Raw genomic sequence first — 288,358 nt, forward strand, 5'->3', positions numbered from 1 at the left:
GCCTGCCTACATTCTCCTCTGGTTTTCTGCTTCTTACTGCCAAAGTAACAGCTTGTCCCAGGGACACTGTGCACCCTATTAAAAATGAGAAATTAAACTCTCTACACCTTTTGGCTTTGGCAAAAAAATATTTTGGTTGACACAGGGTGACAAACCATCTAGCAAAACAAATGTATCATCAAAGGAGTTTCTGTTGTCTTTTGCACCTATCTCTTAGCTGTCATGAGCCTATTCTACACCTGATTTCCAGATGCAGTGGGTATAAGTTATATTTGTTTCCTCCAGTTGCCTGGCACTGTCCAGAGGCAGCTTGTGAGCTTCAAGTAGTGTAAAAGTAGTGTAAAATTCTCTTCCAGCTTAATCTCTGTTTTCTCACAACCAATTTTGATGACCTAGTATGTCTCTGAGCATAACAGAGGAGTTCTTTTCACAACATGACCTAGTTTGCCAGAAAAGACCAGAGATGTGTATCCTGTCTCTAATTACAGTACTGCTGGAGTGATTTGTTGCAGTATCTTGTGTGTACTCTCTGGCAGCCTGCCTCTCTCCCTCTTTTATTCCTACTTCAGAATTACTTTTTATGTTTTATTATGTATGGACAAAGCAAAAGAAAAACATATTTATTGGTGGGAAGATAAGTAGTTCCAAGATTTGAGTAATTTCAGTAGGTTATCATAAAACAAATACTTACTTGTCTGGTGTATTTACCTTTACTAATAGGGTAACCTGCTACTCCATTATAATTGGCTACTCTATTATAATATACTCCATTCTAATAATACTCCATTATAATAGCTACTCCATCATAATTGTGTTTCAGATTCCTAAACAAGGGGAAGGGTAATTTGCGTCACTGCTCTTCCACTGAGAGCAGTATTTTGAATTACCTTTCATTTATTAGAGAAAAGGAGCATGCACATAGATACTGGCATCAGAAGCTTTGGCATGGCAACTGCTCTGTGGCAGTGGTGATAGTCCAGAAAGTGTTAATGGAAGGAAAAGTATCTTCCCAGCTATTTCTAAGGGAACAGAAATGGAAACTATATAATATTCTATACTGAAAAAATGGCAAAGCTGACACAAAGATGCTCGGAATAGACTCTAAAATAAATAAGAACTGCTTAATATGTGATTTCTGGGCTTGAATCATAAATGAGAGTAGCAAGGGACTCCTGTCACTGAAGGCCTGATAGCTTTGAAGGAAACAGGACAGAACATGTATCTTCAGCCTGGGAAGATCTCCAGGTCTGGATGCACCTCCTTCTGTGCTTCAAGACTTGGCTTGCACATTCTGAGCAAGGAACATCAACAGAGTTTGGGGAGAAAAATGACTGTTGCTAACCACATGGTGTTTCTGTGGGCACTGGCTTTACTCGGAAAAGTTATGTTCTAAGTAAAATGATGTTTGCAATGTACTTTCTAGCATGTTTAAGGAATTCTCTAGTTACAAGTTTGCCATCACTGTTCAGTTGTTTCCCTCTGTCAGGGCTCTGCCCTGGCCAACCTAACCACCTCAGCACCATGTACCCTCTCTGACAGCTCTGGGGCTCTGGGTCAGCTCAGGCCTGAGCTATTCAAACACTGAACTCATTCCCAGCCTGATTCCTACAGCCCTGTCTTGCTGACTGGTTTTCCTGCATTTACTGAGGACCTATGTGGAAGGTAGCATTGTCTCGTCTTCTCTCCAGTCCTGTCTCCTTGGCAGATCTTGGACCTACAATGTAGTCTTGTCTCCAGGTGTCTCTTGCTTCTCATATCTGGACCCTGGATCTATTTTCATTCCTTGCCTTGCTGTGGCTGTCAATATCACCAACCCAGTCCTGCTGAGTCCGTGCTGTAGGACTGCGTCCTGTTGGCAAGGCCACTCTCTGTGCTGTGGCCACGTTTGGCTCACAGCCTGCAGTCCTCACCTAGAGCAGCCTGTCAGAGCTGAGAGCATTGATGGACCTGACTGTCCCTGTCTGGCCTCTACTAGGACCTTCCTCCAGCCTCCACAGAACCCAGGACCATGGCAAGGGCTATCAGTCCCTGCCCCAGCACCACCACCACCACACTGGGGCAGGTCTCCAGCTGTCCTGCCTGGCCATGGGCCCTGCTATGCTAGCCCTGACACCCAGGCCACCATCCTGGCCCAGTCTTAGCCTGTCCCAAGTCCCCAAGGAGGTGACAGTGCCTGGGGTTGTAGCTGCCCCAAAAAGCCATCAGCTGTGCAGCCCCTAGCGGAGCTGGTGGGATGGAATGGGCTGCCAGGCCCTGTCTGCCGCTCGAGGAGGATCCTCTGTGGCTCCTGGTGCCTGGCCCCGAGGGAGCTGCAAGCCTCGCATTGCATGCTCTGGCTTCTTCTAGTCAGTTCCCAATCCTTCTGTTCAACTTTATCAAGAACAGGCCCAGTGATGGGCGAACTAAGAGTATACTTGTAAGTCTACAGATAACCCCAGGCTAGGGAGGTCTCTGAACTCCAGTCAGAATGTAAATTCCGAATAGAAAAACACAGGTAGGTACATGCAATATGTCACACCCTGCATGGCAGAAATATGGGAATATGTGGCAATTATTCCATTTCATTTTGCATTTATAGAGTTGTCTGGAATACTTTATCATCAAGAAGGATTGACAAATAGGATTATTGACAGGATAGTAAGGAAAATGGGAAGTTTAGAAACATGACCTGTATTGAAGGAATGATGGAACACAGTTGCTTAGCTTAGTCAAGACTGCAAGTGTTTTAAGCTGTAAAACAGAACAATAATCAATAGTTCTGATCACATCAGTATTGAAAAGTGACTAGCAGCTTAGAGTGACTGGCAACTTTTCAACCCTGTAGAATATGAATAAATGTTCCTCTTTTATATACTAAAACCAGTTAATGTATTAAAATTATCACCAATGAGTGTACATCCACAATTATAAATACAATCCTAAGAGCAGACATGCAAAATCCTGTATGCCCCAAGGCTAGAGAATGAAGTAATTTTTATCAATTAAATTGTCTTGTGCTCTGATTCAAATAAACAAATAGGAAAGAAAATCACTTTTAAATCACTGTATATTGCATATTTTTTTCCTTGTTCTTTTTCACAGACCCCTGCATGTTTCTATTAATTTAAAGACAGCAAGAGTTGACAAGAATCTTTTTCCACTGTTCCAGGCACTCCCTCTAGTGACAGCCAGTGTTTCTCATTTAGTACATATCCTCTCAAGCACTGCAAGGCTCTGAATTCCATAATTTTTGTGTTGATTTCTGAAAAAATAACATTATTATGATCTGACAGATTTGATGTGGTTTCTCACTTATCCTTTCACTGCTTATATGGTTTATACACAAATCAGATAAACCACAACAGGTTCTAACAAAGAAACACTTAGGTCTAATTGGTGTTCCACATAGATCACCAGGTATCAACAACTACATCTAGGAATATTTGCATAAGGAAATGTTTAAACTGGGAAAACAAATCAGTAAAGAGTAAATTAATAGACTTGGTGGGAGTTTTTTTCTGACTAATCCACATGTTTTGCCATACTACATGCTTGGAAGATATGCTAATTCCTACCTGTTTCTATTTCAGTATCTCAAATAATTTCTTGCATGTCAGAAAAAAGTACATTAGACACACTGCTTTGACACAGCATCATTCATCAAGTGTTTGAACAGCTACATGAAATAAGTTTATTCTAGGTTCTTGAAGATTCATGTCCATATTAAAAAAAAAAAAATCTTCTATTTCAAGGTAGTTTTGGAGTTTTATGGTTACAGGATATTGAGGAACTCTTGTGCTTTTCCTTACTGTAAGAGAAATCCATGAAAAACTGCGAAAATTGAGATACCCAGTAGGCTGCAGGATAGAGGAGGTACTGCTGTGTACAGCCTTATAAAGGCTGAGGCTGTTGATTCTTAAGAGTGCTCAGAGAGAAGAGCTAGATGAAAGTAACTCTTGACCTTAAGCAATACATTTAGGTAAGAAAGATGACAGCTGTTTCCAGGCAGGTAAATTTGTCTACAGAAAGAGTTATTGAATCACTGAGTCACAGAATCATTGAGATTGGAAGGGACCCTGGAAGCCATTTGCCCAAGCCCCTAATCAAGCAGGGTCACCTACAGCTTGTCGCCCAGAACTGTGTTCAGTTCAAACAGCTTTTGGTTATTCCAAGGATGTAGATCCACAGCTTCTTCATGCACTGTGTGCCAGTGTTTGGTCACCCTCAAAACTGAAAAGAGTTTCCTGATGATGATAGAAAGTCCTGTTCCATTTGTGCCCATTGCCTCTTGCCTTGTCACTGGACATGCTCCCTTCAAGTATTTATATACAAGGATGAGATCCTTCAAGCCTTCTCTTCTCCAGGCTAGACAGCCCAGCTTTCTCAGTTTTTCCTCAATTGAGAGATTAATTATCTTGGTGTCCCTCATCATGTCAGTAGCTACCTCAGCAGCCATGGCTTCATCCCAGGGCCTATGGACTTATGTCTTTCTTTGTATATTTTTCCCCTCAGGCTTAAATTCCCTGTGCCTCTTCATCTAAAGTCAGGTTTCTAGCCATCTTTGACTTCATTCTGCTCTGTCTGCATCTCTTGCATGGGCATCCAGGCTTAGAAATAACCTCTAGCATAAATGAATTTGCCCTAATATTTCAGCCTTCAGACAGATCTTGCACTTTTCTTTGACTTGGATCATGGCACATACTTCCTTTAATAAGGAGACCAGCATGTTTAATAGCAGAGTTTGATTGTTTATTACAGTAATCATAAATAAAAAATGGCTTTTAAGCTCACTGACTTAGGTGACAATTCATCTACCACATAGTGCTTCTCCTCTTTTATGCATTTATGATAGCTGCTCATAAAATAACTCATTTTCTGAGTACCACGGAAGATGAAGCTGTGGGACAGTTATTTATTTTGTGTTGTCTTTTTGGTTTTTTTTAATAGCCTTGTGAAAGAAATAGCAAAACAATCTCCTGAAATCTCTATGAATAATGACTTGTCATGGAGGACAAGTAGTATAGCATGAAAGGGTACCTACCATTGGTGACAAATACAAAAATTTTAAAAATTAAATTTAAGCTTATAAAAAAGAAATTATTTTTTAAAAAAACTTATAGTCCTCATTGATTTTCTACCATTAAGGTCTGTGTCCTCAGACTCAATACATGTTTATTTATATATATGCAGTAATGTAATGGCTCAGAATAATATTTCCTTTTTTTTTTTCAAAGGTTTTATCCAAGATCTCTATTTGTATTAGCCAAGGGGCACAACAGCATTAATTAAGCAGCACTAACCTGAAGTAGAAAGACCATGCTGGCCTCTCTAAAGGCAAGCACCATCACGTTACTGTCTCAACATAAGACCTCAGATAACAGAATGCTGGGATATATTTTCAAATTCATCTAATGAAATAAAAAGGTTCTGTTCTTCTAAAGTTAAACACCTTCTTTATAATTATGTCTAGTATAGTGGTTTGTGCACAGTTAAATCATTTCTCATCATCCTCATTCCAAACTGAAGATGTACTATAGCAATCTTATGCACATATTTAACATCCTTATGACAAAAGGAAACAATTAACAAAAAAAAATCACAATACTGTTTATCTTCAAAAAGAGAATTTCAAAAATATGACTCTGACAACTGTAGTGTGTATATCAGTATAAACTACTAGGAAGAATAAAATTAATGTGTGCATGCTCTTTGAAGGAAGAATCAGAACAGCTTTTTTGAAGGACAGATGTTCCTTATATGTTTTGAAAGTCTTCTGAAGCTGTCAACAGAACTCTAGATACAGTTTATTTAGATTTTCAATCTGCCTTTAGCTCAGTTTTCAGCAACAGCCCTTAAATTATGCAAAACCATAAAGTAGGAATAAAGCACTTTTTCACACACTCAGAAATAAGCTTCCAGAAATCATTGCTAGGAGGTTGAGAAGGCACACAGGATTATACAAACTTAGGGTCTACAGGCCTGTAAACAGACACCAAAGGAAACAGCCTTCTTACAAATGAGCTCTGACGTGACAAATGTAGATGCCAGAAGAAACTACAGAGGCTTTGATCATAGCACGTAGCCTCTCTCTCAATATAACCTCCTGCTGTCACTGATGAACACAATATGCTGGGCCAAATGGACCATCAGGGCAGTGGACACAGCAACAAATACACACACACACAAATTTTAGGCCTCTCTTTGCTCTAAAGAAAGGTGTAGTAAAAAACCTCTATTACATCCATCTACTCTGTAAGTCAAAATGCACAGGTACAAGGAACAGACTTTACTGAGCTGACAGTTCATTGCACTTGTAAATTAGCAACCCTCATGAACAACCCTATTACACTTATCTGCTCTTTCTTTCATTCCTTGAATTTTGAAGAGAACAGAAGACACCAGAAGTTGGCACCAAATATGTTGTACAAAACCCACAGGGCATTTCAAGCAGTTTGTTACTTTATACTGATGTTCACCGAATCAGCTGAGTGAGAAAACATCAGTGAAATGCTGCATTCTTCTCTGTTGAGAGTGGTGGGACCTGGATGGTTTGAATCTTTCTCAGCAAAGATACACAAAATCCAGCATGTCCTGGTTCCAGTCAGGACAGGGTTTATTGTAGCTGTAGGCAGAAGGGGGCATGGTCAGGACCCAAAGGTTATTTTATACCACCTAAGCCGTTTGTTGGGTGCAGGGGAAAGGGAATCTCTTCTGGGAAGGAGGAGCTCCTTCCAGCTGAGGAAATGTGGTGGAGGGAACCATCTGTTATTGTCTATTATTGCAGGGTTATTTTCCATGGATCATTTCCTTTTTTATGTAATATGTAATTAGTGTTTTTGCTGTTTTCAGTAAATTGTTATTGTGAACCTGTGATCTTTATCTTTTATGTCCCCAGTTCTCCTCTGCAGCGCGCTGGGAAGGGGCAGGGGGAAGTGGAGGGGGGTGGTGGAAAGTAAGGGAGCAGGTTTGGGTTTTTTCAGTGGGAATACTAAATTGAGGAATACCATTCCTAAACTATGACAGAAATCTTGGCATATATGCCTGCTTACATGTTTTCTGTAACAGTTTTTAGTATCTCAATTTTTATACCAAGCAAGCCTTAACCTGATAGAGATGAAAAAGCTATATCTTAATCATTGGCATAAGCTTTATTTCATATGCATATGTGAAAGAGTATTTGTGCAATGCTGCAGCTGACAATGTAGCTGTGTACATACAGCCTTTTGAAGCATCTGCTTCTTTTGCTACAAGCTAACAAGTGCTCTTGCTGACTAGCTACTTTGTCAGGCGGCACACGCTCGGTTAGCCTGGTCTTTAGAACCTGTGGCTGTGCCTGGTGTGTCGGTCTCAGGCACTGGCATCAGCTTCCACTGGAACATTGTGTTAGCAGCAAGTCAGATGTGCTCACACTCAGCACAGATGTAAATACACTTCTCATGTATGTACCAGTCACATCCAGGACACGTTAGTTACCGCTTCATCCTCTCTGTGATGGCCTGAGAAACAATACTAGGGCAGGAAAAGAAATTTGCTCATAGATGAATTCTGTTGAGTCTATGGAGTAGTAAGACCACCGACAAGTGCAAAACTGAGAGAAAAATCCTCAGAGAACTCAGGAAAATTTAGGTCCTGTCTCCCAGAGACCTCCATAAGCAGAAAACTGAGCCGAAGGCCTGACTCTCACCCTGCATTTAGACGTGACTATGCTGCATTTTGCAAAGGAAGGGGCAGGACAATGCCCATGTATTGAAGCTAGGGAAGACTTATTTCTTTACTACTTACTCACTAATGCTTTGGCTCGCAGTGATATAAATTATATCTTGTGAAAAATGCATATTTTATGATTGGCTTTTCGCAAATATTAAATTGAATACTATATGTATTATGTTATATTGATTAGAAGTGCTGTATTAACATTTTAATAGTATGGTATATGTAGTTTTGTAGTTAAAATAGAGCCTATGTATGTGGGGTTTTTTTTACTAGCTCAAGCAAGAGATGAGATAATGAAGAAACTCTTCACACAGAGATGACAATGATGGGGGCCCATAAAGAATTACGGCCTCCTTATCGGAAAAGACAAACATTCTTCCACCTTCTCTCCATCTTCATGGAACCACCAGGATTAAGGGGAAGAAGTTGACAAAAACCAGAAAAGTTCTTAATTTGCAAGGAATTTATGCATCATGTATGAGATGTATGAATATGCAACAGGCTACTGCTTTTAAAGATTATTCCTTTGTTCACAAGGCATGCTTATTGGGCTTAAGTGCCCGAGAGCATCCGGACGTCCGTAATTCTTTGCTTTTTATTGTCTTGTAATTGTCCTAACTCTAAATTTTCATTACTCTAATTGTATTACTATTTTTTATAACTATTTTATTATTATTAAACTTTTAAAATTTTAAAAACCAAGTGATTGGCGTTTATAACATATCCTTACATTCCTGTACTGTGTCTCACCTACCTTCAGCTCAGATGAGGTTAATGCCTCTTAAGCATGACCACAAAGGGGCCAGCAGCCACTGCCTGGACCGCTGGTGAAAGCTGCCAGTGTGGGAGACCTGGCTTACACATGAAGCGTGTCGTAATCATACGGCATCCAAGCATGCCTGCTGTATTGTGAGCTCGTGAAACACTCCTGCAGGACAGGAATGAAGGAAGACACTACAGACTGCCAGCCACTCCTTATTACTGCGCTCAAAGGCCAATGGTCACTGCCTGGAGTGGATTCCAGAGGCAATAGACATAATTTGTATGAAAAACCCCAGCTCACTACATTTACCTTTGGCTGGAGTGCTCACCTACAGGTGGTCAAATATTCCAGTGACTTGCCTACGGCAAGCTCTGCCCAAGTTTCAGAGGCCCAGGAGACATTTTCTGTCATCGGTCACAACACTCTTTATCCCTTTTCTCTCTTCAAGGCCAGTCAGAGTAGCAGTGTGTAATATTTGGTCGTTTTTACTGCACACAAGGGTAATGGATACAACATTTGGGAGCAGGGAAATGCGCGGCTTAAGGAAACAAGAACAAGTCAAGAAACAGGAAGGGAGATGCCTCCTGTAAGAAACAGCTGCTCTCAGTAGCGCACACGCCTGTCCCCAGCCTGTCAGCCGTCTGCTCGGAAGCGGAACACGCTCGCCGGCTTTACCGGCGCAATAGCTTTTGTTTCTGCTCTTCGCAGTCATTAAGCTGACATGTTTGTAAACATCAATGTGTATTTTGTAAAAAATTAGCGTTTCACAAAACAAAGTTCATAAACACCAGGTCACTTGCGGAACCTCCCACGCTGCCACCAGCGCTCTCCGCAGGCCTGGCAAGGAGGGACCTGCCCGTCCCTCGCCGCGCCGCCGCCGCAAAGCCTCTCGGGAGTTGAAGTCCCGCACTCTGCCTTTTCCATGGCGGACCCGCGGCTTCTGGACTCCGAGTCCCATGGAGCGCTGCGGGGCGCCCGGCGCCCGGCCCGCGGCCCCGGCAGCTGGCGGCAGGGCGGCTAGTTCAAGTTGCCATAGCGGCGAGGTGAGGCGGGCGGAAGGTGCCCGGGGACGGGGCGGCCTCGCCTCGGAGTGCTGTGCGGTGAGGGCTGGGGGTGCGGGCAGGGCCGCGGCCAGGGCGGTGTGCGGGAGGCGGCTGTCCGGCTTGGGGCGCCGCGGGAGGGCGGGCGCGGATGGGGGCGGCGGCGGGAGGCGCGGGGTGCCCCGGCACACTCCGGAGGCCGGCGTGCCCGGCGCCGTTCTGGGCTCCACGGGCCTGTCTGGGCCGAAGAACCAGGAGACTCCGAGTTGGAGTCGGGTGTTAGTGAAGTTCCCTGCGTGCCCGGCAGGAGGACGATTTCCAGAGGGCATTACTTGCTTATGAACAGTGCGAAGGAAGCGTTTTCTGTGTCGTGCTGCTGAAGAGTGCTGGGAGCACGGTGTGACAAATTGGCGATAAAATGTGGTACTGATCCCTTAAGGCACGATGGTGAAATATCACCATATGGGATCACCTTCCTGTCTTTTGCCGGGCTCAAATACAAACACTAAAGGAAGGGGCCTTTCAGGTGTCATGCTGTTCCTTTCTGAAATGATTATATTTTTTTTTGTAGCGCTCAGTCTTAGCTATAAGGCTTCAACCATTCCTTTAACACTAAGTTAGTTACCTAGTGATAGATTAGTCTGTGTGGAGCTGAACAAATAAAACACTTGAGGAATAATCAGGTTGTGTACACTGACTTTGTCTTTTGTTTACTTGAGCTGGAGAGCTTGACATTGAGATTGTCAGCTCTACTTCTTACCTGGCATATCTTAAAATGTCCTCAGTGAAGCTGAAATGCTCTGCTTCCTACAGGAAAGGAAAATAGTGAGTATTGATGCTTTTCATCAGTTCAACGAAGGTTATGATCTGCTTGGGTAGAACTAAAAACCAGTAAGAGCCAAATGATTCTTCCTGTCAAGTAGGTCGTATGATCTTGTGCTGAAATTAGTGTAGCTTTATGGAAAAAGTGATAAACTTTTTTTTGTTTGTTTCAATTGATAGGCAAATGTGCATATGGAACATTTCTACTAATTTCTACTTCTTTGTGATTTTTATTTTTTTAATTTAGAGTGAAACTTTCACAGTTCCTTTAAAAATGAGGATATTGCCTCATGTGAAACAGCTTCTTCACCTTAAAAGTACTTGTCTCTTTTAGGTTGCTCATGACAACAAAGAGGAATGCTTAACCATAAATAGTAAGTTTTCTTTAGACAAAATGTTCTCCTTATCCTGTGATTTCTTTTATTTTTACCTTGATTACTGACCTTTCTTCTGTGCTTTGGCTAGTATATATCTTAATGAACCTATTTTGGACAGCTGAAAATAAACCATTAATCTTTCCTGCTGTAAATCTTTATTTCCCTTTTTTTCCTTCAATCTTTCCTTTTCAGTAGTTGAGGCTCTTATGGTTGGGTCTACTTCTTTGTTGGGTTTTGTTGATTTTTTTTTTACCAAATTACAGTAAAGCCAATATTGTTCCATGTTATTATTTATACCAGTGGTTTTTTTAATTTTTCTTTTTCTTTGAAAATATCCCATAATTTCTGTTTCCCAGTGTTCAGTGTTTATTCTTTTTCAGTCTTATTAAGACTTCATTGCAGCCGACTAGAGTAAGGCACTGGAATAATGAATTCTGATAATGTTAGTAAGAATGTGCTTTAGTGTGGTGAGATAAGAAGAGGAAAGATGAGGTAAATTCACCAGTTCAGAAAAAGAAGGAAGACTGATGTACTTGAACACAGACTGAGCATGTTTATTTGCTGTTCTTTCATGTTTGAAAGGTTTTTATCCAAGTCTAGGGGACACAAATTTGCAATCTTTTGAAAATTAAATATAAAGATTTGGAAAAACATCAAGTTGCCTCCAGATAAAATATAGTATAATATTTGAATCCATCTATGGTTTCTTTCGGAAATTTCAGCTCTCATGGCTAGAAGAACATCATCTTTACTGTGACTTTTTTTTTTTGTTGACTACAGGGGTTGAAGAATTTGCCAGTCTATTTCTTCTTTCACCAAGTCATTCCATGACCTTAAGGCAAACTGCTGCACTGTGTAATAGCTTAAGAAAAAAATTCAGTCTAACCTACCTTTTGAGTGTTGTTATTTTAATCAGTTACTATGTGACTTTACTATACTAGGCACAGCTGTCTGTAGTTTTTAATAATTTCACCCATCTGATGATTGTTGACCTTTTTTCTCCTCTATCTTGCCATCCTTGAGATTTAGCAATCCCCATTCTGAAGACAGCTTAGTGAGTACTGTGAGGTAAAGGAGAGAGGTTCTGCAGACCAGTAAGATTGTTAAATGTTTGGGGAGGAGCTGTGATTTGATCATGGGTACTGAACATTTAGAAACAGTGAGATTGCATATTTTGATTTAATTTGCTCCTAGAAGGCTCTGCCTCCTGCATCTTGACTCTGCTTTGTAGTGTGAACAAAGGTAATAACTGAGGAGCAGTTGGAAGATCTGCTTCAAAAGTACATCCTGCTGACCCAAGCCAGAAAGGCAAATGTAATCTGAGTTTATGAAGTTGCTTTGGGAATATTGTGCAAGACTTCAGTTACAGACAGGAATTAACACATGTTACTTTTTCTGGTCTTCCTGCCTAGGCTTCAAGGTACTGATGGCAGATTCATCCAGTGATTCAGACAACTTACTTACAGGTCGGATTGGAAGGCGGCCTTTGAGGGCATCCCACATCAGAGCTCAGAACTATGGTGCTGAAGAAGTTACAGAGAAGATCCATACTTTAGCAAGCACTTTGCAGGTTGTTTACAAAATACAGTTTTAAAATATTTATAGAGCCTGAATTTCTGTAACACAGGGTCAAATTTTCATTTATAAAGTTGTGGAGTGTACTGCACAGATGGGAAACATTGCTTTCTGTGCAAACCAAAAACGGTTTTGGGAAATTTATCATACTGCTTTTGAGCTGAAAGGGCATGGCTTGTTGCACTTTTGTACAGTTGCTATTTCAGACAGTAATAGAATGCTGTTAGAAACAATGATGTGTTGGGGAATACTATTTATAAAGTTAGCAAACTGAATAAGGGCAAATCAGCTTTGTTAGATTCTCACAAAAGGTATGAAATTTTCTAGCAGAAGGTTTCAGCCTTGTCTTGGTTTCTTGGTTCTCTTTGTACTGTGTAAAATTTCCAAATTTCTGATAAATATGTAAGCAGTCAATTCCTTCAGGATAGAGCTTACATTTAAAATATTTTCTAGATGTGAAAAAACACTGGGAGAAGCATTATTTCTAAACTTGTAAGAGAGTAAGAAAAAGCGGAGAGTGCAGAGCGAGTATCTGTTTTGCAAGTGGGAGGAGACATTTAGCTATCCTGACACCATTAGTGCTTGAGAATTTATTCCCATTCTTCTGTAGTTGACAGTTCTGGATACCTAGAGTGGATGGGTGTATGTTTTATTACTTATTGTTTGGCTAGCAATTTTTTTTTTCTTTTAATATATAATAAGAAAAAATTAATATAGAATGGTAAATTTAAACTTCAAAACTACTTATCTGGAAAATAAACATCAGCCTAGAAAAAAGATAATAATAAGACTATAGTCTGACTACATTTTAAAAGGGATTCTTTGGTATTCTGATTCTGTCAAACCTTTCTAGCTGCTCTTCTGAAATTCTGATTTTAAGCTAATTGCTTTTTATGGACTGCTTTTCAACAGATCTTCCATCTGATCCAGGTGTTTATCTGGTCAGAGAATACTCATGCAGTGACCTTACCTTGTGTGTTCACCTTCAAAAACTTGTTATTTCTCACATATCTATTCTGTTCTACAAGCAGGTTATGTTAAAATCGTTGGATTAAAAAAGTTTTTCTACACAATGGCTGAAACTTGAAAAAACTTTTTATTTGATGCTGAGGCCTTACTGTTGTAATGAAATTATAGCCTTTGGTTTTGTTTTTTTCTTCTTCTTCATTTTCCTCCCTTTAGCCATGCTGTACCCCTTCAGATTCTGGTTTCTTGAATAGGATTTTGAATGCTTAAACGCTTTAGAAGGCATTTGTGTTTTCAATTTAATCTTAGAAATCAATAAGAATGAAGACAACAGTAATGTTTGATTGGAGGAAGTTTCTGTTTTGACTTTTTTCCTAAAACTTTTTTATTTAAGGATACCAACAGAAATCTAAGACACGTTGACCATTTGCTAGGACAATACAGAGAATACAACAAGGAACAAACCAAAGCAATAACAACTGTGAGCAACTTTCAGTTTATCTTAACTTTTTAGGTCTTTTCCATTTGTAGAATTCATAGCTGAAAACTTGGTATTAATGGACAGAATATATAAGCAGTTAAGTAGCTGTAAACATAAAATTTTAATATTTATTTGAGCAAACTAAATCATCATATAATTATATGTTATATCATGAAACTCTGACAGATTTTGTAGGGTCATTACTTCTCTGGTTTATAAACACCCAGAAGATTATGTTATGGTAGTATGCAAAATACAAGATGTGTAGCTGAAATAGAGTATTAGGGAACATGTTTCTTTTGCAGGAAGAAGTGATGAGACAAAAGCTGAGTTACAGCAGGGAATGAGATTGTGATGATACTGGTGTAGTCTTCTTTCCTGTCATTCTACAACAGTTTCTGGATCTGTTGACCAGCTTGCTCTAAATTGCAGAAAGGATGAAAATTCTAAAATGAGTCTTCTCATTTTAGAAACTCAAAACCCAAACTTCTACAAACTTGAAAACAGGTGTTTTAGAGAAAACAAAACAAATTAGTGCTGCTAGGCCAAGAGAGGTTTACAATTCAGTTACAAACAAGCTGTAGCAGGTGCTGCCTTGAAACAGATACATATGAAATGTAGAATGTTTTACATGTGAAGGTAGAAAAGAAAGCTTGTTTTCTTCAGAGAAAGAGATCCTGTATAATTTTGCAGGAGTAAAACATCAATTTATCCATTGTTTACAAACTTCTCTTAGAAAAAGGAGAACCTTTAGAAACTGATATTTTGTGGATAGTCAAATAAAGGTGTAACAAAGCAAGTGGCTAAGAGCCAAAGTTAACAAATGTAATTATAAAAAACGCGATGTAAGTTTGAAAAATGAAGAACTAATTTTTGAGTATAGTTAGTTCTGTATTCTTAAATTGGGAATGGCTTCCTTTTCCTGGAAGTGAAACTTCTAAAAATAAAAGTTTCTGTAAAGCTGCTTAGGGAAATTTGATAGCCATGTAAAGTTGAATCCAGGTAGGGCTGGTGGAAGAATTCCAGTAAAAAATAATTTCTTTGATGTTATTTTTTTAAATTTTGCAGAACTGTTAATGAGCATTGCTGGCAAATAGGTCTTATTTTGGTTGTAGGAGACAAACTTTTGAATTTTCATGGTGGTGCACCATGTGGTGCACCACTGTTTTAAGAAACTTGATATTTGAAGCTGCCAGTGTTGGAAGCATGTTTTGCTATAATTACAGGAATGCGATAGATGAGATATTGAAGAAAAGCTGTTATTGATTCATAGCTGTGCTTGGCTTAAAAATAGCTTTTATTCTCTTAAGGACTTTTAGGTAAATAATATTTCCCATGCTTTTTGAAAAACAAGTTTGTGTTCATATTTCAATAAATTACAACTTTTCTACAGTTGAAAGAAACACTGGAGCAATCTATAGGTCAATTAAGGAGCCAGCGACTAACACGAAACTCTGGAATGAGAAGTGCATCTCTCTCAAGCTTATATCCCAGTGACCTGGATGGAGAAGGAGTATCAGGTAAAATACTTAAAGGGCTTGAGTGTGCTTGAGTTATGTCATATGGCTGTGTTATGCAAAGAGGAAATTAAGAAAAATATGTAGAGATAGTCTTATGGAAAGTCATCATTGATTACTTCAAAAGTTATGCAGTTGTTTATGTGGTAAATTTTTTCAGTTTTCTGTTAGTATTTTCTGCTGATATCCCAGGAGATCTGTATGAAACGTTGATTCTTTCAGGTGAGGAAATTAATTTTCCACTGCATGAGTTGTAGGTACATACAAATTAAAGCTAAATCCAAAAGATATTGCAGCTTCTGAAGCTTGCTTCACAGCAAAAAGGGAATTTAAATTTTAAATGCATGCGATTATGGATGTTTGGAAACAGTGGAAAAGAAAAAAACAGAAATTATTTATGACACACAAAAGAGTAGAGTTTTTTTTTCCTTATATGTCTCAGAAAATTCTTTATATTTTTGGGAAAAGGTATGTTTGGGAGGAGTATTCCTTTGAGAGGCAATATTTAATATATTTTAGTAGAAAGCTCTAAAAATTTCATTTCTATGTAAAAGGTGTGAAATATAATAATTTGAAGCTCTGATAGATTCACATGGAAGAAAAAGTGGTTGGTTGGGCAAATAAAATTTGAGGAAAAACTACTCCTTGGAGAAACAATTCCTCTTTCTGGAATACTTGTATGTCATGGGTAAGAAATGTTTAAACTGAAGAAGAATCCTGAGGAGAGCTAAGAGTCATATGCATGATAAGTAATTCAGTAGTTGTTTTGTCTGCAGTGTGACCTAGAAGGACATTGTCAAGATGAAATAAGCATTTCTCGTGAAGCAAAATGAAAAATTTCCTATACAAAATTTTGTCTTCCTGCTTTTTTTTTTTTTTTTTGTATCATATCTCCTGCAGGCAACTGTCGCTTCCTGCCCACTTCTCCTCTCAGGGATTATGGAGACTCCCAGGGCAATAAACACCGAAGGTCCAGGTCTGCAAGTGTCCGGTTTGTCAGTGAGGCAGATAACGTGGAGCAGGTACAGAGCACTAATGGGAGTTGCTGTTCCAAAAGGCAATATGTGGTCACCAGACTCTGCTTTTACATTAAATGAGGTGATTCTGAAGATGCAGCTAAGAATGTTTCAGTTAGGATTTGTGCTTTCAGTGTTAACCTGCTTTTTTCATTAGGCAGCCACCTCTTGTATCTGTCATGAAGTTTCATGCAAATCATTATAGAGAAAAAGATGCAGATGGTAGTGATATCAAAAGAAAAATAAGTAAATAATCTCCCTACTTTTTAGGCCATCTAATGACAAAGAAAAATAATCTCTGAATAGCCTGTTTAGTCTGGAGAAGACTGAGAGGGGATCTCAGTAATGCATATTAGTATCTCTAACATGAGTGTCAGGAGGATGGTGCCAGTCTGTTCAGTGGTGCCCAGTGACAGGGCAGGGAGCAATGGCCATAAACTAAACTACAGTAAGTTCCACCTCAGTGTGAGGAAGAGCTTTGCAATGAGTGTGGCAGAGCAATGGCCCGGGCTGACCAGGGAGATTATGGAGTCTTCCTGTCTGAAGGCATTCAGAACCCACCTGGACAAGTTCTTGTTTTACCTTTTCTAGGTGACCCTTCCTTGGCAGGGGGCTTGGATGGGATGACTTCCAGAGGTCCCTTCCAGCCAACCATCATTCACCTTCGTGCTGAAGTTCAGTGAGGCTGTGAAGGGGATTATTCTGCTTTAGTTAATGATGTAGGGTCTTAGTGCTTTTGCTTTTACTTCACTGTAGCTTGGATTGATTTTGAACCAGGTAGTTCTTCATCTTGGTTCTTGGTCTGACCAGTGAGTGGGATAATTTGAGCCTGTATTTCAGGCAGATGATGGGAGGAGGAGAAGATATTTGTGCCACAGGTAATTTTCATATCCCTTAACTTGTATCTGCTTGCAGACTTCCGAAAAAAATAAATTAATTACCTTAATGAATAAGATTATAATGTTTCTGTTACCTACAGGTAGAGAGGAGATTTCACTACCTGTTTTTGCTTTTTTCAGACAGGATGGCTAGACTTGCTTGAGTGAATCTGTGTAGACTAATATTAAAGAAGCTGATTGTAAAGTATTCATATTGACTTTAGTAAATCAGTCTCAGCTGCCATATAATTTTAAACTTAACTATAACAAGTTTTCTCAGTTAACTTCTTGGGAAACTATAGAAATTCTAGACTTTTATTTAACTCTGTTTCATTGTCTTTTCAATCTAGTTTTCCCCCCATTCCTTCCTCTCCCAAGGTAAGTGTAGAAAATAATCCTTGGAAAGAAATAATATTATATGGAAATCTTTCCTCCCAACCATCCAAATTCCTTAGGACTATTTTAGATTATTTCTAGATATTCTATAAATATCTTGGAAATTTTATTCAAGGGAGTTCCTGCAATGCATACAGAGTTCTTCATATTAAGTAACTATGTAGACAAATAGCTTTTTTTTTTTTCTGGTTTTGGTGATAACTGCTGGTTAATTCCTTATTCTTGCTTTTCAGTGAGTGAATATGGCTTTTTTCTTTTGATTAACTATTTTGTAAGAAGAGTATAGTGCTTTGAGGAAGGATGAACTAGAAATAGCCATTGATCATGATTATAAGTAGAAATTTTACCAGAGATAAAGCTGTACTTCTTAAGTAAAGTTGTGGCTTTTTTCTTTTTTCTGCAACCACTGTCTCTCACTCTCGTCCCATTCTGTTTTGTACTGGCTGAAGTAATTTTTCAGCCAAATGGTCTTTTAACACATTCAAGTCCCTCTCCTCCTTAGCAAATACATTTTGAAAATACAATGTGTTATTTCAAAGTCTCTCAGGTCAGGTTGGAATTTCTGGTTAATCACACAGGAGAGTCAGTAGTGCCTGTGTCTGAATGTTGAGAGCAGTCAGCTTGGTTGTAGAACACCTAGGTTTAAATCTAGGACACAAAACAAAGGAATACTATAAATCAGGGTTTTTCATAATGACAATTCTGGCCATGGAATTGTTGACAGCAGTAGGTTGCATTAGGATGGATTAACTATCAATTTCTATCCCATGAAGAATGAATGACCTATTCATTTTTTTTATTTGCTCCCTAAAACTTAGATGATAAATTTGGAGCCTGCTGAATGGGGAAAATGGGAAGTTTTACAGAGGATAGTAGATATGTGGTTTTGTTTTTTGTTCTTTTTTCCCCAAGATCTAAAAAAAAGCGTATGTAAAGTCTTGGGCAAGGTAAAATACCTATTCTTGGTAGTTCCTGAATACATTATACTGTTCTGCTTGTTTCATTTCAAGTTCCTATATGATCTATTTATAGTAACATAAATAGCTGGGCAGAACTTTGTTTTACCAGTAGCAATGCCTATTAACATGAAATATGTCTCTTGTGAACATTACTTGTTCAGATATTTCAATTTGCTTTGCATTAGGTTAAAGAGGTGGTATAGTGTCTGAGCTCTGAATCACAGAAAAAAAACATATTTAGGAAACATGGTTTAGCAAAGTACTGAAAGTTGAACTACAATGAGCAAGTATTGTGAAGGGTGGATTGAAATAGAAGTGCACAAGCCTCATCCAATCATCCAGGCTCGACTACAGTTCATGGAGTTTTATTTTTTTTGAGGTTATTTTTATCTGCTGTATTTTAAGGTGTGTATATGTGTAGATATGTAGTTTTGGAATATCACAGAAAAAAGGGTTCCTAAGCCATGGCATAATTTGTGTACTTTCATTTGCAGCTGCATTCTTTCCACCAGTCTCTTCGAGATCTCAGCAGTGAACAAGTTCGCCTGGGAGATGACATCAGTCGTGAGCTTTCAAGAAGAAATCGGTATACACAGAATATAACTCCATGTGAAGAACAGTGTGGCAAAAAAATTCTTAAACTCTTTTTATTTCAAAAAATAATTTTGGGGAGAATGAGGAATTGTGCAACATGTAGATGAAAGCAGGATTATGAACATAAAACTGCTTGTTTTATGTCATCTTCTACAGTATTTATAAATGTAAATAACTCCTACCGATTTCAATTTGTATAATATATGGGGCTTTCATCAGCTCTTTTACATATATGCACAAAATGACAGGGACTAGGGGATTTCTTTTATTACAGCTTTGCTTCTAGTTTGTTCTTGTTACTGGAGTCCCTTCAGGGCAAGCTCTCCTGCAGACCATAATGTATATACTTTCTCAACATGTGGTGCTTTGTTCAATAGCAATAACAGGAGTTAGACTGTTAATTCCTAGTAGGAAAGGACTGTTCAAAAGGACTGTGTAGACCTTGTACTTGTTGACATGATACCTGGCTGATATGTAGATACTCTGCTTCTTCACTTGAGGAATGGGAATGCTTTTTATCATGGATTTTCCACTTGAGGCTTGTTTCTAATTATGCTATAAATTATTATCAGTAGGCTGTAGAACAAATTGAAGTAGCAAAAAATTCTAGGGGATTGTTGCTGCTTTAAATTATCATAGGTGTTACTTAGCTTCTGCACTGTACAATATTGTTTTATGTTTTTCTATGAAGGACTGATGCTGAATTAAGAAAGACTCTAGAAGAATTGTCTGAAAAGCTCACCGAGTCCCAAAGACAAGAAACGGTGAGTGTGACTAACATGAAAAGGTTTGTTTAAATCTAGTATTCTAAACCAGATGTGGGCTTCTAGTTTAATGTATGTATTGGAAATTGGTAGGATATACTGATATGAACATGATCTTATTTGGGCTGCTATAGGTTGTTCAAATGTTACCCTTCGATAATGAAATCAGCAAGGCAAGGTTTATATTTCAGGTGCTTGTTTTAAGTACAAATGTTTTACAGGTGTATGTATTGTGAATTTTTCTGTTTCAAAATTCACAGCCTTGGAGAAAGCTGCTTTTTAACTTCGAACATTGGTTTGAATGCTGTTATAATTGTTGAAGGTACCTTTGGAAAGATACAAGCTTTCCCATGTTCTGATGATAAATATTATTGTTTCATCTTCCTCCATCCCTCCCTCCCTGTTCTTTTCAATCTTTGTCATCTGTGTAGCAAAATGGAAGGAGTCTCTTTGGGCTGAACTCTTCTCTGAAGGCTTCCTGACAAAATGTAGCAAAGGAGGCAGGACAGCCATGACAGTCTTTTCTTTTTTGTCTCCTGTACCTGCTGGAAGCAGACTAAGTGCAGTCTATGTTACTTAGATATGAAAGAGATCTGCTATTGAGATTGAAGTCAAACAACATATTGCTGTAGGAACAAGAGAAGTTGAGAATCACCCCAGTAATTAGTAGGTGAGAATCCTGTAGGTAGTTCTTGACACATAAGACTTGAGTGTATGCTTTATGTAAGCATTTGCTGTGATACTAATAGCAAAGCTGACTTTTCAGCAACATTGTGCCCTGCTGCTTTACCAGTACTCTCTGATCCTAGGTGTGGATCCCTTGCCCCTGTTCAAAGCCTAGTGACCTCCTATTACCTGATGAGGCTGGCAGAATCAGTGAGATGAGGTAAATGCAAAAAAGAGGAATTTAGTATGGATATTAAGAACAAAAATAACTCATGGTATGCATAGCAAAGCATGAGATTAGAGTCATGTAACCATTAGGGTCTGTTATTGTAGATATTTGACATCCTTTAGTATGGCTATGCATTTAGGAATGCTTCTAATGAGATTGCTTAATTCAGAATTGATTGTCATTGGTGAAAGTGAGTTGGGTAAGAGAAAACACTTCTTTTTCTCAAAACTTCCTTATGCGAAGTTGTGCAAGAACTTTTGTCCTTAGTGCCTTTAGGCTTGGGAGTATTTATCACCTTGAGCATTGCCATCCTTGTATTTATATTCTGCTGTATGATTATTGGCAATAAATTGTGAACTTGAGATCTTGATAATTTCACAGGATGAGCTCACGGTAGAAACATTATTTTCAGTTCAATGTCCTTAAGTCTTTATTTTTTAGAGACATATATCTAAATTCTTACAGTTTGGTATATTCGGAGCTGTTTGAAAATTGCCTGTATGTAGATGTGTGATGATAAAGGTCTAAGTTACTACAATTCTTCTGAGTCGTTGGTTCAGAATTTATTTTTTATTAGAGTTTATGATTCTGATAGCCTTTTTGATGCTGGATTTGAATACTTTAGGATTCACACAACACAATCAAAGCACAATATTTTACCTGTAAAGAGAGCTTTTCCATGCCAGTATAAAAACCAAATGACACTGAAGGTGGTGACTCACACATAATTGAATGCCTGTTTCAAGTCAAGCACTCTCCATGGCCTTGTACTTGAGAATCTGTGTGCAGTTTTGGTAAAAAGCCTTTATGGTTGTACAACTCTCTATATCAAAATCTCTTTCTTAGCTAGACATTTTGTGAGATTCCTTAGTTCTTGAAAAGGGTTTGGATTTTGGCTAGATAGGCATATAAGCAATCATAAAAAATATTTACTTACTTTATGGTTATATAAGATAGCCCTCTTGGATATTTTGTTGCAATTGCTTGGATAGAAGTGCATCTCAAATAACACAAAATGCTGATCTTTATACTTAAAAAACAACTTAATCAGAGCACAATTTAGTTAAAATTAAGTAGATGCTTAATTGAGATGATGCTGTTATAAAATGATGGTAGACTGTCTCGGGAAGAAGACAGCAATGTCAAGTGAAATGGGTCTTACATGGAGTTACTGTGGTTATGATACCTCAGAGGGCCAGGATTATTGTCAGATAATGAACTGTCCCTTAGAAGATCTGGTATAAGGATTTTTGGTGCTACACAGCTACTTGTAAAAGGTATAACACATTATAATTTGCCATGAGGAAAAAGTTTAAAAATATTTAAAGTTATATCTCTGAAAAAAGTTTGCTCTTGTTGTGATTTTAATACTCTTGTTTCAAGTATGCATTGATGATAAAATGAGTCGTAACAAAAACAGAAGCAAAATCAGTTGAAATAAATTCTAGCAGGACTTTTGCACTAGAAATAACAGTGGAAAGATGAAAAACATGGCAGAAATTCAATAAGTAGGATGGTGCTTTTTGTACAGTAAGCATCCAGCATCTTCCACAAGATTATATTTAGCTGCATGACTTAAATGTCACCCTAGTTTTAAAAAGGACATTATTTTCTTTGTGTTTAATTGTGAGGGAGGGGAGGAATTTTTGGTAGCTTAATCTGTTTTCATAGATTTTGCTGCTACCTGAAAGTTGTATGTGGAGACACAGCTCTAGTGTTGTCATTATTATTCAGCTAGTCTGTGCTGCTAAAAATGCATGCTTGAAATCACATTCTAATATGTTGTGAATGCAGTAATTTAGTGCTAGTATTTCATGTCATTGTGTAGAGCCTCTATATTCTTTGTACTATCCTTTGGTGAAGCACTTGTCTACACTAAGATTTTTGATAACATTCACAGGTCAAGATACATACTTTCACGGTAGAAGTGTTGTTCTGAGTCAGGGTCATTTGGGACAAAGGAAGACGAGTATGTTTTTTTTACTCTGCATGTACTACTTAATAAATTGTTTCTAATTATTTTTTTAATCCTTACTGTTGTATCCCACAGGCTTTGTGACAATCTTAGGAAGGTCAGAGAGGCTACAAAAACAGGGAAGATAATTCTTGTGGGAGATTAAAGCCTTGCTGAAGTGCAAAGGTGTTACCAATACCATACCAATGTACAAAGTATGGGAAACAAATAGGAGTTATAAGTAGCATCAAAATGTTTGGTGGTTTGTGTTGGTTGTGGCTTTTTTCTTTTTTTCTTTTTTTTTTTGTTAAAAGAGGATTATGTCTGTAGCTGAAATTTCCATGAAAACGTAGTGATACATAATCCACCTTTTTTAGTACCTTGTTAGAAATAATACAATTGTATTCTGGAGTGAGTTGAAGGAAGTCAGAGGCAAGGCAAATTGCCTCATAAAGTTACTTTCTTACTTTTTCTGAGTTAGTGATAATTTGTGATGAAATCTGAACTTGGCAGGAATCTAAAGCCTGTCTAGTGCTGCCTCGTGTCATGTTATCTGCTGTGCATGCTAGACCCATGACAGTGAAGAAGTTACTGAACTCTCCTCTGGAATGTCATCTTTGGGTGTGATGTTACTTTTGAATCTTCTGTCAAGTCAAAATTGTATTTTTCTTTCTTAATAGTGCATTATAATTAGTGCACTAAATTAATGTTTAATAGCACTAAAGCTATTAAGAAAGTGCTTAATTGAAAAAGGTGCCATGAGAGAGCTGAGAAAGCTTCTGTCTTCAGAAGCACTTAGTCAAAACTTAAAAAAAAAGTTAAAACATTACTGTTTCATTTAGGTATGTATGGGGAAAAAAGATGACAGCTGATTTCCTTGGTTTCAGCAAAGATATAACAAGTTTAATGACAGTGTTATTTTCTGTTCCTACTACACAGTATCATTGTTTCTGTTAGCTGGAGTATTTTATGAATTCTGAGAAGTAACACTAAGCAGTACTTGTCAAAACAAACATCACGATGTGGTCTTTATCTTTTTTTATACATTAGTTTTTAGTAAGTAATTTTTCTGGATTATGGCTGCAGAGCTTTCATAACTTTGTGAAAGTGTGTGGTTTGATGCAGTACCAGGCATCTCCTGATGGTTTCAGGAAAAAATACAATATTCCAGACTGTATGCTGACTGTTCATCTGGCTGCACAAGCAAGAAGTGTTTTCTGAGAGATGTATTCTGTTGTAAAGAAAAAGTGTTTTGTTCACTAAATCTTGTGAAGCCCAGATCATAAGTGTAGCCTTAACTGTGTTTCTGTTACTACATGAGTTGTGTAGCTCATGGTAAAATTTCCTATCTGTGCATATGCCTAGAGCTAATAGAAGTGTGATTAACAGAGAAAGATGAGAACTTATTCACTTCCACGTACATCAAAAACTAATAGTTGAATGGTGTTTTATTTTTTTATCTCTTTTTCTCTCCATCTTTTTTTAATCCAACTGTAATTTTATAATGGATATATTGCTTTCTAGTGATTTAAAATAATTAGTTTTAAGGTAGGGAGGAAATGATACATAAATATTTTTCTTACTAATCTTTAACAAAATACATTTAATTTGCTGCCTCAAGAGGGTGCTGTCTGCTAGCAGCTTGAATTGCAAAAGTGAAGTAATTCTGGTATTCTAGTCTGAGCTTTTATATTCATAATCCAAGTTGCTTTCATAAACACCTGTTGTTGTTTCTATTAGTTTCTACATGGATTCACAAAATACTGGGAAACAAGCTTAAAGTGATGTAATTATTTTGTGTTGTTACAGTCATTCTCATGTATTTAGTTCTTGTTTACTACTTTTTACTCATAGGTTTTGGATCATGAAAGAGGCAAACATTGGTCTGTTTTGTAGGCTGGAGATGTGAAAGAAATGTCCTTCCAGAGGTTAATCAGGCTTGTAGAGAAGCTAAGACTTTTGTATTGCAACTTCACATTACGCTGCTCTAACATTGATAATAAGATATTTAACCCTTGAGTAGAACCACCACTGTAGAGAAAAATAAGCATACACCTAAAGGAGAGTACTTCCAGCAAGATAACAGTTTGGTTCCCTGCTTGAGTACTTCTGGAGTATTGACTGCTATAACTAGTTATTTTGTCTACCATTCTAGATCTGCTTTAATAAAATACAAATTCTGTTCTCTTTTCATTTTGTGCCATAATCTGTTTACATTTTTGCCATTAATATTTTCACATATATTAAAAGGCACACTAATTTCCTACAGCATGGGTTTCTTTCCTTTTGAAGGTATCAGAACGGGTAGAGAGAAGACTTCAGGAGATAGAAGAAGAAATGCGTGCTGAAAGGCAGCTCGTAGAAAGGCGCCAGGACCAGCTGGGACATGTGTCTCTTCAGTTACAGGAGGTACGCAAACAAAAGCTTCCCTTGTATTCAGGATATGGTTAGGAATGTGGTGCATTTGTAAGCCTGTACCTGTCAAACTGGGAAAAGTGCTCATATCTTGGGCACATGTTTTAACTCTCAGTCCAGCTCACATTGTTTTGATGACCAGATAATACCAAGCACAGTCTCAGTCCTTCATTATATTGTCTTGACTATATTTGGACCTTTTTGGTAACTGCCACAAATCTTTAAGAACCTGTCCCTATGCCCTTCCTGAAAACTCAAGCAAACAAAAATAAGTCATTAGCTGGGTTTTTTCAATTAAAAAGTTTTATTTTCTAAAAGGTAAACTTTGTTTGCTCATGCAAATGAACACTTTAATTTATTTCAACAAGCAGTCTAAAGCACTGCAGTGGCCAGACAACTTTTCATTACTTTTCAGTTTTATTCAACAATACCTGATGACATATAAAATACTGCTTAGAAGACAAATAGAAATGTTTAGAATATAAGTTAAAATTTGAGACAGGTATTAGCTTTTTTCTTCTTGTTTTAGAAAACATATGAAAAATTCTTATTTCTTTTTGATTTTACTTCTGTTTAGAAAATCTGTGTCTTAACATAGTGTGACTTTTTATTTCACTCCACTTAAGATATGGTTTGCAATGTTATCTCTATCTGTGCAATAGGATACTATGAGAAGAAATATGCAATTCCTTGGTTTTCACTCTTAATGTTTACAGCATAGCTTTTTGGAAGGCTTTATACTGTGCAGTGTTACTGAGGAACCTTGCTCATGATGCTATGTATTTAGTATTTTAACCTTTTAAAGGGATGATATCTTGTATTCTCTAAAGATACATTGACACTGCCATAGTTTCCTTAGAAAGAAAACTTGAATTCAAGTGAATGAGTTCAATTGTTGTTCAAAGAATTTTCATATGATCTTTCATAGATCATATGAATGATCATAGTCTATGTGATCATGAGCCTCCAGGCTGGGTGCCTTTATTCCTGGTAGCTCATCTTTTGAATTCCATGCAAAAAGAATATGAAATACTAAGTACATCCTAGACCTTCTATTCCCTAAGATGTCCAGCTGTGAATTAAGATGGTTTAATAGTTTCTTCTGTAAATTCTACTTTGTTTTTGTAAGTTATTTTTCCTGAGGAGCCCCTTTTAAAAATACAGTTTAAGTTGCTGTATTTTAGAAAGAAAGTACTTGAACTGCCTTGTATACTTTTGGGTAGCCTAGTGAGAATAAAATAAATAAGTATTTTGCTACAATTGTTATTTGGATGAAACATGTTTCTATATATATTTGAGCTTGTTATTTTGTTATTCTGTTTCTTGTCCTTTGTAATTTGGATTGTGAATTAGATGGACTCCAAACTCTGACAGTGGCCTCAGTCTTGTGGTAATCACTGCACAGCATAATGTTCTGTTGAATTCTACTTCTGTTTTCATTTATTTCTCCAAGATGCTTCCCAAGTAACTTTACTGGAAAGGAGGGTAGTGTTTGGACTGAGTTTTGAGATCCTGTCATTAATATGGTCTGAATGATTTACAGAGAAATACTATTTAAAGCATTTATGGCTGTTTAATTATATAATTTTTCATTAGTTTGCCTGTTACACATTTCAAACTAAATCAAATTTTACTTTTGCATGTGATCAGTAGTCGCTCTAATTAAGAAATTGTGTGAACTTTGTGAGGATTAAGTGCTATTTTTTTCAGTGAAGTGCAATGCCTGTAACTGACCACTACTTGTCAGTATTTTACTGTCTTAAGAGAATCACCTTCCTAAATTGCAATTGTTAAATTATATATTTTCAGGATGTAAAACAACATGATGCTACATTTATTTTGGCCTTTCTCTTGTCTTCTCTTTCTCTCAGTATTTTGTATAATGTGCAAACTTCTTATTTGTATTGTAGTATTACATATTACTGTAATCAGACTGATTATGAACCAGGAATATTGTATACTCACCATTAAGAAAGCTTGATATATAAAATTTTGTATCATTAAGTTTTAAATTTGCATTTTTGTTTTGAATCTTTAGCCTGTCTGTGCTGTGTGTAGTTACATAAAATATACAGAAAATAGTTTTTCTGCATCTTCTACCTTAGTGTGTATTGGTACATTTAATCAGCAATTACTGCAAATTAGAAAATAGCAATAAGCAAACAAATTCATGCAAATCATATATCTTATTTTTTTCTATATTCCTGATATAAGCATGTTTCTGATTAGAAAGAAGAAAAAATATTCTTTTCTTGCCAGGGGTATTGACATGTATACATGAATTGCTTTAACAACTATATTTGTTGTGTAAATGAGAACTATTTTGAGATTGCTCAGTGCTTCTTTTTCTTTGAATATAAAGACACTGTCACCTCATACTTTTTGTTTGCATTTTTACATCTATTTTCTAAAACAAGATTAAGTATCATTCTTTAAAATGTTTTCTTTGCATTCTTTTCTGTGCATTGGGTGTCCTGGATGGTTTTACAAAATTCTGTGCTTGGCTTCTTGGATTTTGGTGGAATGTGTCCATGTGTTCATGCTTGGCATGCTTTAGGTAAATAGAATCATCTTCATTGAACCTTTTGAATCCACTGACTGTGGTAAGGCAGTGACTGCAGTTGTGTCTTAAGCTAGCAACTTGGGTAGGTCAGGAAGCATTTTTTAACTTTCTCCTAGTGCAACTGTATACTTAGATTCTGTTTGCCTCCCACTACAAATACCATGAACTGCAAGAAGCTGGTGGACAGAGAGTGGGGTAAAGTGATGGTCAAAAGTGTTATTGAACATTGTTTTTTGCATATCTTTATCACTGATCTTTTTAGACAAACATAAACTTGATCTGTGCTCTGAGCCACCTGGATATTTTAGTGCATTGTTGATACTTGCTCTTTGGCTCTGTGCTATGCCACCTCTGGCCAATGGTTTCTGTTTTGATTGCAGTTTGAATCTGACTCTTGCTTGGAACGTGAGCAAGTCTCATGCATATCTGTTACTGAAATAGCTAGGTAGTATCTTTTTAACTGCTTGGCTGGTATGTTTAGGTAGCATGCTTGGAGCCGTGCTAATCACTAATGTAGCAAGTTAGGGAAAGTATTTTCATTCGGATTAGGATGTGGTACATTTTTGCCTTACTTTAAATTATATCTTGAGGCTGTTCTTCTTGTATGTTTGTGATAGAGACTCACTGATGAGTCTCACATTGAAAGAGCAAATTTCAGTTTATGGTCTGTACACAGCTTTCAAAAAGTCTGGTTTTATTTAAAAACACAACACAGCAAAACCAAACTGAGACCAAAACGCAAACCCTAAGAGAAGTTAGTAGACTTAAGTTGCTGTTAAAGTTATGATTTGCTCTTGAAAGGTTATCATATGTTAGAACTTGTGTTGTTTCACAATCATCCACATAGTTTTCCTTAAGTATAAGAAAAATTGATCTATGAAGCAGTAAGTTACGATTTTCAAGTTTTGGGCTTCAATAGATCCTCTGTGTATGTAGATGAGGTATGCTCAGTTGGGGTACACCAGTTACATTTGTATTCTAACGCTGTCTTATGCTAGTGAACTTTTACAAAGACCTGTAAGAATTGCTCTCCTTGGTCAAATCAAGAGTTCATCTAGCCTGATCACCTAGCAGGCAGTGGAACATGTAGCTGGTCCTTCCCAAAGCCATGCTGTGAAGACCTCTGTACATGGAAGTTCTCTGTCTCCTTGTGGCCTCCTATATACCTGCCTCCTCCAAGGCCTTGAACCTTGTCAGTCTCTTTCAGTCTGACCTAGACACTAATACTTTCAGAGGAAGATCTTGGTAGGAGAATCCTGTTGACTGTAGGCCTGTTCCCATTCCTTGGTGCTTCAGCTCTGGGCACTGTCTGCCTGCTGTTTGGGAGCCATCAGGGAGGAGTGTGTGCTTGAACTGTTGTCCTTAGCATCCTTTTCCTAGTTCCCATTTTTGACATTTGACTTCCTCAACCCCTTCTTTGGAGACAACAAATAAAATCAAAGAATCAGTTGGATCTTTACATGTTTTGTTTGTTGGTTTTTTTTTTTCCTTTTACCCCTCCCAAGAGAAAGCTTATATAGTGATCTTTAGTGGAGAAAAAATGACTGTGGCCCAAAACAACGAGAGAGAATTATTTACAAAGGAGTACAGAAAGGAGGCAAAACACAGAATTAACTTTTACCTGTACAATTTCTGAATTGTCAGTAACAGTTGACATTTGTCTGGCTGTGGATGACCAGATGTTTTCATTTCCTTATGACATTTTGATTAACTGCTTAACTGGCATCTACTGGTACAAGGCATGTTTCACAGTCCAAGCAGTGCACAGGTAGTATGTTTCATTTACTGTAACATTACTTCTTTTTTGCAGTATTTTAATTCCGGGGTATCTATCGATATCTCTATAAATATATTAGCTGTTATTTTCCTTAAAATGAAATGGCTATGGGCTGTTTTTACAATATGCAGAAAATAGAACGGAAGGTTATATTTATAGTATCAGTTACAGTAAAGGATGCATTTCTGTTTGAAATTATTCCTATTTAATTGCCTAAATATCATTCAGTGAAGTTGAAATGGCATATTTATTTCCATTATTTCTTCTGGGAATTAGGATGTGCTACTGATGCAGAGATATTTTTTGCTTTCAGCAGGAATAATCTTTGAAAATTTTACTAGTATTCCTGAATCCAGCCCAGCTGTAATATTTTCTTTATGATTCTGACTTCTCTAGCCAAATCTGTACATGAAAACATGCATGTTTGGTACTATGTTAATTTAGTGCCAAAAATAAAGTTGGCCTAAAGTTGACTGTCTATAACAAGGCTTCTAGTTTTGCTAGTAAAACTGATGGTCAATTGCAGTTAATAAACATCATATAATGTTGCAGAGAGATGCCATAATATATTCCAAGTAGACTGTTCTGAACTGACTTCTGGTCATTAAAAATAAACCAAGAAAAAAACACAAACCAAAACAAAACCCCAATGAACTTGGGTAATGCACAAACAGTATAAGCTAAAGAGATGATCTTAGACTTTTGTTCATGTTGCTTTTTGGGACTTCTTCGAAGAGCCTTTTTGAGTAAAATGTGTGCAGTGTTGAGTTTTATAGTTGACTGGAATGATAGATTTAAATACTGAATACTTAGGAAAGTACCTTAAATATGTTACAGTCTTCTATTACCTGATTAGGTATCAGTATGACTAAAATTATAACTCTTTATGTGGAATAATATTTTCAGTGGCATAGTTATGATTAATGTCTTCCATGGTCTCAGATTTTAATGTAAGCTGTTCAGGCAGAAGAGTAATACAAACTATACTGAAATCCTTATGTTTTCTGAGGTGAGGTTACAAGAGGGTGGTAAGTATATGAAGCCATTTATTTTCTCCAGAAAGCTACTTTTAAACCCAAAACTTCTTAAGCTGAATGCCTGGCTTCACTGAAGTTGATTAATATCTTGTATTCTGTTTTCATACACTGAAATTGCTCTTCAGTGTACAGTGAAGAGAAAATGTTCAAAAACTGAATGAAATGGCACAATTTATAGGTACACATTTCAAGGAAGATAGGAGGAGATTTTCCTATAAATGTAAAATGAAATTGCTGCTTGGGAATGACAGACTGGGAAAAAGAAATTTCTTTGTGGAAAGGCTATGTGTTTTTATTGTTGTTCTGTTGTTTTAGCAAGTAATTATGGAAGGAATAGATGTACTTGTGGTTCAAGATATGAGATGAAAATAAAAGATTTGTGCTCAGGTACCTAATTAATTGATTTGTGACTAGTGTGAAAAATGCTTGGTAATGTTGCACAGATAAAAACTGCCATTTATAAACAGTTTTAGAAATTAATGGCAAATTATTATCAGTAAATGGCTACTGATCTCTTTCAGCTGATGTTTCTAAATGATACTTTAAATGACTCAATGATTTTACTATGGCTTGAGATATCTAAACTTGGGTTGTTTATGTTGCAAATGTTACATGTCACTAATATCTGTCATGTCTAATACTTCCTTTGCCAGTGATTTGCTGTGTTTTGCAAGTAATCTTGGTTTGCAGAGGGACAAGAAATTTACATTGATATTTAATGCACTTTTATTTTTGTAAGATGGTTTAGAAAGTGTACATGTGATTTTTAGATACCTCAGTCTGAGAGGGAATGGGAAAAGTCCCCATGGATTTGTTTTATTTTTTGTTATTGTTGTCAAGGAAGGGCACATCAATGTTGGTAATTTTTGATCAGGAACGTTTCAGTTGATTCAATTGTAGTTCTGCGGCTTTAAGCGTCTGTCCAGATTCAGAAGAAATAATCTTTTCCTTTTTTTTTTTTTTCTTTTGAATTCTAACACAACCTTATGGTAGTGTTTTCTTGACTACAGTGCATTGAATTTCATAACATGCACGCTTTATATTAGAGAATATATTCTTTTTCTCTGATATGTGCACAGCTAATCTGTAGGGGATCTCTTGAGCCTTTTAGACCTCAATCTAAAGGTGCTTGGGGTCAACTTAAGAGTCTGGAGCTCTATACATCGGAAGGATGTTAGTGCTGCTTTAGACTTCGTGTTTGTCCCTGTTCTCTGCATGGGTGTGTTTATGTATGCATGAACTTATATTTGTCTTTTCCTAACAATATACATTGGCTCTACATGGAAATATTAGATGCAGACAGATAGCATTTGTCTAGATCTTCTTTCTTAAATGTATCAGCAGATTCTTTAATTTTAACAACCTTGGAATGATGGCTTCTGTAAATTTTGTGATGAAGTTTACAATATATTTTTCTCCTCTAAAGGTTTTAAGAAAGCAAGATGTTAAAGCAGATGAAACAGAAGAACTCATGAGAAATAAACTTGTGCAATATGAAAGTGAAAAGCACCAGGTAAGACTTAATTTTTTCCTTTTTGTTTGGTTTTAAATGAGTGTGTAGTGTCATCTGTTACAGTGTATGCTTCCTTTTTCTGAGAAACCAGCGGAACAAAACTTTCTTTAAGAATTCAAGGAGTGTGATTTTTTTCTGCATCAGAGGCACTGTGAATATAGCTATGCTCAGCTTATGTCTCTCTTTCAAAGCTCTTCAGTTATAGTGTGTTACTTCTAATGACTCTTCCATCCTGCCAGTCAGACAGATTTATAACTTGGGCATTATCCTTTATATCTTTCTCTGTTTTGTCTCTGAATTTGTATGTAGTCTGCTGTTGCTTATTTGCAGCATATCAAAGCAGCTTTTCTTCATCCCTGCAACTAACTTATGCTGGTTATTTTGCACCATAGTTATTATTAATTACTCTTACTGAACTGTTGTCATATTTCACTTTCTTTTCATAGAAAACAAAATTTCCTGTATTTTTTATTCTAGCAAGATGTTAGGGCTGAATTACACTTTCCCTAGTTTTCTTTCCACTTGCATCAAGTTTAGCATCTTTCAAAGGTGCTCCCCTTTATGCTAAGCCTTTATGTAGTGTAGTGTTTTATGTTATGTTGTTTCTTCATTCCCTTAATGTTGGTCCTGTTTACTTTGCCCATTTGCCAGGCTTTCAACATCCTCCTTGAGATTGCTATCTCAACAATAACAATTTCTGCTGTCAAAACCTCTATTTATTTCCCAGTGGATCTTTGAACTATTTGTGGAAGAAGTCAAAAAATATTTTGAAGCTTTTGCTTTCATTTCTTTTTTTTTTTTTAATGGTCATTGGTTTGATGACTATTTTTGATTACACATTTTGAATATTATGTTTTTAGGAAAACTTTCAGTTGTATGAAATTCAGGGCACTTCAATTTTTTAGTCATCTTTCTTCCAGAATAATTCAAATACATCATCTTGCACAACACAGAAACCCCACAGATTTTATCAAATACAGTTCTCCCAATGCGTGTCATCTTTAACACTTCTAGGAATAAACTATTTACCAAAGGTGACTTAAAATATTAAGTCATTATTAATTTTGAGTTTGAAAGTATGTTTCAAATCCAGGGGATAATGTTTTTGAAACTTTGTTAAAACTTACCTTCCTTTTTTTTTTTTTTTTTTACTTTTAACCCAGTAAAAATTTGCTTTTGTGATTTTGTTTTGGATAATATAAATGATTTTGTATCTTTATATGATATAGAATATTGTACAAAATTATAGACTGTAAATAAAATTATCTTTGTTTAATTTTAATAAATATTGCAGAGTTTTAGTACATATGAAGTTTTGCTTAAAATTTTTGACAAATAAAAATACTGTGTATATTATACCGCATTTTAGATAGATAATTATATGGATGATTTTGTGTCAAAATTAAATGCTAAAACACACTTTCATATTATGATGCCTACATTGCTTTTCTTTCTTCATCATCCTTTGAAATGAAAGCTTGAGCAGGAATTGGAGCAGTCCCGGAAAAAGTTGAGTGAATCTGAAGGCAGTAGAGAAGCTCTTCTGCATCAGGTAAAAATCCTAAGGTTTTCATATTAGGTTGTCTGATTCTTTTTGTTTAATATTCTTATCTCATCCTCTGATAACATTGTTTTATGAAGGAAGAAATGAGGTGTAGGAAGACAGGTTTAAGTGTGTATAATATGTGGACTGGGCTTGTTATACTTTTTCTGATTTCCAAACTTTTATGTGTATTTGTTCATATATATTAATTTTAGTAGTGATAGTAATGGTATGTTTTCAGTACATAAACACGTTATGTGAAATTTCCTTTCATTATATGCTTTAGAGCTACTCCTATATTAGTAATCATTGTTCTGCAAAGCATGTGCTATAATTGGTGTAATCAGATAAATAAATGACCTAGAAATATTTGCTACATTGTAACATGCAATAAAAGTAAATAAAGAAATACCTGAAAAAGTATCTAAAGTGTGCTTTAGATGCACATATGATTGAACTTAAAATTTGTAGGAATCTGGATTATAGCTTTAGAAAAAAGTCCTTTCTCCTAAATATCTTTCTTTTAGAAGGGCTAGTTAAAAAGACTGAAGTAACTAGGGAGGGGGCAATTGGCTTTGTCATCTTTTAGCATTAGTTATTTGACTTGAGTATCTAGCAGAAGTTTGAGTTAGCTATGCTACTGTTTTGAATTTAAATCATTGCAAATGGAATATAGGGTAACATGAATTAGAGGCATTTTTCTTCAATTCAGCTTGAGCATGTTGGATTTTCTCTATTTTCCTACATGTTGTCATATTTCTAAGTGCTATACTATATATGATAGAAGGAAAGGAAAAATGTGAAGAGCTCCTGTGTTTCTTATGAATAAATACATTGTATTTTTAAGGAGCACAATTTAAATAAAACATACTGTTTATTAAATTTGTATAGACATTTTCACTAGCTATGTGAAAAGACAATTGCAACATATAATATGTTTCGTCTAGAGAACATTACAACATATAATATGTTTCGTCTAGAGAAATTATTGCTCATCTATGGTCAACATAAATTAAAAGGTTTCCTTTAATTTTGAATAATCACTTTGTGGCCTGTAATTAGGAAGTAGTTTGTCTTTTTGTTTACCATCTGCAGTACTCTCAAGATGTATTTATAAATATTGCTTGTGTGTACCATTTTTTTGTGTTTAGTAGAAGCATGGTATTTATGGTTTTTGTTCTGTTTTTCAACTTTTGATGCTTGTGCATATATTTTAGATTGAGGATCTTCGTTCTCAGCTTTTGAGAGCAGAAGAAGACCGTGTAGAATTGCAACATCAAATTTCATATGCTGCTATGCATCGCCAGAGCTATCAGGATGTACAAGATGATGACAGGAGAATTAGAGCAGGTACAACTAATATTTTTAACTGGAGACCTGCAAGCTAGTTAGTAGGAGTGGACACTAATTTTATCTTAGAGCTGCAGTCTAATTCTTCTATTGTTTTGACAAGATCAGCCAATTAATTCTTCAGATTTAAGTTAATACGTATTGACACCTGAATATTAACAGACAAATAGCAATGACAGTTAATTTATGATAAAATATTTTGATTTGCATGGTTAAAACAAATGAGACAATTTTAGCAAACTGAATAGTGTTTTTACAGAAGAAAAACATGTATTATTTTTAAGTAATAATTTTCCAGAAAACTTGCATTTCAGTCCATTTGCAGTTTGAATTCTGCCATCTTGAAAATCATAACAAGAGTCATTGATTAGATAGTTAATAAGGCTGATGACTTTCTGGTAGAATTTCTAAGCAACATGTTCTTGAGTGCTTAAGAAAATTTTTCTGTATGATGCAGTCAGGGCTTCTGGTTGCACTATGTTAGAGTTTTAGAGTTGGAATAGTTTTATTTAGAAGACAAATACTTTAAACAATTTCAAGATATAATTGCATATTAAATTACCACTTTAGCAAGGTCTTCAATTAATTGCTAATTATCTATCTGTATTTGAACATTTTCAAACATAATCAAATAGGCATTAAAGAAAGTATTTCTCCTCATTACCATAGAAATGTGTTGCTCAAGGTAATAGAGAAATAGTTACTCTATTCTAGAGTCCAGTGTCTATGGGAATGTTTAATTGGTTTGGCTAATGACATATTTCGTATTTTTGTACTTCAGCTTCTGCATTATCTTGGTTTTTAAAATAGGACTCTGACTCTGTGATATACAAACCTCATAGAGAGCACTGGAAATGGGCTTAGCTTCAGAGAAGTGTAATGCAAAATGATAATGTCAATAGTTCTTCTCCAATCTTGTTAATGTATCTGCTTAAAAGTTAGTTTATTTGAAACAATATGCCTTTCATATTAATAAAAGCATATTTTAACTTTCCTATTGATCTTGTAAATCAAAATAGTTGTAAAAATATCAAGAAAATTAAAATGTACTGTAACTGTTAAAATATGTGCATACATTTATATAATTTTTGCTGTTGTGTTTCACCTTGCTGTGTTATTTCTGTTTCTTCAAATATATATGGGAAAAAGACAAGTAGAGATTTTTTTTCTTTTGCCTCTAGAAGTTATTTATGAGTAAAGACCTCTAAATTTCTGGTTGAGAGAATTTATACCTAACTCTTATCAAAACCTTTGGTTGTAGTTTCAGGATTCAGGCATAAAATTTGCAGATAATGTGACTTTCAAATTGGGAGGTATTACTCTGGTGAGATAAAGCCTTGGCCTTGAAGCTGAAGGCCAAATTTCATTTACACCTTTACACCAGAACTTTCCCACTGCTTCTTCCATCCTGTTTTATTTTATTCAGTTTTGCTGCAGCTTTGGTTGGTTTTTTCTTTTTTTTTTTTTTTTTTTTTTTTTTTTTTTTTTTTTTTTTTTTTTTTTTTTTTTTTTGAGGGAGCAGCTGTGTGCAGGGGGGAGAGAGGAAACCCCTATAAAATGATGGAAAAGTACTGTTTTATTCTGTAAAATGTTATTATCTTATGATACAGGTATACCATTTTTCACAGATATTTTGGTGAAAATCAGTAGTTGTAGAATAGTCTCGAGTGGAGAAGCAAATAGCCAAAAATTAAATTAGATAAAATTAATTTACCATGAGTTGGTATTTCTACTGAATGTGTTGCTCTGTTCTTACCATTTTACAGTAGTTGAAAGATATGAGAGAGAGAAGCAAGATCTAGAGAAACATATTTTGGAACTTAAAGCAAAGCTGAGTCACAATGCTGTAATGTCAGAGGTAGAAGAACTGAAGAGATGTATAGAGCGTAAGGACAAGGAGAAAGCACAGTTGGTAATGCACATACAGGTAAGTTGGGTTTTGTTGCTTTTTGCTTGGTGGCTTTTTGTTTTTTAAATAATTTCTCATCTGTTTAACCTTAGGTGATAGATTAGGGATTAACCTTTGAAACTGAAGAGTAACTGTCATGCTCACTATTTATTGTGTGAATCACTTTGAAAAGTGATTTCAGTTTGCCAACTTTTTTCTCTCCCATGTAGTACCAAAAAAGGTATTTGCTGTTGCCCATGATTTCATGGTTTGGATTACTTCTCTTTTCCATGCGCAAAGAAAAGTTGATCTGCTTTTATCAGCACTTACTGTTAATAATGGTTTTTGGAACTACTTTTATAAGGTAGTACTTACTTTCTTATTCCCCATTCCATCATTCCTCAGAACTGAAGTTCAGCTTTAAATGTTGAGATACCTTGTTCTCTGAGGGAGTGTAGTAGAGTAACAAAAGTAGGTCACAACTTTCCTTTTTTTAGTCATTAAATGCAATATAGTAATATTATCATAAGTAATAGTAGTCTTTATGGTAAGCATATAATAATGTTTAATGTGATTCTCTATGAGAAGGATAAGAGCAGCCTTTTGTACTGGAATTTTAGTTAGAAGACGTTGACCATAAAATGAGATCTAAGTAGGCAGTAGCATTCTTATTTAAGTTGGGAAATTGCTGAATTTCTTGTTCTTGTCTAGATTTGTCATTGATAGTAGAATGCCTGAACACTAACAGTTTTCTTCTGTCTTCTGTGACTGTCAGGAGAAAAGAGTTTATTTGCAAAACCATGTGTATTATTTCAGTAGTCAAGGATTTTGCTTTTTGTTCTGCTGTATTTTGGCATTCTGTAAACAAGAGATTTTGTATTTATTTTCTTAATGAAGGTACTTATCTATGAAATGGTATTGCATCACTTTGGAAATTCAAATGTATTATTTTATTTTTTGTCTTCATAGATTTAAAGAACTATACTCTTCAGTTTACTTTGGTTGCTCCTTTACCTTGTCAGCTTCTCTGCTGATTTAAATCAAACTAATACATCAAATTACATTTGGAAAAAAATAGCCTTCACAAAATAAGTTGCTAAATGCTTTATGAAATTCAGTCATTGAATAGGTTTAAAAAGACCTAAAATGTTTCTGTAGAGGGTAAGATGAGCAAAACTCATTTCCTGGTGTCCATCAGCATTTGTATTCTAGCTGGTCAATAAAACCCATGACTAACTGAAAACATTCTGGGTTTTTGTTTTGTTGTGCCTGAGAAACTAATTACTTTGGTGACAGGAATTAATGGGGTAAGAACCCACATAAAACCAATTATTTTAAACTTCTGCTTGTAGAACATGCTTTCTTAAGGGTCAGAATGATTTTATAATACTAATTTCCTGCCCTGAAAATACTCATGCAATAGTGCTCAGTTGGGGTCATTGTCATTTCTCTGACTTAGAAATCTTTGACTTCCCTCATTTTCTCAACAGAAAATACTTTGTACTTCTTATCTGCTTCCCACTGCCTTTCTCCTACAGGGGCAGTAACAGGAAAATAGCTAGTGTGTTTTTCTTTTAGCGAGACATCAAGGAATGCAAGGATGTGAATTTCTAAACTTGTGTACTAACAAAGCATTTTGTCAAGCCTGTTCTAACAGCTGCTCCTATCAGATAGTCTGATTCCCAGTTGGAAGTGACCAGTCATGTTTGACTTGGGTGTGATTTATCTTTGTTTAGTGGGGAGAATCTAACTTGCCTCTGATGTACATATGATACTAGAAATTTCTTTTGATTTATTCAAATGTCATTGTTTGCAACAATCTGAGTTGTGTGTGTTGTACATTTAGCCTCCAACAGTTGCCATAAAATCACAGTGTGATGTAAAATGGAGGGGATGAAAAAGGTTAAAACATATTCTTAAGCTCATACTTAGAAGTGTGTTCAATCTTAAATTAATTTTTAAATTTAATATTTATTTCAGCTGCTTTAGTTTCCATAAGGGTGCAGTTGAGATCTTCCAAATGTTTACAGCTATCTTAAATACATTTTTCTGCATGAAGCCAAATAGATAAGGGGCTGATATGACTAACTATTAAGATTTAAGTATTATGACTAAGAAATAAACAAAGTCCACAAATTATAAAGATGCAATACCCTACTTTCTCCATAAGTGGTTTTAGACTCTTGTGCCTAGGAACGTGTTTGATTTACTAATTACTCTTCATCTGAATTTGATGTTAGTATTCTTATGGTATTGTCCGGTACAGCAGTCAGTTTGTTAAAATATTTCAGTTTTTCTGAGGTAAAATTATTGTTTTGTTATTAATATTAGAATGCTTCAGTAATATAAGTATTTCAGTCTTATAAATATTGATTCATATTCTCACTAAAATTTACTTTTACTTTTTCTTCTACAAATGAAGCTATTAGCCAATTAAATGCCAGCAGCGCAAGCCTTTATAGATCAGAAAGAATTTTGAACTGCACCCATAGTAACACAGAAATACACATTTATTGTATGTAACTAGGAATTCAGAAGTACAGATCAGTACATTTGGGACTCCTGTTTTGATGTAGAAACTGAGTGTGGAGATACTTTTTCTATCCTCTTGCTTTACAGGGTTGTCTTCATGAAATGTTGACTTGTTATGATGCTGTTTTCCACCTGATTTCAACTGTTGGGTCTGTGCTGGCTTAACTCTTAAGCAAAGTGCAAACTCTTTGCTAAGGTTTATCTTAATTACACATATTGTAAAAACAAAATATTAAAAATCACTTTATAATGGTACATGTATGTCAAAATCCAATTTTCCTCCTCATGCAAATAATTTGTGTTCATAAATTAGTTGTGCTTCAAGGAAAATGTCTAAAACAAATGTTCCTCTTTTTTATTATACTGTAAATCAATAAATTGGAGGTTGATTTACTTCTACACAATAAGAGATGTGTTTACAGTTAATTGAACATTATTTTCTGTGTTTAAGATTAGACTCATAATTCATTAAAAAGTTTTTGAGAGCGGTAGTTTTGTTAATGAAGTGTGTACTCTGGGGAAATTATATATAAATAACTATTTTTTAATGGTGCAGCTTTGAGTACTACATCAATTTAGTCTGACATCCTCTATGGTGTCTCCAGAAAGACATGAAATAGGAAGTGGTAATAGCATATGTAATCACGTGACTGAAAAAATGATGATCCATTTTAGAAAATCTGTGAACAGTAAATGTAATATCTGATTGTATTTTATGAGGCCATTTTTAACTTCTGCTCTACTCAATTTAAATCTTGTTCTTTAAATAAGTATTGTAATATGTTTTCATTGGAAATTAAGCTTGTTTTGATTAAAATTTTGCTAGTTGTAGCTTATGAACTTATTTTGGTTATCTTTTTTAGCACAGCAAATACTATCCTGAGAGATTGGTGCAATTTACTGCCTCCCAGGAGGTGTTGGCCTGGTTTGGAAGGAACAAAAAAACCCCAAACTAACAATCTGACAAGGAGAGAGCCCTTACCAACAAATCCAAGTCTCGCTCCTTCCCCCTACCTTGTGGAAGCACCTTTGTCTAAATAGTCATTCTATATCCATCTGTAAAGTTGCCTGTTCTTTCATAGATAAAATACTTTTCCCTTGTCCATTCTGAATTGCAGTCCATTTATTTCAGGCTACATCCACAGGTTTTTTTCAGTCATTCTGAAATCTAATAATCTTTAAAGTATTTTAGTTCCCTGAGGCTTGGTAATATGTTTGACTGGCTATAGATCAGGTCTATCAAATTTATCTTTCATTAATGAAAAGGCTGAATGGTATGAAAGCAGTCTAAATAGGCCCAAAATGCAGAATACTACTGTGAATTTCTGCATGATGATCTCAGTAAAATACAATTCTGTTAGTGTACCTTCAAAAACTGATTTCTGAGCATGTCCTTCCAGAAGGTGTATGGACACTATTATTCCCGAGTTTCTTATGAGACTGTTCGGAGAAATTATTTGAGAAATGCAGCATCTTTTATTTTTAAAAGGTGTGTTTTCAATTTAATTCATTTTTGAAAGGATTATATATGCCTCCTACATTTTCAAACATCTTTGCACCTCGTTCTAGAAGCATTTACCAAGCTGCTGTATTCTCTTTGTATTCAGTGCTACCAAATATTACTTTATTTAGCACATTGTTTTCATAAAGGCAACGAGCATAAAACTGGGTAACATCTAGCTCATAAACTATAAATTCCAGTTGTTGTGGTGAATGCTGTTTTGTCCTTTCCACTTCTCCTTTTCCTCTCACCTGTTTACATTAATCTCCTTATATCTTATTATTTGGTTTATTTCTTATTTGTGTAGTGTGTAATATATGGCCAATGATTGATCTCAAACCTACAATACAGAAAAATAACAAGAACAACCAGAAGAGGAGCAAATGCAGAAAGAATTGAGTAGACTGTATTTTATGTCTTGTGTTGGAACTCTTTACCATTGCAGAGGGAGAGAGTCTCTGGGCTAGCAGGACTTTCCTTGATAGTCAAGAAGATCTTTTATGCTGTTCTTATTTAATAAAAATGTGATTTAATGTTGCTGTATATTCTTTGATAAAGTTTCATACTGCATATCCTTAGAGAATATTTGTATTTTGCTACAATGATTCCAGGTGTTAACATCTGACCTGGAAAACAAGGAGAAACAGCAGGAAAAAATGCTGGACCAGCTAAAGGAGATACAGAATTGCTACAAGGCTTGTGAGAGTGGACGTAGACAAACTGAACTCCAGTCTGCTGAGTTAGCTCAACAAGTTGAAGAGAGTACAAAGGAAGCAGAACGGTATCTCACTGAATTCAAGCACTCAGAGGCACTCAGGCTGGAGATTGAGAAAAAAAGAGAAGATTTGAAGGTGAGAGCCCAGGAAGCCATCCGCCAATGGAAATTGAAATGTAAGAAACTGGATCGTGAAGTTGAAAAGCAAAATCAAACAATCAGTGAACTGATGGACAAGAATAGTCAGGTAAGATTGGTGGATTTTTTTTTTACCCTTTCCCTTTCTATTAAAAATTAAGAGAAGGAGTTTATTTATGCAAACTGTGACTTAAACTGTTTTCTGCTTTAAGTTCTGGACCTCTGCTGTATAATTTTCAGAACTTTTTCTTTAAAAAATCAATTTGAAAATTGATTGTGTAACATTTCTGGGCTTTTTTGTTTGTCTTTCTTCAGTATGGCAGACCACTTATTCCTCTCTTTTTCCTCCTCTAGAGTTTCTCAGGAAAAAATATAGGTTTTTTGGTTTTTGACTTAGAAGAATTCCTTTATTTGTTCAGCTGCTGACACTGTTTTAAAGACAGGCACTCACATCAATGCTAATGTTTATCATCCTGTATCGGAATAATGGTAGAAACCACCATTTTTTGGCAATGAGTCTGTGGGTCTGTATTTTCCAGTGGCTGGGTCAAAAGTTGCTTGTTTCCATAGTGGCTGATATAGTGCTTAATTCTGTGCTGTGAGCTTTTATCTTAACTTACATGCTCTGCTGGTGAAGTCTATCATATTGTATGGCTTTTGTTTTACAGTGCTATACCCTCTTTTCACGTATTTTCTCATGGCATCCATCCAGTTTAAATTACTGAATGTGATGGGCTTGAGATGGCTCCATCCTCTGCTTTGTCTTGCTCAAAGATTGAGTTTTTCAAGGGCTAAATGGGATGCAGTATGGGATGTCTATTAATCCTGTGTCGCTTCTGATCCAATGATCTCTTCTGAGATTGGTACATGTATACAAGCATGGTCAAAGCAAAGGAGAAGTCACAATGGGGCTGTTACCGAGTTGAAATTAATAAACTCTAGCAAATCTAAACTATGATTCCTGGTGTTGCTATTTCTCTCCTATTGCCTATCATATTCCTTGCTTTTTATTATTATTTCCTCTATTCATGCTCCAACAATTCATTCTATAGTAATCTTGTATTTGTTAGCCCTAGCGCTTGTCTGGGAAAGTAAGATTCTCAAACATTTAAGAAGTTGGTCACTCTTGCCTAAGAAAATGGAGGTTGTAAGGAAAGGAAGAAAACCTAAATAATTTCAAAATCATGGATGTCTATAAAATGGACAAATAAGAAGCAAAAATAGAGACAAATTGTGAATAAGAAGCAGTAGATCCTATAAAGGTTCTGGAAACACTGTTCATGTAAACACGTAGGCTGGTCTTTGTAGAGGCACTTGATAACACTGTCCACATTGAAATTTTCTTTGTTATGTAAGATTCCTTGATATGGATTTTACCTCTTTTTATGTGGCAAGTATATTCACATGCTAAATGCAGTGGTTAAACTTAGGCTTAAGCTCCATTTAAGAAATGCTGTCATTTGTTCTTACTTTTAAAGTTGTGACCATCCTGCCAACAAGTTTGAGGTAATTGTCACTGCTGAAGAAAGTTTCTTTATTTTAAGATATGGAAGATCAAATAAACTGTGTGTCATTGTGAAAGAGAAAAAAGAAACAATGTTTAATGTTCTTGATATAAAGTTGGAAACAGTTTACTTATGGGGATATAATCAATCCAGATGCAGCATTTAGTATAAACTTAAGGTAACTAGATGAACATAATGTAACTAGCTTTGAAATGCAGACAATTAACATCCGAGACAAAAATCTGTAAAAACAATAAAGGAAGAAATGGCACTTTGTTGTCTTTGATTTCCGTTAGAAGACTTCAAAGGGTTGATGGAAAATTTTCAAAATTGGGTTGCAATCATAGCTTGCAATTTTGAGATTTTTGAAATATTGGCAGACAACGGATGCGCTGTAGAAAGATTGTTTAGGTTTCGTTCTTTTGGAGTTATTGGGATAATTTGGTTGAAGTTTTGCCCATGCGGTTGTCCTTAATGTTGTTTGACAGTGGAGTTTCTGACATCTTTTGAAACATATGTTCTTTAAAGTACGTAATGTAGAAAACATGCTTAAAGCAAGTAACTTATGGGTTGTAGTTTGAAATTATACTGAGTTTTGTTTTTGTTTGGTTTTTGGGTTTTTTAAGCCAAATTCTTCCAGTAGAATTACAAGATAGGTTTAGGAGGGTCATTTTGTTTGGTAGTTTTTTTTCCTGGAAAAACCCATGATGATCATCAGTCCGTGTCCTCAATTTATTATATTTGTATTTTGCTTTGTGTTTCTTATTCTTGATGTAATTGCAAATTGTTTTATTTTTAACTGCACACTTTTAACCCTAATTGCCTTTTTGTTGTGGATTGTTTCAAGTAATTTTGCTGTATCCATAAGAAGTATGTGTTGCTTGTGGAATTGGTGAAAATGCTCAGTAAAATTTAGTATAAAATTTATTAAGTCAGTTTAAAGATTGGAACAGATTGCTCAGATGGGTTGCATAGTTTCCTTCAGTGAAGATATTCAAGAACCATCTGGATGCAATCCTGTGCCTGTGTTCTAGGATAAGTCTGCTTGAGCAGGGAGGTTGGACCTGATGACCCACTGTGGTCCTTTCAAGCTTACACACTCTGTGATTCTGTGCTAATTTTAACATTAAATATATCAGTGTTGGAAAAAACACCCAATCCCTGAAGATTCTGGCAAAACAGTGTAATTTTTATTACATTTGATTGATTTTTATTTGGGAGATGATATTGTTGTTTCTTGGCTTTGATGCATAAATGAACCAAGCTTTTAACTGCTACTAATTCATCTACAGGGCATAATTTCAAAAATAAGTTAAAGTTGGTATACTTTCTGTGTAATATTTTGGAAAATAAACAAAATAAGTCAGCATATGGAATGGACTGTAGATAGGCTATATATGTCCAGTAGTCATCCCTGTATGCTGCTGCATTACTCTATTACCTCATTTTTGTTCATCTTGTTTTCTGGAGGAACCAATAAAGAAACACTTCTCAGTCTGCAAAGAGAGAGTATGAGAAGCAAAGAAAAAAATTAACCAGAACTATCCCTATTTGGAAAGCTATGTAATTTAAGGACAAGTCTGAGTTTAAGATTGCACATGATCTAAAGTGTGTAAATTTAAAGAACCACTGAGTACATTTGAACTGTATTTGTAGCAAGCAAAAATTTTATATTTTCACATACATATGTTAATTGTTCCATAGGCATTCCTGATGTCTAAGGACATCCTTCCAACAATTGTCTTTAATTACTTTAGATTAGAATGGATTCTTTTTTTCTTTCCTAGGCCCTTAAAGAAAAAGATGATCTCAAAAGTCAGCTTCTCTCAGCCATAAACCAAATAGAAAACCTACGGAAAGAGCTGAATGATGTGCTTACAAAGAGAGCCCAGCAGGAAGAACTCCTCCACTGTAAAGAGGTAAAACTGAATGAAATGGAGTCACACCAGGTATCTCTTGAAGAAGAGATCAAAGAAGTTCAAGGTACTGTAAAAAAATTGGAGAATGAGTTGAAAAAGCAAGTCTTTCTACAAAATCAGATGGAAGCTGAGAAGGAACACTTGAAGACAGAACTTGCAACTATTAACTTGTTTCATAAAAAAGACCAAGAAAGACTCCTAGAAATGCAAGCAGATGTAAAAAATTTAAGTGCCGTACGTGTGGAACTAACAAACAGAATTGCAGAAGAGGAGAAAGCCAAAAAGGAATTACTTAAGAGCCTCTCAGACCTCCAGAAGCAGCAGGAATCTAGTAATGAAGAGATGATTTCAGCTAACAGGCAGCTGAAGATGGAAAGAGAAACTCACCAACAGGAGTTGGCAGATCTTAGATCAGAGTTACAAAATGTGAAAATCAAACATGAACAAAATATTCAAGAACTCACAAAACTCCTTAAACAAGAAAAAGATAATGCAGAGGCTCAGATTAGAATGTTAAAGGTACTTACTGGGAAGAATTCCAATGTCAGATTTCCCCCCTCCTCCCACACACCCCACACACAGCCCCTGCCATTGAAGGATGAAGATAATAAAGCATGGGCTTTAAAGCACTTAACACACATGTTATTGCAGGCCATTGTAAAATTTTAAAGTTCAGGGTAAAAGTGTTATAGTATCAGTTTTAGATCAAAATCTTAGTTTAAAAATAGTAAAATAGATATGATCAAAATAAAAGGAAATGTATGATGCTGTAATGTTTTAATATGGCAGGTAGGTGAAGTCCCAGGTGACTGGAAAGGGGGAAGCATTGTACCATACAGTCACCCCAGGACACCATCTTTTAAAAGGGTAGAAAGGAGGTCTGTGGGAGCTACTGACCTGTCAGCCTTCTCTCTTCCTGGAAAGATCATGGAACAGAACCTTTTAGAAGCTACACTAAGCCACAGGGAGGACAGGGAGGTGATTTGGGATGGCCAGCACAGCTTCACCAAGGGCAAGTCCTGTCTGAGCAATGCAGTGGCCTTCTCTGCTGGAGTGACTACATCAGGGGACAAGGGAAGGGCTACAGATGTCATTTATCTGTAACGTGTTTGACACAGTGCCCCACAACATCTTTCTCTCTAAATTGGAGAGAGACGGATTTGATAGGTGGACTGTTAGATAATAGATTGGCTGAATGGTCACATTCAGAAGGTTGTGGTCAGTGGCTCAGAGTCCAGATGAAGTCCTGATGTACAGCAATATGAATGGTGTCTCTCAGGGATCTGCATTGGGACTAGTATTTAATTATGTAATGTATCATTTGTGACTTGATAATAATTCTTAAGCAGTTGGTAACATAGAAACTTTTAAGTGAAGATAGCAATAAAAAACCCCTAGGTGCTTGTTAGTAGAAGGATCATTAAAATCAAATATTTTGACAGCAGTACTTAACATTGGAGACTTAATTTTTAGTGTGTATATCATTATTTAAGTGGTCTGTCCAAAAGTGGTTTTTTTTTGGTAATGAATTTGAAATTAAGAGTGTACATTTGATATCAAGTAGAGAGAAGGAAAGTGTATTCTGGATGCTAATAAGAAAAAATAAGTTGATCGTGACTGTGTTTTTCTATGAAACAGCAAATCCTACAGTTAGGACCTTTTTATTTTTACTGATTGTTGAACCTAAACAGAGTATTAAAAAATTCACTTTCATATTTCATTTACAATTCCATGACTTCCCCAGAATCCTAAATCAAAATATATTTTTTAAGAGCAGAAGGTTTGAGGGAGATGGATTTTCTAAGATATTAGGGTAGACAAATTTTTTGGAAGTATACAAAATGATAATGCACAAGAGTCTCTTGATTGAGAAAATGTAAGTGAAACAAAATAGAAAATCATAAGCATATCTAGGAAGATCTGATGAGAACATGTCATCCTGCAGGTGTTTTGGTTACTTTTTGTCTGAACTCATCATTACATTGCATTTGGATTTCAATTTTATGGACATACTTTTCTTCCAAAGTAAGGTAAACTTAACATACATATTATCTTTTTTTTTTCTTTTTTTCTTTTTTTAAGTATTTTTGGTGTTAGAGTAGTGTTTAGGGAAATCACAGAAAAAAGTTGGGGTTTTTTAACCTTTTTTTTTTTCAAGCAGCTAAGATTTTGTGTCTAGCAACCAGCTGTCTTTTACAGTAATAATTGACCTTATTTATGCCTCAGCTGTGTCCAACCTTTGTAACTATTTTTGGAAAGGAGTATACATATCCTGTCCAATGATAGTTAAAGCTTTAAAAATAAAGGTCGGTTGAGAGAGACTTGAGGACTGAAGGGAAATTTAATATATTTGTAGAATCCAAAGCCTTAAACTTAAAAGAGGGTGCATTTATGAGTTACTTTCAGGAAATCAAGGGTAGAGAGTCCTTTGTTTAGAGAACTAACTTCTGCATAGATTGTAAAAAGAAGTGACTTTCGATTTTAGTTGTTCTCTCCTCTCTTGCCTCCTCTGTATGGTACTTTCTGCCCCACTTTTGCTTAATTTTCTGGAGTGTAGCACTGGATTGAAAAATTATTAAGTAGTTAAGGAGTTTTTGTGGTAGTAGGAAGGGTACCAAAGGAATATTGTATGATGCAAGAGAACTGAAGAAGAACATAGAGTTTTTTAAGATACCAGTGTTAAGGAGGATCTTAATGTTTCATTACTGAGATTCTGATGCTTAAACTTTTAATTTGGTTTCTGCTAGAACATCCTAAATGAATCCAAATCAATGCCTCTATCATGTCTTATTTGGTTTTTAAAAGGATTGATACACTAGGCATAGGAATTCAAGTGGTTTGCTTAGTGATCCCCATTTGGCTTTGTGCTCAGAAACTCTGGATCTGTTGCCTAATTTTAATACATACCCTCATTTTCTTTAAAAACATGCTTGTTTTCTTAGAATGATGACATACAAAATTTCCTGCTGCCTGACAGTATGGATGTCTTTGAAGTATTAATCTTTAATCTAAGCTTATACAGAGCTACGTATATATACATATTAAATTGTCTATATTTCTTTTTAAATTGTTTTCTAAACATTTTCCAATTGCGCCATCCATTTTTTCCTGAAGATTATTAAGTGTTGAAATTGGGTTCAATAAAGATGAATTAAATTATAGTCATATCTACCTTGTCCATACTGGAAATTAATAAGTAATAACTTTCTCTTCTGTATCTCAAGGGTAATATAGGTGAGGGATTTTTTTCTTGGATTGTCTCCATCTGCATAGGTATTAGAATGCAATTACCTTTAGTAGGAACTGAAAAGTTGATTTCTATAAGCATACTCACAGAAAATGTTTTGGGCATTGCAGGCTTGTTTTTCTGATCTTTAGTCTTTGTAGACTGTAGATGCCAAAGATTTTTCTGAAATTATTCTTTGGAAGAATTTTTGTAATCTGTTTAGTCTCTAAATTACTGTCTAGATCTAGTGTCTAAATTAATTCATAAAACTTCTCTCCTTACCCTTCTTCCTCATGGAAGTTATATTTATAGTGTAATTGGGAAATAGAATTTTTGCTTTTCCTCAGAAAGAAATTTACTTCATAAGTTTATTTTTGTGTTTAAATGCATCCCACACTTCATCTAATAAGAAACTGGTTTTGAGCAATGTGTGTGTTAATTTGCTTCTTTGTTGCATTTTTTTAAGTTTTCTAAATATTGTAGAGCATTTCTCAAATCTTTCATTTTCAGTCAGTTTTTTTTTCACTGGAAACAAATATACATTATTTACTCATTGTTTTGGGGCTTTCTAGATCCTTACATTTTTTCATTTTTCTCTGCAAAGTTTCATCAGTAGCATTAATCGTACAAAGTAATAGCACTAAACCCACACAAATCTAGAACTTAAAAATACTAAATCTTTGCTGTTGTTTCATTGCAGATATAAATTTAGCATTGGTTCCTGAAATTAAATGAGTTTTTAGACTTTCTGATTCCATACTAAATTATTTTAGTAATGGAAAAGCTGCATAAATACTAGGTTTCTCAGGATGATGTAAGCTGATGAGTGTAGCAGAGCTGAAATGGAGAACCTGAGACTTCTATTTTTCTGCTTTAAACCACTGTGTGGTTCTGTGATGCATGTTTTCCATGTTCAGATAAGTAATTGCACTTAGTAGAATTTTAAATTAATTTTTTATGTTTATCATTTGGCAATAGTGTTCCACTGATTTAAAACTTTAGAGTTTAGGTGTGTTTTAAAATAACCCATACAGTGACTTTGTAATCTTTTTTCCCTTTACCATTAGATGGAACTTTTAGAAGAGAAAAACATAACCAAGGCTCAGTGTCGACAACTGGAAAAAATAAAAGTTGAGAGTGATAAATTGACAGAAGAATTAATCCAAAATGAGGAAGAAAATATAAAACTAAAACGGAAATGTGAGTTTGTGAAACAAGAACTGGAGAAAAAGGTAAAATTAACTGATTTTAACCATGATTTGTTTCTCTGCTGATAAATACCTAAAATAAATAATGGATTATAGAAATAGATGGTGACCCTAAAAAAGCCCAGCATGTGTGTATTAAAGAATACACCCAGTCATGCAATAGTACATGGTTTCTTTTTGAATGAAAGAAGACAAAAATGCTTTGGCTGGATTATGAACTATATCTCTCCAAAGATTTGCTAATATTACTTAGGGCTATAAATACAAATCCTGTTGCTTGTCTGATCTCTAATATAGGTAACTAACAAATGTTTAATCAAGCACTTCTAGTTTTCTTCATATTTTTCTTCAAGATGCAGTGGAGCTATGAATAATTTAGAGATAATTTGAAGTAGATATGTAATGTAAGCATAGTAAAAGAAATTCTAACTAATGTTGAGGTGGAGGATTTTTGGTTTTTTGGAGTTTTCTTTTATAATATAGAGTTAGAAAAATGTTAAATCTGGCATTTCTTTAGCTTGCTAAACTATCAGGAAGTGGTTTAAAAGCTCAACTTGTCAGACTAGTAAAAAATACTTGAAATGAAAATTCAAAAATATGTTTTTTCAATGTTGGCATTTTAGTTGTGTAATATCTATTATTAAGAAAATGTCTTTATAGGAATGTACGTGGGCTTCTGTAATCTGTTGTGTATTAGCTCCAACCTTACCTAATATTGGGAAGACATTCTTTTTACATCAAAATCATCTTTTATATCTAAATTGAAAAAGATCAGAGAAGGTTTTAAGCATGCAATTCTATGATCTCAACTTTTGAAGGTAAAGGTAGATGGAGATTCTATTAGCTTGCATTAATGGTTAACTTAAGAGAATATTTGCTGTTTTGGTTTTGTGGATTGTCAAAACGGATGTTAGGATGGGGGAAATAGTACTACCTCTTGATAAATCTCCTACTAGCATACAGTTGTGGAAACACAGCAAAAGCTTATTGTGTTACAGAGTACTTTCTTTTTTTTTTTTCCCATGCTTTTTACACTTTTAATATTCTGTTCTTAATGCAAATACTAATTCAAAGGGGCATAGGTATTACAGCTAGCTTAGTTTTTTTTTTTTTTCATGAAAGGTGAAGGAGCAGAGCATAATGGTAAAATGGTTGGTTTCTTTCCTTTTCCTTCTGTGCACTTCCGAGTCATTAGTGACTTCTTTTCTCCTGTAGGCTCTGGATGTAGAATGATAAGGAATGTTGGCATATTCAGAAAATCAAGCAAATAAGAAATAAAAATAATAAAGTTATGTGTTCTGTTTTAGTCATGGTCTGTGGGAATGAACTTTGACATGTGATAGACTGCATTCAGTGAACAGTGATATAACAATACAGATACTGTAAATATATACAGTGCAATCTTATTGCTTTCAGAATACTAGTCAAAACTGTTATTTCAACTCCCATATTTCAATTCCCATCTTTATAGTACAGAAATACTCGAAGCTGTGCATCTTAAAAACATCTTATGATTTCTTCAGTTTAAAATAACTACTGTCCCAAGTATTTTTGTATTAATTGAGTGAAAAAATCAGACTGCTTATCAAATATTGGTGTTTCACATTTGTAGGCCACCTACATTAAAAACACCTGTTTTGCTAGTAGAAATAAACACCTATACGTATATATGTATACAACCTCCAGAAAGGAGGTAGCAAGGTGGGTGTTGATCTTGTCTCCCAATTAGCAAGTGATAGGACAAGATCAAATAGCCTTAAGCTGTGTCTGGGGAGATTTAGATTGGATATTAGGAAAAAATTATTCATGCATTGGAACAGGCTGCTTAGGGAAGTGGTTGAGTCACCACCCCTGGAGGTGTTCAAAAGACATGTACATGTGGTGTTCAGGGATATGGTTTAGTGATGGACTTGGCAGTATGGGGTTTTTAGTTGGACTCTGATAACTGAGTTCTTTTCCAACATAAATGATTCTATGATTCCATATATATCCTATTCATGGAACTTGGTTGTTAGATGTCACTTAACTCTGCACTGGTGTCTCATAAGAGCAGTGTATGAAGATTTCCAGCAAATAGACTTCAAACAGTTGTACCTTGTCATTGTGGAGGTCCACAATTAATAAATTTTTGAAATCCTTGCTGTTCTTTCCGTTCTTGGTGCAAGTCGCACACACTGGAATTTGCCTGTTAAAGTGTTTGCCCTTTGCTGCATTACATCCTTCTGATCTCAGCACCAGACAGGTGTGTTTTAGTTTCATTTAGTCTCACAGGATAGGTTTTTCTATATTATTTATGATGCATAATTCAGTACTTTGTGTAACCTAGCAGCAGTTTTGTTTGGTTTTATGGCGGCTGTATCATAGATACAAAATAAGAGAATCTGAATTTTAAAAACATATGTAACATATTAAATCAACTTTCTCACATTAGCTGATAACATGAAATACTTCAGTGCCACTCGCTCTCCTGTGAGATATTCTTTGTGTAGTTTTCCTTTGAGGGCACACTGACTGCCAATAAAACTTTCCTTCTGGGATCTCTTTTCTGACGATAGAGATTAGATGCCTAGAACAGATTCAGGGCAAAAGATAATAATGGGAGTATTTACACTGGGCTCTTTTTCTACTCATGAGAAGATTTGTAATAGAGCACCTATTTTTGACTTTGAAAATAGGCTTTATGATTGTTGAATTTGGATTTGGTAGCAGTTTCTTCTTAACTGATTTACTGGATAATAAGGAGAACCAAGGGAGGAACTTACAAGTGCTATTAGAAGGTATTATTTTTCCATGGCAAGAAGTTGAACTTAGCATGACTGAGTATGGTCTGGTTATAAGATTGAATGATACATGGCTGATGACATATATTATTAATGCAATTATTTATCTTTGTTTTGTTTTTCCTTTTTCACTCCAGGAAAAACAGATCAGCAATGAAGATCATTTGAGAAAGATGAGTGAGGCCAGACTGCAGTTTAAAGATCAGCTGCGTCAATTAGAAATGGAACAGCAATCCATCCTCTCCATGATAGGAAGTGAAATTGATGCTGCTTGTGAAATCTTTTCTCGAGACTCCATGGAGAAATTCAAAGTAATTCTAAGTTTTAAGTATGCTGCAGGTTTTGTTCTTTCCTTGATGCAAGTTTGTAGTGGAACTTGTATGCATTGTTTTCACTATTGCATAGATAATCATTCTAATAGAACTATGGCTATTTAGCTGGTACAGAGGGACAGTGCTGTGTATTAGAATGGGGTACTATGAAGGAGTGTCCGTGGATTAAGTGGTTCTGCTTTCTTTTTTTTCTTTTTTGAGGAACAGTTCTCCTTTTGCTTGTGTGAAAGGACCTTTTATTAGCCAAAATTTTGAGATATGTTTTCGTAGGCCATGTTCCTAGAATTGGGAAATCTTTAAGAAGGACCTAAAATGCTTTTAAAACTGGGAGAAAATGGAAGAAATTTTTTGTTAAAAAAATCACTTGGGTGCTTTTGTTTTTTATGTAGAGAACTGAATACTGAAAATGAAAAGAGTTTATAACCTCCTCTTTTGAGGAGCAGGTCCTTGCACCCAGAAAACTCATACTCAAATTTTCAGGAAACTGGTAGCTTGCTGTAACTTTTTTTTTTGCTGTTTTACTACTTTTCTTGCAACCCCTGTCTCGCTGTAGCTTTTCTTCTGAGCATTCTCATTTGCTTGCCAGGTACAGAAACCACTCTTCCCCCTCCATATGATTCTACGTGACTGATCCTGTTAAATCAACATTGTACATTTCTGAGAATAGAGAGAACGGACTGTCTGACTCAGCTTGTCACCACACTTACAAGTGCTTGACCTAGTGGCTTTTTAGCCTTAGCTACAACCCAGAGTACACTCAGATTACATCTTTTTTTTTTTTTTTTTTTTTTTTTTTTTTTTTTTTTTTTTTTTTTTTTTTGTCTTGCTGTCTAAACAGAGAATACTTTCCTGAGATGCAACGCTCCTGGTCATTTGACTGGGCTGGGCTGCTTTTGAAATAGATTTTTTTTCATGATTGACAGGATTTCTCCACTTACACATGGAATTGAGGTGTTGCAGAACAAAACTAGATGACAATTCTAAGAAAATATATTTGGCAAACAAGCTTTCTTCTCTGTATCCTTCCAGATAGGTCTTTTTTTTAATTAACTTTTATTATCTGCTGTAGTTGCCAGATTTCTGATCATCGAGCCATGCCTTCTTTGACTTGTTCCTCACCTTATGAAGATTTTTTGGTTTCTGGATAAGGTTTTGCAAATCCCTGTTTATACAATTCTCCTTGGTTTTTTTATCACTGGCCAACTTAAACCAGTTCTGAATTTGAATTTTTGACTAGACAGTTAATGTGAAAAAAAAAGTTAGTTTTGTGGTCCTGGTATGATTTTTTTTTTAATGTAAGAATCTTCCTTTATAATATTGTTCCTCTGCCCAGTACTTCAGGTATTCTTAAGGTTTCTAAAAAGTTTCACTCTTTACTTCAAGAAGTTGCCACTGCAACTTGGGTAAGCAGGAGGAATTTGATGGGTAAATATTTGTCTTGAAAGAAATCAAGCCACTAGGCTTAATCTTCCTTGATAAGAAATTTATTTCTTTGATGAATTTCCAGTAAGCAGAAAAGACTTTCTTCCTTCTATGCCTAATTCCCATTTTATGTCTGTTTCTTTGTCACCTGCTTTTTCATAGGTGATATCCTTTACACCAACAGTACTGAATGATCCTCATCGCTGGTTAGCAGAAACAAAGGTAATAGTCAAACCTCCTGAAGTTTCACTGAGTGAGCTAATACTCAGCATTTGATGGTGTAGTGGGAGGTGTCCCTACACATGTCAGGGGGTTGGAACTAGATGATCCTTAAGGTCCTTTTCAGCCCTAACAGCTGAGTGAGAAGGTGAGTCTGTGAATAGATGGATCTGATTTAGTTGAACATCCATTTAAAATGGCACTTCAAGGATAAAAGGAAAAATACAAAAGCATTCCTTTGGCAATTATTCTGATATTTCCAGACTGTTATTTCAACTGATAGAGTAATTTTCAAAATGCTTCTATTAGCAAGAAATAAACATCACTATAGCAAAATAAATATCAATATGATTTTCACCAAAAAAAAGGCATTGAAGTAAGAACAGTGATAGCCTTTAGATCTGTTTCAAGTTTTTTCAGACAGTGAAGCATAACAAAGTTGTCAGCAGGTTAAGTTTCTCTTACAGCATTATCACAAATCTAGATATTATTTTAAATGAGGCTGATATTTATTCAATCTAAAATATATTAGATTGGATTATTGGAAAATGAATTCTTTTTTTCTTTCCCCGTTGAAGCTTTCAAATCCTATAATGTGGGGACACACTTGACTGAGAACATCTTCAAGGTGATGACTGTAACTCATAAATCTTGCCTTTTGTTTTACAGCTTTCCTCCAGTTCCCTCAGCTCACACATAGAGCACACTTCTTACCCAGTATCTTTTAAAAGAAAAAAAATTCTCATTATCAAAATAGATCGCAAACTGGGGAAGACAACTGGTGGTTTTGCTTCATGTAGAAGGGTCAAAGCCACAGGAGAATTGACTTAAGGAAAAAAGAAGCAAATGTTTGCATATAAGAGAAGGTTATTCATAGTGTGTGGTCTGTGTAAGACTTGTAGACCAAGAAAGACTTAGACTATAACAGAGATAAGATTGGAATCAAAGGAGAAATGCTATGGAGGAAGTGTTTTCTTCATTTGAAAAAGTGACACTGGCATATTATTAAAAAGAACTTTCAAAAAGCACCGAATAATACTTTGCAAACCTAAGTTTGTTTAGTTGCTAGAGGGAAGTTTAGAATGAATGACTGCTTAAAATACCACTTTTATTTTCTTTTGTTTTTAAATAGACTGTGTGAAAGTTTCCATATCATAATCCATTTCATCACTTCTAGATTTACTGAATTGATCACAACCTTATCGATGAGATCTTTTTCTCCTCTGAGTGAACCTTAAATATTGACTCTTGCTGACTAGAAGGACTGATGTCTCTTTTTTAGAAAGGGGAAATATTCTGAAATTCTGCCAACATAAAATAGAGAGAAAAAGGTACTCTGAAAGGAAGGCCTATCTCTTGGTGTCTATGTGTGCACTAATTCAATGTGAATTTCTATATCTACCCTAGCAAATTCATGCTTCTGATTTAAAATAAATAAAATAATATTAAAGAAAATCACTTTTCACATATAATTATCAACCAAAATATGTCTTTTTGGTCTCTTGAAAATCAACTTATGTTCTCTTAATATATCTGAATACCCTCTATTATTATTTTTCAGATAGCTACAAATGAGTAATCTGTGACTCCAAATATAATTTGGTCAGTGAACATTTATGTCCTGTTATTTTTATTAGAATTCTTTACTTTTTATTGTACCTTTTGTTTTAAATGTAGACTAAGCTTCAGTGGCTGTGTGAGGAGGTAAAGGAAAGAGAAAGTAAGGAAAAAAAGCTGCGATGCTACTTGCTGCAGAGCCGAGAACAGCTCAAGCACTTGACACAGATAAAGGAGACTGAACATCAGTCTCTCTTTAAACAGATAAAAAATCAAGAAAAACTTTTGGAAGAATTTCACAGAGAAAAAAGAGGTATGTTACTGATTCCTTTTTTTTTTTTTTTTAATAAAAGGGATTAAGAATTTAAAATTCTATTAATTATAATTTCTATGGCACATTCATTTTATCAACTAGTTATTTCAAACTGCAATGGGCTAGTGCTAACCAAGAATAATGTTTAGTTTGTGGTTTTTTTGTTTTCCCTTGCTGACAAAGAAGGCAAATGCAATCAGCCGCATTTCAAGCCTACACAGTGGCTGAAGAACACATGAGTTTACATCATGCACAGTGGATATAGAAATTATTTCCCAGCTGTACCATCTGGGACATTGCACGACCTGGGCAAAAAGGGATTATACGAGAGTCCGAGGCAGTCTGAGTTAGACTGCTATTGCACAGCTCACAGAGTCATGGTCCGATCTTTCATTGTATTCTGTTCCCTCTGTTTTGGAAGAAAGGTGTCACCTTTTAGAGTTTCTTCAGAAATCTTGTTCCAGCCTTTTTTCAGGACTCCATACTGATTTAACTGGGCAGAATATGTATTCTCTTTCATTATTTTGTTCGTTGTTGCTTTGTGCTGATTGATGTTGATTCAGATAAGAGTAAACTTTTAGTAAGTGTATTTACAGCTTCTAGTAGTTGACTTATTGAAAATGGTTTGTGAATTGCAGCAAAAACCAAAGCTGCTTGGTTTTGGCAAGAACAAAGTTAATTCTCTTTGTAGTAGCTGAAACATACTGTGTTTTAGATTTAATATGGATAGTAATGTTGAAAACACACTCATGATTTTCTTGTTACATCCTAAGTCAAGGACTTTCCAGTTTTCCATGCTCTGATAGTGAGATGGTACACAAATAGCTGTAAGGGAGCAGGGCCAGGCCAGGGGAACTGGCAAAGGGATATTCCATGTATTAGAATATTATTCCCAGTGCACAAACACAGGAGAGTTGTTTGGGAGGAGCCAATCACAGCTGGAGAAGGGGCTGGACATTGCTTGGTGGTGAGCAGTGATACTGTATGTCACTTGGGATTTTTTTTTACTTTATTTCTATCTTTTTTGACGTGCATGTAATGACAGTGCGTGTGACAATGTATGCAAGAATAATGGATTTACAATCTCCATGTGAATTGGTTTGTTTTATACTCATGTCAACTTAGATTTTTCATTTTAATTTGAAAATTATGACCTTCATTATACCACATCAGTTATTTTTTAGAAGTTGTAGAAGGTAGAGAAATAATAACATGTATATCTGTTAATCTGAGTTTTGAGTACTGTCATTCACCAAGGATACATTTAAATGTTTAAAAAGGGGTTTTTATTAAAAAAAAGGGTGCAAGACAAAGTCTGACTGTTTTTGTATCTTGAACAAATACTCTTACATACTAAATGAAAAACCCAGTCTTCATTATGATGTGAGTAATACAAGAATGTAAACATGTAAATAGTTTAATGGATGAATGACTTGAATATGAAAATTAGAAAAGCTACTTTCCCAGAGGGAAAAAAGAAAACACAGCTAAAAGCATAAAAAAGGTGTTAAGCCACAAGGAGAAAGCAATCCATCAAAATGATAAAAAATTTAAATTAAGGGTACAGAATGCTGGTTGGCTTTTCTTACTTAAACATAAAAAATGGAAAGTATTTATGCAATACTAAAGCACCCAGTAATGAAATTATGGGCAAATACCAGGTGCAGGAATAAAGCAAATGAAGGCAGAATGTATTTAATTGATAAAAAAGCCCTTCACTTTTTTTTTAATGCTAAAGTATCCTTTAAGGTATTGCTAAATAAAATAGGTATTTAGTCAAATTTGATCAAATGGATGAAAGTATTTTCTGCTGGAATGATGCAGATTTTAGATGGAGCATTTTATCAGATTCTGTGAATAACCATGAATATCCATGGATGTGGTTGACTGTCCCCACTGACACAAACCACTTGTCTGAGTACCTGATATAGTCTGAAAATACTCTATTAATTTAAGTTCACATAAATCAAGACTTATGAAAACGAGACAGAAATTGTATTCTCAAGAAATTAATTTGTTAATTTACTTTCTTTGGATCTGATAATGAAGTTTACTCATGGGGTTTTTTGAGGAGAAAGAATAAAAATAGAAATTTATGGTGGACATATCAAAAGTAGGTGGCATAAACATTTAAATTGCTTTGTTGATGAACATGTTTAAGGAAGTTTTATTAGCTTAAATAGGTTCTACTAAAACTTTTAACTATGTATTTTTTTGTCTTTTCCCTTTACCAAAGCATTTGTACGTACCTAGGATTTTGTAGGCATTTGAAACCTCCTTATGAATCTCTGTAGAAGCGTTAACATTATCACGGTGGTACCTGTGGTGCTATGAACTGGCTGTCTCTGTGGTATAATCCTGACAAATAGAAGTAAGCTAACATAGAGATTCATCCATGAGAGAATAGAGAATGAAGTAAAATGCAATTGTGAAGCACAGAGTTTCAGGATTGTGTTTACAGAGTAGCAGAAGTTTCATAGTTATCTGGTGACGCTTCTAGATCAGCTATGCTTGTCTTCCATTCTTCATAAGAGTATCATGATGGAGGGTTCAGAAATTCAGAAGTCTAGCAATATTCATAAATACAGAAGAACTGAAGAGGATGTGACTTCTGATTTCAAGTTTGCAGATTGGTACTTTGGATGCAGTTCACTACTTAGCAAGGTATTTATCTAGCATGCTACACAATGGGATATTTCAGTAATGACTTGGATTCCATGTTTCATCTTGGACTGATTTTGGTCTTACAATCAAATTTATTGCACGAGGTATTCAATATGTTAACAAAATAGACAAAGGTCTGAGGAAATAAAATGCTTAAGTTCCAGTTTCTTAACTAAGAATTTAATTTGCATTCTGGAATCACTGGGCATGCCATGGTGTTCTTAAGAACAATTTAAAAATTAGTTTGGGTAACAAGAATTTTTTTTTTATTATTTTTTGAATGCCATTGTCGGCAATTGTACCCAAGACCTGGCACAAATTTCTTTCATTTATTGTATTTCTATATGATCTAGCCAGACTGTGTAGTCTGAAAAGATCATCATTCAAATCAGTGAAAGTCTGTAATTGTTCCTTAGTGGACCCAATGGTTTTATAAACTCAGATTTACTTTAATTGCCTTTCCAAGAAAATCTTGGAATATACTGACATGTATATAAGCTAGACATAATATGTTATATAGTGGTGGGCATGAAGTCTGCACATTTCTTTTGTTTCAGGATAATATACTGCTACTTCAGAGAAGACACGGATAGTCAACAAATATATGTTTAGCAAAATAAGACCTGACATATTTGGCAAGACCATATCTGTTTTTTTTTTTTAATGAAACAATGTTAGTATGGCTGTAGTGATATAAGAAGAGGAGGTGCATTGCTTGCATTTACAAGACTGATTTAATTTATCTCCAAATATTCTGCAAATACTGTTTTACACAAAGTCCCAGGTGATGCAGGACGTACTCTGTACCAATTCTCAGTGTCTACTGAAATAATGCTTTACAATCACATTTAAATTATTGCATATTTAGAATCTCTTATATAGGTATAACATATATACCTACACTGCTAAGTAAAGCTTAGGAAGGTAACAGTTGTAGTCCTGAGCTGTGATAGACTAATTTTAGATGCTTTTGTCACAAGCACAAAACTGTACTGGGCAAGTGATTGGTATTTTTCTTTATGCCTTAAGTTTATCACTCCTGCATTTATCATTGTGCATTGTCTTAGATTTGAGGATACAAAAATCAAAGTTTGGAAGACTTACATTTTAGGTAGTTTTAGTGGTGGTGTCAACTCTATGAATCGTACAGTTACCTCTAGTTTTGCCACTTTAAACAAGTAAAATTGACAAAGATTTTGGGAAGTGATTCCTGAAGCAAGACATCAGTTTATTTTAACTTCTTTTTTTTCTCTTAGGTTCAGTCAGGATGATCTGTTATTTAACTGCTGTGGATAATGTAAACTCAAAAGAGCCTGGTATATTAAAGTAGATTAAAAATATAGGTAAAACTTTGCTCTCACAAAACCTAATCTTTGAAATTAAATTTTTGTTTTTTTTCTATTTTAAAGTCAGGAAGTCCAATTTCTGTTTGAGTCAGGAACACTAAAGCAGAAAGAGTAAAAATTTAAAATAAGAAACAGTGTAGTACATTGAGTGTAAATACACTGACACTGAGCAATCTCTGCTATTAAACTGAGGAAAAATATGAGATTGGGAACTAGTGAAAATCAAAATAGTTTAAAATCTTTCTATTATGACCTATTATGTTTCATTTAATAGTAAAGTACATACACTGTTTTGAAGACAACTTTAAGCCTGATTCTGCCCTTTCAGCTTTGATTCTTTTTTTATTAAATTTCTTTTTCTCATATATTGCATGATATTGCCCTTGTATGAAGAAGAGTCCTTTCTGTGGCAACAAGAAACATCACAAGGTATTTTCAGGTCATCTTTTATTGAACAGTGAATGGGAGCATCAACTAGAGAGAACACTTTTTTAATCATACATACAGGAAGGAACCTGAAGAATTTTTGAGAAACTCTTAATAGTACTTGGTTTTCATAGTGAGCTTCAGAATGCTTAAAGTTGAAATATCATTACTATTAAAATAATTTATTTCTTCTTAATAGTGTTCTTGCCCTTTAAATAATGCTTGGTTTTTTTAGTGTGATGGGGGAAGGAGGAGGGAGGACTTCTAAGTTATTTTAAACTTTGCCAAAATGAACCTGCGTTCAGAGTCTTAGAAGAATGGAAATAAACGCAAATCATTTAAGAAATCCTGCCCTGTGGAATTTTTTTAATTGAAAAACTGGAAATATCTGACTGGACATGCATTGCTGTAATTATTTAGTATTTTTCTGGAACCATTTTCATTTGACATTATCTTTTTATGCACTCATAAAAATATGGCTGCCATTGTAAAAAAGAGAAGGTAAGAGATGGGATCAAACTGTAGCTAAGATGTTTTTAAGACTTCCTTTGATTTCTTTTTTCTTTCTGAATCACATACTTTAGATGATTATCTGAAACTTATGTACAGTTTTTTGGTGTTGAAAGCATGATGAGTCATTTAAATTAGTGAGTTTGTATTGCTCATTAAAAGTAAGAGATTATATTTATTATGGTTTACCTGCACATATCAGAAACTCAATCAGAATTAACAAAAGAAACCTGGGGGATGGGGATTCAGTGTATATTAAATAATTAAAATGTATTATTTCTTTTTTTCTTTCTTTTGTGAATTATGACTTCTTTCTTTAAACCAAGCTAAAATAGCTGGTGTTCTATGAACTAGTGGGTTTTTTGGTTTTTTTTACAGCTGTTGAAATGAAATTGGACTCTTTATAAGCACAATTACAGCTTAACACTCATTTAACACTGTATAATAAAGAGAATCTTGTAATCAACTGTACAAATTTATCAGGACTCCTTTAATTAATATGAAAGGTGATGTCATGCTTTCAGGTTGTGTACTGTGTTTCTATACCAAACTGATATCATCATTTTACAGCTATTAAATTTAAAAAACCCAACCAAAAAAACCCTACCCCAAGCAACACAGGCACTTCCACACTTGTCTTGAATTCAATATTTTTCTGAGAAGTATGTAACAGAAACATGCTGTCATTTATTCTTCTTTAGGTAACAATGACATCCTGAAGAAACTCTTCAATATCTGAAAAATGTCAGTTTATTTAATAATATGCTGTCTTATAGGAAATAAAACTGATCCAAGGGCTCTATGTTCTTCTCCTGTTGTGCCTATTCCCTTGGTCAAAGGCATCTTAGTCTAAAATACAGATAAATCATGTTGGAAATTTGAACAGAAATGAAAAAATGCTATCTAAGATTTAGTATAGTGAAATTTTTTTCAATTAAAGAAGTATTTAAAATCTTTCATCTTGCTATGTCATAGATTCAGTATCTTTCAAAATTAGTGCTTGTTGTAATGGTTTTGCCTAGATTTTTTTGGGCTGTAATAGAATATGATTTTCAGTGTAGTTCATTGCTTTGTTAAGAGCTTTTAAATCCTTTCAGCTGACATGATACATCAGATCCTTTTTTTCTTTAAATGAGTCCTAATGATATGGTGTATTTGGAGAATTTAAGTGCTATGTCAGTACCAAAAATTCCTCACTTTGAGAAGAGCTTCAGTCATCAGTAAAAGTAATTCTTAATGTTGACTGTATGCAACAAAATAATTTAAATTACAGAATACACATTTTAAGTGAATTCTTGAAAAAAAAAAGGAAGTCTAGCTGGTTTTGGATTTTTCTGTAAAAAGATTAAGTTAAATAAGTGATATTTAATCTGTTTGTCCATTTTTTCCTTCTAGTGGGTTAAATATGACAAATTCCTAGGTTGAATATTTACTCTGATCATCATGTTCAAGGTAATAACTGTCTATAACTAACATGTGGGTTTTTTTCAATAAAATGGGAACCATGATTGGTACTTTTAAATACTTTACATATTTTGTAGTTAAAGGGGAAAATCCTTAAAAATGTCTTAGAGCCAAGCAAGACAAGCAAATTAACAGTTCATACAGTATGAGTGATTAGAACAATAAGCTACTAATTGTTTTTACTAAATTATGGGTTCCTGTATGTAGTTTTTTAAAAACTACAGACACATAATAATGAGTACATATATCTGAATCTTCTTTAGAGTGGGCAGAGAGTCTCACAGTATTTTTCTTGTCCACATCTATTATATTTCTAGGATAAGGTCATAAAATAGTCAAAGGTATGATTTGGATACTTCTGCCTAGTTTAAAGGATTTACATTGCAGATTATGAAGCACTGTTACTAAATATTGTTGCTGTAAAGTTATATTTGTTTGCTTAAACAGATGCAATATCTGTGTCAGAGAGAATGTGCTTGCTCCTGGTTATGTATTAAAAAAAAGAGCAAACTGAGGGTAAAGCTTAGTCTCCTATGCCTCAGCTGAATTACTTAATTCTACACCACCTTTCTGCTCTAAGAATTGTTTTTTACAATACACGTTCATCTTGCTGTAATTATTTTCAAGTATTTGAGCAGTACCTTTGTGCAACATTATATATTTCTAGTATGTAAATTTGTGTTTAGTGGAAAACATTTAAATGTAAAATTTACCTTAATTTTTGTTTCACAATTCTAACGCTTATGATTTCTTTGTGGATATTTTTTTGTTTGTTTTTTTGTTTTAGTATACCTGGTGAATTGAGGTGCCTAGCACTAGAGAAATAAACCAAGTGCAAACCCAATAAAACAGATTCTTTGAAATATATATGTATGTTCTTCATGCATATGTACATACTGCATCAATATTGTATGTACTTCAGCTACCAGGACAAAAACTTTGTCTTCCTGATTTTAATTATATTTGATGACTTGGCTGTAGAACATTACTTTCTTCATTGGATTGAAATTCTAGGAGCAGCATTTTCTAAAAATAAGGCTTGAATGTTTTCTGTAACTGCTTCTACTTGCAAAATCAAACGATCAGACAGTATACCATTTCTTGCAAGACACTATATAAAATGAAAAAATCCTAGTGAAATAATTTTGTTCTAATGTAACATGCTTAAAATCCATGGAGTGCATTTTTATTAAGGAAAAGCTCAAAGGACAGAATTAAGTTAGGACACTATTGAATATAATACGTGATCTTATAGTTGTTTGGCAATTTACAGTTTTCCCTATCAAGTTCTTAATGCCTATTACAAACCATCTTATTTTTTAGCAGAAGCATATTTAAATTGGCAGAGAACTTAGTTTTTCAGATGCCTTGCTTCTGTTAAGACATGAACCATGAGTCATGGAACTTGGGAGGCAGTTTGTTTTGCATAGCTTCATGTCATCCTTCTTCCCTGAGGAAGAAGGGACTTTCTTCTCCAAGCTCTTGGGAATGTTGAGCTGATGTTTCTCAAGTGTATTAAAGGGATTATAAGTATGCTGGGCTATGTTTTATTAAAGTGGCTTCTTATGTAAGAGTGGAATGTGAATATTCTACTACATACATGCTTATTCTCCTAAAAGCTGGAGAAATATTAATACTTCATTCTTGGTCAATGAGGCTTATCTACACAGACGGGTTTCATAAGTTTGTTCCATGGACTATTCATGTATTACAGTGAAACAGAGAAAATAAGCAACAGTAGGATAAGATCTGAACTTTAAGGTTGTAATGTTTCTAACTTGTTGCAAAAACATCTCAAATTTGAAAATACAAAAATAGTCCAAATAAATTCCAATATATGTATGTTATATACAATATGTATATAGTATAACTTCTTCAGGCTGGCTTCTGGTATTGTGGGAAGATTGCATTATGAGGGGAATAAAAACTAAAAGCCTTCTAAGATTTCTTTTTTGACCATTTAAAAAATGATTGTGTTTTAAAATCTAATCTGTTTACAGTACACTGCAACTCTTATTTTGATCTGATCTTAAAACACTTCAGTGTGTGACTTCTAAAATAATTTGATTAAAGTAAGTATTTTGTAGTCTTGCTGTAAGCAACAGATTTTGTGTGTTATCTGGAAGGAATTTTGATTTCCAAAGAATTATTTACAATAAAGACAGTGTTATTACTACTAAATTATGAAAATTTCCATCCTTACTGTAATTGAGAATCAATGGTATGATTATGTGGGCCATTCAGTTGCATGATTATGTATTTTTCATTTGTTAATCTGTTCTTTCTATAAGAATGGCAACATAAAATGCTTTTGGTTCACAAAATTAGCATTTCATATTTCCTGAAGTGGTAATGTACAAATATAGTGTGATTGAATTTGAGCATTCTATTTGTTGCTACTCATAGGGTTTTTCTAACTCATTCATTTTTGTTCATTGGGAATTTTGTTGAAGATGATTCACTAACTTGTAATAATCTAACTTACTTGAGTAGTAGTAGTATAACAGTATTGGACAGATCCAGGAACCACACTGCATCTGGTTAGGAGGAAATGTCAGTACTCATAGTGTCACAAGGATCAGCTCTAATCAGGACATTTTTACAGAGCTATATAAGCTCTGTAAATGTGCGTGGTCATCAGAAGCTGGGTAATTTGTCTACCTGAATCACCAATATGAATAATATTTTATAACACTAGGTCAAGAAAAAGTAGTATCAGGTGTCTTTACCTTAAAACTTGTTGCATATGTACTGTTCTCATCTGATCTGCACCCTGAAGTATAGTGTGCAAGTTGCATGTGTACTCTGGTTCCAAGTTGCACATCTGACAGTATTCTTTTTCCTGAACAGTGCTTTCAATCTGTGTCCTGTAAGAGATGACTCTATTTTTTTAAGTTGCTCTAAAGACTTTGCACTGCCTTATTTTAAATTGCTCTATAGACTTTGTTTGCACTGCCTTAGCAAAGCAAGCAAGATCCAAGAGAAAGAGTTTATTCCAAAAGAAGCTGTAATATTGTTGTATTTCAGCTCAAGTAAACTGGTTTGCTAGTGTATAAAATACACTTCAAGACAGCAGAAGGACACACCTTTACAGTAAACCAATTTTTTATTAAAGGGGAAAATATCTGTTACTGATCATGCTAGTGCTTTGGGACAAATGAACTTTGAGGATCAGTTGTGTAGAGGAGAAGTGCAGTTGTGTGTTGCACTGCAACATTATACTGTGTGTAAAGTGTAGATCTGGAAAAGATACTGTCAGAAAGCTTGACAGAATAGAGAAACCCAGCATGATTAATTTTAAATATTACTTTGATTAATTTTAAATATTACTTTGATACTGGAGATGTTCTATGATTTGTATTTTATTGTCATTATTAAAACTGTAGGTTGTCATACAGAAAAAAAAAATCCAATCCTTAGGTCAATTAAAAGGCGTTTTCAAAAAAATATGCTGGCAGCAATAGTTGTAGCAAGGGAAAATTATACTAGAAAAAGGAGTAAAATTATAGAAGCCACAGAAAAGCATACAAACTTCTGGGTAAGAGGTAGAAAAAAGTTTCTGAAAAGCAGACTCAGATTTTCATTTTGGTTATTTACTTATTTTCTGAAGAAAGTTTAGAACCATATTTTCACAGTACAAAATATATTTTAGAGCTAAGGCTTAAATCTTTACTTTTGGTCTCAGGAGCTTTAATTTTTTTAAGTTATATTTTGTTATACGTAACTTAAAGACACAAGGGAAGAGAAATTTAGCCATCTAATAAGATTGCTAGAGGGTATAAAAACCTTACATAAACAGTATGAATTTTCAACATTGGGTGTACATTAAGAGAGTAGTTTTCTGTTGTTTTCTCTGTTCAAGAGGCATGAGCAGATCAAAGCACGTTATAACCAATATCTCTTAGCACTTAAACCCTGCTGGGGCATTTCCAGCAAAGCACATTTACTGTTTGCTTGGTACCTCTCCATTCCTAACGTAGGAAATGATGCCCCAGCAAGTTTCTGTTTGCCAACATAGCTTATAACGTGTGCTGCAAGAGGTATCATATAAGAACATATCAGGCATTTTAGAACTTTAGCAAACTTCAGTTTGTTCCCTGCATTTGCATTGCTGAGGTTAAACGGATGTGCAACTACAATGTAAATAGGTAAAGGATTAGGTATATAGAATACTCAATGTATTCCCCCATTTCAATGGCATTTTGTGGGATTTTGACAGTCATTTTGCCATTTCTTTGATTACTATTTCAGTGTCTCTATCTGTAGAAATTATGTAGTGTTGGGAGAATGGAATAAGCAATTCTATAATAAGCACAATTTATTTGCCGCTCTTATCAACCTTGTAATAAGATTTGCAGTGTCTTTTTATAATAAATAAAATTTTTATAGTACATTTATTATACTGCTCATACTTTATATACATTTCTCCATGTAATCTTCATTGTAAGATTAATGCCTTCTTACCTTTTTAATCTGTTAAAACAGCAGTGTAAATTTGGTTTTTTTGTGATCAGTCTCCAGGAATTCTGTTGATCAGAAATAGAAAGTCAAGTGTCAGTTGAAAATGACACATACTCCACTGTACGAGGGAAAGAAAAGGAAAAATCTCTAATGTTGCTATTCAGTTAAAATGTAATATATATAATTTTCCTCCTAATATTCTCTTCTCTTTTGGAGTATAGGAGAGATTTCTTCCTCAAATCTATGTATAAAAAGTTCTTGAAAAAATTTACTGGAGTTGTTGTACTGTAGATTTTTGCAATAAACCATGCAGAAGGAATAAGAAGTTATTGCATTTAGATAGTGTAATTTTCAAAATAGATTTTTAGATGTTAAATGTGCCATTCACTGAGAGTTAAAATGTTTGCCAGCTGAGCTGGTAAGTCTCAGTTGTATATCATCAGTTCCCATGGGACAGTACAAAACCAGGATTGTCCCATCAAGGAATAAACTTAAAGCCTAACTGCAGCTGAAAAAATTAGAAGTAAACATTACTATTATGGCTCTCTTCATAACTGCCAGCTCAGTTTATTGCATCTTCCTCTGTAGCATGTGTAATGGACAGTTATATAATTTCTAGTTGCATTATGTTGGGTGTCAGTGAGACATACTGACCTCTGTGCATGTATGTTTCTTTGGCTGAAGTGTTTTCTTAGAAGCTGTTTGGATCCTAGTGATACATAGGGCCATCTAGGAGAATTAAAAGCTTTCTTACAGCATTTATCAAGGAGTGAATCCCATGGAGATGGGACTTTTTTGTGTGCTTCACTCTTCTAAAAAAACATCCAAGCTGCTAAAAGATCCCTTTTTTCCTGAGATTGGTAGGGAAGCTTAATTTCCGGATCAGTATTTTTGAGCTTCCCATATTATCTGTTCTCCTATGCTGTGAACGTCGCAAATGGATTGTTTAGGTTTGATCTTCAAGCAGCCCAATTAAGAAATGTACTTCTAGGCTTGGGAGAATTACTCATCTCAAGTAACAAGTGACTTTGGCTAGAGAAACTTTCTGTTTTGCAGCTGTTAGCCTCCTTTGGTTGGCCTAGTTACTTCAATTCAAATGAGCTGCTTCAAAAACCTGGATACCCTTAATCATTGACCATTCCTTAGCTGATAGGTCCAAGATCAGTTCTGTGTGTATTTGCATTAAGATCTGCAGCTGCTCTTCAGATGTAGCCAAAAGGAAATTTGCTGATATGCATAAATATGGTTGGGATGATAAACATCAAAACAAGAAAATCCTAGAATATTAAGAGAGAGCTCACTGAAACAAGTGGCATTCAATTTCCTGTTTTGTCATTTACATATGCCATACCATAATTTTTATATAGCTACCATGCCCATAAACATATCAACATAATTTTCTAAAACAAGAAATGACAAATTATCTTTCTAGCTTGCAGTTGGTAAATGAAAACAAATTAAGTTTCAATTTCTTTCTGTGTGCTCCTGGAAAATCTTATTCATTATCGGAAAGGAAATGTTTCTCCATTCAGGAGAGAATTGTAACAATTATGTATTATATGCAGTGATAAAACAGTGTTGAACTGCATTTTCTGTTCAAAGTGTCAACTATTATGAGGACCTTGCTTTGAGACATTTCTTATTATATTTTCTTTTATATAATGCTGGGGTTTTTTTTCTTTCCAGGTTATTTAATATGTTTTCTAATCAAAACTATTGGAGAAAAAACCATTGTCAGTTTCCTTGCATAGATCTGTGCTACAGACAGGTGGGATGATAGCTCACACACACAAATCCAAGATAATCATGAGTTAATGGGTCAAATTGCAGTTTTCCATTCATGGAGACATTTAATATCACTGCAGACAAAAGGCAGAATTCTTATTTCTGTTTCACTCACTCCCATCAGTGCTACTTTCTCCATCCCTTGTTCTTTGTCTCCTCCTCATTGGACCCCTCTATAATCATATATTACTCAATATTAGCCACATAGAACTGTCTGGTTTTTGCCTGTATGCTGTTCTTGTAATGAGCTAAGAGCTTTTGGAAGTCCAGGTTTGTCATTTTGCCAAAGCAGGACAAAGTAAGCAAGAGCACAACCAGAGGCAGGGAGCAGAGAGACCTCCCTGCATTTTGGCAAATGCAGCTGCAAATGCCATCTATGATGTCATCTGAGCACATCTGGCAGAACTGGAGCACTTGGTGCTAAAACCATGTAAGCTGGGTTGGACTGGCTTCTGTGGACACAAAGAAGGAGTAATTACATAGCTATTAGTAGCCAAACTAGGTTATTTGAAGCTATTAGTGAAGAATTTCATTGTAGTATAAATGTGCTATTAGATTGTTAGGTTTGAAAATTGATGGCTTCTCAGCCAAATTTGTGAAGTAGAATCTGAAGTAATTATTCACGACCATTGTACGTTATATTTTTTTTTCTAAAGTCTGTTCTTGAGACTTATTTCTAGTAGGAACATTATTGTCTGCATTCCAGAACTGGCTGGCTATATTACTGCTGCATGAGTAATCAATACCTATATATATTATAACAGTTTCAGTTTCTAGAAGTAGAATCAAGTAATTGGCATTTAAGGCCTTAGAAACATTAATAATCATCACACAATGCTTAGTGGCAGAAATTCAGAAAGTCACTATGACTTGTGTTTTGTTAGAGTTTCTAGTGTCAGAATAATTTCTCAATTCAGTAAATCTCAATTATTTCCTCAATTATCTTTATTTTAGGGTTTTATATCTTATTTTTTCCCCATAAGAAATTCTGTGTAGTTATAACTGAGGAGACTTCTGCTATTGTAGTCAAGTTATGCCACTATAATGATAGTCTGAAAGAAGAGCTGGAGTCTTCTGATATGTTTCAGTAAATAGTAGCCAAAAAAAAAAAGGCATAGCAGCATACTCCAAATCTAGTGTTTAGCTGTTCAAATACCATGTGTATGTGTGTTAACAAATTTTATTTGGCGTGTCTTTGATAATAAGCAAAATGAAATTTGAAAATACTGTCTCGGTTACCAAAATTAAATTAATATTTTATTACTACCTTTAATGGTACAAAACATTTTGCCATGAGGAAAGTTTGTTTTGCAGTTAAAAAAAAATTTGCTCTTTTTGCCTGCAAATAAAAGGTATAATCCAGAATCTATAACGACTAGAGGGATTTTGCTGTTGTTACTGTTTGAGGTTTGGATTTTGTGTTTAAAGTGCAGTTACAGACAGTGTTCCTTAGCTCATGTAAGAAGAGGGCATAGACAGTAACAATGCTGGCTTTGCCTGCTATATTCTTATCCCTTTTTTATCCTTAAGCATGTTAAATGGAAAAAAAACATTATATTGACACAAAGGATGTTAAAGGATGAAGGTAACTTGCAATTATTAGGGTTGTTTTAATATTGTTTAAATTATTAATTTGAGCATAGATTCAACCAACACCTGTATGACTTGTTTTTAATTTTCACAGCATCCTTCTGGTTGCAGCAGATTTGTGGATGTAGCTTTTATAACTAGATGATTTGTAATCAGAAACTGTCAACATCCTGAAACTCCCAAACTATTTCCAAGCCATTAATTGAAAATAATGGGAAAAAATTGTCAATTGCATTTTTGTTATTCGGTGTGTCCCATTTTAATTTTCATGGCAGAAGCCATGCCTTTCAGATAAACTTTTTGCTTTACTGGATCAATTTTCCATTATTTTGTTCATGTTTTTTGGGTTTTTTGGGGTTTTTTTTGGTTGTATCATTCTTGATAGCTGTAGTTCTTGTTTTCAGACAAGAAAGTTCTTATTTCTGTCTAAATTATTAATTTAGTGTGAAATATTTAAATGAATATTTAAATTAATTTTAAAAGAAATTGTTAAATAGAGGCATAAAGAAAATTCTAGCCTGCAATGTTTTTTTTCTGTCAGTAGAACCATGGCTTAGAAGGCTTCAATAAGAAAAGCTATGGTGGTGCCATCCTACAGCAATGAAGCAGATTAAAGTCCATAGTGCAAGGACATTGATATGGAAGCTTTAGTATTCCTGGCAATGAAAAGTGGCTGCTTAAGGCTCAGACAAGTTGATTGATTAATGAGTCTGCCTAAAACTGAAATTCCAGTGGTCTGACTTTATAAGCTTTTTATATGCTTTTACATCTCTGTAGAGAACAGTTGAGCAAATAATGCAAACAGAAGGTTTTCTATAGCTCTGCAGGTGTGACTCACTGTGAGTTAACAGCTTTATTGCTATCCCAGCTGTGTTAATTCTGATGTAACATCTCTCTAGATTCTAGAAGGGACCCTTGATTCTAATCTGGCTGCAGTTCAGCTTGCTTATTTGAACACTGCTTCAGAGAACAAGCAGTACCTGGGTTACCACCTCTGAATTTGTCATAGTGGCAGCTGTTTAGAGATGACACTCATAATTCTAGATTAAAAAAATCTTAGTAAAGATTTGTATTAACATACAGACTGTTACTCATCTATGTACAAAGATGTGTTTGGCACTTCAGTATTAGTTTATACCAATCACACGTGGCTCAAAAGCTACAGTAAGGTCTCCAGATATGATCTGCTGCTTGTAAGCCACACATTCTTGTTCTGTCTCTTTACTGTAAATAGTTCTAGTCCCTTCCCTTCCTCATTCTTCCCACACAGTTTCTCTTCCCATAGACACCCTTCTCATTAGACCTTGTTCTTCCTTGAACTTTGCTTTTTATCCTCTCAATTCCATGTGTTACAATGTGTGCTGCTTGGCGTATAAAGGAGAAAGAATTTTGGATGAAGAGGCTAGAAAACATTTCAGCTTTGTAAAATCTAAATGCCTTTACTGAAAAAAGTCAAATTCTGAATGCTGACTACCAGCCATAGTCTGCTTACTCCAGAAATGAGATTGTTCAAAGGTTCTAAATACTGAGTACTAGTCTCCAAACTGATTTGACTGCATGCCCTATCAGTAAAAAAATTGTGAGCATGCCACCCTAATATATGTATATTTATTTATAGACAATAAGTAGATATAAATATACAACTTGATGATAAATAAATATACACACACACACCTTTGAAAGTTCAATCCCACAGAACTAGAACACCTGCCTTGATCATATTTTCATAATGAAACTCTCTTTGAACCAGAACGAGACATTTTTATTTTATCACCTCAAGGTTAGCCTTCTTATTTGTCTGTGTCACTAATTGTTTCCTAATGAAACTTACTGGAACTTACTAAAGCATCTAGGAAGTGATGCCTATTTTGGGAAGTTGTTCTTTAGTGGTTTTTTTTTTTTTAACTAGAAGCCCCAAGGTCCCTCAGGAGCTTTTGGAATCCTCTACAGCATATCTGCTGGTACATAAGTGTCATTCAAAGGAAAACAACAGAATGCATATAGCCGTGCTTCAAGATGTGTTAACTGCATCTATATTCACAACCCTCCCTCATATTCCTCCTACAGTAGTTTCAGTTGAGAATCAATATGGTCCTAAACAAATACAATCACCATGCTCTCTCTCCTAGCTCATACCTTAGGCAGTTGGTAAGACATAGTGAAGTTTCGGGCTGTCGTCACCTTTTGTATTCATAAGGAAGTTCATAGGAATCTTTTACATGGACTTCAGTGCACTTTGTTTGAGCTTCGCGTCAGAAGATAGAGAAATATTTTCTTTAGCCATGTTTAAATGAAGCACAGAAAATTTCCCAGGAATAGAGGGGAGCCAGGAATAGAACTAAAAGATCTCATGTAAGCTTTGGGAGAAAAAAAAAAAAACAACCTTCTCATTCTTTTGATACAGGCCTCTTAAAAAGCAGCACATTGGGACCTATAAAGTTTTGATTGGTAAATTTATATTTTAGATTTTTGTATATATTTAATCTCATATTCAGACAAACTATTGCAATGCAATCATACTTGGACTGTAGAAGAGATTACAGCAACTCAGCCAAGTATCTTGTGTACTTAAGCTGTGTACTTGAATATATATATATATATATATGTATCCACTCTTGCACTCCTGAATTCACTGTAAGGCGGAAACTGTAGTAGTTTAGTTAATGACAGGTACAGAGAGGTTATAAAATTGATGAGGACAATTTTGGACTGATTCTTGGGACAAGTAAAAAGTTGGAAGAGGTTTTCTAAATGAAGCTTGGGAGATATTCATAAGTGAATGATCTACATCAAATACCAATCAAAGTGAAGGGGAAATGAAGAGAAATATCAGGATGAAACACAAGGAAGACTTATTGAAGGGAGTAAATTAGAAGCAAGAATTATGCATATAAAATGTCATTGACAGTCCAGACATAATATTAGAAACAAAAGGAAACTTTTTGTTTTATGCAGTACGTGCTTCAATTATAGAAACTCATTGTCCCAAAATGTTCTGGCATCCAAAACAATAAATAGGTTCAATGAATCATGCTCAGAATATGCTGAGTTCATAGGGACCCACAAGGATAACTAAATCTGACTCCCGTTCCTGCACAGAAAAGCCTCAAGAATCACACCACGTGCCTGAGAATGTTGTCTAAACACTCCTTGAAATCTGTCAGGGTGTTGTTGTGACCACTTCCCTGGGGGCCTGTCCCAGTGTCCAGCCACCCTTTGGGTGAAGAATCTTTTCCTAATATTCAACCTCAGCCTCCTCTGACACAACTTCAGGCCATTCCTTCAGGTCCTGTCACTGGTCACCGCAGAGAATGGATCAATACCTGTGCCTCCTCTTCCCCTCATGAGGAAGCTGTAACTGCAGTGAGGTCTCCCCTCAGTCTCCTCTCCTCCAGTCTAAACAGACCAAGTGACCTCAGCCACTCTTCATGTGGCTTCCCCTCAAGAACCTTCACCATATTTGTAGCCCTCCTGTCTTTTCTATATTGTGTTGCTCAAAATCGCACACAGTGTTCAGGGTGAGGCTGCCCCAGCTCAGAGCAGAGCAGGTCAATCCCTTCCCTTGCCTGGCTGTGTCTGATGCACCCCAGGACAGGTTTGACCCTCCTGACTGTCAGGGCACTGCTGGCTTATGTTCAGCTTTCCATCATCCAGGACCCTGGTCCCTTTCCATGGGTGCTGTGGTCATCCTTTTGCTCTTGAAAATTGGGATAATGTTTGCCAACTTCTGTCAACTGAGACCTCTCCAGATTTCCAAGGCTGCTCAAAAACTGTTGAGAGAGGCCTCAAAGACATGAGCCAGCTCTTTAAATATTCTTGAAAAATCCCATCAGGCCCTGTAGACTTCAAGAGACCCAGGAGCAGAAAATCCCACAAAAATTCAGGATTGGCTGGGAGTTTTATTGGTCTCACAGCCATGGTTCTCCTGCTTAGAGCACTGGGACCCCAGCTTATCAATGGTGTTGAAGAGAGAGAAAGCATTGAACACTTTTCTGCTTTGTCTCTCTCCCTGTTTGTGAGGGACACATCTTGTAATAGACTGATTTTATTTGTGCACTGCTTTTTGCCATGAACATATTTTTTAAAACTTTTTTTGAGAAATTGTCAAGTTTTTGAAGGCCAGCTAGGTCATGGATGGTCCAGACGAAGTCCTGTTTTGCTCAGATGCTTACGTGTTCTCTCAGATGCTTATTTCTGGAGCTGCCATTAGAGTTACTAATTTTACCATTTTTTATCCTCCTGTCTGCTCATGCTTTTTGTCTGACGTGAGATACGGACTGCACGATTTTAGGCCTAACCCAGTAATATATCATCCATTCCTAGAAGTCTTCTAAAAGTCATGAGTATAACTTGAGTAGAAATTCTCTGAGAATATTAAATCATACTTCTCTGTTGTCCCTCACAGCCCCTAAGTGATTACATTTCCCTTCTATAAGCTCTCCTTTTTTTTTTCCCCCAATAAAATTAGTAATTAGTTTCTGTGCAAATAAAGAAATATAGACCAGGTCAGATTGGAGATGTGAATGTTTAAAAGTTTTGCTACAAAATATCAGACTTGCCTAAGCCTCAGGGAATAGAAAGAAAACACTATGTTCTGTTTCTTGTGTAGTAGTAAGTCTCTTAGGGAATCTGAACAGTGAATTGTTTCCTTCTCTATTAATTTCTGACACCTTTCTTCTGTTCCTTCTGTTATGATTAGAGGTGCTGCTTCAGGTTAAGGTAAGCCAATGCATCACTGTAGGTTGAAGAATCTGCTTTGATTTTACACAGTAAAAATACAAGTGTATACTTAAAAGTGATCAAAAGAATTAATTAATTTTTGAAAAGTTCAAATTTTCTGTAAAGTATATTCTTTTGAAATCTTGACTATGTTACTTGCTAACAACTGCAGTAGCTAATAAATTGCTACGAGCTAAAAAGGCAAAGAATATTGCAAAAGGGACTCCCTTTATTGAAATGATACTTTAAGTCTGGAGTTCTTTTTAAATGTGAATGAGAAAAGTTTTGATTTAGATACAGATGAACAGCTGTTTTTGTCTTGGTGATCATGAGTATTGCATTGCTTGCAGTGGTGGGAACTGAACTAAAATCTTTAAAGACAGTGGAATGTGCTCAATATTAATATAACAGTTTGCTAATGAACAAGGAAAGCTCTAATCAGTATTAAAAATCACTTGAGACTTTTTTTCCTTTTCTTTCTTTTTTTAAATTTTGCTTGGGATTACATAAACACATTCTGAAATACAAATAATTTATGGACCTTGTTCCACACTAGCAAAAATTAATGTTCTAAGAAATACCTATTTCTCTAAAATTCTTTCAAGATGATAATAATATGGTTATGTAGAAATTCTCTTAATGGCTTCCATGTGTGGCAAGTACTGTTTTAATTAAAATAGTGTGAAGCAGGTGCCAGTACTATTTTACATCTCAGTTCCTTTAGTGCCAGGGTGATTTGTGGTGTTGGGCCTTACAGTAGGAAGCTTCAGGTTCATTGAAACATCCTTTAGTATTGAGTGTTTCTGGATTGTGACAGTTATCACAGTACTGTGAAGCCATTCTTCACAACATCTCTACTGGCCATGAATGAAAATATATATATTTTTTTTTTTTTTTTTTTTGTGAAACACTTCGGTTATGCTGGTTCAGCTAGAAATATCTTGATTCACCCCCAAAATAGGGCCTTCATGTCAGATTTGTTGTGTGAAGGGAAGAACTTGTAAGTGGTATGTGATTAAACTTGGCTGTGTAGATGTGAGCAAGAGAAGTAATTTCTAGCTGAGAGAAACAGATTTATTCAGCTGCTTGAAAATTCCTTCATACTTGATGGAAACCTACTTGTCTGCCTTGTGCATCTACAGGAATGCTGCAGTATGTGTTTAGTTTTGTGGGAAGTATATCCAAACAATGACTTAAAACTGTAGAATGCATATTTGAAGTGAGAATGATGGGAAATACTTGACATTAAAAAGCCTTACAATTTTTGATCAAAGCAAATTTAAAGGTATTATGATCAGGGTGTCTAATTAAGTGATTTCTCAAGAGTTTGGTATCCACTTGTATAAATTAAAACCTTAATGTCTAGGGTTACAAACTTTGGGAAATCCAAAATAGTTTTACTAATATATAACTGAAAGCCCTGACTTCTATTTTGGAGAAGAACTTTTCTTAGCTTGATGATGCAAAAATTATGCTGACAATGTTTTCCAAACTGCCATTCTTTTCTGGTAATAACCTGGATTTCTTGCTTTAATGCCACATAGTAGCTGTATTTTTGTACTATGTGAGTTGTTTATTTTTCTGCATGATCTGCAACTGCTAGGGAGAGGTGAGAGCATTCAGTCAGATCTACCAGTAGCCTGAAGATATTTAGGATAGTTTACAGAATATTACCTATGAATGCAAAACTGAATTGTTGTGTGAATGTCAACTTCAGAGTACTCTGAATCACATTTTAGGATTTTTCACTGTATGAGTAGATATCTATGGCTATAAGAATTGATTCTGTGTGCACTTCTGTATTTGTGCATTCTCCTTGGCTAGAGCAAGGTAAACATAAAAATGTGGTATTGGTCCAATTTGTAGATTTTTCTCTGGCATGCCAGTCTTCTCTGAGAATGTGAGGAGGAATGTTGTCTATCTTTATCTTCAGTTTCTAAAATGGGAGGTCATGCAGTGTTTGAAATCAAGAAATTGATGCTCCAGTTAATATGAAGTCAATGTCCTGTTTCTCACCTTTGTTACACCCAGTACAAAGATAAAGGAGTTGAACATTTTAGTTCATAAAGGAGTTTTAACATTCTAGTTAGTTATTGGCATATTAATGGATCAGCTAGGATAAATAAGATAGTACTGTTGCATTTTACTAATTTGAATCAATAAATATCTGTTCCTAAATCTATTTTCTGATACTTTTCACCAGCAGTAAAAATTAGAACTGTGGGGTTTGCATGTGAAAAATCTTTTGAAATAACCCTTTTTTCCTCGCTTGTCTGTGTGGCATGATGGAATATATAATCTTCATCTCCAGCTTAGTATTTGCAGTATTTTGAAACATACTTTGGTGGTTCAGTGTCAGGAAAACTGCAAGAAATAAGGATTCTGACAGAATATTTTAAATCATAACCTATATTTTTCATGTAAGTTTGATTAGTCACGTATAAGTCACTGTAGTGTAACTTCAAGGACGCTCGGTGCTTACTGATGCATCTTACTGATGCATAGCCCAGTGAGATATAATCTTTACATGATTTGGAATTTAGACACTGTAAATAAATTGTTTTTGTATGGCTACACAAAAGTATGATCCCTAATTTTGCAGACAATATCCTGAGCTTGCTGTTGATTTTGAGCAGTTTTAAACATCTGAAATATATCTGATTTTCTAATGGTTTTAGCTTATAGTTCCTTATTGGATTGCAAGCTTCATATTTAGCTAGAAATAAAAAGGGAGTATATTGATGAATACCTTTATTTCTACAACTCATTTCTCTTGTTGTCTTTTTTGCCATGTATTATTCATCTTTTGAGAAGAGCCATCAATGCCTAAAGGTGCCTTTTTCAATAATGCTATTTCTTCTAGTAAATTTATAAATTGATGTGTTCTGTGCCCCATGAGAATAATGATGTATTGAAAAGTCCCCAAGTACCCTGTGGTTACATTAGACCTTGAAAGAAGATGGTAGCATGCCACCGTGCAACTTCTTTTGTGAACAGAATTTTAAATGGAAAATCTCAGAGGCTGTTCATAGGATGGATGAAAGGAGCTTCCACTAGGACCAGTGACCATCTTTGCTCTGTTGCAGACACAATGCATTCTGTCTTAATTTTATTGCAACATTATTTTCTGGCACATGACATAAAGCATAAAACGTATATTTAAGTTTGCACAAGAACTTAAATACCGGCAGTATTGTATATATGATAAAATAAATAAACAGAGCTTTTCAGATCAAGTAAGCAAAGTCATTCTGTCAGGGAAAACAATGTCTAGAGGAATGATATAATATGCTATATATGATTTATGTATAGCTGTTTAATATATATTGCTTTAATTTTAATTTTTTTTTACTTCAGCTTTGGAGAAAACATGCCATTATTTTACATGGAATGCCAAATGGAATCATCAGTTGAAATACAGAACTTGATTTTTGAATATATGTTCGTAAAGGATGGCTCTGGACAGATGTATATTTTGTCAGTTAACACGACTTGAACACCTGCCTGCCCTTCCAGGGACAGAGTTTTGCGAAGCATCCTGTGGGACATCCAATTTAGGCTGGGGTAGAATAAACTAAATGGATTCTAGATAACCCTAATTTGAGATGCAGAGCTTTCAAATCTAGAGACTGTTAGCAGAAATCAGTTCACCTTGTTTTATATTTGTAGAAGATGTTTGAAAGGAACCTTGTAATAGCAACCTTTTCGCTTAGAACAATTATGTCTGTATGGTAGAATCTTAATTACTACATTAGAATGAAAATAAAGCAAAGTCAAGTATAATAATTGAGAGGTTTTGGTCAGATGGGATATGGGGATGAATTTTTCATTTCCCACCCTTTTCTCATAGACTTATTCCTTGCTCCTAAATTTTTTTAAAGCTTTTATTACAATACAAATTTTTATCAACTTACATATAATACTGGAATATACCCAAAGAAAACATACAGGGTAGCTACTTTTCAACCCAAAATTCTTGTACTAATGTTGATGGCAGTGCATTTGGCTACAGTAATTTTTGTGGCAGTTGGATCACTGGACTGAAAAAGCATACCAAAGAATAATTCAGAAAAACATAGATGCACCAAAACAAAGTGAAGAAACAGTAATTTTACTGATTTTAAGAAAGGATTTGGAAAAAATGGCATAGAAGCTAAGCAGAAAGAATAGCAAGTTGATCTCTCAGCTTGTGAAAGAATGAACTAAAATTTTTTACATGGTATCTACATCTCTTAAAGGACTGGTGCTTGGAAATAAGTTTCAATCCACATGCAATCAGAAATTAATAATAAACTATAAAAAAAGAGGGTTGGGGTGCTCACAGGAAGATTTCATAACAGGGGAAGGAGAAAAGATCAGAGATATAAAGGAGCAATGACAGATTAATGTCAATAGAATATTTTCTGTAGTTACTATTTTAAATCACTGAAGCTTATCTTTATGACTGTGTAAGTATCAGTAAAGTTTATTTCTTAAGGAAGCAAACACAGGTACTTTCAGTTAGCTGTTCTGTACTAGGATGCTGAGGGAATTGATAGTCAGAATTCACTCCTCTGATGTTGTCAAGGCAGTTTCATAATCTCATGACCCTCTTAATTGCTAGCAAACTGGAGCATATCTGAATTCAGAGTCAGTCTCTGGCTTAGATATAGCAATGCTCTTCTCATGCAAAACTCATGAGTGAACTTCTGATAGTTGAAATAGCCAGAAGCCTGCAGCATGTTTTTTTGTTTTTCCTGCTCTTTATGAGGTTATTACTTTAGGTCCCAGAATTCTAAATATGTTACAATTTATCAAAAACATGATTTTAATCATAAAACTATGTGAATTAAATGAAAGGGAAAAGCAACTCATGACATAAGCCACAGAATTCCAACAAAATTAATTTCTAATGTGAATGCTACGTATGTGCATATATGTGCCAATGTCTATAATTGTCACACATGACAATACAAGATATTAGGATTTTATCTTGTAAAGACTGTAAGAAACTTTTCTAATATTTTGTCACAGTGAATTATTTTCCTTAGCAAAATTGTTTCATTTTAGTGAGAGGAGGTAATAGTTGTCAGTTAAAATAGGGTGCAGTATTCTACAGTAACCTTTCATATATAATTGCATTGCTTTGACAGTCAAAGTTTTACTTAATTTTTAGACAGAATCTCTTTGATATTTTTCAGTCAATTCTAAAAATGCACCAGAAGATTTATTTCAGTATAGAAAAGTTTATCTGTGAGTCTTAAAGCTCTTTTCCCCCCAGTCAAACTGTCATTCAGTGTTCTTGAGGCTGTTTTTTAGTCACCTCAACTGCCATGCTTGGAAACCATCATATCACTGACACATTTCATCTATTATTTAATCAGCTGAAAAGGGGTGTTGTGAAATCTGTAAAATAAAAACTCGATGACTGTTTTACACAGTACTTTTTCTATCAGACCATGAGACAGGAAGTTGAATTTACAAGTTCCATTTTTCATTTTGCAGAGCTACTAGAGAAGACACACAGAAGAGAGGAAGAAATGGAAGCTCTCCAGGTATATTTTCTGCTCAATTAACTAGCTACATATTTTGTTAAATTTCTTAAAACTACCATATTGTATTACAGCATTATGATTTTCTGAACTGCCTTATAGCTTAAATTCAGATTTGGAACAAATAAAGACCAAATAGCTAGTAATACTCACTGCTGGGTTTTTTCACTGGTTGGGTTAAATTCTCTGGGCTGTGTTACTTTCTTTTGTAAAACTGAATAAAACTGAAAGTAAAGTATTCCAAGTAAGTACTTAAAGCCTCTGAAGCACTAAATGTTCATAGTAACCTTTCTGAGGAAGAATGGACCAGTCAGTATTTGCTAGGACCTGATACAATATTATAAATCCTTATTGTATGTCATCTAGCAGTAAAGTTGTTTGTGCTAAGCACTTTAAATTCGTACTTAAAAAGTCAGATTTACCCTAAGCTCAGCTTTGGAATAGTATTTAAGCATTGCAGTCAAAGAAAACATTTTCCTTTCAATTTGAAATGGCTAAGAAAGCAAAAACAGGCTGGAATGTCTGAATTGGGAGGCTAAGAGGGAGGGTAATGTGTGTATTCTTCAGAATACAGAAAGAGGAAAATAAATTTTTAACAACAAATTGCTACAAACAATACCCAATATGAATATAAAAAAACTTTACATGCAATATGAAGAGTATCAATGGGTCAGCATTCTGTAAGTTTACTGAAAGCAGGACATTTGTGAGGGAATTGATGAAGATAAGGCTCATGAGGAAAATGACATTATGTATTGACCTGAGTTTTGACTCAGGAGTTTGTTTGAAGATAAGCCTTCTCTTCTCATATAATAAATAGAAGGCATTTTGAAGGCTAGAGGTATCAAAGAAGTTAGTGTACAAACAGTTTGATCCAGTAGGAAGAGACAAGTTGCAAGACCCAAAAGTTGCACAACACACCAATCCAGCTGTTTCCTGTTCAAACAAAAATCTTGGCTTGGCTTTCTGGCAGCTCAAGTTCAACAAGGCTGAGAACTTGTCTGCGTAAGCAGTTTACACAGGTGCATATCTAGTTACATCAATGTAAAAAGATCTCCTTTCATGTGAAGCAATTCTGCATCTGCTTTCATGTGAAGCTTCATGGTTGACAAATTGTTCTAATGATGTTACCTCTGATTGAATGAGGAGTAATTTTAGACTGCAGGAAGTTGCATCATCGTAGTGTCTTGCATGGCTGTATGTGCCTGCCTGACTGTCATGTTCCTGATTAAATTGCTGTATTCCTTTCTCTACCTGGCACTTCTGGTTAAGTGTGTGAATTGTAGTGCTCTGGCTGCTGTTCTTTCATATTCAAATGCTTGATAGCAGTTTTTTCTCCCTTCAGATATCCATGCTTTCACAGTCAAGTAGTGTATAAATTATCCATGGTAAATTTCCTAATACATAAGATGCTAGTCCAGAAAATTATCTCCTGAGATTGTAAGAGTTTATTATATTTTTAGAATTTGGCAACTGTATCATGCACTTTATTTAATGCATGAGTCATTTTGAAAACTCACTTTATTCTACCATTGGAACCATCCTCACTCACTCTAAGACCTTTTTTGCAAAGTAGTCCTCTTTAAATGAAAAAAATTATTTGAATTGCAGTTCATTATCACCAAAAATTTATGAGCTCTGTAAATACCATCTTTTTTATGGTAATGAGTATGTGCTTTTTTGCAGAGTCTTTAAATAAATATGAGTGTTTGCCATTGCAATTTTGTGGAGGAACAAACATCACAGATTAAAAATTTCTGAGTTTTCAGTTTAATATTGATTGTCATAAATTTGTTCTGATGTATGGAAATAATCTGTATCTCAGACCTGCTTTTAAGGAAGAATAAAGACTTTAGCAGGTGACACACTACCTTGCCTGAGAAAAAATTGAGTAAATTTCAATAAAGTAAGATTTCCTGCAATGTCTTAATGGTCACATATTCTAAATGTGGACTCACCTAAACACTTAAATATATGTTTTGTCAAATTACTTAAAACACCATACCTAGTTAGGTTATAGTACCAGAGTACACTATCTTGATTTTACTAACTTCATATTTTTCTTAAGAATACTTCACAAAGGGAAAAGAACGTTGAAATATATACAGTACATTAACTAATGCTGGGTTCTCTGTATTTTGTGCTGGATTAAAACTGACACAAGTTTGTTTTATTTGTTTGACTGATATCATCCTGTTATTAATAAAACATTATTCAGAGCTATTTCTGGATGAAAGAATAATGATATAGAATTTACTTTTTAGTTTTCTAAGGAAATGCGCAAAAGAGCCTGAGGCTAAGATGACAATGAATTCCAAATCATTCTAGATTTACAGTCAGAGATGATCAAAAGAAGAAATCATTCTTCTGGATATGTAAGAGTAAAATCAGCAATAATGAAAACCTAATGCACTAATTGAAAAAATATATTGTGGAGTAATTTTTGTCAAATCCTTTCTCACATTATTTCTGGATGTTTTCTTATTTTTGGAGCTAATTTCTAATGGGATAGTATGATAAAGATCCAATGAAGTAAAAAAGTTCCTACTCAATGAGTTTTTTACAAAAGACTATATGTATGAGACCACCAAAACCCCCAAATGAATCCTATTCATAATTCTTTGACTTACACTGTGTTTATCTTCTTCGCTTTCTAATGGCATCTTGTTTTTTGCTTTTAGGAACGTATTATGGCCTTAGAAATGGTAAGTTTCTTTAATTAATTTCCAAACCAATCCCAAGTTATGAAAACATTATTTATATATATTTTTAAAAAGGTTGCAGTTCTGGGTTTTTAACTGTCATTTTACTTTTAAGAGAAGATGTGATAATTTTGCACTGCAGCTCTCCATGTAGATTTTTGCTACAGTACTTGTGTATTCATTATATGAAATAAAGTGTATTTCAGTGCTGTCATTTTTCTATGCAGTTCAGTCCTCATCTCCTGGGAAGAGAAATGTTGTAGATGTTATCCATACAAAAGATGTTATTTTTCTAACACTTCTAATGGTTGAGGCCCATGTGATCTAATTATTTCAGTGACTACTCTGTGTGCTTACTTGTTTGGTCAGGGACAGAATCAGTTCATCTACCCATATGCACACTGCAACTAAAAGAGTAAAGGAATATAATTTTAACCACTAATTAATATAATTTAATATAACATTAAGTTGGAGGAACAGAACTTTATGGCTGTACATGCTGTGAATGCATTTTCCTGATATCCCAAGGTAGTAAGTCCGTCAGGTGGAATAGCTGGAATGAACTTCAGTTTGCCCTATGAATTTGGAACCATTCTTCTTTCCCTTCATGTAGAAATGTCTAATAAGATATCACAAATTGTATGTATCAGGCCCATAGTTCCTTTTCATGAGAAATCCAGAAAATTTCATCTAAAGAAACCACTACTGAGACAATATCAATGCTGCAAGTATAAACTTCTAAAATTTATTTGAGCAAATTTTTATTCTTTCTGATAGTCCCTGCATCTCTTAAAACAGTTTCTGATTTCAAAAATATTTTTTAAATTTATTCAATCTGTTAAAAAAATCTTTCATTCAGTTATGAAAGGCCCTTTGCTGTGCTGCAACACCTGCCTTGTGGAAGCAGGAAGCTGATGCTGACATTCAGTGTCCTGGCATTTCACATGGTGCTGTGTCAGGTGTTGACAGGACATTAATTCTTCTCAGGACCTTCTCTTATTCATGGTTTCCTTACATGACAACCAGTCAGGCATGTATCCATTGACATCCATTTCTCACAAACCATGAGTTAAACTGCCTGTAAATTCCTTGTCCTTTTTGCTCCCAGAGCTATTTTGACACAGGCAGAGGGCAGTTGCTTGCAAATCCCCCAATGTCATGCAAATTCAGTCTGTATTTTGTGACAAATGTTTCTATTTTTTCTGGAGCTTTTCTCCTTTTTATACTTCCAATGTGTCTGACTTTAGAAAGGAAGATTTGTAAGTTATTGTTCATATAGAAGAAAAGGATGACCTATTTATCATGCTATTCCACTGATCTCCCTTTCTCTACAATCCACTCATTTCAAACTATTGCACTTGCCAGTTAAAGTTTTGTAGTGGCCATGAGATGAACTTGCCAACTTAGATGATAAAAAAAAGTTGGAAAAGAAATGTAACATGAACCTTTCAGATTCCATTTAGAGCTCTGGGTGAATTAACCTTCCAGGCGTTGCTTAATCTAACTCAGTGATTTTGTGAGTTGTTGCAAACCAGGAGGTCCCTGGCCTCTCTCTGAGCCCTGTCATCTCCTTCTCCTCTCTGCAGTCTGTTTGAGCTGGAAGCTCCATCTCCTGTCTATGGTACCAGGCAGTTTCCTGGGTCTTCTATTTCCTTAGCCAGCTCCTGTTTCAGAAGAAAGTGCTGTTATTATTAATCTCCTTGAAGATATTACACATGATCTGATCACTCCCTTAAGGAGCCTGAGAGCAAATAGTACCCATTTAGAAGAAGCTTTTGGATATTTTTGTTCTTTTTTTCAATCAGATCAATTCTGCTGTATGATTTGATAGATAGGTACACCACTTCTTGCTCCAGCAAGTTGTGCAGGTCAGGAGCAGAAGCTGGAAGGTAAGGAAGAACAAGGTTTGTTAGACAGACTCACTAGTGGATATAAAAAGAGCTGAAGAACCTAGATGTTTTCTGGAATAATCCTTCAAATCTTGGGAAGTGCCAGAGGAGTAACAAGTATAGGCAAAACTGAGGCTTTGAGTATCTAAAGATTGTGTTTTGTTTGGCTTTTTTATTTGGTTTAATGCTGTTAATTAAAGTGAATTTAATTATTTCATAGCTATTAACAAGTAAATATCCTAATTACTTTAGTAATCAATTATTTAATCTGACATTTTGAGAAAATGAATATGATTCATCTTTCAGTTAAATGGGTTATTTTATTCTTGAGTATACTTTAGTTGTTGCATACAAGATTTGGCTCTGTATCATTTATAGAGAAATGTGTATGATTTTTTTTGGAAAAAATCTGCATTGTATTCTCAGATGAGGCTACAATGGAAAGTGTATTTATTTCTCATAAAGATGTCAGGATGCATTTGGTAGGTGCACACTATTACTATGCTGTGCTTGGGATTTTAGTGGGTTTCTATTAAGTATATACTGTTCTTTGTGAGCATAAGCTGCAAGTCATGTTCCTCTGCCTTACTAGTACTACTCTGACATAGAAGACTGCAAAATTTAATTTGAAATCAACCACATCCTGAAGTTATTCCAGTGAACATATGCATTCTATATCCTTTGATCAATAAAATAGCTTGTTGCTTTCAGTATAGAACCCAGAATGAGGTTACCGCTTTCTTAGAATATTTGGATCAGATTTTTCTGGACGCAATTCAGCTTTTTGTTACAATGTCCATAAATCTAGGTTAATGCCAGTAATGCTGTAAGTATTCAGCAAAATTGTTATTTAATATGAATTTTTGGTTCAGTATGAACATTTATGTATTTTGTTGTAATGCATTTTTATGTTCAAGAAAGTAAGGTTTTGAATACCAGTAAAACAAATTTCTGTCTGCATCCACTCAGCAATGTAAAAGCTATTACATTATTCTCCTGCAGCAGCAGGCTCAAATTTGCATCAGTTTTATGGTTTATCATCTAATTTAAAAGAATTGGAAGGATAACAATACCAAATGCATTTTGTAGAGAGATTATATGACTGCCTGACACCATCCATTCTTATGAGCTTGTTCTCCCTCTCTGTCTCTCTCTCCGTGTGCCTTCCATCAATAAATAAGTCTTGCTGTTAGCTCTTGAGGTTATTTCATGATTTTCATACTTTGCTTGTATGAATGTTGAGGAAATACTGAATCAAAGGGTTAATACTTTCTTTTCCTCTTGCTTTGATTCTGTAGTGTCTTGCCAAAACTACCATTACATCAAAGGCTTTCTGGTCATCCCAGAATGCAGCCATTCTTTGATCTTATAAAAATGACCAGGAGCAGTTTGAGATCCTCTGTCCTGCCTGCCTCGCCCTTTCCTTTCCTTTCATCGGTGAGCCAGTGGGTCACTTCCCTTTGCTGGGCTTCCCAGAGCCTTTCCTCTGCTCATTACCACCAAGTAACTTCTGCCTCCTGACGCTGCTGGCAGCCTGCCGTTTCTTTTCTCATAATGCTCAGCTTTCTCTTCCCTTCTTCCTTGATGTTATCTTCTCACCCTATGTATTTATTGCTCTTGTTTAATACCCAGCTACTTGTCCATTCTCTGCCCCCTACTATTTGGTGTTTCACTTGTTCTTTCAGGTTTTTTCCTAATGCAATCATCTCTGGTTTTCTAGCCCTCAGAGTGAAAAGCATTTCCTGTGCTCAGATGGAACCTCCTGTATTTCAGTTTCTGCCCACTGCTTATCACTGGGCAGCACTGAAAAGAGCCTGGCTCCCTCTTCTTTACACCTTTCCTTCAGATCCTTGTGCACATTGATGAGACCTCCCAGAGCCTTTTTTTCTCCACACTAAACAATCCCAGCTTCCTCTGCTTTTCCTCACAGGAGAGATGCTCCAGTCCCTTAAAAATTTGTTGTCCTTTGCTGGACTGGCTCTTGTATGTCCCTTTTGTACAGGAGAACTCTGAACTGGACCCACTCCAAATGTGGGCTGACTAGAGGAGAGGATCACCTCACTTGACTTGCTGGCAATGCTCCTAGTGGAACCCCTACATGCTCTATCTAATCTCCTTTCAAAATTATGAAAATGTTTTCCACATGTTGCAAATATTGAACATTTTTGCCAAAGTTTAGTAAACCAAATTCCTTCAGTTTTTAATTAGAGAAAGTAAAAATCTGAGGAAAAAAATCCTTATTGCAAAAGACTTAAGTTATATGAAGTTATTTATTTCAGTTGAACTAAGAGTAGTAGTATACAGAGTTCTGATTTTTTTTAACATAGTAGGTATATGCATGTAAATGTAATTTTAAAGAGAGATCCTATGAGTTCCTTCCACAGGATCCTCATGAAAAATCAGAGACTCATAGAATTACTGAGGTTGGAAAAGACCTCCAAAACCATCATGTCCAGCCTTTGACTGAACTAAACTAAACTATAGCACCAAGTGCCATGTCCAGTCGTTTCTTGAACACTTCTAGGGATGGTGGCTCCACCCCCTCCCTGGGCAGCCTGTTCTAATGCTCTTTCAGTGAAGAAATCCTTCCTAATGTCCAGCTTGAACAGCAGCTTGAGCAGCTTGAGACCATTTCTTCTTGTCCTGTCACTTGCCTGGGGAAAGAGACCAACCCCCACCTGGCTACAGCCTCCTTTCAGTCAGTTGTAGAGAGTGATAAGGTCCCCGCTGAGTCTCCTTTTCTCCATGATAAATAACCCTAACTCCCTCAGCTGCTTCTTACATGACTTATGTTGGCCTTTCATCTGTAGAATATGTATCTGAGTTCTTCCACAGAATTTAACTTGATAAGACATAGATTTGTGCTTTTCTTGTTTTGGTTTGTATATCACAAAATAAGTTAAATATTTGTTTGACAGCAGACTATTGACTAGATATTTCTAATGTGCTACTAGGCCCTTCATTTTAGAATGAAATGTTTTATATTTGATCTAGTTATAGCTGTAGCAGCACAGGCATCAGTTACACCTGTTGATGGCACCACAGGTTTTTTTTTTCTTTCATTATTGTGAAGCTTTTTATTAAAATAGGGAAATCCATAAGGAACACTCCTAATTCTTTTCCTACTCTGACACTGATTTGCTGTGAATCCTTGTTTAAATCACTTCTTTTTGTATTTTAATTTTTCTCATCTGAAAACACTTTCTTCTTTCCCATGAAGACTGTGTTAATTGAATTTTTGCAATGCTTTCTGGAAGGCTTGATGATGAAATACTGTTAGCATACAAAACTTTAACATAAATTACATATAAAGATTTTTAGCCTGCAATGCTTCATGTTAAAGATGAGCATCAAGGAAGTCATTACACCTTTTGAGAATGTGTTCCCACTAACACTGCATTACTTTACACAATCTGCTTCTTGTCTTATACTTCTTTTAGTTTCTAGGAATTATATCTGGATGTCTCTGGTCAAAATCTTAGTAAATGATAAAGGATAGATTCTCAAAAACTACTCCTATGGACCCCCGGAGTGCTTGGAGCCCTGACGGATGATTCACAGAAAGCTAGCTTGCCAAAAGAAAAGAGTTTCCTCCATGTTTGCAGCTGCTAGTATGCATCAAACAACTGCAAATTCATAAAATACTTTCCTAATATTTTCCTATGTAAACATTTCCCTAGTTAGCACAGGGATGTCATGTGCTCCTGAATGACAGAAAAGACAGTCTATGTCATTGCAAACAGGAAAGGAAGCATCCATGAAGTTCCTTTAGTTAAAATGTGGTCCACCCCATGCAAAAACATCTGGAATCTAAATTAAATGTTGAAGTAGTTTGACATTGGCAATGCTTTGTTAGCAAAGGTCATTTGTTTTTCATTAGTGTAGTTTTTGCTTAAAAAAAATCTTATTTGTCAAAACTCATGAAACAATGTAATACAGAAAAAAAAGCCAACTGAACACTGAAATTGTAATTTTATAAAGTTACATGTGTTGCCTACCTTAGTGTAGGTAATTTGACTTCTTGATGTGCTGAAATCATCAAAATAGTGGTATAATTGGAGTCATGATATACGTGGAATATAAAAATATAAAATACATTTTTTTTGTTTTCTCTGAAAGTTCCCTCTCTGCATATGATGTACTATTCACAGAATGTCCCAGCTATCGTGGAGTTTGCCTGGCATGTAAAAGGCAGCAGAGCACCTCAGGCTTCTCAAGCAGAACCACCTCCTTAAAAGAAAAGTATATGATTTATCAGTGGAGAGCTGGAGATTGAAGCTGATAGTGCATAGTTTTACAGATCTTAACAGGGAAAGCAAAGAATACTTTTAAACATGCTGGGTGCATCCTATTCTTGCTATTTATGTATTCAATACACTAGGGTCATTTAAAAAATAAGTCATTTTAGGTCACTTCTAACTGTATTTTTATTTGAATTGTAACTGCCTGCTGACATGCATTGAAGCCAGTTAAAATGACATTGCATTTAATCTTTTTTATGGTTATTCTTTGGGGATTAGCTAACTGGTACTTAAATCAACTCTCATTTCCAAAAAAAAAACCCCAAAACTGTGCAATACAGATAGCCATTTGTTTTTACCTACCTCAGAAAAGAAAGGAGTACTGTACTTGAAAGTCAATGAAGTTTGGTTTCTGGTTTATGTTTATGTGTTTTCAATATATTGACTATAAAGGCGAACCTCAGGAGTACTATATACAAACCTGCTTTGATTTATTTGCATTTAGCATTGCAGCTTTGAGACTAAAAATAAAATGTGGCTGATTTTGATTTAGATCTCTCCCTTGAGACAGTGTGAAACCGTCTATTACCGAGAACACATCAGTATAGGAGGATTAACTGTTCACATGCAGTTTAAACATCAAAGTGTTTGTATGAAGTCATGGAAAATAAGTAATTTGTTTTGTCATTCTCTATGAAAACATAGAACGCCCCTTTTAAAAGTAAATAGTCTTTATTTTAAAACCAGGAAGATTAGTAGCACTCAGTCTATCGAAGATCACTGCTGTTAAGTAAAATGCCATTAATACTGCCTCAGACAGTACAATGGGTGTTTTTTCCTCTTATCAGTACCATCAGTGCACTGGGTCAGTACCTGCTGTCGCTTGTTACACATAAGCAGACAGATGTGATTGTTGTGTTTAGGATTATTTTTATGCATTATGGCATATAGCTTTCTGATTTCTGGGAAAAAACTTAACAGTACTTAATTGGCCTCTATATCAGGTGCTTCTAAAATCCTTTTCCACATTTTATCTGTGTGGCTAAATCTATCTTTTTAATAGAATAGCATGTAGTCATTAATGATACAAGTATGGCATTTGAACCATCTTGAGGAGGTTGCTGTAATTTTCATTAATTACCAGACCGGTTCTATGTACCAGTTAAAAGCTCTTTCATTATCTTTCCGTCACATTCTTCAATGTATTTCTTCATTGCCACCTTCCTTATTGAACCTCCCCTAACAGCAAACTTTGGTTTTTTTTTGTTTTTATTTGCACGTCCATTCTTTTCATTTATTTTATGGAAAAGACACACATTTCTGTCCCTGAAAATGTTAGTGTGTGAATAATCCTATTCAAGTCCCTCCGACTGCTCAGAAGACTGTGAGAATTTTACAATATAAAAAGAACCATTCTAGTCAAGACCAAAGGTCACCCTAGCCCAGCTGTTGACATTGCAACAATGGCCAAAGTAAAATGCTTAGGGAAGACTGTATGAACAGGACTGACATGTATTTTGTTTTTCATTCATTCATTCTGATTCCAGCTGCTCAAATGCTTCCAGACTTAGATGTAGTTTCTGTGAATTTGGAACCATTCTATGGTCTTTCTCATTCATGAACTTGCCCAGTTTTCTGCTTAAAGTCATATAAAATTTTCTATCTTTATGTGACTTCTGATTTTATACCAATTGGTAATTAATCCTCTCAGGCATCTTTATTCCTGGCCGAAGAGTCCTGTTCTTTAGAGTATTGTGTTTGGAAACAGCACTCCATGGCTTTGAAAATTCTTGTTCAACTTCTCTGACCTTTCCCTATTTCCCTTTTGAAATAAAGATCCACATCTGCACTCAGCAGTCAAGATGCAGTTAGATTAATAATCTGGGACAGTTATGTTCTCTGGCTCTTTTATCCTTTCCTTATTATATTGAGTGTTCATTTTACTTTTCTGATTGATACTGAGCACTGCATTAGCAGATTCCTGATAATATGCATCACTACCCCATGATCTGCTTCCTGAGCAGCAACAGTTACCTTAGAGCCCATCATTTTTGAATGTGAAGTTAGGTTTAAACTTTAGGAGTCTAAAACACCTTTCAGAAATCCAAGTAGCCTGTACCATTCTTTATCCACACAATTCTAAACAAAACCAAAAAAGCAAGGACTGAATATGCATCTAACCCAAAGGCTGGTCTTCTGCTTTCAGGATTATATTTAATAGTATGACTAATAAGGACTAGCAGAGAAACAGGTATTTTTTTTTCCACTACAAAAAGTGCATGAAATAGAGCGGATATATTTAGGAGGCACTTTGGAAGAACAGATGATTAACATCTTCCTTAAATCCATTTACAGACAGTGTTGACATGAGGTCTTGAAACTGAAATTAGAGAAGGAATTGAAAAATGAATGGCTTAAGGCATAGGCTTACACCTAGGGACTGAGTTCAATTTTATGAGAACAGATCACAGATCATCTGTATTAAAACAGAGTGGGTAAATAGATAGAGAAATATATCTATATACATAATATCTTTGCATACATATAATTGCAGAAGAATGAGTCTCATATCCTCTATCTAATTTAGTTTATTGGTACTGAATATTGACTACAAGTTCAGTCCAAGTTAGCTGCAAATGAATCCCATTGTTTATGAAATTTGACCTTTGTTTGTTATGAATATTTCTTAAAACCTTAAAAATAGAATGTTGGGAAGTAGCAACAAGGCAGACATCACTGCTTTTAAACAGATGGTGTGTCTTCATTTAGGTTACCTTGTTAGTTTCTGATTCTCCACTCCTCACTCTTTTTGAAGTTGATGCCACTGTGCAGAGAAGCTCCCATTGATTTTTCTTCTCCTGTTGTGACTGAAACTTTTAGTCTTTTCAGGTCATATTTCTGGTATCTAAATGGATTGTTTTTCTTGGTGGTCAGATTGAGATTTTCCAGAACTAGTAAGAGAGGTTTTGTAGTTAAGGGCAAGTTAACTTGGTTTGCACAGGCTTTACAGCATAATATTTGATTTCAGGATTGATGGATTTTATTTATTTTAAAATTTTGCTTTAAAGTACCAAGGTAGTAACATGGTTAATGAAGCCCATTACTGGTAGATTGAATACCAGACCAGCAGAACCTTATCCAAAGAAGTGTGATTTTGAGAATTGTGGAGGAAATACTACCTGTTATTCAGAAAGTACGAACAATTCTGGTTTTACTTGCTCTTTGGCAATAATAGAAGGGCAGCCTTTGAGAAGCTGCAGAGGCATCTGACCTGTGGGACATGACTGTTCTTTGTGCATGATCAACCAACTTCATCTGCACACAAAACCAAAACCATGATATTTGTTTTCTTTACTTCTTTCCACTTTGCAGTAGACTACATTTTTTGTGTGAGGGATGTGAATGTGAAATCTTATTGTTGAGTCCAACCCTAACTCTTCCTGGAGTGGCAATTCATATTTCAGTACTACATACCATATGCCTAATCTGAAAATAGGAGATTTGATTGTTCTATATTTAGCTAAGTACATATACTTTTATTTAAAAAAAAATAATCATCCAACTCACAGAATTATACTGAGTTGGAAGGGACCTGCAAGGATCATTGAGTCTTACTCCTCTCCTGTCCCTCCACAGCACCATCCCCACGAGTCACCCTATGTGCCCAAGAACATTGTCCGAACTCTTCTTGAATTCTGGCAGGCTTGGTGCTGTGACCACTTTCCCTGGGGAGCCTGTTCCAGTGCCTAACCACCCTCTGGGTGAAGAACCTTCTTCTAATATCCAACTTAAACCTTTCCTGACACAACTTCAGGCCATTTCCTTGGGTCCTGTCACTGTCTCCACCAGAGAGAAGAGATCAGTGCCTGCCCCTACTCTTCCTCTCATGAGGAAGTTGTAACTGCAATGAGGTCTCCCCTCAGTCTCCTCCAGGCTGAGCAGACCAAGTGACCTCAGTCACTCTTCACATGCTTCCCCTCAAGGCCCTTCACCATCTTCATTGCCCTCCTCAGGATGCTCTCTTAACAGTTTAATACATTTCTTATAATGTAGTGACCAAAACTGCACGCAGGACTCAAGGGGGTCATAAAAGTAAATCAGGTTTGATAAGAAGACTCTCCTGTCATGAAATAAAGACGACTGTGAGCAGTGACGATGTTGTCTTTCAGGTGATTTTCAATACCTCCTTGCATAATCTTTTCCATAACTTTACCAGACACTAAAGTAAAGCTGACAGTCCTGTAGTTCCTGGGGTCCTCTTTCTTGCCCTTCTTTAAAATTGTGACAAGGTTCGCCAGCTTCCAGTAAGCTGGAATCGCTCTGGATTCTCAAGACCACTCAAAAAATATCAAGAGGTTTTGTGATGACATAAACTGGCTCTTTGAGAAGTCTTGAATGAGTCCCTTCATGCCCCATAGATTTGTAGGGATCCATCTGAAGCAGCAAATCCCATGTAAGTTCAGGGTCGACTGGGAGTTGATCATTCTCACAGTCATGGTCCTTCTGTTCAGTGCACTGTGATCCAAGTGATTGACTTGGTCAATCATCCATGTTGAAGACAGAGACAAAGAATGCATTAAATGCCGTTGCCTTGTTTCTGTCCCTGTTTGTGAAGTGACCATCCTCATCTTGTAAAGGAATTAGGGTTTTTTTACACTGCCTATTGCCATGAATATATTTTTAAAAAAACTCTTTTTATTGTCCACCACATTTCTGGCCAGCTTCAACTCCAGTAGAGCTTTGGCTCCATGCATTTTCTCCCTACAGTGACAAGCTGTACAGTGACTCTGTATTCTTCCCATATCAGTAACGTCTCTTATTCTAGTCCTTGGAGACAGCAGACTTCCCTGTGAGCTGGGTCCAGTCTGCATAAGGAGGCCCTCCACTCACTTTAGAAGGGTGTTTCCTATTACAGCTACCCTTCATTTTCCTGTTAACAGAGGTCTTGGTGCAGAGTACAGGTGGTGTTGTTTTAGGAGGCTGCACTATCCCAGAAAGACCTTCACCCATCTCATCAGTAGTCTGGCCTTCTGGTTCCAGAGCCTCACATGTAATGTAGAGGGTGCCAGTCCTACCTATCAAATTCTGAGAAGGTGGAGGAACCTTGCTCCTAGTACATGCTGTGACCTGCTTCCAGCCTTCATCTTTTAACAGACCCTTAGCTAACAGTCCTTTGACTAATTACCCTGCAGGGTTCTGAGTCCATCTGCTTCTCCACTATAATGGAGATTCATGACTCCCGAGAGTCTTGAGGCTGTGAGACTCTGAAAATAATCAGTGTTTCTTTTGCTTGTTCGCTCAAACACTATGTAGCCTGTTCACTTCCTCCTGTAGCTCCTTCACCTGGTGACCAACTCCTCAAGCACAGCTCAGCTTCTGCGAAAGGACGGTCAGCCCCAGCCTCACGAAGAGGCACCAGGCACTCGTGGCAGCCTCTGACCTGGAGGGCTCCATCTCCCATCAGCAGGTCTGGCTGGCTGGCTGGAGCCTCTGGCATGGCTGCTTCAGTGAGTCCCACAGCTAGTTGTGATGGAGCTTTAGGGCAAGTCAACACCCTAACTGAGGAAGCTTGAACTAGTATGCTAATAAGACTGGGGTTTTTAATGTGTGAGATGGCTGAAAGAATGGCTTCGTTTTTAATGTTTCAACTTGTGTTCTGTTCTTTAGAGTACCCGAGTAGCTTTAAACCACCTGGAGTCTGTGCCTGAGAAACTGAGCCTGTTAGAAGATTGCAGAGATACTGGAGTGAGAAAGATTTCATTTGACTCTCTCAGTACTTCTAAACTATTTTGGTTACTTAATAATCTATATGAATGTCCAGATAAGCTGTTTAATAAGTTATTTGTAGTTGCATATGTATGTATTATATAGACAGAAATACTGATATTTATTTTCATGTTTATTTGGATCTTTTTGAAATTATAAATTTAGTTCTAATTATTAACTCTAGTTCATAATGTAGGCAAACATTGATAACTGGGCATAACAGGTCATGTGTTAATTATTGTTTCAGAATATTTTTATGGAGTGGTAAATTCTGATACTACATGTTAAAAAATGAAAATTTTATATTGAAATGAATTATGCCATTTGTTTCAATATTTAACTTAATGAGTGAAGGTAGATGATCTTTACAACTTTTTGTTTTGTTTTGACATAATGACAATACTTGTTACTTATTTTTGCAGCACCACTATCCAATCAAGATGTGTTTGGACACAGTAGGACATATTGACAGTACTGGTGATGTACTGTCAAGAGTGAAAGGCTCAGATTAGATTTTCAGTGGCTAAGTGGCTAAACCCCTGTACCATAGTTACTTTCCATTTATGAAATGGAAATAGAAAACAATTTGTAATTTCCTTGCACAATATAAATTTTAAATCAGTATTAAACCACAGATCAACAAATACATAATGATTTGCATTTTATTTGATAAATGATTACATTTCTTAATCTGTGGTTGTCATAAATATTTCAAAACATACTTGTTTGGAGCATTGTTTATTTTGTGTTCCTGAGGTCATCAGTTAATAATTCTACACCATTTTATTGTTGTCGTCATCGACAGATTTGGTAATGCAGGTACTGGTTAAAATGTTTGGGTTTGTTATGAACAATATTGTTGAGGTGTATAGTTTTAATTTCACATTCCAGGTATCCCCAGAAGAGTTTACTTGCTCTGACAGAGGTTTATGTTTACCTTCTGTTTCCACTAAAGGAAAAATTTTGTTCTCAGCAGGCATGTGCAATCTTCTTCACACTTGCCCTCTCTCAATTAACACTGCTGAGAAATGACACTGTAATTTTCTGGTTTGCTCTAGTTATAACTTAGACAATATTTGTGAGATTGGAATGCAAAATCTTTGGTTTCAGTCAGGCTTTGTCCTTGTCCATCATGCTTAATTTTTTAAAGATGGTTTTATGAAGATGAGCCCCTATCAACACAGTGTTTTGTTTAAGAAATAATTTATTATTCAAGAGAGCTAAGCTTTATGCCTTATCTTTGAGAAGGATGTCATCCTTTGAGAAAGATGTCAGAAGTTTGGAGCTTCTTTACTGTTTCTATTTGCAAATAACATATTGGGTTTTTTTCTATAGTAGCTAGCAAGTTCTTCCTTCAATGTTTTCATAGGAAGGGAGAAGGCAAGAAGAAGTAAGTTTTGATAAACCTCTCATGTTGTGTAGGAGGTTTGTTAATTCAAGTGAATCATTAGCTAGTTCAGTGAAGAGCAGTATGTTTTCTTGTTGAAAATACTGTTTTGTCCATATCCTTAGAACTTTTTTTTCTTCAGGTGCTTGTTTCCATAGTGTTGAAATTAATTTTCTGCCATTACAGAATTTTTCTTAGAAGGTATGATATTGCTGAAGTTTGGAAAGGGTTACAAGAAATCATTCACCAGTTAAGGATAAGGCCATTTTCATTTTGATCTACATGTATTTTGACATTATTTTTCTGTACAGAATATTATGTTTTTGTATGGTGCCTGTAGCTCAGCCTCTGAAAGTTACTACTTAATTTGTTCTTGCTGTGGTGAAAATCCTTGATGATACCTGTGTTTACAATAGTCAAAATTTCTAGCTCCTTTTCACATTATTAAATTATCTAAATCTTTAAATGCATTTCTAGGAGTCCCATTGCCGAAGGGAGATGATTGAGGAGAGGTATATGAGGTATAAAGAAATAGTGACTTCTTTGCAGCAGCAGCTGGAAGATTCAAAGCAAAGAGCTGGGCAAGTCAAGGTATGTGTGTGTACTCCACTTCTGTGTCCCAATTACTTTCAATGAGCAGCATAACCTTACCTTATTAACTCCTAGTACAAACACAGACTGAAATCACGCATTAATGTTTCTGTTTCATACAGCTGCCATGGCAATTGAACTCAGGCTCTACTACTCTGAAGTGTTTACCTGCTTTGTCAAATTGCTGTCTACAGCAATTTTTTAATTGTTCCATTTTCTCTTGTCCTTTCAAGTAAAAGATACAGTAACCCATTTCCCCTATAAAGAGGTTGACTAATTTATAAATTACGTGTAGTAATTCTTCAGTAGTTGATATTGCCATTCTTTGCAAACAATTCTCTATGATGTCTCTTTAATACATAAATGAAATCCAGGCAAACAGAAGGGAAGTGATTTGCTAAAGTCCACTCACTGGACTTATAGCAGTGCTAAGCATGAATAACTAACTCCCTACAATACAAATCCAGTGCTCTTCTTTACAAACTTTGCCTGTAATGAGTTCAACTTTCCAATTATTAGCATGCTTTCTTTCCCTTACTAGCTTGTTCATTGTCATGTCACTGTCATTGTGATAACAGCTTACTTCAGCAGAACTACAATTTCTTATGGAAGTGATTGAAAAAAGTGATCAGACCTGAAGAATCGTACTAGTATTTCTGCTACGTGTCTCAATCATATCAGTTTCTTTGGCAATGCATCATACCAGTGTTTCTAAGCAATTGAGTTCAAATCAAGGATCATACACTTTATCAAAAAGATGTTTGTGTTCCTCAACTTATATGTAACAGTCTTTCTTCTGTAAGACGAGGACATACTTACAGTATATGTTTTAAAAAGTGGAAAAGGTAAAATAAATACAAACTATTTTAGCCTAGTAAATTGCTGTTGTAAGAAGGTACTTGAAAAAGCTGTCTTGCTCTTCTGTAAGAAAGAATTGAAATGAGGAAACAGGCACAATCAGTCTGTTGCTGGTGATAATCTTCAGTGTCTTGAATTTCTCTTTCCTCCACACTAGCATTACTAAATCAGTAGCTACTGAAATTTGGAAAACATTGAAAAGCTTAGTGGAATGCAATCAGCTGATGGTAGAACATAACATTGCACTAAGCTGACTGAACTTACTGAGCTTGTGTGATTTGAACTCAATAATCAGAATCCAGTACAAAGCTGATTCCAAAACAATTCTCTTTCTTTAGACAACTGGGAGCATTTAATGGTTTCCATTTAGTCGGGCATAATTGGGTTTTTGCATGACATACAGTACTCTTTACTGTCACAGCTCTTGCAAATAGAACAGAATGTTCAAAACCAAGTAACAGACGGGTGCTAATCTGATTTCAGTGATCAGGCTAGCTTAGACTAAAAAAAGCCTTTTCAATGCTTGCCTTTCTTACCTTCCTTTGAAACAAACTCAAATGCCATTTATTTATTTATTTATTTTACTGTTTTCAGTTGGCAGTTTCTAAAATTGATTGCTGGAAAGTGTAGGACACCAAAGTTGATTCTTTCTGATATTTTTGGTTCACGCTGTGTACATAGTGCCCCTAGATATTTGATAGGTGATGAGAAAGTCCATGTTTCTTACAAAATGTTTACATTGATCATTTTAGATGAAATTACTTCTGAAATTAATCTTTTTCCTCTGTTATGTTTTTTTTCTAGCTTTTCTTATAATACACTTGTTTCAGCTTGCTTGCCAATATTGATCTCAGACAGGCATTATCTAATCTTGTGTCCCAGTCTTTTTTCATTTTAAGGAGGAAAAATTAAACCAAATTTGAATGTTCCTCTAAAAGCAGGTCTTTTTCATTCTTTCTTATGATTTCTTTTGTCCCCACTCAATCTTCCTACTCTTCTGTAATCTTATCAGATGGCTTTAAAATACCTGTTGCTTAGGTGCTCAGAAAAATAATAATTTCTATTTGTATGTTTTAAAATGGAAGATTTCCAGTAATAAAAGTAGGCTGTAGGCTTGCAGAATACCACCAGGTACAACGATCTTGATTTTTCAACTAAGAAAGGGCCAAATAATAACAGATAAAGATGAAACTGGGGGAAAAACCCATAAATATAACATATTAAAAGAAAATAGCAACAGAAGCAAAATCAAAGCAGAAAGCCAGAGGAAAACTAGAGATAAATATTTTGATGTAGAGATACAAATATTTTGATGTAGAGATACAAATGTTTTAGGAGAGTTTTCCTGCCACAGACAATTGACCATCTACTCAAACACAACATAACAGATGTAATTGTCAATGAAGCACATGACAAAAGCCACATTCTATACATTAATATTTCTGTAAAGAGAAAGCCAATTTGTATTGCAGATACTGTTAGAAGCATCTTTCTTGTTTAAAAGCTCTTCTTTTAAAGCATTTCTGGAAGCAGAATGGAAAGACAAAAACTTTTTTTTTTCTTTAAAAATTGTTATTGTGCTATGAACACTTTAGGTATTAAGTCTCTCATCAGCACAAAATGGGATTAATATGTATAATTCCCATTAGTCTTAACAGGAGTAAATCCTTCAGTGATGGAACAAAAGCTTGTTGTATCTCTAAATTAATGTAGAAATTTTTTTCTGTTTATTTTTCAAATCTTATGTATCAACATAAAATTAAGTATCAACATGAATGATAAATTGCAAGAAGTTTTAACAAAATTCCCTGAAGCTGTTTATGATAAGAATTCGTCAGTAAAAGTGTGTGTTTTATGAATTGATGCATTTATTCATTATTACCTCGTCTCATTTCAAGAAACTGAGTAATTTGGATACCAAGCCAAGCTTTTAATCTTATTTTGGGTGATATTTTAACTGGGGACTACTTGCTTCGGAGCTAATAGAGATTTTTCAAGGATTTTTGCTTAAATGACCTTTTTAAATTTATCATCTCTTTTTAGCTTATAGACTGAATGACTTTCCTCACCAAGAAGCTATGCTGTATGGGCTTAGCCATAAACAGTAACATTGTACTTAAGGCTTTATTTAATGGTTTAACAAAAAAATTCAAAAGCACCTTGAGGTATTTCAATATGAGAAATCAATGAACTTTCAGTTTCCTCAGTGGCAGAGAAAATGGATTTATATTTATTACTACTTGTGGAATTTCAGTGAATTAATATGAACCATTCATTGATGAGGAAGTCACCGTTCACTGATGTCTGCCCTGCTGATATGGTATGTCCTGAACTGTGGATGTGATATGAACAGGAACGAGCATTTTTACAACATGCTGTAGTGGCAAAGACTTGCAATGCTGCCACTGCTTTTCTCAAGGTGAAGCAGTTTTTTGCAGACATTTTATAGTGGTGAAGTGGGGATAAAACTCGTAAGCAAATTAATTTGAATCTAAGTGCAATACTGAGAATTCAGAGAATTCAAATCAGTCCTTTCCAGTGTTTCTGAAATCACAGCATGTGCCTGTATGTGTGCTACTAATTTTTGTTAAAGTTCACAGCTGCTTGATAGTAACAGATAAAATTATTTTTATTTGGTTCCCATAGGATGTGAAAATGGATGCTGAAATTTCTGATGTAGAAGTGGCTGCTCACTCTTCTAGCTGGCGAACTCAAAACAGCTTTTTGTGTAGCTCACTGCTTTCAAGTTCAGGTTGTAAGTATTATATCACAGAAAAAAATCTACAGGTAACATATTTTTTCCTTCTAAATTTTTTTTTCTTGAAAGAGTGAGACTCTTCTTTTCAAAAAACAAGCACTGGAACCATCTTAAGTATCCTTCTGTGTTTTAGTTTTAGATGCTGGATAGATGTCTTTGCCTAGGAAGTACTTCATCACATCCCACTGACAGTTGCTTGGGTTTTTTTGACTGGGGCATACAATATATTTTGTTTATCTAGGCCAAAGGGCTGCCCTTGAATTCAGAATCTCTGCTTAACGAGTCATACATGTGTAAACTGTGTAGACCCTCTGAGGGACTAGAGAGATGTCCTCAAACATGGATTCTTTCCAAGATCTTTCATGTGCGCCAGTTAGTCTCATGCTTGTTTAGCATTTTTTCAGTGAAAGTTGAATTCAGTAATTCTACTTCAATAGTGTTTTTAACTGTTTTTTCTCTACCTCCCTGTACGTGTACAGCTGGGAAATGTTCAATACAACATAGGGCGTATTACGTCTTGATTTGGTACATAGGCACAGCTTTGCATGAGTGTCAAAAGTAATTTAAAGACCAGGTTTTTAAGGGGTTTTTTGAGCATATCAGTGCATGGATATCAAAATACTTCTCTTCCAGGGTATCATCTTCTATTTATTTTCAATATAGCCAGTTTGTGTACTGGGAACCTATTTAGAAAGTTGCATTCTATGTAGTGGTAAGTCCTATTTCAGGCTTCATTACACTTTGAAAGCGTTGCATCTTAGAATGAGTGCTGTGGTACATTACTGTTCACCAATAAGTTTTGAGCTGATCTGATGAGGTTAAAGGTAATTGGTTTCTCTTCCTTTCAGAATCTATGGGTTGGTGTTAGTATCTTTTTGCAGAGCATACTGAATAACAATAGTGGGACTAAAGCACAGACACAAATACCTCTGTATTATCTGTACTTCAGCAACACTTTACCTTGACTCAGAGTTGATTTTTCTCTTTTCCCAAACCTCATCCCTGTCAAAGTCATGCAAATCAAAGTACAGCTAAACCTGTTTTGGGTATAGAAAAGAAGTAATTGATGCCTCACAGAATGTTCAGATAAATGACCTCCAGCAGTCTCTTCCAGTTTCAAGAATTCCAAAAGTGGTCACTGCAAAAATTTACTGATGTTTAAAAATGCAGTATAAATGTTCCTAAAATATTACTGTGTCTTTATACTGCTTAACCTGAGTTAAACAAGCTAGGACTTTGTTGCTTTGAAACTTTTAAATAAATTTTAGGCAGTTTTAAGAGAAATAGGATCCATGTGATCTGAATACCAATGTGATGAAACAGTTATGCATATTTATTCTCTGATTCAACTGTTTTTTACCAGCACTAAGTACAAAATTTTCTGGAAATACAGAAAAAAAAAAGATTAATAAAAGACAGTGGTGATTCAATTCACCACTTAGAGCTTATGGCACTGAAATATGTGGATTAGTCCACAGACTTTGGTTTTTGACTGATTGTCACTTTATGCTGAAACTGATTTCTACCAGTCAAATGTGTATTTTGAAGTTGTTGGTATAGTTCTTGAGGACAATAAAAATTCTGCTGGGGTATTAGCATTAAGGAGATTTTTCAGTGAGTGGCAAATGAAAAGTCAGATACTTCAGTCATGATAATCACAAAAATATAATGAACTTTTAATTTCAGTAATGATATTAATTAATTATCATTTGAGACTTTGACAGTGAAGTATAATTTGACGTCTTTGCTCCCAAACCTACTGTAGCTTTTAATAAATCATCCTGTACATGTCATCATCTATTTTCTGTGATTAATTGTATCCTTCTTCAGAAAAAGAAGTATGGATTTTTTTTTCTTTCATTTACCTTTTGGAGAAGTTTGCAAGCCTTTGTGATTTATATTTCCCCATTCCATCTCTCCTCAAGTCATAAAGTCTTACAGACTATAAATTCAATAACTAGTACTAGAAGCTTCCTTCCCAGTGTGGGTCTCCTATGACATTAGAGAGCACCTGGAAGGAGAGCAGACTCATTTGATATAATTTAACTTATCTGTGAGGGAGATCATGGGATTTAAGTTTAAAATTGGTTGACAAAAGAAGGGTACATAGTATGGGAAAATAAATTAGGGAACAATCTGTTTCCATATATATAAATATTGACTAAAAATTTGCCAATGCAGCAAGCAGTTAAAAGGAAAGTAATTAACATCAACATTGTGTTTTGTTTCTGGTATAGTTTCTGCAATTATAACAGCTTTCCCATTACAAACATATTTTAAAATATGTTGAGGGAATGTGCTTTTATTTATGTACCCATTTTCTTAGAAATTAAGAAGTTGAAATAAGAAAATAATTTATTCGGGGAAACATTCAGTAGATGGGGTTTGCAGTCTATATTATTATCAGACCAAAATGGTTGGTCGAGGCAGTCACTGCTAGTTGTTATCTAAAGAATAATCCTCAGAAACTGTTTTTATAGCCACTGTATTTTCCTGAAATTTTGAGTACAAAAATCCCCAGAGTTACACATGCTTTGCATTAGCTATGTGAATTGAGTCTTGCCTTTCTCTTTGGACATTTCATCACTTTGAGGTTTTAACCTGGATGGTTTCCCAGAAACCATATGTCTTAGAGGCTTTCTATTGTTGTTGGGAATTTATGTTCCAGGGCTTCACAAGTTCTGATGGACAACACTCTAGTGTCAACATGGTATGTAGTAGGATTGATACCACAGCTGAATAAAATCGAGTTGTCCTGGAATGTAGGCTTTATTGTCAGAAAAATTAACTCTTGCGCTCTATTGCTGGTGCCTGTCTTTATCCCTCTATGTACACTTTTTCATCATTTCTTAAGACTATTATTATTGGCATTTATAAATAATGTAATGTACTTACAAGTAAAAAGAAATTGCAACATCACTATGCTGTGGGCACCCCTCTAGAGCAAAACCTAGGGCTGCTTAAGCATAAGAACTTGGAATGACTGGAAACTTGACATCATCACTTAGAAAAATGTGATTTGAATTAGTTAAGCAATGAACTTTCTTTTTGATTTTTCACCTTACTTTGAATACTGTTCACAGGAGGTACAACTGACATGGTGTACAACAGCAGGGCTTTGAACCAATTCTGAAAACTTTATGCTGAAAACTTAGAACTCACTGTTATACCAATGTCCCAAACACAGTGATTTCATTCTTCTGAAAATGAAAACATCTCCCCCCTCCTAGCCAAACTGTAAAGTCTTGCTCCTTGTTAAATAACTTTTGTTTATGTACTGCTACAATTTTACTGGATTCTTAAAATTTACACTCTGGATATTCAGTAGGACCACTTTTCTTATGTGCTTGTGCTATAAAGAAGGCCATTAGAAGAAGGGTCTGTTGTATAAGCTGCTAGCCACTTTCCTTCCCTTAATTTCTACCTTTTGCTAAATGTTTGTATATTTGACTTTTATTCTTTTATTATAAGATGTTTTGGCAATTCATATTGTTTGGATTTTGATGCAATATAATATATTTAGAAATAAGCAATATATGTGTACCCTGCTGTGAAGGTATATGCACAGTATGACATTGTATGAGCCCCTGTTTAGTGTCACTTAGTGACTTAAGTCCATTCTTTTGGTAAAGATATTCCTTCACAAATTTTTTGACAGGTTTGTCTTATCTAAACAAAAATTCTGGAAAATAAATGGAAAATATATCTTAATGAAATAATAAATTTTTTTAAAACCGGGTCTACACTTCCTGTGTATAAGAAAGCTCATGGCTATGCCTGTATTATAGACTATTAAAATCTATTTCTCTAGAAAACAGAGAAAATATTCTCTTCTCAATTCATAGCCTTATGAATATTGAATATTATTAACACCATATTACTTGCTGAATAAATTATAATATCATATAATGAAATACATGTTTTAAACAAAAACCAATGGCCAGTCAACCAAATCTAAGAATCATAGGTTTGAAAAGGCCTCTAAGATCATTGAGTCTAACTGAACTTAATGTATCTGAAGATGCTTAATCACCTTTTTTGTGTGACTTATTTCTAGCACTTATGAAAGGGATGGTTCCTTTGGATACAAGTGGCACCAAGGAAGATTCTACTAATGCTGCTGTTAGTGAAATGAAGCTGCAAGCAGACGGAGGAAAGCAGTAGAATATTTTACGAAACCACACCAGTTTTCTTTGTGGTAAATTCCATTCCACTTTTTTTTTTTGGTTTTGAACAGTAGTAATTCCATCTGCTCTAGGAGTGATGCACCCTTAATGATTCAAAAATTGCCAAACACTCAAATGAAAGAGCACCAAGAGTGATTCTAATGAACTCTTGTGATAATTTAGGTGGCTTGCACACCAAAGGCTTTCTGGGACTTTGCTATTCTCTTGTATCTGTTTCTGCAGTCCTCTTAGACTAAATGTATTGTATTCCTGAAATACTGTGAAGTAAAATACCTGTGACATTAATCTCTGCTATGAGCTTATTTACCCCTGTATAGGAATTGTTCTGAAACTTGTTTTTTTATTATGTTTAATAACTTAATTAATAATGAAAAGATATTCAGAAATTGCCTATTACTATGAGAGAGAGTAATCACACAGTGTTGGACAGACACATTTGTGATTTTAGGTCCCTCAGTTTTAAAAAATAATTTAAGAAAGAAGTGATAAAGCAAAATTTTCTCAAAGTGAGTAAAAATTCACATCTTGTTTTCAGGTTCAGCATATATGTATTATAAGTTGTCCAGAATTATTCTTTTGGCCAGAACAGTTTTATTAGATGGCCTTAGTTAGGCACTTTAAAGAATCTGAATCTCACCCATCTGTATCAAGAGTATTGAAAGGCACTTCTATGTGGCTGTGAAAATTTTAAAAGCAATGTTTAATGTTCATTTATTTATTCTGTTTTGTTCTCTATTAGAGAAGATGTGTTATATTGATTGTGAAGTTCTATGGAAATACAATATTGCACATTTGTATTTGTTCAGATATCACTATTCTAAACAAATTGAACACAATTTTGCATTACAGTGGTCTCAAAGAGCAAATCAAAGAAGAATTTTCTGTCTAAGAATTCTGCTGTCTAAAGAAATGCATGTGTTTCTGATGGTTCTTGTGCTACTTCTGGCTGGATCACTGCTAGTGTGCCTTAAAAGATTTGCCAAAGCTATCAGAGTACTGTAGCAACATTAACACCATTCAAACTATTTTGTTTTGCAGACTTCTGTCATATTTAGAAAGCCTATTTCTTCTCTGAAACACTGTCATTTTTAGGACTGTGGGTGTATCAGGTATAATTCACAGGCCATGATGTGCCATCTCAAAAGAGGATTTTTTTTTTTTTTTTCAATACTCTCATGAAGTGTTCTGTAGTCCCAGTGGGTGCTCTGGACAGTGCACTTCCTTGACAATCACCTTGTGTTCAGCTTGTTTCAAACAGAACAACATGCTGAGAACATCGAGATCAGACACAGAAATGAGAGAAAGGTTGAGTTTATTCTCTGTTCATTTTCTATGAACTTAAATTGTTTAAAACTAAAAAAAAAGAATCTGACATGGTTAAAAAGTTTTCTTTACCTTTTGTTGTGTATTATGCTGTGCATGGTAGCACTGGCATTGGCTTTTTGCAGACTTCTGGCACATCTCCTCATTCAGAGGGTCAAGAAAACAAAACAGGCACATCCATCTGTTCTGATCGCAATGGCCATGACAGGAACAAGAAAAAAAATCAACAAATAAACTTCTGCCCTCTACAAACAGTGTCGATGTCATGAAACAGTGTTTAGCTCAAGCCACATCAACTATAAACTAAACTCACTTTAAGTGGATCCAACATTTGTAATTTATTTTTTTATGAGATCAGAGCAGAGGTGGAAATATGGCATTTAAAATATTTTAACTGGTTTGGTCTGCTGAAACTTAAAAATTGCAAAATGAAATGTCACCAGCTTGCAGACTTTTATGGTACCTACAAATTATGGCCAAAACATAGAAAGGTCACTTTAAAATATATTATTAAGCAGTAAATCATGTTCTCAAAACACCTTATGTGGTAGCAAGGTCTGGTGCATGGATTGCTGATGGATAATTGTTTTACCACAGTTTAAATGTTTTTTTGACATGAAAGTAGGTAAATAAATGGACCTTTGAGAGTCTTAGCTGGGAAGCAATACCAGAAATACGTACGGTCTTTTTCCTAAGGAATTTTTTAAAAATATTATGTATTTATACATTTTTTCCTGACTTGTAACTTAGAAATCTGAAGTATGTATTCTTAAAACAGGATCACTAGTGCTTTATATTGTTAGAAAACTAAGTATAAGCAGTCTGATCTCCTTCACATCAAATATTGAATCGACTTCTGTACTATTTGGGACAGAAATTACTACTGGGTGAACAATTTTGGCTTTATAACTTTAAGTATGTTCAGTGCTTAGTATATTTGCCTTTGCCCATGTGACTGGGTTTTCATCGGTTTTATATCCTTTTATAAAATTTTCTGAAAGGAATGGAAGAACAGAAGAGACATCAAACCACACACACACACACAGAAAAAAAATTCTTACTGAGTAAACTTATGGACTCCAAAGCCAGGAAATTCTTTCTGAAATTTAACCTCTTGGCATGGCAGTCTAGATAGCATGTAATATTTGTCTCTCGTCCACCTTTGATAGAGGTTCATATTACAAAGTGAAATTTGTTTCCTCTTTACTGAAGGCTAAAGTTCCGTTCATGACATTATGTGAAACTGTCCCTTTGTGGTTAAAGAAATAATATTATTTCCATATTGGTCTGAAATAATACTCTTCTGTACAGTTTCAGTTTTTAAAGTAGAAAAGCAGATAATTTTTAAATAAAACCTTTTGTATATTTCACATCTTAAAAATTGCTGTCCCTTCTGGTAGCCAGATTTTTTTATACTTTAACCCTTTAATGACCTGTTACTCAGTTCTTACCCAAAGCAGTGGTTTTCAATAATCAAAAACATGGTATTGCATACACAAAAATGATAGTTTAAATCTTTGTTCTGTTTAGCTTTTGGTAAATCAGGCAATTTTTAATGTATGTACTAAATACATACAGATTTTATAGGCTAGTATCAGGCATTCTTTTTTTTAATGTTGTACTGAAATACAGTGCTTCAATATTGTGCTTTCAAAAATGCATTGGTCCTCTATTTTAGCATCAAATAGCTGTCACATGAATAAGCTATAAATTTTATGCCCTTCAGTTCATATTGTTTTACAGCAGACTTGAGAGTACTTAATTACTTTGAGATTATATTTACTAAATAGACAAAATAATTTATTTTTATTGTGTAATTATGTCATCCTAAGAAGAAATGTCAAAATAAAAATAAAAAATAAAATTTTACAGTACAAAACAAAGCAATTTTCTTACATTTACTTCTCAAATTTTTGATGGAAACCAGTCTTCAGTGATGGTGAAAGTACTCCTTGTATATTCAAAGCTCAGCCACATTTTTACTAATTATTACAGCAAAGTAAATAAAATATATGAAAAATCCATACAACAAAGAAACTACTATTCTAAAATCCACCTCTGAGCTAAGGAATCTACATATCAGTTCATCTCTGGCTTGCAAGGCATAGTCTCTGCACTGGGTAGCACTAAATGGTTTTTCATGAATGAAAATGCCAGTATTACTCTGAAAGGAAATCAGTAGGTATTTTTGTTACACTGACTATAATATTTATGGTGAAAAATGAGAAGGCTGCAATCTGGATGTGTTCTCATATCTATAACATGCAGAAAAAATGTTCATAAATTTTCGTGGCACTGCTTTTTACAATCGAATTTTACAGTACCTATGTTAAACTCCTTGTATCTGCAGTGTGTTAGTAACAAATTTATCTCTCTCTAAGCCCTTGTCACACCACAGAAGTAATTGATACTGAAGTTAATGTGAGCTGCAGGTCAATATCTGATGACACAGCCTTGTCAAAAATGGATGTGCAGGAGGACATCACGCAAAGTCCTGTGATTTTGATGTAACTGTAGAATTTAGAAGCAGTTATAGAGGAAAACGAACAGTAGAAGGGATGGAAAGCAATTAATTATTAAATTAAAATTTCAGAACATTTTTATTCTTGTTGCCTTAGTATAATATTAGCCTTATAGCTCATATTTACATCTGAATGAAAGTGATCCCTAATTCAAATTCCATCTTGGATAATTTTTTTTCATGCTTAAGTACTTTCTACTCTAGGACAACTCAGCTCTTTACTGTAAGCATATCTGGGCTGCTGTGAAGATGAATTTATTTGTTTTTCTATGTAAATAACTGAATTAGATTTTAAATCTTAGGAATATTTTAGTGCTCTGTACAAGGGTACAACATTGCAGAATCCACTAACCAAGTTATTAAAAAATCTGCAATGCTTCTGGGAATGTTGACAGCAAACATGAGGGACATTGCTCTGGTTAAAATCCAGCAACATCCAACTTTTTTCATTTGTGCAAACAACAATAGCTCTCCTGTTTATAAAGCTGAAGTTGCACTTCTATCATTTTTCTGGCTGAAATAATGAGATTTTTTTTTCTATTCCCCTAATAATGACAAAATCTATAGTGTGAGAATATGCAGTGATGATATTTTTAAATTTCTAGTCTTTTTATTTGGGAATCTACTGGGTGCTATTTGGAACTAAATATTTTTGGAACATGGTTGTTAACATGTTTTTGTTAAATTATTGCATTTAAAAACAAGAACTGCATAGAGATGTCTCTTTTAGGATGATTTTGCTGTCTGTTTTTAGGGACACGGTTCCTTGATAGGTGTTTTGTGTGAGTAAGTACAACAGTTATTCTTGAGTAGTCTGTTATTTTCATCTCATTTCCAGAGTTGTTTTGATGTTAGACTGCTTTTCTCATCTGCCATCTACTGTGCACTAGTGTGTCAGAAGACATACCATCATTTCTTCACCTACCCACTGTCAATAATTTTGGTACTTTATGTTCCTATAGAATTACATTAGTGTTGATGGCAATTGTTTCTTAGAAGCTCTTTTCAAATGAACTCTGACACTCTTATTTTTTTACTAACATAAAAGCTACAGAGGAAATGGACTAACATCAGGTCACATGCTGTCTCATTTTAAAGATTATTCCACAGGCCAAAGTAAATGTCTCTTACTACATTCGTCTAGATTTTCTGATTGCCAGCATTGATTCTGCTATCAATTTGTAGAAGGAAATGGTAAAGGATAGACTTTGCTGCAATAACCCTGAAATATTATTGATTCGAGGCAAAAAAATGAGACTACAACAAATTTAGGACATCCAAGTGCTTAGTCCAGAGCCTAAAATACTCATATTAAAAAGTGTATTTCTTCAGTGTGTTAATATCAAATCATCCTTATGAACAGTTGCTGACGCCTAAAATATTTTTGAAAAGTGATACTGAAATTTGCTAAATGTGATCAAAAGGATTTCTGTGTCACTCACACTGTTAAACAAGCATGGAACTGGGAAACAGCCCAATTTATGTTTCTGGCATGAGGCTCTTCACAGAAACCACCAGTGATACAGTTTTCTACTTAGTGTGGAAAATGATGGAGATGAGCTGTGTTTTGCTGGTGGCCAAGAGGACAGTTTGCATCTGTGGCTGTTTGGTGTGGAGAGCTCAATGCAGGCACCATTTTTATTGAGGTTTTCACTGCCGAGTGCAGCACTGACAGCACCATTTCACTCAAACAGCTGCAACCATGAAGACATCATGGAGCTGGCAGAACTTTTGTTACATGTTTTGACTAACAGAATGTCAACAAGTCCATCAGAAGCCTTGGAGTTAGGTTTGTTTTGTCTTTACTGGAGCAGTCTCCAGTGCAGTCATAAAGCTGGAATATACAGAAAACTTTATTCAGTGTGAGCTACATCAGCAGGTAGGCTCGCTAGCCATGGGATATGAATCCATTAGTATGTTGTCCATTGATCAATTAGAGGTCTATAAATTAACAAAAAATTAATTTAAAAACTTCTTAAAAGTGAGACAAATTATTCTTACATGATAGTCAAAAAATCTCTGCAAATACAAAAAAATGAAATATCAAAGTCAAGAAACACTTCATTTTTTCAGAATGTGAGTAATTGCTTAAATTTCAGTAGAGTGACAGACTAAAATGAAGCTCCTGAATATGTTAATCAACAGACATCAACCCACTTTGTATCATCTCTTAATGTGTGAGACTTGCTCTCTTTGATTTAGACTTAACTGTGTTCCATACTTAGGGTAAGTCTGTTATGTATGTTGTGCACTGGGTAGCAAAGTTGAAATAATTCCACTGGAGGCAGCTGATGTGCTGCAGAAGGAATACAGGCTCTTGCAGTGTATTTTAACAAATAGCTCAAATGTTCAAATATCTGCAGTGGCGTTACATTACCAGAAGAAAGCAACAAATAGAAAAATACTTGAATTGTAGGTAAGGGTGTCAATATAATAACAGTGTTTTACTGAAGTTTTGAAGGTGTATCACTTTTAAGGCTGACATTTCTATATGTGCTTATTAGCAAATGCTGATATTCTATTTTTTTTTCCCTTGGGGTGTATGAGAAGAAAATATGTTATTTGCTTTTGATTTCTGGAATGTGTTTCGCCATTTCATGCTGCCAGTTTCTATTTAATTTGGGGTTTGCTAAAAAAAACAAATAACCATCTAATTCTGACACTTCATTACAAGCACTCCTAATTAAGTGAATTAATACATGAGTCACTTTCCTCTAGATATTTTGTTTTCATTTCATTTGAATGAAATACAGTGGTTTTTTGCAGTTAGTGTCCGAAAACAGGAGCAAAATTATTCTTGTGAACTAGCATTTTGGTTGGGACATTCCAAAACTAAGATTGCCCAGGCAATTCATACACGTGACACTGAATATATTACATCATATTTCCCAGTCAACTATTGTCACTGCAGTATAGTATAAGGAATCTGCAGAATTTCAACAAATAATATGGACATGAAATGTTTCTGTACTGGTATGAAGTCAGAAAGGTCTGTTTAATACTTCTAAACCTTATTGTGTTGGTTAATGTGATAGAAATAGGTATAGTGGAATGAAATTCCTCAACATTGAATTATTTCTTGAGATAAAGTCCATGAATGTTTAGCAAGGAGTCCAGCTCTTTGTACATGTTGAGGTTCATCTTACTGTAGTAACCAGAACTATTGCAGTTTCCTTCAGACTTATTTCCGAAACATAAAGCTGTGGTCAGTCTTCTAATAGCTGTGTAGGCATCAGGTATATCCTGTCCACATCATTATGTCTCTTTCTTATAGACATTGACATGTATAAACATGTTCATACAGTGTAAAATTTTACTGCTCAAAAAGAAAGATTGCCATTTATGCTTGGAAATCCTGACTGCAGTAAAGCTAGAAGAGGCCTTTTCTGTAGTATCAGTGGAGTTACAATTTTGTGCTGAGTTGTAGAAAAGGGGAGAGAAATATTTTCTTTGCCTATTTTTTCATTGCATTCTGAAGGTCTGCAAGTCTGCAATATGTGTTGGTCTAATGAAAATAAATGTTTGCTGAAAAATACATGATCTTATAAAAATCATATGGTAGTGCGCTCCAAAACACTTGGAATAATTTGACACTATGTCACTTTTATATTTAATTTTTTTTCAGAATCTAAGAAATGAGATTTTTGAGTTCACTAAGGTTCCTGTATTTTTTTCAAGAAGACTAAATCAAAGTTAGTTATATAATGAAAACCATGGTACTTCTGAATAACATCAATCCAAGCTTATGAAATTTGAAAAATTCTGAAATGTTACAGCTCTTTGTTCCTCTTTTATGTGGTTTACTACAGCTTTTTGAAAGTAATGAAACCCTCTCCAAGGAGAGATGGTTCATCTGTTAATATGTATCAATTGCATTTCACACTCGTGACTAAATGTTTTGTTTCATATAAGTTTTTCAACTGATCTAGTAATTCAATGAGTACCCAAAATGGGGATTTTTATGTGTGTAGGGAGAAGCTAATTATATCTTACATCTAAATTCCAGTACGATTGGTATTCTTTTTTAACAAAAGATTCACAAAATAAAACCAGTTTTAACTTTTTTGTCCTATGATATTTTAGTTCCAGGATAGCTTCACAAGGTGTTTGCAGTCCACTTTTTCCATTATCTGCCATCTTCAGGGAGGAAAAAAGTTCAACTTGACTGTCTTGAGAAGTATGTAATGAATTAAAAAAAAAAAATCTAGAATCATTTAGGTTGGAAAAGACCCTTTAGATCAAGTTCAGCCAAACTACTGCTTGACTATTACTTCCTGTAAATGGCATGGATGCACATAAAAGTAAGTCTACAGGTTGGATTTTCAGAGCACTTCACGCAAGTTTAGGAACAATGCATTGTAGAAGTATAAAAGGAAGAACTATTACTATGTTGGTTTGATGCACAAGTCCTTACCAACCTGTGAAATTTGAGGTACTTGGTTAGTCAGCTCATGTCACACCAGAACACCAATTTTATTGTTGAGTTGCTGCTCTGATTTCAGAATGCCTGTGCCTGATTTATATCAATATGAAGCCAGAATGAAATCTCATGCATAAAGCCTAAGTACCAATCAAAATACTAAGTGCTGAGATCTTGTCAAGTGATTGCAGTATGAAGTATATGAAAGCTGTCTTTTGTGCTCTGAGTATGTTGCTGCAAACTGAAAGCTTGGCACAGTCTGCAGGTATGTTTAAGTTTGGTTAAGGGTCTACTAGGAAAGTTCATATGTTAATTTAACGTCAACATTTGTACCTACTTTCTGCAATTAGACTATAAAATGTTAGCCAATGAGGCAGTAACAAAAATATCAAAATACATTGCACTTTTGCTGACTTGGGACTTACTCCAAGCAATTCCTGAAGGCAGCGTTGCAAGTCTTTATTGCATCTCAGGAGATAGTTGATACCTTTGCAGGATCAAAGTTGCTAGTTGTACTTGTAATTTAAAGTATAACATAAAAACTTGTCATTTTTGTAAGCTAACATAATAAATTATTTTTCCAAGCAATGCATAGCATCTGTATTCATTTACCTAACATTGCCAAACTTATGTAAAGGCCTGTTTTATATAATTGATCTTTTTAGTTTTGTGAAATAAGATGTGTGATATGGAATTACATTGCACAATTTTCTTCTTGTCTCTAGGAGCAATTGGATTTTTTTGGTGGTTGATGATCCCTTCTAAGACATGATGGCTGTTTCTCACACCTGCATAGTTGAGCCAGTTGTGCCTTATCAGAAGGGATGAACACCTTCAGACTTCTGTGTAGATGCCCCAGTGCCTCCCCGGAGGTAGGGGGAGGGAAATTTTACATCTGAGTCCCATGGGGAGGGAAGATTTACACCTGAGCCTCGTGGGGAAGGAGGGCATTGGCATTATAAAAAGCATTTTCCCACCTCTAAGGATCTGCTGCTTATCAACCTTTTCACTTACCTGGCTCAAATCTCAGCTTGTTGCTAAAAAAAGGTTTGTTTGTTGTGATCATCCCCTGGTGGTGGGAGTGCACACTCTCTGCACCTGGGCTGTTCTTATGCAAATCTGAGGTTTTGCCACAACACATAAAAACTCTCCTCCCATTTGGTTGGGGGGTGCAAACCTGGCCTTAGCAAAGCACCTGCTGCTTTTGCAAACGTCCAATTGTTTAAGTCTTTTAACCTTTAACATTTCTCTCACAATTACAGAAGCCTTCTGCTCAGTAGGACTATTTACATGCACCTGTCCTCTTATTTTTTGTTCCTGTTCATTCCCTGGCAGCTATTCTAGTCTGTCCCCTACTTCTCTTTCCTGTTTCCTGTTTTTATTTCTAGCCTCTGTCCTTGGAGGAAACAGCTACTCTGGTCTTCTACCAGAAGGCTGTTAATTAGTCACAAGATGACTAGAGATTTTTCGTCTTCTTGATGTCATGTCCTTACTTAACATGCACATAATTGTCCAGTAAGGAAGCTTCTTCCTAGTCCTTCCTAGGGCAAATATATCTTCCGTCTCCTTTGGGATCTTTCCAGTTAGACTCTCGAAGGAAACCTTTCTTGCTCATTTCCAGCCATTCCACATATTCCATTACTGCCAAGTTGAAGTATCTTGAGGCTATGGCTGCAGATATTACTGACTGGCAGTAACCTCTGATTTAGCCAACTTTCCCCATACTTTATTGGCAAGAACAGAGGTTGGGGAAACTGCCTAACATGCAAATGCTCTGTTAAAAAGGAAAAGTACCTGATGCAAATTAAGGCAATATTTTTTGGGGTATGTAAACCCAGGAACAGTGGCACCATTTCAAACAAAATTTCATCTAATCTAGAATTCTGTCTCCAGATATCAAGAAAATATTGAGAATTTTGATAATATATGATGTGGGTTTTAAAGGGTATGTTTCCAACATGTAACAATTTTCATTTCATGGAATTCCTGAACCTGTGGTGATAGTCTCCTAGTTAATGATAGCCTTGAGGTTTCTTTTTGCTGCCATGAATTTGTGCTAATACTTTTAGAACTTGTATGAGTTTTATCATCTGTAAGATTCTTTAGCAGAGTTCTGTGACATAATCATCCAGTGTGGATGTGGTCAGCTTTCTGAATATGCCTCCTGCAAGTTTCCAATTCAAGTGACCTAATTCTTAGTGCAATAAGAGAATTCTGTCTTCTGAAGACACTTCTTTTATCATGAACAGTGCTCTTCTAAAAATAATGTGGAAGATCAGAGATTTAAGTTGTTTCTTTCCTTGTCAGTTTCTGCTGTGGCTGCCTGGTATGTTGCAAGTGCTTTAGCAGCAAGGATCCTATCTGGATGGGAATTTTTTAACAAGCACGAAAAATCTGTTGGAGTTGTTAACTACTCAACAGAAGTTGGAATTTTCTGGTTTTATTCTACAGCATTTTGAAGACAACATGTAAAACAGACTCTGTGACCTCTGATGAGGGTATGTCCCTTAGGCACAACCTAGTTTCAAGAGAGCACCTTTTTTTTCTGAGAAACCAAGGCAGTTCTGCTGAACAGATAAGACTGGCTAATAAAATAAATGAGACTAGCTCATTTTGATGGTCAAAGGGAATGGATGGACAGAAGATACCTGGGGCATAGCAAAAGTGCTTTCTTCAAAGTGGAGTTTCTGAATGAAGTTGGGAAGAATTGATGTTCCCTGTTCCCTCACATAGCCTAGACTAATGAGGTATAGAGTAATAACTGTAACTGTTTCTTTTTATCTCACAGTAGAAGAATATTGTTTCATATTGGATTGGTTTTTTGTACTGAAATTCAAAGCTCATGTAATCTTTTCTTGGATCTCAGCAGACTGCTCTAACACAGGATCATTAAGAATCATAGAATTATTGAAGTTGGAAAAGAGCTTCAAGATCATCGAGTCCAATCCTGTTCAATCCTATTTTTAAATGTACCATGTTACAAGGTGTTTCTGCAGTCTCCTAGACAGTAAATATAATATTTACTGTGATTTAAGATAGAAAGTTTCATTCACAGCATTTCAGATCTAATTTGCTGATTTCAAAGCTGGGAGCAAGTGTGTGTTACCCCGTATTGCTCTATAGCAAAGTGCCATCTAGCTCAGTGAACTGTCTCCAACGTGGGTGAGGAATAAATTGCTAGGCAAGAGTTTAGGCAAGTATCTGGCACTGCCTTCTCAAACTATTCTCCCAGCTTCTGGCAAGCTGTATCTCAGAAACCTCCTAAATCAAAACTTGCAATTTTGTTCTGTTTTTCTGGTTAGACGTGTGGGGAGGCTGCTGCTTTTCTGCAGCTAGGAAGGAAACTTCCCTGTTAGATGCATGAAAGGAATTACCCTTTGTGAGATAGTACAGAGTGCACGCAAACCTAAATTTTTTTTTTCACACAAAATTTGATCTGCAGAATAGCAGCCACTGCTGCACAAAACCGGGCTCTTAAATCAGTCCTCATCTCTGCCTATCTGGAAGTGTTTTCTGGAAGGATCCATGTTTTTTTCAAACTTAATGGTTCTGGAGAAGTCCATTGTTTTGTGGAATATAGGATGGTTTCTCCTTAACAATTCGTATGACCACTGGAGTCTTGACCTACTTCTAGCCATGCGTGTGCTACAGGCAGTAGAGAGGTTATTGAAGGGAGGAGCTGTTCTTGAGTGAAGTCTGTGCTGACAGCGGTATCTGCCACGGTGCCAGAAGGACTGATGTGGGTGACTCACCAGGGGTTGTTCTTCCATTTGTTTCAGTACTGAAACAATGTCACAGCAGGATGCTGGAAGCTACTCGGGGGATGAGACGTAAAAGCCTACTTTTCAATGCTCCGTTACTCTATTTAGTGTTTGCTTGCCTTCTCTATTGTGCATTTGATGAAGTTTTAATTATTATTTATTATATTGTTAATGCTGCATGCCAAACACTGGATGCAATGGAGATGGTTGGTAAATAAAATAATTAGTATTATGCTTCAGAATAATGGCCCCTTGCACAGTGAATGGCATGAATGAGCTGGTACTTCTGCAAAATGTTCTACTATTCATAGTTATTCTGTACCTTTTCTTCCTACATGCTGAGTCTGTAATTAAATCTTCCTTCTTGTTTCTCACAGTAGATAAGGAGTTATATCTACTTTGAATTTTCATTTTAATTTCCAGGTATGAAGAGTATCTTGGCCAAAGCTGCAAACTTGTGGCTAAACCAGAAAGAGTCCTGATCCCCAGTCTCCTTGCATTATCTGAATGACTCTGGAGCAATCTATTTAGGTATTTAAGGGTAAAGGTCTTTATCTGCACTAAAAATGACATTAATCTAACAAGTTGTCTTTGTTAGTAGGCTAAACAGAAAAAGAGTACAGTGGCACTTTTTTCATGACAAAATGTAAGATATTGTTCTACTCTCCAGTTTTGAATTTTTTAAAACTGGCAGGAGCCTTGAATTGTGTCTGTAGATGTTGCTTTGCTCAGTTTGTGTAAGTGAGCAATTGAGAATAACAGCCATGTCAAGCACAGAGCAGAATTAGATATCAGTTGAGGGAATAAATCAACACAGGAAGACCTTGAAAGCAAATGCATGAGTTATGGAAGGAAAAGAAAAAACACTTCAAAAGGCAGGAGCCTGTGATTGTTTACAGCTGTCAGGAAACATTGATACTGCTCCCTACCTTCTTTGCTATTTAAGGAAAGAAAAGAAATAGGAAGAATTTAATTTTAATTATGTAAAATAACATGCCAGGGAAGTAGGCCATGCCAGGGCCTACTCTGTATCTAATATTTCACATAATTTGCTTGCTGTCCTGGCTGAGAGCTGCTATACATGCCTGTCATGTGAACTGCAGTTCCCCAAGGCTTTGGGATTATTCAGGTTTGTGCCGTAGCACTCTGCTGCTATTGCTTTAAACCTGATTAATGAATTGGAAGTTGAGTTGATTTAGTACTTCAGGTACCGGCATAAAATTAATGGTTGCAGAAACTTGTTCAGGGGTTGGTTTTTTTTTTTTTCAGTAAATATTGCCTTATTCTCCCTGTTGTCTTTGAAGAAATGCAGAGAAGAACTGTAGGTTAAAATTCAATACAACTGTTTCATTAAGCTCTGGATACTCAGATGCTAATGAGTGTAAGTTACCCCCCTCCCCCCAAAAAAAAAAATTTCCAGGCAGTGTTGGAACAGGTACTTCAGCTGCAAAGACATGCAAAATTGCTTCTCTTTTGTTCACCTTCCAGCTAGGAAAATGTTCTCTCCCCACTTAACAACAGCAGCAGCAAAAAAATGCAAACAAACAAAAAAAATCAAGGGAATGATCAAGGTCTACCCAAGTAAGAGCAAATACATTTCCTATCCTCCTTGGGGCTGCCTGGCATGAGAGTGTCCTGCTACCCTGGTAGGGCCTGAGAACAGGAAGGGTGCCTGGGGAGGCAGTGCACCCCTGCTGCTATGCCAAAGTGCTACAGAGCACTACTGTGTTTGCTGTGCCCCCAGCTCAGTGAGGAAATGTTGTTTCATCTGTTCTGGCAACTTCACAGTTTCCTTTGTAAGCTTCTGAAACTGAGCTGTGGTTGTTGTCACATGAGATGCAAAGGGCAGGAGGAACTGGGTTGGGATCAACAGTACAAAAATCTGAAAACACAAGTAAATCTAAAGCACTACCAAGCATTTAAATCATAGGATCATGAAGATTGAAAAAAATCCTGCCTTTTGCATAGGTGCAGCAGATGAAAGTCAGCAGTCAGAAAAGAAAAGCTGCTCCAAGAACACCAAAAGTGTGCCATTGGGATAAACTACCAAGAAACCCATTGGCCTCCTCCTGGGAAAGCTTTCCATGCCTAAACCTACCCTGCTATGATGCAGGCAAGGACAAGAAACTACAAAGTTACCTCTGGAAAACAAAATCCTTTTTTCACCCTTTCCACCCTTGTCTCTGTCCCTGTTGATGAAAGGAAAAGGCAACAGAGTGTGCGTAATATTCTTTGTGGTGCAGATTAATAAAAAGTCTACATTGCTGGGTCAGACTTTATGTTGGTTTTCAAGGATAGTGGTATGGATTTTAGAGCTTCCGGTTACTGATAGCACAGTATTAGTATGTTCTAAATCTTACGTTTGTCATACAGATTTAGCACATCTAGTGAACGGAACTAAACAAACCCAAACAATCCCATGGGTTTATGTGGGACAATGTTTCAGCTTCAGATGTTTCAAACTCTGGATGTTCATTTCCTTTAATATGGTCTCCAAAAGTCTGCAGTTCAAAGGAAAAAAAAAAAAGCTGAGCATTTGCAGTTAAATAACACTTTGTACTGTTTATTCTCTTAGTGATGGTGATCCAGGTTCTTGTATCATTCTTTCTATCAGATTTTGACAATTGTATGTCTGTTGTTGGACTGGATGATAGTTACAAAAGGCTGTTGCTTCAGTCATTGCTTGAAACACTGGAATGAAGCCTGGCCCTCTTGGACTTTTTAAGTAGCTGGTTTATTTGTCTTTCCAAAGCAATTTATCTAAGTAGGCCAACACAATCAAATTACATGGGATTCTAAATACATTCCACTGCTCAGTCTGACATCTTAATTAGAACTTTTAAAAAATAATGATTACCTTTTGGCTCCCAAAATTTCACTAACCTCTCTTAAAAATTGGCCAGTGAATATCACTAGCAGCCACACAAAACTATTTATTTTTTAAAGTTGATCAGACTTTCCATTGGTACATATCCTGGCCAAAAAAAAAAAAAAAAAAAAAAAGCTGTAAGAAGAAATACAATTTCTTCTAGTTCAAAAACACAAAACCATGGAATAATGTAATCCTGATCTTGCATAAAAACTTTTTTATCCACCTTTGTCTGCTTTATAAAACCATTTATTTTCCAATATAGTGTAACATATTTGTGTTGCACAATATTGTGAATAATTTAAAATACCACAATGATTGCATTGGCTTTCCCATGCTTCTTCCAATTTTTTTTGCTGCAGGGACTGTGTAAGTGGAGCTATTGCTGTTAAGTGTCATTTTGAGTTTTTCTGTATTCATTTATAAATTACCTCATGTGTCTCAAAGTGGACTATCATCTGTGAATAAAGGAGGATAAATATCTACTCAGAGAGAGACACTGGAGTGCATGAAAGAAAAACAGCATCAGAGCTCAGAGATGAGGATTTAACAAGATGCTGGCTAGCATTACTACTTTCTTTAATTTTCTGTGGGTTATTAAAGTGAAGTGAGTTTTAGACACTTCACAAACTTCTTGAATGCAGAGTCAACTAATTTAACCAATCTTTCAAATAAAACAAACACCACCACTCCACCCCTTCCTAATTTCAGTTGTCAGAATTGCAAATGGTTCTCAGTATTTTCCAGGTGCTTGTCTAGATACTGAACTGGAGAAATTGATGGTTTCTTTTAAGATAATTGTACCTGACCACAACTTACATCAAAACTCCACTAGTCAAAGTAAAGTGAGTATAGTTTTATAGAGATTAAAATAAATTTGTTAAATATTAGTTCAGTTATCAGTTTTGGTGCATAAGAACAAGGCTCCCCATTCAATGAAAATTAAATTAGAAGTTTCATTCCACATGCCAAATGCAAAGCAGCCTCTGAGAGACACCAGCAGCAGGAACTGAGCCTTGTGACAACTTCAAACCATATTCATGACCACTTTCATTCTAACTGACCAAAATAAACTTAGTCTGACATGAAATTCCATAAAAAGCAGACAGCTGAGATGTGGGAGCTTCAGAGCACACTGCTTTGATCTATAGATCCACTTGTATTGTTCACTAGTGCAGACAGCCTTTGTGACTTTGTGAAGTCTCAGCTTTCTGTGAGCACTTTGTTTAAAGTAGTTGGCAGTATTTACTGTTTTCTTGAATATCACATTCACCTCCACCTCCAGTATATGGTACTGTCCATTTACAAACTATCTGAAGGAAAATAGCTGGATAAACACATCATACGATGTGTGAGCTTCTGGATCACAGGTTGAGCACAAAGGGTTATAGTGAATGGGGTGATATCAGACTGGTGACTGGTCACTAGTGGGGTTCCACAGGGCTCTCTATCTTTGGCCCTGCACTCTTCAACATCTTCATGAATGACTTGAATGCACAACTGGAAGAGTTACTAAGCAAGTTTGTAGATGATACAAAACTGGGGGGAGTTGACTCCCTAGAAGGCAAGAAGGCTCTGCACAGAGACCTCAACAAATTAGAGGGCTGGGCAGTCACCAAAATTAAATGGAGTTCAGCAAGGGAAAATGATGGATCCTTCATCTGGGATGGGGCAACCCTGGATATACAGACAGAATGGGGAATGAGAGACTGGAGAGCAATACCAGGGAGAGAGAACTTAGGATGCTGGTCAGTGGAAAATTGAACCTGAGCCAGCAGTGCCCTGGCAGCCAGTAGGGCCATCCCTGTTCTGGGATGCATCAGGCACAGCCTCGCCAGCCAGGCAAGGGAGGGGATTGTCCTGCTCTGTTCTGTGCTGGATGGCCTCACCTCGAGTGCTGGGGGCAGTTTTGGGCACCACAATATAAGAAAGACATGGAATTATTAGGGAGCACCCAAAAGAGTGTGACGATGGTGAAGGGCCCTGAGAGGAAGCTGTATGAGGAATGGCTGAGGTCACTTGGTCTGTTCAGCCTGGAGGAGAATGAGGAGAAACCTCACTGCGGTTACAACTTCCTCAAGAGGAGAAGAGGAGGGGCAGGCACTGATCTCTTCTCTCTGGTGACCAGTGACAGGATCTGAGGGAATGGCCTGAAGCGGTGCTGAGGGAGGTTTAGGTTGGATATTAGGAAAAGGTTTTTTACCCAGAGGGTGGTTAGGCACTGGAACAGGCTCCCCAGGGAAGGGGTCACAGCACCAAGCCTGAAGGATCTCAAGAGACATTTGGACAGTACTCTTGGGCATGTGATGTGATTCTTGGGGATGGTGCTGTTCTGGACCAGGAGTTTTCCTCAATGATCCTTATGCATTCCAACTCAAAATATTCGGTGATTCTGTGATTCTGAGAAAATGAGCTTCAGAAGTTTGACACTGTGTGTAGAGACCATAATACAAGCCAGTTACTATATTCCTTATCTGCTTCTGTGGACATACTACTTTTATTGCACTGAAGATTCATGCTACGTTTCTATTATCACAGCTAGCATTATGTCTAGTATTTTCCATTAAAATTTCAGATTATTCTGCAGTGTAAGACAGTACAATTTGAATCTTATTATAGATTATACAACATACAGAAGAAAAAAAGGTTAGTACCATGTATCTCTGTGATTTGTGCTTTATAGTTTTGTTGAGCCAAAAAAGAAACTGATAATTTGGGCTGGAATGGGTTTTCATCCTGCCTTATTCAATACAGTCAGTCTAATCTGCTTTGGTCTCTCTGTATGAAGACAGTAGAGGAATGCAGTCAAAATCATGGGAATCTGCCATCCTGAAGCCATTGCTAGTAAAGTATGACCAAAAATTGACAAAGGAAAGGAGGGAGGGATGGATGGATGGATGGACATCCACCAAGCAGAATAAAGCTATCAAACACTGAGGAATGCATATAGGGATCTGCATGAAGCAGAATGGAAAAATTAGGAGGGTCAGAGACTTGTGAACAGCAGAACTGTTGGCAAGATGGCTGCAAAAGGCTAATTGAGGAGACAGTGAAATAAGAATTCATCAAATGCACAAGGAGAAAATTATGCTAAATGAGAGAATACAGAGGATGTGTGGGGACAGAAATTCAGCTCGATCACCTAAGGATGTCTGCTCTGCGTACATCCGTCGTCTTCTGTTTGTGCAGTAGTTCTAGAAGCTATACTTCTTGCTAAGGAAATTGGAGCCAGTTGGGAGTTCTAGGAGAGAAATTTAGAGATGAAAACAATGATACCAAAGTCATTGCTAATGCCAAGAAAATATATGTGAGACAACAGTAGAAAAAACTCCACATCATCAGTGATAGAAAATGGAGTAAAGAAACAGAGCTAAAAAAATATGAGTGAAAAGTGAAAATTGAAGTTGAGTAAGATGCAGAGAAAAAAGAAGGAAGAGATTTAGGATCTAATATAATACATGACTCAATACAGTATCTCAGTCAAAAAACAAACAGAGAATACTGAAATCAATGAGAAGACTTAAGGAAGAAGTATTGATTTTATTAGGAAGAGGAAAAAGAATAATTAGATTCTTATTTATCTTCCTAAAAGAGTGAAAAGTCAAGTACACTGAGGTATTAAAAAAACTGCAAACATGATTTTGTTTATTGGCAAACAGATAAGTGACAATGCAAGATCATGACTAAGAGATCAAAACACTTTGCTGTTTATGGAAAGCTTTGTGAGAAACAACAACCAGAGTTATCCTGGGAATGAAAACCTGTTTTGCACACTAAAATACCTTCTCTCATGCTCCTGAACGAGCCAACCTTCTTCAGAAACACTCTAAATAAAGGACAATGCTTTGCTAGCCAGCATGACAGGATTTTCAACTGATCCAGGATATATATAATCTGTACTTCTGCAGCAGGACTTCCACCCAAGCAAGGTAACTCAAAGCTTGTCTTAGTTTCCTTTCTCAGTAGAATAGCCTTGCCCACAGCTGTTGAGTTGCTGCTAAAAGAAGAGCAGCATTTATTAACTGAATTATTCATCTTCGAAGGCATAGTTTAAGGAAAAAAATAGGACTGGGTCTAAACTTTACAGACAGTAGAAGTATACCAATTTTCACAGCAGAGAATGTGGAAGAGAAGAAAACAGTATCCTTCCAAGCATTAAAGATTTTTTTGTTTAAACATTTTCTTTGGGAATTCCAAATACCTTTGGAATTGTCAGCTTAATCTAACCAAGCAGTGGATGCTTGCACAGGTACTGAATAAACACTGTATTGGAGATAACTGCACATTTTTAGCACCAGTAAGCACAAAGAATTAGAATTTCCAAGCTGAACAAATGTTAGTTTTCCAGTTGAGAGAATAAAACCTGATGTGCTTAATCCAAACTGATTAGGCAGTGCTTGAGCTTGTACTTTGTGTAACTTCTTTATTAAGCTATTTCTGTTGGCAAATGTTTTTAATACCCACTAGTTTGTTTCTGAGATGCTGAATAATAATTGACATTTGAAAATAAGAGAGAGAAGTCTAGGAAATCTAAGTAGGAAGCAGAACTTCCACTCTTCAACAAAATTAGAAATTAAATGAGTTAGAAACTTAAACCCTCTGCAATCAAAAAGAAAGCAAGATAGGCGTCAAAGTTCAGTTTCTGGATGTCACATTAGGGTGAAATCTCGTCACAGTAAAGTACATTCCAAAATTAGCATCAATTTCAGGAAGGACAAGCAACTAGGATTCTCTTTCTTTATCTTGACTATACCTACTTGAGCCATTGAAGACTCTTTCAATCTCAGTCTTTTGATTAGTGTAAGTCAATAAGAATGGAACCCTGGCAGTTCTCATGTGCAGGTTCTAGTGCACCAGGTTCCATCTTTGACCATACAGGCAGGATTTTGGAAGTCTCACAACAATAACATTAAATTCAGTTTTTCATGCTGCAACCTAGAAGCTATTGTACAATTACAAGATTTTCTTCTCTTCAAATTATAGCTATCTTAAAAACTTCACTGTTATTGACCCTGCAACCTTCTAAAATTCAGACATATCACAGTTCCATTCTTGCTGATCACTCTATAATATTAATAGACATCTTAATTTTATGTTTTTTTAAAAAGGCCAGTAAAAAAATGCACAGCTTTAAGTAACTAATTTCTATAGTGGAACAGTCAATCCTTTAGGATGAGTGACTCAGTTTGCAGAATTGGTGTAGTTGACTTTAGATGCCTTCACATAATATTAGCAAAACTTTAATTTGTTATTTATAGCTTGAGTTATTCTGAATATTTTTATCAGTTCTGCTTTATGTTTGGACTGCAGTATAAACGGCAGGGTTTTTTTGTCTTATGGAGAAGTTAGTTTTGAGAAGGACACTGAAGGTGGTTGAAAAAATGGCTGCATATGGTTTGAATCAGAAACAGCCATCTGAAGGGAGAAGTAATAAGCAAATCAGCCAGCCAGCTAAACAACAGAATATAATTCCTGCTAAATCTTTGGCACAGAAGTGCCCTCCCAGTGCCCCAAAGCATCTGGGAAATGAGTATGACATTCAAAGCCTGACAGATGGTGAGAGCATCCTGCATGTACTCAGACCATGCCAACTGAGGATACCTGGTCTTTCATGGTCCGAATTGCACTTGAATGTAAAAAAAAATTTTCAATCTTCTTAAAATTGAGACCATCTAGATGAAAACAATGTCTGGTAAATCTGGTTTTGATGAGAAACAGAACAGGTTAGATATTGGAACAGAACACTAGAGGCTCCAGAGTGAAAATTGAAAGCTTCTCTCTGTGAAACTGAAATGTTTTCTGATCCATACTCTTCCTTAAATGATCTCAGGTTAGCAACTGTGTGTTAGTGAGATATTAACTCTGAGACAGATTTTTAATGGAGGATTCTGCCAGTCCTATTTCTTCTGGAGAGCAAACTAAGATCCCTTGGGCAGAAAACAAATTCAAGTGGTGTTCCAGGAAGTTTGGCTCCCTGGAACATAGTTGAATAGGGTAAACAATACATGTCTGCACTGAGCAGCCAAGCAGCCTTTCAGATGGCTGGCACTTCCACAAGGTGGGCAGTCTCCACTGCAATATTAGTTTAAAATTGGCATAAAACATGTCACTTTCCCATTCTTAGGGAAAAAGCTCTTATTAATCCAGAGCCTACATTACATATGTAGCTATTTTGCTCCAAGTTTTTTTAGTTTTTTTGAAAATTGTTTCCAACATTTATGTCTTCAGCATGACAGTTTTCATGGTATTTTTTAACTTATTTGTGTTGGTGATTTTGCTTGGTTGGTTGGGGTTTTTGGATAGCATTTTATTTTTCTGAATTTACTAATTATGTGTATCAGCTTTCTACTTGGCCATGTTGCTATAATTTGGCTCTGTCATAAGGCTTCCTAATAGTCAGTGTGCATTCACCATGAGCCTATTTAGGCACCTCTGCTTGAAAGGTTCTACCTCTCTTAGATGTTCCTTCCAGCTGTTTTTAAAAGAAACATTCTTGGTCTTTTTTTTTTTTTTTTTTTTTTTTTTTTTTTTTTTTTACTTTTGAAAGAGAATGCAATTGTGTAGATTTTTTGAATTTGGTGGGTGGTTTTTTCTCTTTCATGGATACTGAATCTAAGCATGTTAAGGCTGATGCTACAATTCTTTAATTATAAAGATTTTAAATGAGGTTCTGAGCACTACTCAGCAACAACTCAAGGGCATCTTCTGTTGTGGGATCCTTAATCACTCCCCCATTAACCATTTGTGGATTGTATGTCTGGACCAGAGTCAGAAGTGTGATACCCATTCTACAGACATGGGGTGTGTTCAACTCTAGAGCTGACCCTTGCAGACACGATCACTTGTTACTGTTGAGGCAGCAACTGACACTTCTTTCAAAGAGCTGATCTGTCATTTACAGTTCATAGGTGATGTAACTCTGTATTTATAGGAAAGAAAGAGCTTTGCTTCAAGCTATAGATACAGAAAAGAAAGACTTCAAATATTTCTTTAACGTTGAAAAAATCATTGGTGAGCACTTCTGATTTCTATTCCCAATCCATCTTTGAAAGCTTGAGTACTTTACCAGCTCTGACATCAAAATCACTGGTATGGATTGCTGTAAAAATCAGGCCACCTTCTGGACATTATGAAGTCAACACTGAACATGAAAAGGTTATAAGTTAAGAAGCAAACATTCCTTTCCCATGATTACAATTTCTTATTGGTTATAATCTGACAACATGGTACATTTCCCTTCTAGTGTGTGTACCTTTTTTCTAAATTGCATTTACTTTCTCTACCAGAAAGTTTATGGAACTGTTACAGCTTCTAACTAGCTCTGATTAAAGGCACGTTTCCTCTGTGCATGTATACTTTTCAGCTAAAATTTGAGAACTAGAGGTGTCATCATGGTCAATGGCCTTGCTTGAGCAAGTTATACTCAACATCCCCAGGTTTGCATCAATAGCGCTACTAAAAATTTTGAAATTTGACTGATTCTGCCAGAGTCAAGATTGTAGGCTGCATAGGACAATTAAATAGAATGAAAAATCATCGATGATAACTCTCAACTAAGATTAGGAGGTATTGGTAGGGTGCACAGATATTTGTTGTTTTGTATTCCATGCAGAGCATGTCCTAAGTACTTTAGGTAGTACTTTTCTTATGTATGATTCTTAGTATGTTTCTTCTAGTACAATCTACTTTTAAGATTGGAAAAAATTACTTCAGTAATTTTGTAACAGAAAAGGTGCAAACTCAGAGTCAAGGAGACTAGTATTAGTATGGCAGGAGCTGGATAGTTTTGTTTGCATTCTACACAAGAACTTGATATTACAGCTTTTGCTATCCAGATGTATTTCCAATGAACAAGAGTCTGGAGTCAAGTCTCTCCTCTTAACTTGCTTTGTGTGGAGAAGCTTTAAATGAAATACAGCCTGCTTTCTGTAACTTCTAGGCCAACCTCCATTACCTTATATACTACCTAAGCTCAAGCCTGAAACAATAGTTGAAACTCTGAAGCTGAAAATAGCTTTTACTGTGTAGCTTGCAGAACACATCCTGCTTATGAGCATTGTGTTTAATTTGCATTGTTTCATACCCTGTAATGGAAAGGAGTCCATAAGATCCTGGAATCTGGACCACAGTGCCTGCTTCCATTGTTGTAGAATTCAGTCCTGTGGAGACAAATGCAGTTGTCATCTTTGCTTTAGTATTAAACAGTTCTCCATAATGACATTTTAGAGCTGCAGGCACAGTTTTGAGCTGTGACTGCAAATTATTACTTGGCTGGTAAAAATCAGTAGGGAGGTGTTAGAGCCATTGTCTGAAGTTTATTTCTGAATGCCTTCCATCTAAAAGGCAAGATGCCAATTTCCTTTGGGTTCTTTTTTTTCTGGGTTTCCCTTGGCTTCCCTAACGGATAACTGTTTTCTGATGCTAACAAAAATCTTCAGCATGTCTCTGTTTTGAAGTTTTCACTCTCATGTAAGACATGGTGTAGGATCTCCAGCAACACATGAGTTTCACATACATAATTATATATTCTGTAGGAAGGGATCTGATTGTGCTCACTGATGAATTTGAGTTGAGGGAAGAAGAACTTATGCTAAATAGCTCAGATTTAGCACATGCCTTTAACGTCACGTACTTGCAGCCGTTATTGATATTTATGCACACCTTGACATGACTGATCACAGTTCATTTTTGAATATCACTATTCATTTCTCACTGAATATTCACAGGGAGCAATAGTGCACAGCTGCCCCAGTGGGAGTAATTGACTTTAAATATGAAGTTCACAAAAATATTTTGTCTGGCTGCTTCTCTGTCTTTTCATCTTCTGTGCAGTATGTGCTTTCTTAGGCTAAAACTTTTGTAGTGCAATACTGCCTTAGAAAAGATCTGTGTCACGTTGTGAATACAGTCAGTCCTGGTACTGGTAGAGACCTCAGAAGGATGTTACAGTCCATATGCTAAATACTAACATAACAATATGCTAGGAATATAACAATAGCTAGGAATATTTTCTCCCTACTATTTAGCCTAAATTTGTTCATAAAGGATCAAAAAGTTTAGTGTATTATTTCAAATTTACATGAAGAAATACAGATATGTCTATATTTGGAACCTTTAGCTCTTTCAAGTAGGAAACACCTTTTCTTACTAATGCAGTCAGATTATTTGATAAAGTAATCTTAGCTTCCTTGCTTTCACTTTCACCCTGAAGATGTTATTAGGTTCAGTATCAATCTGTCAGCTTGACTGCTGTGTGCTAGTAGTGCCCAGTCTGATAAAATGTTAATGACTGACATGTATAATGGCATCCAAGGATTTCAAACTGTCTTCTGCCAAAGATTACTAGTCAATCCGTCCTTCATCTCCTTTAAAACCTGACAAGGAGTTAAAGACATCAATCAATTACAGAAATTACAGTGTAAGAACGTGTGAACAGCCATTCCTTGTCTGAGCAGTGATCTGTGTAATTTATCAGCCTGTTCGTGACACTTCCCAGCACAAAAGGCCTGGAGAGGAATGTAATGAGTGAACTCTGTATTCAGTTTCCCTTAAGCAGTGGTTTAGAAACTGCATACAGAGCACTTTCAGCACTGATAATGCTTTCCATTATTCTGATTCCTGAACTCTTTTTATTTATTTATTTAGTGCTTAATTCATATTGTAATGGATTCCCCAATTCCCCATTGTAATGATTTGTTGAGTGAAAAATGGTTCCTTGTTTTTTTGCATTAAAACCTTCTGCCAGATCACCCATTTTACTTCCCTAGCCTGGAAGGCTATGAAGAGCAGCAGAACAGGATCTGAAGGATCCTATCCAGATCCCATTATCAGAGGGACAGAAGGCCAAGATACCAAGAATGGCCATGACTACTAGACTTCAAGTGCACTTGAAGTGTCACTTGAAGTATCACTTGAAAGTGTCAACACCCCTTTGTGCTAGCAGTGGTACAGATTTCTAAGAGAGAGTACAATGCAAAGAATTGGTACTCTAAACAGAAGAAGCTGTCAAAGTGGAATAATGAAAAAACAGGGTTCTCATTCTTTCTGTCTGTTTGGAAAAAGCTAGAAAGTCACAAAAGCTAGAAAACCTAGACAGTAGGCTGGGAAATACCTTGTTCACCATCCTCCCACTTGTACTCAACTTTCTTCAGCTACTTTACACCTTTCCTACTTGGATTCATATCAAGAAAAGAAGCAGAAGTCATGCAGAAGAGTCAAAATGTGAATGGTCAGTGAAGAAGTGGTTCCCTCATATGTCTTGAACCTTATTGCACCAGGATCTCTGAGACAGGGATGTTCATGAGCCACCTGCTGCTCCCTGCACAGGACCACAATTAGTGCAGAACATAGACTCCAAGATGACAAGTACTGATTGCTACTCAGGGAAGCACGCAGCTGCAATGGGCAGGAGAAGGTAAAGTTCCAGATGAAGTATTCTATTAAGATTTATAACTACAACTACCTAATGCCCACACCTATTACGTTGATGCTCCCTTGTATAACACTGCTGTCAATAAAGGTGCATTCAGACATTGAATACTAATTTGTGATGCCAAGTATGAAGCTGAGGTAAAATTTGAAGGAAATGTAAGAAAAATAATTTATTCCAGAATCTGCAGCTCTAAATTTGTAGCATGACTGCAACAATGAATGTCTTAGAACCAAACCAGAAATAGTACATGTAGACAATGACAAGAGAAGTACAGGCAGTTCCATACTGATATTTCCCCAGAATATTCTCCCAGCAACCTGGAGTCTACACATCCTTCTAAAACTTTGATGATCTTTTTTCTGTGGGTTGTACATTCCCTTTTGGACCTGCATGACCTTTGTCTTCTATGGACATAAGTTAAACAGCACAGTGATCATGAAGTACTTCCTTCTGATACTTTTGAATCTAGTCCTTATCATCTTGCTGTTCTCTAGTTATATTGAAAAGTATACTAAAAATTCTTCCACATTTTACTCTTCATCTTTTAAACCACTACTATATTTCAGATTAAATTATCTCAGTTTCAGATTGTGGAACCTCAGTTAATTAGGGTTTTTCTGGTTTGGGCTCTCTACAATACTACTACACATCCTTTTTTGATATCTCTTCCAATTCTCCTTCTTTTGGGGAAGAGAGGTCAGACCTACTCACAATTTTCACAATACCAATGAGTCAGGGAATTACACAGTGGAATAATCCTGTTCTTGTGACTGCTGGTGTTCTACAGTCTTTTTCTGACTGTTACAAATTATTCAGATTATGTTTTCATCAAACTATTTAGTAAATCCTCAAGATTTTTATCCTGCCTTGAATTAGTCAGCCTGGAGCAAGAATTTATATGTGAAGTTCAGGTTGTTTTTCCCCATATACATTTATCTAAGCTGAATTTCAACTGTCATTTCTTTGCCAAGCCACTCATTATCATGAGGCTTTACTGAAACTGTCTCTCGTATTTATTGCCATGAATAGTTTAGTGTCAGCACCATTCTTTGTCACCTCAGTATTCTTCCCCTTTAATTCATTTATGAATACACTGAGGGCCTTAGGTCCCAGCACAAAACCCTGTGGGACTCCACTGTCTTTTTGTTCTTTGACTCTGTTTCTGATCTCCTAAACGTTCTTTATCCATCCAAGGACATTCCTCTGTTGTTTAGATTATTTAAGAGTCTTTGGGTGAGGAACATTACTGAATGCCTTTTGAAAATAGAAGTAGACCATATCAAAGGGATACTCCTTGTCCACATTCTTAATTGCTTCTTCAGAGAAATTAAATAAATTTGCGAGGCACAAATTTTCTGTAAAAAAACCCACAAGAAACAAATAGTGTTGACTCTTCTGTGTTCATATTCATCCACATGTCCGTTAATTTAAATATGTAGGACAGATTCCACTAACATTTCAGAGGGCTGGGAGGCTCATTGGTGAGGTCTTCCTTGGGTCTCTCTGAAACTTCTGAAAAAGAATCAGTGACATGTTGGCCATCTTCTAGTTTTAGGTACAAGATGCAATATACCACAATTAGTGCCTCTCTACTTCATTTTACCTTAGAGCTACCCTAGAATTACCTTAGAGCTTTAGGATGAACAGAAGTTGATGGTAGCTTATAATCAATTTCATATGTCTTTTGCAAGTTTCTTACCATGATTTTTTTTTCTTCTTCTTTTTAACTCGCCTTACTGTGCTATTTTTTTAACTTAGCATGCCAGCACTGAAATTTTCTGAAGGTGTGATTTCACGCTTTAAAAGCTGATTTTATTCTGGTTTCTTCTGGTGCTTTCTGAGACTTTCTTTATGTGCAGTACTACTTTGTCCTGAGAATCCAATAAATGGTGGTTATTCCAAGCTGCAGTTGGAAGCTGCTGATAGGAGGAGTGGCTGTAGAACAGAACAAAGTTAAAAGAAAGAAGCAGTGAAGAGGAAGGGAATATATTTCTGGTCACCAAGCATATTGATGTGGCTCTGTAGGATAGCAGGAAAATGTTACCTATGCTCCAGCAATGGATAGACTCATGATATTGCTAAAAGGCATACAGGATGTTTACTGTAGAGTAGAAAATGGAACTCAGATCTTTAAGGGCCAGGACTGTCACACAGCCAAAACACCAGATGGATTTCTCTTGCTCTTATTATAAGTGCCATTGCTAGGATGATCTTGGTCCTATTAGCAAGTCCGCATTTTCACTAGAACAGTGGCTTGAATAATATTACAAATTAACTATAAAGAAAGGAAAATAAAAACAGAGACGGCCAGTGGCTTTCAAGGAACATGCTTCTTTTCTTAAACATTTGGCTGGTTGCTTTAAGAGGCAGTTGTGGGGAAAGAGGATTAAATAGGGGAAGTATGAGGGATGCAACTGGGATGTATACAGCCTCTCTTGAGAAAGAAAACTGAAAAAATGTGTGAAAGTATGTGGGGAAGAAAAAGTGCTTTATTCTGCTGGCTTACAGTGTCAAAGAAAAAAGACCCATGTCAATATTTTTGTTTATTCTGAGGATTTAAGTTTGCTAGATGCAAATAATAGAAAAACAGACATAGAATGAAGGGAACAAAATATCAACATGCTCACCTAAAGAATTAATTTTATTTTAATGGAATTTAATAACAATACTTCTGTATGTGAATTTATGGAGCATTATAAAAAGTCAGCTAATGAAAAATGTTTACTGGGAGGTGTATTTGTTCTTACCTATGGGTCTATGTATGGTTCTTAGCAGTGGTTATGCTATCTGCTGATTAAAAAGCAGGGTGCAGAATTTGATACTTTTCTTCTGCTCCTGCTTCAGGCTCTGGTTAGTTTGTAACCTCTGGTATGTTACTTTGTATGTCCCAGCTGTAGAAATAATTGGAAATTATAATACAACATGAAATATTTTTACTGTATGTTCTTGCAACCAACTGACATTAGACGATTGGTGTCTTAAATCCTCAGCATATTCAGATTTCAGTATTTGTTGTGTATTTTTAGTTTCCTCTTTTTCAGTAGTAAGTCCATATGAAGATAAGCTATCTGGACCCACTTTGACTTTTGTGGTCTGTTTTGCCAGGAACTGGAAACTACCAGTTTACAGTAATACAATTACTATTTTGTATTCAAAGCAGTTTCTTATATACATTTCTGTTCATTCTAGCTTAAATACTATGGGTTATATGCTTACTTTTAAAAGCGTGTAATTAAAAGTTTAAAAAAGGACTTTACAATTGTATGCTATTATAAGTGTTTTGAAGTCATACACATTAAGCATTTAGTTTTAATATAAAACATTTAAAAATTCCTCATACCAATTGTTCTATTTTGGATCTACCGTGCCTTGGGCCCCACTGAAATAAAATGTAGGGATAGGAAGTTTAGATACAACTCTCAGATATACAGAATTGTCTTTAAACCCTTGCTGCTTCTGCCATCTCTGCCTCTGCATAAGATTCTTTAGAGGAGAAAGGAAGATGAAAGAGAAAAAAAGAAGGTACTTCAGGTAATTTAAATATATGCACTTTTGCACTACAAAAATGAATACCATTTTTAGTTGTTGCAGTAACTTGAAAATGATTAGTCAGTTGTAAAATAACATTTATTTTGTACTGAAGACAGCTGAGCTAGATCTTTTTTCTTTATGACTCAGATATCAGAAGCACGTTTTTAAAAATGAGTTTATTCCTGTTTTTGTAGATTTATTGTGACATTTTATGTGCTATCAACTTTAGTGTCATGAATTGGCAGTTACAATCTTCTTTAAAAGTTGCCCATCCTCAAGCCATTAGAAGCAAAGAAAATAATTTTATACTACCTGGCAACATAATATATTCAGTTTAGCTTCCCTAATTTTCTTACCCTGAAACTTTTAAACATGAAACATTTGTTAAATATGCCCCTGGCCTGAACAAAGTGATAAGGTAATACTGTGAAATGTTGGGACCTTCCAGGTTTTCCCAGATAAAATATAGGACCTTCACCTCTTTCAATGTTCAGAATAGGACTCTCTTGAATCTATTCCAGAAATGTAAAAATAAATAAAAAATCAATACTTCCTGGAATATAGTACAAAGTTTGGAAAAGCAGCAGAGATAAGATAAGCTTCCCATGTGTGAAATCCTTTCACCTCTGTAAAGGCTTTCCTGTGTCATGAATTTCCAGTGAAAATCATATCAGAAACTGATAGAATGTCCTGAATGAAATGGAGTAGATGCCTTTTCTTCTCCTCATTTCACAAGCCCCTCTAATGGACTGTGCTATTCTGCACACTGAAACCCCTGACAATATGGGAGTTGGAAGCAGGAGAAGCACAGCTCTGTGGCCTTGAAACTCTCTGAGGGTACCTGCTGCTTCTGACGGACAGAGCACACCAGGATGTTATTTTTTCTTCAAAGCTCTGGACACTAGTCTCTTGGATTAGATAGACAATGGACCTACAATAATGTAGAAACTTTTAAATGGAATGAAAGTTACAAAAGAGACAAATTAAGACATAGAAAAAACATCTAACATAAAGGCCATGAGTTTAAAAATATTTGCTGCTTTCTTTTTGGATGAGCTCCCAACAGAAAAAAAAAAAAAAGCCAAAACAACCCCACCTAATATTTAGTCTTTTCTTTAGCTATGTAACAGGAGAGTGTGTTGCATCATTTGTCTGCTGCTTCCAGGTGCTTAAAAAAGCTCAGTGGTTGCTCTCCCTGAAACTTGAGTGCTATCCAAATGTTAAAATTGGTTTCTAAAAAGCATAGTTCATTCTAGAAGGCCATGTCCTATGGGACAAACACCAAAGGACCCAGTGCCCTACTTTGTTGCTATCATTGGCACTTCCCTCTCAGGTTTGTTGGCATAAATCTTTCTGAAACCATATAATAAACTGGATCAAGTGCTGAAAAAAACACCCTTCTTTTCTGATAGGTTATTTTGAAACAGGATAATTTCCCTTTTTCAGTTTAAAATGAAATACTACAAACAGTTCATCAATGGTGAAGGGATACAACACCCCTTTCTAGCAGTGAGTGATGGAGATGGAATATGTCAAGCATCATTAATTCTGGATGGAAAATTTATTTTGATCTAGGCCACCTGATCACCAGTTAGATAAAGCTGTTGTACTACTGAAAGATCACAGAGGGAATATAGGCACTAATATCCTTCATATATTGAGTTCAAAGCCTAGGAATTTTCCACAGGGAAAGGACATGTTATGATGTTTTCAGAAAAGCTGTGCATGTTTGTTAATAATTTTTTAAAAAATGGAGAGAGTGGAAATAGTGGTCCCTCCTCTACAGATTTCACAGTACAAGTTGGAAGAAAGCAAAATGAATGCAATAATTATAAAGAGAATTATAGAAAAAATACAGTTTTGAGATCAGAGCCTGGTAAACTGTATCAGGTTGTTATATTCATAATCCATCAAAAAAGTCTGTTGTAGTTCAGTAATGGTATTTCCCCATTTAGTGCTTTCACAGGTTGGGATAAGGCCAATTTACTGGAGACAGCAATGAGATAAGAAAATGAACACTAACAGCAAAAATACTAATAACAAAGAGTAGTAGGCCGATAATTGACATGTGCTTGCTTGGAATGGGCATTACCCGACCCCTCCCTCTGCCCGCTGCCCCTTTCCCTGCCAATGATGTGTGAGAGAGTGATCAATACCAGTGCTGTAAACACCAATCCAGGCTGCATGTTGATGACTCTTGCTCAGTTTTGAGAGGTAGTGGTGAATAAATACGTCGAAAATGTATGAATGCCTCATATTTAATTGTCTTTGTTCTTATTTCTGAAAATATCCAGCATTCTTTCAGGGCAGGGAGCAGGCCCGTTGGCAAGAAGCCATGGAGCTTCCAGTTCAGCTTCCTCCACTGTACATGTTCTGTGAATATATAAGGCTGTGCTGGTTTAGGCTGAAGACTTTCATTGAGTGACTTTATTTGAGACTGGTCCTAGTGTTTGGATTTTGGTTTTTTTAAGGTCTGTAGAACAGATGATGTTGAAGGGAAGTGTTATGAAACAAAACCTGGACTTGTCTTTTGAGGCTTGGTCTTTCCCTCCCGATCTTCACTTCAATTAGCACAGCTGGGGTGTGGCACTAAGCAGATAATCCCCCCTTTCAGCAGCACATCTGAATGCTGTTAATCTTACTAATTGTTTTTAATTTAACACTCTTCTTGGTTAGCTTTGCATATGCTTCATTAGTAACCAAGTACATTACTAGTGGAAGAAAAGAATAGCTTTCTTTCCTTGGCTAAGAGAATTAATCCTTGAGAAAAACGTGAAGTTGTGATGATGCTGATTCATGTTCCACCGAAGGTATGAAATGCAAGTAACTTGCTGGAATTTTTTTTCATCTTTACTAGTCCTTTAAAGAACATTAGTACCTAACTCAAATGACTGGTGGCTTAAGAATACTGAATGTGGTAAATTTTTAATCTGTCTAGGTCTTGTTTATGGTTTGGCTGCTGCTGCATGTGTAGCAGCAGAAGGAGCTAGTCTGCTGTACTCATGTGTATCAGAAAAGTTCCTCTTGCTTGCAGGCACACGTGCATCTGGAAAATGGCTCTGAACAACAAGGGTAGAGTGGCTGTAGTTAAGAACAAACTGCTCTGTAGTATTTGTTCCCTCCCATTCCCCTTTGTCCTTTTCTTTTCCCTTTTCATATGTAGTATAGTATTTGAGCCAAATTTCAAGTACAGTAAGTACTCTGATGTATATCAGTGCTGATAATGTGCTAAAAGTTATGAATTATGTCTGTAAAGGCATCCTGCTTGAATGTGTAAGCCAGTGTTTAGTGTTCAGTTCTGACAGGTTTCTGGATGTACTCTGAGGACTAGCTATTCTTGAAGAATAGTTCATTACAGTCTGATTTTCTTCTGGGTTTTTTGTTTGTTTCCTTTATTGTACTGAAGCTCATCTCTGCTGAGGCAGGCTCAAAGAGACAGACTTGTCCAATGTTATAAATGGACCTTTAAGATGAAAGGTTCTTAGTCAGAAATTTCCCAGATCTGAGGTCTTTACCGCAGCTGTTCTGCAAAGCTTGGGTCTGATTTCCTTGTACTATAAAGCATTTTTTTTTAATTCCTTCAGCTTTTAAAAAATATTCTCAGTATGAACAAACAAAATTCCTCTCCATGGTTTCTTACTTGCTTGAGTGGCATCATTAGCCTTAGACTCCATGACAGTTTAAACCTGCTGTTTATTTTATACTTTAGACTAAGGGACTATGATTATATTAAAATTTTCACCAAAAATGGAAGCAAGAACCGAAAATAATACAGATGCAAATGTAGCTAACCTTTCCCTTGGAATTTCCTCAGTTTGAAAGTGGTTTACCAGACTTGGATCAGATTTTGAAACATTTATGCCTCTGTATAACTTTGTATATACATGGATAACATTAGTCATTAGATAAATGTCTGCAAGAACATAACAGTGTGTTCACTATGGGTTTTTTAAATTTAATTTTCTAGATTTTCCTTAAGATAAAATAAATGCTTAAAAATTCTCATAAAAGTACTCCAAGTAGCATGACCAAGGCTGAAGGAGGTTGGTAGAGGGGAACTTCTCTGAGACTCATTAATCACTAGGAAACAAAATAATACCATGGACAGATGGCACATGACTGTCCTGCTGTTCCCTTGCCACTCACTTATTTCTTGCCAAGCACTGAGTAGTGGGATATGGGAGACTAAAAGTCCACAGAATGAATGCTCTGAGGGGAGAGGTGGACTGGGGGCATTGAGAGTGTTAAATGGAAATATGTTGCTCCACAGGTTGGTGGTTGTATAGCATGGTAAGATAGAAGGCTCACTTTAGGGAACTTTCAGAGACCTGGATTGCTATGGGAAAAGTTACTTTTTGCTCTTGTGAGGACAACAAAATTCCACTATCTTGTCTCAGATGAGCTTATCAATTTTCATCTTTTTTGCTTAGAAATTTTGGGAAAAATTAGCCCTTTTTCCGTCTCCAAAAAGGAATTTCTCTTGCAAAGACTGGATCACTTGAAGGAGCTAACTGAAACGGAAAGGTTTTACAATTATTTTGATTATGTGTAGCAAAACATATATCACAGACCTGACTTTTCCAGTGCTGCAAAATGTATTTTGTGACTTTCCTTTGTCTCAAGACTTCCTTTAACCCAGTTCTTCCAAACACTGGAAGATCGCTCCCGTCTCACAGCAAGAATTGTGTAGTAAGGTCCAGTCCCCTTTTCTTTACAGCTGCTGAAGCTGTTCTTTCCTCTGAGGTCCTCAGATCTCAGAATGACCCTTTGGGACCAATAGTAGCAGGTGTTAATTGGAACAGTCTTTTGGCTGCTATGATGCACTCTAGGGACAAGCTGGGGTTTAAAAGCCGTATGTATGTGTGCCAGATCTGAATAGTTAAAGCAGAAAATTTGATGTTTCACATTTCAGGCTTTGTCATATTTCCCCCTTGTACTGATTTTTAAATGTACAAATGGAATTTGTTTTAACAGGGATCCTGGGCAGGAGCCATGGTGTTCATTCAGGGTATTGCAGATAACAATAGAAATAAGAAAGTTTATTTTTCTCCTTTATTAAAGCTACTAAAAAAGTAGTCATCATGTATTTAGAATCAATCTGCATCTGTGTCTTTTCTGCATAATTTGGATAAAATGGGATTCACTTGGGCACTTTTTCAAAGATAAGAATTAATCTTCAATTAATATGGTAGTTCACAGCCATTTAGAAAAAAAATAATCCAAATTTCACTATATTTCATCATACTCACAGTACCTCCCTACTTGACTGTACTTTCTGCTCCTGAATAATGAGAACTTGGTACTTGAGTTTGACCATCCAGCATTTTTGCTTTCTCATAGAGATGCAAAGGGATGTGTCTTGTATTCCATCCAATAAAGATTGGGTTTTGACTGATTTTTGGATGCTGGCAGCAAGTCTTCTGATGGAAGAAACAGTGTTTAAATATGCAAGTCTGGGCTTGCCAATTCTACCTCTAAGCAAAACCTTTTAGACTAAATGTCACTGTGGAGCCTAACCATTGAGGTAGGCCATGAGATGACCAGTGCTGGAGACTCTTACATCCTTAGGATTTCTATCAGCCTAGGAATCTGATAAGAATCTGTTTTTACTGTAAGGGAAAACTACATACCCAGAGTAGTAGTGAATATATTAATTTTCTATGAAAAAGGTTTTTAACAATTAAACTAAATAAATCAGAAAAATAAAGCTTGAATTTTTAAAAGCACTTTGTCAAAGGTTTGATAATCAACAATTTTTCGCCAGAGAGCTTAATGAAAATTTTTATGTTTGTGTATTTTGGGAGTCTTTGGGGTTTTTTTGAGCAAAACACAGAAAATGTTTATACAAGAAATTACTTTTTGTGGAAATTTAATTTCAGTGGCAATTTTCTAAAATGTTGTTATTTCTCTTTTAATCTGCATTTAATGTAAGCATAAATTCACCACTTTGGATGTTTTGTTTTGTTCCCCAAAGATATAAATGACCAAATAAGAGCAAGAACTATTTTCTTTTACCATGTAGTGTTTGTGATTTTCCTTCTTTTTGAAAAAACAGCATAGTTCAGGATAGGAATATCAGACTTTACTGGAGACAACAGCACATTCAATACAGCATCAGAAAGCAAAAAAAAAAAAAGTAGTAAATCTGCACAGTTTTAAAATTACTTCACTCTTTACCCTCCCCACCTTTTAAAATTTAGTTTCTGTCTGTTTACCATGTGTGTTAACTTTTCTGATGGAGTTTATATGGTTGAGTACTCTAAAGATCTCACATTGAGCTGTAAGCCTTTTTCTAAGCCTTTGCAATGTCCACAACTTTTGATCATGTCTTAGAAGAAGCAGTTGTGACCATTTGATAATAAATCATTTACTGCTATTCAAGGGTCCACAGGGCTTTGTTCCCACTCTTTCATCTTCAGAAACTTTCTGCACAGAAATATTTTTTTCTCAGTAGAAGTTCAGTGCCTTTGGTGGCATTTTAATTTTATTCTTTCTTCTTCAACCCCCACCCCCCCTTTGTTACAAATATTTTGCTGTGTTGATGTTGTAGATTGCAGGGACAGAGAGTTAAAAAAGCTTAATGCTTTGTGTAATTGCAGGCTCTGATCTGTTAAGCAGGCAGCAATGACTTTATTGTCCCTGGGGTTACAAAATCTTGGCATCAGGCTACCAGAGAGACTTTGCCCATCCCACCCTATCCCCTATTTCCAAGGTGAACTTTGGTTTGCAGAATTTGATGACCTCATAACTGCAGAACAAAACCAGCCTTTCAACCATTGCACTATATACATTTGCTTAATTGTGTTAAGCTGGCACACTTTTTTTAAATTTTGCTTTTAATGCATCCTATGGACTCGTGATTCTCATGAGATATTCAGAAAGTAAAATCCCCTGGGGACAGTGGTGGCCTGTGATTTATGATAAATTTTCATGGGTCATGTTCTTGTTAGTCTTGAGGTGGTCATTTCTGCAGACTTGTGTTGAAGACCACTGTGAGCTGGAGCCAGAGGTAAGAATAAACAGATGTGATAGGCAGAGAGACTAGAGACTGGTCTCCCTTTCATTCCCTTTTCACTGCTGCTGTGTTAATGGGAGTTGGGGAAGCAGATTTCTCTGGCATAGTGATGCTTTCTTTGCATGCCTCCCATGTTGGATGTTTTCCTGCCTCATGCTTTATTCCAACTTTACACGTGGAGATTGCAAGGGGAGAGGGAGAAGGGAACCTGACCTTGGTGTGCTGCAGCAAGTCCTGACCAACGAGGGGCTTTGGTGAAGCAGCTGGTACAGATTAGAAGAGCCCTTGGATTGCTTTCATCTATGGAAGGGCAGGGCTGGTGAAAAACTGCCCCCAGGATAGGAGAAATGCCTTGGTTTTTCATGGATCTCATCCTCAGCCTCCTCCTTAGTTACATCTAATGAACAATGGTACAGCTGGGAATGTGGCCACACACAGTTTGGAGAGTTTCTTTTTGTAACTAGATCTTGGGAAAGATTTCCCTTCAATACAGAATTTCATGGATTTCCTTTGTGCGAGTTGCAAAAATAAACAAACAAACCACGTCCTGCAGTTGGAATGTTTCGGACACCATGAAATTAATTTGATTTCCCTGTCTGGTGGTATACCAGGGGCACTGATTGTAACAGATGTCCTAATGGAATCTGAATACATTTAGGTGTGCTTCTTCCAGTCAGGCATCAAGTATATACTAAGTATGTGATATTATTTCTATATATTTTTAATTTTTATGCTTACATTTATAAATTTAAAATATTTCTTAAATTAATAGGAATTTGGCCACCAGAGCTAACTTAGTGGTTCCTGGCACCTGTTTTTAGGAGATTACCAGCTGTTTATCATTTATTGTCTGCAGTAATTGCAACTGCTCAGACCTCAGTGTATTTCCCACAGCTTTCCTGAACTGGCTGAGCTAGTTCTGCAATGCTGAAGTGGCACTGACAAATATTGTTACTTGATTATTACACCTTGGTCAGGCATAGCAGGTTTGCATATCTGTTTTTCTTTTACTGCATTAGCAAGAATTTATTTATGATAATTTAATTTGGTGTCCATCTCTGAAGTCTCTTTCTTTAGAATGACTTTGCCAGCTGGTCTGGTAATACAAATGTAGTATTTTCTTTAGCATGTATAGCATGGAATTGCATGCTCCCACTCCTAGGTGTGATAAAGTACTTATGCCCACAGAAGATGCACAAAAGAATAAACACTGTGTTTTGAATATTTACTAAAGATGAATAGTGCCAAATATTACTCCATCTTTTGCAGTCATGAAGGTTATTCTAGCCTAATAAAATGTGCTTAGTAAAGAGAGAAAAAATAGGAAGACACAGATTTGGGTATGTTTAGGGAAGTTAAGTGTAAAAATTCATGGAATTAACTCAGTTTTGCCCCAAGGCCCTTTAGCTTTTTATATTACATTTTTTCCCTCTGTCAAACTGGCACACAGGGATTTTATGTAACCCGTCGATAACCAGCAGTATAGGGCTATGGAGCAGAAAGCCTTAAAGAAAATCACAGGATGGATGTATTTGCAAAGAGGGTGAGGTTTCATGAGAAGGACCACAAGACAAAAGGGGGTACAGTGAACAAATGTGCTTGTTTTTGAAGTTCACAGGACAGAACATATCTGAAAAGCATCAGAAACACTCCAGAGACAAGAGACTGGGTGGCATTGTGCAGGTGATAGTAGGGAGTAAAATGTAGTATTATTCTGTCAGCATCCATATCCCATTGGATCAGCTTAAATATCTAGTGTAATTTTAAGTAAGGGCATATGAGCACATCACAGATGGTGCCAGTGCAGAGCTATATTACCTTTTCCTGTTCGTGTATACCCGGGTCTGGTTACATCTCCTTCCAGAGTGAAAAAAACAGCCAGAAACAACATTGTCATGTATGGCCTTTGTAGGATGTCTGAAGGAATTTCTAGATATGATTTGACTTTCATCTGTTTCCCATGGCTTGGTATAAAGCCATGATTTTCCAATGCTTTCTCATTTTAATTTGTGGTCAGGCCAGTGAAAAGATTATACTTATAACTTCCTGCTTTAAGATTATTTTTTTTTAATGTTTGGAAGGCGAGGTAATGTGGAGAACTGAAGTTGAGAACTTTCCTCAGAAGCTTGCAAATCATACTGGATACCAAGATCACAATGTGTAAATGAAATACTGGCTTCAGGGGTGACTAGGTAGTACCAGACAACGTAAAAGGATTAGGCTGTTCATTTGCAAACACGTGCATGTACACTAGCACCAAACATGAGCTTCAGTGACACAAGTAATTTTAGACCCTAATTTATCTCTACTGCAGTTTGCTGTTATCTAGTCTTAAAGGTGTTGCTGGGAAAATTTGTTCACCACTGGTTTAAAATTCTCATACACATAGTAAAAACTAATCCTGTATCTATAGATAGCCACAATAAATCATATGTGCTGTAATGCATTCTTTTGCTGACTTACTAGTTTACTGACTGGTTTTGAATGGCTGAGGAATCCCTTTCTAATGTTTTCAGATTACATGATAGAGTGGGTAGCCTCTCCCTGACGATTCCACTGTGGTCTATGACCATGTTAGGGCAGTTTTAAAGTAGCTGGCTCCCAAAAAGATGTATGAGGCCTTTAATAAAGACTAACTGTGACTGCAGTGATGTTTTAGAAGTTAATGTCACACCTGAAAGAAAAGCTGAAGGAGAAGACCCTCACAAGGGTCTTCTTAATACTTTGAGCAGCACAAACTCACTGAAGTACCCAGTATGTCTCCTCCATGGTTCTTATGGAGACTGAAACACCAAGCACTGCTTCCTAAATTATGTCCAAGTTGCAGCCACTCTCCTGTTTTCTCCTCCTGTGATTTAACCTTGTGGACTGCATCTACTTCTCCAGTGTGAGAGTTGTTGAAGATTTGAGGCAAAATCCTTTAAAATAAGTGTGAGTCGTTCTTCTGGCTCTTACCAGGCTTTCTGTTCTTTGGTGTTATGGTAACGTATGACCCTCAGTTGACTCGTAATTATACACTTGAGGAACAAATAGAGTGATAGAATGAAGCTGATGTTTCATTCCAGTAATAAGCTGACTGAATTGGGGAGGATTTACTGCAGCTGGCTAGAGCTAATGGCTATGAGTATTGTAGTGGCTGAGAGTTCCCTCTCATGTGCATGGAAATTCTGAGGAAAAACTGACTCCACCAAGACCAAAACATATTTACTAGTGGGAATTAAAGGGACCATGTGATCCAAGGATATCTGTCTCTTGGCTGGGAATGCTTACAGACAAGAGATGAGGAGCCAACTTATTGGAAGTTTGGGTCAGGACACACAAGCTGCTGCTGAAAGGGCCTGTCTACAGTTGTCTTCTTCACATTCAAACAGGGGATCTCCTCTAAGTGAGAGAGATTTTTTTTTTTCCCTATTATGTTTTCCCATTGCTGGTCTTCAAATTTTTTGATTAGGTGAGCAAAATGGGGACATACTTGCATGCGATGATTGGTTTAATCCTTTCCAAAATGGATTCGGTGCTGGGAATTCCCACTGAAAACTCCCTACATGCTGCGATCCCTTTATTTGTATAGAAGGCTGGAGTAACTTAAAAGCTGCCTTGAAGCTTGATAAAACAACATTAAATGTGTAAGCCTCTGGTCTTCAACTTCATCCACTGTAGGTTCTCTACAATCAACAGTGATTATACAGCCGTGTGTGTTTTTTCACTACAGGTGAAAATGTTAACTATCCTGAGGTTGTAGACTTTCCTTGTAGAGTCTGAGGTAAATTAATGTATTTGCTATGTATGCCCATATATATTTATGTTGCAGTATCACCTAGTAGTGACAGATCTTTTTATCTAAAATACACAAAGAGGAAGCCCCAGTGCTTGCACATTTACAAGTCCTATAATTATTTTTGTGTTTATTTTAGCTTTGCTTTTCTGTCTCAGATCAAAAAGTACTGTAGTAAAATTGAAGCCTCGCCCTATCTGGTTTTTTAGTGAGGGATGAAGGAGTAAGAGACAGAAAGGCACATGAATGCACATACATAAGAGTATAGGGATGAATATCCATATACCTTGACAGACAAATTCATTGGATGTGTGAGAATTTAAGGACACCAAATATTCTATAAATTCTATGTCTATTCTCCATGCAGTACTATATCTAGGAGCCACATGAATACTTGAAGTATAGAAGTCTCCTCTAGGTGACTCGTTGCTCCTTTTGTGCTTTTACATAAGCTGGTAGCCCCTGTAGTTGTGGATGTACTTCATTAATGAATAGACATACTTTTTTCACTGCCTGAATCTGAGACAAATGAACATTTGGATTAGAACAGCTTGTATGATTCAGATAACATTCTGAAATTCTACTTTGATTTTTGAATGTTAGCTTTCATTGAAATTGGTATTATGTTATAGTTCTTTCCCATCCTCAGAATTTCCCGTAAACAAGAATCTCACTTAAAACCAAATTCAACTTTCATAAACTCCAGAGATTAATTTGGCTCATTATGTATGGGCAATAACTGTTATATGGATTTTTAATCTGGTTTCTTCCTCTAGAATTTTTTTTGGGTTGGACTTTGTTCTTGGACACACCCTCTTTAGTATTCTGTTATTATAATAATTCAGCTGTAGTTACCCTCAGCTGATTTTATTTCTGATTCTCATGGATTTAATTCAGAAAAAAAAATACTTGGTATACTATGATAAATTTTGTCACTAGACCTATTAGATGTTAACTCATGTATGCCAATAATGCTGTGAAGTAATTTTTAAAAATTGCTACATGCAGTATAAAAATTAACTTCAGAGCTAAGTAAAAAATATAGTTATATAACCCTGGATACATTTTCTTTTAGGAAGCTCAGAAAGAAATCTGACTTGTGCCTCTATTTAGAGCTCATTAGCAGCTCATATTTAGTTCTACCCCTGTGGTTCTTCCTTGTTTTTTTTTAATTTAACATTAATGCTTTAATTGCCAATAGCTGAACAACAAAGAGCTACTACAGTCTGAGTATTCTCATTAGAATTTCTCTTCTATGCAGTAATCTATTAATTTTAAACTTGAAAGAAGGAAACAAATTAGTGCAGGCAAGTAGCACACTTCTTTGATTGCAATAAGGTAATTCCTTCCTTTTCACAGCAAATCTGACTGGTATGCCTACTAAAGAAAAAAATGCCTCTATCAAAGTCATCCTTAGGACTCCCAGCTTTCCTCTGTTCTTACCATCAGTTGTGAAGAAAAGTTATTTAGACAGATAGAGTTGGCACTCGTTCTGTCAGGGCAGAATTTGTTTTTTAATTTTATACAAGGACCCTTTGTTGGAGAGATAATTAAACATTTTGTCATCCCAGTGGACTGTCTTTCACATTGTCTTGTGGAATGGTGTTACTTCAGTTTTTTATAGAATATACTCAGAAATTCCAAGTATATCTTGTTTCCCATTTTGCTGCTAATGGATGCAGAATTGATATGCACTGTACATTTTCACAGAGCTATTTACTTTTCTTTTGTCATTGACCTAATCTTGAAAACAAAATTATTTTTACACTGAGAGTGACTAGAAAGTTTAATAGCTTAGAAAAAAACAGCACTTTGTTTTCTGTTTGATACTTCTTGCTTAGTCCATTCTGTGTAATTTTGTTTCCCCACATCCTCAGCAAATACGCAGCATATCTTCTGCTCAAGAGCTTTTCCTTGAGACCTGCCTTGCACGTATTTTTTCTTCCTTTTTTTGGTATTGTTCACTCCCCACTGAGCAGGGATATTTATGCACATAAGTAGCTAGTACAGGAGGGCAAAGTCTGCCTCCTGAGATATCAATGACCTGGGAATAGCATGGTCTAATATTTTTATGGCTTCAACCTTCCTCTAAAGATAGAACACTTTCTCTGCCAGTTGGAGAGATTGAATCTCTGTATCTGCTCCTAATCATGCAGGTGGTAATAGCCCTGCCATTGCATAGAATTTTCTCCTTTCCTTTGCTTTCATTTTACAATTCTGCTTGTCACTGCTTAAAACCAAAGGCATTTAATGATGTGATGCAACTTGAAGTAGGCAAGGGATCCCTGTCCCTAGTTTGATCTTTCTGCAGTACTTAATAATGGAAGACATGACAAGTTAATGACAAAATATAAATTAATGCTTTATCTGTAAATATGCTGGAAGGATATATGAAGCTGAACAAGGAAATGAGAATCTTTAGGAAATACCATCTAAAGACTTCTGGCCTCGTCTTTGGATTCTCTAAATGCGCCATCAGTGGCAGACACTCAGTGTATGGACACAATCTCACAGGAGTAGGTCAGTCAGTCTGTTGACGTTCCTGAGCATGCAGATGCTGTGTTCCTGTGCTGCTGAACTCCAGCTCCACTCAGGGCTTTGTTGTGTTTGGAACTGCTAGGTCAGCAATGTGCACCTATTTAGGGGTTGTATATTGTGCTAGATATACTGAGAGGAATAAAGAGAAAAGCATACTTGAATTTACTTCTGCCTAGAATCAACTGGAAATGCTTCTGGGACTGAACTGTAGCACTAAATATGAGAAGACACCTTCAGATTTTCAGTACAGACTCTATGTAACCACACTGAAAGCAATTGCACTAGATTTGCAAAAAAGGACTTAAGTAAAAAAGCTGGGTTGTTATAATTAAAAAATGTTCAGAGAGTGGGTCTGAAATGTCACTTATCTAACGTGCTCAAATCTTTTCTCTAAAGAGAAAATTCTTTTAATGGTGAAATATGATAGTTCTTTCATAATTTATTCTCTGAACCTGGCTTGTGTTTGTGCCTAATATGTTTTTCAGTGTAATAGAGAAAGTTAAACTTGGTCTGAAGTGCTTACACAAGACCAAAAAGTGGAAATAAACAACAGAGATGATAGTTTTATAACTTTTTATACTTAGTTTTTTTTCAAACTTACATAAGTGTTGGAGTTCAGACTCAGTGGCTGTTTAATGCAGTCTGATACTTTTAAATTCAGTATTTGTTAAGCTCACACAGCAGAATTTCACTTTTTCATAATTAAAAGAAACTGATTCTGAAACCTTTTAACATCAAATATAGTTCTCCTGTTTATCCTCATCTTCAAAAGATAAGCAATATGGTACTCCCTCCCTCATGGACGTGCTAGAGAAGGTGTGATGATCAGTGCTGAAAGACATCCTATAGCAAACACAGTTGCTGTAGTCTTTTCAGGGAGGTGGATAAGTTTGCAGCAGTGGGAGTTATGTGTCAGGAAGGTTTGCCTGAAACAATCAGTGAAAATCTCCGAAGTAAGTTAAAGCTGGGAAAATTCTCACTTGTTAGGGCACTTAGTCTACCCTGGTCTTCTGTGTACCTTCAGGGAGCAAACACGGGAAAGGTTTAGCATGACAACAAAACATCCCAAAGAGCTGTTTGCTTTTCTTTAGTCTCCACAAGAAAAGAAGACAAGACAGGTCCCACCCTTAAACAAGACTGAGAGCCAGACCTCATTTTGAAGATTATTTGGCAAAAGAAACACAGACAAGAAAGTTTCCCGCAGCTAGTTCATCTGAATGGTGACCTTTATCTTTCTCCAAATGAAACTGAAAACTCTTCCTACACTGCATGACCTCCAGTGAGATTAATTAGTTACATCATGATGAGATGATTTTATATATCATCTGTTTCTACTGTGTCATTTTCCCATATGTGTGTTCCATGTTAAGAAATTTTCTTCTTTATTTCTCTCCCATTTTTACTCCTTCTAAATACCTTTTTTTTTTCCTACACTATACCTCATCTGTCCTCTCACTACCCAGAAGCGTGGTAGTCAGAAGAAAGCTATAGGCACAATAGCACAGTAAAGGAATGAATGCACTTTTGGTTTTGGACCAGTTTCATAATCTTTTGCAGTTTAATGAGTTACCTTTGCTGTAGGGGACCTCTACAATAACTTTGCCAAAAACTGCAACTGTTATAATGGACTCCAAATTAAATGAATTTCAAAACTGGCACAGAAAGCATAGCTTTACATGTGTTCCTCCTAGGAATGGATCAGAGAAGGATTTTTTAGTTGCATTTGGTTAGAATGTTGGCTAGGAAAACATTCGCTCTCCATTAAGAATGAATAAACTTTTAGTATGAAGTAGCATGCCAAATTCAAGTCCGAAATGTGATCTTTTTCCTGCATTCTCTCTCTTAATCTAGATTTTTAGTTAATTCTTATTTCCAGTAGCTGTTTCCCTTGGAAAACTTTGCGCTTGCAAAAGCTCTATTTGTGTAAAGAGCTCTGATTTCAGCTATTATTTCTGATAGTTGACTAGGATATAAAATTCTCAAAGTTAAACATACCTTGTAGAACACAAGCACAGCATATATAATTTGAAAACAAGTCTTAAAAGACACAACTTATGGGAAATATTGAAACTGATACTTAATGGTAATATCATTGTGATTAACCCTTTGTGATGCCCTTTGGGATCCCTCTTAAAGGGATCTGAAGAGTGTAAGGACCTTTACTGCACACTGGCTCTTCTTTACCAACAAAACTGCTTTCTGGTCAATTGATTTATTTCTTAATTGTCATTTTGATACTTTTTTTTGGAGATCAGGTCCTTTTTTGCTCGTCATGTGAAGGCCTATACATGCTCTGCCTTGGCAACAACTGTTACAGAATCTGCCCTCTAGTTATGACAAATTTCTGAATCTAGTTCTGGGAAGGTGGGGTGAGAGATTTCTTACCTGAATCAACAATGCTCTTCACCAGTATTGACACAAGAAAGACCAGCACAGTGGGTGAGCACACTTCCTTCATTACCTTTCCTGGAAAAGGGTTGTCCATCTGCTTGCATAGTGCACAGTCCAGTAAAGCCCTAATTCCGAGAGAGACTTTTTGGCACTAAGATGAGTGGTTAATAGTAAATCTGCCATAGAGCATGACACAGCCTTGGTAGTGAGAAAAACGCTACCTTACTACTACACTAAAGGTCTCTTCAGTCTCAGGTTTATATATGCTGCAGATTTAAGCTGAATTCAACTCTGAACCATGATGTCCAAGCAGGACTATTTCACCAGATCAAAAGACTGGTGAGTCACAAACAAACCATGTGGAACTCAAGTTAGTGTATAGAAAAATGATTTTCTAAGGATTGGAAAGAATCCTGAGGAACTTGAGGTATATAGAGAGATTTAAATTATAGATAAGGTAACAGCAAAAAAACTGCTTTCATGTTTTCTTGAGTTAAGAAGTTCATGTCTGCTAGGGTCTTCAAAATGTTTAATGATGGCCAAAAACACAGGGGATGCTGTGTATCATGATGAGATTTACAGGAAAAATGGGATCTCAGTGCAGGTGCCAGCTGGAAAAATCTAGAGTTCTAAAGAACTGCCATCACAAGTACCCTTAAAGTGCAAGGTGAACTCATTGACTAGAGGCTTCTAATAGCCTTTAGATTGGCTCTGTCTGGTGGTGTAAGAATTTGTTATAATGATTTTCAAACGAAAGGTGTTTAAAAGCTGTTTCTCCTGTGAAAATATTTGGTCACTTCCAAGGCTATGCAGTAGACAGCACAAATGGGTGGAAGGACTGGAGGACATTGTGGACAGAAGAGGAGAAATATCTCACAGACCGATTTAATCCTTTTTATATCTTTCTTGTCCCTCAGGAATACACTCATATGCACAGAGAACTGAGTACAGAGCTCTAATAGGACACAAGTTAGTTTCAAGGCATACAGTCATTGAAAACCTATATAAGGGAATATATTTTGACCTTTTTCATACCCATTTCTAAGATTGCATCTCTCCTGATGACCAGTGGTGTTAATGTTTCCTATGCTATTTTGTTGTTTTTTCAGGAGATGCTCTTGTTTATAACGTGAGTACTTATAGTTGAGCAGCAAAAAGGTAGCAGCCTCAGTGTGACACAGCTTTACTCTCACAAAGGCAGAAATGCTGAGTCTTGGTATTCAAAAGGCTGTAAAATGAAAATTGCTTAATGTAGAAGTAGCAGTGCTAGCAACCTTAGCTGTGCTTTTATTAATATATGTGCACCTCCTTTTGGCAGAAATTACATTGCATTTAAAAACTGCTGCAGATGCTTTTTGGGGGATCTAAGCATGTCCAATGTGGGTGGTGGGTTTTTTTTAAACAGCAGCAGGAGATTTCAATCATGGTGCAGATTTCACTCTTGAAAGAATTCATAAAAGGTCCCATCCTTAGTCTGCTGAAAAGCTATAAAAAGATAGGCTTAATTGGTCTAGTGTTGGGGAATACATAAAAGGATTTCCATCTAGCAAGCAAACAAAGGTGCATCAGAATGAAAAGAAAACTCACATCTAAGGAAGAACTTGAAAAAAAATGTAGTTTTCATCTCTTTAAATTAGGCATTGGATGAGAGCCTGAAAATTGAGTCTCTAGAAGGATTAGGAAGTAAACATCTTCACTTTTCAGTCTATTACAAGATTATATCAGAGCTTGTGATGAGTTGTTAAGGTGATGAAATACCTAAAGCTCAAGGCACCAAACTTCTGCTGATGATTGTATTTGGTAGCTGTTAATCTAGCTTCTTACTGCAGATTTAGAAAAATGAAGTGCTCTGACTTAATCCTCTCTCCTTGGAACCAGTGGTTCAGAGATTTATATGGTTTACCTCTCTCAATAGCTAAGTATCATCTTTCCATCTTCATGTGTCCACTTGTCTGTGACAAATACATGAATAAAGTATTAATGCTCTCTCTCTTCACCCACCCCACTCAGTATAGTTTTGCATCTTGCTCAATAACAACAATTGTGAAATTTCAAACAATGATCCATCAACTTCATTCTGAATGCCTGGGGCTTCACAGAAAGGCAGCAGCCATGTCACATCTCTGCCTTTAGTCCACAGTTTAGTATTAGTATAACTGCAACTGTTATTTTGGAATAACAGTTGCAGTTATACTAATACTAAACTAATACTAAACTAATACTAAACTAATACTAAACTAATACTAAACTAATACTAAACTAATACTAAACTAATACTAAACTAATACTAAACTAATACTAAACTAATACTAAACTAATACTAAACTAATACTAAACTAATACTAAGTTCTGCATTCCAAATATGGAATATGCATTCCATATTTGGAATGCAGAACTGGATTTCTTCCCTGGTTTTTGGTGATCTTCTGAAATAATAATGCATAAATATTGTTAACCCTCTAGTAATGGGTAGAATTATAGAAGCTAAATGCATGAGTATTTTCTTCCAAGACTTCACAGCAATCCATCTCAGATATTTTCCAATATGGGCTTGAAAAACATATTGAAAAATTAGACGTGCTCTCTGTTGGGAAAAGTTTCTCCTTTGCACTCCCTTAGTATTTAATACACACTTTTCAGTAAGGATGTTTATAAATTAACATTTTCACAGAGAGAAAGGAGTAAGAGATGCAGCAAGTTGAGAGTAATTTTCATTTGGATTTCTTAATAGACACCTTAGGAAACTCACATTCCTCATAATACTACTGCTTCTGTCCAATTCATGTCCATGTGCCCCAGATTTTGGATAGGAAGAGGCAAAGATGGGCCACAGTAAGGTCTTGTACACACTGATAGCTGCAGTGACTGGGCAGAAGAGTGCGTAGGAGACAGGACATGACAAAATGACCCTCAATTCTCTGTCTGAACACTCACTTTGAGAACTTATTCCATCAGGCACCCAATCTGAGCACCAACCTTGTGACCTGTTCAGACTGTCTATGGTGGTTTAGTGGACCCTCTTGATCCTCTTTCACATGAAAGCTGTTCCGGTTTTATATCCCATCTTTAATATTTTTGTTTCTAGTTGATGTAAATCAGAATGCCTTCATTATTCACAGGTGCTCTTCATCTGGTTCTAAATCCTAAAAATCTCATGATATGGTATAGCCCTAAGCCCCATAGATACTATTTGAGACAATTCATCACTAAATTCTTTCCCATTCTTGGTGAGACATGGAATTGCTGGCTTCTGAACAAGCTGACAAATCAGAACCACAGAATATCCTGATGTGGAAAGGACCCACAAAGATCATTGAGTCCAACTCCTGGCCCTGCAACAGCCCCAAGACTCGTACCATGTACCCAAGAGCAATGTCCAAATGCTTCTCAAGCTCTGTCAGGCTTGGTGCTGTGACCACTTCCCTGGGGAGTCTGTTCCAGTGCTCAGCCACCCTCTGGGTGAAGAATCTTTTCCTCATATCCAACCTAAACCTCCCCTGACTCAGTTTTATGCGATTCTCTTGAGTTCTGTCACTAGTCACCACAGGAGATCAGTGCCTGCCCCTCCACTTCCCCTCATGAGAAGCTGTACTGCAATGAGGTCTCCCCTCAGTCTCATCTTCTCCATGTTGAACAAGAGGATAGAAGGGAAGTATCTTTTCACTGTGTTAAATTTCTTGAATTCTGTTCCACTAATGCAACTTTTTAAAAATTCAAAGCAGTACAGGATTGACAATCAATGCACCTTAATGATCTTAATGGTACTAGAGTTACATGTTGGAAAGATTTCCTGGAAATTTCTGTCTCTCAGATATTTTCTCTCTCTGCCAAGTTTGCCAAATCAGCCACAACATAAAAAGAACGACAGGAGATGATACGGTTTTCCTTTTGGCTTCTTATGTGGCCATATGACTCAGCAAGAGTTGAACTACAGATAAATGGTGCTAATACACATTTAGAAATGTGCATGGGTAGCTCAAACTGAATCAGCATTTTTAGCACTTTCTGTGACTCTCCTGATTTTCTATTGCTTACAGGAAAGCACTGTGGGAGAAAAGAAAGCCGGTGAGAGAGTCATAATAAAAGAGCTGTGACACCTGTTTAATGTAGAAGCAGTGACAATAGCATAGTTTTATGCAACTGCTTCATCTTCATCTTTTCCTTTGATGCCTTTGTTCCTTTCTTCACATTGTCCTATCCCAAAAACCACACTCTTTTTCTTTTATAGGAAAGTTTGTTTTGTTTCTGTCATGGTTTGACATAGAAGTGAATTTTCTTAAGAAGTTAGTAGTCAGACCAATCAGTAGTCAGGGTCAGATATTAGTATTTAGACTGACCACTGAAGGTATGGACATACCTCTGAGAACACAGGGGGTTGAAAGCAAAATCTCCCAGGAGAACTGTCTCTTTGGTTCTGGTCTCGGAGAGTGCAGACCTCCTCTGCCCAGCCACAAGCTGGGTGGGGGACGGGAAGCCATGCAGCCTAGTCGAGGTAGGCCAGGGTGAAGGGATTGGAACCAGGCCAGCTCCTACAGACAGAAAAGTAGAGAGAAACAGAAATGCCTTTGTTCCCCCCACAGAGGGAAAGAGACAAAAAGTCCAACAGCACCTAGAAATTTGCGACAGAAGAGAAGGAGAGGGAGAGGAAGATGCCCAGCAGCGGGAGTTGGCGTTCTAGGCAGAGATTTCAACCGTCCAGGGTGTCTGAACTTTTTAACCCTTTCCCAGAAAATGAAAGTTTTGTAAAATATTACACCTCCTCGATTTAATGTAGAAGAGAGACAGTCTGAAATCTGAAATGTTAGAAGTAGAATTTTTTTTAGGTAGAAGGAGAGGATAGAGTAGCTTTTAGCTAGACTTTTCTTGTTAACCACAGACTAAACCAAATTATCCTACAACAGAGACTACATTTTTAAAGGGATACAATAGTAAGCCAAGAGACCTGCTTCAACAACTACCAGCACAAGAATGAAAAAAACAGAGAAAAGCTAAAGAGAGTGTAGTGGTGCCCTCTGTCTTCAGGAAGAAGATTATCTCTGTTCTTGGGACCCTCGGCCCCAGGGGGGGAAGAAATGGGGGGGACTGCGGTCCCAGAATAAAAAACTGAACTGTTATCTCTTTTAGTCCGTAGTAAAACATCCTTAAAGAAACCCTATGAGCAGTCTGTCCATGCACAGTAGGAAGAGCACTGTGACATAGAAATGAGAGTGTCGTACCAGCAGATTTTCTCCGGGCAGTTGCCATGTGTAACATAGAAACCCAAGGGTGGCAATTGTGTTTCCTGGGGGAGTCTATAGTACAAGAGAGACTCCTCTCTCCCTTAATAAACTAAGTATAGATTATCTAAAAAGTAGCAACTTAATCAAGAATCCTGGGTGGTGTTTCACTGTAGTGTGTTAGAAATTAAGTTGAGGGAAGAAAAGTGTTTTAGGAAGTTTTCATTTTAGATTTAGTGTGTATGTCTTTTATACATAGTAGGTATAGGTTAATAGTAGTAGTAGGTTAATAAAGTTTTTTTCCCTTTGTTCTTAAATTTAAGCGTATTCTGTTCCTAATCACATCTCACAACAATTATTTAACAAAATACATTTTCGTGGGGGCGCTGGCATTGCGCCAGCATCAAACCATGGCAGTTTCTATCTTTCAATTCTTTTATTAATTATATTTAGGGAAATTGTTCATATCACACATTCTCTATAGGCTTCTCCTTTATGTGTCCAGCCAGATGTGAGATGAAATTAGCCTTCATGGGTTGTAAAGCACTTTTAGAGCTAAATTTGGGGCTAGGAAGGAGTGTGGTATTTATACAATGTAAACAAGCAATAGAAGTCAGCAAGGCAGAAAGGATGATTGGGAAGTTGGACACATGTCTAAACTGGCAGCCTAGGAGATCATTTAGGGTAAGAGTCAAGTATGCAACAGCTGCTGGTTGTGGCAAAGGAGGCTTGGATGTATATAGCTTATAGCCTCTGTGAGGGGTGCGCTCAAAACCCACCTTAGATCTAGTCAGAGACAAAAAAATCTAGTACAAAATAAGTATAGTTACATTGTCATTACAATTTTATCATGAGCTCTGTTCTCAGATATGAGGCTGATTTTTTTTTTTTTTTTTTTTTTTTGGTTTTTTTTAGATCAGGCTACTTGATCTACCTCTTCCCTATGCTACTTTTCCATGAAGGAGGTGGTAGCTTATGTCCTTCTCACGTTAAAAATGCTTTGAAACTAACAGTATTGAGGCAAAAAAATGCTAGTGATAATTTCAGTAGAGATTTGTTGAACTGTGGCAAAGGAGAAAATATTTTCAAAGTATCTGAAGAAATGGACCACCCTGTTCTCACATGGTGTGAACTGCAAAGGCTCCAGTTTGTGTCAGTGGACCTGTCTAATCTGAGCATCAGCTGACAGTTCAGCTCACTCTTTATGAAGACCATTTCATAAATGGATGGAAAAGTAACACACAAGATCTCTGCCTCTGCTTATGGTCAGGGAGACCATAAGCTCTCCCTGCTAGAAGCACACAGTGCTCCAGGCAACAAACGGGATGCTGAAATCAGAAAAAGATGGCACAATCAGAACTCTGGCATCTGAGAAGCTGTACTTTTATGGAATTTTCAGCTGTTTTGTGATAGTGTTTCAGGACTGGCACACTAACTGGTTTAAATGTGTTTTAATCTGCTTATGTAATTTAAGCACCTCTGGGAGTGGTGAGCATTCATTAAATTATTTGTTATGGTGGGAGTTCTATCATACTGAGCCAGATGCTGCTTTCCATGAGATATGCTATTGTGTCTGGTCCAAACTAAGCTGAATACTCCATCAAATTCGATTAGGCTATAAAATAGGTCTCTGCTATGTATTAAAATGCACCAGAGCACATCCTTGGCTCTTCTAAGCACCTGAAAAGTAACTTTATCAGCCATGCTACAGCTGACAGTTTTTCCCCTTCCTTTGATATTATTTTTGACTCTTTCTACATCATTACCTATCCTACAGACAAATGTTTATAACAGCTGATTTAGTTGAGAAGCAGAAATACAGTGGTGTGAAATGGCTCAGAGGTCTCCTTTATTGCCATACATCAAAGAACATTATCCAAATTAGAACAAATTTGATTTTGCAGGGAACAAAGAAAAATTGTTCAAGTCCTTGTTCTGTATTATTTATTCTCCCTCCATTTTGTGAATTAATATGCTCGTGAGCAACATAGCCCTGCATAGTTTGCAAGCAAAGATCCAGTCCTGTGTTTCTTCCATGCCCAGGTTGCCCTTGATCTGAAAGGGAGTTTGGAATTTGCCAGGAATATGAAAGCAAACCATCATATAAGGCTTATGCTCTCTTGGCATGGGTTACAACTGAGGTAAGACAAGACCAGAAATCTCATATGTGTAAATAATGTACACTAGTGCAGTAAAATTTATATTCACTTTCTTTCTGAAATATTTTCTCTAACAGTTCTACTTCATTTTTTTATAGTTGAAAGTATCAACAACTACTGGATAGGCCTGAACTATAGTTTCTGTCTTAAATTCTCTGTTAGCTCCCAAAGAAGGATAGTTATATCTCTTTGCAGAGCACCAAGCACTGTGACTTTGTGCTCTGTATTCTGTGCTGGAACAAGTTCAAATTGACTCTCTTGAACAGACTTTTTAGATTGAAGCCAGTATGCAAAATCTCTATTATAACCCATTCTCCAGTGTAGACTGTTTTTCACCTTTGACTTCTCCATCTTCCAGGACCAGCCTGGCATTCTGCTTCCTGCCATTCTGCCCAGGTTCTGTATCACCTCTTATGGTCTCTGGGCAGATGGAACCTCATCTGTCACACTCTGCCCCCACAGTCTGAGACACTGTTATTTGTCTCCTACTTCTTGAAGGTTCTGGATCCTCATCCCTACTGCTGCTTTCCATAGTCCCTACACTTTCATTTGTTTAGACAGTAAAATATACAAAAGACAGTGTGCCAAATCTGAAATCATAAAACAGAATAACTGCTAAATAATGTACCCTACAAGAGCTATGTGTAGGTTTCTGTAGGTGTCAGCAGCTGCAAAATGTGTTGGGTTCGAGTCCTGTAAATCTTTCCTTGAGAGAAACATTTATGGTTTGAGCAAAAGCCAGGGATATATATATATTTTTTATAAGTTAAATAAATAGAAGCATAAGTTCTTCTATCACATTTTGAAGATTACTCTTCTCAACTTGCAATCATTCAGGCATCTTTTGGAATAAATATAAAATATTTTTGTGGAGTGTGGAGGAAAACAAAAAGCCACAAGAAACATGATAACCATGTATATCATCTGTGTGATAAACTGAAAACTAACAAATATTTTCACTGGAAATTTGGCCAGCTTCAGGGTTCTCAGCTGCAACTATCTGAAATGAAGATGAAAATTTTCACAGAGCAGCCCTGAGCCTCTTAAAATCCACTTGTAAACCCAAAAAGATTTAAAAGTGAAGGCTGCTGGGATGTGTTTTTCTGCACCATTCTTCCTCAGCCATGCAGCAGGCCTCATTTAATGAGGAGCTCCACAGTCCAGCCCTGGCATCGAGGGCTTCCACTGACCAAGAAGTTTGGCTCTGGGCTGTCATCCTCTGTATAGCCATGGTGAAATCAGCTCTGGCCACTGTGGTTCTGTTAGGTTCAACTTTTAATTAATTTGGTACTGTCTGCTCAGCAGTGCTCTGCTCATCTAATCTGGACCACTTTTGAGTAACTTCCAAGTGGAGAACATGGTGAGGAACCCACCCCTGGAAGGAACCCAAGCTCCCTGGCACAGTGTCAGACCCACAGAGAGAGAGAAAGAAAGCATGAGCTCTGCCTTCCTTCTTGGACCTGTTTTCCAGTCTCAGGCTGCTGAATCTAAAAACAGGATCATATGCTTAGTTCTATGCCTGTTTTATGTAGGTCCTGTGTCTTTTCATTGACTTGAGCAACACAAACACTCTCCTTCCAGTTATACTACTGGAATACAGACAAATGTAAAAAGAGCAGCAAGTACGGCTCATAGAACACATGGCTGACCTCACATAAGACTTCACTGGATCCCTAGATGTAGTGACTACATCCATTAGACCATTCTTCTCCTAAAACATTTAAAAATTAAAAAATCCATCCTGCTGGTGAAGTGATAGGGTCTGATGTCATGCTGTGAGTGACAGTCACATTGCCTGTGAATGACAACTTAAGCAGTGTCCATCTAAGGTAACTACTTGCATTGAATACATTCTTGTGCAGGCAACCTTTTAAAAGTCACAGAATTTAAATAAAAATTTTGTTCTGCACATGGATTTTTATCACATACATCTGGAGCCAGTCAAACATATTCCTAATGAAATGCATCAGGGCAAGGACAAGTTTTAATAATACACAGAAATTTAAAGAAATGTCTTTGATGGAAAGCAAATTTTTCAACTAGGGCAAGCAATAAGCATTAGCTTTGAGGAAAGGTGGCACATGTTTTACAAGCCATTTTAAATGGGATTCATCAGCTCTGAAATAAATAGTATCAACAGTGCTAGCAGGTTTAACAAAGGTGAAAGGAAAGGATGTTTCTGAAATGCTCAGCTCATTTAGGCCTAAGAACAGTTAATGAGCTCCTGAAATGGGAGGACTTGTACCAATTAATTTCTTAGAATAGCTGGAGTATAATATCCCAGCTCTTTTCTCCCTGGTGTAGAACAAAATGCCATCATTACCCTATCTGGGAGCAAGACCAACCCATTATTTACTACCTTATGGTAGCCAAGATGACATAGTATCTTGAGTTCCTTGTGTTTATTTTGAGATTGCACATGGAAAGTTGTAGGGTTCATTTCTGTTTTGCTACTGTTTCTTAGATTTGTATTAAAATACAAACATAGTCAAAATGTAACTGTCAAGATTTTTTTTTTTAATTAAAAGGCAGATAATTCATCATTGATGTTTTTGTCTCAACTAAAAGGAGAAGAAATGTTGTTTTGGCTCTCCTTTACTGCTTTGATGCTGAAAACCATCCTGATTTATAAACAATGTTTTAATATTAATAGTTTAATCACATGCAAAATATTCCATTGCTATGAAAGAGTAGTTATGTATTACTGGCTGAAGTATTTTTTTGCCCCATGTATTGGGTTCCTTAGATAACTTTGAGGAAATGTGGTTTTACTGATATAAGGGGAAGCAACAACAGGACTGTGAAGAGAATTTAAGGGCCTCAGAGTAAATCTTTTCTTGACATGTGTTTTCTTCTATTAGTCCTTCTCACAGTGAAATTCATGGTAGTTGCCTTCCCAGTTTGATTTTTCCTGAACGGACATTCTCTGCAGCTAAAAGGCTATGGCATGGTAGAAGTTGAAGTAGATTCATCTTTCTTTACCAGAACTTCCTTGTTCTCTTCCATATGTTCGGATGTTGGATGAAGCACCAGCTTCCACAATGATATCACTTATTTTTGTATCTTTGGAGTTCCTGTCTTGAGATATCTTGAAAGAATGCGTTTTTTGGGAAAAGTTGAATTGCTATTCCCTTTTAACTTAAGGCAATGTAAATATGTCTTTTGAAAAACACCTGAATAATGACACTCGCATCTCCTGATAAGACAGGTAATAGAATAAATCAGAAGAAACCAATTATAAATACTCCTCTGCTACTCAGTAGGGAAAATTTTTCCAAACATAGTTTTGTAAGTTTAATTTATGTCATTACAAAAACTCTGCTTAAAAAAAATAAAGTACATTATTATATAAAATGATACAGAATAGGATTGTAGTGTAAGAGCCCTAATGCAAATTCTGGTGTGTGGCTGAGTAGTAGACCAGGCAAGAAGTTGCTGTGCAAATGATATATGCCATTACAAAGTCTGAAGGGAAAAACGGTAATGTTTTGCTAAAGCATGTACATGATAGGAAAATATTTTTATGAAGAAAATATCAACCCTCTTCACAGACTTTATAATTCAAGAAAGGCACAGTTTTAATGACCAAACAGGAAAGTATAAATTACCTGAGACCAACACAGTTCTAATGTAGAACACAAATGGGATCATTTAGGGGTGCTTCTAACCTCAAAACTACTCCCAGCATAGGAGGAACAGCTCAAATAGACCAAAACAGTCATGGATGATGAAGTCTGAATGGCAGACACACCTGCTGACATTTTTCTACCTGCCAATTTTTTTATAACCTTATAAACAATCAGCAGGTGGGGCAAACACCACAATTTCTACTTTTACCACCCACAGCAAAGACACTGCTCTATAGGAAGCTCTGAGATTTCTGGTGAGCTTGGACTGAAAAACAAAACTAGAGCCTCAATTTCTTGTGGTTACCAATGTTTCCACAGCATTTGTGTAAGCAGGAGTGTTGGCACAGTGAGGGTCAGCACTTTCTGCTGACCCGAAAAGATTCAGTGCTTTCAGTTCTGTGCAGTACACTCATGGATCAGAAGTCCTTAGCTTATGCTTGATGCAACTAAGCAGCTGCAAAGTTTAAGCTTCATTGTTAGTAAAGTGAGGGCCGATGTGATTTGAATTTGCTAGCTGCAGGGAGATACACTTTGTTGAGATATATAGAAAAAAAGCAATGTGGATGTGAGCAGCGTCAGAACTATATCATGCCCTCAACTCACACAGTCTGCATAGCTCTCTGGATCCCTTTCAATATGAAAAAGTCTAGTAGACCTCTAGGATATTCTGATGTGGATGCTTGTTTTAAGAGGATGGAAGAGGAAAAATGCAATGGAAAGTTGGATTGGCATCACAGCCTTGGTCATGCTAATGGCAAAGAACCCTAAGATTTAAATAATTTAGGATATTGCCTTTAATTGGTTCTGGTTACATAATCTTCTGTTAATCTCTTTCCTCCCACTGTTTCTCTGAGGGAATGTGCTCTAATGAGTAAATATTCTGTCCATTTTATTAAAGATGGAGTGCTAGCCGTAAAGAGAGTTCCCATAAAATCGCCACACAGAAGCGGATTAAATGACAAACACCAGGGCCAAGGGCCCCAGTGGCTGGAGTCATGTCATTATCAGAGAGTTTAAGTTTCTGTCTTTGGGGAAAAAAAAAAAAGAGTTTCAAAACTACTGTGTAGTTAGAAAAACAGTTTTTGAAAACACAAACATGTCTGAGAGTTATGTACTGTATCATAATAGAAAACCAATTCCAGATTAATTGTCTAAGTCAATGCAACAATGCTCTTCATTTCAAAAAGTTCCTCACAGTGCTTTGCAAGCACACATTGCACCCTCCTCCTACCCCTGCCCCCAACACAACCTCACACACATCCAGAAAAAAAAAGAAATCTCATAACTTAACTGAGGTGCTTCAGTTTTGGCCACCTATGGGTGTTGACCCAGAGGTCAGGGCCAAAGTCCTCAAATTCTGTTCTGTGGACACAAGAAGTAGCCAAAATTTTATTCCTGACCAAATGTTCTTCCCAAGCATGTTTTGTACACTGAAAGTCAGGCAGGCACGTGCAGTTGTCCCGGCTTAGCCCAGGCAATTCTGCTGCCTGGAGAAATCACTCACAGTGAACTGTATTTCCACACTTCAGTTTTGGATTTGCATGGGCTATGAGTGAAAAAAAACTCAGCCAGCAGTTTTGCAGCAACTGAATCCAAGGTGCTTACTTTTTTTTTTTGTTAGGGACTTGCTGCTTTTAGGATATTTTGTCTTTATTTAGTCTCCTTTTGCACAAGCAAGCCTTGTCAGCAATTCACTGTAAAGAGAAACGAAAGAGTCAACTAACTAACTACATTGGATTGTCATTGATGGCTCTTATGGGCTTAAGACAACAAAAAAAGGATTTTCCAAAAGTATCTTCATGTCATAACCTTTTTACTTCACTTAAGGGTTCATCTATGGGAAGTGACTGATTAGTAAGAAAGGGAAAATTACAGTACATAATTGTGGGATGAGGGAAATGATAGGAATATCCCATTTGCCATTCTGGGGAGGGTTGAGGACTGGGAAACTGACCTTTGTCATTACACCTCACTAGGAACAGAAGACCATGATGGCCTGGGAGGCACAGTGGCCCTTTGCCAGTATGGTTCAGTTAAAAGAAAACAGAGTCTTTGTCTATGACTGTCTAGGACACAAGCTGCCCCTTTCAGCTGTGCTGGGCACTCATGATAAACAGTTCTTTTTTCTCCCTGCCATGGTTTAGGAATGGTAGTATTTCCCCTGAAATCACTCCAGGCTACACACTTCTCTCCTTCCACCCTTCCCCTCACCCTTGTCTGTGGCAGAATGGAGAGGAGAATTGGAGCTATAAAAGATAAAGATCGTGGGTTGAGATAAAAACAATTTACTGGAAACAGCAGTGAGATAAGAAAACGAACAGTAACAAACAAAATAGCGGGTTCAAGAAAAGAAACATTATTGTGCATTTCAGAAACTCCCAACAGCAGACATTACCCATCCGCTCTCTCTGCCACGTCAGTCCCATGGCTCCCTGCAGCTCAGAAACGCTGGTACCCAACCTCTCCCTCTGGTTTGGAGCCAGCATCACCCCACCGCTCCTCCTGCTGCGCTGACTCCCCTGGAAGGAACTCCTTCTTCTCTGGAGAGGCTCCTTCTCCCCCACCCCCAGCAATGATGTGAGGTGGTATGGGGTAACCTGCATGCCCTGGCCATACCCCCTTCTGAATACTGCAAAAAATTAACTCTGTCCTGGCTGGAACCAGGACACCTCCCCACAGGAAAAGATTAAAGCCACGGATATGGCATTTCCCCAATAGGAGGGTGAATCAGCTCACCGGGTTCCTAGAGTTGGAAGTTTGTTTGTGTGCTTACACCTATGTGCACATGCATTTTTGTGATTATATAGCATAGTTGATATTTTGCTGAGGAGATTAACGAGTTACACACCTGTAGAGAATTTTAGGGTACCTGTTTTTATCCAGGCACCTCTGCCTTCACAGCAAACACTGCACACAGTAGATTATTGTTAGGTGACCTTCCAGCATGAATAATAATTTCAGCAGCTTTCATCAAACTGTAGACACTGAATCTGCTTAATGGCTTATTTATTATAAGGGTCTTTAAGATCTTTCTGCAGTCTCTCCCTGGTGCATTTTGGGATACGTCCTTCATGATCCTTAATATCAGCCTTCTGGCAAATATACCATTTGTATGTTATATATGGAAACAAATATGCTTTTTAGTCACTCATCTGCATTTCCTCATGTACAAATAGCCATGACAAGGACTATGAAGGCACAGGTGGCTTTGTGTTTTTTCACTTTCAGAACAGCAGGTTTATTCTTTTGAACTTTTCATCATGTGACCATTGTTCTCTAATACTGATTTTTGAAAATTGGATCAAACATCTGAATATGAAACTCGGAAATCTAAGCTGGCATCCAGGTTCCTGTAAACATGACTTGCAATTTTGCTTTGCATGGCTTAAAAATTTGAATCCACTTATTTGCCAGTGAAGTGTGATTCTGATTTAAGTTTTCTATCTTTCCGATGTATAGGTCAGGAGGGCTCTTACTTTGGAACACACCCTTGTGAAAATAGAAAATGAATTCTGTTCCCCAGCATCACCTGTGGTTAGAAATCAGTGTGTCAGGTCCTGCAAGACTGCAGTGATTTTCATTTGGAAAGGAGCTTTTTGAGGTGACCATGTAAATTGAGTGGTGGTGCTGCTCCAAAGCAGTGCCATGTCCCTTTGCCAGGGATAAGCAAATGTTTTCCTCTTGCTCAGACTTTCTGTAGTAGAATTTTGTGCAAATATAGTGAAAGAATGAATGTTCAGTGACACAGAACGCAGCTTTGATATTGATTTGTGTTACTGTTGCATAACACTTAGGGACTCTGTAAGGAGCAGGGTCAAATCAATCTACATGTGTTTAAATACTCAGAAATAAAGCAATGGCAAAATTTTGGGAAAAACCAATCAGATCTTACCAGTAAATGATGTTTATTAAGCACTGAACCAGACCAAACACCCCTGTCTTTAACAAAGCCATGATTTTAAGAGCTGTTTCAGTTCTGGAACAATAACAACAGACAATGAGTATTGAAATTAGTGGAAAGTCAAGGCACTGTACATATCACAATATGCTGTGCAGAATTTGATTTTCACTTAGAAAATTAATAATGGGGATCAGTAAAAACCTATATGCTTGTGGCTTTTCAATATAAAAATATATGTAGTCCCAGCATGTATATAAATGTGGAGGTTTTTAGAAATAAATACATCTATATCATGTTGAATTTACACATGGCAGTATGAGGCACAGGGAACATAAATGCCTATATGACCTAGAAGATTAATGAGCAAAGTGAGCTACCATCAACCTGTCTTTGTTCCCTGCCCAAGGGAATGAGGAACAGACTGTGGTCAGAGGCAGATAGTGTGACATGAGGCCCTCCTACTTTGCCACTCAATAAGACTTTTATTGCTACATAATTGTCTCACTACGAAAGCTGTGGCCCCTTTATTCCAGCTAAAAGTGCTCTCTGTCACCCAAAGAGACAACCTCCTTATATATACTTGGTTTTTAAGGCTGGATTTGCATGTGAAAGTAGATTCTGGTGTAACAGATACTTAAATTTATATATGTGCTGACAATATATATCTATTATGCACATCTAGATTAATACAATAACTGGGGCATAGAGACAATTGTAAAGATTGTTTGGTTGACATTCAACTGGAAATAAGACCCCAACATAGGTTCTGTTTCTGTATCTAAATGTACTCAATATTGAACTAGACTCAGATGTAACATTATGGAGCTCTGCATAAATTTTGTACTTGATTCTTGTATATTTTTTTCGTGGCTATTTTAATTAGATGGTTTTTAATCATGCCTACTGGCACATGAAAAAGTAAGTTTTCTGACAGAAAGAATGTATTTCTTAAGTAGCTGAAGTTATGCTCTTTTAAAATCAGCCTTGAGTCTGAAAAAAGCTGTTCTGTGAGGTTTCCAGAGGTTCCTGCCAAAATGCCATGAGACCATTACTTCACATTTACTTCCAGATTTATCTGGAACCCAGAAATGCAGACACAAAACACAAGAGCTGGAAGAAGCAAGAGTTCATCAACTATTTCTGAACTTTCAAAATGAATTATTTCTGGTTCAGTCTGAGGAAAACAGAAAAGTTTGGGTGGCAAGGAAGTTGACTTTATTTCCCAACACTTTTCTGTTCTAAAGTAAATCCTCTTCAGATTCAACATCACTTTGATTAATTAGAAGATAATTATCCATTTGCTGACTAAACAATAGTTTCTTCTGTTGAAACTAAGCAATAATATCTTCTTGCTCATCATCTTTCAAGTATTGGCAGCAGATCTTAAGTGCATACTGAGAAGAAGGTTTGGTCCCTCTGGGAATGCATGCATGTGGAGGAAAAAAACACACTCATTTGAGAAGGGTGATTATAATGCTGCACACATTACTTCAGGTATGTGCAAGTCAAATAGCCACTGACCTGAAGCAGTCATGGTTCAGACAGCCCAGCGTGGTTTCCTGCCTGCTGTGACCTGGCATAGCCTAGGACAGCGCGAGGTTTCTCGATGCATGGCTGGCTGCCACTGCTTCCCTAGGAGTGGAAACTTGAAGGCTGGTGATAAAAGGAGAGAAATTTTGCCATTCAGAGTTAGCTTTCTGAAATCATGAAACAAGGTAGGTTCATGATTCCAAATTAGTGCTTGCAGGTAGTGGCCATCCTTCCCTCCCTTCCACAGCTGAGTGGGGAGCACTTTCCTAAGCTGAGGTCCAGATCTCAATGTTTTTCTAAGTTCTGGGCAAAGACCAGCCCTATTGTGGTGCCAGTGCAATGGAGACACCAGGATGCCACAGAAACGATGTCTGGTTTTGCCTGACTCTTTTGAACCTTCTCTCAACTTTATTCAGGGACATCTATTATAAGAAAATTGATTTGTGTAAGATAAAATACTTACTAATTTCTGGAAGGAGAGCAAGTTTAGACAGACATTCATGTTTTTTTTCCCATGTAATTTAACTTTTTGTTAGTAGCACAGAAGTAGACATCACAAGGAAACTCAAGTTCTTTTTTGGTGAAGGAGAATACAATAGCCTGTCTGCTTTATAAGCAGCCTAATGCTCCTAAAATTAAATTTTTGGTGTATGCCCAAATATACTACAAAGAAAACATTTCCTGTAGTATTTTGGTGCTCCTCTTTGGCTCCAGCTGAGACTGAGAAATGTAGAAGCCATTTCAGACATGAATAATTGTAATAGTTTGCATTTGCAAAGTGATCCAGATACTAACAATTATGGACTACAATTGGAGTGTGAGCATGGTAAAATGCCTCTGTTACAAGCAGGGTTCTTTAAATGAAGTGGTGAAAGGGAGACACTAATTACACTGGTATACTATGACTAGAGGTGTAGTAGCCTATGAAACTGAAAAGGCTCTTAATTCAATCACTGAAATGAATTAGCGGGGAAAAAAAAGAATGTGTGGTAATTTTAAGTAAAGCTAAGAGGTTTTCATTGCCTAGAACTTAGACTTGCTTGGAACTGCAGAAAAAAGGGATGGGCGGGTACATCACGTCTTATCCTTTTTACATGTTATTTTACACACAAAAATAGAGACAAAGACAAATAATTTAGACAGGTTCCTTTAAGTCATATAGTGACTTCCTCTTGACACTTTAAGTAATCCTACTGTTCTTAGACATATTTCACCTTCAACTACAGAATGGTCTGAGTTTTTCTAAGTGAGAAAACATGGACACTTTTGTCAAATGCAAAGAGGAAGGGAGCAGGGGAAGCTTAGAGATGGTTGGCAGGATTTTCTACATTTGGAAAATAAATATAGGCCTAAATATTCATGAGGGATCATGAATAGATGCTTTCCCTTTCACTGAGGATCCTTAGCAGCATTTCAAGTATCTTGGTCCATATATATTCTTGGCCTATACACTCAGATACAATACATGTCAATTTGCTGTGTGAAACTCACTAACTTAGTGGTTGCTGCCCATTCAAAATACATGGTTATCAGACAGTTACTGGGGTTGCCCCATCAATAGTGTCAAACTCTCCACATATTTCTATGAAAGCAAGTGGGAATTCTATTTCCAGTAAATTCAATTTCATAAACACCTATTTAAGACAACCAGAGTTGAACACTATTCCACGCTAAAGAATATATGCAGATATACAGTTTGTGCTTTAACAATTCTTTCAGGGTCATAAAGGAAAGTGTAAGTTAGTGCTGACTTTTTAAACAGTAGTATTAGCCTTTCATCCCAGGAAAACCAAGCAACAAATCACATTTATGCAATACTTATAAATCAGTAAAACACAAATCTGAGCTGGACAACTTTTACATGACATCAATCACAAACTGTGAAATACCCAATAAAATTTCACAACATACCTGTGGAACAAGTTTTGCAATGTGCAAATAACACAGATTCCCTACTACCAGGAAGAAAAAAAAAAGTCTTTCAACACATACAATACAAATTCTACAGCATACACGAAAAACAAGTTCCACTGTATGTATGGGGGTTTGAAGAATAAATATAGTATCTTAACAGTCACTAAACCTGAAGTGACCCATTCTCTCATGTTGAGTTTGTACTTGGTTTTGTGGTCTTTCATTGCCTCAGGGCTTTATTATGAAGATGAATTAATGTGAAAACTGGTCTTGTAAATGAATTGTTATATTTCTGACCTGAAATGCCATGATCAGTCTGGAACCTGCCTGGTATTGGCCCCAAAAATTGGTCCCTAACAGATTCATAAAGCTTCTGAAAAGCACGAGTGCAAAGAGAATGGAATATAACCATCTGAAACATAGAAATGCTTGTGCTTGGTTTTAACTGTATAAAGTAAACAGATGCAAGAAGCTGCAGGGAGAGGGAGAAGGAGGGCAGACAGGCAAGCAGTAGGGTGGTATTAGAGATTTTTCCTTCTAGGAGACCAGTAAAACAGCACTAGAGCAATGGATGAGAGATAAAGTTAGGGGTAAACATCCCTAAAATACAGTGACCTAGACCAAAAAAATTTTAAAAGCACCAAAGCTATTAGTAATAGCCACAATTTTATAATACTGCCTAAAGAACAGAAGGTACATAAAGGAATTGACACTGCTAGTATCAGCCTATGAGCTAATTACCACTGCCCTTTAGTTGGAAAGATGCATCTCTTCTTCGTCTGTGTCCTGGTCCCTCCAGGACAAGGGTAATTTTTGCAGGAGCCACGAGGGGCATGGCTAGGACCATGAGGTTATTCTGAACAACCTCAGACCATGTGCAGAGGGTGGTTGGGAAGGTGTCCCTTCCACTCAGGAAGTGTGGAGGAGTGGCTGAGTATTGCCAGTTTCCATCTAGTGAGCACTTGCACGTTAATTGTTCGCCTCTCTTGTACACTCTATTATTAATGTTGTTACTGTGACTGTTCATTTTTGTATCTCATTGATGCTTCCAGTCAATTACTCTTAACTCAGTTTGTGATCTTTATCTTTTGTGCTTCCAGTTCTCCTCTCCAGCCCACCACAGCAGAGGAGGAAGGGGAGGTGGAGAGTGAGCAGCAGCAGGTTTGGAGTGTTTCACTGGGAACTAAATTGGAGAATACCATTCCTGAACCACAATAGTTAGTCATTCCTCTTCAAATTCTTTTGAAGTATTTGGCTTTGCAGCTATGGAGGCACATGAATGTTGCTTTAGCCATAGAGTCTCTGGTCACAAAATATGCAAATACTCATCTTGAAGAAAGGACACATGTATATTTCTTTGCTTTTAACTGAAGCAAGAAGGTGTGATGAAAAAGAAGACCAGAAAGACAAGGAAAGGCAGGTCACAGAGAGAGAAAAGAAAATTATAGGAATGCAGATGTGGAGAAAACAGATAAGACTTATCACTTCCAGATAATCACCTGGGGAAGTGTTACAGCATGAAGAGCTTGATTTTTGCTTAGGAACAGGTGTAGAGTGGAGTAATATCCAGTTCTCTGCAGCTGTGAGAAGGGGCATTTATATTTTTCTATCTCAAGCAGTTTCCATGTGACAAAATACTTGGCCACATATTGTGTCATGGTGGAATGCACAAGCCCCTCCAGGTGAGCAGTACTGTACTTTAGGCTATAGCAGCTCACTACCTCAGTAATATTACCAGTGAACTGATGTGCTGCTGCCACTGTTGATTACAATGAAGACAACATTCCTGTGCCTACTAGAAATCCTCAAAATCAGGCCAGAGAAAATAAATCCCTATTATTTATACAAACTGCAGCTTCCCTTTGGAAAAAGATGAGAATTCATCAAAGAATGACCATCTTTGTTGTTTTCAGATTTCTGTGAGAGCTAGTCCAACTAAATCCAAGAACCAATAAAAAGTTATTGAGTATTTATATATTTTTGTTTTGGTGCTGCTTAATAACAAAGTAATTTGAGAAATTTGTAGAGAATGAATACTTTTCATGTGCAAGTAGGAATCAGACTCTCGTACCTTATTCCTGCCTCATCTTTCAGGTTTCCTTTCTGGCCTCCAAGTATACTCTCCTATGTATTTCTTTGTTCCACTCAACAAAGGAGACTCATGTTGAAAATAGGGCACCTACTTAAGTGTTTAGTTGGATTAGGGTTCTTCAGAGGATTTCCTAATCTCTGGAAAAAAATGATTTATTGTTGAAGCATTAGGATTTGAAGGCCTAGACTTCCAAGAAATTCAGCTCTGAATCCTGGGCTGGGCTGACTGAATCATTTTATTATGGCCAGACCTAGGATTGTGCAGGATATTGGCTTCTGAGTGCAGACAAAAATAGAAGGAGGTGAGCGCTGAGTGAGTAAAATGAGATTTAGAAACTAAAAAAAAGACCCAATCAACCAACCAACCAAAACAAAAAAAAAAAAAGCCAAAACAAACAAACAACCCCCAAAAAACCAAAACCACCCCCCATAAAAAAAAAAAAACCTCAAAAATCAACACAGTGAAAGAGAATGCATACTCCAGTTACAGTTTAAAACTTTTTTGGGATATAGTCATCAAAGAGAAGATATTGTTTGCTTCTGTCTTTGTATTTAATTTTATCAGACCAACTTTCAAGATCAGAAAAATCAAAATTATGTGATGACACTAGATTTTGACATGCTGCAGTTGTCTATGAAGCCTTGACCATGTTTGTGATGGTAATAATTTCCCAGTAGTGCTGTGCCTTGTAAGGTAAATCACAAAGTTAACTTCAGCTTAGTAAAGTTTGGAGGAAAAGTCCCTGATATGGTTAACTGGCAAATGCCCATTTTTTTGCCCATCTGAAAAGCATCCATGTTCAATGTGATGATGTTTTCTTTAATCTGATTAGAACACTTGAATACTATCTAATGTTCCCATACTTGTCCTATGTGCTCAAAGACCTTTATGCATTTCTTATACATTGCATAAAAACTAAAATTACTTTCCTGCAGGCTTGCAAATACTTACATTAATTTTAGCCAATAGTTGCATTTCTCATAACCTAGTCCCTCAAAGTGTCTTCTTTTCAGAGCTTGCCAAAGGGCTCAGTTGGAAATGCTAGCTCTTACAACTCTCACCTCACTTTGTTGTGACTAAGCCCTCCTGAAATGCTCTCAGTTCCACAGGACATTCCTCCTGCAGCTGTCACACACTGCTGTGCTTGCTCTGTGTTTACTGAATTGCCACACGCTCACATAGGAGTCTCAATTTTTCTTTCAAGGAGTTTCTTTCAGTGGAGAGTTTCTATTCTGTCCTGCGTATTTTTAGCTTGGTTGCTAGTGTCTTATGGTACTCTACAATGACAGAAAAACTGATAACGATCTTGAGTAGAAGAGATCAGCCTGCCTGAATGCAGATTAAACTGAAATGATGGTATGAAAAATGTCAATAAATCATCTTGCAGTGCATTTCAAACACTTTTTTTTTTTTTTTTTTTTGTTGGTGTGAGTAAGTACATTTGCTGAGATGGGTCAGACCTGGGATAACATGAGTTTTTCTAAGAACTGATGGTTTCCCTGGTATGTACAAGTGCTTTGTAAGTTTAACCTGTTATCTCCTACTTCAACTCTAAGCCCCTTTCCCCCAACTCACTACCTTTTAATTGCTTCCTAGCACTGTGTTCATGAAAATACAGAGCTCTGAAATTTCAGCCAAGGGGAGACTCTGCCAATATTTTTTACCTGGAAAAAAATGCTTTTCAAAAAGAAATGACAAGGAATAGTCTTAGTTATAATCTAAAATTGCACAAATTAATTGGCTGCTCTGAGGCATAGTTATTTGGCATAACATGTTGCTTTGGAAGCTGTTTCCAGGTACAGCATGGAGCAAATCAATCTCGTTCCTGTTTCTGGGAGTTCCCTGTCCTTGCCATGGAATTGCAATAAGCAGTCAGAATGCTGTGGTCAGTGGCATAATTGGGCTTGGTCCCGGAAATAATGGGAATTCAGCCAAAGCCTCTGAGGGAAAGAGAAAGGACTCTGTAAACAGTTGTAATTGGGTCTGACTGAAAAAAGATCATTAATGGTGCTGTGTCTTTTAAACTGCTAAACCTGCTCTTATACTCTAATTCTACCCCTAAATGTCTGCAATTTTTGCCAGTTGTTACCCCTATGACTACATGGAAGACACAGTTCCCTTCAATTCTATATTCAAGAGGCAGGTTGGATCCTTACTTTCTTCCTGTACTTTTTTATCTTCTGCCTCCAGTATGAGAGGCACAAATGCTGCCAGAAGTTTCTACTGCCCAGTGGGGCAGCTGCCCCTGCACAAGAGTACCATTGCAACTCCTCACTTCTACCACTACCCATTGCTATTGTGGTTGGATGTAACTCTGCTGATAAGCTAGTCCCCATGTGCTGCCTGCACACTCTGAAAACACCTGAATTTTTCTCTGCAGAGCAGAAATGACAGGGAGAACTGCAGAGGAAGGCAAGGTACCCCCCAAAAATCAATCAAGATATCTCTATTGTGAAAGAAAAACCTGGGAGACAGGAAGAACTGTTGGATGGGTGGGAAAACAGCTAACTGCTGGGAATAAAACTACAGCTTTGGTGTCTGTTTTGGTGTTTTAAAGAAATTCTTGATGTATGAGGGAACAGAATAAAAAAGGCTCATAGATTTTCATGTGAGAAATTTCTTGTGCAAGAAAGTGAAAAACAGTGCTTAGAGCGAGGATGGTGCTATCCCATTATATAGCTGAGCCTCTGTGCACCATTGGACAGGGTGGCCCACTTATATCTTGGCATTTCTATGGTTCTTCCATAGGGAAGTAATTTTACCATGTTTTTACCTTTTTGTCCCAGCGGAGACAGGGAAAAGTCTTTCCTGAGAAGTCTTTTTTTGTCTGTAAGAAATGACTCAGGTGAGGCCTACAGTGGTAGAGAATGAAAAAAAAGGAATGAAAAAAAAAGGCATGAAGAATGACCTGTGTGCCTGAAAACTTGGCTACTAGTTAATCTGATAAAATATATTGACTTTGTCTACAGACTTTGTTCGGGATAGAAATAAACACAAGTCATGGTCTAAAATCTAATATCAAGACAGAGTTTTGTTCCCATGAAAAACTGAAAAACTGACAAAACTGAAGTGCAGGAACCAGAGTGCAGCCCTACCCTGTCTGTTTTGGCTCACACTCAGTAGTGAAGGCACTCCAGAAAGGGGCTTTACTGATATCATCTAACTAAAAAAACTTTTGTTAGATTTGGTGTGTAATATGTCTAATGATCTGGAAAATATATGTTGGATATTCTCCCTGTGGTAACAGACCTAGACACAGAAAGACAGCCATATTTTTCAAAAGACAAGATTATTGCTCAGTTTTCACACAATCTGTACACATTAAAACTGGCACTGTTTTCTAACTATTGAAGAAAAGCAAAATTAGTGGAGCTGGGGAATTACTGAAAGGCTGTAGTACTTTTGAAGCCAGACCTACCAATAGGTGGAAAAATGCAGTGGAAGCAATGCAACCCGAGAATTATTTTCTGTATAACTTCAATTTGAGTTCTCATCCCAAATTCAGTGATGGATTTGTCTCAATTTCTACTTATCTCCCTGGCTTCATTACGCATCATCTGAATGTTTAAGAATACTTAGAAATCTTTATGATGCCTGTGAGGCAGGAGAAGTATTCTTGTTTTCCTTTTGTTTTAAGGAGGAAAAGAAAGCTGTGAATTGCCAAAGGCATGCAAATATCTGTGCCAGAGCCAGGAAACAGGTGCATATTTTCAGTGTACCAGCCCAATGCCCGCAACGACAGATTATTTTTTCCTAGTTGTGTCTATATATGCACGTACATAAATAGGTAGATGTGTAGTGTAATTATTTCCTACTATGTGTTTGCTCCATGGGCATTTGACATAAGTTCTGTGACATTGGAGCAGTCCTTGGTCAAACACACACCAAATTCACATCCTGGAAGGCTCTTTCAGTGATGTAATATGTACAGAAAAGTGGCTCTAATATCTTGTATCTTGGCCCTGATTCAGGGTCAAGAGGATATTTCCAACAGTTGCTTTTTTCAACAAAGAGTGCTCTGAAAACCCAGGCTCTGTGAACTGAGCAAGTGCTCAGAGCACACACTTCTGTAAGAAGCTTGCTTGCCTACTAAGCAATTCTCAGCAATGTCTTTGGCTGCAAGCTATTGTTATTTGTTTTTACTGTGGCAATGCCCAGAGGCTGCAGTCATGGATCAGGGCCCCATTGTGCTAGGTATTCTAAAGACACAACAAAAAGGTCTTTGTCATACTCTTAAGGCAAATCTGAGGTGAGTCTGGGAAAAGAACTTTCCCAAATCCAAAGTTCTAGGGCCAACTTGTAAGCAGTTTACTGCTCTCCACACTTTGGGTTTATTCTTGGTTTTCTCATCTGCATTGTTTATTCAACACAGATAATAAATCAACTCTGAATAAACAATGGGAAATGCAGAAATTTGATGTAGTTACTTATATTTCCTACTGAACTTTTAAATAAATAGCCATCCAGTGACTGACAGAGGTGCCTTGAGGACTTAGTTGCCATCTTTGGCTCCCTTGAAGCATTTTGTTGTGGTGACTAAAGTGACTGAAAACAGAAGTCAGAGGCAGAAATAACGCTTGAGAAAACCCAACTTTTTCAGTTTGTATTTCTGTTGTGTGAATATAATTTGCTTCATGCATATGGCATTGCTGGGGGCATCCACATGACAACAGGATTTTTGCACCTCAGGAATTCAACAGCTGCTGGCACTTGAAGTCACATTCCTTTCTGTATCACATCAAGTTTAGTTGCTGTGGATACTCTTGTGATGCCAAAAACAAAGGATTAGGACTTAGTGTAGCCCCTCCTCTCCTAGAACAAAAGGTTCTGTTTCTGAATGTCCTATCTGCATTACAGGCAAGTGGAGCACTGAGGGTCACTGAGGAGGGATGGGGCTGGGGCTCTGTAAACACTCCCACCCTACACTTGGCAATGATGTCCTTGTCTCCACAAAAGGCTTTGGGTGAACAGAATTGGGAATTAAACTTGTACTGAGGTTACTAAAGTGCAAATACCTACAAAGTCATGTCAGATCCACCTCAGCACTTTGGCTTTTTATCTTTTCTGGATGTCCACTATATACCTCTAGTCTCAAACTAGGAACGAGGTTTTGGAGATACTGCTAGTGGTGTATGGGATAATTGAACACACAATAACAGGAAAAGGGTCTGGAAAGTCCCTCGAGGTGGCTCTTGACTTGTTGAGGAATTGCTGTGTAACAAAAGAAGATGGCCTGAGGCCACAGTTTATATTTTTCTGACTCTCAAAAGCAGCTCTGTAGGAATTGAGTCTATTTCAAAATCCACATTCAGCTACCAAAAGAAAAAAATGTAATGTTTCTGGCAAAAAACAAAAAAAAAGAAAGAAAGAAATATAGTATTCATTCTCAGAATAATTCAGCATTTAACACACATGATTCCTGCCTATTTTCTTCTATATGCTGATTAATTAAACACCTTAAAAACCCATTTTGTATTTTTTTTTCATATAATTATGTTCAAAATAAAAGTTAAATTAATACATCTAGCCTCTGCTGGTGGGCTTCTTTTATTAGCCTTCTCTGCCATAGATTTAAGAATTGAGAGAACAAACATTTATCAGCTGGAATGAAGACTTTTTTTTGGTTTCCGTTTCTGTCTTCTGAGATGCATTCCAGGCTTTCAAAGAAGCCACAATAAAGCTCTAATTTTCTATTTATATGTTCAAACATTATTTTCATTCATATATCTATAATCAGATAAACATTCTGAAAATTCACATTGCGTTATTCACTTTGTTCTTCTTTTGGGATACTGACTCATAATTAAATAGATGCAGCTGAAAGACAAAAACGTGACATTGAGACTGTACTGTTGCAGTAAGTGGGGGGAAAAAGATGAAAACGGAAGTTCTAAGGTCAGCAAAGCAGACTGGAGTAGGAACTCAAAAATCAGGTTAATGCTCTGGTGCATCCACAAATACCCTTTACCAACATTACAGCCAGTGTTGTATCCTTTGGCTTTAAAATGGGGATAACTACTTTCCCGTGTTAGAAGCTTTTGTGAGACTATTTATTAGTGACTGTAAAAAAAAAATCTGACAATATGGTAACACTCACACAGGTATCAAGAGAAACAAGAAGCTTAATTAGCATCTCACTAGAGACTGACATTCTCCTTAGAAAGAGCAATAGACTAAGTTACTGAAGGTAGCCAAAATTCAATCCCTTGCTGTTTATGTAATGAGCTAACTCACAGTTGGTATTTGTTGTGAATTGCACAGTAAAAGAATTTACTTTAAAAATGCCTTTTTGTTGAGTCTTGAATGTGCTGTCCAAAATGTCTCATTTTTAAAAAACTTTCAGAGAATTTGAGCCTGACCTGGATTCTGAACCTGGCCAGATTTAACACTGCCAGGCAGCATCTGCAGCTCTGGGTTAGGTAGCTGCAGGAGCATTTCCAGGGTAGGGCTGCACACTCCAGGTCTGCAGCGTGACTAGGCTTCACCACCCTGCTGGAAGGGGTCTCAGGCTCCTACTGTGAAGCCAAGATTTACAGCATTGGAAGTCTGGAAAAGGCTTTTTGGATGTACTGGGCAGGCCTATGCCACCACTAAAGCACAAGCTGTATGTAGGGTCTCCCCTGTTCCAGGGCACAGTCCTTTCACGGCTTGCTGTGGAGCTAGGAGAGCAGACAGGAAAAAAAGTGTTAGATTTCTTGTTTTATAAGTTCCTGCTTTAAAGCAAACCATTTCTTTCTGGGGGACAAAATGTTCCTTAAATCAAAACACTTTATTTCTTATAAAATCTGTTAATGCTGCTTAAATGACAAAGATAATGATTGCAATCATTGCTTTTAAGGTGTCAGAAATTTACACGGGCATATCAAAACAAAGCAGTCTACTTAAAGCTGATCACACGTAGCAAGTAACAATAGTGTCTAAAATATTGTAATGATCTAAAGTTTTTTAAAATGTCTTTGTTTAAAAATAGGATTTACCCATGGATTTTTAAACAATTTAAAACAATTACAAATTGGATCATAAGAAAATACAATTGTATTATTTTATTTTTAGTCATTTTTCTTTAGGAATAGGATAGCCAAAATCCCAGAGTTCTTTGAAATGTTTCTATTAAGCTTCAAGCTTTCATTTGTTCATGGGATAATTTTCCGTGTCTAACCTCAATTTTATTAGAAAGGAAAATTTCTATAACTTGACTCCGTCCCTGTTTCATGCTGCACTGCAAAGGAAAAACAGCTGTTTTTTCAGACATCTCTCAAGCAAGGTGATGTGTGTTTCCATGTAACTCTTGCAAATACAGTCTATCCACTTTTACAAAAAAAGGTATTGTGAAATAGCTACATCCTTGAGATATATTGTAGGGTGTTAGGAAATTAGCCTTAGCCAGACTGAAGGTGGATTCTTAAAATAACTTGTAGTGTTTTTGGCTTCTGTAGCATTTATGATGTGGAAGATCTGCTAGGAGTATAGAATCATGGAATAACTGGGATTGGAAGGGACGTTTATCATCTAATCCAATTGCCTCTGAAATTAACCCCATCCAACCTGACCTTGATTCCAGGAATGGGGCATCCACAATTTCTCTGGGCAACCTGCTCCAGGGTTTCACCACTCTCATAAAAAATTCATCCTTATATCTAGTCTCAATTTACCATCTTTTAGTTTAAAACCCCGCTGCAACAGGCCTTACCAGAAAGCTGTCCTTATCTTTCTTATAAACCCCCTTTAAGTACTGAAAGACTGCAGTAAGGTCTTCCCAAATCCCAACACTTCCAGCCCATCATCCCAAGAGAGGGGCTTCATTTTCGTGCCCTCTTCTGGACCTGCTCCAACAGGTCCATGTCTTTCCTGTGCTGAGGATCCAGAGCTGGATGGAGCACTGCAGATGGGGTCTCATGAGAGTGCAATAGAGAGAAAGAATCACCTCTCTCACCCTGAAGGTCTGGATTCTTTTGTTGCAGCCCAGGATATGGTTGGATTTCTGGGCTGCAACTGCACACTGTTTGCTTGTGTTCAGTTTCTCATTCACCAGTACTGCCAAGTCCTTCTTTGCAGCATAATAAATGACCTATCAAGGACAAAAAGTATTTATTCTGAAATTTAAATTCATATATTTTTTCAGGCATTTCCCATTTCTTTGTCTTAAAATTTGACTGTTCTACAGGAAATTTTCCTTAAAATTGACTATAATATATCTGAAAGTCTTTGAGTTCAGATAGCCAGAGGACCTTAAGACTACTGTGTCTAGCAGGTTTCTCATGACTTCCAGATTCCTTCTCATGGAAGGAACCCTGCAGGTTTTCTGGACTATGAGATTTCATAGCATCCATCTGGGTCTGTCTAGGCTAGCTGATGGCACTGCAAGTATAAATTTCATTCACAATCTGCAAGCTCAGGGAAGATGCTTTTAGAGGCAGCAGAAAATGTGTATTGCAAAAATGTTTGTTTGTACTCTTAAGCTTGTGAGAAACCAAAGGTATCAGTTTCAGTATGACTCAGGTAAATATTATATATGAAAAATATGAGAATCTTACTAATTCAAAGCCCTTCAATCTTTTTGGCACACATCATTACACAAATCATTGTTGTAGTGTAGTGTGTTATCTTTAGACAGAACATGCTAAAATGTATAAGGTGATGCTAAAAAAGGGTATAAAGTAGGTCGCTACTGGGTTACATAGGATAGAGATCCTAATCTAGTACATCCATCAATTATCAATCTCCAGCCATTGTTGCTGTATTTTCAGTTGGTAAAATCGGTAATTTTTCTGTGTCATTTTGGCTGCTTCTTTGTGTATCTTCAATGAGTGAGGAAAAGACCCACACCTTCTGCCCTTGGCTCACTTTGCAGGGGGTCTGTGGAGGAAAGCTGGTGCATGAGATGCTGCAGGCAGGTGCAGCATTCCTAGGCACTGAGGGGACCATATTCTCCCACTCCCTGCAGTAAGAAGAACATGGTCTGCACTAGAGAAGACCAGGCCTGCAACAAACAAATATAAATGAATTTTTTATCTTCCTATTTAATAAACTTCTACAAAATTAAGAGCTCAGCATTGAAAAAAATTACACTGGTAAACTCTCTTCTGTTGTGAGCAGGATCTTGTTGTCTTCATTCAAGGAGGAGTTTCATATTCTGGCCCTTGTTTGCCAGAATATTGTTAAAGAAATCTGGACATTTCCTAGAAGCCTGAAGGTTTTTGGCTACTAGAAATGCTAGAGATTTCCTCATGCTAAGAAAAACCACAGACTTCTCCAATTACAAATATAATTGTAATTCACAATTAGAAGTTACAATAAAATAGCATTTCCTCCAGAACCAAAGACCAGTTTAAACCTGCAGTCATTATTTGTAGGGGAGGAAGGATGAAACTAGATTGTAACTAGAACTATTTATGTGTCTTATACATTGCCCTTAGTAATATAAACTTTATGCCCAATTTGGACATACTCTTGAAAGGCAAAGTGAAGCATTTGAAATAAGAATGGCATTTCTCAAATGTCTTTTTCATCTTCTCCATAATTCAGTCCCAAAGTGTCCAAGACACATTGTTGTCTGTCAGACTAAACAGAGAAAGGAAAGCATTATTCAATTCTTGAAATATTTCAGTGCCCACACATCTTCAGTTCTCATGACTTTTTTTTGTCCAGTAATTTGTGTCAATGATATTATCTATTCAGAGAAGTATGAGGCAAGAGGATAGAATGTTAACTTCTATAAAGTCTTTCATTCCACGTACTTCTGCAAACAAATGCTTTACCAAGTTAAATAACATATCTATAGAATTAAAATATTCCAGAGGGAGAGGCAAGGAAAAAGCCAATGTTTTCAGCTGAAAGTGAAAGAGTGATGGCAGCTTCTAAGACCTGTCTGGGATGCAAATGAGGATGTTCTTATAACCTCAGTTCTGTATTTCAGGGACTTTGTTAAGGGCAGGGTGCTCAAGCAGAATTTGGAAGAGGGCATTTCCAAGGCAGAAAAACAAGGCAGAATGGCATTTCAATTCTATTTACCCATTTCAGGTCTATCCTGCTTTCATGTTTTTTTCTGATTGAGTAAAAAACTTAAAAGGATACAGTTTTACAGGGTAGCATACATGATGTGATTTTGAATTCTGTGGTGTGGTGCTGGTTTATATGAATTGGAGGTGTCGTAGATCAAGACAGTAGAAATATTAGGGTTTTGTGAGGTTTTGTAATTATGAACTGAAACTTTCCTAAGATGGCCTGTGAGATTTTTGATACACTTAGGTAAGCTAATCTCTTTCTGTTCAGAGCTTAACTTCCAGCACACATTTGAACTTCAGTTCCAGTCTGAAGTTTTATATTAATCAGGTCTGAATTCTGCATATTTAGTGCATTTTTTCTCTCCTTTATCCTATCCCTACTGGATGATACAATTTACAAATATTGCCTTGCTACTTAATCTGTTACTGATGAATTACTGTCTTGATAGAAATGTATACAAAAGTAAATGCTAACCTAGAATAGAGAATAATTACATCACAGTGAACTATTTGGCACCTGATGTATTAAAATAGTCATGGAAATAATTTTTAAGTCTATATAAATATGAGTAATAAATGCTATATATTTGTCATTTCTAAGGAAAGTTGTATATAATCAAAGTGATAGACTCCTTGCAAATATTGGATTAGTCACATTTAGTGGTTTATGGAAGTAGACTGGTCATCCTCATGAGAGCCAACAGGTACACCTTTTCTCTTTGACATTTGTTAGTCATTAAAAAAGTACCTCAAAATATTTATGCTTGACTCTGAGACTAGCATAAAATTGCACTGGGAAATGCTCTGAAGTCTAAATGCCTACAGAAAGAAATATGTATTTTTACCATCACCTGGATATTGTGAAGAAGCAGTGATGAGATGAAGAGCATGTGAATTCTCCCCTCCTTGTACAGTGGAATTTTAGTGTAATTCTGTGAATAAAATATATAAAATTTATATGTAAAATAGAAAAATTCTACTTGCAAGAGGCAGGTTATATTTAATTGCATCTTTAAAAATGAAGAGGCAGAATACATTAATATATTTGTTTACATTTATGCATTGAATAAATCTTCACATAATCCTGTAACAGATATTAAACAACTTCGCAGTCTTCCAGTAATTTAGCAAGGATGGAACAGCAGTATAGGTAATGGTATTTAAAAGTTCTCAGTTATTGCTTGGTGTTTGATGTTCCGCAATCCTACCTCTGAATTTATGAATGTATTGTCAAACTATTCTATACTTTAATCAAAATCGAGGATTTTTGAATTAACAATCTGGCTTTGCAAGGAGAGCTACAAAAAAGTTGTGACAGCAGCAGCTGGCATGGGTCTACATGATACCTTTTATATGGGAATGTTTATACCTTGATATGGGATTGTCAGCTGGTCAGCATCTGCACCTCTCTTGAACTTCAGCTAGAGGAATATACAACAGGAGGGTAAAACGAGTATTTCCTGCAGCTTTATCCCTGTACTATTTACTACACCTTCCACTATCACAAGCCTTTTTTGTGTTATTTGTTCATCCCTGCAAATATTCTTCAAAGAAATGTCAGGGAGCTATAGAGCTGGGCTTAATACTGCTGTTGAAATACAGCATAAAGTGCTGCACACCAGAATCCAGCATGTGCGATTGTCTGGTCATTCCCACTTATACAAACAGAAATGACCACTTTAACTATTGACTCAAGTTAGGTCCAGCTGGAATCCTAAGGCAAATTAATAATTTTCAATGGTACTAAGCAAAAAGCTATTTCTCTGCCCTCTGAAATTAATTGTGAATGCCCCGAGGAACTGGAAATAACTAATAGTCCTCTTCATGTAAAACCTCATTTATTTTCCTTTTAACATTCTCAGAAAATCAAAATCTAACACACTGTGACCATTCTCAAAATCTGAGCTAAATGCTCCATGCTATATTACCTAGCTGGAGAAGTAAAGAGGAAATAATTCTCTCTCTTACATATTACAGTGTATAGCTATTCAATAGCAGCAGTCTTCAATTAAAAAAAGAATTTGAATTAAGTAGATCCAAGTCCTTCTGGTATTTTTCTCTACTGGTGTATCCATGTACAAGCAGTAATACTGTTGCTCTGATCATCCCAAGAGCATCTATAAGAGCTGGATGTGTTTCAGTGCTCACCATATGACAGATTTTTTGCAATGAAATAATGAATTTTTTTTAAATTAAAGGTCCAACTAGCTTAGTATCACACCTCTAACAGTGGCCAGTTATGGCTACAAATGAATCAGAATAGGGCCTATGTACAGACATTTCTACATCACATTTTCCTGACATTCTGGAATTTCCTAATGCAACAGTAATATTTTTCTGTTAGAAATATAAATTATGTACTCATTACATAGTTGTGAGCACCTGTCTTATGGAAAATAAGTATGTTCAGAGAAGCATATATGCACACACAGGGTTGGTTGTTGTCAGAATCTTAATACATTTGTAGATAATTTCCAGTCTAATGCCAAAGTGCATCCTTGGTTTATGAGGGCCATGGCAGTAGGGAGGCCTACTGTACATGAGTGTGTGTTTAAAATTTTCACTGATTGTCTAGTTACTATACCCTTGCTGGATCAGAGCACCCAGCCTCGGTGCATCAGTCCTCTAACACTGTGGACACTTGACACAGAATCACAGAGAATCACAGGAACTTTAGGGTTGGAAGAGACCCCCATGATCATCTAGTCCAGCCATCAATTTAGAATTGTAATCACCCCTAAACCACAACCCTAAGTGTCATATCCAGACACCTCTTGAACACTTCAAGAGATGGTGACTCCATTACTTCTGTGGGCAACTTATCTAATATTTAATCTGAATCTCTCCTGGAATGACTTAAGGTCATGCTATTTCATTATATAAAATAGTAATAAAAAAATATCATGGGAAATTTTCATTGTCTTTTGAGCCTTAGGTGTGAGGAATTTTTTTGACCCTTTTTTCCCCCCCATAGATTTAAAATAAAAATTTGTTTTCAGCTCTTGAGGTGTCATGCAGCCACATCTTCAAGTAGTCTGAGCTGTAAGAAAAGCAGCAAATACAGCTAACATTGACACAGCAAGTAATTTTTAGGTAAAAAGCTTCAGTCAGGCTTTCACAGCCACTGCTACATTCCTTCTTTATGATGTTTTAGAAGTTCCAGACAGAAGAGGAAGTGCTGAAATGCTCAGAGAAAGGCACTTCTCTGCTCCAGAATGGAGTCCTGTCTGGAACTCAGCGTGAACCACTGGACTCGTAAGAGAGGCTGTCCTTGGGTGAGGCTGATTCTGGCTTTTACAAACCTATGGCAGCTGAAGACTTGAGCTAAGATGCAGGGCAATACTCTGTGACCTTTTGTGTGCATTCTTCCCATAATTATACAATAAAAATGCAGACTGTTATTTCTATCTTGCTAAATATCAGCTGTGAGTTTGAAACTGTCCAAGATCCCAAAGAACACACTTTAACTTAAAAGCTAAAAGCAGGCAAAAACACAAGCTGGAGATCAGGGATAGGAGCATATTCTATAAAAAGAAGCATAATATGAGAATACTGATAGGAACTTGTGTTTGCCTGTTGGGTAGAAAGTGGAAATATTCCAAGACTTTCTAGGAAAAGGTAGTATGGTGTCGTTTTGGGATGCCAGAAAATGTTGACAACCTTCAGGTGGAATAGCCTTTAGGAAGGTTAGAGAATGGGTTGAGGGAAGGTTCTGAAGAAAAAGAAGTCATCATTGTGGGCTTTCCATAAATGGTGAGGTAAAAGGTTAAGTAATAGCAGAGGGACAAGAATTTTTTTATTTGTTGAAATTATATTTGCCAAATGAAGCATTGCTATTCAATGAGAACAGGTGATAACAATGCCTGAGAAGATACCATAGGTCTCATGACCATTTAATCCTTGATCACCTGTATACCTACAAAATCAGAGTAGGAGGAGCACTCTGGGATCAGTTCAGCCATTGTCTTCCAGATGACCAGACAAACTTACTGAGCAGTGTCTTGGATTGACTGATAGTGTAGAAGGTATCATAGATCTTTCTGATAATTAGGTGGTTTTGTGCCTTCACCAAACCATGGCTGCTGAGGTAGGTATGCAAAGCTCCACATTGCACAGGCTGAGCTTCTCTTATGTAATAGGGAATACCTGCATAAATTTAACCCAGGGTAGATGATCTACCTTGCAGCTATGTGGGGCTTCAGGAGGGCCTGGAGCACTTCAGCAGTTAGTTGGTGTTCACCCTGGGCCTTATAAACCAGGAAGGAATTCCCTTCCCCTTTTGGGGGCTTTCTGAAATACTTGTGTACCACTTACCTTTCCTGCCACCTCGCTAATTTCCTCTGGTTCTCAAAGTATCTTGTACTTGTATAAAAAAGGCTGAATGGTGAAGTTTGTCTCATGATAACATAAGAATTAACAGGCACAGCAGATTTAAATGAGCTGAATTAAAGTCAAGTCTGTCAACACAGCCCACTGGTATAGCAAAAAGATGAAGATGTGAGTTATGATGTATCTCTTGTGTGTTGTAATTTTTTGTATGTGGAATAGTTAAGAAGAAATATTAATGGTAGTTTCAATGTATTTCAGTCTGATGTATTATCTAGAATTCACTTATATTTTTGAACAGGTAACAAATGGAGATGTTTTGCTCCCTGATGAAGAAATTAATTTGCAAATTAATTTGTTGTAATAAAAACCTTTTCTGGACTTATGCTACATCCTGTAACAATTTTGTTAGGAAGCTGTTGTAGATCCAGAATAGAATTTCTAGTGAAGATGAAATGCAGTTGCAGAGCAGGTATAGCCCAGTGTGCAGGGCCATCTGCCTAATTGCAATGAAAATCCTGAAGTTAAATCTCTAACATCCTAGAAACTGTTAGTACTCTCTTTTCACCCCAATTCCATCATGACTAAGCATCAGAAGTTCCTTTGTGGATTTATGTTTTCTATAGAATCTGGTGATACTTAAACGAAAAATGGCTTAAAATAAAGGTGAAGGAAAAAAAAAAGAGAAAAATATGAATTTTCAAGTATTTAAAAAGAAAATAGAACTCAAACCCATGAATTTGGGGAGTCACAGTTGCACTTTTTGCCAAGAACAGCAAAATCAATCAAAAATGTTTTCATTATTTTTTTCCTTGGTCATCCATTTGAAATGTAAATGCTCCTATTTCTGCTTATGTCAACACTGAAAATAGAATAATCAGGTTTTTAATAGGATTTTACTGTGGTGAGAATCAAATCCAGTATTATCCAATGACTTTGTGAAGGAAATTATTAACTCTGGAGAAGTGACTACAAACTTGGAGAGAGCCAACAGAGCTATAAGCAAAATTTATGTCTATCCATAATGTTGTTTTTGGCACAAAGGAAAATGAATGAGCAAGTGCTAGAATAGGAAATAGTTGAACTTTGTCAGATATTTTTTTGGTGTTCTGAAGAGGGCTGTGAATAAGTCAGCAAGAGAGAGAAGCCTCTCAGGTATGTCCGCAAAATTGCCTCCCTTTAGATGAAGTAGGGTGAAATGTGGCTCTTCAGGTGAGTGAAAGTTACAGCCGAAGCAGGTCATGCTTTAGGCAGAACTGGAGTGCACTTTGGAAGTCAATCTGAGTGTGAAAAACAGGGAGATGACAGGAAGTGGGCATAGAAACAGTAAAATAGGGAACAGCAATATTGACACCTTGGATACATCACTCTTGTGTGATAAATGAACATGCAAGGCACAGGAGTGCATGCTCTGAGATTGGGACTTGCTTTGGAGGCTAGAAATAGACCCGAGTTTATTTTGAGCTGTCCTTGGATCTGGCAATGTTATATCTTGCCAAGAAAGGGTTGTCTTTTCATTGCTTCTACCACCTTTTCTGCATCCACCTGTGGTGACAAGCTGAAAGGGCTGTTACAGTAAAGCAGAAATATTTCCTTATTGTTTCAGTTTGTTTCAGTTTTGAGTTTTAAGGCTGCTCCTCCTTTGCACTTCAAAAAGAGCAGAGCAATGCAGAAGTATGTAAATAGCTTCTGGGTTGCCAGATAATATAATTCCCTCACAAGTTAATGAGAGGATGGGCACTCAGGTGAGATTAGCTGTGGCTGTGTAATTGTTTTTTGTTTTTGTTTTTTTTTCCCCATGTATGTGCAAGTCTTGAGTTTTTTAATACTGAAAATGCAGGGATTTTTGCTTTGTTTCTTGCATTCACTAGTCTAATATTCTTCTTTTTTTATAAGCAAGAATCAAATGTCCTTTGGTAATTTTGATTTTAAAGCAAATATTTAAACACTTATTTATTTTCTGCTAAACATGGGCTTGAAAAATCATGTGTTTATAAAGTGATTTTGGGGTGACATTGAGAGTTGTGGACACAAGAAAATCTAGATTGACTTTTCTTTTTTTTTGAGACAAGAGACAGCATTACCTTCTATGAAAGTCACATCTTTAAGGAAAAAAACCTCAATGTTTTCAGTTGTCTGCTTCCTGCAGGTATAAGATGAAAGAATAGCTTCCTTCCACAAAACAGCTATGTTTCCTTTCATAATAGAGGAGATAGAAGAGCTTTGATTTTGGCTAAATTAAAAAGGGGACACTGGTACTTGTTGTGAAGTGTGTCCTACTGTAGATGTAGGAGAGCTGCAAACAGAGCCTTTTTCTCTACACTGATATTCAGCTGGTCTCAGTACTTGGAAACGCGATTCTGCATGTGTTTAGCTTTCAATGCACGAATAATTCAGCTGCAGTCAAGCTCACATGAGATTCCACACACCTTTCTTGGGAAAGTAGTCATTACTGCTGGGAATATTCCATGGAGCTACGTGTATAAGGGCCACCTATATCGAGAACAAACATAAACAGTGTTGCCAGGGAATCCCAGGAGATTTGAGAGCGCACGACAGCAAGAACAGACTGAAAGGGTCTGTCCTGTACTGCTTACACTGCAGAACTACACACTCTGGATAATAATCAGCCCCTTGAGGGCTGCCAGTTTATCCTGTCTGTATTTCATTGCAAATCATTCTTCTCTGCTGGGTGTATAGCTGCTGTGACACTGCTGAGGTAATTTTACTTCAGCCAAGGTGGCAGACATTACAATGAACAACTTCTTTGGCAAAACATTGACAGCTTTATGGTGAAAGTAATTTCTGAGTACCTGGAGTCCAGTACGCCCTTATTTATTTTTGTGTCAGAGATTTTTACGTTTTTGGCTACACCATTAAAACTAGTCATTCAGGTAGGTGATATTAACTAGACATCTCTCTGTCACTGTACTCACAAGCCCATCCTTGCACAAGGGCCAGAATGTTGCTATTTATATATTTCTGGTTGTTTTTGGACTATGTCTCCACTTGTTTTCTTCTATTTTCACAGCTTTTTAGAAATCAAAATTCTTGTCTTCACCCTCAGGGCATTTCTTGGTTTAACTCATCTACAGAGGAAGACAGCTGTAGTTGTTATTCAGGAAGACAGCCACTGAGTTCAAAGATCAAATATGCAAATTGTTTACTCTTTGCATCTTATTTTATTGGCATGGTATTACCTCTACCTGTCCTGTCTGAGCATTTCTTTCACCATTTTGTCGCCTGCTTCTATGCTAAAATGCAGGATAACCTTTCTGAATGAGCCAAAATACTACAATACTGACTCGTAGAATCATGAATTCATAGAATATCCTGTGTTGGAACGGACCCACAAGGATCACCAAATACAGCTCCTGGCCCTGTCCTGAGACTCGCACCATGTGCCTGAGAGCAGTGTCCAAATGCTTCTTGAGTTCTGGCAGGCTTGGTGCTGTGACTACTTCCCTGGGGAGCCTGTTCCAGTGCCCAACCACTTTCTGGGTGAAAAACCTCTTCCTAATATCTAACCTAAATCTTCCCTGATTCAGTTTCATGCCATTCTCTTCAGTTCTGTCACTGGTCACCAGAGAGAAGAGATCAGTGCCTGCCCCTCCTCTTCTCCTGTTGAGGAAGTTGTAACTGCAGTGAGGTCTCCCCTCAGTCTCCTCATACAGCTTCCTCTCAAGACCCTTCACCATCTTCAATGCCCTCCTTTGGATGTTCTCAAATGCCTTAATGTCTTTTTTATATTGTGTTGCCCAAAACTGCCCCCAGCACTCGAGGTGAGGCCATCCAGCACAGAGCAGAGCAGGACAATCCCCTCCCTTGCCTGGCTGGTGATGCTGTGCCTGATGCACCCCAGAACAGGGATGGCCCTACTGGCTGCCAGGGCACTGCTGGCTCAGGTTCAACTTGCCAGTGCCCAGGACCCCCAGGTCCCTTTCCATGGCACTGCTTTCCAGCATCTCATGTCCCAGTCTGTCTGTACATCCAGGGTTGCCCCACTCCAGGTGCAGAATCTGGCATGTGCCCTTGTTCAACTTCATACAGTTGGTGATTGCCCAGTCCTCTAATTTATCCAGGTCTCTCTGCAGAGCCTCTCTGCCTTCTAGAGAGTCAACAGCTCCTCCAAATTTAGTATTGGCCATCTTACTTAGTGGTTTTATTTGGGTTTTTTGTTGTTGTTGTTTAAAGAGTCTTGTGTATTTTGCTTTTGCTGTGTACAAGGCTTTAGTCAATGTATACAGTAAAAGGTATCTGTATACATGAGGATTTGTGAACATAGGTCTACACTGGCAACTGCATTGCTTGCCTTTGACTGTCGTGTGATTAGCTCACTGGGCTTTGTGTGTGGATTCATGAGATACAAAATGCAAATTAAAAAAAAAAAAAAGGAGGCAGGACCATGAATTCACATAGCTTTTTCTCTTGCCTCTGAAAATCATGGATACAGTCTTCTTAACAGCAAAAATAAAACCAAATTGATGTGGATGACGAAAACAGAACATCTCTTGTTTCAGACACTAATTTAAGGTCAGGAGGTAAAACTAGGGGGTAACTAGGAATATCTTAACAGATTCCTGCCCTGACATCAGTGCTTTGAATTTCTATTCCTCTGTTTCAATCTTCATTGCTTCACAGCAGTATTATAGGAAGCAATTAGTTGGCCATTGTTTGTGGAATTAGTTTCTAACTGCAAATGAAGAACAATTTTCTCAATTTTCAATTATCTCAACTTTGGCTGAGACATGACATTTTGATTCAATTTCAATGGGTGTAATAATTTTCTATTTTGGTCTGGCTGTTTGCTGAAAGGGAAATAGGTGTGCAAAGGAATTTTTGGAAAATGCTGTGTAGGGATTTAATGGAAGAGACTGGTATGAAAACTAGACAGATGTTACAAATTCTAGACTAAAACCAAGTTCTGATCAGTGGCAGTAGAGACTACAGCCACCTTTAATAGACATGATCTGCATCCAAGCAGCAGATAAACTTGGTTCTGTTTGACCTGTGCTGTTTAGAAGGAAGAAGTAAAGATAATGACATATGTTTTCATTAGCTTCTTCCATCAAGTTTCCAATTTAAGCCTTTTATCAGAAAGTAACATCAGTTTTATATTATTTAAATTGATATCTAATTAAATTAAAAGCAGCACTGCCATTCTAACATTTTTATTTTTTTCCTTCCCCTGAGATAAGATACCAGAGTATAATTATAGATATACAAAGAGCATCAATGTTTAGGAAATGTGTTTCTATCTCATCTTTCTTTCAGAAACTTCAGCAGTGGGCTCCCTAATAGGCAGTAATCTGCAATACCAGGTATTCCTAATAACATGATGAATTCAGGTAAGTGTAATAATATATTCTAGTGATTTTGGATATACAGGATTGCATCTTACTGACTTTTTAAGAGGTTCATTCTTTCACATACTGGTACAGAAATGAGTTTTGAATGAGTTCTTATGAGCTTTGAAATTTTACTCAATCACATAGTATTCTTCTAACTTTAAATACTACAGGAGGCTTTCTCTGTGTGAACAGCTGACAATTGAAGTGTGTTTGCATAGTGTGTTACAGACACCTTGGGAAGTCTGAGGAGGACAAGGAAGGTGCATGCATGTATTGGCTGTTTTTCATTATATTATCAAGTTGGTTTTTTTTTTGTGCTCTGGTGTCTGAATTACTCTTTTATATTTTGTTTATATAGATCTTCAAATTTGTAAAAATACTGTCACTGGAGAGTTTGTCCCAGTCATATTAGCAATTCCATGTCTTAAAAATATATACATTTCCAGTACCTCAGTGACACAGAGAAATACTATAATTCTCATTTTAAGTGCAGAAAATGTGCAACTTTCCAGTATGACATAGCCTCTCTTTTCCAATATGAAAATTAAATACACAGGTGCTGGATTCAAGCTTAATTCTGTCATGATCTCCCCCTCAACTGGAAAGGGAGAAATTGTTATTTTTCTAATCCAGAATTAGAATTTTTCTTTAGCCTAGAAGTGCTGGTTAGCTTTTAATACATGAGCAAAAAAGACATGATTAACCAGGTCCTAGAAAAAAAAATTAATTCTAAAGGCTGACTCCTTGTACTCTTAATTTTCTTCAAGTATTGAGCTCTGTGACCTTCACTTAAGCTCTTTACCTTCTCACAGCATCACACTTAACCCCTCTTTCCTATTTGACTTTATTCTTTCTCTTAAATAGTGTTACCTTCAAAGCACCTGAATGAGCCTCCAGAAATCTAGGCTTAGTTCTTGGTCTTGCCACAAGCCCCCTTCAGCCAAAACTTTCTACTCCCTGGTTTCAGTGGGTTATGGATTTAGGGCTTTTGGCCTAGTGAATGTGGGTGAAGGGACTTGGATTTTTCTGTAACTCCACTACTACTATGATGCAACTGCGAATAATCATATTAATACTGTTTTTGAGTATATAGGCATACACTGAGTCTCTCTCCCTCACGCCTGTGTCATGATTTGGGTACACAGAAAGAAAAATAAATAAATAATACACAAATGTAATAATTTAGGACTTGTCAGGCTGAGGGATGCTATCTCTCTGCACAATCTCAAGAAATCATGATGAAGTGCCTAGGCAGGGTAGAGACAATACCCTGGAGGTTGTTTCCCATGTGTGTTGGGGTGTTTTCTTCTCCACCCCCTCTTCTATTTTACTGTTCTTCTTATTATTGCTGCAAAAATTATCTAAAAAGTGATGCCATTAACCAATGATTATGCAAATGACTCAATTAAAATAACTTCAATTATGCTAAATACAAGAAATTAATGATATCCATTTAAACAATCATTGTTGTTAACATCAAAAAGATTTTACCAGTAAGACAGGATACATAGATGAGAACCACATAGGCAGCAGAACATGGTATATATATTCTAATAATTTAAAAAAATCAAAATTCCCTTTAGTCTGTTTAATTATCCTGTAAATCAAACAATTGCTTAAGCATTTTATTTCTATTGACTCTGAAGGAAGAAATTCAGTGAAAGTTATGAAAATATTTTACAAGTGGTCAGTAAGTTAGATGGTGATTTACTTGGTTCTTGCTATTGTGGTGGTTGTGGCTGTGATGGTAGTGATGGCTGTAGATGAAGCTCCTTTTCTTTAGGTGCTGCACAAACACTGTGTGAGGAGAAATCACAGCAGTGAGGAGAAATAGGGCCATAAGATCTCTAAAACAAAGGCAGAAGAATCTGCATGTACATGGTGAAATGACTTCTGTACTTCCCGAGGCAACTGAAGAATAAAGCGCAAAGTTAAAGCAAAAGATTAACAGTGATTTAAAACCAATTAAAAAAAAATCCAGTAGTTAATGGAAACAAATCTTCCATTTTTACAGTAAGAAAACTTAGATCAATTGATAGAGAGGCCACAAAGAGGAACTAGTGAGACACATAAACTAATTCATGAGACCTTATAACTTGACTCCCAATTCCTTGCAGTAAGCAAATCATACTGCATGAAATTAGTCATTGTGTGTTTTAGTCATCCATTCTCTGATTAATTTTGGGGAACTAAAACATCATCATAAATAATTTTAAGTCAGTACAAACATTTTACTTACTCTATAGTGCTTTTTTCCCCCTAAAAGTCTACTTTTCCTAATTCCCAGATTAAATAAAACACCTCTACTAAATGTGATCACTATGCTTTTCCACATTTCAGAGTTAGTGGGAAATCCCTTAGGATTTCTTGTCTGGCTTGCCCACCTTTTGCAGAAGCCTGAGTAGTCAAAGAAAAGCCAGTGGTTCTGCACAATAGAGTAAAACAGAGATTGGCTGTGGATGATAATTGCCTCAAATATTTTTTATGGAGTTCAATGACCCTGCTCTTTTAAAGAAGGTGGTGTCAGCTGCAGGTAGTTTCACCATGGCTTGTCTTTTTTCCTCTAAAAGCAATTTATTTTATCCTTAATGACTCAGCCACTTTTGCCAAAAAGGCTTTTTAGTTTTTTATTCCTCACAATGGGACAGAGAATGGTGTTGAAAGGTATTGTAGCTGGCATAGCCTGAAGGCACTGTGAAACCAGGTAAAATACTTTGTCTGCTTCTCACTGTTTAGTCTTGGCTTGCACTCATACTGACTTATTAAAACAAAATGGAAAAAAAACCCCAACCCACCCAAATATTCCAGCTTGATTTTTATCATGAAAGGGCTTCTGTGCCAAGAAGACACCTGGTTGGTTCAAAAGTGTTGTTTTCCAACACAGCCAGATTATTAATTATATTTTCAGTGGCCAGGTCAGAGTTTTGAGCTCTGAGCATCCTTTACCTCTCCACAAACTAAGTGAATATGTAGGTTGGCTTTTATTAATTAACCCATCCTGAGATTGCAAGGTGCTGACAAGAGGCACAGTTGTATTAGAAATTTGGATTTCCAGATGAAATTTGGACTCTTCCTGAGCTGTTATCTTTTCATCAACATACTCCAGTATCTTTACTTTCTTCATTTTTCCAGTATAATTTCAGTCTTCTGCCAACTCTTTATCAGATATCTCTTTGTTTCTGACCTTGAAAATTTGGAGATGAACTCCTGAACTTGCCAGTTCCAAATCCTATGATCATAGTAATGATACAAGTAGTCGGGAGCTAACTGGAAATTCGGTTGCAAAAGTGAAATTCAGAACTACAACAATATAGTAAGCCCAAAGAGACATTTCCAGAAAAAAACAAAACAACCCCCCCCCCCCCCCACAACCAAAAAACTTGGAAGCTGCTATTCTAGAAATGAAGTGGTGGCTGTCAGTTGCTGTTATTGTTGGCTGAATTATGACAGCAGGCTGAACACTGGAGAGCGACACACACAAGGACCTTATGTGATTTGCCACAGGACATTTTAACTGTAACCCACCGGAGTAAAAGGGGTGCCAAAACTGTACTGGGCAGTATCTATGGCAGAATGAGATTGAAATAACAGCCCTTCAGTGTTATGTTCCTGCAAGAAGCTGAGGCTGACAGTAGGCTCCCCACCTGGTATTCCTAGTGAACTCTGGATGTACATCATATTTAGATCAGCTCTAGGGACATATCTACTTGCCTAGGCAGTCTCTGGCTTTTCAGTCGCCTCTTTTGATAGCTTTGGTCCGAAAGCAAAGCCTCATAGTTTCTCCTATCATGGTTCTGATGTTGTTTACCACAGATGCATATGGGATTTATAGTGTAATTTGAAACTGAAGCTTTTGTGTATCTGTGTGGGTCATATGATTGTGCTGGAACACAGAAGGTTCCACAAATGCTCTGTCATGTAATGTGGTCGTAAGCTCTAAAAGCAAAGAGTATGTTAGCATAATACTCATTGTGAGCAAGGACCTCAGAGTATAAGATTCTTTGTTGCCTTTTGTTACTTGTTCCTTCTGTACCATTGAAACCATTTCCTTTATTCACCATGAAATTCATCCTGACCAGGGTCTGGTATATATTGTCTGAGTCATTTCATTCTATCATTACAATGTATTTTTTCATTATGACATCCTAGTTAGTATGTTGTTTGGTCTTAAAAATTAAGCAAAGTTGAGGCTGGGTGGTAAGAGGATGAATGATTTCCAAGAAAACATCAGCGTTATACAGAAAACAGCATTAGTGATTCATAACAAAATTATGATTCTTCAATTTGAAGTACTTTAGAAATAATAAATCTTCTGTATTTTTAGAAGTAAAAAAGCTGAATCATTCTCTTCAATATGGACCCTGAGGGTTTTGATTTTATTATTGGTTTGATTTTTTTTTAATTTGTGTGGGAAGCCTCTCTGTCTTACATGAATTGCATGGGCTGCTTTACTATTACCCTTTAGTAGCCCCAAGATTAGTCTGTAGTGGCCCTACCAGAGTGTCTCTTGGATATTTGTCATGTAGGATGTATTTGGTAATAAATCCCTTGGCCAACCACTACTGCACTTGCTGCCAATGTGCAAACACATTATACTTCCTTCAGGGCACAATGGGTGCAAAAGACTTTAATGTGCATAATTAACTTGCTTAAGTGAGCTGAGTGTAAAGGCAGGTGGCTTCTTTAATGTGAATCAAATATGTTGAAGAAAATTTTGTCACTTAAAAAAATATAATAAAAGGCATTCACTATAGGGAAAATTACTCGACTGTTTGTAGAAGTTGAGGATATGCGTAGGATGCTCAGGGAATGAGATTTTAAATATAAATTTTCAAGTAAGATTACTATTTCTCATCAGCTTTTGTATTTGTATCAAATGGGAGAGGTGAAGGTGAAAGGCTTACTCACAGACACAAAGTGAGCCAATGATTAGCATATATTATTGTCTAGTTTCCTGAACTTTTGAAAAACAATTTGCTTTTTCCCCCTTTCTGTGCAATTTTAGGAGAGGTTTGTTATTCTGAATTAGAAAATTAACAAAAGGATACTTATGTCATTTTAAGTGTAAGATGCATAGACATCAGCAGGGCCCTTCTCATCACAGACTTTTGCTAGATCTAGCATAATTCAGCAAAACTGTGCAATGATCTTTCTCTGCCAGTAGAGCAACAAAAGGTAAAGAGTATGAAGCTAGACTCTTCTCAGAGTTGCTCAGTGAAAAGAGAAGAGGGAATAGACGCAAACTGAAACACAGGAAAGTCCACTTAACATAGAAAAACCCTTTTTGTTGTGAAGGTGGTCAAGTAGTGGAACAGGTTGCCAAAATAGGTTGTGGAGTCTCTGTCATGGAGATCAAACAACTGACTTGAGAAGGCTTGGAGCAACCTGCTTTAGCCAGCCCTGCTTTGAGCAAGGACAATGGACTTTATGATCTTTGAGGATTCCTTTTGATCTCCACCTTTCTGTGATTCTGTGTAGCTATCTGTAGGTAACTGAACTGTATAAACACTTGTGGGGAAAATTTGCTGCCATATTTTGCATTCCCCAGCAAAACTAAAGTGTCCTGGAATGATCTTTTGAGAAGAAAATATAGAGTTCAAAAGCCTTTTGAACTCTAGAAATTGTAGATTTGTCAAATCTTCTGCAAGAGAAGAGGCAGAAGTCACATGCCTTGAAATTTCTATCAATTGAAACAATCCTTTCAGAATAATTGTAGAGAACAAGCCTATTTTGGCATGGTGTGGACTGCACAGGTCTCTGCCTGTACAGGTAAATTTCTGTGATTCAGGTATTTCACCATAAAGGGACACATGTTACTAAAGCAGTATTTTATTTGTGTTATGTAGATGTACTTGTACATGACAATGGCTCAAAGCAAGTTTTAATGTACTAGCAAAAAAAAAAAAAAAGAAAAAGAGAAAGTAATCATCAGTGGGACGTGACTTGCATTGTACTGTTGTTACCCAAACAGTTTGAGCTAGCTCTCCTATATTCTAGATTGTGTGAAGGATGTATCTGGGTAGGCAAGCGGGAGGTAAAAAAGCAAAATGTGTGAAGCCAGGTTTGCTAGTCTGTCTGTGTCCTTCCTGGTTCCTGGAATGCTTATTCATTCGTTACATCTTTTACCCATCTGCAGGACCTGAAATTGGAGGTTTTGTTGATTTTGACGTTGTTCATACCTTTAAATATGCCTGAAATATTTTTTAAAAGCTGATTAACAATGCCTTCCCAGTATGGTGTGGGAGTTCACTCAGATATTCCTTACCTGCTTACCTCTTTTACTGCTTACCTGATAGAGCATCTATGGATTACCTTTTACTGCATGGTCCCTTATTAATTTTTATTAATTGCTGGTCAACTCCTTAATTCAATCCACTCTAATAAATTAAACTGATAAGACACAATACCCTAATATACTTATTAATACAAATGAATGGAATCAACTTTGCTGCACACCTGTTCTCAGTAATCTGTGCAAATACTGGTGAATTATCATTGCCTCTCAGAAGTAACATCTACAATGACATCTTGTTATTCTTTTTGCTGGTTGATGAAGCTCATGTTATTGCATTGCACAGGGTGCCTTGGAAAATACAGTCACTGTGAACTGTGGCTGAACTTTATACATCTTGAAGAGAGAGCTCTAATTTGCTTGTGGCTCCACCAGAACTGTCTCCTTTATGGCTGGAAATGCTATAATACAAAATATCTCAGAAATACAAATGTATTAAGTTTTACTAGAGCCCAAGGGGCAAAAGCAGAAGAGACAAAGTAGAAGTGGACTTGAGTCTGATGGGTGTAAGTTGATCCTCTGTACAAGGAATTATTTCCTTGAGATCTGCTCTGGATCACTCAAGGTCATACCAGCCATCCATGACAGAGAGGATCTACAGCCCTCTATAGTGCTTTTAACCATAAGGTGACTGGAAGAGAGCTGCCAAACTTGAAACATACCTGGCCTTCATTAGACACTGTGAAAGAAGAAGAATATGCAGATAATGTAAATTTTATCTAGTGAAAAACATTTAACATATTTTGTCTTGTTTCAAAATATACAAATTTGATTCCTTTTTCTGCCCTTCATGATAAAAAAAAGGTAATTGCAATACTTGTATCTTTATTTTAGCTCTGATTTGAATTAGTCATTGCCCTCATTGTAAGGTGGGGACAGTGAGGCATATAGACATCTGAGAACCTGTCAGGAAGATCATTTCAGATCATGGACTGGACAAAAGGGGTTCATGTTTCCAATTTGGGAGCATAAAGCACTAGAATATCTCCCATTTCCCCCACCCTTCTCACTCTCAATATCTGTTTAAAAATATTTGTCTTGTTCAAAGGTTATGTTCTAGTGCTCAAGCTTTTGTCCTCTAAAATGACTGAGTTAAACTCAGGTCCAGAGCCTTGGCATTTTGCATGTGCTGGAAGAAGTAGAACTGAAAACTTAAACAGTTTCTTCAGGCTATGGTCATATGAAAATTATTCCTAACTCTATGTAGACAAGCCATTCCACCAAACACTTTCACCCAGTTTTGCCTAACATTACAAACATCATATCTTGGTTTACAAAAGTAATCCAGAATTACTGTGTTTTAGTATCTATTCTTCTAGTTTACATGTGCTGCCACCTCTAATTTATACTCTGCTGTCTTCTTGATATGATACTTGAAAAGCCATGTCAGTCAGGTGAAGCCCCAGGTGACTGGAAAAAGGAAATGTACCAGTCTTTAAAAAGGGTAGAAAGGACGACCCTGGGAACTACTAATCTATCTGTGTCACCTCTTTGCTAGGGAAGATTATGGAACAAATCCTTCTAGAAGCTGTGCTTGGGCACAAGGAGGACAGGGAGGTGATTTGAGACAGCCAGCACAGCTTCACCAAGGTCAAGTCCTGTCTGACCAACTCAGTGGCCTTCTCTGATGGAGTGACGACATCAGGGGACAAGGGAAGGGCTACAGATGTCATTTATCTGGCCTTTTGAAAAGCGTTTGACACAGTACCCCACAACATCCTTCTTTCTAAATTGGAGAGAGATGGATTGGATTGGGTCTGTTTGGTGTTTCAGGAATTGGTTGGATGGTCACATTCAGGGGATTGTGGTCAACAGCTCGGAGTTCTGATGTAGATCAGTGACAAATTATGCCCCTCAGGGATCTCTGCTGGGACCAGTGTTATTTAATATAGGCAAAGGGATCAAGTGTACCCTCAGCAAATATGCAGATGACAAGCTGAGGGGTGTGTTTGAAACACCTGAATAATGGGATGACATCCAGAGAGGCCCATACGAGCTCAGAATGTGGGCCTGGGAACCTCATGAAGTTTAACAAGACCAAGCTCCTGAGCTGGGGCAGCCCCCAGTACCAGTTGCTGGGGATGCAAAAGGCTGGGGATGAACAGATCAAGAGCAGTCCTGCTGAGAAGGACGTGGGGGTGCTGGTGGGTGAGAGGCTGGACATGACTTGACAACATGTGCTGAGCCCAGAAATCCAATTGTATCCTGGGATCAAAAGCAGCTTGGCCATCAGGGCAAGGGATGGGATTCTGCCCCTCTACCTCCCTCTGGTGACATCCCACCGGGAATGCTGAATCCAGCTCTGGGGTCCCCAGCACAGGGAGGACATGGACCTCTTGAAGTGAGTCCAGAGGAGGGCCACTAACATGGTTAGAGGGATGAAGCACCTCCCCTAAAAGGACAGCCTAAAATAATTTGGATGGTTCAGCCTGAAAAAGAGAAGGCTTTGGGGTGATCTAACTGCAGCCTTCATTACTTGCAGGGAGGCTGCAAGAAAGATGGGCAGGGAAATTTTAAAAGGGCATGTAGTGACAGGACAAGGGAGAATGGTTTCAAACTGATAGAGGGTAAGTTTAGATTAGATATTAGAAAGCAGTTTTAATTGTGAGGATGGTGAGGCACTGGAACCATCACGAGGTTTTCCAGAGAGGTTGTGGGTGTCCCACCTCTGAAAGTGTTCCAGGCCAGCTTGGATGGGGCTCTGAGCAACCTGGTCTGCTGGAAGGTGTCCCTGCCCATAGCAGGGAGGTTGGAACTAGGTCATCTTTAAGGACCCTTCTGACCTAAACTGTTCTATGATTCTTCTGTACCAACTTTTCCAAAGAGAACATGACATGTCTAAGTGGTACACTTTCCTACCTTTTCCATAGACAACTTCAACTTTTCCAAAGAGAACATGACATGTCTAAGTGGTACACTTTCCTACCTTTTCCATAAACAACTTTATAAAGCCTTAGATGCAAGCAGTAATTCCATGGTCATTTTTATAAAATCTGCTGACCAGAAATAAAGATTTTGCTGCTTTTGAACACTTACAGAATTCTGCTAGAAACATTCAGATGTCCATGTATTACCAGTGACTTCTGAGAGCACAATGAGAAGAAACTGTTATATCTCTGAGAAACAGAAAGGATGTTTTATATAAATTTACTCTAAAATATCTTTGGAAGAGATTGCTGAAAATGGTTAGGAAAATTGATGGAGTTCACTAGCTAGAGGGATCTTTTCCCGCTTCTCAGCAGAGACAGCAATGACTGGCTGGGATTATTGTAGCACTGCCTGGATCAGTTAGATACAAAAAAGATTTTGCACTACAAAAATTACTTTTGTGAGTCTAATGGATTTAAGTTTAGTATTTATGGATTAAAATTTAGTATGCTTGTAAATGAAAAGCAAAGTTGAGAGATGCATCCCAAGTCCACATATATTTTTTTTATTAAAGCAGAATGTGTTGGAAGAGGGAAGGGTGAATAGTTGTATGGGAAAATTTTTACACAAGATGATATGGCCTTTAACTGTGAGAAACTGAAGTTTACTTTTGCATGCTTGCTGCATGCAGCCCAGACAATTTGCCTGGCATGATGGGGAGAATGGCAACAGGTATGAAATTGTCATCCTAGAAGAGCAGCTTCTAGCAAAGTGTAAAAAAACCAAGGAAAATGAAGCTGTGAAATTCAGTTCATGAAGCATACTGCCCTTTTACTGGCCACCTCCTTCTTGTAAGGAACAAAATGAAGGTCTCTGATGGGAAGTGCAGCATTTTTCTTGAGGGCAGGAGTGCTGAGAACAGCCTTGTTCTTAGAAATGTAAGGTGTGGTTTTGCACAAAAAAATAAAAAGTTCTTTGTTTTATAGCTATGACATGCTGTAAAGCCACTGCTGACATGAAACTGAACAATTCAGGAAAGGTAAACAACTTAGAAAGCACATAAAAATTGCTAAGGGATTTCATCTGGTAAAAGTCAGTGGGACTTTTTGCCTGGTATGTTGAAAGGTTGAAATCTCTGTAATAAAGAAAAAGCAAAAAAGGGGGAAAAGCTGTGATGTATAATTTAGGGCTTGACCTTACAGCTTCATTTGTTTAAGTAGTTTCACTCTTTTCTGAAAACTTATTCCATGTGGTGAAGCATTGTTTTCCTAAGTTATGATGCTATGTTAGTTTCCTAATAGTTTTCAGACATAAAGATATTTGGGGACATATCTTCCCCTTGTTGAAGTAATGACCAACACTTCTCACTTATTTCAAGGGTACTTTAATCTATCTTTTCAAGGCTTTTTTAATTAAAATTAATTATTCAGTATGTGTACAGCACTTTGAAAGTACACATAGCTACATAAGTGCAAAGTGTTATTACTATTCAACTCATTATCTTTTATCATAAAACTAGCCATAACTTGGCTGCTGTTAAGCTTCTTAGTTCTCAAGGAAAATTAACACTAGAAAATGCTTAGACTTTTTTTTTTTTTAAACCATGGCAAATTACTACTGCCACTGATTACAGCAGTGATGACAGGGTATGAACCCTAACTGAACCAATATAGAGATCAGCTGTAGTTACAGTTCTTTAGGAAACTACTCTGATGAGTTGCTGTGCTGCACTTGATCATAATGACCCCATTTGGAAGCACAGACACGTGAACATGATTTGCCATTGCTCCATTCTTTGTACAGACACAGTACATGCAAACAGTACACCCTTGGAAAATGGTAACTATACACCAAATTGTGTCAGTGGTCACAGGAGGTACAGGGCAGTGGAAAGTCAGAAGTGGAAGACATCTAGATTGCATTATGCCTGTGCATATGTGTTTCAAGAATGGGACACTTCAGCTACTAATGCTGTCATAAGAAATTTATTTCTGTACAAGTGCATTTGAAAATCCAGGCTTTTGAGGTTTCTGTGCTGGACTAAATATGCCTTGCTTAAAGTTAGGTGTGTGTGTTAGTTGTGGGTTTTAGGAAAATTATCTGATTTTGTTGGGAAGAGGTAGAATTTTAACTTTTTTCATGTGGAATTAGAATCTTGCTAGCCCCCTAAAACAGGCACTCTGTCAAGTTTGCCATTGAATAATTATAGTAATAATAATTAAATAATAGTAATAATTAATAATTAGGAATACTAATTAAATAGTAAATGTAAAAGTCTACCACTAATATGTCAATACATTTGTTTTTCTCAGTGTATATGTACCTTATCCACATATATTCAGAATGTTTTGATGTAAAAACCTGACTTTTGCTGTAGGGAAACATTGTGAATAAATAGGTGTGGGTAGAATATATTGTGGATACCTCTAGGGTAAATGCTACATGGCATTACTTAGCTTAGGCTACAAAAATACTACTCATACTTAGTTGCCTTTTGGCTTGCTTGTAACAGAACGACCAGAAGAAAACTTTAGTTATTGGAGTCTTTAAAAGAAATAGACTATGTCCTATCCATTGCCATATAGCTTTTTAATTTATTAAATTATTAGTGTTATTTCTACCTGTACACAGTGAAGATGAGTGCCCCGTTTTCACTTGCAATGAGACTTCATAAACAAAATCACATAAAAACTTGATAAGATTCTTGGTACTTTGAGTGTGAGAGAATAATAGATTACTGTCTAGGTAACCAAAGGTAAATGGCATTATTTTGTGTCTCTTCTGCATTATTCTGACTACTGCTGTTAGTAATATCTTACATACATCTTTTCTCTGAAGATGTTAAAATCTTTAAAGCTTTGAAAAGCTCTCTTAAGTTTCCTAAAAATCTGTGTTTGATATAAGTCTTTAAGTAAAAATAGGAATATAGGCAAAGCATGGCAAAGGTTTTCAGTGGCTTATTAAATGCACACAGTGAGTTGCTTGCTGACTGTGGACAGGTTGTTTGACTCTTAATCTACCCCTCCATCTAAAATGCTTATTTCTACCAGCACAATTCCTCTGATGTAAAGGGAATTACATTTAACTTTCTGAATCACTACATTTCCTTTCAAATGCCTGTTCAAATATTGTTAGGAGGAAATTAAAACTAATGCTCCTGGATACATGCTCACTACGTTTATTGAAATGGGCTGTAATGCTGAACCTCAGAACAAGCAGCTTTCATCATCTATAAAAACTTCACCTTTCCCAAGAGAAGGCTAGCTGTGGGAAGTGTTTTTCTTTCTTCAGGTTAGGAAGGCAGCATAACAGACCTCACAACAGATATTTAGGCAAATATAAAGAGCAAAATGTACTTGGAGCAAAAAACATAGTGAGGGGATAAAAAGCAAAAATCCTAGACCTTGTACTTGTGTTAAATTTATTTCCAAGAAAAAGTTCTGATTTTTTTTTTTAACTGAATTGCCCCATTTTATAAACCTGCTTTTTGATGGTACTCTAACATTAAATGATCAAAATCTTCTTTACTTGGCTCTCTATTGTTGAACATTAGTTGTGGTGGCACCAAGTAAATAACCTGAGAATCAAACCTGCTATTTTCTTTCTATTTCTGGCTGGAATGAGTATTTGCCTTGAGAAAAGGGGTAGAGAGATATACTGAAATAAAAAAATTACAGAACCCTGAAATTCAAGTTCTGTCTTGTGACTACAAATTGCTGAAATTCTCTGAGGTTCTGCCCCCTTCTCTACCTCGTTCTTTCAAACTTTTCTAGTTAAATTGAAGCTCTTCAAGGCAGGGATTTTCTATAATATATATTAATTCAAGGCTTAGCATAGTTGATGTTGGTGATTTAACTTAAACATCATATGTACAAATGAAATGAACAAACCATAAAGAAATGAGCATGAATCACGACCCTAATGTGGGGAACTGTGGTAGGAGATGGATGGGGGCAGCCATGGGATTGTACAAGTGTCACAGACTTCTAACCACAGAAACTGAAGACTGAAAGAACATGCTTTAACAAGGCATCCTAGGCCTAAATGATTTCCAAAGGAAAAAATGGTAATGGGATTAAAATTAATTAAAAACAAACAAAACCAAACAACAAAAGAACCCAAATTGGGACTGGACAAGTCAAATTTCACTAGAATCAAAGCAGAAGTTTCAATAAAGCTACCCTCTCAGTAAATCTGAAGTCAGTGTCAGCTGAAGCCTGTAAGTATTCTTATTTCTTACAATACACAGCTTTTGAGTACATTTTACTGCTCACATTGTTGAGTATGTATCCTGTCTAACATCCCTATTATCTGTGGAAATGCAGCTCAGAAATTTGCTGGGTTTCATGTAAAAAAATGAAAAGCTATTGAAATAGTGGGTTTATTTTTTTGGAGAAGTGACTGACTTGAAATCTTTTCCTCTGTTCTAAAAAATCACATAAATTTATACATATTTAACATCACTCTATAAGAAGCAAAATGGGCACTTTTTGCATTATCACTGAGATTTTTTTAAGATAATAAACTTTTTCTAATGCAGCAAAGAAAATGTTCAGTATGGACAATTTTTCAAACTGAAGAAAATATAGTAGAAAACCCAGCATGAACAGATGGTTCGAGTAGTTTAGGAAAAGCCAGAGCCCTGGGCTAAGGCAGACTTTGAGCAATATTGTTCATGTGTCCCATATACATTTAACAGTTTTTAATAAACCCATGAAACTGAAGGAGTTCATTAAAGTAATGCCAATCTTCCAATGGCCTGAAAGCCATTATTTATACCCTTGAACGTGAAACCAGGTTGTTGAAAGGAGTTTTGGACACCTAGAATATTATTTCATTCAAAGATTTGTAGTTTCTGACATGAATATTTAAAACATTGAAATGAAAGAAGAAGCTGAGCTTCTTCTTCAAGAAGAAGCTTGGCTTTCTAGCTTTGGTATAAGAAATTCCATGTCCTCAGTTAGGGAAATTGTCCATTAACTCCTTACTGCCTCATCCAAGAAGACTTAAGTATTTTCCTAATTCCCAAGGATGAAGAGCTATAAACTCATGGATTTCCCAGAAGATGCAAACTTCTAGGATATTTTGGCTGCAAATTCATGCTTTCTAAAAGTCATACAAATGATGGTAATTGAGTATTAACAGGACTGAGAGAAGCAAGGTTAGGTAAGAAATTAGAATCCAACTAAAAAAAATCCAGAGTTGTCTGATCTGAGACTGAGCATTGATGGTATTTGGGTATATATACTTACTAATCTCATGCATCTAAGAGGCTATTTTTGTGAAGAAGGTCAGTGGTTTGCTGGGAAAAAGGAAGTGGACCATTCTCAACTGGAAAAGGTGGGGCTGTGGGGGGCTTTTCTAAAGCTTTGAGCCAAATAACTTAGAAGGGGCTACAGAGATGATAATAAAATTTTATACATACTCTCCCCCTCTCCCCCCATCTCTCTGGTTTTCAGATGGATAGGAATACATTAACATCATAACCCATTGACAGCTACAGCTACACACTTGGCTGCCAGTATCCTCCTGCATACATGTATTTCATGTGAATAGTCACGGGAGAGGTAGACTTTAAATTCTAGACACAGCTTTTCTGGGGGATTTGGGAGGTAATTTACACAACCTACAAATAGATGAACTTGTTCTCATATTCAAGACATAAAAGTCTCTTTTGCTCTTGTGCATTATTCAGAATATTTGGGCTGACTAATTTTTCTTCTGACAAAGTCTTCTGATTATCCTTGTTAATAAATCAACTTTCCTGTTTTTCTTCAAAGAAACTACTTTAACTTTTAGGGTGGATAAGGTGTTTTGTTTTGTTCCAGAATTAAGTCTGACTCAGCCAGGTGTGTTTTAGCATCAGCTTTGTTGAAACAGCGAGACAATTTTTGTTTTGCATAGAAATTTGGGGATCATTAGTGAAGGGATGTGAGGAATTCTTGTAGTCTCAAATTTGTCACTATTATACAACCACGCCCATGAGTCAATTTTTTTTCATTGTGCCATCATACAATGAATGCAGGCTCTTAGAAGGTGCCAGACTGACAGCTTTGAAGTTTACAGAACAGGTTTTGCAGAGGCAATAGCAGTCCTAGTTCTCCTTGTGCACTTCGATCTTTCTGAACAACTGCAGCTTGATTAGAAGGCAACCTCAGTTACTTCCTGGTGTATCTAGTTATAACTTGTCATCTCCTAGGATAGTCTGTTCTTTCCTTATCTAGAAATGACCCAATTATATGGCCTTTTTCTTCTTTAGTTCATTTGAAAACTGCTCCAGTTTTGCCCCCATTGGATGAAATGACCCCTAATTGTAGTGCTGCTGTGTAGCCTGAGTGGGCAGTGAGGGTGACTTCCTTTATCTGCTTCAGGGACTTCACTCCAAATTGCTATGGAGAGCTGCTCCTGTGGGCAATTTGCACTCTTCTTACCTGTACTCAGCCACACTGCAGATAAACTCAAGGAATCAGGTCTGTGGGGTATTAAATCAACAGCTCTCACAGCTGCCAGTTTCACAAAATAATCAACTCAATTATGCAGCATAATGGCAATGGTAGAATAACCCAAATAAAACAAAACCAAGGCTTATACAAAAGGTAAATAAATTAAGCAGTAAGGATAGATTTAGTGTGCTCACCTTGGAGATGCTGGTAAGCAAATTCCTGTAGAGCAGAGGCAGCTTTAATCAGGCAGAATGAGGCTGGGCACAAAGGGTGCTCAATTCAGATGAGGTGATGTGGCCAGGAGTGATGGAGGAATGTAATGCCTGGAGATTCACAACGTGGACAATCCATTCAGATAACAATGCAATTGTGCAAAAAAATATAATCCTTTTTTCATTAAACATATTATTTCTTTTAAGGAAATATGCTGCTGATCCTAATCAAAAAGTATAAATAGAAAGTGAATGCTCAATGGCATTTTAAGTGAGGGAATTGTTGCCGAGAGATGGGGTTGATTTTTGGCTTTTGGCGAAGAGAAAATATGCGGGTTTATGAGAGGTACAAATTCTTTTTTGGTTTTAATAAACAAATTTTGCCCAGGGCGGCAAGGCTAAGCTAAACTTTTCTCTTCCCCATCTCTAGCCGTATCACTCTGCAGCTGCACAATTCTCCAGGGATAAGCTCATGGACACACTAACTAGCTCTGAAACAAAAAGCTTCATTCTTTGGTTTTGGCAGTGAAAGCAGTGAGAAGCAGCAAGGCAGGCACACAGGTTGTACTGAATCCTTTGGGATGGTCTCTCCCATGAACCTCCTGGGGGTAGGACCAGAGCAGCAGCCTTGCTTGCCTGTCACGATGAGGTACTCTTTCACAGCTGTGCTGCAACAAGTAAGTGTATTCAAAATAGTCTTGCTTAGAGAAAATAAAGGCTGAGTAACCAAAATATCAGTCTACTTGGTCTTGAAACAGTGTGATTGAGTGCCACAGTAGCTTACACAGGTAATTAAGCAACAAGCAAGTAAAAACCTATGCAAAAAACTGAAGATTGTAAAACACACTCTCTGACATGCAGAATGTTAGTATGGATGTGCTATAAAATGAGATTAGAAAAAATTACTTGAGCTATAGTAACTCCACCTCAAATTTTCTGTGTCCAATTACAGTTATCAAGAGAGTTGCAGTAAGCAAACTTACTAGGGACTCATGTCCTAATCTTCATGCTACTGTGGTTGAAACTGGAAAGAAACATGATGCTATGCATGGTTTTGGTTTTGACAGCACTGATTTTTATAAACATTACAGAATATGAACATCTATACCGATACTGTTGACTTTAGCCACATACAAAGTTTAGTAACAGTAAATGCTTTAATGTTGTTGGCTTTGCTCATTCCACCTTGACAAATTATGGATGATATGTTTAATTTCCCATTACTGAACCTGACTGCTCCTTAGATTACGAGAGGACTTTTATTTTCTTTTGCTGATGAAGAACTGAGGTACATTGTAGGGCTATGCCCAAATTATATAGGAAGGTATGGCAGAGCAAGTAACTGAAATGAGCTTTAGCTGAACCCTATCTCAGTTCTTTCATGTGTAAATTCAGTCCTGCCTAATTCTTCCTCGTTACCAAATTCATCCGGTTTTCCTTCTGGTTTTCCTTCTAGAAGGAAGGCTTCAAGACTTCAAGGCTCTCTTAACGTCTCAAGGTCTGAAACATCTAGCCTTTCTTCCTTGTTTCATGCCCATCTTCAGGGACATAGCACCAGACTCTTGGCTTCAAAAGCAAGATTATGCTCTACATATCTGACTTGCACTAAAGATACAAATAGTGATTTTCCCTTGTATTTTTGATGTCTGAAATAAACACAGGGATCAGTTGTTTCAGTCAAGGAGAAAAACTACTAACTACTGTCAAGAAGTAGGGTTAAGCTTTCCATCCCTGTTGAGGGCTACTGGACTCTACTGTCAAGCTGACTAGAAGCACATTGTTCCCTGCAGAGACAGGCTACTTCTGAAGACAGTAATGAGAAAAACTAAAGTTTTACATTTATTTACTCAAAAGATTTATTGACTTTATGGTTGTATTAGGGAGTTATCATCCATTTTTTGACTGACACAAACACAAAACACAATATCACGCTCCCAAGCACACAATCTGTTGCAGTTCTGTTTAACTCTATCCACACAGTTGGCTTTATAGGCAAGAGAGGTGACACAGTAAATAGGAGCTGCCATCTCACACCAGTGCTCCATGGGTTCGTGCTCGGCTCCCAATGCACTTCAAAGCTCTGTAGCTGTCTGGTCTCCAGCTGTCTTACAAACAACCTCTTCACCCATGAAGCATGCTGTGGGTAGGGGCAGTTGTTTCACAGGAACCCAGAATACATTGTGTTCCCAGGGTAAGGTCTTGCCTGACTTTACCTCCAGGGAACAGGAAGAGCCTGAGCTGGACTGTCCTCAGAGCTATTTGCAAACTGTTCTCAGAAACAATGGCTGATGATTCATCTGGCACTGTCATCAACAATCTCCAGGCCTGCCGTTTAACAGACCTTCCCAAAATAAAGAAAGGGGACCTTCCCACACAGAATCATGTATTTTTTAGTGGTGAATCTACAGAGGAGTAGCTTAGGCTTAAGAGTGCTTGTAATCAAGTGATTACATATGCTTGCCTGAGGTCAGACAGTAAGCGAGTTTAGCAGCTCTGGAGACCCTTGTTCCTGTCTTGTGCTCACATGACATGAGCACGCTGACTCATCCATGTGTGGGGATATATAAATGCCTTCTTATAACGTGTTTTTGCAAGTTTTAGTCATAAAGCCAGATCTGTGAGGCTGCAATCCTTCTATGGCAACAGAACACTGTCATCACCAACATTTGACTTAAAAATAGTTTGAAAAAGAAACAGTCTTTTTTACATTTGTTTGTTTGTTTTGTTTATGCTAGTAATGCAGAAAGTCATTGGTTTAATGTGTGCAACCTTTTAAAGTTATTTCTATGAGTAAGCATTTGCTGGAAGATATCCTGTCTGGGTGATATCTTTTGAGAATGCCTGAAATTAAGCTGCCTAAACAAACTTTTCTTTGGTGAAACAAGACACGGGGTGGCTTTTCTAGAAGTGTACATCCTAGTATAATAACAGGCCAAGTGATATTAAAATGTCTGAAAATTAAAGACCCCAGAATAAGGAAGATTGATGGTGTTTACCTTCTGCATTTGCTAGCAGTGAAAGGATAGTGATGACTGATGAAGACTAAGATACATTAATGAAGTAAGCTTGTACTCCTCATCAAGGATGTGAGTTGACAGAGGCTAGATATCATGCTGGCATCTCTGGGAATGAAATGCATCCAGTGAGGAGAGCCTAGTAAGCATATAGTGAAGACATCCACTAAAACCCAAACTTATGGATGTCTGCAACAGGAAATTAGTGAAATTTTACCTAAGGGATTTAGAACCATGCTAAAAAAACCCCAGACAAACTTGTCTACCTGTAGCTACCAAAAAAAATCATGTGAGAAGAGGACTAAGTACTGGACTGAAAAGGTGAAACAAAGAGAAGTGCAAATGAACAAAAAACCTTCAGCATGAAGCTGAAGGGGATTCTTGCAGTTCTTAAAGTACCAATGGCTCTGCCAGAGGAAACTTCTGTTTTTTCTTTACAAGCTTTTAACCAAAAGCTAGTTACCCTAATATTAAATAGGAATATTAAAGTCCTTGAAGCTCAGTTGATTTAACAGCATTTAAGGCTGAAGCATATATTTTTTTAGGCAGGGAACTTTAGCTTCAAAAACACAAATCCATAAAAAAATTATTTTCTCTCTTTCTTATCTCCTTCTCTTACACATCAGTAGATGAAGTCAGTTACAGGTGTTCACTTACATTACCAAGAAAACAACAAAGGATATTTAAACACTATACATGTAATTCAGGCAGGTGGGAGAAAAATGTTACAGAAATGTGTGCCCTTTCATGCTTTCTTGGGATGCATCAACTCAGAGGACCTTCCTATAAAATAAAAAAAGGACAAAGAAAAAAAAAAAAAAAAACAGGAGAAAAAAACCTATCAATAACAGAAGTCTGTGTTGCTGTGTCACCTTCCACGTCACATGAAAATACTTGTTCCAAAATATGTAAGAACATTCAGAAACATATTGGGTTTTTTCTTTCTCCTTTTCAAAGCAAAGCAAAGTTCCACCCTTGCTCTGTCTCTCTTTTTTTCTCCTCTCTCTTAAGGGAAAAAAAAAAAAAAGTTTTGAGAATTTCATTTTTTCTATTCACTGCAGTCCTGGCCAAAGTAAAGCCCTCTTTTACATTGACGTCAAGATCTTTACTAAGATTAGGGTTTCATTTCTCTATTGCAGCAATTAGCTAGGGAATGTATAAAAGGCTTCAGGGAAGCAAGCTAGGACTCCAGAGGGGAGAGCACTTTGCACCATAGGCAGATAGCAAAGAGAGAGTGCGAGAGGAGGAAGGCAGGAATACAGAGACGCGGAGTAGGAGGGGGAACGGGGGAGGCAGAGAGGGAAAGAGAGGGAGGGAAGCAGGGAGGAAGGAACAGAAAGTTTATGTACATAAACCTTTTTTTTTTTTTAAAGTATTGTTGCACCTAGTAGCTAGCATTACTGACACAGAAATGAGAGATCTGTTCAGTGCTTAAATATCCGAGAAACAATGGGATAGTGCAGGAAAGTTAACAATTAACAGTCTCAGCTTAAATTTTGTAACTGCAGGGAACTGGAAAAACAGCTGCCTCTCTCTTCAGCAAAATCAGGTCTCCTGGTTAAGAGAAGAATTTTTGTTAACATCTAAATTTCTGAAAAATAAGCAGCTTGCACTTGAATGAATATCGTGCTGTTATGGTTTTAACCAGCCTGCTCATACTTTACTATCTCTGCTTATTTTAAATAGAGCAGCTGTGAAAGGGGTAATGAGGCTTTTGAAATGCCTTTTGCTTTACTCTTTTAAATGAGGGTACAGAGCAATAAAGAGAGCTGAAGGTATCCGGCTGAAGCGAAACAGCAAGGAAGATGGGTCTGCTAAGTGTGGATTTGTTGATCACGCTTCAGATCTTGCCGGTCTTTTTCTCCAATTGCCTCTTTCTCGCGCTCTATGACTCTGTGATTCTCCTGAAGCACATGGTTCTGTTTCTGAGCCGCTCCAAGTCTGGGCGCGGTGAGTGGCGGAGGATGCTGACCTCCGAGGGGCTGCGCTGCGTCTGGAACAGCTTCCTCCTGGACGCCTACAAGCAGGTGAGTACGCGGGGATGGGCACGGCGAGGCTGGGGCGGCTGAGCTGGGATGAGCATCCCGCTTGTCAGCGGAGAAGGGAAGGGAATCACTGTGTGGTGCAAACCTATCTCACGTTAAGTTTCATAGGAGAAGTATAAGCTGAAAGGAGCGGTGCTTCTAAGTCGGGGTTGAGGATTCATGAAATTCTGGAGCTGCTGACTCCCTCTGCTAACTGTCTGTGCAGCCTTGGCCATGTCACTTAGTTTAGGTGTGCCTCAGTTTCTCCAAGAGCATAAATAATAATCTTCACGTTTTTAAAGTATTTTAAGGTTTTAGTTTAAGAGTAATTGTAAAATACTCTAGACGTTTTCACAGCTGTAGTTTATTATTGCCATGTGAGATCCTCAGATATAAAAAGACTGCATCTTCAGATCAATCTCGACATAGATAGATGTTAGCTATGTAACTAGAGTTTTTTTACCTAGAGCAAAATATATAAATGAACCATTGTCATTACACTGGCATTTTCTATTACTCATATGTTAACTTTTATATTGGAGGAAGTATCCAAGTAACACTGTACACAAATTGAAAAAGTGACCTTTTTCCTTCATGAAAGCAGTGGCAGAGGGACATGTCAGAGGTTAAAAATGAACTTGACTAGCTGTCGGACAGCTACCTGGTGATTTAAGTTAATAAAGCCAGTAACAGTTATGCAACATGCACTTTTCTTTTCCTTTTAAGATTTCTTACAAAAATTACCCAGTGGTACTGCCCAGGTCTCATGAGGTAGCTGGAATTCCCTTTTATAGATTGAAAAGGTGAACCCAAAACCATTAAATTTCTTGCACAGACCACCCAGTTAGTAAGTAGAACTGGATTCAGAGCTCTGTGGCTTTCAAAACAGTGCTTAGTCTGTTAATTTGTTGTCTTATTTAGACCATCTAGTTTAACATACTCTATGTGATGTCATAGGGGTCCAAATGATACTCTTCTGAAATATTTCTTTTTGTGTTTTCCCCCCACTTTGCTTTCACACCTCTACAATAGCCTTTGTATTTGCTCTTATCTAAAAATGTGAAGAGCTGATGATGCTGGTCTTTGCTGGCTTTTGATATGGAATACCATCTGCTTAGCCTGAAACTCAAGCCATGGGGACATTAATTTTCAGTGTAAGACAAATATAAATAACTTTAGCTTTTGCCAAATGGGTCAACCTCTTACTGCAACCCAGGAATCATCCAGCTGGCTACCCAAATAAAATAATGCTGAATGAAGCCCACTATTCTCCTAGCCCTTCTAGTCTTTGTTTTTATTCTCTTCATAGACATTAAGTAAGTAAATTTTACAGTGGCCTTGTTAAATGGGTCACTGAACACAGTTGTTCCCATTTTACAGACAAGGCAAGGCAGGACATTTAACACATGACTTGGTCAAGGCTCCAGTGGATGTTGGTAGCACAACTCTGCAACAGTCAAGTTTTGAGTTCCCATATTTGCAAACTACATGTGGCCTGGGGTCTGGAGAAGTTGTGAACCTGTTAGAAACCTTATATCCATGAGATATTTTCAATCTCTTTTTGCTTAAATTACACACAATTATTTAAAATTAAGGTGTTGCATGCCTTTCTGTAGTCTCCAAAGTCATACTTTGCCATTCTTTCAGTATCCTGATGTTAACCATGGGAGCAACAGGTATGGTGACTCTGCTATTTTTGGTGTTGGCAATGAAACTCATACCTTGAACTTTGATAATTTTATTCTCTCCCTTATCATGATTAAATCACCTGGGTTGTTCAGATCGGTCAGGCCATAAGGTTCCAAGAATGAACTCTGTGCCTCAATGAACTCAGCAGAAAATGCATATAAACACAACCAGATTTTATTACCTTGCTCCAAAAAGAGGAAAAAGTCCATTCATGGCAGCTATCCTTAAGACAAAATGAATTGACCAACAATTCATGGAAAGACTATTTTACTTCATAGAATTATGGGCCATAAGGACAGAAGATCATTGGAAACTCTTGATTGCCACAGAAAGATAGTTAAGTATAGAAATCAAATTGTAAAGGGGACAAAATAAACTGAGGAGCAATATTGGAAGAAGACTCATCACCTCCACAATATATGAGAATCTTTTGCTGCTTCTGTAAGGAAGAAATAGGAAAAAAGTTTCATCTGAAAAGTTCTACTAGTAGATTTAGAAAAGATTGAAACATACCCAGCTTTGTAACATGTTGTTTGTTGCTCCAATTTACCAGCTGAAGCCAGGTATTAGCAAATTACTTAAAAAGGTACTTAAACTCATTCCACTGAGCAGTATTTATGAGAAAATCACCATTTTTCATGTAGAACAACAGAATTGCAGGTGTCTGAGATAACCAGAGCCAGACTGCCAGTTAGCGGAACACTGAATCAAAGAAGTAACTTTGCTTGGTTTTACTGTGTTTTGTGTCACTTACACAGAATTCTTCCTGAGTACATTTCATAATATTTTTCACAAAACTATTTTTACTTTTTAAAAATTTCTAGTCAAAGAAAAATTTATGGGAAGCTACACTGTGGGTATATACTACATTCTGAATTTAAGGTAAACTTATTACAGGAAAGTACCTTGCCTCAAAAGCATGCATTGTCCCAGATTTTTTTTCAAGGCTAGTGTGTAGAAGATATAATCTTGTAATTGTTAGAGTATATTTCAAACAAGCTATTCTGATTTACTTTCGCATTGTCTAGAAAACCTTATTAATATCTCATCCAAATTTCAACTATTTTTTTTGGCTTTTTGTTGTTATTAGGTATTATTGCACAAAGTTTTTGGTGAGGGCAGTTATTTCATAGGCAAGATTACCTAGCAACAGTTGAAGATTTTAACATCATCAGCGGGGAAACAATGTAAAGTTTGTTGTATTGTATGTAGAGTATATTCTGTGTTCTTTTTTATTGGAACATTCTAAATGACTGGTTTTCTCCACATTTTGAAGTCCTACTGGAATCAAAATAATTGTTTTTTTGTTTATTTTGATTTTTAATGTAAATTTTGCTAATGAATAATATATTTCTTTTTACTTCCTTAGCTCTGAGTTCAATATCTGTCAGACTCACTGTTGATATTGTCTACACTGCATCAGCTTTGTGATTTATAGACCATCCTTCTATTATTTTCCAAGAGGCAAGTGTGTCTTACATTACAGGGGAGTCTTTAGGACCAAACTAATCATCATAACAGATATAAATAGAGCTTGCAGTCAAGTTAGATTACTTTCTCTAATTGAAAGTGTGCAAATGTTTTAAATATTATTTTTATATATGTATGTGTGTGCAGGTATCTGCAATTTTATATGTTTGCCTGTATAAAGATCTATATATACCTCTTTGTCTCTATATATGTACATACATATATGCATAAAAAGGGAAAAGTACACATATGTAAGCATACATTTCCAGGAGCCAGTCCCTCTCATTTCTCCCTATGTATATACACATATGGATGTGTGTATGTATACATACATACAGATATGAATGCAGTCACAGCTATTGATGAGAGAGAAAAACCAAGACTTTTTCGGAGGGTGTTAGTGTAACCATGATTTACATAGGCTATTTCTACAAATACCAGTGAGGTATTTGTTCTGGCTTAAAGCATGTATACTGAATGTATCACACATCTGCAAAAATCCAAAGAAAAAGCTGGAGAAGTTTTGAAAAAAATTTTAAAACTTTTTTTTTTACCTTCTAAGTCCTGTGCTTTATTTAGTAGTGGGATGAATCTGTTTTCTAAGATACCAAAGGTGAATCTGTTTTCTAAGATACCAAAGGTGAGAAATTGTTACCTTAAAATGCTTTTGAAATAGGTTAAGAAATGGTTGTACCTATTAGACATGCGCAGTGGTGAGCCCTTGTGCTGGAAGCTTTTCCAGTGCCAGATACGAGCTCTGTTTCAGCAACGCAAAGCCATCATTCTTGGTCTCCAGTAGAAGGCTTTAATGTTATCCTTGAGGAAATCGTCCCTCTTCTCCACCTCAGTGTAGGGTAGTTACAGGGAAGACTTAGTGGCCTCTCCCTGCAGCAGCCCAATAATTAGGAATGCTGTGATGTGCCTATGGGGCAACGTGCACACATACACACGCACAGAGACATGTGTAGCTGTGCGTCACGGGCCTCAGAGGGATGCTGGTATCTCAAGTGATGGATGGTGGTGGGTGTGTGTGTACTTGTACAGCTTTTTACTGTCTTTAGAATGGGCCAGCAGCAAGCTCTGGCATGACGGTCCCAACAGGGGAATGGCTGGCACAGGATCCCAGGTTCATGGCGTAGACCCAGCTCTGGATGTAGCAGCGAGTAGAGTGGTTTAGTAAACACCCAGTGAGATTTTCCTGCATTTTCATGCAGGCAGTTAAATTACCTTTGGCTGCTTTTTCCTGCCTGGTAGGTAGATAATCTAAAATAAATCAGAATGCAAAGCAAAACAGTCCTAAACCTTACATGTTAAATGCATGCTGCACACTATCACAAAGATATATGTGAAAGTAATATAAAAGCATGATCCTCTACCTGCTCTTTGGCTGTCTAGTAACTCTTTGCTTTTTTTGGGGAAATGTTTTAAAGGTTGAAACAAAGACACAATGTTCATACTTACTATTTGTATTTATTTTGTCTGGCAAGGTAAGGAAGTCTCTCTCTCTGCATTTGACAGTGATAAAGGGAATTTGTAAAAAAAATTCTGTTGTATAATTTCAGGGTTTAGAACTAGACATTGTGTGGTATTAAAACAAAAACAAAACTGAACCAAACCACAATTAAAACTTCTCCTGCAAAGTTAGGAATGTAAATTCAACAGGATTTGGTCTTGAAATTGTAATTATTATTAAAAGTTTCTCATTATTACTAATATATAATCATGTTTGTTGTAGTTGTGTCTGAGGATCAACCTAGGCCAAGGACCCATTGCACTAGGCAGAGTCCCAGCAAGAGGAGCAGACAACTGATCCCATGGAACTTAAGAGTTCAAACATTCAAAACAGACAAAGAGTAGGAAAAGGAATATGAGGACTTTTATCCCACATGGGCTCTCATCCCCTTTCATTTTACAGATCTAAATTCAGTTCTTCCACACCTCTTTGCACTGTTCTGTTTTCACCCTTATGTGTGAAAAAATGACTGTAAGGAGTGCTTGCTTCATCAAAGCCCTGTGAAAACCCCTTTTTGCTGTGATAGACACAAAAAATTAGCTAGTGGGCACTATTCAGGAAGAGGATCATACATGGTTCTTGAGTGCTGGCTCTACCTCTCTGTCAAAACCACCACTGTGTATTCATACTCATAAAGCTGAGTAAAAAAAAAATGTAAAAAAACATCATCCAAATCAATATCAAATTCCCTTCATGTGCTGAGTAACAAAATCTGGTGAAGGCCTCTGTCATGCATAGGTAGATCTTTGTGGCCATGGTGTAGTAGGCCATGCTCCCATCTTGAGTGAAACATAAAGCCCTTAAGAAGTTTGCTCTTGGCTCCTCAATCACAGGAACTAAAATTAACTGTAAGAGTGCAAGGCAAAAGGCTCCTTTATGCTTTCCTTGTGCCATGCATGCTCATTTGTGGGACTAGTGGCTTTTAAATTGAGAAAGCAGCATTTGACTAGCTATTTTTATCTGGACTGTGCCTGGTTTGTTTGTTTCCCACTTCCCTTCGTCAGCTCTACATACCTGATCTTAAATAAAAGACTCTGGGAAAGCCTGAGCCATTTCTAGTCTCTACTCTCCAATTTGAGTAATTCAAGTTGACACCTTCCCAAGACAAATGAAGAACTTCTACACCCTTATTCTACTCCAGACAAGGGTCTTCTGTGATTTTTGTCAACTGCACAACTCTGGGTCATGAAATAAGGAAAACAAAAAGAATAGTTTGTAGAATTTGCCAACCAGAGTCAAATTACGATTTGGTTGAAGCTATACCTAGCTGAATGGGATCAAATCAAGGCAGAGAATTTTAAAAAATGCTTAAGGCTGCAGGGATTCAGTTCATTACCAATCACTGTACTCCAGTCCCAAACACAACATGTCCATATTCAAATGACTAATATCATAAACTGTTAATTGTCTGGCAGCACCTATTTTTTTTTAGGGGGTTGACACAGCCTGATGAGTCTGCCAAACTGTATGAAAATCCCTGATGCAGGGAATTTAAGCTGTATTCCAGTGCACAGGATCTCAGGAAGGTTATGCTGAAGCTGATGAAAGCAAAACAGGAAAAAAGAAAAGGCAAATGAGGAGACAATGTTTTGTTTGTGGAGCTTTACCTAGTTCCTATGGTAAATGTACTACAAATTTAGCAGTATGTGCTATTTCTACCCTGCAGTTTATGAATAGGGCTTTCTCTCCTGCTCCTGAGTCTCCTTAATTTTGCAGGCTGTGTGCTAAAACATCAGCAATCTTGTTCCCTTTTCACTCGACATGCAGACTGAGAACAGGCTGTCAGGCAAACACAAAATTCTCACAAATGATGCGAGTCACTGCTTTGGTGTAGCTGCTTGCCCCTGCTGATGGCTGGGCTGGCTCGCAGATTTGGTTGGCCTACCTTGCGTGTCCCATGCAGGCTGTGTGGGAGGGGATGCCTGCGTGCTGCTCAGTTGCTACCTCATTCAGAACGCTGGCACCAAATGGACAAATATTCACGCACAAAAGTATGTGATTATGGAAATGCCGGATTGCGTGTGAGGGGAATTATGCTGGTTTGTTTCTCAGAATTTATATTTTGCCTACCTTTGTGTAGGATTTAAAAGCAGTTTGGCTGAATACATAAGTGTTTTTGTTTGTTTTCTCATTGCGTTGGTTTTCTTTTCCAAGAGCTATTTTTTCTTTCAATACATAACAACAAAGAAGATGGCCAAGGCCTACAATGCAGATGATCAGTAAGGATGATATTGTCATCCTGTGTCAATCGGTTCAGAGTCTGGTGAAATAAACAGTCCCTTGGGAACGTCAGTGCTTCATCAAGACCAATTAGTGGATCTGCCGCTGCTGCTTATGTTTAAGCATTAACGACTGGGCAGGGATGCTTTTTGGAGTGCCTGACACTGGCATGGAACAAGGCACCGACCTAATTACTTCTCTACAAGAGCAGAAAATGCCTCATGAATGCCTGCTTGGCAAGGATGTCTCATTAAGGGGAAAAAACCCAACACAAGCACTCCTAGAAACAAAAATTAAAATTATAGGTAACCTGCGGCCATGAGACTTCCTTCATGGCTGTGGGAAATGAAGAGAAACTGCAGTAAGGTGATGTATAACTGCATAGATGGATAAAGGCTTCTTTGTACTTTGTTTCCTAACTCTGTCTATTTTTATAGTCCATAAGGAGTATGAGAGGCAGAATGGAAACTTGCATCATTGAAGAACAGAAAATACACTGTCATCTTTGGTATCAATGTTAGATAGGACTTGAAGGGCATTCCCATGTTGATGTCTGTTGGAAGTTGTTTTGTTAGACTATTTCTTCAGAGTTTGCAAACTGGCCTAGGAAATTAAAGGGTTTGGTAGACCTGAGTGAGGAACTGGTAATGAGGAGCTTATGATACATAGCCTCTTTTTCTGCTTAAAATGATCAAGAAGCAAACTGTGGCTAGATATTTTCAGTCATGATAGTTTTGTTAAAATAAAACCTGAGGTGTAAGTAGAAGCAGCTGCTCAGATGTTTCTTTTGTCCTAAGCAGCTCTGTTCCTTCCTGACCCATAGGTGCGTCTTTTTACCTTTATTTTTCTTCTCTGAAGAGTGAGAGCAAATATAAGAAATTCAAAGTGTGTTGTTTAATTGTGATTTGTGAGATAAATGACATGCCATTACTTCTTTTCTTGACTGGATGAGCACACACTCTTAAATACTGAGGCTCACTATTCATCTAGGGGGCTGGATGAAGCACAAATACTTACATGTCAGGCTTTGCCCAAAAGGCACATTTTCAGCAAGCTATCTCTGAAAAAGCACGTATAGTAGTTCATGAACAGTAAAGCTTTCTAGGTGAGGAGGGATTGAGTGTTTGTGTAGATATGCACGTGCTGTGTTTTTTGAGATGTCCCTTTTTGTGGTAGTCACCACAAAAATTTATCACAATTTATTAAAATTTGCTGAATTGTTTAGTTGGCTTCTGGATTGAATTAGCTCTCAGGTGATTGCATGGATGCCACATGATCTTGACCTGTGTGTTTCTTTATTCAAGTACAGCCCGTTACCTTACTCCTGCTTTACCTATTTTATGTCACAGAATGGCAGAGAGAAATGATCAACAGTTGAACAGAAGACTACCTGCTAAGGTGTAGGTAGCATTAAATACTTTAAGATGCTTAATGTTACTTAAATGCAAGAGCCTGAGTCTCTGAGCCTGCCTCTCCAGATAGATCATTTTTTCTCAAAAACCAGGGATATAGTTATTTTCTTTCTTTGAGTTCAGTGGATAGTACACTGACACATCAGGTGCTAAACTCAGCTGTTTCAATCCTCTTGCTTTCAAAGGCGAAGCACAAGGCTTTTTTTAAACTATTACCAGTGCCCTAGCAGATAGCAATGCTGCAGATGGAAGTTTACAGGGATGGAGGCAAAAGGGGCTTTGCTTTCCCAGAGAATCCTTGTTTCTCTTGACTGTGCTGCAGCTGCATATCCTCTGTTTCCAATGGCATGATCACCCCATACTTGGCCTGGTGAGATTTGTGGGTCTCAGGCCATCTTTCTGTGGTTCTCTTCCTTGCTGATCTCTGAGTGAGAATGGTGGCATGGTTGTGTTTCAATATGCCCTATCAAAAAGAGTCAAAATAATGCTCCTAATCATGTGCCAACACACTGTGAGACATTCTCATATAGCTGTGAAGTCTGGAAGCATTAATGGCTGCGCCTTACAAACTTTTCTTTGATTAGACTCTTGCTTCTGTTGTTATTCTGATGAAATAGTGCAGAACCATGAATAATCACAGTTTTGTTCAAGATAGTCACGTTTCTGAGGGAGAAATGGAGGATCCAGTATCAGCAATATACTTGCCTTTGGATCTGTGTTCAGCAGCAACTGCATGAGTTCAGTATTCAGCTGTTCACTCAGCTTCTTACTGCATCTAATTCCTATACTGCATCAAATACCCTATAATGCAATGTAAAATAGAAGTGTACCAAAAATCAGTTGTTTATTCAGTTTTTACACAGATTTCACGTAGTGTTAACATCTACAGACTTTAATTGCAGTATAGTTTCAGAAAGAAATACATAAGATATTAAAGACTTTGGCCCTATGTGTTTTCTTCAAAGCAAGAATCTTGAACATAATCAAATAGTCAGGGGACAGAGAAAGAAAGCATCAGGAAAATACAAAAGGATAATTGCATTGCTGTACTAGAGGCTGATGTTAAAGGCAGAGACATAGGAATTTCTGAGGCAGAGCTCATTAAAAATTAGTTGCATTATGCAATAATGTTTTGTGGTTCTATAGTAGTTATCAGCTAAGAATCTTGGAGACCTCTGCAAGCACCACCTTATTCTGGCATTCCCTCCTGTGAGTTGCTTTTATTCTGTCTTTTGTTCTATAGACATGCAAACAGAAATGGTCAAGCATAATGACCTTTCCACCACTGACTGTTGGGTCTGAGTTAGATCTGAAGCTGGAGCTGAGAAGAGTTGATTTTCACCTCATCCTACTTTCAGCCATGATATAAACTTTCCCCTTTTCCTGCTGGATTTTTTTTCCCAATCATCTTGTAAAGAAACATTGCAGTAGAAGGAAATATGTCACACAATCACTGATGAAATTACTGCAAAGGGGTTAGAAAAAATTTTAGAGAGCACAATCCTGAAGAATTCACTGTCAAGGCAGTGTATATATTAAGTGGGCATTTGCAGAGATCTCTTGTGTTTGGTACTCTTGAATATTTTCATTCTTAGACTGCAGGATGAAAGAGAATACACTAAGATGCAAATCTCAAAATTGAGAGGCGCTGTGTGTGTTGTGAAAATCAGGAATATAACACAGAATGATTTTTGGGAATTGGAAAAATGGCTTGAACTGTAGGTTGTGGGCTGAAAAGGGACCTAGACTTTATAACACCTTACTAGCTAATCTCTAATCAACAGGCTACTGTTTTTCCAAAACAGTCATGGTGTCTCATAAAAAGTAAACATCTAGAACATATAAACAGGAGTAGTGTGTGAGCTACTTCATTATACAAAGTAATTGTCTGATTATACTGAAAATTAGTGAAAACACTGTTGAAGTTTTGAATAGTGAGCTTCAAGGATGATGTGAACCAAGTGGAGAGAACTCATGGAACATGCCAGTGGAAAAAACCCTATGTATCACAGAGGAAAGTTAGAAGAAATTTAAGGTAATCTGTCTGAAAGCAAACACAAGTCTCCAAATACATAATGACAGACAGGACCACTTATGTAGTGGGCAGGACAGACCTCTCATCAAATTTTCTAACATTAACGAAGAAGAATATTTGTCAGAAATGCCACATTTTCCTGAACTGTGAGTGCAGGTGGACAAGATGGCTGTTTTGAAGCTGCTACTTTTGATGATTTGCTCTGCCCCCATGTGACTTGTTAGGTGTACTCTGAACAGGTGACTGTTTGAAGAGAGTAGTCACAGGGATACTGCACAAGCAAGTCACACTAACTTGCTATGTTTTAATTTGTTCTGCCATCAGGTCAAACTGGGAGGAGAAGCCCCAAACTCCAGTGTAATCCACATAGCCAAGGACAGTGATGGCAGCAGTGGCAGCTGGAAGAATGTTGGTGGAAAGTGTGGAACCAAATGCCACCTTCTGGATTTTGCCAACTCAGAGCGGCCACTGGTGGTCAACTTTGGCTCAGCTACCTGACCACCATTCACAAGCCAGCTGTCAGCCTTCAGCAAGCTGGTGGAAGAGTTCTCTGGTGTGGCTGACTTTCTGTTGGTCTACATCGACGAAGCTCACCCATCAGATGGCTGGGCTGCACCTGGAATCTCTCCCTCATCATTCGAAGTTAAGAAACACAAAAGCCAGGAAGAGAGATGTGCAGCTGCTCACCAGCTCCTAGAGCATTTTTCCTTGCCACCTCAGTGCCAAGTGGTGGCTGACTGCATGGACAATAATGCCAATGTGGCCTACGGGGTTTCATTTGAGCGAGTATGTATTGTGCAGAGACAAAAAATTGCCTACCTGGGGGGCAAAGGCCCCTTTTTCTACAACCTTCAAGAGGTCCGGCTTTGGCTGGAACAAAACTTCAGCAAAAGATGAAATCCTTTCTCCACAGGAATTACATCAACCGATGTGTCCCTTTAAGGTGATGCAAAAGGGAAAATAAAGGAAAACATTCTAGTTTGAAAAAAAACTTTCAGATGATTGCAGGAGAACACATTTGATAACAATGTCAAGTGAATGTTAACTAGCAAAAGAAAATAAAAATCTAGCTCCACAGAAACATTGTCAAGTGAAAAAAAAATTGCACTCCTGCTCTTGCTATGGGACAGAAGAGATAAACAGACTTCTCCAAAAAGGTGCTGCTGGCAAGCAGGTAGGGTGGTTAGGTAAGACCTGAAGCCCAGACTGGGGTTTCCCAGAAGCCCCAGTCCTGGGGTGAGGCACAGAAAGCGTTTCTGCTTGGAAGGAAAGGCAATGCTGTACATTTCATCAGAAACGTTTCTTTAACCCCTGTGGCCAATGCAAGGAACCTGAGAGGAGCAGGGATTTTGCAATTGCTTTGCATACAAATGCAGTGCAGTGTGGTGATTTTCCTCTCTTGGTAGAAAATTTATTGTTCAGAGACTTCAGGAACCACGTGCAGACTGGCACAGGCAGACTGGCTGCTCAGAGCAAGATGAACCTTTGTCTGCAGGTATTTGTACTCTCTGTAGACACCTTTGCACAGCATATTAACCATGTAATGCTACCTTACATGTTTGTATCCAGTGTAGAGGCCTGTGCCTGCTGAGAAAGGTGTTAAAATCTATTGAGCTGGACCACAAAGACAAAGGTGATCAAATAAGCCCATTACCATTTGAAAACTGAAATACCTGGAGTAATTATAACACAACAATGAGAACCATCTAGAGCAAGCATTGTGAGACAAAACTCAGCTGATGCCAACCAAATCCTTGGTTCTGAGAGCTGACAACATACATTTATCAGTGTTCTCTGGCTCTCATCTCTGTTTATTTACCCACCTCCATCTCTTTCTGTATAGCAATAGGATTAAAGGTAATTTCACTTTTAGCTTTAAAAAATAACTTATTTCTCTCTCTTTTTTTTTTTTTTTTTATGTGACCTTGCAGGTATATTTTGGGGACAGGAGAACTTATGCACAGTTTTACCTCATTGAAATGAAAACTGATTCTGTCATTTACCCTGTTAAATGTACTCATGCTGACTTTTACTGTCTTAGATACCTGAACCTTGTTTATATCTATGTGAATCTGAAAGTTAAGATGTTTGCAGTCTTAGAATTGATTAGCTGCAGTTCTGCTACTGGATGAGCTGATAGTCTGTTTTGCTCATGTTCTTGAAAATCTTCCCAGAAGAGAAACAGGGAGGACAAATAGTTTGAATTAATGTGAGTAAGTGTAAAAGATGGCAGAGTTTTCATATGAATGAATATGAGGAATGGATTGTTATGTTGAAAGAGATACTGTGAACTTAGAGTACACATTAAGTTTAGGTATTTCTAAAACTAAAATTATTTAATCAAGCCTGATGAAGAGGCAGATTTACAATGGGCTAACCTATTAGAGCTGATAAATGAAAACCCATATGGAGATGGACTATCCAAGTTTTCCCTCATATTTGGCAGAAACATGAAACAGATAAACAGAATAAGTGGCAAAAATCAAATTAGTTCTTAATTTCTCATCCTGCCCATCATCAGGAATATGATGTGTTGAGGCTGACATAGAAAAGAATAGAAAATACATAAGTGTTTTAATTTTCACAATGCCCGCTAATATTGTGTATTTCCTCCAGCTTGGCTCTCGGTCAACTTAGCCAATGTAGGAGGAATTCGGAAATGTGTTTTCAAGCACAGATCTGAAATAATGACAGTAACATGGGTAATTTTCCCGTACTCAGGTTCATGCTTCCTATTCTCAATTGTCCTGCACACACTGTTAAACATTGACACACATGCACTTACACAGTTGGTAATGTGCACTGGAGAAGGGTGTAAAGAGTAGTTGTCAGATCTCTTAGTGAGCCTCACTTCTCAGAAGGCCTGTGTCTCTCAGTGTGTGCATTTATATATGCATTCATATGTATATAATACATTTTTATGTATGTGTGTGTATATATGGGTGCACATATAAATGTTGTCTAAGACCACTAATAATCATTATCCTGTCCTATCATTCATTAATGTTACTGTAAATTGTTCCTCAATGTGGAAGATTGTTACAGATCTTCATGACTAACTGGGATACATAACTGAATTTTTAAAACCTGTTATCATAGAAACAGTAACATAGCCAAACTACACGGTTATTTAATCCAGTGTCCTACCTCTGACTGTATCAGATGCTTCAGGGGAAGGTGCAATAATTTTTAACTTTGAGAATTTTTATTAGCTTCAGCCCATATTGTTTTTGCCTCATCTGAAGTGATTATTGATGTCTCATCATCCCTCATGAGAGGCTGATTCTGGGTATTGAGATTTAAATATTTTGTGAGATGGGGATTACTAAAATAAAAAAAAATCCCTTTTAATTTTAAAGAAAACCAAATGAAACCAGATTTTTTTTTTTCTTTCATATTTAAATAGGCTGCTTTTCAACATAATTCTTATCTCTTGCTGTTATATGCTAAACCACTAAACATAAGCGATCCCAATTTTTCTTCTGTATGTCAGTAATTTTATAATCGATATAGAAATTTGCATACCTTTTGTTTGTTTAAGACAAACAATAACTCATATTCTTATACAGATTCATACTCTTTCCTTGTCACTGAATCTCTTCTGTTTTTGCTACGCTGTCCTTTTACTCAGGTGAGTAAAGGTGTAGACATTAATCCAAGTGAAAATCTATATTGATAGACCCAGCACAGCATCTTTTCTTTATTATATCCTATTCTTCAGTCATCTGAAACTTTTTTAATCCATAGCAACTCCATAGCCTTTGTAAAACTCAGACTAGTAAGTCTTTTCTTCTTTTCATCATTATACTGTTGAAGTCTGAACTGTTTATATGGGAAATGCTAGCCAAATGTTTAACACAGCTGTTGAAACATATTTAGTTCAGAGGAAGAAGTCGGAATTAGTAATTCAGTTTGTTAATACCCATTTGCATATCTAAAGCTAAAATTATTTTTCAAGTCCATTCTCTCCTTTTGAATTTCCATTATTTTCTTTTGTAATTCATGGATGCCTCTTCATCACATAGTATACAGGAATTATAAAATTGGTTCCTGTAAATGGGAAAAACAAATTGTTTTTCCACAAATAAAAATACACAATAACTTCATTTGTTTCTTGGCAACATGTATAACTGTCCTGCCTAAATTTTAAAGATATTCCAGCCTCACTGATTATCAAGACAGAAATACATTTTGCAAAATCTTGGGTTTCCCCAGAAAACTTCTGGTCAGAAAGCAGGGCTTTCTTCAAAGTAAAATGGGCATAAAGGGAAAAAAATGGAAGAGTATTTTCTAGGAGGCTGACAGAAACATAATTTTGTTGTTTTTTTTACAAAATTAAAACATTTTATTGAAAAGTTTAAAATGAAATGTCATCCTCAATTTATAATAAAAGTAGCCATATGTCAGATACCCAAAATTATTATAAGAGTTGTTTTGGGTCCAGACAGAGATTTTACTACTTTGCTAGGCTTGTCTAGTCTGCTGTGAGACTGGATTTGCTCCTGTCTCATTTTCACTGTGCCAGGGCACTATACCATATTACATGAGGTGCTCCAGTGTGACATACATGTTTGAGCAACAGCTCTCAAAATAGGTGCCTGAAAGCATTCTGGAAGGCTACTGTATATAATAGAGACCCCAATACTGTGTCTCAACATTAGTATGGGAAACTTCCAGTATTTTTCATTTTGAGCAACATAAAAAGCTATTCTGGGCTATCATTCTACATTGTTCTGTGCTTAGCATCTGTATTTAGCACTGTATAAAAGGAATGTAAAGCGTTTTGTGCAGATGAGAAACTAGCATTTTGCTCTTTCCTTGTGTAGACAATTACATAAGTTTAGGGCAGCAGGAAAACATGCCCCATCTATTAAAAATAAGAAAATATGTATATGAAATATGTTGTTGATCAACTGTCTGAACACTTTGAACAACAAAATGCAGTGATTTTTAGGAAGGTGATCTTGGTGAGGAAACCTACAACACTTCTCAAAAAGGTATCTGTGCTATGCATCCAGGTGCGTGCGGAGGGAAGTTATGTTTCTGTATGTGTGAAAGTGGCTTTTCTGTGATGTGGAGTATAGATTTAAGAGTTTTTAAGACTTTCATTCAATACTATAACCAAAGCAATAAGTGGAGTCAGGTAGGGAATATTGGCCAGTTTTGTACAACTTGACACCATGTCTTTGACAAATCCATAATCAGTTGGGCCCAACTTGGAGTCTTCAGTGAAGAGGGATTAGGGTGAGACAGAGGAGGCTTGTGTGCTCATGAAGATCGCTAACAAAAGAGTGATTAACTCAGTTAGCTTTCAGATGCCCTCACACTGGCATTCCTCTGTGCACCTTAGTGTGGCTGTATTTGAAAGAGGAGTCTCTTTGGGTCTGTCAATAAGATCGCCGTGGTGTAGGTGCCTGTGTGTACTGTGTGTGTCATTGTTTAAATGTCAAAAATACACTGCAGGAGAGCCAGCAAAATTTTGTTACAATATGGTGCTCCATGAAATGTGCTTTCTAGATTTGTTTTTCTTGTATTATAATAAAAGATAATGGAAAATATACCTCTTCTGTGTTTTATTCCGATTGCTAATACACAGTGGAATCTCGACATTTGACCAAGGAAACTTAGACCTATGTTTAATACAAAAGCTTATGCCACCCTGACTAGATCTTAAGCAATACAAGCAAAGTTCCTTATAAGTGGTGGAGTTAATTTACTATCTGACTACTCTCAACTTTTAAGAAAGGTAAAGGGGAGGGAAACAGAGAGCTACAAGGACAATAGTTGAGTCTGCACAGAATTGCAGTGTTCAAAAAAAAAAAAGTACTTGAAAAAGCATGCCAAGCTGTATACAGCACATAAAACCCAGGCAAATTGGTTATGAATGCATGAGCTATAAATGCCACTCCCATTTCAATGTACGGGCAAAAGATAAAACATAAAATTAAAACCACAGCTGAATAGCTGCTACAAGAAAAAGATAAAAATGTGCAGCAACTTTTAAAACAAATTCACTTTGTGATTTAATTGTATTTTAGAAATTCTCTCTTCTTCTTCTTGTTACAGTAAGTTTTATAGGACCCTGCATATAAAAATGGCTTGTGAATATAGGTGAGAAAGAACAAAACAAATCTGCAAAAGGAAGACCATGAGAAAAGGTTATATCCTAGTTGCCCAAACAGAAATGTTCATTACAGTATACTTTTAGCCCTTGAAAAAATCAAATAAATAATTCTCTCTAGATTATCTAGCTAACATCACAAAAATAACCCCCAAAAGTACTGAAAGGAGAATTTTGAGTTTTGAGAATTTTCCTGTAGTCTGGTTGTTAGTGATTATGACCATTATATCTGTTGTTCCTACAAGTAGCTACTCAGTACTCTGGAAGAAATAAAAATACCCTTCAGGTCTTGCTTCTTATTTCACAGCTCTGTAAATCAGATGAAGGCAGATGTGATGAAATAACAGTTTTATTAGAAAATAGAAACATCAATAAATAACTTGTTAACAAAAATTAGGCTCTGGATACTTCTAAATATTTGTGAGAGTGTTTTAAGTTTTTTTTTTTTTTTCTGGAATAGGTGATGTCCATGGTAGAAACAAACAAAAACGAAAACAGATTATCTGTGGAGCTGTAGCTTAAGATGATCGACTACTGCTCAAGATCTTACTTTCTAACAGAGGATTTCTGAGGCATAATAAACTTTTTACAAATATAGTCTTCAAGCAAAGGACCTAAATCTTGGTTAAAAACCTCGATTACAGACAAGGGAACTCACTGTATATGCCTGTGTACTTCTAATGTTCATGTTAGGGAATCAATGATCTTGAACGTGTCTTAGGGGTCTAATGTGAAATGGAAACACATTGAATGGGCATCCTGTTCAAATCCTAAAGGCCTAAGGATATTTAAGCCTTGTTATGTGACTTGACTAGAGAAAGAGAGTCCAATTTAGGTTATATATATGAAACATGAATATATCAAAAGTTTTAGTTGTCTCTAAGTGCCTGTTATACAAAATTAAAGAAGTAGCAGACAGGGAAAATGCTCTTTTAAAGTCAGTATTTCCCATGTTTTTAATATGTATATTTTTTTTTCCATAGAAAAGCTAATGTGACTTAGGTATTGATTAGGTGTGCAGGTAATAGGAGGGGAAATTGTCTTAAAAGTCTTATCTTTTTTAGGAATTGATCAGGTTTTGATGTATTTTGACTCTGTTTTTTTTTTTTTTTTTTTTTTTTCCCTTATATCCTTCCTGCACCTGATTTCCCATATTTCTTGAATGTGTCATATCACTGTGATGTTTCCCCAATTTCAGTCTTTGGTTTTGTGGAGTTTACTGAAGGCTACAGAATAGCTGAGGTCTTCATTTCAAGTATGGTGTGCGGATGTCAGTTGTCAGAAAGTCAACTGAGATATGGGAGAATACAGTATTTTGTTCTGTTTATCTCTGTATTCTCAGTGCACATCATCTGCATGTGGGCTTGTTCTCAAACATATTTTTTTTGTATGCCAGCCTGCAGAGCTAAAACTGGCTTTCTGGACAGATTATAAGAACATTAAATAGCTTTCTGCAGACTGGGAGTGAACATACAGGTTTTCAGCTCAACCCTAACTACCAGAGTTTGTATTTCCCTACGTCTGCCAACCTTTTGTAAAAATTCACAACAATGCTCCAGCCTCATGCAGAGTAAGGGTCTGGGCAGAGTGACTCCCATACATTGGACCTCAGCAGATGTCTTATGAGACAAATCTTTCTGAGGTTTTCTCAGAGATTCATAGGAAATTAGCCCAATCCTTTCAAATCAGAGATTGGTAGACTATATTTGGAAATGAAAATCACTTGCTTTGTGAGAAAGGAAATCTTGTAGCTGATTCTGCTATGGAAGGAGCGGCAGATTTTTGCTAGCTGCAGAAATTGTCTCTTAAGTGATCCTTGCAGATCTTCACAGGTGGGCTGAACAGCAGTGCTAAAACTGTCCACAGTAGTTCACATAAAGACTGAACACACCTAATGGAAAATAACTCAACTTTGTCACCTGTGTTTCTCAAAGCACCTAAAAAACAGAAGTACATCTCTGCTACAGACTAATTTGATAACAGCTAGGCTGGATGCCTGACTGAAAGTGCATGTAAACATAGGAGCCATTTTCTCAGGGTATTTCTCCTGCCCATCACCAACATCTGTATAGCTCAGTATAACACTGCTTTGTTGTCCAAAACCAGGGCAAACAGTCCAGTATCACACCCAGCTCCTCCTGAGTAGATTGTAGTGACCTCTTAATTTACTCTGTGTGACACTGGTGCTGAGCTGAAGTTCAGGTCATCCTGTTTTTATTAGGATGGACATTTCCAAGTCAATAGATCAACAAATTTCCCAGCACTATTTTCAGCAGTAGAAGTATACAGTAGGTGAGGTTGGAGAGAAGAAAAGTTCAACAGATGTTTTTTATTCCAATGGGAGTTATTATTTAATGTTGCTTGCAAGAGTTTTCTTATTATATGTTTAGTTACATATGAAAATTTTCATGAGGCTTGTATTTACTTAGAACATCAAATTCTAACGTCAATGGAACTTTCAGTATCTGAAAAGGAATTTCACAAGACACAAGTATTTTTTCAGATTTCAGAAACTGTAACTGTGACAAAGTCAGGAAATACTCGTTAAAGTTCATGATGGCTGCTTAGAGATTTTTCTGTGAGTTGTTAAGGAAAGCAGAAAAATATTCATTGTCCTGTATCATGATCCATGTCAATGTGAGGCAAAAGGAAGATTTTTTCAGGCACACAGCAGTCCTGTGTGGCTTCTAAAGCATTCCTTAATGTTATTGCCTCTGTTTTGGAGTGGATCACCACCCCTTGAGAAAAAGCCTGCCGGGGTGGCCCAGTGGTGAGATGAGATGTTTTTCTTTTAAAGGACAGAATTTCCCCTCAACTGACCACTTCAGAGCAAACAACAGGAAAAAAAAAAGACCATGAGAACTAGGTAAGTTTCCATTCCCAAACTGACTGTGGAGGAGGAAGATCTTCCTGTTGAATTTATACGGTTTTAATCAATTTCATGTTTTCTCCCACTACAGAAGTGAATGTGCTGCTTCAGTGATTTGAACATTTACAATGCCAAAGCAGCCCAAGCTACTTGAATCTTTTTGTGGCCCCTCCCTTCTCCTCCTTTCTATGTTTGGGACCAGGTAAACAGATAAGTCATTACTGAGATTACTACAGTCTGGATCATTACCCAGAATACCATCTGCCAGTATTTTGTCAAGCTTCCTTCTATTAAAAAGCCATTAGATGACATCTGACATTCATTTACGATCAGCAGATAAACCAGTTCACTTGACAGATAAATAGGAACCCAAGTAACTGTTTTTTTAATTGTGACTACTACCATATGTTGTCACTCATGATATATTTAATCACTGATCATGCTCTAATTAAATGTATCTTAAACCTCTCTTTGTCTTGTCAATAGAAGAAAAAACAGATGGCAATACTTTGATGTGGCTTCAAGTTTACTGCAGACTTACGTTTTCACTGACATGCAATAAAGAACTAAATTTGAAAAAAAATATATAGAGGTATTATCAAGATGTAGAATGCATGCAGGTTTACTTCTCATATTTGGAGAACACGAACTGTTGTGTGAAGTTGGTGATACATGAATTTTGAAGGAAAATTCAGAAGTAATAGTAGTATTTTTATCAAGGAAAAGGGCTTTCACATACTGTCTTAAATGTTTTTGTGTACATTTGCTGAAATACCTATTTTAAACATAGTGGGCCACAAAAATAAAGGATATTCCTGTTATGTGTAAGTGTGCTTAGACTATGTAATTTTTACTTTTAACAGAATGAAAGAAAACAGTGCTGAGTTTCAAACTTTTAAAGGCTGTTTTATATCACCCTCATATTTTTCACATCTTAGTATGTTAAAAGAAATGAAGTGGAGTGTCCTGAGGATAACTTTATTGGAAATTTAGTCACTAAATACTACTTAGTTTTCTGACTCCTGGCAGCCTGAACCAGAGATGCACATGAGTCACAACAGAATGCAACAATCAGTGTCTCCTTCAGGGTAGTATGTAAGTTTACAAATAAGTCCATCATGTGATTAAAATTTCTTAAGCATTTATGGGCTTAAAAAAATTAAATGTGGTTAACCTAAATGCAACCGATATAATAGGACTTCACAGTTCATACTTTCCATTATTCATCACTCTCTTTTGAAACATAATCTTCTGTGAATTCTTTCTCCCCAGAAACATTCCAACCATGAACTCTTTCCAAAGTTGTTGGGTTTTTTGTTATTACTTTTTTTTTTTTTTTTTTTTGTGGAAAATGTCAAGACATTTTACATTGCTATTTCAGAATGTGGTAAAGAATAGAGATACATCCACAAAGAGACACACAGACTGGTATTTTTCCCATGGTAAAAAAAGAAGACATGATCACACTCAAAGAGGAGATGGCCATACCAAGCATGAGTGACGTTTTTCACCTGATATATTGTGCATAAAACCGCTGAAGTAGAAATCTTCAGGAAAAATAACACTCATGTAAGCTGTTGGATACCTGCAGATGAGTATTTTTTTCTGACAAAGCAACCACATAATGCAAATTGTAATAGTACTTTCCACAGGCTAGGACTTTATCAGTTTTCAAATCATAAGGATGAACATGGAAGCTGACTTCTTTAAAGGAAGTATTGCATAAGAAGCCAGAGCCGGTTAAAGGAAAATATGTGCCACATAGTGTGTCTCTATTTTCAGAAGATTTTTCTTGCCATGGGTGAAATCAACCCTGTGGCTAGCCAAACTTTCATTATGACTATCTCTCTAGTTATTTCTGTAGAGTCTTGCTGAAACTAACTTTTTTCTTTCTTCTGTGTTCTCCCTGCATCCCTAAATGGGCAAATTTGCCAGAATATGACGGAATGAGTGAAAGTAAGGAAGACCAGAGACAAGTGGTATCCCTCAGGGGGTGGTAGTGGGGCCAATGCTGTTCACTATCTCTGGTGGGATTGAGTGCACCCTCAGTAAGTTTGCTGACAGCACCAAGGCGAGTAGTTCAGTTGACACACTGGAGGGAAGGTGTGCCAAACAAAGGGACCTTGACATGCTTGAGAGATGGGCAGATGCAAACCTCATGAAGTTCAACAATGCAAAGTGCAAGGTCCTGCAACTAGGTGACAGCAATCTGAGACAAACCTGCAGGTTGGGCAGAGAAGTGATTGAGAGCAAGCCTGTGGAAAAAGGCTTCAGGATGATGGTTGATGAAAAACTCAGCGTGAGCCATCAGTGTGTGCTCGCAGCCTGGAAAGCCAAACCAGTCCTGAGCTGCATCAAAAGAGGTGTGACCAGCAGGATGACAGAGGTGATTCTGCTCCTCTACTCTGCTCTTGGGAGATCCCTCCTGGAATGCTGCATAGAGTTCTGGTACTTCCAATAGGAAGGACATGGACCTGTTGGAGCAAGCCCAGAGGAGTGTCACGAAAGTGGTAAGAGGACCGGAGCACGTCCCCTGACAAGACAGGCTGAGAAATCTGGGGCTGTTCACCCAGAAAAAGAGAAGGTTGCATAGAGACCTCATAGCAGCATTCCAGTATCTGACAGGGCCTACAGGGAAGCTGGAGAGGGACTCTTTGTCAGGAACTGTAGTGATAGGACAAGGAGCAATGGGTGCAAAGTGAAAGAGGGGAGATTTAGGCTAGTGTTAGGAAGAAAATCTTTACTATAAAGCACTGAAACAGGTTGCCCAGGGAGGCTGTGGATGCCCCAACACCAGCAATATTCAAGGCTGTGTTAGATTTAGTGGGAGGTGTCCCAGCCCATGGCAGAGGCATTTGGGACTAGATGATCTCTCCAGTCCCTTAAAACACTTAACAGTCTATGATTCTCTTATTCTAGAGAGAATTCCCTGGAAAACAGTTTCTAGGGCTCTCTCCATTCCAGTTCTAAGTGATGACATACATAACTACTTTCCATTAGTATTTACAAGTTTAGTTACCTTCATATGAATGTTCTTGGTTTTGTTTTTATTTTCTGTTGGATAAAGGTTTCTTTCCCTTTTTTGAACTGAGGCACCCAATCTCCCTTGTTATTAACTAAGAATCATGCAAACAAACCAAAGGCCTTTATCCAGGCTTTCATCCAACCCAATTCTCCTATGTTTCCTGTTTCTCAGCCCTTTCCTTTAAACCTTAGACCACACTGACTAGTCCAAAAATCTATTTTAAAGATCACTTACATATAAATAAGTTTTAGAGTAGCTGTAGGATTTTGAAAATCCCAGGTGGGAAAATCAATAGCTAACATTCTATCTATGTCTTTTGTAAATAGATATCTGCAAATATAATTGAGGTTTTTTTTGTTTTTTTTTTTTTTTTGCTTGGGATGCATACAAGCTGACATTTTGTTGTCTATCTTCTGTTTAAAGAAGAAAAAATATGTGTTAAATTTGCCTCTGTAGGTCTTTGAAGGAAACTGGTAATTCAGACAACAATGAATACTAAATACTCACTGAATATCTTGTTATGCTGTGGACGTTACTTGTAGAGTGTTAGTTGATACTGGTAACAGTTACAATAAGAATTCAGATTTTTGGACTTATTTCCATAAAAGATGAAAATCTTTCCTCTCCACCACCTCTTCAATATTACTCAGGGAAGCAAGGGAAATGTAGCTGTTCCTCTTGATAACTATTTTATTTAGAAATAAATTTTTATTTCTTGCAACACCACATAGTTCCTATTTCTGTTCTTGTTCTTCCAGGCCTGACGTTATTCCTGGACAATTCTTTATGCATTTATGTAATTATGGATCTCTACCTTTCATGCAAAAGGCACAGATAGGCCTTGTTGCTTCAGCAGCATTCTGCTCCATGGGCATTTTTCTAAGAGTTTGGGTTTGTTTTTTTTCCTGAATAACTGGCAGCTGCAGGATGTCAGATGATCAGTGGCCCAGCAGTTGGAACCATGCTCTCTGAATTGGTATTGCACTAGAGATCCTCTAACACATGTCTGGAGACTGCTGCCAGGCAGGCCTCGGTGACCCTGGGCACTGCTGAATTTCTGTTAAGCTTGCACAAGAGGAGTGGTATTTCCCCACTCGCTTTCAAAGTAATAGTTTGCGCAAATCTCTTTTTCTTCCTTGCATTTGCCCAGCTCTTGCCAGGCAGGGACTCAGTCCTGCATATTACAACTGCAGTCCTGGCACCCTGAGCTTTCATGTGAAGCTCAGACACGGACTAGCTCTTGCAGCCCTTGGGTAGCAGGTGGTCAGAGGACAACAGCTGACAAGCAGTGTCGAGTGCTTGTCACTCGTGGAACTGCCATAACTCTAACCAAACTTAGAGAAAGAGTGCATCAATTTGCCAGTGAAGGAAAGACTTACCAAGTGTATAGCCTATGGCTTAAAAACAAATGGTACTATCAGAACCTGTGTTCACATATAGGGAACAAAGCACTGCTGTTCGTCTTGTTGGCTCTCAGTTTATAAGGCCTACAGACTAGTTTTTAACTGACTCTTGTGAAACTGCCTTACAATGTTTTTGTTTGGTTTTTTTTAATTCTTGACACAATATGTTCAAACATTGCTATCCTTTACTCCTTACCCTAAAACACATGTGCACATCCACACATGAAAAGGCATCACATGCTCTTTGTATGTTAAGAGGCTGAATTTCTAATGAGTTCAGCTCCCATCCAGCTAATTTCTTAATGATCAGATTCCCAGAGGAGGCTGACATGCCAGTTCTGTGAACTGGAATAAATGGGACTGAGATTCTGCCATTAGTATTTTGGGAGCTCTCTGAGTATTCAAAATATGAGAGCTTTGCTTTATTGCTACATCAGATACTAAGCCAAAATCAAAAATATTTTGAAATTATGTTAGAAGAACCTTGGTTTCAGATGTCAGGCATTAAGAAAAAGCCTCTAGACTTATTTTTGTCTTCTTTAATACGGGTTAATGCTTCTTGCTTGACTTTGAGTGGCAGCAGGCTCTGGACCAGTCCCTTTTCTTGTTTATGTACTGGCTGGGATGCAGATTAGAAGAAATTCAAAGCAAATCTCATCAGACCTGTTAAACCCTTGCCTTCACCTGGGGTTTGTCATTCAGTGAATGCCCTCTCTTTAAGCTCTCCCCATAAAACTGGGCTCCGTGTTCTGTACAGGAAAGTCATGGGCTGCTGGTTTTTTTTTTTTTACTGAAGAGATAAGGTGGAGCTTATACTTAGCCAACAAAAAGTACCTGCTTTATATTGACCTGGACCTGGTCTGTCTTCTGCTGGTTTTAGTAAGTAAAGAGATGCATGATTAGTTGGAACAAACAATACATCCTCAGATACTAATGACTGGAGCTGTTTTTGCTAGACCAAGTAGAGTTGTGCAGCTCACCACAGAGGAACACAGGCTTCTTGATGCTGGTCAGCTATGGAAAAGACTTGATCTTTGACTTACTGTCTGTGGCTGGGCCAGTCATGATTTTCAAGACAGAAGAAAATTTTGAAAGAAAGTGGATTTTCACAGCAAAGTCAACAACAGCATTAGCAAAGTTGAGAATGAAAGACTCTAAGACATCTTTGCAAATGAAACCCCTAGAATTCTACAAACCTTCCTAGTCTCTTTGGCACTCTGGAGGGCAGAAATAACATGCTCAGTTCATTTAGCACTCAGTTTTTCTTTTATTTAATAATAGCGTTATTTGAGACGAATAACCCTTCCTTAATTTACCCACCTTCCTTAATTTACCAAATAATTACTAATTGTTAAATTAAACCTGAGGCAGGTGTAAATTTACACTGCCCTGACACAGCAGGCACAAAAGGACTCTGATTCCTATATTAGAGCTTCCAGCTGAGAGCTTGGCTGTGAAGCTCCTCTGCAGAGACATGCAAGAGGAGGCTTTATTTTTTAGTATTTTTTTGCATAAAGGTCTGGATACAGTGCAAGGAATGTGCTCTTGGAACTATTATTAAGACTTGGGCTATTCTTTAGGAAGAGGGGGTGGTAGTGAATGTTTTTTGGGCTTTTATTTTGGTTTTCTTTCAAATCTGAAAGGCCATATTGCTTATACCAAATCAATTCCAGACAATTCCTGGCTGGGACCAGGAAATTTAAAGAGGATAGGATCTTTTATTTCTTTTCATATGCATTTTCCCCTAGCCTATTTCTACTGCATTCTGTAGGAGAACATTTTTTTTTTTTTTAGGTCAAATAGGTTGGTACTTTCAGTGCTGATTATCCACTCTGCCCTGTCGAGGACACCAAAAATAACAGTCTTTAAAACAACATTTGGCATTTACGCAAATATCCCACAGCAAAGATGATAGCCACTTATCATCCCTTGTTTCAGGCTGACTGCCCTCAAAGTTTTCATATTAAATCTGTGATGATCATGGCCCGGGCTGTATCACAGACTTCCTGGCTTTGTCTTCAGGGTTATTGCAACAGTTGTGCTGCAAAGGAACAATGAGGTAGTGGGAAAGGGCTCTCTATCTGGGGTATGACTTCTTTGCAACTGGTACTTAAGCTTGGAAATTGTATGTGAGGAGACTTGGTAATGTGGCTACAACAGTTAACTGAGTGCTTTACCTCCTAAAAAGTGGAGTACTCTCAGAGATACTTGTTAGTTTTGAGAGTTCCTAAAGGCCTTTAAAAATCTGGGTGACTTGCTTTGCATTAGCTAATATTCTGAGTATGTGTACAGGAAAACCTGGGCACAGAATCAATCACTAGGGATTTTGTCAAGGTTAAATAATGAATTAGTTGTAGTGATTAATTACATCTCACCTCTTAATTCCTGAGCCATTAGAGAATCATTCTGTCCTACAAAGTAATTCCCATGCCTTTCTTTTATTCTTCCACATTATTTTCCCATAGACCTCCTTGAAAGCAGAAGGGTGGACATGCTGTTTTCCAGCTTTTAGTCAAGATTTGCAAAGAGTCAGCTGTGTATTTAATTTCTGTCCTTGTTCTGAGACAGTGAGCAGTTGTTTAGCCTGGAGAGCCAAATAGCTCTGGGGCAAAGTAATCGGTCTCCATGCATGGTTTGAAACTAATACTATTGTAATACAGAAGAAACATGAAGCTCTGAATGTTTCTTTCCAATACTATGGCACTCAAGCAAGCAGGATATGTTTGAGACATGCTAGCTTCTTAATCCAAAGAGTCTACATTATAAATATGAAATAGTAGGCTAAAACCTGCAAAGACATCTCCTGCCTTCCCCTTATGATATAGTGCTTTCATACTTGCAGAGAAGCAAATTTCTATAGTATCATGCATTTGTCATAGACAGGGGATTTTTCCCACCTCTGTTGTCAATGCAAAAAAAGGATGAAAAATCAAAGGGTAAGAACACTTTCAGATTTGTGTGTTCAAATTAAGGTTCTTCATTTTCTTCAGCTGGCTAAACTCTGTGATTTGCTCTTTGGAGTTTTTTGGCATCAGTTTATTAATGTATGTTTTCATGTGGGGAAAAAAGGCAGGAAATGCACAGCTGAAATTACAGTTGTTTGACCTAATTTGTGAAGTCCTAGGCTGTGAGTTTGTCAGCCTCTCAAGTCCAGCTCTGTGAGAGGAGTCACCTTTAAGAGATGTGTTAGTTGTTCATGTTGTGTTTGATTTATGAGAGAAGATTCTAAACCTTGTTTAATTTTGGGATGCTGAAATAGAAAGATGTTAACAGTCTGAAAAAATTGTGTGACATGAATACCAATAGGAGAGGGGTCAGGGGAAAGGAAATATTTAGGAGTGTAGGCAGGATAAATATAAACAAAGGAAAACTGAGATGGAAAATGATAAGAAAAATCCTGAAATTAAAATGCATTCAGCTGAGTTGCAAGTACAGTTGCATAATCCTAGCTCTTTAGGACAACCAATATCAGAATAGAAATACACTAGAAACCTACCTATATATCTATAGAATCTATCTGTATACTATCTAAAGAATCTCCCTACATGCATTTTAAAGCACTTCTCACTGCACTACTAGAAAGGGCATTGGGGAGCAACCTGCTGAGCCAGGCAACTGGTCTACATGGCCTATGTACATGTTCTGAACAAAAGCTCTGGAGCCCAGTTCTCTTGCTTTACCAGATAATTGTGATCACTTTGCCGTCAGATCACTGGGACCACATCCTTATAAAACTTTTATTTCACTCCTTCTACCCAATGTTTCCACATAAACTTACAGCCATCTGAACTTAAACTAGATTTTCACATCCCCAAAGCTAGCTGAACCTGAAGGAAAGTGGCACCACCACTTGTCCCTCTGCCATGTAGAAAGTGCTCATAGGTCATCATATTCCAAAGCTGAAAATTCCACTTGGTTTTCCCGTGTAAACCTGGTGTATGTGTTAAACCTGATGTATCTTTTACAATGAGGGCTTTTCTGCATTATATCTAACATGGGCAATAGAATTAAAGTTAGCTGCAGTACTACTGGGCCAATTTTCTTTTAATTATTATTTCAGTTGTCTATGAAATAGTGGCTTTAAGCACTGAGGAGAAAGTAAATTTGGGTCCTTTCCAGCTTTAGAAAGTCATTAGATTTGCTAGGCTTGAGCAATTTTATTTTGTTATACTTATTGAGGTTAACAGGCAGAATTCAGCCATTACCAAGGTTTTGTATAATACTTCTATTGCCTTACACACTGCCAGTTGCTAACAGCACATAGACCTAATCTGAGGTGGCCCAGCTTCTGGAGTCTGCAGGCTGAATTAGTGGAAAAGGACTTAAGACGCATTGCCCAAATGTGAGACTTTTTTTAGATGGTAAGTCATCCTAGCAGTTTAAGGCTAGAAATGGATCCAGAAAAACATCCCTGAACTGGAGAAGAAATATGGATACAAATTTTGAAACTAATATTTTTCTCTACTGGAAAAGAACCCCCTAATTTTCTATTTATCCTGTTCCTCCTTTCCTTAACAAAGCAGTATTTTTCTGATCATGTGAATTTTATTTACTGACTACCAAGTAATTGCATGGTGAGTAATTGGATGGCTTTGCAGGATTGGAAATGGAATGCTGACTGCTTAACCTGTAGGTGAGTATTCCAGCCCTGTGCTGTCCCAGCAGTGAGGGCAGATTGTTTTCAAATGCCAGCTGCGTGACATGGTGGGATTCAGCCCAGTGGAGTCAAGTGTGTGCTTCCCAAGGAACCACTTAGCTCTGTTGGCAGCCTTGGGAAAGGAGCAGGACAAAATGTTTCTTAGGAAGAATGGTTCCTACTAGCTACCCATTGTCTGGACGGACTGTATCTATGGCTATCTGAGAACATAAAAGTACTTGTAGTAATCGAAATCTCAATTTGTTCATGCTGGGTACCTGCCAAGCTCTGTTATCTTTCACTGACACTAGATGAAAATTAAATATTTGATTTAGCTGCAGGACCTTAAGTAACTGCCTGAATCACTGCTGGAAAAGTAAATAAGATTTTAAAAGAAAAATTTGTAGCACAGAAACTGCCAGAAGGAAGCAGTACTCAGCACCACTTTAATCGAATGAAGGGAGCAATTCCTGCCATTTTCAGAAGTGGATCTTCTCTTTTTGACCCAGCAGCAGCTGATGAGTTACCCTGAGCTGTTGTAATCTGCACCAGGTCCCACTAAAATCCCTGGGTTTTTTGCTTAAGAAGGAAGGGTAAAAAAATGCAGCCCAGCTGTTACAATAGAGACACTTACAAGAGCAAATCTTGTTAAAAGAAGCCCAGCCCAGAGAGAGCTTTTATTCATATGGATAGAGTTTTTTCTCCTTTTCTTTCATTTTTCTTTCTTTCTTTTTTTTTTTTTTAAGCCCATGGAGCTTTTCCCTCCTATAGTTTTTTTGCAAATCTTCTCCCCTTTGTTGCTGGGAGATTTAAAACAAACAGCCAAACAACCAAGAGCATTTAATGAGCTCTGAATTGCCTTGCTATTAACTGAGAGAATTTCTAGGTTTCCCACTTCCCCAACTGGCCTAAAATCACAAAAATAACCTCATCTTGTTATAATCCTGTTTCACAACTGCTTAATTCCACTCTAGACTGGATTTTTCTTTCTTAGCTCTATTACACATGTATCCACTCTTCCTCTGTCACAAACTTGCTCACACACCCCCACACATCCATGCTCACATACACCAGGAGTGGTTTACAGCCCAATTGAAAGATGTTTCTTAACAACAACAACAAAAGAAAAGCTTTCATTGTTTCTGATGTGGAGCACAACTAACAAAACAAAGGAAACCAGAGTGGGCAGTAAAACTCTTGGGGTGTGCAAGCTCAGTTGTGGGAAATGTGGTGTTAATTTTTCTTATTTTAAAACCCACTAATGCCTCTTACAGAGCTCAAAAGAACGTGTTGCTTACTTAAAAAGTAAAAAAAAAAATAATCTGATGACTTTGTTATATGGGATTTATTTGGGTTCTTTCTTTTTTCTTAACTAGGAAAGTTTGTAGGAAAACAGGATATTTTTCTCTGAAGAAGTTGTCTGCTATTTATTTCCTGCATAAACTTCCTGCTGTTGCTACTTCAGAAACTACTGTCTAATCCACTTGTGTCCCAGGCCTTCAACTCTGTCACTGTGGACTTGGTCCTCAGATCATGGATTTCCAAAATTCATTCCCCCATATCACCCCTGCCCTTAATTTCTTTAGCATCCACTGGCTGGGTCATGTGACAAGTTTTTCCTCACTCATTCTTTCCTTGAATAATTACTTTGTCCACCTCTCTGTCAAATTCTTCTGTTTCCTCACGTGCCATTCTTCGCAGTACTTAAATTTGAACTGTCTGTTGAAGCCTGTGGAAAGAAGATCCTTGCTTTTGTGCATGTTTCAGCCCTGTCTCGCTGCACACAGAAAGCACCCACAGCTTTGCAAATATCCCTGGAAATTTGATTTCCTGGGTTTTTTGACTTTATATCAATTTCTTTCATCCTCTAATTAGTACACTTGTTATGGGCTTACTTTAGCTAGTCTCTGTGGAGTGTGGTAATACCGTGCCAGAATTTTTTTTTTTTTTTTTGACGATAAAATGCCATTTTCTTCCATCAGGGCAGATTACAGTCAGCTGTGTATTATAAGGTCAATGTACAAAAACCTTATAAATGTATCGACCGGTCTGGAAGCTAGTTGTTATTTTTGTAATGCCCTGGTGACACAATGATTAAACTGATTAAGCCATAAATGATGAGGACATCAACTTCTGTCAGTTCAGCTCTTGGAATAGCCCTCCAGCCCCCCATCTCCCAGTGTTCTGGATAAATGTGCTTTGAGTTCGTTGTAAAACGCCAGGTCAATGGACTGCGGAGTACTCAAACAAAGCAGAATGTCCTGGCCACGTGCACAGCTAGTTCTCCTGCCTGTGCTGCCACAGGTGAAATCAAGGCAAGGAAATGCGGCCACTTGGCAGACCTACAGCAGATGCCATCTCAGTTTGTCTGTGATGAGGGTGAGCTGTTCCTCTCCATTGGTGACATGCTTTCCACTTTTGCCTGGCAATTTGCCTGGCTGCTCTTCACTACTTATTAACCAGGTAGTCTCAGGTCTGATATAATTTGCTCTGGAAAAAGTTTCCATCTAATTCTTTGTGGAACATAATCACAGGATAACAGCTTCAGAGTGAACCCCTGAATGTATTCACCACTAGCTACTGTGGCTACTCTAATGGCTCCAACAAATGAAGCTAAACACTTGAGAGCATTTGAAGAGTGTGACAAGTGTGGATGGTAGCGGTGATAGTGATTTGCTTATTATGCATGTCACACCAGGAACCCTGCACACCAGCTTTCTGCCATCTGAGTGGTGTGCCAGGACCTGGGGCCAAAACGGAGTCCTAGCTGTTTAAAGCCCTGATTACCTGGGAAATTCTCAATTTTTGCACATATCCAGAGCTGGTGACGAGGGAGCTGAAGTGGGAGTGCGTCAAGACGACGTTTGTGGCAGCACACTCTGTAGCACAGCCTGTGTTGGCTCACTTGCTAGGCAACCTCTGAATGCTGCCTTTCTCAAGTGTTTGGGAGGAGGTGAGCTGATCTCCTTTTGAGTATGGCTAGAACAGAGGAGCTCTGATTCTGAATCATTATTCTGCCACTGATTAATTAACAATGGGAACAGTTTATTCATTAACTGAACTTGTCTCTCTTCTCTGCTTTAATTTGGAAAAAGCAATTAAGTACTATGGTTGATGAACCAGAGTGTAAATACACAAACAGCTAGTCCCAAAGCCCTGTGCCTTTCTTTATATAAGGAGGGTGTTAACACCTGTTTGCCTGTAAGGGAAACTTCCTGCAACTCTCCTATTAGAGCTTGGAGAATCAGGCTGTGGAAAGTAAGCAGTGTGGGTGCAGTGTTGGCACCCATACACAACAGAAGCTTGGCTCGGGCCAAGATCAGTGTGCAGATGCAGCTGGTACATCAGACCCTGCATGGATTTAGCAGTTGCTATGCATCTGTGGAACTAGTAATGGTGTACACCAACCTTGCATGGAAGGAATTTCATTCTCATTTTTTTTAATCTTTATAAAAGCCCTCTTTTTAAATGCAGTTACTTGTACTTGCTGCAGTAGCAGAGAAGATTTTTTGGTATGTATGTAAGGATCACTAGATGCATCACTGATATATGTCTGCCTTCTGGATAGAAGGCAACACCCTTTGTTACTATTTCCTGTGAACTTTATGGCCTTGTGGTCTCTTGCCCCACTCCAAGTCCTAGCTCTCAGGATGGGAAAAACACTACCAGATGAATGAGCAACTGGTGTAATCCTGCCGAGACAGGATACCACTTTCAAGTTGCACATGGTTGAAATTTGTGATGATTTCCACCCTTCTGTGGATCGGCTGGCCAGCTATAGGCAAAAAATGGTTCAGGGCTTGAGATATCTTGGCAGCTGGAGGGATAAGCTCTTGAGCGATCATTAACTGATGTAGACAGACAGAAGCAAAAGGAAAGCAACTCGAGGGGAGTGAGATACATGCTTTTCTTTGAATTTATTCTTTAGCTGCTGTTTGTTAACATGGTCCACTGATTCTGTAGCTAATTTTGTAGTAGAGATTTAGTAGTTTCTTTATAAGCTTGGGTCTCGTTTTTTCCGGAGTGACTTCAAACATTTAGTCTTGGTCTTGAACTCTGGTTTGACAGATTAGGCCGGCATTATAATTATGACCAGACATTTTCTATTCCCAAGGACTTTTCTTGTCTCTTTCGCATTGATGCCTGGAAGAGTTTAGTAACAGCCAAGGGAGTTAACAACTGAGCTACTTCTTCAGTCCTTGGTGAGATGAGCTTGTGAAACTACAGACTTGTTTCACTGTTACATATTAATCGTTAAGAGTATGGTAGCACCTAGAAGAGAAGACAAGAATACAAACTAGGCCTCCACCTAACAAATGCCCTCCTTCTCTGCTGGACAAATGTGTGATGAAAGAAAAGAAATAAGGCAGAGATGGAGGTACAGAGCAGACAGCAGCAAAGATGGGGGTGGATGCTGAATAACCATGTCTTCCAGTCTCCTCCATAAGCCTTTTTCTCTTAGCCCTTTTAGAGATGATCTTGTTGGCAACCAAATTAGAAATGGAGGCTAAAGTCTGAGCATGCAGTGGGAGAAAGTGGCAGCTTGAAACTTTAAGACATTTCTCTTCTGTCCTGTGATGAGGGAATATCACAGGACTGATGTCAGAAGAATTGGATTGTTCTCAGAGAACCTTTGCAAAAGCATAGCAGATGAAGGATCTGAATCTCAGTGACACTTCTGTGTCTGACACAGCTCAGAGAAAAATGGACTATTTAATTACAGAAAGGTTTCAATTACATGAATTACCGGTGCAATGTGTGGTCGAAAGCCTGTATAGAATAGGTCTGAAATGGAAACTGAGCATGCTTTCAAGACAAGATATTAGACAAGACAGTCATCTCACCATGAGGCAGGTGAAGTTTATAAATGGGCAAGGAGTGCATTGACTCTGGTCTCTCTAAGACCGTCACTATAAATTATTTTGACTTGTGACAGCCACAAACCAAAGTAATAAAATAAACCTGACTCTCCGTGCAGCCTATGAACATCTCTCTTCTGCCAGACAAAACGCTTTCAGTTGTCTCTCCTAGGGCAATTGATCATTGAAAAGCTTTTTTTTTTAAAAAAAAAAAAGGCTGGTGACATACCATTTGCATGGGTAAGATGTTTCTCTTCCCATCCTCTGTGTTGTTTATGCAGCAGACAGCAGCAGTGCTGCATGTTCCCTCCTAGCCTGGAAATTGACTGCATGGAATAAGCAGATGGAATGAGCAAAAGGAAACTTGAGGTCTAACTGGGCAGTTGGACTTGAGCAAAATAAAGAATAAATGTTTGTCATAGAGCCTGCATGTTAATGATCAGCCAGAGTTGAAAAAATATCAAGCTCAACAGTCATGAGGTGTGACAAACTCCTCTCTATGAAGGGAATTCAAGGCTGGCCTTTGTTAGGATTAGTTCCAGACCAGGATTTAGGCATCATGACTTTAAGTAGAGGAATTCCTTCCCTCCTCCCCAGTTCAAAAGCTTGGTTACAGCATATGAATGTATGGGGCTGACTTTGGATCATTGTGTCATGAATTTAGGTGTCTAAGAATAGCAGTCACACTGAATGGAGGGGATGAGAGAAAGTCTGATCCAGCCAACTGGCAATGTGATGGACCTCTCTCCATATTGCCTGGATTTAGAGAGTGATCTCAGAGATGGCATTTTGAAATGGATATTCAGCTTCTGAAACTGCTTCTGGCAGATAAATGCCTGGCATGTATGCTTCAGGTAAAAGCTGTCATTTTTTCATAAAACTTGTTTGAAGGAGGAGCCTTCAACAATCCTTGTTTCATAGCTATATTACTCACTCAGGAAGTGTTAAAGATGAGTATAGGCCTTTTCCCTGCAATGATGCCATAAAGAACTCTCATAGGGAAAATGTTCTGCATTTCTTGAGCCTCAGTTAGTGTGCACAGATTCATTGGAAAGCAAGTAAAAATAGAATATAGTTGAATAATACAGTGCTTGCACCTTGAAATTGTTCATAATTTTCAATTATTTACTTGTTCTTTTCATTTTGAAGGCAAAAACTATAAATTCATACAACTTCATTAAAAGATATGAATAAGAAGCTGTCAGATGCTAGTTAACAAGTTCAGATTACTTCCTCAATGCCAGAGTTGCACTTTGAGTGTTAGAGTGAAGGATAAGAGTGCTGTTTTTTCAATGAGTATAGCAGTAATGGGACCCCACTAATGTCTCTAGTGGCATAAAATGAGATAGATTAAGGACAGATAATGTAAGACATATATATGCCAGTTCTTCTGAGCAGACAATATGACAAAGGGGAATTCAACAGGGGAGCAATAGACTGGCATGCAGCTCGGTTGCCACAATCAGAGTGAAAACCATTGCACCCTCAAGAGGTGTAATTTTGCTCTTTCTGTGCCCATAAACAGGGTCCACAAAAGCATATTAGATTTTTTTCATGTACTTTCCTCTCTTTACTTTCACCTTAGAGATGACACTTGATCATTATGATTTCCAATGACTCATGCTCAGCAACACAAAGCTAAATTGATTACCAATCCATCCTCCAGGAAATACTGGTGGGTATCCTCAGGAATCTAGGTTAGGTTCAGGTAAACATCTCTCACACTGGTTCTTCTGATGACTAGAGCAATTTGGTTCTTCCTGCTTTCTGTTTCTAACAACAGAAGTCTTGTTCTCAGTTAAATAAAAAAGTATATACATAGTAGGTAAAAAAATCCAAACAACAACAACAACAAAACTACTCAACAAAACCTTCCAACAGAAAATATAATGATATTCCAGAAGAACCATTTATGCATTAAAATCTTTTCTCAATTTTCCAGAAGGCATCCGAAGCTCATTAAAAGAGGCTTTATTTTAGTGTGGTTGTGGTTTTCATTTTCTCTCTTCTTAAAACAGCTTCTGTGACAGACAAATCACTTTCTCTGGCATTTTCAAGCACATATTTCCTAGCAGTCATGCTAATGCCATCACAGGAGGGAAGCATTTAACTATTGCTGTTTCACCTCTATCTCAGCAGTGCGAAATTGTGACTTGCAATTGCCATTGAATACAATTTTTCTGCAGGGAAATGTAGCCAAAATAGAGCCCTTGCCTTAAAGAATAAAACCAATGAACTTATGCAATGACTGATTTCTGCACTATGCAGATCTGTTCTTTTGTGTAGTTGAATTGGTGGAATACAAAGAGATCTCTAAGTCAAGTAATTGTGATGTACCCAGGATGTAGCACACAAGCTTGAGATTTTGTTGCAGGCTATGATAAGGATCAGATCAGGGGCAAAATTATTCAGTAATAGTATGTTTGCACCAAAGTGGTTGATTTCACCTGAAATCTGCCTCTTTTGTCTGAGTGCCAATCTGTGGTAGCCTTATCTGCAGTACTTGCAATGTAACAGCCTTATTCAAAAAGTTTTAAAGTCAGTGCAAGGCTTCTCATTGCTTTTAACAGTTTTATGTAAGGCTCTGATTTGAACACACATGGGAAGCCTCTATTATAACCTTCATCTCCCTACTTTGAAAATGTGGTCTCGGCCACCCAGCATGAAGAAGTCTTCTTTGGTGCCAACAGCTGGATTTTTTTATTGTTGCATCCCTTACAGGCAATGTCACTTAGTAGAGTCTGATTTAGCAAGGTGCTTCAGACACATTCTTAATTTTAAGTCACCTTATGAGCCTGTGTAAATCAGGCTCAGTGCCCATTGCTTGGGCACTTAAAATCAGGTAGGTTCTCACACAAGCCTTTAAAATGCAGAATTAGAATAGCCATACCCACATCTAGCAATCCTCAGTGATACTACATTACTAACTACTGCTGTGGTTTTGTGGAATGAAGATGGGACCCTTCGGACCGGGGGCATTCTCTTGAAGGATCTCAAACAAAGCACTTATTTGTCAGAGAAATAAAAGAAAGAGATGATCTTGAAGGGAATACCTGACAGGAATGGTCTCAAGTTAGTCACTGGAACAAATATATCCACTGATGGAGAAGTGGTGAAAGAGGACCAGCAGTCTCAGAACTAAATATTAGACCAGAAGCCTCTGCCTGAGTGGTTGCTATAGATGCAGAAAGTTAATAGAAGGCTGGAGCTAAATTCCCTTCTTGTGTTATAGCATATATGACCAGTTGTCTGTGATGGCTTCAACCTTAATGCTTTCTTCATGGGTCTCCTGATCTGCAAAGGTGTAGCAGCATTCCCAATAGAGTCGACCTGGTGACTTGACCTTGTTGTGCATTTGAGGAATACTAAGGTGAAAGCTTCCAGGACACTGAAACTGGCCTGATATCTCATTTCTTTTTATAAGAGGTGAGCTTGGTACTTTGTCAGCTTTATTATTAGCTAGTTTAGGAAGTTAAGTTAGTTTGCAACATAAACAAGCATTGTAATGGATGCACAGGAGAGTGCAGAAGTAGTCCACAGCTGTGGCAGGGACATGGACTCTAGAGAGAGAATTAGACAAATGCAACCACTTCATGCAAGGTCAACATTTTTCATACTTCTTGCCCTGTATTTTCAGAGCTTAGTGATCTACCCTGGTTCATGTCATGCTTCCCTATGTAGGACAGTGCTGCAGGACTGAGACACTGAGGATTATTGTGCAGATAAGGGAAGGTGATAACCTCAGAAATTGTGATGGAGTGTGAATAGATGCTGAGTAACAAGAAACTTCCCATTTACTCTGTCTTCTTCTGTCTTCCTCTGTCAAGTCACTGCCTTTGTGAGACCCTCTTTTTTATCTCTTTACAGGAAAAAATAGTCCTCTAACTTCTAAAAGTATTGGAAGGCTACATTATTTATTTTACAGAAAAAATAGTTGGTTTCAGCTTCAGACCTATCAAACATTCTCATGGTTCTTGTTTGTACACTTATTTTTTCAAAAATGTATGGGAGATGAGAAGACTGGAGGTTAGTGGTCCAAAACAAATTTTAGTGGTTATTACTGTAGCAAATAGTTGGATTAGGTAAACATATGAACAAGAGCTTTTTCTTCTCAGCACTTTTTTTTTCCCCCACAGAAGAATGTGAGCCACTCTTTATTAGGTGTAAATTGTGTATTACTGCATCAAGGGATTGATGTTGATTTACATGGGATCATGGCTTGGCTCTCTCAAGCTCTGATCCACTTTGCTGGACTACTTTGACTGCAATGAGGCATCCTACTATTTCTCCTACAATCCTATTCCTCACATTTCCCAGGCCGTGGTGTTTGTGTTTCCTGATTTTACAGCACAGTGTTTTAATTATGGTCAGAAAAAAAACATAAGGGAAGGGAATGTTCTGATCTGTCTTTTAACTGCAATTCCTACTGGTATTTGTTTCAAAGTAATTATAGGAATGGAAATTGCTATGAAAAAATGGCCTTTTCCTGCTAACAATCTCAGACACTTATGCGTGTTTGAGACAAATCTGCGGACTTTTGTTGACACAAGTTTTATTGCGAGTCATATTTATTTTCCAGCCACTACTGTGAAATAGCCTTGCAGCAAAGGCTGTCTTCAAGGAGAGGAGAAGGGTAAGGAACCGGAGGGACTTGCAGTGCTAAAGTCACTTTTTTCTCTTACTCTCTTATCACAGGCAGCTTTTGATGCCTGAAAGTGTGAGCCTCTCCTGCCCCCTCGTGCGGATTTGTGAGCACTGCCAGCAAGTCTCTCAAAAGTCTCCTCAGAGAAATAGCAAAATAGAATAACGTGCAAAAGAGTTTCGAGATAAAGCAGTTGTGCTGGACAGTGTTTTAGAAAGGATAGATGTATGAAGGCAGCTGTAGAGATCTGCACTGGAGTATCTCCCAAGCCATTAACAAAGAGAAGTTGCTTCTTGAAACTTGCTTTTCCAGGCTGTAGAACACATAACCTTATGAGGATGGTAGATCTGGTGAAAGTCTGTTTACGTGTCACGTTCAGATTTGGCAATAACTGTGTCCAAAATTTTAATCTGAAGAATGGTGTCTTCAGAATTTAAGCATGGAAACAGTTAAGCCTTTCTGCTCTACTGCTTCTCTCTGCAGGACAGGTCTCCCACGTACTTTAAGCCTTTGCTGGCATGTTGCTGGGTCCTGCTGCCACCTGGTGCTTCTTACACTCTCATCTGGTACCCAGATGTCTCGGGCTACACATCTGTTCCTCCGGCCTGTGGTCTCTCACTATACTGAGTTCTAAAATATTTTTGGGTGCCTTTAACTGAAAAAAATTATTAAGATAAATATCAAACAGTTGGTCAGAAATGGTATGGTGATCAAAGGGTGAGAGGCACAGCAATACCTAAGCTTTGCATTAGTATTTCAATGCACAGTTTTATGTACCTGCACCAATATGGTCCAATACTGGACCATATTTAGAGACTATTTGTTTTGTTTTTCTCAGTGCGAATTTAGACAAAATTTTACTGATGTTAATGGGAGTTCAGCTGAGCAGAATACAAGTGGAATCAGGACTGTGGTATTTGATTGTTTTGGGTGTTTTTTCCTAATGCAGTCAGAGTCAAAGTGGATTGGTCTGTATTCCCAAAACATCTTAGCAGAAGATATTGAATTACAGCAGCAGCTTCCTCACCTTATTTTTGAGGACCAAACTAGGTTATATAACTTATGTTGTTGAGCAACCACACACTGACATTGTCTGTGGTATTAGACACCCTATTTTGGGTGCAGCTTAACTGTTTTAGGAAAAAGAACAATCAGTAATACAGGACTTATCAAGAGCAGAGAAGATAAGTGAAATGGTCTGTCCCCTAATTCTCTTTCTAGGTTCCCATCCTGTAGGGTTTGGATCTTTTTCAACATCTGTCTTTGCATAAATGAAATCCTAACATCTCCCCCTCTCAATTCACGACAAAAACCCCAAACCAAAACTGAAAGCCAAAACAGAAAAGAAAGAAAAAAAAAAAAAAAGGAGAGAACCCACAACAAAAAACCCTACAAATAACAAAGAGAGCAAATTGCTTCTGTGATTATGGTGAACAAACTCTTAAGAGCAGATTTAGAAGGCCTCCTAGTCTCTAAACTGGCTTTGCTTACAGGAAAACATTCTTGCAAGCAGCAGGGGCACCATCATGCTGTACAAGAGAGCGGTGATGGCGGGGCACTTGAATAAACAAAGTCACAGAAGAAAAATCCACTAACAGTTATTTAATTTGAGGAGACAATCTCTTCGTCAAGAATTCCCTAAACTACGGATTTCTGAGACCCCTGTCTTTCTCAAGGGAAGTATAATAATTATCTTGCTATGCTACTTCCCTTCCTAACAACTGATAGCCACTTCCAAAAAAGAGATAATCAGGTAGCTGATCTTCAATCTAGTCCCACCATTCTATTCTTAAGGGGTCTCTTAATCTGAAACCAAATGAGAGCAAATAAATTGTGATTTGCAAGGGAAGAAATTAAGTAGAGATTAATTCACACACTCTCCCCAGTACCCAGCAGACCTGGCTGCAAATGTACAAGTAACTACAAAAACAGAGAATTGAAGGCCACAAAGAGCCATAAATGGATTCATCAGATCCAAATTTTAAATAATTCAGCTTAGAAAGATTAAGTGGTAGTGGTGTTGTTATTGCAACTTTTTAAAGGCCTCAATTAATTCTAGAGAAAGAGAGCCAATGCACCTTTAAAACTTTCTGCTTAATCAAGTATAGCGAATGCTCATTTAATGATTGTCTTTTTGTACCAACAAGAAGTAACAACGCTTTTAGCAAAAGAAATGGAATGAGAGAGAAATTGCCTAATCAGCCCTACTCATGCAGTGCTTTGTGAGAGAGATTATTGAATTTTCAGTCTCTGCAGAATTTTAATGAAGCTCTGTCTTGCTGGAAAATCCAACCCTTTGTCAATAAAGTTCAATAACTCGACCACCCATGTAATAAGATGTACTGCCTGCAATCTTTCACTTGCCAAAGCCAGAGCCCTGCTGGAGTCTCCCTGAATGTTGGAAGTACTCATTTGTTGTGTATTTTCCTACAGCCTGCATGCAGTGGAATTTGTATTCACTGTAGTGAAGGTGTTTATAGTGAGGTAGAGAAAAAATTCAAATTTGTCTCAATCTGCTGGTTGCTATGCTAATAGGAATATTGCCCTGCTGAAAAGGTATACAATGAACCTGTTTTCAGGACCTGTCACAGCAAAACTCTTCATTAAGTTATAAAATAAGTAACAAGGTACTGAAGAATTCAGAACTATAAGAAAGGAAGTGAAAGGTGCTTCAGTAATGTCTGCACTGAAAAATTAATGTCCACAGAAATTCAGAGAGTCACTAAACATGCAATACCCTTGCACCACTGCTGCTGCTTGGTATCAGAAGAAAAGTGAGACCACTAATCTGCCAAACTAGACAGAGCAAATTTCAAGGGATATTCACAAAACCCTCCAATAACCAAAACTAAGCAAAACAAAACCCAAGCAAATAACAAAAACACCAAAAAACCCCAAAGAAACAAAGTTAATTTGTCTGGCTATGTATGGAGTGACTATTATGTATACACCAAATTTTAAGTTTCAAAATAATCAGAAATTGCAGGGATGTGAGCAGGCTTTTTTCTATGAATAACTGGCCACACTGAGGTCTTCTGTGCTGCTAGTTTCAAACAGAAGTTCTACATTTCTGGATTTACAAGACCTTTTGCTGATGAAAATTTCATTGTGGTACTAACTTATTGCAGTGAAAAATTGTTTTTATATTAACTATGTTTTTTTCAGTGGAAAAACTTTTTGCTGAAGCAGCTTCTGTACCAATTGCTCTCTAACTCTGGACTATATTCAGAGATGAGCAAGAAAGGAATTAAAACTTCTGAATTGTAATTTGTGTTAAGGAAAATCCATAGACAGCAGTGGGGATCTGGGATTTGATAAAACCAGGAGAAGACTCAGTCTTCTCTGATGAGAGGACACAAAGTTATTGAAGATAATGTTATCAGAAACTAGTGGAGTAATACAGAGAATAGCACAGAAGCAGATTAGCCACAGCAGGAGAAAACTTAGAATCAACCCTGACATCAAGGTTGTGATGGAAGTGAAGAAACCTGTAGAATATATGTCATGGAGAGCAGTAGGAAGTGTGAAGATTTTCTTGTCCCAGCTGCCCATAAACATATTTCAAACAATGGTTTACATTAAATGAAGCTAATACCACAAAGTTAGATGGACAGAATAGACAGGGAAGTAATTAGAGATACCCAAAGAATGAAGACTAGGCAGCCAAAGAATAGTAATGCAGTGTTTGCTTTATAGACACAGCAGATGATCAGGAAGGTTTAATGAAGATTCTTATAAGCTATGGAAATCCGTCAATTAAAACAGTATGAGTAGCTGGAAATGTTGCAGACTGCTTTGGAGAAGAATGTTTGTATGCTGCCTAATAAAAAAACCTTGTGGAAGGATGCCAAAAATGCATTTAAAGTTTCACAATGATTGTTCTGGAGGAAAAAGGACTAAAGATTGGTGACCCTAGTTTTGGGTAGCTTTTAAGCTAGGTAGGTGTCTGGAGTTCTTGCTACCCTGATCAAAATGACAAGTCATCCAGATTAAAGGAGATGTGAGTAATAAAGGACTCCTTTTCCAAAACTGGTCACAGGTAGCATTATGATCCTCTGGGAATTTTATGACACTCAGTGGTAGAAATGAGAAGAAATGAGATAGGAAACAGGTAAATATCTTAGTGAGAAATATTAAGAAACACTGCTAAAGCTGTGGGGATTTTAGTCAATGAAAGAATTAACATGGAAATAGAAGAAAGTAGACAGAGAGAGGCAAAGAAAATGGGTAAGAGTAAGGGAAAGAGGTAATAATTCTGGAAGGAAATGGACATAATGGCACTTCTGAAGAGCAATTTAATAGAATGGAGCTGTCCATCATATTGAAAACTAATAAAAGTAGAAAGAGAGATTATTAAATACTTGCAGAAGGATTGTTTTCATGTCCAGCCAGAGCTAACCCCAGAGCAGGATAAGAATATGAACTGAATTTTTAAAAGAAAGAGACTTCTTTCCCGAGTACTTGCTGGTAAATAGTTTGGAATTGGATTAGCAGATAATGTATTGGAGAAGGGAAATTTATAAATAAGGTGTTAAAGAGAGTAGGCTATTGAGCCCTAGGGAATTGACTGTTAAAAAAGTGTGGTCAAAGCAGCTATTTTAAAGGATGTGTGTACCAGGAAAGTTCTAGCTGCCTGAAAAGAGAAAAAGCGAGAAAACACCAGAGGAAGAAACACATGAAAGTTAATGTTTGAGGCATATGATGTGTCCTAATAGCAATGAAGGGAGTAAAAAGGATTGCCAGCAAGACTAGAAATCAGAGAGGGTGTGTCAAACAATGAACTTGCATGTAGCAGTGTTTGTTTGCTGGAGTCAGATAATTGCCAGAGCATTTGTGGTTTATGTCTTAGAACAAATGTCTGGGAAGAGTCCAGGCTTGTCTTACTGAATGTACAAACCAACGGAGATTAACTGATTACTGATGAACACAAGGCAAGAACCTTTTCCTCTGTACTTGCCAAGTGGGACTCTCCAAAGGTGGGTGTAGGTTCGCCAAACCTTTTAAGAGCCTTTTATTTTCCACGTCATAAGTTATTTAGACAAGGTAAAATGTGCCATTGAATGATACATCCTAGGTCAATCATGAGACATGTTGCTACATGCAGGGGTTACTGGGTACAATTCTGGCATTTATGTCAAAGGGAGTCTGAAAAGTCTATCTTAATGTCCCTTTTAGTTTTACATTTCATTAACACATAGTATTACATTTCATCTTCTTCATATGGAGACACCATTCTCTATAGAATGGTGTGTTCTCTGAATTCAGAGTGAGTAGTATTTTATTACAGGAGAGGATTCTTACTGCATCCTTTTCTACTGGTGTGAATCCATAAATAAAATGTAGTACATTAAGCAGGTGCATGAATAAACTCTAGGTGGGACAAAGCAATGGCACCTCAGCAAAATGATTTAGAGGAGGATGTGTATTGGTTCCCAGACTTCCCTGAAGACCCATCTTGTTCATTCCTGAATGCACATCCTGCATGCAATTCTGTACCATAGGAGTAGCAATAAAGAGAGAGCAAGTGGAAGCCAGTAACATGTGAAATGCATGGGTTTCTGTGAAGCAGCAATTCCTGCCAACACTTCCAAGACTAGAGTTCAGTTGCAGTCTTGCAGATGACATCTATGTAGGTCATTGTGAGTTGAAATGGAATGAGATAACAAGATTTAATTACACTAAATACAAGTAATTTTAACTTTGTTAAGAGCCTACACGAAAGGTAAGAAATATGGATTTTATTCCTATGTTTGCTACAGCATTTCCTTCATTATGAGCAATTTTTTAAATTTACTCTTGCTGACTAGTACTGTGTTTAAGTATTTTGCATAAGGAGAGCCACCACTGTATGGGTTAAATACTTGTTCTTTCTTCTCCTGTATGTGTCATTTTATGTCTGTAAAATGTGGCTTAAGTCCTTAATATAAGATACGAAACAAGCACAAAGTTTGGTAAAACAGTAAAAAATTATGCTAATGAATATGCAAAAGTCAGTCCTGCTCTTAAAATAAGCATATGTGATAAAATATAGGTAAATAAAATTATAAAAATAGATGAAACTGAAACTGATACAAAACTGCATCTGTACCAGATATAATATAGACTAGGACAGTGTAGCAAGTGTGTTTTCTTCAAAGAAGCATCACTACTGGAAAAAGTAACACTGCAAACAGGAGACCAGGAATATCCTTGGCCCTTATGAAGAGGTATTTTTTTGCCCTGGGTATATTTTGTTTCATTTTTAAAATAAAACTTTTTCAGTTTAGTGCAGCTTAAGTTTTATAATTAGAGAATACTGATAGTCATGCTACTCTTCTTAGCTGTTGCAATTTTAAAATTCATTAGGTACTATAACTCATTATGTACCATGTATTTTATTTTTTGGTGGAAATAATACTGAGAGATACTGCTCTTATGATATCTGCATGGTCTCCCTGAATGGAAACATGCTAGCTGCTCTCTCTCTGCATGCAGGACAAAAGCTGAACGGGTCAGGGAGGCTGAAAGCAAGATCTTTGTTCTTGAAATTGGTAGGAGTGGTTTCAAGCACCAGCTAAGGGCTCGGATTATATAATGACTGCTGGCATACATCATCACAGGTATTTCATGCCTTTCATTTCCTTTGGTTCTGTGAGTATCAGCAATTTCAGAGTATACAAAGTAATGTATATGAGCTCCAATATGCTGATAAAAGTCCAAATTGCCAACCTTCTTCTTTCTTTCTGAATGCCTGTCCCCACCTTCACCACATTATGTAAGGATCTTTGCTTTCAAGGCACAAAATAAAAGAGTGCTTAAAAAGTTAAATGCTATAACAATGACAAAAATCCTACTTGTGAATCCACTCCTTTAAGCTTTACTCTCGCTTCTCTTTTGTACTAAGCATATCCATATCTCCAGTGTTGTTTCATGTCTGCCTCTCTGTTTACCCTTCTTGAAGAAAGTGGGGGAGCGTAGGTTGCCTTGTGAAAGCGTATGGCAGGGAACTTGGGGTAGAATTCTGTTATCTTTTTTTTCTGTATTATATCCCAACTTTTCTTGATTAATCCTATGCTAAAGATAGAGGAGGATCTTTTATTTGCCTGGCCTGACTTCCTCATCCTAAAAGGCACTTTGATTTGCATGGAAGGAATGACACTGGAAAGATTACACAGAAAGGGGCTTATATGAAGGAAAGCTGATTGAGAAAGCTTATTTTTAAAAGTCTGGTCCTTTTAATTTTGTATTATACATTAAATTAGTTCTTTACCCTTTGTACTTCTGTGCTCTTGGTATGAAATAAAAAGTTAAAAAGAAGCATTTTTAATATACCATAAATTCTCAGACACATTTTCCCCAAGAATGGGGAGCCTTAAAGCTGAGGATAGATCCAAGGAAGAGTTAGATGTCCTGTTGAGAGCTTGGGGAAAGGTTAGTAAACCTGACCTCATTCCTGCTTCCCTCCTGGTTGTGAGAGCAAAGGATAGCAAGGGGTGGAGTGCATAGAGCAGTTGATCTCAGCCAGATTGTTGTGGTTTTAGAAGGGAGGTCTTGATGGGTGGGTCCTGAACCATCCCCAGGGGAGCAACATATATTAGTAGAAGTAGACCCAATTTTTATAAGAAGCAATGATAGACACTAGTGGTAAAATGAGATAAATCACTCTCAGCTGGAAACACTAAAGGTCATTTGTGATTTAGTACTCAGAGCAGCTTTGGAAAGGCAATCCTATCCTCTTCATTAATCATTAGAAGTCCTGTATTGAATAGCTTCTTTGTCTGCAAAAATTGCAAGATGCAGAAATTTTTATGTTTTTCCTTCCTGATGTTAGTTAATTTTGTATTTTTCATGTGTAATGCCAAAGGCATAGCTTATCCTTTTACTTATTCTTTCTTCAAAGTCTCTTATTTCTGATGCTGTTGTAGAATGACACTCTTGCCCACTCCAACCTTTCATTGTATGAATGGCAAAGAGAAAAGAAGAGAAAAAGTGGCAAAAGGAATAGGAAACATTTTGTGTCCCAGCTTTGCACAGCACTGAAGCTCAGATCTTGTCTTGTGTCTAATGAAAACCCTTCTGCCATAGAAGACATATTTGCTGCCCCAGTGGGCCTGTGGCCTTCCTCTAAATTAATTGTTGAAGGACCCTCTTCCAGACTGCCCCTAGCTGGGTAAAATGTATTTTACCTATGAGCAATGTAGGTAACATATATATTTACACATTGGTATGCATAAATGGTCCTCTGAGAAAATGTGAAACTCATAATTATCCCACTAAAGTGAATTTCTGTGTAACACTGGAAACAATAGTAATAATAAAAAATCATTTTATTGTAGTGAAATGTAACAAAAATAGATTAGCTACCAGATGTGAAAAATGAAGAGGGGATATGAACTTCACAATTACCTGAGATTTAAGCAAAGCTTTATGTCTTCTCTGTTAAGTTCATTTGGTAGAGAAAAATAGCTGATTTTTACAGCTTGTGAGAATAGGGGTCAATTTCTTTCCAATTAACTTTTTTCTAGAGCTCCACATATCCTTGGGTAACACTTTTGTCAGTGATGATAAATATACTTCCAAAGACTTCTGGAGACCTTTAACTTTGATGAGCAGTTCAATCAACATACTCAGTTATGACATTACTTCTAATGGATTAGGACTTTTTTTTTTCACATACAATTGGGATGCGTCTCTTCCTATAAACAGGTTAGAGAGAATAAACATTTCTGAATTGTCACGACAATTTCATCTAAGTCTGTAAGCTGTTACAGCCTACAATTTGAGAACAATTTAATTATGTGAACATTGCAATGGTAATAAGGAAGACTGCTTATTGCTAGCTCACAGCAGAGATTATACATGATAGGTAATGAGACAAAGCTGCAGACAGTAGTAAACTTGGTCCTGTCAATTCTCCAGTCTGAACCTGCTGGTTCATGGATATAGAATATGTTTTGTGCCTTTTTGGGGCAAGACCCAATGGACATAAGCCCTCAAACCAATATTTTTGTAGAGGATTGTTTCACCTGCCCTTTATAACTGTATATGCAGTCTCAAAGAAATGACTCACTATTAAACAGTGAGTCAGAAGAAGCACAAACAGAGGGCAATGGAATTGTATGGGATTCAGCAGAACCACAAGTGCCTTTTTGGCTTATTTTTCTTGTTGCTTATGTAAGCCCTTCACTATTGTGAGAAAAAAATGGGTCAATAATCCTATCCTCCTCCAAGTGGGCAGGATTATTTTTTTTCCACACCCCCGCCATCCCTCCACCAACAGTATGTGAATAAGAGTATTGCTGAGAAGATGAAGGAATGCTGATCCCAGACAACATGTTGCTCTCTGATTTGATCCATTGTGCACATCTCTGCCATCCAGGATTATAAAGAGACCGACTTTATCTTATGTAAAAGGTGATTGATGCTGCACATATGTTGCAAGGCTCAATAGTGAGCCTTTTATTTGCGCTCTTCTACCCAGCTGCTGACTCTGTAACACAGGGTGGACCATCAGGACACAGACATTTAAATGTGTATTTCATAGCTGTATTTTCAGTGGTTGTGTCTCAAAGTGGCCCTTTTGACTCTGGTGTTATCAAATATCTTTTGAGCTTTGCACTCCTGGAATGTGACATTGCCAACCCTTTCATAAAGTAACAGTTGTGCTCCAGTGTCTGCTAGCCTCTGTTCAATTTCTGTATCGGTAGATGTCTCTGCTTCAGTAGCGCGTGCGAGAATTGGGTCTGACTGCCGTTATTTCATTCTGTCAGTGCCTGTTGCCCTTTGGAAGGTATGCAGGGCATGAGACTATGTGGCTAGCATGCCACTGCACCACCAGTTTCCATTTTTGTTCTACTTGATGTTAGCTCTTCATCAGCTGTTTTAGAAAAAACTATGTGCAATGAAAGAAGACCATTTATTTGCAATGTCATATTCCTTTTTGGAATCCATCTGAGGGCTGTGTCTGTAACAGCTTTTTTGCTAAATGAGAGAAAATGCACCTTTTTCATATTTTCACATGTCCATTTTTTTCCCTTATGTTTTGATGATTTGCAGATTGGGCATGTTTTAAGTCAGTAGTGAAATTCACTGTGCCCTGGGGACCACCATTTAAGGGTAATTTTAGGCCCTGGCACCCTGACTTAGCAGACACAGGTGGATACAGCTGCTGTGCACACAAATGTTAAGCCTCTTGAGAAACAGCACAGAAAGCCAAGCAAGAAGGCAACACAACATATTATTCCTGCAAATGCCTGAACTCAACAGAACAGTGGTTGTGAAAGTGTTCAGTGTGCTGACTGAATCTGCCTGAATATGTGTAATTGCACCCATTGTTCATTCAGCCACAATGATGAAGACTGGTCCATATTTTTCCTTCTTCCCTCCCTTTCTCTCTTTTGTAATATGTGACTTTTTCTGTACCTTCCTCTTTGTGTCCTCTTTGCAAATGGCCTTTGCCAAATGGAAATGCTGTCTGGCATTAATGGTTATACTCTGAAATAACATTGCAGGCTGTAATAACATTCCATAAGAAATAAGCCATTATTTTTGGAAATGTGTGTTCTGTACAAGACTAGGTAATATGTCAAAGTTCTTTGCCTCCTTGAATGTGGAACTGTGCTTCTGTGTTATCTCCATAATGCTGAAGCAGCAACATGTTGCCACTGTTTATAAAAATTTCAATTTTTTTTTTATTTAAAAATGCTTATTCCTCCTGTTTATGTAAAACAAAGGTGTCCAGAACTGTAAAGTCACTGAAAATGTGTTGCTGTTGTTGGGGAGGAGTTTGTTTTTGTCTTCTACACTGCTTTTAGAGCTTAAGTTCCTCTCAATACTCTTGTACTGAGTTACATTATCTCTCAGTTTTAAAGATTAATCATTAAGGCTTCTTTAGATAGATTTCTGGTCATACAGAACCTCCAACAGAAACCACCAGCTGTATTATTTAAATATTCTTGCATCAGAAAGCTCATCTTCATAACAACTGTATCAAAGAGTTTATTAGCTGGAACTATGCCACATTTCACAAAATATGCCAGACAATGGAAATACTATCCAAACTGAGCTTTTTTTAAGTACAGTTGATATGAACTACATCTTTGGGAACCTTTTCTCACTAAGTCAGTTTGCCAGCCATTCTTCCTAATTTTTGTGCTGTTCACAGTGTTATTTGCTGGGATGGGAATTAGTAAACACTTCCCAAACTTCCAGATGGGACCACAGTCCCTTTCTTCTCTATCTCATATCTATCAGGGCTGATAAAAGACCCAAATGAAGCAGGTAACCAGACTGGGAAACACATGTGGACACTGTTAGGCAGGGTTGGATGCCCTGTATTTCTAACTTCAAGATGAATCTTTCCTCTGAAAGATGACTTATGTTTCATTTTGGTAAAAACCATTGAAACATATGCAATTAAGTCACAAGGTCAGATCCCACAAAAGGAATCTCAATTGTTTTGAACCTCTCTTACTGTGTATCCACATGGCCATATGTGAATGCAAATACTGTCCCTTGAAATGAATTTTGTGTCAATAGCATGTGAATGAGAACTCAGCAGATATTTGCTTATACAATGAGGTGGGTGACAAGAAAATACTTATGATTTGTTGGAAAGAATGTAAAAACCATTTGTCAACTACTCAGTAAGGTGAGTGTTGGATATACTTAACAATTTGCTTTGATGGTGGTGTGCATTTTCTAATTTATTGGATGCCTGCTTCGTTCATAAAGTAAATTATGTATCATTAATCTTGCTTGGAAGCTGGTACCTTCAAGATAATTTAGTGATTATTTTCTTAGATAATCTACCAGTTAGGAAAGTATGATATGATCAATATAGAGAACTAATCTAGCTATCAATGATTTATGTGTGTACATGTACAATATATGCCACACCGCACTTGACCTCTCCTCTCAAAGGCATTCACATTTGTTTTGGGGAGTGAAATATTTTATTTCACATCTTTTGGCACTCAGTGTTGATAGCAGCTAAGATTTATAATGGCAAAGGGAGTACATTGATTGATTCTTACACTCATCTACCTAAACATTTCTAAAATGTGGGAAATTAGCACTGATTCTTCAATAACCTCCATGAAGCCAAAGCCATGAATCAGTATGCCCTGCAAGATCTGGGCCATAATCAGTGTTGGGAGGACAGATTGATTTTTGATTCAAGAAAGCAATTAAGCATATGCTTAACTTTGAGCACATTTTATGCCTATGGTAATCAGCTACCACAAAATCCATGTGCTTTTATAGCACAGCACTGGAGCCCTGAAAGGACAGTCCAAAGCCCATCCTACTCATCTGGAAATCACAGGAGGTTGCTACAAGAATGACTGAAGTGGGTGTAAGGAATTGAGCTGAGCAGGGACAGCTGGTGCCTGTTTGCCTGCTAGATAACTGTGTCCACGTGCACTCCTGCAGTACACGGGTGCACTGGAGCTGTGCCTGAGCCTGCAAGGGATGGTGGGATGCTCCAGTGGAACTGCCTAGTGAATTTGTTCTCAAACAGAGCCTGGAAGCCACCGCTGCAAACACTACAGGGCCAAATATTATGGTCTAAAGATGAAGCAAAGATGAAACCCAGCGTTTTCCTGGAGGTAGAGTCTATTGAATTAGACCCTGTTCAGCTGACGCTCAACCATCTTCAGGGGCAAGAAATATTCTTTCCTTCCAGCTTGGTTGCATTTCTAACCTGATATTCTTGTTACAATAATAAAAAATGGAGACAGCATCTATTTGCTTTTGGTGAAAAATGTAGTTTAATGAGAAGGTAAAATGGTTTGAAAAAAGTATGGCTCTGCCTGTGTCTTCTCCCCAGCTACAAGGTTTTCAAAAAAACTGGGTAAATAAATATATCTTTCAAGTCCATCTCCACTGCCTTCTGTGAATTTGCTGGTTCAAGTTGGAGCTGGAGATATAATTACTGCTACTTTCCAGTGGCAGATATTTCTGTCATGGTTCTAAACCAAAGGGGTGTTTTGGTCAGAAGTCTGTTCTCAAGAGATGTTCTGGCTGATGGGACAGATAAATCAATGGTGTAATGCTACTGAAATTAAAAGGCAAATAGCTGTTCTCTGTTACTTTCATTTATACCATGTAAATGACAGTGGAGCATGCTCTGCTCTCTTTTTCCATGGAAGAAGATAGTCCAAGAGGTAAGAGAAATATCTCAACTTTGGATTGTCCAACTAAAGTTGATTTTTTAACTTTTAAGGTTGGCTTACCACTGAAGCTAATGTGTTCCAGAAAAAGCTGTCTCACTTTGTGACCTTCTAATGACTAACTATTCTGCTCTATTTCATTTTTTATTTCACACCTCTCACCTTTGTATTTGGATGCCAGTGAGATGAACACCTTGAAAAGTGATTGAATTCAAAGGACTCCAAGTTTTTCCCTAACTTTAGTTTTATAGTAGTTTTTACAGAAACCCATTTTTTTGCTCCAGTTAGCTGGCCTCTTGGAGATTGCTTTCTGACAGTAACCTGGGAACACTGCAGCCTATTATCCTACAGGATCAAAGGACATGGCTTTTTTGCAATGGAGCCTTTTCCAATCTTATATCAACTATAGTAGCAGGGAATCTGCACACAGGGAGTTGATCCCATTTGGGCTTTAGGATGCAAAGGGTTACTTCATTAATTTTTCACCTTAGAAAATGTAGCTTGAAAGATGGCTCGAGTCATTTCACAAGACATAATGGGATAAAAATGTATACATCACTTTGATATATATAGACAATGTAAAATTGTAGAATAATTCTAGATGGAAAAGACTTTTAAGATCATTCAGTCCAACAATTTACCCAGCACTGCCAAGTCCACCACTAAATAATGTCCCTGAACTCCACATCTACATATCTTTTAAAGACCTCTGGGGCTAGTGACTCAATCACTTCCCTGGGCAGCCTGTTCCAATGCTTGAAAACCCTTTCCATGAAGAAATTTTTCCTAATAACCCATCTAAACCTCCCCTGGCACAACCTAAGTAATTTCTTCTTGTCCTATTGCTTGTTACTTGAGAAAAGAGACCGACACCCACCTTGCTAAGACCTCCTTTGTGGGGAGAGATAAAGTCTGCCCAGAGGCTCCTTTCCTCCAGGCTAAACAACCCCAGCTCCTTCAACCACCCCTTGTAGGACATGCGCTCCAGACACTTAATCATCTTTGTTGCCAGCAGGCAGATTTCCAGCCTCTCTGTCCCCAGCCTGCAGCACCGCATGGGGTTGCTGTGACCAGAGTGCAGGACCAAGCACTTGGTCTTGTTGAACCTCATGGAGTTGGTGTTGAGGATATAACAGATGTTATCTGTTATATAGGAGGCATTGTATGGCCATCTGCTGCCTATTGTAAAGAGCATGGTGCAAGGCCTTTCATTCAAAAAATGGCAGACTTGCCTGGATGCATACAGGATCAGCTGGTCTTTGCTTATATCTAAAACCACCCAGATCCTCCCAATTTCTGTTCACTTGCTTTATGTTCTTAAATTTTCCTCAATGAAATTTTCTAGAAAACAGTATCTCCTGTTAGTCATGCCTAGAAAGGCATTGAGTGCTGAAATCTGAAGTTTACCAGTCTGCTCCTTAATGGTTAATGGAAGACATTTTTTGAATACAGCAAGCACATGGATCTCTGCAGCAAGATGAGTGTTTTACCCTACATCCTTTTATTCAGTGACTTAGTCGTAAGAGCTGTTACTTCAGAGATGGGAGATTGAGATTAATTTTATCTCTGCCTGAGGTTTGAAGTTGCATCTCCCACACTAATGGTCTGAATATTAGTCAATTAAATATCATGGGGTGAATAATCTTTTTCCCTTGAAACAGTATCAATTCATATAGAAAAAATAAGCGACTGAAAATCTGGATGGGGAAAAGAAAAGGACATTACTGCTTCAGAATTACAAAGCTACAGGGGAAATGGAAAAAATATTTGGCTTCAGTAAACCTTATGTGTATATTCACTGAAATTATACAGACACTGGAACTCGGGTCTCCCCTTTGCCAGATGGGTTGTGCAACCATCTGTGTTTCTGTGGATTTCATAGGACAAAAAGGGTCCTAAAATGTTGATGATGTACAATGCTTGATTCTGGTTGCAAGGGCCAACTACCTTTGAGAATCTAGCGCTGACTTTTTGCAATAGCTGGGGTGTTTTATAGTTAGCAATTATGGAAATTATCTATTATAATTTGCATTTTTATATACTTCATTCACTTAGCTGAATAATTATAGCTTAGGATTTAATTATCCCAAACACATATCCTTCTTGCCTCTAATTTTAGTCTGTTCTACTACACCTGTCTCTCATCTGCTGTGTTCATCTCAGTCGCAATATGATTGGAACGCGTTTCATGGAATCATAGAATGGATTGGGTGGGAAGGGACCTTAAAGATCACCTAGTTCCAACCCCCTTCCCCTAGACCAGGTTGTTCAGAGCTCCATCCAGCCTGGCCTTGAACAACTCCAGGATCCACAGTTTCTCTAAGCAACCTGTGCCAGTGCCACACTCACAGTAAAGATTTTTTACCAAACCTTTGATCTTAATCAACTCTCTTTTAGTTTGAAGCCATTCCACTTGTCCTGTTACTACATGCCCTTGTAAAAAGGCCCTCTCCATCCTTCTTGTAGGCTCCCTTCAGGTACTGGAAGGTATTTGTCTGCTATACTTTTCTTTTACTAAGATTTCTGATCTCCGTGTCAATGACTCTCTTGTTCTCTGAGCTGTTTCAGTCAGTGTACCGTTCTCTAAATCTTCTTAGAAGCTAACATTTTTTCCTTTTTGATGCTGTTTCCCCCTTATTTAACATGCTCTTAAAATAGAAATAAAACCATATTGAGGTTCTACTAATTTTAAGCAATATCTCTTCCCTCTTGAGATCATTATTTTTATAAACCTTTTTAGAATATAAAGTGAAATGTAAATATAAATATTTTTAGAATAGAAAGTGAAAAGTCACTCTAAAGGAGAAACTGCTAACAATGCAGAACAGAAAATTTGAACTTCTTCACTTGCAACTCAGCCAAATCTGTGGTTGAAAAAAAAGTGCTGAAAAATCTTCTGATGACGAGCTATGCCATTAAACTTCCTCACTACTTCATTTCTTATCAATGTGGCCATCCTACAAAGACAGTGTTTTGATTCTCTTCTGTTTGATTTTCTTGTGTTTGGCGTAATAGTGCTGACTAATAAGCAACTTGGGAAATTTTTACTTTAAGAAGAGGCATTCCCTCCTCAAAATAGCTGAATATTTTGAGCAAAACATATTGAATTTTGCTATGTTGTCAGTTCTTGCTGAATGCTAGTAGAATAATCTGCCTCTGGCACTGTTACAGTGGTGAAAGTAATGTTCTTGAAATCTGAAGGTAAACAAAAACTGGTTGCAACTGTTGAGCAACATCTGCAGCTCTTGGAGAGTAGAACAAAGAAAGCAACAAGAGTCATATTGTTATATTATTTATTTCCCTTTATATTCCTTTGTGAAACCAGAAAGCTTTTTTTTTGCTTTTTTTCCCTTTTTTTTTTTTTTTTTTTTTTTTGGTAGGTGATGTTCATTGCAGCTGCCAAAGTATAAAATTATGGAGCTAAACCTCTTTGCTGAAATGATGTCCAAGGCTAATTCATCTGTCACATGGCATCCTACATCTGGACACGAAAAAACTGTTTATGGGAGAGTCCCCCATGGGTAGGATCACTGCAAGTGATTGTCTTATGAAGAAAATTCCAACATACTAAAGTTAGGAAATACAATCTCTGTGTGGAAGTTATTGCTGGGAGGCATATGTCTCATTCTAACCTGCTGGGCTATATACTGTTAAATCTGGAAAAGAACAGGAGTGTGATTATGAAAATGAAGCTAGATACCTGCGAACAAGCAAGCAGCAATTTTACTGGGATATGACTCTGTAAGTGCAGAGCACTCAATGCCAGCCAGGTGGAAGGTTGTAGTAGCTATTTAAAATCAACTGGGTTTAATCAGTCAAGCAGCACATTTTTGGGAAATGTGATTTTGTTTTCAAACTAGGTTGGACAGCAGGTTCCTCTGTAATGTATTCCACAGCATTGCCAGCCTCCAGCTATTAGCTGTGGATGGATTTATCCTGAATTACCATGGTGAGCCCGAGGTTCAGATTTCAGCCTTATGTATTTATTGTGAATAACATTGTGAATAAGATTTCAGAGTTTGAGAAAATTTGGAGCTGGGTATAGTGACACTGGTAATTTGAGTCGCTGTATGACCCCAAGCTATAATGTGTCTGCATAGAGCACAAGGAGTGGAAGGAATAAAAAACTTCTTGAGATGATGCTGTATCACTGGGATCTTCCTCCACGCCTTTGCCTTTGTGTAGTTGATGAACTACAACAAAAGTACTGATATGGGCATCACACTGCTGATATAGATACAACAACCTGTTTCTTCAGCAGCACTACTGGGAGCAGTGTGCTGCTACTAGCACAGGGGAATTCCTTCTCTACATTAGATTCCCATAAAATGCCAACATCTTCACTGTCCCAGTTTTTGATTTCAAGATGCTCAGTGATCTGAGCCTGATAACTGAAGTTACCCAAAACTCCAGGACCAGAGTGCTAAAAGACTTCTCTGTTAGAAATAAATTATACACAGCAAGAGTGAAACTTGCATGTGTTGGAAGTAGAATTGTTGCTGCATCAGTCTGTGATCATAATGGCCTCAAAACTATCTCAAGCATCACTAAAATTTATTATGGTCTGCTGTTTAACTACCTTTGGTAAATGGCAGCTGAAATACAGAAAATGTTCAATAAGTAACTGAACAATAAACCAACATGGAAACCTCATCTTCTCTAAGTAGTAAAGCAAGAAGCAGAGAATCTGCTTTGAGAAGTATCAGTGATGTGCAAGTGCCAGTACGGTGCTTCTAAAACATGTAATAAGCTACATTAGAAGAGGGAATTGAACAATCAGAGCAATATAATGTGTCACATCTCCCATCTGTTTCCCTTTTCAGTTTTTTGAATTAAATTCAATGGAAGTTCTGATTGAAAACTTTTTGAGCAAGACCACTTACTCCCTTTCCTAAAATAAAGTATATTTTTCTAGGATAAGTCACTCTACTTTTATTCCATCTGCAGTAGCATCCAGACTGTTGGCTATACTGGTAGCTGGTAGCAGGTCTTTGTAGGAAGCAACAGAATAAGAAGTTCATGACTCCCAGTTCAGAAAATCCCATTTTCTAAAATAGAAATGGTGCAGGGAAAAAAGTCCTTCCAGAAAGCGTAATTCCAGATTCTGAGATTTTAAGATAATTGCATCCGAAGAATGCAGAAATCATCTCTTCATGCAGCCTCAGACTTGGAAACAGAGTCAATGTGGTCCTACACGTGACTATGACAAAGCAAGAGCCTAAGCTGCTGTGCAACAAACAGAATTGCATATGCAGGAACTAAGAAATCCTGAAGAAAGTGCTGACTCTCATAATTGCATCCCAGGATATAAGAATGAACCCATGCTAGATTATTTCCAGATCGTAATAGAGATATATAATCAATTATTTTCAGAATTTCTCAAACCCTGTAAGATCAGGGATAGGTTGGACAGGATCCAAGCACAAAAGAGACTGAATTAAAGGCAATTGAAAAAAGAGCTAAAGAATACAAAGCTGAAGCCAAAGCCCCAGCAGAAACTGCTTTTGTTCTCATAGCTGGGGGCAGAGTCAGTGATGTTTCCTGAAAATAAAAAGTAAACAAAATAAAATGTGACAAGATATTCCTCTTGACAGATGGTTTAAATTTTAATACATCCTGCTGATGTTTAAGGGCTAGGAGGTTTTTTACTGTTTCAGCCACCGTGAACTCTTAAGATTATATCTTTTCAATTTTCAGTTTTCCCAACTGTAAGATGGAGACAATTGAATTATATCTTTTTACACTATTTTTTAGCAGTTGAAGATAGGTGAAAGTTTCTGTGGATCTTGTGAAATGGAGCAAATTGAACGTAAATGCTTTTCATGTTCTTAGATACTTACATTGCTGGTCAATGGAGACACACAACTTTTGTGGCACTTTGTTCTGGTGCAAGAACTGAGAGGGACCACTTCTCAGTCAAGCTTCAAACTGTCTCCAAGTGCTTTGACATGGGAGAGAATTGGACTCAGGTTCTGTATCTATCTATTTTTAATGTAATAAACAATTTTCATCTAAACACAAGTCTGTCTAAGAGTCATGAACATTGAGATGAGTGTCAAGGTAAGCAAGCATGTGAGAAGGTACAAACCCAAGCCTTCATATATCCTATGTCTAGTTACTCACACAGCTGTGGAAAAGAAACCCATGTCTCTGCATTTTCCTCAGTCTGCCCCTCAGGCTGCATAAGATTCCTCTAATTTTTCTGTCTCCCTCAGTAGTGCTAGAATTGTTCATAGACTGAGCTCACAGACAAGCTTCCAAGCTTTCAAAATAATACTTGCAGCAACTGCAAAAATGCATTAATAGCAGGTGTTTCTGTAGTTATGTTAAATTTTTGGTGTCCTTTGTTAACTTCAAAATAGCAACACTGTCAGTCATTCTAGGATATTTTCTTTGCAAATCATGTCCAGCTATAAACTAATATGTCCTGACAATTATACCACTTCCCTGAAAAAATCTTAGAGCTTTATCTCCATGAAAAATGAGACATTACATTCCAGTCATTAGACACATTGCTTTGCTTTTCTTAGTTCTAACATAGCTGATGTGTGACTCAGAAAACATACATGATTTGGTTTTGCTGTCATCGATTTCTCTAGCACATGAACAATAGGATTTCAGCCCACTCCTATGCTGCTAAGAAAATTTCTGCCAGTTAGGGCAAGTAGTGTGATATCAATCTACTTTCCCCTGTATTTTTCAAAGCTGCAGGTACTTGTTTTACTTTGCCATTAGCAAGTTTCACTTTAGAAACTGTAGCTATTGATTCAGTTTCTATTAGCAATATATGAGCCTGGCTGGCACAAGAGGCGCTTAGATCCATTGTGTAGTAAGAGTTGAGATTCTTGGGCTGATGTGACTTCAAAGAAGCAAGATGCATCTGAACCTTTTGCACCACAACAGTTCATTCTTCACACCACAAGCTGCATAGTCAGCATGATGCCACAGGGAATATTACTTTTCCATCAGAATCCCAGTATTTGTCTTGTGGTGTATCCTCTCAGACACAGCTGCTGCATTTCACTTTACTTGTCTCCCTGGTACTTTGTTCTTCCAAAAGAAAATTCAGATTCTTCCTGATCTGACTGACAGATGGGATGTTCCATTTTCTTGCATTATCAAGCATATAATCTCAATGGCAAAATTTCTCATTGATTTAAATGCACTTCAGTATGACTAATTCTTCTGTTAGAATGTGTTCCTGATTTCAGAATTCCAGGTGTCCAGTTACAGATGGGAAATTTTCCTGAAAAGTTTTTTTTAACTGCTCATGAAATGCTAAGCTAAAGTTTGAGATTCTGGAGTAAAGCCTACCAAAGTGGAAAAAAATCCTCAAAGTACCATCAACATTCGGGAGGCTCTAGATCTGACCTATTAAAACAGACAAGCCAGATATGTCTTTTCATTTCAGTGATGAAATGAAGTTAACTATTTATATTTGAGCTCAGAAATCTCAGCTGGGGTAAACAAAGGTCTTTCATCAGATCTTCATAGTTCATACTTTTATTTTTGAAGGACCCATATGGATTTAAAACAGAACAACTAGCATTCTCATGCATGAAGACTGACTGAAAATGTATATGTATAAAAATACCAGAAGAAACAATACAATCAGAAGAATTACATGAATTGTTAACCAAGGGAACAGCTGTTTTTAACTAAAATCTGAAAGGTGTGTCTTTGCATGAGGACGAGAAAGCTGTTGCTCTGATAAGGCCACAGTAGAAATGACTTCTCAGCAGAAAGCTTGTGCTCTAATACCAGGAGAAAGGTAACAAGCTACATCTCTGTGAGCCATTTCTTCCCCTACCTTTTATCCCAAGAGGAATTTGGTCTAAGATTTTTGGAGAATGAAGCAAAAATATATCTTGAGGTAAAAGGTTGTGATAGCTAGTGTTGCTCCAGCTGTTTCTGAAATAACCCTGGGTTATGCTTCTAGACTTATTTCTTGGGTAAAACAACCAGTATTTAATAAGCCTGTCTTTATGAGGAATTTTTCCTTCTTACTAGCTTATAGTTCCCTGAAATCAAATATGGTGTCCACACCATCATATTTAAAAATCAGTAAGACTGATTGAGGGAAAAAGCTCCATAGAAACCCTTTGCATTCAGAATAGTAAAATCATGCCCAGATCAAAATTAATTCTCATAGGTGAACATCTACTGATATTTTATGGATCTGAAATTTGGACCAGAATTTTGTTTATCGACTAATTATTTTACTGAAGGTTCTTTAAACTTATTTGTTCTCTTTGTGAACATGATTTCCTGTATAGTCACCATAGGTCAGTGGGTGGCTTGTGGGGAAGATGTTTAATAGGCATTTTGCACAGAAAAAGTGTTCAATTTTCTCTTCCAAAAGTGAGGTGATGACTCTGTCTGCAAGACTGGATGCTCATTTTCAACAACAATTTCTTTAAGGGATAAGTAGCCTTTCAGTTGAGTGTCTTTTAATGTTGTTAATCCAGTTAAGGGCTTGTGCAAAGGAGCCTGACGATAATGGCTAACACATCTGAAAGCCACTCGTAATTGTCAGGATCTGGCAAAAGGCTGCCTCAAACACACTGGCTCATACCCTGCAGCTGACATGTCTTCTTCCCTTAAAGCTCCCTTTCTGCACATCTTTCTGACTTGATGTATTTTGTCTTGTCAACTAATGCCATAGCTGTGACAATCTTGTTTCCAAACCCTTTAGCACTCATTCCTGACCAGTTTATCTCAGAAAAACTCTTTTCTTCCCTTTAAATAATTTATGAACTATAGCTGATGTCTTTATAAGACGGTTTTTCACAGTATTTAAGTTTTGAATGATGTTATTATGGCCATAAGCTACAAGACAAAGGGTCATGTATTGGGAATGATTTTCTGACATGAATATCAGTTTATGCATATTTCAAATGTTCTGAAGAAGAAGATGAATAAAAAATTTTGTTCTGGCTTTGCTTTGCTCATCACCAAACATATTTATTACTGTGATGTAAGAGTAAGGGAAGTATTTCTTTTAATGTGTAAATGTATATTATATTGTGAAATATTTTAATTTTATTCAGTGGGCCTAAATTGAATCATTTCAATAGAACTTTGAACTGCACTTTTTATTGCCTTTTGATTGTTTTGTGTTTCATTGGACCCATTACTGCTGGAAATTATACATGCTGTATAAATATATACATGGCCCCTTTAAATAAACTTGTTTATTTAGCACACCTGGCTGCAGCTGAGTAAATGGCAATAAACTCTGCAATTCACACCTTGCTCCTCTGGTTTGGTGAGGCCAATGTAACTGTTGAAGAGATGGTGCTGGTCAAGGTAGGACTGTGTAACAAGCCTCTGGAGAAAGGCTTTCTGAATCATGTTTTTTTGGCTATAAGTATATAACATCTACCCAAGCTCTATGCTGCAGTGCTGGTGACTTGACAACCACATCTATGTTGCAAATTTGCTTATAGCCTAGCTACTTAAAATGTTGTATTATGTAAATGCTGTTGCTTGCTATCAATATTTTTGGATAGGTACGCAAAATGTAGACAGCTGTATATTAAAAAGGCTGTGTTATGAGCTAGTTGGAACAGATTGCTCTTTTACAGAAGCGCATGTTTGCTGTGCAAAACTGAAAGAGAAACTGGACACTGAAAAAATGTGACTTGCTAGACTTCTCAGCTCCTATGATTGCTGGACAATGTACCCAAACCAAAATATCCCATGTCAGGATTTTATTCATAAATTCAACTCTCTACAGTGTGGGAATTACACACCTGAGCTAAGTAATAGAAACATTTATAAAAGTGTGATCTGACCTGAATGTGGTGCTTATAATTTAGTATTAAACTGAAGGCTGTTGACAAACTCTTTGATCAGATCAGTCACAGTGTAATCTCTAATGAGTGTAAATGGACAAGATTTCCAGTGATCATGAAGTGATTCTAGACAACAAACAGAGATATCAATGTGTATTCAACATGTGTTTAACACACGCCTAAGTTCCTTTGCTTCTTGCAAATATATGTTGCATATGCCAGATCATAAAATTCAATCCTGAATAGATGCTTCAAAATGTTCTGGAAGCTTACTGCTTATGTTCATCAGAGGATTTCAAACAAATTTGCAAGCACATACTATGGCTAAAAGTATTACCAGTGCCATATGACTGAGAGTAGTGGTGGCAACATCCTCAAGAGTTATTTACACTGATGAAGTTATTGGAAACGCACACATAAGCATAAAGCAAAAGATTTGAACCGGCCCGGATAACTGTGTGTGAGTCAGTCTGTGGCTGTCACATAGCCTGTCCTTGGCAGCTGTAATGAGACATTCTAGAGAGACCACAAGGCTGAAAATTGCTGGGGTCAAATTCAATACAGCCTCCTTCAGGCAATCCTTCCCACAGACCCTTTTTGGTCCTGTGGTTTTTAGCACCGATGTGCAGTTTGTTGGAGCCTCGTAGATGCTCGAGGCAGTAGGTGCATCTTGCAGTTGGTCTTTTCTTGCACACGAGATTATTTGGCATTTGCGTGCTGCACTGTATCAACTTTTCTTTTCTTGGTATGTCCTATGCAAAAAATCCTCAGCTCCAACAGATCAGAGAAGGTAAACAATTTACTCAAAGACACAAAATAAAGTGGTGCCAGAGCTGAAAAAAGGACTGAATATTCAGGCCCTCTGATCCCTTTGCAATAAATTTTTGACAGCATTCTTTTCAGAAACTGTTCCAGTGCCACAGTTTTTAGGAGAGGACTGAAAGAAGTCCAATTAAAAAATAAAGACAATCAGCTCTTTATGATTTCTTGCAGGAAAGCTTAATGACATATCTCAAATTTTCACATTTGTGAAGCTGAAACTGGTTAGTTTTTCTCCATATAAAACAAGATATCAAGAGCTTGACAGTAATGAAACATTCATTTTCTTTATCTTTTTACAAGGCAGACAATTAGTAATTTTATGGTTGAAAAAGCTCATTTTTAAACCTTGCATGTGGATGTTATTGCTAGACCTATTCTGATGTCAACTTTGTTGAAAAATGATGAGTGTGACTTATTCTGAATCTGGTCCCTTCTGAAGGGGGAAAAATCTTTCAAAACAAACAAACTGAGAAAATGTTTTCAAAAGATTTGCAAGTCTTGTATACTTTCTCTTTTGATTTGTCAAGACAACTACAATGTATATTTTCACACTAAATTTATGCTTCACATAACTGGCCTTTTTCTGGCCATCTTGAATGTCTTTTCTTCATTGAGTGGAAAAGCTCCTTTCTTAAACTTTCTCTCTTGTGCTGGCTCTTCCAGTGCCCTGCTGCACTGGAAGTTCATTAGTTGTGGTTTGAGCAGAGTTGTTTCCAATTGATAGCCAAGTATTCCACAAAAATATAGAAATGACTGTTCAGCTGAAGACCTTTTTTTCCTTAAATGCTGTTCATGAGTTTTGAGGCTTTGTTTGACATCAAGAAAAGTGCTAGATTCAGTCTCTGAGAGTTTCTACTTCAAAGGCTTAAGCAATATTTTCTTGGGACTCTCTCTCCTGAAGTTCTCTTCCGAGAAACTACATCTTCCAGGATTTCATAATAAGCCCTAATTTTTTTCCCCCTATCTGTTTCTATGCCAAGAAAATAAGCCCAAAGGGATGCAACATAAAATTTTATCAGAGGAAAGGAAAATGAGTAAGAGTAAATAATCATGATAGGAAAATATGAATGATAGGATTAAATTTCTGCCAGGGCATCCTAAACTACAGAGTCAGTGAGGTATCTGGCTATTACCTTTCTGGCCTTGTAAGTGAGATTTCAGGGTTGATTGCTTCAGTTTGGAGAACATCAACTTCTGAGCAAATCTTAACCTGTAAATTCTATCCAGAACCCGCTGCCTTTTGATATTTGAACAATGATCTGCTCAGGGGGAGTTCAGGCTGCTTCAAAGCTGCTTGTTTTGTCTCCCAGCAGATGGTTGTGTTCTCCTTCCTAAGCTAAACAAGCTCTCTAGGCTCTTTGAAAAGACAAATATTTATTGAAATTATATTTCCAAACTGAATGTAATTTAGTAGCTTTGCAGATTTTGTTGACCTGTGTTGTGCAGTCTCTCTTGCCATGGAAAGAAAGGTTTCCTAGTGTGTGCAGTCTCTGAATGGTTGTCAGTGCTCACTGTGTTTGAAGTGGGGGCTCAGTCACATCGAGAGTTTTCCTATGTAAGTTAAGGCAAATCTTGCTTCTGAAGTTAAAACAGAAAACTCTTTAATTTCAAAGTAGTAGTTGAATGCTTAAGCTGAAGGAGATTGTCCCTTAACTCCTTGCAGACAGTAATTTGAAAGCTAATTTTTTAATCTTAATTATACCTGTATATCTACAGTCCTTTAGCAGGATTACCATATGAAAAACAATCTTCTTGCTCTTCATTTTGACATGATGCCTGGCCCTGAGCTCACTGACATGTGAAGATGTTTGAGGACTGTGCTTTTATGTTAGTGTTCTCTGTGGTCTGCATGCTCACAGGCCCAACCTGACAGATGTTGCAGCAGGCTGGAAAGTACAAGCAGCACTAAGATGGGTAGATGCCTTACTGCCATTAAGGTTCTGAACTACTCCCTGTTGATAATTTAGCTTTGGGAGTATGTACTTGAAGCTTTGTGGGTTTCATGGGATGTAACATCAACATTGTGAACCCCAAAATGAGAGCAAAGGAGTTAAAGCATTTTTTGCCAACAACCCCTCGTGCAGCTGCGCAGCCCCATCATAAGCCACAGCACACTGTGCTTAGTCAGACAGTTTCAAGTTCACAAAGATCATTTCTATGATGACCTCCATTAAACTGATTTGTGGAATGTTTCATTTTTTCCCAGCTTGGACATATCTTATAAATTTCAGGAGTCAGGACTGTTATATCATCATAATGGCTTTCCTGCAGAGGGAGGTTTGAAACAAATCTTTTCCGTGCAATGGGGATCCTTTTATGATCACAAGCATCAGCACGTAGTAGGGTCCTTAAAATAACATTATGACTTTCATGATTTTTCCTTTGTTGTTGCCTTTTAGTATTTCCCTGAACTTGCTTGCCCAATTCCAAACTGCCGTTTTACAAGGGTCTCGTGTTGCCCCTCCAAGAGGTGAAGTATAGTGCTCCTGCTGTATATGCTGCTAGCCTGTGTTGAGCTCTGGTTTTGAGTTTAGAAGAATGCCTGCTGCATCTGTTAACAATTTAAAATAAAAATCTGTCTCCCTCTTGCATCACACCCCAAAGGAAAAAAAAAAAAAAGCCTCAGTTTTCTATGCAATACCCCCCTATAATTACTTAAGTTGGTCCAAAATAGTTAAGAACCTTTTTACTTTTTTGGATTTTTTTTTTTTTAAATTTTTATTTAGAAGTTGTATCATGAGGAAAAAATATAACCATGGTAAGAACTACCAAAATCTGACAGCACTGGCATTTGCAAGCTATTGTACCTATACTGTCTGAATGAGGATATTAGTTGTAAGTTTCATATAATGTATAAGCCCAAATAGACTGTATAGAACTTTGTAATAGTCTGAAATAAGATATCTTCTTTAAACAAAGTTTTCAGGACACAAAATGTCATAAAAAATTTAAGAACTAGCAGTGTAACTGCTCATATGAGAAAAACGGAAACTAAAAATAACTAAAAATTTGGGATGTTGACTGAGCAATATTCATTGTAACATTTAGGAATTAAAAATGTAAAGGGGAAAGAAGCAGAAATTAGATACGAAAATCTCCTTATTACCCTTCATGTTCACTGTCATCCACCATGGCTTTCAGGTGCTATATCAACAGCGTGACAGATACGAAAGATTGTCATTTCAGCTAAGAATAGTATTTTTAGATGTCTGAAGCCATTTTTAGTTTGTCACTGATATACATCTGGAATAGCCATATTGATTTTTCTGGATTTACTTCAAATTCACACTGGCATTTCCCTATGAATGGGTGTGAATGCTTCTTTTGAAGAGAGCAGCTGTGAAGTCCAGTCTTTGGCTACACCTTGTGCACAGCGGCTCTGGTGAGAAAGCACATAGATGGGAGTGCGGGGCGTCTGTTGCAGGGCCTGGTGCGTGCAGAGGCTCCCTGCTCTCAGAATAACAGCCTGTCACACCCCCCCTTAATGGCCACTGCTGCCAAGGATCGTGATGGGTCTGTGGAGTGCAAACTAATTATCACCAACAATTGTGTCTGCTTATTTCTCGCATGAATGGATAACATCTTCAGCGGAGCTGGGCACATATCATCACTCAGGTTTAAGGGCTGTTGATTGAACAGAGGATGCTTTGTGGCTATTCATAAAGAGGAAGAGTGAAAATATGGCCAGTTTCACCTTTTATAACTGCATTTGCAGTTCCAGGGTAATTACCTACTAAATACACTCCAAAATCTCTTCTTCTAGATGCAGCAGGTGAAAGGTGCAAAATGTGGAGGATGCAAAATAAAAAAAAGCCTTGATGCTTACAGATGTTTTAGACATATTTTCCCATAATTAAAGCAGGTCTCTGTCAGCTACTGTAAAGGACTACTCATACAAAATGCTGAGTAACTCCTATAGTTAATTTTTCACCCTCCATTTCCAGACTGTTCACAGAGTCCAGTTCTGCAAGGTACTGAGCTTTCTTGGGACAAGCTGATTCCACATAGGCTCAAAGGCATGTTCTAGAATTGGGCAGTGAGCATGGCGCACATCACCAGGTGTAGATAGGCACACGCTGAGTGTGGGAGCAAGGGTAGGAGCTGAAATGGTGCTTTCTTCTTTTCAAAAGGGAAGATTTGATCTAGGACTAGGTAGGAATCAGTTACTCTGTGACTAAAAACAAAAGCAGCTGGTATCTGTGCCATACAAGGGGCTCCTAAAGGCAAGAAAGGGATATTTAAGTGGTTTTCCATGTAGCAAGAAAGGATAACTCCACAGTCCAGGAATCTTGGGAGCTAAGGGAACTTGCAAATATATATTCACACACATTTATCTGCTTACTGAGGCCCTGCCTTTGAAGTGATGGCTAAAGCTACAGATGCAGAGTGACTGCAGTGAAGAAAGTACTGGTCTTAGTGAGCGATCACAGATAAAAAGCCAAAACAAAGCAGAAGGATGGCAGGTTTTCCTACCTGATATAAACTCTTGCTGAGAAAATATGGACAAATTATTTGACTTATGATTTTCTTTTTTAAATTTATACACCGAAGAGCTATTTCATAGCTTCCCCAGGATGCATTAACAAAGTCACTGTCCTTGAGATCAAGATTGTGCCCGAAAGTCTAGTGATAGTTGTAATTAATGTACCACGTTACTTTGGAAAAAGGGGATGTCGTGGTTTGACATGGAAGTGATTTTTTCAGGAAGTTGAGTCAAACCAATCAGTGGTCAAGTTTGGATATTGGCACCTGGAGTGACCACTGAAGATAGGGATACGCCTCTGAGAACACAGGGGGTTAAAAGCAAGAACTCCCAAGAGCTCGCTCTCTTTGGTTCCGGTCAAGGTGCTGTGCAGATCTCCCCTGCCCAGCCATGGGGCTGGGTGGGGGAGGGGAAGCCATGAGGCCTGGTCGAGGTGAGCCGAGGGGTAGAAGGACTGGAACCGAGCCAGCTCCTGTGGATGGAAGGGTGGAGAGAAGCGGAGATGCCTTTGTCATCCCCCCCCGCAGAGGGAAGAGACAGAGAGTCCGAACGGCACCTGTAACTTTGCCGGCGCGGAGGAGAAGGAGGGGGGGGGGAAGGTGCCCAGCCTTGGCCTTGGGAATCGGCTGCTGGGCAGAGATATCAGCTGTCCAGGGAGTCTGAGCTTTTAACCCTTTCCTGAGAAATGGAGGCTTTGTAAAATATTACTCCTCCTTGATTTGAAGTAGAAGAGAGACAGTCTGGGATCCGAGATGATGGAAGAAGAAATTCTTGAGTTGGAAGGAGATGATGGAGTGGCTTGTGGCTGGAATTTTCTTGTTAGCCATAGGCTGAACCAAATTCTCCTAACAGAAGCTGCACTTAGAGGGGTGCGTTGGTGTGCCAAGAGACTTATTTCAGTGATTACCAGCAGAGGAGTAGAGAGAACAGAGGAGAGTTGGAGAAGGTGTGGAGAAGCCCTCTATCTTCAAGGAAAAAGAAGAGGAGAAGAAGACCTCTGTTCTTGGACCCTCAGCCCCAGGGGAAAATGGGGGGGACTGTAGTCCCAAAATGAGAAACTGAACTGTTGTCTCTTTTGGTCCATGGCAAAGCATCCTTAAAGGAGCCCTGTGAGCAGTCTGTCCATGCACGGTGGTGAGAGCACTGTGACATGGAAAGGAGAGTGTCACCATGGCAGATCTTCTCCGGGCGGTTGCCATGTGTGACATGGAAACACAAGGGTGGCAATTGTGTTTCCTGGGGAGTCTGTGGCACAGGAGAGACTCCTGTCTCCCTTGAAAGATTGAGTATTTGAATATCTGAAGGGTGGCAACTTGATCAGGATCCTGGGTGGTGTCTCACTGTTGAGTTTGTTTGGAAATTAGGTGGGAGGAGGAGGGGTGTTTTGGAAAGTCTTCATCCAGGATTTAGTGTTTGTAGTTTTTATAGTAGTAGTAGTTTAATAAAGTTCTTTTCTTTGTTACTAAGCTTGGGCCTGCTCTGCTCTGTTCCTGATCACATCTCACAGCAATTATTTAGGAAAGTACATTTTCATGGGGGCGCTGGCATCGCGCCAGTGTCACACCATGACAGGGGGAAAGGAAAAGAAAAGCTTCTACCACTGCTGACTATGTTTCATAACAGTAAAAACACTTCAGCAAACATTTCAACACAGTAAGAAAACTCCCTGTTTCAAATATTTCTCTCATCTCTCCCTCCCATCTGTGTTTTTGCATGGTAACGCCCAAGAGTATTATCACTGGACTAAATCATGTGAAGGACATTTCTCAAGGTGTCCTGCTTTCATTGTAATGTCATTTCTTCCCTGGAGTTGCTGCTCTTCTGAAAGAAGAAGTCAAGTTTTTTGAGCCAAGAACTAATGATTGTGCTGGAGCCCAGGCTCCCCTGTGAAGATGCTCCTGAACTAGAGAAACATCTGGATGCTGGATTTGGCTGGTCCTAACTGTCAGCTGATTTGCACGCTGCTGTTCTTTTTATGCAGTTTGCTCGCTCTCTCTTTGCTTGCATATCTGGAATAGGATCTAGATGCTTTCTGAGTAGCTGTTTTTCTCCTTGCTTAGGTCCCTGATGTGGATTCTGAGAGTGACATTGATGGACAGTGCTGCCTGCTCTCCTAGCTGGAGGACTCTCAGTGATGACATACCACGAAGGAAGGGGGCATGGAAACCCCTGAAGATTTTGAGATCAGTGAAAAAAAACACCAAAATTCATAGAGGAAAACCATCAGGAATTTTCTTTCTCCTGCAGAGCAAGCTGCTTATCAGAGTACCACTATTTTGCTGGACCCCTTCTGCCACCTCTGAAAATTCTCTCTCTGGTTCAGGTTCATAGCCAGTGATTCATCTGTATCTGAACCCGCTCTTTAGGTCAGACTTTGGGACATAGAAGAAAGACAATGCAGAGGGGTATTGCCCTAAAGGAACTCTTGAGAATTTCTGGTTCTCTGATGCATTTTGGTATGTGGCCTTGTGGAGGGACAGGCCTGCACTCTTCCTGTCTCTTCCACTCATGTCTTTAATGCTGCTTCTCCTTGGAGCTGGTGGCTGATGGCAATGCAATAAATGGGTTCTGTGCAGTGCATGAGCTCATCCACATATGGAAAAGGGGTTTGCCTACAAAAAGGTTGTTACTCAAATATTACAGTAACCTTGCTTCATAGGACAGGCACTCAAAGCCAAGGCAGCTCAAAAAGCAGGCTACTAGATGGATTTAATCTGAAAATAATATGACTTTAAATTCTCTCTGTATGACAACCCCTGTACAGCAAAGCTGTAGAATGCCTAAAATAATGCCAAATTATGAGTTGAACTGAAAGAAATAAAGAGGATGCTAAATGGTTAGTACAATTTATACATACACAATAGTTCAAATATATTGTAAATATGCGATAAATTCACAATATAAATGCATAAATGTATAAGGCAGCCAAGCTGCCTCTTTCAGAACATTACAAATTACAGTAGTGACAGTCAGTGTTGTTAGTGCTGAGAAGCTGTAGGAATTCTCTATGCTAACATTTCACACCCCTGTCAAAGGCTGTATTGTTTTAATGACCAAATGCTCCTTATGAAGAAGTGCAATTTTCAGGCTTAGTGATGCTAAAAAGGTATAGTCATTTTAGGAGTTTAGGATTTCTAATTTTTTATCAGGAAAGGAATTAATTGTTGGACAGTGTCAAAGAAATAATCTGGGTTGAGGCTGGCAGCTCAGGTTCTTGGCATTTTGCTTAGTGATTGTCAGGAAAATATACATTTTACTAGAGAATATAATTTAAGGAACGTGAAAATTTCCAAATTGGGATTTTATTTCTCTCTGTCTCTCTCCCAGTGTCCTCGTAGGTGACTTGGGAAAAATCAGTTGCTGTGCTTCAATTACTCATTTTATATGGCAAGCAAAATAGTACAGAGCATGAATTTTGATACAAGAAATAAACTTGACTCTGATGTCTCATTTAGACTTCTAGTTTCTTACTGCAGTCAAACTGCAGCATCTCAGTAAGTTTCATATTCAGAACAAGCTGTCCTCCTGTCTTATAACTTCTCAGAGTTTCTTTTAAAGTTATACCAAGCTGGTTATTTAATTCCACTAATTCTAAAACTTGTGATCTCTATTTTCATTGTACAAAATGACAAACTGAAGCAGTGGTTTGCTGGCTTATCTGAGGTCACACACAAAGTAAGCATCAGTCAGAAGTCTGACTTTGAGCCCCTGTTTGAAAACACAAGATAAAAATACTTATCTTGGGCACGATTTAAGAACAGCTTGGAAAAAGAGCTTTCCCAGAGAAAAAAAACAGAAAAGTCTAGGTATGGCCTATTGACTTTAGATCCCAGGTCCTCTAAATACCTTTCTGAAAGAGCAGACAGGGGTGAAATGTGAAGGATATTTATGTAGCTTGCTGAGGGTACAGCAAAGGGGAAAAAGAAGAGGGTCAAAAAGATTGATCAGGTAAGTCAGTGAGCTTGATGTAAGGGTTAGGACTTGTGACAAGGATTAAAGATTATCTTGGAGACTTATAGGACACTGGGGGTGTCAGTGAAAGATAAGAGTTAGAAAAAGTCAGCAAGATGAGGACCACTCTTATCTTTACCTTGAGCCAAAGAAACATGCCATTTCAAGCTGCTGAAGTTTGCAGATGTTGCCAAAAATGAAGACAAACTTGGGAAACACAAGACAGAATGCAGGCCCAGATTTCTAATTCTTCTGACTATTTAGATTTACTGTCATGCAGAAACAAATTTAGAGCCACTTGAGATATGTGACTGTGTTCAAAGATGTTTTGAAATAAAAACACAGATATAATAATCAAGTGTTGGTAATAGTTCTGTAATGTTGAAATCAGTTCTGTATTTTTATAACAGCTCTCATATAAATAGATAAAAAATGATTCCTAAGTTTTTACTAATCTGTATTACTTCCCTCCAGGGTGAGGTATAGTAACTGTCTGCAACAGGGAACGGGAAGCATTTAGAATGATTGTCTGTGTCTGAGCAGAAATGAGAATCTAGGTTTATAACTGTACCCACTGGAAGTGTGACACTAGAAATTACATATTTTATGGAAAACTGCTTAAGGCAACTAGTGATTAAGCCATCAAGCAATCTGAAATCAAGGGATGCTCCTTCTCAGTAACAGAGTTAAAATCAGGTAATTGTTCAGGGCTGTATCCAGACCATACTGTCTAGGAAGGGGGGCTTGTGATCTCTAGAATTAAACAAAGAAACTGGGCTAGGGTGAGACGACAGGGCAGAACACTGCTATCAAGCTTTCTGTGGTTCTCTTCAACAGTGTACCCAGCCCAACGGGGCTGCACTTCTGCCCTCTGCTGAAAGCGCAGAATGATAGTGCAGCTCTGTTCAAGTTTATGATGTAATTTTGTAAGTGCTCTCTTATGTGTGTTTGTTCTCAGTAGTGTAGCTCTTTCATCCAGTGCCATCACTGTCTTGGTATTCTGAGCACATTCAGAAGCCAGTCCAATTTAAATGTACCCCTGTTGTGATACCTTTATTTCTCAAACCCATCCTGAGTGTGTGGGAAGGAATCATTGTGGCTTTTTGTTTTCAATGGAATCTGATCTCTGTCAAGATCTCTGTTCCGGGCTTTCAATTAACAGCTTTTAGTTTACTAATCACTTCTTTTGAGCTACAGGCATTAACCATTTATGCAATCAACGATAATACCTGGATAGGATCTTTTACATGTTAGATTGCTGTTGTTTGCGAAGAGTGAAAAAATTGCTTGTTAAGTGGATGTCTGATGAGAGGATAAATTGCTGGCAAAGTAAAAGCAGCCATGCTGTAACATATCCACAGCTCATTTAGACTTTGACAGCAGCTGGATCTGAATGCTTCATCAAAAGGCGTAACATTTCCCCAGCATAAACAATTGTATCTCTGTGTTCCAGAAAATTTCTTCCTTATTCAAAGTGTTGCTTATTTTATGCCAGAAAGCTTGAATACTAATAACCTTAATGTTCTTGCAGTAATATTAATTAGGCTAATGTTTTCCATCTATAGAATAAAACCAATACAGTACAGAACTTTACAATTTTAATAAGAAAATCAAACAGCTAGTGGGACACCAAATGTCACCCCAGTGCAAAACCCAACTGGCAGGATTTTTATGATTCATATACATCCAGCTCCCAAAGAGCTGTTTTGGTTTATTTAGGTGGTAGAGAAACAACTCCTGCAGAAATGTTGGAGATGCTCCTTTGCCCAGACTGCCTGTGGCTACCATGGGTGTTTGGACATTGCTGTACACATAATTTTTCTGATGTGTGTCTCTGTATTAACTGTTGCCCTCTGAATCTTGGCTGTAGACACACTAAAATGGCTGTTCATGGAAACAGATTGCTTCCAAAAATAGTCTCTTCCTGTGCTGGTTTTTCTGGGTCCAGTTGCTTCAGTGTGATGGTTCTGAGACATTTCTGTGGACTTCTCCTCCTTCATAGAGAGTCTATGCCAGTCATCTCTGGCATGGTTCATTGAAATCTGGCAGATGTTATACCTGAGATTAGACACTCACCTTCATTTCAGACACCACTGTGTTTAGGGCCAATGCTGATGCAGTACTAACATGTCTGCCTGCACTCATGCTTTGTTGAAGTGAAAGCTGTTATTTCTGTATTGTGCCCTGGCATAATTCCTCTAGAACTGGAATTTTCCAATTTCCCAGAAAATGGAGAGCCACAGAACCACAAATAATACTTCACAGGTAGGGAAAAGAACAGAAGAAGTTACCTGCAGGTCTTTGGGTCTTCTTCTCTTTAGACATGCTGCCTACCTCTAGAGGTCCTGGACGTCCCTCTGTGTAGTATTTCAGTCTCCTGCATCATCTTCTAAGAGAGACAGTGACCTGTTCAGTACACCTCAGCCACTGGTTTCCTACCATCTTGCAGTGCCTCCATTTTGAGCACAATTTACTCTGAGTACTTTAAAAAAATATCAGAATACCGGTCTTCCATCAGTAATCAGGCTTACAAGAGACTGGTGAAAGTTTTCAGCAAGGACAAATAGACTCTTCTTCCCTGTGTAAGCTTCACTGGAGCCTGGAGAGTGAGAAACATCTAAACACAGATTTGATGCTTTCAGATATTTTCTGAGGTCTGAAACATCATGCAGAAGAAGAGTATTTACTGTCAATTTTGCACAGGGCAAAATCTTTTTAAAATCTGAACCAGGATGACAAAATTACAATACTCCACAACTTATGGAGGAATCTGATGTCTAGAATGACCCAGGGTGAAATGTCCCAAGATTAGAATTTTAACATGTAGCAAACTTTTAACATATAATTAATTAAAATTAAGGAATGGAATGCAGCACATGTTACACATAGAGGGTGATTTGCTGGCCTAGGGCCTAATACTTAAGAGATTCTAAATATAACTAAAATGAGACTAATTTCATCACCCCCCCCCCCTTTTGAAATTAGTTATAAAACTTCTATTATCATCAAGAACTGATAATCAAGAGATAATCCTGTTTTATTACTTGGTAACTGAGACAGAGATTAAAAGTAAGATTTTCCAAGAGATGAGAATTCTCCCAACTCTTGTCCTTATGTCTGAGAATTTTACTGCTGCATATGCCAGTGCCAAAATGTTTTTGGAACCTCCCTGCATCGCCTTAAACTCAGTAGGTGCAGAGCATCACAAAGTATTGTGTGTGGGTCCTCTGTTTGACCTGTGCATGATTTCTGTCTCTCAGAGCACACACTTCCTTGGGTCCTACAATGTTGAATACATTCCAAAGGATACAGATAAAACAGTCTCTTCCACATGGATTAAACCCTTTTGCTTCCTGCTTTCACCTCCTTCAAAATTTCAAACTGGGAAAGAGCAATCAGAAAAGAACCAGACATACTTTAAGGGATATTTTTTTAGTGTGTACAAAATAGGATAAAATAGGTGCTGATGTAATTTTGAATAAAGTCATTGAAAAATAGTGGCAGCAAACTGAGAAATTAGATTAATTAAACAAAACATATGAGAGGAGAGGGCTGTTTACCTGCACTTTATCTAGTAGAAATTAATGGATCATGTGGAAAAATAGCTATCATTGCAGATGAATATATACTTCAACAATTAAAAATTTATTACTGTTTACCTACAGCAGTAGTAAAGAATAAAGGCTATGGAACCCAGTCTGTGTGGGGATGTCTGTGAGTGCATCAAAAGCAAACTCATGAACACATATTCTCTGCAGAACAAAGGACATTGTTTCCTTGTGAAATACGGTTGTTGCTGGCACTGCTTCAGATCTTCTGCATTTCTTCACATGTTCCCAGCCAAACAAGGCAAGACTTGATAAATACTTAGATGAACTGAAATCACCAGAAAAGAGGGAGCAAACAGAGTGCATTATGTCTCTACCAATCTGAAGACTGGGGGAGCAGAGGAGAACCAGGGAGCAGAGGTATAACAAGGCAGATCTCAAATCTTTAGTAGTCTTGGGTTCCTGCCTAGCTTTTGACTAAGATATAAAGGATTTGTACAGAAGATTACCCAAGCAAAAATAGTGAGCTCATCCCCTCTCTGCAACCACCTGAATCTCAAACTACGTAAGAACTACTGCAGAGAGCACCTAGTGGCCCAGCCTAGTCAGAAATAGTCCTTTTCTTGGCCACTTGGCCAAGTATATTGAAATTCTGGCATTTTGCAGCATGACCAAACCCTGACAACATGGAATTCAGGCAGAAAGAAGACTGGGATTCACTGCAGAGCTGGAAGGTGAGAGATTACTCCTGCTGGATAACTTGGGAGGGTGACTGAAGGGCTTCATCTCATGGCACTTTATGAAAACAAAACATATTAATGCCTTCTGACTATTAAATCTGTGCAATGTCAGTGAAACATTGAACACTGTCCTAGCAATAACTAAAGGGGAAACAAAGGAACATGATTCTATGGTTTTGTGGTCCTTGCCCCAGATTATTGAATTTGCAGCTATAATATCTTACCCTAAGAAAACTTTAAACGAGACAAGAGACTTTTATTTAATTTGTCACATCCTTTTGGTAGATTTTATTCAATTATTTTTCCCATCAATTAAGAAGATTTATGAATATGTTTTCCATTATGTGATGTTTGTCAAGTAAATTAGTTTTCCCTCAGCCAGCAAATTATTTGTGAACCATCATTTCCCCTTTTGTTTTTCAACCTGCTTAGACTTCTAAAATGGTGACAGAGTTTATGTGTTTGATGAATGTGCTTTGTTTCCTTCATAATTTTTACATAACCTTTTTAAAAAATATTTTTAAATGTTATTTTTACATAGCAAAAAAATACACTTTTTATAGGCATTTGGACTCACAGTTAACTACTTGAACAGTTGCACTTAGTAATGAACACATCTAAGACCCCAGCTTTAGTCTAAGTTATTAGCCCATACTATGTTCTGCAAAGGTGAAGTATGTTAGGCGGCACATTATTGCTCAGTTGTCTAACATTAAAGATTTGAAATACCACTGAAGAAGCAGAGGACCTTAACTCTCTCAACTTGCATAATGATCACAATAACACCAGGCTACAGACCCAATTTTCATTTCATGACTCCTAGTGCTTTGAATAACAAAGGCTGAAAGGCACATTCACCTGCAATACTGTGGTAGTTGAGGTGATCTTGAATTTTCAATGTCCTTATTTGTTGCTGCCTCAGACAGGTGATGGAGGATCTTGTACAAGTTACAGCTACAAGACTGGTATCGTTGGATTGTTGGTAGCAATGAGCCAAAATGTCCATCCCTAGGATGCCTTTAATACGATTGCTTATCTACTTCGTAGAACTCAGCAATTCAAGTTAAGAGGGGCAACAACTTTTTCAATAATACAGCCAGGGTTTGAGTTTGGTATACAGGAAATTAGATTAATGGGTGTTGATATTTATCTGCATCATTCATGTGACATTAGGAATTGGCCTTCTGTCAGGTCCTAGGGGACAAGCACTTGACTAGAACAAGGTATGGTCATCATCAACACTGAATTGCTGGCAGGCTAAATGCAGGAGCCATACAGGGTGATGGGGGTAAGTCTAATTTGCCCTTTGCATTGATGTAAACCATTCTGAGTCCCCGGGCAGTGGCAAGGTGCTACCCTGCTGACAACAGTGGGGAAAAAGTGGCCTGGTACAAGTGAGTCAGAAGTGAAGCACAATAAAATGTCTGGAATCTTTCATACCTATTTGATTGATTCTCAAAGTGTGTCCCATCCCAAACATTTTTTCAATAATTTAGCTGTTTCTATTGATCTTGCTACAACTATTGTTTTTCTGTTCCTTCTTGCTACAGTGGAGCAAGTCTGTTTTTAACTTCTACTGCTGCAGAGTTTATCTCCAGGGCTCATGTGAGAATGTTAAAAGAGCATGACATGGGTGTGCATGTGGAAATGATCAGTAATCTTTAGCTTGCTAGCAGAACTCTCTTATCTCACGACAAGGGAGGAGGGAATGAAATTGGATTTCCTGCTCCTCATGACAGTTTCTATAGCTGTTCTGTGGTAGCCCCATTGGGTATGATACTGCACAGCTAACCTAAGCTGCTTTTTTCATTGGGAGCAGCTGCCAGTTTCTCTTCAGAACTGTGGGATGTGAAAACTTTGTATAGAATTGGCACTTTCCTTCTTGGTTTATAATTTTCTGACTCACCTTACATAAAGTTGTCTCAACATTTGTGCCTCAGAAGAGCACACCCAGAGTAATTAAGAAAAAAGCCCCAGTTCTTTACAAGAACAATAAAAAAAAACATTATTGCAATTGTGACCTTAGCTTTTGTCTGGAGAGATAAACCAAGAGCTGATGTTATATTTGAAAATAACTGACAGTGAATTAGCCATGTACAGTGTGTCTTGAAAGTGCTGTAGTGTGAAACAGACACTGTGTCCACCCCAACTCTCAGCCACACACTCAGTGCGTCAGCATAATAGGAGCAACCAGATATTTGTAGTGGTGGAACATGAGACAGAGAAGCTGCAGCTTGCAAATCTATTTGTTGGAGGCAACTCTCAGTCAGGTGCAATCCATGGGATTATTCTCTTTTCTGTTTCTTGAGTCAGTGTCTTTTGGGGCTTGTAATTGTGAGGAAATAAGAAAGTTCAGTTTAGTCTAGATTATGTCCTACACTAATCTATCCGCTCACTTCTTGCCTTCTACTCAAATCATCCTCACCTTCACTTGTGTGAGGTGAGAGTGAATCCTTTGCCTTATCCCTTCTGTGTCATGTTATTTATTGAGAGTGAGAGCCTTCCACCCTTTTCACTGCTTTTTGTGTTGCTATGGCAATGGTAGGTGAGGGCCATGCTTCTAGTCTGGTTAAATGCAATTTTAATTGCTTCAATAAATGTACTTAATACAGTGAAGGCTAATGTTAATGTTCTGGTTATGTTGCATCACATGTAGTAGAGATAAAAATAAACGTTAATGTAAACTTATCTTTAACTGGTTTTGAAGCTGGTGATTTAGCTTTCAGCACTCTGCTTTTCATGCTGTGGCAGGGCTGATTGCTTTGGGTAACACTTGTCTCCAGCTGAAGCCATGGGTAAATAGGATTGGAAAGATGTGTCTGTGCCATAGAATTCAGTTCCTTAGGATTGCAGGTGACTGTAAAATAGGCATTTAGCCTAGACCGATGCACAGGGCGTCTGAATCACGCGATATTCTAGAAAAACCCTTGGAGCATACTTCAAAATCCTGTAACAGAGTTAAAAACTGTCTGCAGAGTGTTGTTAGGAAGAGGGCAAGAGATAGAGGTTTTGCTGATCTATATTTCCATGATTATCCTACTCTACAGAGCACAGGGAAATCATATGTCATGGCAATGGAATGCATTTCTAAAGGCCTTTGGGAGAAGGTTTTAGTGGCAATTGCTTTTGTTCTTCTCACGTGTGAAGAGTGAAATATGAGTTGAAATAGGCATGGTAGAGTCATCTTCTGACAAGATGCTGAAGACTGGCAGTGGACCTGTACACTTTGTCTCTATATCCAATATTTATTCCTAACGATTAATTGTGGGAAGGGATAGAAAAGAACTGCAAGATTGGTTTGAAAGTAGGAGAAAACATCCTACAGTGAAAAAGCTACAAAACTGGCATGTTTCAATTAAAAATCTTCAGAGGAAGCTTGGACAGAGTGAAGAGATATCTTTCCT

At 37.2% G+C, this 288,358-nt stretch overlaps 2 protein-coding genes and 2 long non-coding RNA genes across 17 annotated transcripts; all 4 read left to right on the forward strand.

Annotated features, from left to right (window-relative positions):
* The first annotated feature begins 9,301 nt into the window (after window positions 1-9,301).
* Window positions 9,302-221,354, forward strand: CEP128 (centrosomal protein 128). 12 transcript variants are annotated; one of them, XR_010999880.1, is made up of 27 exons: window positions 9,388-9,498; window positions 10,652-10,691; window positions 12,107-12,264; window positions 13,630-13,716; window positions 15,110-15,236; window positions 16,134-16,255; window positions 18,977-19,068; window positions 19,768-19,840; window positions 24,982-25,098; window positions 31,908-31,994; window positions 33,472-33,546; window positions 34,755-34,887; window positions 36,654-36,814; window positions 41,420-41,770; window positions 44,954-45,604; window positions 49,379-49,543; window positions 52,437-52,610; window positions 54,216-54,275; window positions 55,950-56,142; window positions 80,592-80,641; window positions 83,320-83,343; window positions 95,138-95,215; window positions 97,101-97,214; window positions 100,719-100,827; window positions 104,888-105,028; window positions 189,639-189,712; window positions 221,232-221,354. XR_010999880.1 is itself a non-coding variant. In XM_068192685.1 (26 exons), exons 1-25 carry the CDS (start codon window positions 9,412-9,414, stop codon window positions 104,992-104,994), a joined length of 3,435 nt encoding a protein of 1,144 aa, XP_068048786.1. In that variant the 5' UTR covers window positions 9,388-9,411; the 3' UTR covers window positions 104,995-105,028; window positions 105,867-109,931. The 12 variants fall into 12 exon arrangements, 8 of the variants coding, with proteins under 8 accessions (XP_068048787.1, XP_068048792.1, XP_068048790.1 ...); XR_010999881.1 differs by lacking the exon at window positions 221,232-221,354 and adding an exon at window positions 207,487-207,504; XR_010999879.1 differs by lacking the exon at window positions 221,232-221,354 and adding an exon at window positions 200,679-201,100.
* Window positions 209,662-226,465, forward strand: DIO2 (iodothyronine deiodinase 2). Of its 3 annotated transcripts, XR_010999884.1 has the most exons (3): window positions 209,670-210,571; window positions 221,232-222,081; window positions 222,839-226,465. XR_010999884.1 is itself a non-coding variant. In XM_068192698.1 (2 exons), the coding sequence occupies exons 1-2, from the start codon at window positions 210,350-210,352 to the stop codon at window positions 221,802-221,804; spliced, it is 795 nt and encodes a 264-aa protein (XP_068048799.1). In that variant the 5' UTR covers window positions 209,662-210,349. The 3 variants fall into 3 exon arrangements, 2 of the variants coding, with proteins under 2 accessions (XP_068048799.1, XP_068048797.1); XM_068192698.1 differs by lacking the exon at window positions 222,839-226,465 and having other exon boundaries at window positions 209,662-210,571; window positions 221,232-221,804; XM_068192696.1 differs by having other exon boundaries at window positions 221,232-226,465.
* A 1,684-nt stretch (window positions 226,466-228,149) lies between these two features.
* LOC137476632 (uncharacterized) lies at window positions 228,150-230,718 on the forward strand. Its single transcript, XR_011000479.1, has 2 exons — window positions 228,150-229,894; window positions 229,989-230,718. It is a non-coding gene; the product is annotated as an uncharacterized lncRNA (long non-coding RNA).
* A 39,984-nt stretch (window positions 230,719-270,702) lies between these two features.
* Window positions 270,703-282,281, forward strand: LOC137475427 (uncharacterized). The gene is made up of 2 exons (XR_010999887.1): window positions 270,703-270,922; window positions 278,776-282,281. It is a non-coding gene; the product is annotated as an uncharacterized lncRNA (long non-coding RNA).
* Window positions 282,282-288,358: the final 6,077 nt, after the last annotated feature.

Source organism: Anomalospiza imberbis, chromosome 6 (assembly GCF_031753505.1).
Source record: "Anomalospiza imberbis isolate Cuckoo-Finch-1a 21T00152 chromosome 6, ASM3175350v1, whole genome shotgun sequence".
In the NCBI taxonomy this organism is placed as follows: domain Eukaryota; kingdom Metazoa; phylum Chordata; class Aves; order Passeriformes; family Viduidae; genus Anomalospiza; species Anomalospiza imberbis.

Coding starts and splice junctions, on each gene's coding strand:
- CEP128 (XM_068192684.1), top strand. CDS start 9,412: ATGGAGCGCTGCGGGGCGCCCGGCGCCCGGCCCGCGGCCCCGGCAGCT. Junction 56,143..80,591: donor ATTTCACAGAGAAAAAAGAG/GTATGTTACTGA, acceptor TTCATTTTGCAG/AGCTACTAGAGAAGACACAC. Junction 100,828..104,887: donor ACTGCTTTCAAGTTCAGGTT/GTAAGTATTATA, acceptor ACTTATTTCTAG/CACTTATGAAAGGGATGGTT.